At 34.7% G+C, this 253600-nt stretch overlaps 16 protein-coding genes and 1 pseudogene across 28 annotated transcripts in view; 11 read left to right on the top strand and 6 right to left on the bottom strand.

Annotated features, from left to right (window-relative positions):
* Nucleotides 1-10172: 10172 nt before the first annotated feature.
* Nucleotides 10173-23192, bottom strand: dusp10 (dual specificity phosphatase 10). Its single transcript, XM_042746819.1, has 4 exons — nt 22987-23192; nt 20379-21192; nt 11935-12303; nt 10173-10895 (listed from the first exon to the last, which is right to left on the bottom strand). Exons 2-4 carry the CDS (start codon nt 21124-21126, stop codon nt 10630-10632), a joined length of 1383 nt encoding a protein of 460 aa, XP_042602753.1. The 5' UTR covers nt 21127-21192; nt 22987-23192; the 3' UTR covers nt 10173-10629.
* Nucleotides 23193-28494: 5302 nt separating this feature from the next.
* Nucleotides 28495-43740, bottom strand: taf1a (TATA box binding protein (TBP)-associated factor, RNA polymerase I, A). The gene is given in 13 exon segments (XM_019126322.2): nt 28495-28807; nt 28948-29041; nt 29211-29365; nt 30680-30803; nt 30895-30961; nt 31040-31198; nt 32332-32447; nt 32538-32586; nt 32589-32738; nt 32817-32930; nt 33455-33621; nt 33693-33850; nt 43284-43740. Coding segments are annotated over 12 exon segments (1359 nt in total). The 5' UTR covers nt 33820-33850; nt 43284-43740; the 3' UTR covers nt 28495-28770.
* Nucleotides 35265-59037, top strand: mia3 (MIA SH3 domain ER export factor 3). 6 transcript variants are annotated; one of them, XM_042746416.1, is made up of 29 exons: nt 35332-35406; nt 36924-37057; nt 38137-38223; nt 38310-38619; nt 38770-40881; nt 41782-42054; nt 42131-42258; nt 45161-45292; nt 45384-45405; nt 46157-46245; nt 46313-46390; nt 46467-46577; nt 46655-46726; nt 47972-48076; nt 48157-48279; nt 48382-48481; nt 49613-49668; nt 49742-49832; nt 49922-50060; nt 51005-51167; nt 51252-51287; nt 51448-51515; nt 51617-51714; nt 52653-52766; nt 53013-53081; nt 54169-54218; nt 54378-54443; nt 55892-56117; nt 57789-59037. In XM_042746416.1, coding segments are annotated over exons 1-29 (5301 nt in total). In that variant the 5' UTR covers nt 35332-35405; the 3' UTR covers nt 58037-59037. The 6 variants fall into 6 exon arrangements, with proteins under 6 accessions (XP_042602346.1, XP_042602345.1, XP_042602348.1 ...); XM_042746412.1 differs by having other exon boundaries at nt 35265-35406; nt 38310-40881; nt 54381-54443; XM_042746411.1 differs by having other exon boundaries at nt 35265-35406; nt 38310-40881.
* A 1072-nt stretch (nt 59038-60109) lies between these two features.
* Nucleotides 60110-66045, bottom strand: aida (axin interactor, dorsalization associated). The gene is made up of 10 exons (XM_019126318.2): nt 65740-66045; nt 65054-65120; nt 64793-64846; nt 64604-64658; nt 64316-64379; nt 63992-64095; nt 62981-63103; nt 62774-62896; nt 61882-61999; nt 60110-61623 (listed from the first exon to the last, which is right to left on the bottom strand). Exons 1-10 carry the CDS (start codon nt 65844-65846, stop codon nt 61527-61529), a joined length of 912 nt encoding a protein of 303 aa, XP_018981863.1. The 5' UTR covers nt 65847-66045; the 3' UTR covers nt 60110-61526.
* A 454-nt stretch (nt 66046-66499) lies between these two features.
* brox (BRO1 domain and CAAX motif containing) lies at nt 66500-77505 on the top strand. The gene is made up of 13 exons (XM_042746255.1): nt 66500-66649; nt 67266-67379; nt 67970-68076; nt 68196-68292; nt 69692-69787; nt 70618-70690; nt 71677-71782; nt 71859-71948; nt 72526-72611; nt 72821-72902; nt 73804-73954; nt 74028-74187; nt 75816-77505. The coding sequence occupies exons 2-13, from the start codon at nt 67279-67281 to the stop codon at nt 75900-75902; spliced, it is 1236 nt and encodes a 411-aa protein (XP_042602189.1). The 5' UTR covers nt 66500-66649; nt 67266-67278; the 3' UTR covers nt 75903-77505.
* On the top strand, nt 77391-81512 carry LOC109099117. The gene is made up of 5 exons (XM_019112657.2): nt 77391-77798; nt 78493-78630; nt 78728-78794; nt 79997-80091; nt 81169-81512. The coding sequence occupies exons 1-5, from the start codon at nt 77391-77393 to the stop codon at nt 81358-81360; spliced, it is 900 nt and encodes a 299-aa protein (XP_018968202.2). The 3' UTR covers nt 81361-81512.
* Nucleotides 81513-82160: 648 nt separating this feature from the next.
* On the top strand, nt 82161-84940 carry LOC122134150 (MADF and BESS domain-containing protein). 2 transcript variants are annotated; one of them, XM_042746257.1, is made up of 3 exons: nt 82177-82322; nt 82467-82577; nt 84327-84940. In XM_042746257.1, the coding sequence occupies exons 2-3, from the start codon at nt 82547-82549 to the stop codon at nt 84797-84799; spliced, it is 504 nt and encodes a 167-aa protein (XP_042602191.1). In that variant the 5' UTR covers nt 82177-82322; nt 82467-82546; the 3' UTR covers nt 84800-84940. The 2 variants fall into 2 exon arrangements, with proteins under 2 accessions (XP_042602190.1, XP_042602191.1); XM_042746256.1 differs by lacking the exon at nt 82467-82577 and having other exon boundaries at nt 82161-82322.
* Nucleotides 84941-86466: 1526 nt separating this feature from the next.
* Nucleotides 86467-144281, top strand: disp1 (dispatched homolog 1 (Drosophila)). 3 transcript variants are annotated; one of them, XM_042747160.1, is made up of 9 exons: nt 119630-120097; nt 121067-121240; nt 122736-123167; nt 136525-136554; nt 137465-137588; nt 137700-137827; nt 138743-138840; nt 139725-139822; nt 139926-144281. In XM_042747160.1, the coding sequence occupies exons 3-9, from the start codon at nt 122770-122772 to the stop codon at nt 143490-143492; spliced, it is 4443 nt and encodes a 1480-aa protein (XP_042603094.1). In that variant the 5' UTR covers nt 119630-120097; nt 121067-121240; nt 122736-122769; the 3' UTR covers nt 143493-144281. The 3 variants fall into 3 exon arrangements, with proteins under 3 accessions (XP_042603093.1, XP_042603094.1, XP_042603092.1); XM_042747159.1 differs by lacking the exons at nt 119630-120097; nt 121067-121240 and adding an exon at nt 86467-86715; XM_042747158.1 differs by lacking the exon at nt 121067-121240.
* A 242-nt stretch (nt 144282-144523) lies between these two features.
* thbd (thrombomodulin) lies at nt 144524-148717 on the bottom strand. Of its 2 annotated transcripts, none has more exons than XM_042747161.1 (2): nt 146967-148717; nt 144524-145882 (listed from the first exon to the last, which is right to left on the bottom strand). In XM_042747161.1, exon 1 carries the CDS (start codon nt 148531-148533, stop codon nt 146992-146994), a length of 1542 nt encoding a protein of 513 aa, XP_042603095.1. In that variant the 5' UTR covers nt 148534-148717; the 3' UTR covers nt 144524-145882; nt 146967-146991. The 2 variants fall into 2 exon arrangements, with proteins under 2 accessions (XP_042603095.1, XP_018968439.1); XM_019112894.2 differs by having other exon boundaries at nt 147058-148717.
* Nucleotides 148718-168307: 19590 nt separating this feature from the next.
* On the top strand, nt 168308-171922 carry LOC109099380 (alpha-1,6-mannosyl-glycoprotein 2-beta-N-acetylglucosaminyltransferase). Its single transcript, XM_042746397.1, has 2 exons — nt 168308-168417; nt 168555-171922. The coding sequence occupies exon 2, from the start codon at nt 168677-168679 to the stop codon at nt 169916-169918; it is 1242 nt and encodes a 413-aa protein (XP_042602331.1). The 5' UTR covers nt 168308-168417; nt 168555-168676; the 3' UTR covers nt 169919-171922.
* Nucleotides 171923-172954: 1032 nt separating this feature from the next.
* On the top strand, nt 172955-180206 carry rnf8 (ring finger protein 8, E3 ubiquitin protein ligase). 4 transcript variants are annotated; one of them, XM_042746620.1, is made up of 9 exons: nt 172955-173211; nt 173694-173822; nt 175197-175886; nt 177147-177208; nt 177290-177380; nt 177724-177831; nt 178793-179004; nt 179767-179805; nt 179897-180086. In XM_042746620.1, the coding sequence occupies exons 1-9, from the start codon at nt 173083-173085 to the stop codon at nt 179937-179939; spliced, it is 1503 nt and encodes a 500-aa protein (XP_042602554.1). In that variant the 5' UTR covers nt 172955-173082; the 3' UTR covers nt 179940-180086. The 4 variants fall into 4 exon arrangements, with proteins under 4 accessions (XP_042602554.1, XP_042602556.1, XP_042602553.1 ...); XM_042746622.1 differs by having other exon boundaries at nt 172956-173211; nt 178793-178997; nt 179897-179971; XM_042746619.1 differs by lacking the exon at nt 179767-179805 and having other exon boundaries at nt 172956-173211; nt 178793-178997; nt 179897-180206.
* Nucleotides 180207-184433: 4227 nt separating this feature from the next.
* Nucleotides 184434-192949, top strand: tcte1 (t-complex-associated-testis-expressed 1). The gene is made up of 5 exons (XM_042747140.1): nt 184434-184518; nt 184738-184916; nt 186320-186888; nt 189700-190149; nt 192540-192949. Exons 2-5 carry the CDS (start codon nt 184748-184750, stop codon nt 192699-192701), a joined length of 1350 nt encoding a protein of 449 aa, XP_042603074.1. The 5' UTR covers nt 184434-184518; nt 184738-184747; the 3' UTR covers nt 192702-192949.
* A 2302-nt stretch (nt 192950-195251) lies between these two features.
* LOC109105523 (transmembrane protein 151B-like) lies at nt 195252-203390 on the bottom strand. The gene is made up of 2 exons (XM_042746945.1): nt 202940-203390; nt 195252-199438 (listed from the first exon to the last, which is right to left on the bottom strand). Exons 1-2 carry the CDS (start codon nt 203033-203035, stop codon nt 197966-197968), a joined length of 1569 nt encoding a protein of 522 aa, XP_042602879.1. The 5' UTR covers nt 203036-203390; the 3' UTR covers nt 195252-197965.
* Nucleotides 203391-205636: 2246 nt separating this feature from the next.
* Nucleotides 205637-217838, top strand: nfkbie (nuclear factor of kappa light polypeptide gene enhancer in B-cells inhibitor, epsilon). The gene is made up of 6 exons (XM_042746329.1): nt 205637-206169; nt 210790-210892; nt 213545-213755; nt 215395-215483; nt 215564-215812; nt 217380-217838. The coding sequence occupies exons 1-6, from the start codon at nt 205859-205861 to the stop codon at nt 217443-217445; spliced, it is 1029 nt and encodes a 342-aa protein (XP_042602263.1). The 5' UTR covers nt 205637-205858; the 3' UTR covers nt 217446-217838.
* Nucleotides 217839-219462: 1624 nt separating this feature from the next.
* LOC109075803 lies at nt 219463-228073 on the top strand (annotated as a pseudogene).
* Nucleotides 228074-242195: 14122 nt separating this feature from the next.
* Nucleotides 242196-248626, bottom strand: hsp90ab1 (heat shock protein 90, alpha (cytosolic), class B member 1). Its single transcript, XM_042747024.1, has 12 exons — nt 248474-248626; nt 247496-247639; nt 247177-247383; nt 246933-247092; nt 245873-246006; nt 245468-245779; nt 245216-245381; nt 244388-244578; nt 244158-244305; nt 243457-243725; nt 242774-243107; nt 242196-242695 (listed from the first exon to the last, which is right to left on the bottom strand). Exons 2-12 carry the CDS (start codon nt 247637-247639, stop codon nt 242580-242582), a joined length of 2181 nt encoding a protein of 726 aa, XP_042602958.1. The 5' UTR covers nt 248474-248626; the 3' UTR covers nt 242196-242579.
* Nucleotides 248627-249973: 1347 nt separating this feature from the next.
* The window catches only part of rbm25b (RNA binding motif protein 25b), a 23175-nt gene continuing 19548 nt past the window's right edge, over nt 249974-253600 (top strand). Inside the window, 3 exon segments of the mRNA XM_042747100.1 lie at nt 249974-250104; nt 251031-251154; nt 251626-251675. Of these exon segments, the coding sequence (XP_042603034.1) occupies nt 251049-251154; nt 251626-251675 (156 nt within the window). The 5' untranslated portion in view covers nt 249974-250104; nt 251031-251048.

The following is a 253600-nucleotide window of genomic DNA, read 5'->3' as shown; positions in this document are numbered from 1 at the left end:
TAATATTTTGAGATATTTTTAAAATATTAAGTTCTCCACTGTATGAATTAGGGCTTTATACAATAACTGATATACATGGGCTTTACATTTTAGGATTGGTCCCTTGCACGAAGATTAGACTATTATAGTTGGGGGTTATTAACACATTATCGCTTGAAAAACCCCTAATTTAATCAATTATTAGCTTATCATCAACTGACAAACCCTCTGAAGTTCCTTCACGAAGGCCAGTTTGGGAAACTCTACTAAAACAACATCCTCACAACAGAGAAGAAAAGTTTCCCGCTCACAGACAATCCTCTGTTATGACACAAGGTGGCAGTAAAGTCCTACACAGATTCGAGCGAGCTTCTTTCTCAATCGAGCCACTTTTTTTTCTGAGTTTTACAAATGGTTTTCTCTAGAAGATATATATATGACTTTCTCCTTTGTTCATTAACATTTTAAACTCTATATATCACTGCCTCTTTGTCATTCATAAAAGATCGACGCAGTAAAGTTAACGATTAGCTACACATCGGATCGGAGGGTTTGTTTTTGACCTCTGAGCTGTTGTACAGTCAAATCTTCTCCTATTTGAGTTTAATTAAAGCTGTTATATGGACGATAAACTTCTAAGCGTTTATGAAGTCCAATATTTAGTCTGATTGTGTGGTTTTCGGTTCGGTCGGTTATTTGAGGGAAGAGACAAGTACTCGCTAACTGACGGTTACCTAATTTCTGCGTCTCACACGATAAACTAACTGAACACAACGTGACCCAAGTACTCTAATTAGCACAAATACGATGTAAAACATATATTTGTTGATTTTTATCATTTCTGGTGAGATTAAAAAGCGGCTTACCTCAGAAACCCGCCGTCTGTCTGCCGGAGCGCGCGCAGCTTCTGTCAGTTTGAGCGGGAAAAACTTAGCGTCTGGTGCGTCGATTCAAAATACTCAAATAATGCGATTAATCGCGTTTGACTTGCGTGAAATGCTTCCTAGTTGCAGTAAAATAATAATTTAAGTCTATTTGTTAAAGTTAAAAGATGTAGAAAAAATAAAATTCCACATGCAATGAGGCCTGGTTGTATTATGATACTTTAACTACCCATTAAACGGCTTGAAATACAGATTTCGGTATAAACTTATGATAAATAATAAAAATTGTGGTCTGTATTTGATGTTGTGAGTAAGTCGAATGTAGCCTACAGGTATTTTCAACAACATTTCTGGTAAACTCTTATGTGCTGTTGCCTGTGTATGTATGAAGGCCCCTTAAAAGTGCACTCACTAGGCTAGATTTACCCTTAATAGTATTTTTATACACATAAATAAAATAAAAATCAGTACGTTAGACAGTAATACACTTGCTTACAGTGGAAGTCTATGAGGCAAGACAGCTGGCAAAAAAAACCAACCATAAAAATCACAAAAAAAAAAATAATAAAAAAAAACAATATTATTTAGACACAATATAATAAAAAGACATTTAAAAACGCTGACGTACGTTAGGTTTTTATGTCTCATATAGTATGATACAGTGGGAATATTGAGAAAAAACAGTTATATTTTATTTAGAGTCCCAAACTGAGCAAAAATATGGAATTTGGTGCAGATTCTGATACTTATATGGACACGAAAGTTATGAAATTCTGATGCTTGTAATGTAAATCAGTGAGATCTTAGCAGATATAACAAAATAAATATCAGTTTTCACTCTAAATATGCCAATAATATGTCTTTGTAGATTGTGTGCAACAGGTTTTCAGCAAAGTTTTGATCATGTTGAACATTTAGAGGTCTAACAAAACATATAAGGTTCTCTGTGCATGTTTAATGTCCATGAAATCAGTTCCTCTGTTATCATACAGCTCAGCGCTCTACTCAATAATGTACTCGTCATTTAGAGTTAACTCACTTCCCCCGAAACAGCACGGCCATTATTAATAGCTCTTTTATTGTGACTGTTTCATATTTCAGGCTAAAATTAGATGCGGGACATGTGGCTGGAACTAAACTGGGAAACATCTTAACATTACATCTAAAAGCAGAGTGATTTCTTCCAGCTATGCAAGGACAGATTTTTATTATGGCTCTCATTACAACGGAGAAACTTAACCTCTTGCCCAATGCCAAATTTAGCGTCAACCTTACTGCTTCTGTTTACCCTCTGTTTACTGTGGATATAACAACCATGACTCGAGACACACACCAAGATGAGGTTGGCTGTAAATATTGAATGAATTTGCAGCAAATAATTAGCTTCTAATTTGGTATTTGATGCCTGTAATATCAAGGCAGAATATATGTATTTAAATATATATGTATTTTATATGTAATATTTAAATAGAAAGAATATATGTATTTAAATATATATGTATTTAATATGTAATATTTAAATAGGCAGAATATGTGTATTTAAATATATATTTATTTAATATGTAATATTTAAATAGAAAGAATATATGCATTTAAATATATATGTATTTAATATGTAACATTTAAATAGGCAGAATATGTGTATTTAAATATATATGTATTTAATATGTAATATTTCATATGTATTTGTATGAATATATGTATTTAATATATGCAGGTTAAATAAAAATAAAATTAAATAATAAAACAACATTACTGTACACTATAGATAAACTTGTATATAAACATTGAATGGATTTGCAGCAAATAATTAATTTGCTTGCAATTTGGTATTAATGTCTGTAATATCAAGGCAAGATATTTTCATAGTCATACTCTTTTCATGTGCAGCAAAATAATATAAAATAAATAAATCAAATATTTGTTAAAAAATCTACTGTGCATTATAAAGATTTGATTCCTGAAGCTGAAGTATGACCCCTGTTCCTCAAAAAAAAATTATAATAATATTTTCATATCAAAATTTCTATTTCAGTACATCTCTACATAACAACAGCTTAATACTTAATAAACTTTAACCATGTTTCAATAATAATTGCATTAAAGAACAGCACAGTTTTATTATAATTGATACTTTTTTAGTTTTTGTTAATATTTTGAGTAAGATTTTATTTTGACATTTTTTACATTTTTTGGTAGCTTCAGTAGTTTTGTTGTGTTTTTGTCATTTTTCTTTTTTGTAATATGTCTACACAACATTTTTTAAAATTATTATTATTATTTTATTATTTCGTTATTTTAAGTTATTTGCCTTGGCAACAAGCTAAAATAAAATACATTCAAGTTTTTGTACTTTATTCTACTTAAGTTAACATTTATTTTAGTTTAAGTAACAAAAGTATTATTTTTAATGGTTCTAGTTAACTACAATAATTCCGCACTAAAAACTTTTTTTTGTCTCTAATCATTAACATATGTCAAGCCAAGTCACTACAAGGTATGAGGCATGATTGCCGCTCCCTCTAACACTTATTCAAATTTCAAGAGCAATTTTTATCTCATGACCTGATTATTTTTGCGCTGACCTTATGGGATTACGCGTCTTCATTGTACCATTTTTAGAGTGTGATATACCAGCGCTGGTCTGCTTGTTAAAGTCTGCAGCTGTTGTCTCCAGAGACGCCCACTGAGCTTTCATATAGAGCCACTTCTGAGTGAAAGTATCTCCAGAGCTCATTCCCAACAGGACGGCCTGAAGTGGGGCACAAAGACGCACAGCAACAGTAACCATCCAAAACACACTGACTGTATACATGAGGTTTAAAAGTGGAAAGCCGTGACATTGTTTAGGAACAGCGTGTCTCATCCTGTTTAGCAACTTCTGACCAACAACCAGCAGAACATCTTAAACATGTTTACATGTTCCTCCACGATCACTCAATGACTGCATCGATGGAAGTGAAATGAAGAAGCTTGTTTTACCTCGACATATCTCGTTTTAAATGCATTGCTCTTTTAAGGCTCACAGGAAGTTGTCAGTTGTTTCATTAAACACCAGTTTCTTTAAAGAACTCAAATGAGCAAACAAGTCAGTTGTTAACATACAATGAGAAGAGCTTTAGTGAAACATCTGATGATTTTGATGAGAAATGTTTGAGTTTATATTGAATTGTTGGGGTTTCAATTGTTCAGCTGTTTCAATTGAAGAAACATGAACTAAAAATAATAATAATAATTTCCGATGAGGCAACAGAATGATTTCATTCGCTTTTCATTTTCTCTTATTTATTGATTGATTGATTGATTTACAGTTAGCACAATAACCCTGAAATCATCATTGTTATAATGCAACACTGTTATTCTTCTATTCTTAAAATATACATAATATAAATATTAAAACATTTTTTTTAATTATTATTATTTTAAAGTGTTTGTGTGTTTATATATGTGTGTGTGTATAATGCAAAATACATACATTATATATATATGATATATATATATATAATATTAATTATAATTATAATATATATAATATATATATAATTGATATTGAAGTATGACCTAAATGATTACAGTCAAATACATTTGGATGTCTTGATTCACCAAATGTACATGCAGAGAGACCCATGAGAGGAACGCTGGAGTCAGTGCAGGTCTCAGATCCGTGATTCACAGAGGATCTCCCAGATCAGATGCTGTCTGCCGTCAAAACAATCTCAAATGTCACTGTCATGTATGTCACTGCCAAATTTTCCCTCTCCAGAACCACTTCTGATATCCGCTTTTTATGGGTTGTATAAAAGGTAACAGAATAATGCCACGAATTAGGATATTTGAAGTGTAATTCAGTCTCGGCACACTTTAGAAATGTCACTGTGAAAGGTGGGACAACTGACCCTGAATCAGACGCCCACAAGGGTGCAAGTAAAGCCACAGGCTTCAATTCCCATGACACGAACCCTGGAAAGAAAAGGGATGACAGATCTCAATTCTTTCTCTTTCTCCTGAGACTCAAACCCCATTTGGGTCAGTTTGAGTTTTTTAGGAGCTTCATCAAAGTTAAACTTCCCAGCAGAGTCTCATGAAAGCTCGGAGCCCCTCCTTCAGTTGTCAGAGCTTGGCTTTGCCTAATACGTCCATAACACGGCAGCGCTGTGATCACGGCTATTCTAGTACGGCCGACTGACAGCAGCGATTGGAGCAAATTAATGAGGCGGGACTCTCATCACTTCTAATTAGAAACCACACTAAAAACTATTTTTGGCCTCTGTTTCTATGGAGAGAATTCAAGCCTCCCACCCGGACAATCCCAGGAACAAATATAGATGGATACGAGCGGCAGCAGAGTCACATGGCCTCCGTCTGTGACTGTGAGAGTTAGTAGGAAGAATGAGTATTACTGTACTTTTCCAAATATTTCTAATGCATAATAAGCATTATAGATTACAAAATAGATTTTTACATGTTCTTTAGAAAATTAAAGCGTTGTTTACACATGCAAAATTAAATACATATACTAAAAACTATATGATGAAATTTTATATATATACAGTGCCACTGCAAAAAAAAATTGATGATCCACGACTGTTTTCTGTTTTGTGATGGTTGTTCATGAGTCCCTTGTTTGTTCTGAACAGTTAAACTGAGCTGTTCTTCAGAAAAATCCTCCAGCTCCTGCAGATTCTTCAGTTTTCCAGCATCTTCTGCATATTTGAACCCTTTCCAGCAGTGACTGCATGATTCTGAGATCCATCCTTTCACACTGAGGACAACTGAGGGACTCAAACACAACTATTAAAAAAGGTTCAGACATTCACTGATTCTCATGAAGAAAACACGGTGCATTAAGAGTCGGGTGTGAAAACTTTTGAACAGGATGAAGATTTCCACATTTTTCTTATTTTGTAGAAATACAATTTTTTTTCAATTTAGTACTGCCCTTCGGAAGCAACAGAAGATACTGGCATGTTTCCCTGTAAAACAAATTAAGTACAATTTACCTTGATCTTCAAATTCAAAAGTTTTCACCCCCGGGTCTTAATGCATCGTGTTTCCTTCTGGAGCATCAGTGAATGTTTGAACCTTTTTTAATAGTTGTGTTTGAGTCCCTCAGTTGTCCTCAGTGTAAAAGGATGGATCTCAGAATCATGCAGTCACTGCTGGAAAGGGTTCAAATATGCAGAAGATGCTGGAAAACTGAAGAATCTGCAGGAGCTGGAGGATTTTTCTGAAGAACAGTTCAGTTTAACTGTTCAGAACAAACAAGGGACTCATGAACAACCATCACAAAACAGAAAACAGTCGTGGATCATCAGGTAACCACACACAGTATTAAGAACCAAGGGTTCACAAACTTTTGAATGGGGTCACTTCAATAATTTCAGCAATTTTTTTGTCTTGTGGACTAAATGTAAACATCTTTTATGTACAATATCTTACTCAGGACAGTACTAAATAAAAATAACATGCATTTTGTATGATCTCTCTTATTTTGTTAAAATTACTACTAAAATTTTCACAGGTTCTGCAAGGGGTTCACAAACTTTCAAGTGGCACTGTATATACAGTGCATTCAAACCCCTTCACATTTTTCAATTTTGTTATGTTGCAGCCTTGATACAAGCCTGTCTCTGAGCTCTGCAGGCAGTTCCTTTGACCTCATGGCTTGGTTTTGGCTCTGATATCTGAATTTAATTTACCACAGGTGGACTCCAATCAAGGTGGAGAAACATCTCAGCAATGATCAAGAGAAATGGGAGGCACCTGAGCTAGATTTCATGTGTTGTTACAAAGGGTCTGAATACTTATGTCAATGTGATATTTCAGTTTTTTTCTTTTTAATACATTTACAGACATGATTCTGTTTTCACTTTGTCATTAAAAGCCATGGAGTGTAGATTAATGAGAGAAAAAATGAATTGAAACAATTGTAGTATCAGGCTGCAACATAACAAAACTGAAAAAATTCTCAATGCACTGTATATACATATACTCTTTAGTTTTAGTTAACAATAACAACACTGGTTCTGAGTAGACTATAATGTGTTGCTATGCACATGCTTGGACGTTGTGGCTTGTTGCCAGGGTGTTTGCTATGTGACTGTTGAATTATTATTATTTTCTCTTTTAACATGTTGCTGGTTAGATTTTTGCTCAAATACAAATACAGTATGAAAAGTATTACCAGTGATGCTCACGTGATGCAACCATCAGCTTTAGAAACACTAAAGTCATTCAAAATCATTTTTGTGGTTTATTTCCAAACCCCACATTACAAAATAACAGTGTTGTGAACTCTGACATTTAAAGAGAGCTCTTGGCTTACAGGAAGACACTTTACCAAAGCAGCTCATGCAAAAACAGTGTGGAAGGCCTCCAGCGTCGTAGCACCTTTGTGGGAAAATAATAAATTAAAAAAAGAAAATTAAACGCTTTTTTCTTTTTTTCTTTTTTTTTAAGTCAGTGCAAAAATATAAACAATGCATAGAAATCCATTAGCGAATGTCTACCGTCTGCTGAGCGCACCCAGAGAGTTTTTGCCCTTGAAATCCTGGAGCCGGATTCAGATGGTCCGGGTCGCGCTCGTACAAGCACAGTGTGACAAAAGTGACATTAAACCAGCGTTTGAAAATAAAATTACACTTTGCATCAGCCTAACATGAATGGAACAGAATATGCACCTTGAGCATATCACGGTAAATTTACAGGAAAGCTTAAAAGATTCAAAATGTGCTTTGCATTCAGTTTTTATCACCCAACATTTTCATTTAATGATATATCTTAGGAGGTTGATTAGGAAGACCGTTTCTGCCACGGAATAAAATAACAAAAAGACTTTTTATCTCACAATTCAGACTTTCTTTCTTGCAATTCTGAGAAAAAAGAAGCCATAAACTCAGAATTCAGACCTTTTTTCTCACAGTTCTTTTTCTCTGTAATAAAAAGGTAACTGTGACTTTTTACCTTATAAGTATATTTTTTCTAAGTGTTTTGTAAGATATATTACAAGAAAAGAGTTGTGAGATAAAAATAATTTTCTGAGTTTTTTTCCTACAATTCTGAGAAAAACCAGATATAAACTCACAATTCTAAGAAAAAAGTCAATTGCAAGATATAAACTCAGAATTCTGGCTTTTTTCTCGCAGGTGTTTTTTCCTTTTTGCCAGAATTAAAGGTAATTGCAGCTTTTTCTCTCACAATTTTTTCCCAGAATTCTGAGTTTACATCTTGCAATTCTGTTTTTTTTTTTTTTTTTTTTTTTTTTTTTTTTACCATGTAATAAAGAGTTTAAAAAAGGTAACTGACTTATGTATTCTGAGAAAAAAGATGACAGATAACTTAGAACTGAAAGATATAAACTCAGAATCACAGTTTACATCTCACAATTCTGTTCTTTGTTTCTATCAGAGAATTAAAAAAACTCTAATTTTAGCTTCCTTTCTTGCAGTTCTGAGTTAATATGTTGAAATTGTGACTTGTTTTCTTAGAACTGTTAGAAAAAGCCAAAATTGTGAAATGAAAAGTCACAAATCCTGTGGCCAAAAAATTTAAAAGCTTACACATGTTGAAGCTGCAATAAAAACTAAGAAAGAGAAAAAGTGAACAAGTAGGTTGTTTTCTGATATTGGCACAGTGTCTGATCTACTGCTTTGAATATTATAATTTTTAATCATTTCTAATGTCCTGATCAGTAGCAATAAGTGTGCTGGTTGGGTTTTTTATAATAATAATAATAATAATAATAATAAAGTGTGATTTTACTGTTTAAAATAGTACTGTTTACTATTTTAAGTCACTTGCTTGCTTTGTCAAATTTTCAGTACATATATATAAATTACAAATATAGGGATGCAATTTCACTGAAACCATTCAATGTAAAATTTCTAGATGCTTTTCTACTTGTTTTAGTTCAACAAAAGCAGTAATATGCAAGTTTTCAAAATCGCACGGCCAAAGTGCAGGAGGTTTGTGTAAAGCTGAAAAACTCAAATGTATTATTTAGAAAAACCCTTCATTGTGAAGAGTCCAGGTGAAGAATAATAAACTGTCCTCTTGTACACTTTGCATTTCAACATTTAGACGAGCCCAGAGTTTTGATATTTCACAGCGTTTCAGTTCTGTTACGAGACAAAAGAACATACCGTGTGATTTAAAACGACACATAACCATGATAAAAACACACAGAAACACCTCGTGCTCCGTTACCTTTTCACACACTCAAATAAAATCACAAAAAATGAGTTAAGGCACCAATAGAGGCACGATCCTTACGTGTGCGCAAAAAGCTGAACTTCACAAGCATCCATCCATCTTTCTGGACCGTCTGAGGTCATGAGAGAGTTGAACACAGTGAAGCACAAAAACATACGAGCGTAATATACGTTAGATACGATCCCATTCACACAAACACACACTTACAGAAGCAGAAACAAACAAAACATCCAACTCATACCAAAGCAAATCATATCAATGATAATAAACATTCTCAAGCAAATGATTTCAATGATAATATAATAGTAATATAGTTTTGTTTTCTTCTTGTCGTAATCATGCAATCGGTTATTTTTAAAGGACATTCAAATGAGGTTTGTTCTGATTGTCAGCGATACTGAAGACTGAACTGAACATATACACTACCAGGCAAAAAGAATTCTCTTCTGCTCACCAAGCCTGCATTTATTTGATACAAAATACAGCAAAAGCAGTAATACGGTCAAATATTTTTACTGTTTAAAATGACTGCTTTCTATCTAAATATATTTTAAAATGCAATTTATTCCTGCAATCAAAAGGCTTAATTTTCAGCATCATTACTCCAGTCTTCAGATCCTTCAGAAATCATTCTAATATGCTGATTTTCTGTTTAAGAAATATTTTTAATATTATTATCAATATTTAAAACAGCTGAATATTTTTTTAAGGATTCTTTGATGAAAAGAAAAATACAAAGATCAGCATTTATCTGAAATAAAAAGCTACAGAAATTAATACTTTTATTTTGCAAAGATGCTTTAAATTGATCAAAAGTAGTTTATAATGTTATAAAAGATTTATATTTCAGATAAATGCTGTTCTTCTGAACTTAATATTCATCAAAGAAACCTGAAAAAAATCCTACTCAGCTTTATAATAATAATAATAAAAAATGTCTTTTTTTTTTTTTTGAGCAGCAATATTAGAATGATTTCTGAAGATCATGTGACACTGAAGACTGGAGTAATGATGCTGAAAATACAGCTGCGCATCACAGAAATAAATTACATTTTAAACTATATTTAAAAAGAAAACAGTTATTTTAAAAAGCAAAAATATTTCACAATTTTACTGTTTTTGCTTTACTTTGGATCAACTAAATGCAGGCTTGGTGAGCAGAAGAGACTTCTTTAAAAACATTACAAATCTTACTGTTCAAAAACGTTTGTCTGGTAGTGCACAAAGCTGGTTTGAAATGTCATAAATCAGTGCCTAAATGTAAGAAAAACACAAAATTATGCGACTAACCAGGTGGACCGAAAGTCTCGCTCTCGTTATGTACACATCACGCACCCGGCTGCTTTCCACACAGACGTTATTGCACAGTGAAGCCACCTTAGGTGTATAAAAATAGAGTAAGTTCATTGAAACGAGTGGAATCCAGCCTCCTCTGGGGGCTTTAGCCAGCACCAGCGGCCAAGAGCCGTCGTATGACCGCAGCACAGTGTTCGGCTGGTTTTCCTCATGCAGGTCTCATCCAAAAATCAAGGATACTCCGTCTGGAAAGGAGCTGCTATACGACGGTCTCGAGGCCCGTGAGTTTGGGTGTGAGTATGCGTGGAGTGATGCCGTTGTTCAGGTCTTCCTCGAACTCTAAAAGCTGGCCCATGAAGTTGAGGTTGGGCGAGATGATGGGCCGCCGGGACTTGACGAACTTGTAGGCATCTGTCATGGTCATCCAGGTGTGTTTCATCAGGTAGGCGATGACGATGGTGGCGGAGCGCGACACGCCGGCCTGGCAGTGAATGAGGAGCCCGCGGCCGGCTTGGTGCGCCTCTTCTGTGGACGGGAAAAACAGAGAATGTCAGCAAAAAATGTCCCGATCATCAGCATTTCTCTGAAAACTTCCCGTCAAGTCACAGATGTCCCTGTTCTCAAAAATGTCTTTTTTTTTACCCTCAGTCAGGTTGAATCTCAAAGAAACATCTGCATGAATCAATCAATAAAATACTATAAATATTTGGCTATAAATATATAAATATTGCAATAGTATGTTATATAATTTATTATGCATTATATATATATATATATATATATACATAAATATAGAACATTTTAATTATTGTGAAATTACATATAATTTATATTACAGATATATAAGTGTATTACACAAATCGTAATTATAATTAATTTTTTTAACATTAATTAGGTATTACAATAATAATTTATATAATTTATTCTGTATTATTATTATTACAAATATTATGTAATTATTAACTTATATTACATACAATTAATTAAATATATAAATTAAATATAGATATGTAATCATTAATCATTATATAATTTACAATACATAAATACACAAATCGTAATTATTATTATAATTATAATTTTACTATGAATTATAATTATTATAATAATTTGTATAACATTTTGCAAGATTTATTATGCATTTTTGTTAAATATAGAATAACCTTTCATTGTAACAGTTAATTATAATTATTATAGTAATAATTTACATAACATTCTGTATAATTTATTATGTATTATATTATATGCGTTTTTTGTTAAATATATAATATACAGTGGTTGTTAAAATGATTAGAACACTAGTATTTTCTACAAGATAAAAAATGTTAAAAATGGTTTTAAGTCAGTTATATATATATTCATTATTATAACTATACTTTACTATACTTCTAGCATTAAATATAGTTTATTACTATGCATATTGTATTTATTCATTATGGATGTGTAAACACACACACACGCATACATACACATGCATAATAAATAAATACATTTTTTTTTTTTCTCTTTCAGCAAAACTGTCTTCCTCCTGATTCTGCAGTTGAAATACTCTTCTCTGTCGTACCGATGAACTCGAAGGCCTCCTCGAAGTACTGCCGCAGGTTCTGTTTGTTGCTGTCGCTGGCAGGTAAGCGCTTGTACTTGAACAGGCCGAGCTCGTAGTGATAGAGCGGCAGGTGCGTGGTGACGTTCAGGATGAAGCCGATGTCCATGTGCTGCATGAGCTCCAGGTCCTGAGCGTCCCGTTCGTTGCCCAGGTACAGGAAGGGAAGGATGGCCGTCAGCTCTGCGTTCTCGATGTCCGGCGTGGAGGGCAGGGAATGAGGTAGCGCCCCCGACAGGCCCACCGCGGTACTGCCGTCCTGTCCTTCCTCCAGATGAAGAGAGTGCTCACACAGATCATCGTGGCTCTGTCGGAAACCAGCAAGGCCTCCTACGAAACATTCATTAAAAACAATTAATCAATCGCTCAACCAACAGAGAGCTCACAAATAAAGCATGAAGCTTAATATATGTCCCTGGAGCACAAAACCAGTCATAAGGGTCAAAACTTTGAAATTGAGATTTATACATCATCTAAAAGCTGAATGAATTGCATTGTTGGGATGTGACAATATTTGGCCGAGATACAACTATTTGAAAATCTGGAATCTGAGGGAGCAAAAAAAAAAAAAAAATCATCTTTAAAGTTGTCCAAATGAATTCTTAGCAATGCATATTACTAATCAAAAATTAAGTTTTGATATATTTACAGTAGGAAATTTACAAAATATCTTCATGGAACATGATCTTTACTTAATATCCTAATGATTTTTGTCATAAAAGAAAAATGTATAATTTTGACCCATATAATATATTGTTGGCTATTGCTACAAATATACCTGTGCTACTTATGACTGCTTCTGTGCTCCAGGGTCACATATAATAAAACTTTTTGTCCGTAATGTACAGTATTGACTGTTTATAAGAGTCCAGGCTGTTGCGTGCTCATTTGTCTCATCATAAGAGACGTGTCATGTTTTTGAGGTCACATTAAAGGATTTGCATGTAATTTGCATTTCAGGTTGAATAATTTCCTGATCGCGTTACAGATCTGTCTTATTTGCATGCAGAATGATTAATAGTATCTCCCGAGATCAGTCAGAGCTTATCACATACTTTATTAGGCCATAAATTCATATAAGAAACACGGCAAAAAATATGACACTGAAATTCAGAGATATCATATATAGTTTAAATGTATTTAATGATCAATATACATAATTAAATAAAGTAAAATATTTTTATCGATATAATTAATTATAACATTATTAATTATAATGTATTATTACTACATAATGCAACATTATATATAATTATATTAGGTATTATAAATTTGTAAAATGATGTTTTATATTATAATCTAATCTCCATAATGAATGAAATAAATATTTATAATATTGCAATATAATATAAAATACAACGTAATTTATTATTATACTAGAATTAATTGTTATATTAGGCATTAATAATAAATTAGAATTAGTATATCTGATAATATAATCTCGATTCCCATTTTATAATATAATAAAATCTCACATTTACATTTAAGTATTTATTTATTTACTTTTAAAACATTAATAATTATGATATAATAATACATTATATTTATAATATTAGGTAGGTTATTAATTATGTCCAATTTTAAGAAATAGTAATTAAAACATTTCTATATACTGTAATAAAAAACAACATTGTATATCATTATATTAGGTATTGTAAATTATAATTTGTATAATTATGTCTTACAATATAATCTAAACTTAGAATATCCATAATTAAAAATGTTCATTATAATATTGCTATATAATATAAAAAAACAACATTATATAATATATTAGGTCATATAAATTATAATTAGTATGTTGTATAATATGATATAATCTCCATAATTTACATTGAAGCATTTAGCAGATGCTTTTATCTAAAGCAATAATTAATTAAAACATTAATAATTATAATATGATATTACAATATACTTTAAAATACAATGTTATATAATATTATTACATCTTATAATTACATCTTATTTTTTAACATAGTATAATTTTCCAAATGATGTTATGAGCTTTCATATGTGTCCAGAATAGTGTGTTAAACCTCTATCAACACCTGAGGCCTTGAGCAAACACCAGCTGTAACACCGAAGACAAAGAACAAGCATCAGCAAACCAGAAAACACCCTTGTAATAGATGTTTAGCTTGTCATACTGGACATCTGCGCTTCCCTCAGTAACGTACATCAGATGAACACAGGGTGTGAGGTTATAGTCTGTTAAATTTCAGTTAGTCAAATGTAAAACCTGTAGCACCTGTTAACCTGCCTCTCATTCACAACTGATGAATGAATGAATGAATCTCATTAATCGCACCAGAGAGCACCTTCAACCCTCGTTCATTTTTAGAAAGAAAAGCTTTTGCTGTCCACTTTGGATGTTTGCACTTTTGAAACCACCTGTTTTTCCTCATGCTTTGCACATAAGCCAGATGGGTTATGCATAATCCAACGATAATAATGTCAATGTATTTATTTCCTATATTTATTCATTTATCTTTATTATCAAGGCTTTGGCAATTGCATATAATTTAAAATATGATATTTGTTTTATGTGCTTGAGTACATATATATATATATACTACAAAGCAAAGAGTACTTTTTGTGTTAAAAATTAAAATAAAAAGTTGATCCCACACACACACAAAAAAAAGCTATTGCTGAAATCTTTCAAAATGAGAAATGTATTATTCTACATGTATACTCTGCAGTGAATGGGTGCCGTCAGAATGAGAGTCCAAACAGCTGATAAAAACATCACAATAATCCACAAGTAATCCACAGCACTCCAGTCCATCAGTTAACATCTGGAGAAAACAAAACCTGAAACAAATCCAGCATTAAGATGTCCATAATCCATAATAACACTTCCTCCAGTGAAAAAGTGGTCTGGTCTGAATCCAGACAGAAATCTGCACAGATCAAGCAGCGTTTACAAGCCAAAACAGCTCTAAATAAATATGTGGCTGGGTTTTGATGTGACCTGATGGACTTTTTCACTGGAGGAAGCGTTATTATTAAGGTATTTTGGACAGAAGTGATGGTTTGAAGTTAAAATGCTTTAATACAGGATTTGTTTCTTGCAAACGTGCATCTACTGGCTTCACAATAGCTTAACTGAAAAGGAAAGGACATGATGTGTGACCAAGTATGGTGTCCCATACTCAGAATCTGTGCTCTGCATTACACCCTTCCAAGTGCACACACACACACACACACACACACACACACACACACACTCCCCCCACTGATACCCCACTGTGACCTTTGGGTTACAAGTCCCTTTGATGGAGCTGTTTGAAACAAACTCATACACCACCCATTCACCCCAAAACATCCATTGCTGATGCAATGCTACATTTCTCCAAATCTGATGAAGAAACAAACTCATCTACGTCTTTGATGCCCTGAGGGTGAGTATATTTCCAGCAAATTTTTATTTTTTGGTGACAAATTCCTTTAATCTCAAAGAGCAATAGTTAAAACTCAACCGTGCCAAATGTCTGCATGGATACAGTACTGCGTTACACAAGCGACATTTGGTGGCTCAGATGTTCACAAACTGGCGAACGTCAAAGGATGCATTGAAGGACTAGAAACAGCAAATTCGCATTAGACTGAGATCTTTTCTTTTCGTTTTTAAAGATCAAGACCTCCTATGCAAATTTTCAAGATCCTCCTGATTGATGGAGGAATTAATAAATACGTGGCCTTTCCTGCAGGGCTCCATGAGATTGAGGGCAATACTGACTCTGAGGAGATTCAGAAGCACAGCAGGTCTGCAGTCTGAACAGCTTTTATCTGCAAGCATTCTGCAAGAGCTGTGATACGCTCGCTAACACACACACACACACACACACACACACACACACACACACACACACCCTTCCAGGAGAAAACAATCCCAGAATGCAAAGCAAGCTCAGTGAAGCGATTCATTCAAGAGAAATGTTGATTTATTCAGTATTTTAAAAATACCATTTTACCCAAATCATTAATATAAAATGTAACATTATATATTATGAGGTATCATAAATTATAATTATTATTATTATATCTTAAAATGTTAAAATGTAATATGATTTTTATAATATCAATAATTCCATAATTAATACTAACATTATAAATTATAAAATTGTATCACTATATAATATAAATTATTATTAAATTATAAAATATTATATCATTACATCATATGAATTAGGTATTATAAATTATAATTAGTATATTTTTCTTATATTTTTATAATATAATATCATCTCCTTTTAATAATAGTTATAGTTAGGGAATCCATTAATTATAATACAATATTACTATATAATATAAAATACATTACATCTTATTAAATTAGACACTTTAAATTATAATTAGTACAATTATATTTGATAACTTTATAAAATACCATTTTATAATATATGCAATCTCCATAATTACAGAATTATTATTAATAATAGGTATAATTACATTTTATATTTTTATAATATAATATAAAAACATAATATGAAAACATGTTACTATATAATATAAAATACACCATTATATATTATTTAAATTAAGTGATACACATTATAATTTGTATAATCATATCTAAAATATTATATTATATTATATATTATATTATATTATATTATTATATTTACACATTTGGCAGATTTTTTTCCCCCAAAGTTCATGCATATAATATAAAGTCAAGGTCAAAATTATTGATTTTTAATTTTAAAAAATCACAAATATCTAAGCTTTAATTAAGTAAAACAACTGAAAGTAAATTGTAAAATATTTACCAATAATTCTGACCTCGACTGTACAAATAATATTCATTTTCCAAGTTGAGTACTGTACCAGCATATGCATAACCCACATTCCAAACCAATTATGAGATTCCATTTCAGGCTGCTGCGTTAGAACTAGACAGCTCACTAGAATTTGGAACAGAGTCCTAGTGTGTGTGTACAATGACATATCGGCTCAGTTCCAAAACTTCTAAAGCAGCAGCCTAACTGATTATCTCATATGCAACATAAGTGACCCTGGAGCTCAAAACCAGCCATAAGTAGCACAGTTATAATAGCTAACAATACATTGTGTGGGTCAAAATTATTGATTTTTCTTTCATGCCAAGTAAAGATCATGTTCCATGAAGATATTTTGTAAATTTCCTACTGTAACTATATCAGAACTTCATTTTTGATTAGTAATATGCATTCCTAAGAACTTCATTTGAACAACTTTAAAGGCTATTTTTTTCAATATTTAGATTTTTTTGCACCCTCAGATTCCAGATTTTCAAATAGTTGTATCTCAGCCAAATATTGTCCTCCTAACAAACCATACATTAATGGAGAGATTATTTATTTCTCAGCTTTCAGATGATGTATTTAAATAAATTGACCCTTATGACTGGTTTTGTGGTCCAGAGTCACATATGTATAATTTGTCCAAAACAAAGTAACTTAGAAGGCAACACGTCAGAAAAGAAGGCATGTATGATGCCTAGGTTTTGGAGCAGATGCATGCAGGGGACGTCAGCTGACAGACGCACTCTGTCCTCGTCCCTCGACTCTTCACGCCAGCCAAACAAGGCAAAAGATGGCAACAGACTCGCGCGCGGCTAGAATAGCGCTGGCTCTTCACCATCAGCTGCTGCCAGGGGCCGCAGGAGCTCAGGCACGCAGAGACACATGGCCATCGCAGCGAGAGCTGGACATGCCTGTCAGCAAGCTGAGGTCAGATCAACTGCAGACGTAACACAACTACTGTACTGTCTGGCTAGTTTGTTGACACACCTCACAGTCCTACTGTTCTAGCCTCATAATATTCAATTAACAGTTGCTAAATCAATTTATTACAAAATATACAATTGTGCAACGCCGTACAAGTCTCTCCTGCTCACCAAGGCTGTATTTATTTGATTAAAAATACAATAAATACAGTAAAATTATAAAATAGCTGTTTTCTATAATATAATGTAAAATGTAATTTATTTTTATGAAGCAAAGCTGAATATTCAGCATAATTACTCCTGTCTTTAGTGTCACATGAACTCATTCTAATATGCTGATCTGCTTCTCAAGAAACATTTCTGATTATTGTCAATGCTGAAAACAGTTTTTGTGGAAAACGTGATCCATTTTATTTTTCAGGATTTTTTGATGAACAAAAAGTTCCAAAGGACAGTATTTGTTTGAAGCAGAAATATTTGTAACATTTTAAATGTCAGAAATAAAACTCTTTACTGTCACTTTGTTGCCATCCTGATTCCTTGCTGAATAAAAGCATTCATTTCATTCAAAAAAAGACTTTTGAGTACAATCATGACTAAAAGACTTTGTAATTCAATGACAAAAACTAGTGTTGGGCAACAACTAGTTAGTTACTAGTAACTAGTTACAGTAATAATAGTACTTTCTGCAGTAACTAAAGTAACTAATCACGTATTGAAGGCCAACAATTCAATAATTCCTAGATTTATTTTCATAACTTTACTCTGGCTTGCCCACCCACATCCCTCTGATCCCAATATAATTTGTATAAAATCTTTTTAGAGAATGAAACGTTTTCTTTTTGATCAAATACATTATGGAATATAATCCTATATGGGTAACAGAGAAATTAGCTTCAAACATGACAATTAATGAGATTAATACAACACTTTTACTTGAGGTTACTATTAATCCCCACTGAGTGTTTGTAATAACTTCTTTCTGTGATCCAATGTAGATTTTGATCAAATGATGAAGCGGAAATATATTTTTAGTTAACATTTTAGAAGAATTTTATGCAATTACAACTTCTATGGGGCCTGAAAGTAGTGTAACTAATAACTGTTGCCAGAAAGTCATAAGTAAAGTAATATTATTACTTTTGAATGGAGAAATTAGTAATGAAGAATATATTAGATTTTGTGAGTTACCAGCCCAACACTGTTCACATCACACATCAAGAAAGCCCAGGATTACACTACAAGTTTCAGAAAGTGAAAATCCCACACGCTTACTCAAAAGCAACGGTCTGAAAACGTCTGAGAGGGTGGCTTCATCTTTGAAAATAATTCAGATCAAGTTCATACGCCAACGAAAAAAAAAGTAGGCGTTTTGAAAAACGAGTCATTTCTAGAAATGAATCATTCAGCTAGTTCTATTTCTGCAAGACTCAGATGACTGTAGGTGAAATAAAAGAGGCAGCACAAACGTTAGGACAGAGGATTCACAAAACAAGAGATAAGAATGAAAACCACTAGGCTATTTTCTGCTTATTTTCTCATTTATGAGTAAAGCTGAGACATCGTTTTTACATCTTAATAAGTGCTTATTATGAAAAATATTTGAGAACATTCATGAACTGCACTTGCGCTCTTAAAGATAAAGGTTCTTGATTGCCTCGATGGTTCCATGAAGAACCTTTAACATCCATGCCTTTCCAATTCAACAAAAGGTTCTTCAGAGTGAAAAAAGGTTCTTTAGATCATTTAAATGTCTTTCGAACTATGAAAATAGTTATTTTAAGATAAAAAAAAACCTTTCGAAAGCTTGTCTTTTTAGAATTTATCTCACAAAACTTTTTTCTTTTCAAGATTTCCATGAGTCTGGCCCTAGGACTCTAAACGTTGAAAGAAAAAGCATTCGATTGGTTCCTTGAAGAACCTTTGATTTCCATGGAACTCTTCCATTCCACAAAAGATTTTCAGATTTTTTCAAATGTTCTTGGATTAGGAAAAACAGCCTTTAAAAAAATCTTTCGGAACTTTAATGTTAAACAGCGTACTGAACATTCTTTTAGAATATATCTTTTTTCTTAAAAAAGATTGTAAATGTTGGAAGAAAAAGCATTTTTGCACCAATCATGGAACATGAACATTCTTTTTAGAATTGTATTATTTTCTAAAGATTTCGGCCCCTGGACTGTAAATAGTAGAAGAAAAGAATTCAATTGATTCCTTAAAGAACCTTTAACATCCACGGAACTTTTCCATTCCACAAAAGATTCTATCGATTTTTTCAAATGTTCTTGGATTAGGAAAAACGGCCTTTAAAAAAATCTTTCGGAACTTTAATGTTAAACAGTGTACTGAACATTCTTTTAGAATGTATCTTTTTCCTTAAAAAAGATAGAAAAAATGGTCTTCTTCTCTTTCAGAACCTTTATTTTAAAAAGTGCACTCAACATTCTTTTTAGAATGTATCTTTTCTTAAAAAAGATTTGAAATGTTGGAAGAAAAAACATTCGATTCCTTGAACTTTTCCATTGCACAAAAGATTCTTCAGAATTTTTAAAAATGTTCTTTAAGTAAGAAAAAAACTGTTTTGGAACCTTGTACTCAACATTCTTTTTAGAATGTATCTTTTTTCTAAACGTTGGAAGAAAAACTGCGAGCCCATCCATCTGCGAACCTTCACTCTCAAAAGCAGGCCTACCTTTAAGAACGATGGGGTCCTTTCCTTCCCTCCGCAGCGACTCCAGAACCACTTGCAGAGGCTGAGACGGCGTCAGCCGGCCCGGGTCCACCGTGCTTTCGTCGTACACCACCAGCTCTTTGGAAAAAATCCCCTTGAAGGAGTCCTTGCTCTGCAGGCAGGAGATGAGGTCCAGGACGGTGATCTTGCCCTGCTGGAGCCGTCGGCGGCTGATCTTGTCCGAGCAGTTGATGTGCACGGCGCCTCGGATGTGGCTCTTGTTAAACTCCATGAAGGGCCGGCAGTCGATGATGACGGGCACCGGCCCCACCGGGTGGCCCAGCGGGCAATGCGTCAGCTTCTTGGCCAGTTCGTTAGGGTGGATGACCCGCATGCCGCCCCTGCTCAGGCCCGAAGTGAGACTGGGAGCACTGTAGGCCTCCGTGGGGGCCCCATAGCCCACTCCAGAGTTCAGGTTAGGGCTGCTAGCGCTGACCTGGCCATCCTTCTCGTAGGTGCTCACCGTGCAACAGCTGGCACTGCTGCATCCACACGTCAGCGAGCGTGTGGAGCCGCTGGACGAGGGCATATACGTAAGCTTGGTCGCCTGGATCTTCACCACGGTGGTGCTGCTGATGACCGTCGACTGACCGACGGTGCCCACGGTGGCTTCCAGGTAGCTGGTGTCCAGGCGGAGTCGGAGTTCCTGAGGTCGTATAGGCCTTGGCAGCGCCACCACAATTCTGTCGTCTAGAGGAGAAGGAGGCATGGAGAGACCACAGAGGGCTGGCACACCACGGAGAACTCAGATGTCCGCTCGGTCGCAAGCTGCTCGCTGAGAAGCACAACAGAATCAGAGATGGATTTAAAAAATGAAGGCTGTTTGCGCCGGGATGCCATTGAAGAAGCATTTTTGCTTTACCCATGTGCAGAACATTTTAAAAATCTAAAGCTAAGTGTTTCCCAACTTTGTTCTTTGGAAGCACACCAACACTACACATTTTCAAATTGTGTTAAATTAATTCATTAATTAAAAATAATTCGAAAATTATATTTTAAAAGATTTAATTAAATATTTTAATTTTATAATAATTATTGTATTTTATTTGTATTAAAAATATTTTTAAATAATTTTAAAAAACTTAATTATTTATTTAAATACTTACATTTACACAACTTACATTTATTTAAAATAAAATGACAACATTGTAGTGTCTTTCAATATGTGAACACCTTAAAAAAATTTAAATAGTCATTGAAAATAAAATACAGAAAGATAATATACTCTAAAAATCAGAAAGACAGAAGACAGTGAAACTGGTTTTAAAGAGACACAAGTGTGAATGCAATGAAAAAAAAATAATGCAATTAAATGATACTGTTAATAAATAATAAAATGAAATAAAATATAAATAAAATATAAATGTTAAAATATTTAAAAAAAATAGTCATTAAAAATAAAATACAAACAGAATATATATATAAGTGTGAATGCAAAGAAATAATGAAACGGTGTTTAAAAACAAAGTCAATTAACATTTAAATCATAAAAATATATTTAAAAATAAATAAATACACCAATGTTACAGGGTGCCTCCTTATGTCAACACCTTATTTAGTTTTATAATGATATTGAAATCAATCTATTTAAAGATATAAAATGATTAAAAAAATTACAATAAAAAAAAATCAATTTAATAATTTTATTTAAAATAAATTAGTAATAAAAATAAAATAAAACCCAATCATAAAGAAAATGTACTGTATAAATTAGCCAACCAGATGGGATCTTGGGATGGAATGCAAGTGTGAATGTACTAAAATAATTTTACCCTGTTTGAAATAAAATAAAACTAAAAATAATATTTAAAAATAATTAAACAGATGATGGACACATCCAAAATGTACTGCTGACGACTCTTCAGGAACAGAGCTGAAGACAAACGCTGACCTAAAGAACCTGTTTCCATGAAGAATAAAGATTCCATGGATGTTCTTCATGGACGCAATACAGAAGCTTTATTTTTAAGGCTGTAGTGTCGTCAAATGGACAGTCTGTTCTCACACAGGCCCGGCCCCAACCTGCAGGGGCTTCTCACTCATTTTTAGGGGAACCTGCAGAATGGCTTTCAGCTGAGAGCACTACAGTCAAATCAGCCGAGATATTTAATCAGCAATCGTGCATGTGTCACGAGACGTGCAGAACTTTCAGACCGATGTGTGCTTGATCTGATAGATTCCTACAGGCTCTCATCACAGGAGCGAATCGCTGACCCCATTCAATTCAAAAGAGCACACAGCAGCCCATTCCCAAACACGGCATGTGGACGTGCTGGGAATAAAATATGGAAAGGTTCTGCATCTGAGGCTAGACATCATCATTATTTCATGCGGTGACAATGCATGCAATTTACAGATGGGCTGCTTTGCACAGCACAGAATCTGTCAGGATCACAACTCGAGCTGAGCACAGCAATACATGGAAATGAAGTTTCAGCATCTGCGTTAAATGTGTCCTTATTTGCTGGAATGTAACACATCCTATAGATCTATATGGGGTGGGACTCCTCAGCAATCCCGTGCAATTACTAAACAACTCTAAACAGTTAAACATGTTCTTCAGACTTACATGCACGTGGTGTTTATCACCAGTGTCTTCCTTCCGCTGCTTATCGATCAGTCTGAGCCGCTCAGCCGGACCCGGCGCTGGAGACCCGCAGCATTTTCCTCCCGTCCTGCTTTGCTCTCTCTTCACTGATGGAGTTGGAGTTTGTAGCGGCTCCGCACTAGTATCACTTCAGACTGACGTGCGCCTGAACCAATGGAGCTCCGCGCTGCTGATGGAGAGCAACAGCGGCCCAGAAGTGGGAGGAGGCGCAGGGTGATGTCATTGAGAGCCAATCAGGAGAGAGCTCGGTGAAAGCGGTTTAAAGAGACGGGACGCGAGTGTGAATGCACTGAAACAGTAGTAAAATAAAATAGGCTAATTATACTGTGTTTAAAAATAAAATTATACAAAAGTAAAAAAAAATAAAAAAAAAAATAATAAATAAATAATAATAATTTAAATAATGGTTTTAATTAATAATATATATATATATATATATATATATATATATATATATATATATATATATATATATATATATATATATATATATATAAAAAAAATTTTTAAAGTGTATCAGTGTTGGAGGGTCCTTCATTATGTCAACACCTTAAAAGCAAACTTTTAAATATTTATAAAAAATAAAATGCTAACAGGAAAATAATATATTGTATATATTAGCCAATCAGAAGATGGTGAAACTGGTTTAAAGAGATGGGAAACAAGCGTGAACGCACTGAAATAGTAATGAATAAAGAATTTAAATGAAAATAAATTAGAATTAAAATCATAAAATAAAATAATTATATTGTGTTTAAAAATAATATTATACAATAAAGTAAAAATTATAAAAATAAATTAAAATACAGTTTTAAAAAGTGTTTCAATGTTGGAGGGTCCTTCATTATGTCAATACCTTAACAGCAAACATTTAAATATTTATTAAAAATAAAATGCTAACAGAAAAAGAATATATTGTATAAATTACAAAGAAGATGGGGAAACTGGTTTAAAGAGGCGGGACACAAGTGTGAATGCACTGAAATAGTAATGAATAAAGAATTCAAATGAAAATAAATTAGAATTAAAATCATAAAATAAAATAATTATAGTGTGTTTAAAAATAAAATAATACATCTAAAGTAAAATTTATTTTAAAAATACATTTAAATAAATGTAAAAAAAAATTGAAATATTAAAGGGTCCTTCATTATGTCAACATCTTAAAAGCAAAAATGTAAATATTTATTAAAAAACAAAATACACTAACACTTTATTTTAAGGTGTACTTGTAACACGTACTTACTAACAACAAATTACGCATAATTACATGCAGGTAACTGTAAGACCAACCCTAATCTTAGCCATATGGTAAGTACATGTAATTAATTAATATTAATCAGCACTTAAATATATTACATTATAAACAGGACACATTAAAATAAAGTGTAACCTTTATACTATTTTTATCTTTTTATTATTTTTATTATATTAATTTCTTTTTCATCATTTTTATTTTATTTTCAAACATTGTTCAATATTCCATTGCATTCACACTTGTGTCCAGTCTCTTTAAACCAGTTTTATACAATGTATTTATACTAATTTATACAATCCTGTATATTCATTTTCTGTTAGTATTTTAGGTTACACAATATTTTAAGGTGTCCTTGTTACAGTGTAATTATACATTTAAGTACTGAGTAATAATAATTAACTACATGTACTTACTATGGTTATGGTAAGGATTAGGGTTACTTGCATGTGATTATGTACAATTAATTGTTATTATAATAGAAAGTGCATGTAACATGTGTAACAAGGACACCTTAAAATAAAGTTTCCAAAGTAAATCATAAATGTTGTGGGGTCCTGCCTTATGTCATTACCACAAATTAAAATAGCTATTACAAATAAAATACAAACAGAAAGAGGAGAAACTTTGTGTAATGTGAAACATGATACCATGTTTAAGAAATAAAATATAAAAATGATAAATAAATAAACAAATAATGAAAAAAGACAACGTTTTTTGGATCATTATTTATGTCAACACCTTAAAAAATAAATGTAAATATGAAATAATAGTATAATATAAAAGATAAATTGATGATAAATAAAATAAAAATGCTGAAAAATAAAAAATATTAAATATAAAATGTTAAAATGTAAAAAAAAAAAATAATGTTGTAGGCAAAAATTTAAATAGTCATTAAAAAATACAGAGGGAAAATATAAGTATAATTATATAAATTGTAATTATTTTTAAGAATGAAAATGTCAGCATCATACAAATTCTGTAACAAACATTATCTAACACTAAACAGATAACTGAATGCATTTAAATATTATGAAACTATGAGTCATGTATCAACAACTCATAAGCTATTTGAATGCACATCACCTACTCATCTGAACATTCACTAACATTAAACGACTTATTACTGAAGGTTATTATGTAGTGTATGCAGAATTTGGATTGACTGCTGTTGAGTGGAGACCCATATAAAGCCGTTCACACTGAAGTTTATAGTCACCTATAAGAGGCCTTGTTCTCACATAAGGGCAAGGCCACAGTCACAAAAGTTATATTATGTCTAAATGATTCATCTGTGACTAATGTGAGCTTTATTCATGATCTCACGAGCAGTGAATAGTGTAACGTTCACCAAACAGGTTCTTATAACACATGGGAGTGAGTGAGGTGAGGTTTGACACTGAGTGATTTCTTATGTGTTTGCAGTAGAAAGAGTGGCATTTAAAGTAAGACTTAGTTGTTAAAATGAGGTGAAGTGTGAGTTGAGGCGACTAACTTTACGTTTGCCTCTCCTAAAAACACAGATTTTGTTTTATTGCCACGCTAGAAGCATAAAATTCTATTTAGATGTGTGTATGTGAGTGTCTGTCAGTGGAAAAACTGACGTCATGTGGGGTGATATTTAGAGGCCTGAAGAACAGGAAACGAACAACCACTTCCTCTTTTGCAGAGGTGTTTTTCACAGCAGAATTAGCTTTATTATTCTCAATGGCAATTCTCATTAGACTCTCAGTCGTTTGCATTTGAATCAGCATCATTTAATTAGAGGCAGTACAGTATGGGAATTCATTACAGCAATGACAAACAATGCTTACATGGAAAAAACAAATAAAATGTAAATAATATGCAAATATGTGTACACTGCTGGTCAAAAGTCTGGAATGATTATGATTGTTAAAAATATTTCAGAACGAAATCTGATGATCACCCATGATAAAAACAGTATGAATTATTCTCAAAATAAAATACATCACATTTATTTGATGCTGCTTTACATTGATTACTACATTATTTTGTAATAATTAAGATTTATTTACATATTATGCATTTATTATTAAAACATGCATAATAGATAATTATTAGATATCTTTATAATTATTCACAAAATAAAAAAGTGTGTATTTTATGCTGATTTACATTATTATCATTCTGTAATGAAGAATTTGTAATGTTTTTCAAAGACATCTTTTATACTCACATTATCAGTAAAAACATTGTTATATTATATGCTTATTTACACTTATTGCATTATTATTAATAATTCAGATTTTTACAAATGTTTTTCAAAGACGCTCAGACCACAAAAGCTGTATTTATTAACAGTGAAACAGTATTGTGATCTACTGTGAGACTAAATATTATAAAAATGTATGAAAAATTAAAAATGCATTCAACTTTAAAAATATTAACAATACTATTATTAATAAAACTGTATTACCAACACTTCATTTTACATACATGCATACATAAACAGGAGATTTGAGGAGGTAAATAAATACAATCATGTCAACAAAAACATTTTCTTTTTCCAAATTTAATGACATTTTTATTTATTTATTTAACTGTATGTGGCTAAATGTGAACCAGGCTTTGTTTTTTTCTCTCCCTCCAACCATAAAAACTTTTGGACTTCTGATGATGGACCTGTACCCCTGATTAAAATTCATCTGGATCTGAATGAAGTCTGAGATCTACAGGAATGAGACATCATTGCCTTCATGATTCAGAGTCCATGAACATCTTGCTCAGCATAAGTGTTGTTCAGACGGTCACGAGCAACACGCAAACCTGCGACACGTGACAGAGATGCTGTCAACAATCTCCCCACAAACCACGCTGTTATCACAGCCATCTGTCTGCTGTCTAAATCTATTCACACAGTTCACTGTGAGGACAACTTAGACCAGAAAAACGGTCAGGAAAGTGTTGATTTTATGCTTTTCAGCTATGTGATATTTCACATCAAAGAACAATTAAAAACAAAAACTACAAGTACAGTGTATAATTTATATTACCTAGTTGAAATACTAGAATAAAACATGTAAAATCATAGTTTTAAAACTGAATTTTAAGTCATTGTTTTCTTATTTTTCATCATATGTAGTACTCTTTACTAGTTGTTTGCTTGCTAAAATAAATACTGTGTTTAACTTGTACACTCTAAACAAGTTACAAAATACTTCTGAATGAGCAAATGTATTTATAATTTGAAATTAAAAAATAAAAAAAGAAGAAATTTGGGATCAGTAAGACTTGTTTTTTTTAAAGAAGTCTCTTCTGCTCATCAAGGCTGCATTTATTTGATCAAAAATGCAGAAAAAACTGTAATCTTGCAAAATATTATTACAATATAAAATAATGGTTTCTATTTTAATATCCCTTAAAATATAATTTATGTCTGTGATGCAAAGCTGAATTTCCATCATCATTACTCCTGTACGAAGTGTCACATGATCTTCAAAAATCATTATAATATGATGATTTATTATTAGAATTATCAATGTCAAATTTTTTTTTGTAAACTGTGATACTTTTTTCAGGATTCTTTGATGAATAAAAAGTTAAAAAGAACAGCATTTATTCAAAATAGAAATCTTTTCTAACAATATAAATCTTTGCTATCACTTCTTATCAATTTAACACATCCTCGCTGAATAAAAGTTTTAATTTCTTTCAAAAAAGAAAGAAGAAAAAAATGTACTGACCCCAAACTTTTTTGAACGCAAGGTGTATATTTGTTAGAAAAGATTTCTATTTTTAAATAAATGCTCTTTCTTTTTAACTTTTTATTCATCAAAGAATCCTGAAAAAAGTATCACAGCCTCCCAAAAATATGAAGAGTTTTCAACACTGATAATAAATCAGAATATTTAGAATGATTTTCTGAAGATCATGTGACAACTGAAGACTGGAGGAATGATGCTGAAAACACAGCTGCGCATCACAGAAATAAAATTAGATATTTTAATTTATATTAAAATAGAAAAACTTTATTTTAAATCATAATAATATTTCACAATATTTACCTGTATTTTTGATCAATTAAATACAGCCTTGATGAAAAAAAAAAAATCATTCTAAAAAAAATTAAAAAGTCATTACCGATACCAAAGCATTAACCATAAATATACAATACATAAAAAAAAAAAAAAAAATGACATTTAGATTTATTGCTTTTAGAAAATCCATTAGATATCAGATTCTTTTGACAAAAAAAAAAAAATATTAAGTCGACAGGAGAAAATCCATTAGATATCAGATTCTTTTGACAAAAATGAAATGTTCATCTAGCTCCTGAAAAGCAACAGGTTTGAGAAACGCAGCGCTTGCGCTCCCTGCTGGACACAATCAGGACCCACAGTCTGTTCACTGCACTTCCTTCCTTTAATTCACACAGACCACGTGTACACACACAAGCCTAACATTCTCAGCTACAAATCTAGAAAATCTCACATTTACACACTTATTATAAACTTTCCTCGGACTTCTTAGTCATTGAGAGTCTTCTTTTTCTTTTCCTTCTTTCTGAATGATATAAAAAACATATAAAATATGCAATTAACATCAAACATTCATAACGTGAAAACATATCGATTTGGATTGAACTACTTTCTGGTAAAAATCTAGGAAATCTTTTATTTTTACACAGTTAACATAAAGCTTACTTAGTCGCCGTCTTCTCTTTCTTCTCCCCGAGTCTGTCTTTCTTGGGTTTACCTTCTCTCTCAATTTTCAGAGCGATTCTGAAGTATTCTCTGTCTGCAAACACAACACATATTAAACATATCATACAATCAAACAGTACAGGGTTTACTTCATATCAGGAATCACCTGCAACGCATCACAAACTCAATGCCTCTTAGTTTTCGTTCTACTAAGGGAACTGAAACTTTCTGCAAATCAGAAATAATAATCATGCAGCACGTACTGTTTTCACCCAAACACCTCAAAACGTCTCTCTTGACCATCAGAAGCTGGACGTTCTCGAGCGATTCCTTCCTGCCGATGTAGTTTCTGTAGTGAAAGGAGAGCCAGAGCGATCTCCTGGCGTTCCACTCCTTCTTCACAGCGTTCATGCACTTTCTGAATCGACATCACGAGAAACAAACACACTGAAAGCTCTGCTCGTCTGTACCAGATTTCTCAGGATAAAAGTCACATTCAGCATTAGAATCATGCTGAGACTTATTATTTGATGCAATTTATAGAATTGTGGACATAACTTGTATTTACATCTCTTCTTATTGGGTGGCCATCTGATTTTTGTATGAATGTGACAAAATATTATCAATAAGCTTACAATTTGAACAAGATATAACTATGTAATGTGTGTATTTTTGCGTGTATGTGTTCCTGACTTTTACTAACTACTGACTAATATTACTAATACTCTGTGAATAAAGAGAGATCAGAGTATACTTTAAAACAGTTCTATTATATGGTCCTATTTAGTTACTGCATATCTCCCAATTTTTTTTTTTTAGGTATATATATATAATAGATATAGTATATATATATATATATTATATATAGAATTATATATATTATATGAATATATATTATATAATATAAAAAAAAACACATTAATAAATTATTTAAATATTATAATTAATCATTAATATAATTACATTTTTATTTTTATTTATTTTATATTTATTTATAATTTTATTTATCTATATATCTATATATCTATATTTGTGTTTTATATATATATTTTTTTTATAAATAATAAATATTATATATATAAAATATAACATTTAATAAATTATTTAAATATTATAATTAATCATTAATATAATTACAATTTATTTTTATTTATTTTATTTTATTTCAAATTTTATTTCAAATTTTATTTATTTATTTATCTATCTATCTATCTATCTATCTATCTATATATATATATATATATGTGTGTGTGTGTGTTTTATATATATATATATAAAATATAACACATTTAATAAATTATTTAAATATTATAATTAATCATTAATATAATTACATTTTATTTTTATTTATGATTTTATTTTATTTCGAATTTTATATTTATAAAAATACATAATTTTTTAGATACTTTTAAACTAATATGTAATTATCAATATATATAAAAAACAACACAAATGAATATGCAATTAATGTCACACATATAACGATGTTACAGAGACAGTTTAAAATGAATGCCACTATAATTGTTTGTTTTAAGCTTATATTTTTTCACTCCTGTTCTGAAAACTGTAAAATATAACAGATATTGTCGGTATTTAACATCATTTATGAATTTAGTGACCAAAAAGAGACTTAGAAGCTGATGCAACTTTCCTAAAATTATTTTCTCTCACCAATGCAATTCTGACCCGGTGTGACTTATGTACTATTTATGGTGTGTGAATAATAACTTACTTCTTTTTGAGTTTCTTCAATATTTTCAGAAGACACTCCCAAGACTTCCTGTCACTCTTCCAGCTGGAGAACTCCAGAAGGTCCATGGAAACGGTGAGAGCTTCTTCTAGATCGCTCTGTTGCTCTGGAAAAGAAGCAGAAACTCCTTTAAGGTCCTTATAACAACATTGCAATGTGCTAAAATCCATCAGAAGAAGTTTAGTTTCCATACGTACTGGTGTGCAGCAGGAGAGAGCAGAGCTCCAGCATCAGCTCGTGACTCGGGACTAAAGAGTGCAGAATCTGAGCGACACAAACCACAACACGTGAGTCGATTTAATGAGAACCTTCATATATCCCTGATTGACTGAATGCTTATACCCTTAATGAGCCGATGAGCTTGACTCGGGGGGCTTGGTGTCTCTTGAGGAACTGGTACAGATACACGTGAGCGTTGGGGTTGGAAGGGAACTCCTTGTTGTAAGCGTAATTCTCCAGAAGCTGAAGAGCAGCCTCCTCATCCTCGTAAAACTCCAGCATCTGCAGCGGACCGCACACATAGACAGAGTCTACTGTAGAAGGTTAGTTTAAACAAAAAACGACAATTCTGTCGACATCACTGCTTTCTACACTTCCTTTTTTTAAAGGTTTAGGCTCTGTAAGATTGAAAAAACAGGGAATATTTAGAAATATTATTAAAATTTAAAAGAGCAGTTTTTTATTTGAATACCCTTTAAAATGTAATTTATTTCTGTGATGCGCAGCTGTATTTTCAGCATCATTACTCCAGTCCTCAGTGTCACATGATCTTCAGAAATCATTCTAATATGATGATTTGCTGCTCAAGAAACATTTATTTATTTTGGGGTATTTATTTATGCATTTTTTTTTTATTATTATTTAAAAAAATTAAGAAATTAAAACATTTATTCAACTAGGATGCATAAAATTGATCAAAGGTGACAGTAAAGATATTTATGATGTTACAAAAGATTTATATTTCAAATAAATGCTGCTCTTTTTAACTTTCTGTTCATCTGTGAATCCTGAAAAATAAAATCGATCACAGTTTACACAAAAACATGAAGCAGCGATGTTTCTCGAGCAGCAAATCATCATATTAGAATGATTTCTGAAGATCATGTGACACTGAAGACTGGAGTAATGATGCTGAAAATACAGCTGCGCATCACAGAAATAAATTACACTTTAAAACATATTCAAATAAAAATAGCTATTTTAAATTGTAATAATATTTAAAAAAATGTAATGTGTTTTTTATCAAGTAAATGCGGCCTTGCTGTGCAAAAGAGACATAAACATAAAAAAAAATCCCCAAGCTTTGGAAGAAACAGAACATTAAAATAATCCATATAACTTCTTCCCTATATTCCAAGTCTTTTAAAGTCACACTACACTTTTGTGCAAAAAATAGACTAAAATATAAACTACTATGCACTCACAAATCTCATCTGTGCATGTACATTCATTTAAACCAGTTTATTACACAGAGCTACTATAAGACTCTTATTTAGTCTTTTTAAAGGCTTGCATTGCGTGAAGATTTCTTTAAACAAATCTGTTTTGACCAGCACAAGGGTGAGTAAATACGACAGAACTGTCACTGAACCTGAAACCAGTCAATAATCACACAGGGTAAGATGTAGTCTCACATGAATGTAGCTCAACACGAAAGGATCCCAGACTCCGGGCTGACTGACGATCTCCTTCAGCGTCACAGAAGCTTGTCTGAAGTAGCTGTGCATCTCACGGTTGCTGCCGGCCTCCTCTGACACCGAAAGCATTGACAGAGAACCTCGTTTAAGACAGATGCAAGAAAGAAGACCCGGTTCTCATGCACGGTTACTGATCTTCCTACCGCTCCCAGGTGCAGAGGCCATCTTCTCACTCCAGATAACATAAAATATATAAAACCACAATACGCCGATGAGAGCTTTTTCATCAGGGACTGAGCCGTCGACTGCTTGCCGTATCTCCAGCTGTCTGCGATGGACAGCTGCCGCTTGGCTTCATCCATCTGGCCGTTCAGCAGGAGATGAAAGCAATGCTCCAAACAGATCTACGACATGACACGTTACGTAATGCTACAATGCACGATGCTGAAAGGAGGTCTGGATGTTTATAATGCAATGAATACCTTCGAGTAGTTTCTGACGCCTAAGTTTTTCAATTGTTCATAAAAGGCGTTGAAATCGTCAGGGCTGGAATTGGGAACATGATGCAGAATTTCTGTGCCTAAACGCCACATGATCTGAAGGAGAGAATCATGCAGACTGTTAGTGATTTGTTTTAAATGAGTTTGATTCTTCGTCAGGTTTGGAGAAATGTAGCACTGCATCAGTGTCTCAGCAATGGATGCTCTGCAGTGAATGGGTGCCGTCAGAATGAGAGTCTAAACAGCTGATAAAAACATCACAATAATCAACACCACTCCAGTCCATCAGTTAACATCTGGAGTCCATCAGTTAACATATCAGCTGTTTGGACTCTCATTCTGGCGGCACCCATTCACCGCAGAGCATCGTTATTCCTTTAATGGTTTGGCATTTTGTCACCAGACATTTCTGTCTGAAGACATAATAGATATAGTTTTAAAAACAGAAAAGATATTCCAAAAATATCACCATTCTAACTTTATAAGACAGGATATGGATGCAATGCACATGATCACTGCATTATTTCTTTCTAGTACGCCAGAAAAGTGGACTGTTTCATAATGCATGCAATAGAAACATAACAAAGATGATTTGGACAGGGTTCTACAGTCTGATGTACCTCAGAAGCTATCGAATGCACTTGGGAAAGAGTTCCAGTCTCCAGTGTCTGAATGTAAGAGCTGAAATACCCCGCAGCCTGCGGCCAGTTATGCCTCAGCATCGCTTCTCTGATCAGATTCAGACACTTTCTGTTGGACTTGAGGAAGTCGACCGCTGTGAGCAAACCTGCAAACACACACACCTGCTTGAGTGAGCTCCCTAGACCGCATACACGCTCAATAAATCTGATGCGATACCTCTGGGGTCTGGATGAGAGTGGTGGAGCAGAACGGCGGGTTTAATCGCTTCGTGGCTCCTGCTCTGATCCTCCGAGGAATCCGCGGCCGCTGCTGCGATATTGAGCTCAGTCTCTATATCATCCATACTGCGCTGCTTCACGGAGACTTGATTTCCTCTGGAAAGTACAACGAAGACGTTATGATTCGAAAAAGTTGTAACCAGCACTCAATAAACGCGGTTTGATTCGTGTGTAACTCTAAACACGTGAGAGCGTAAACAGAGCTCTCCCTCATTGAAACGAGCGGCGCGCGTGTGCAGCTCACAGCGCCACCTGAAGCACTGGAGGACAATGACGCCAACAGCGCGCAGGCTGTATGTAGGATTGACACCGCGTGGTTGAACTAGGTATTGCAGTCCAAATTCAAAATATGTTAAAGGGATACTCCACCCCAAAATGAAAATTATGTCATTAATCACTTACCCCCATGTCGTTACAAACCCGTAAAAGCTTTGTTCGTCTTCTGAACACAATTTAAGATATTTTGGATGAAAACCGGGAGGCTTGTGACTGTCCCATAAACTGCCATGTAAATAACAAAGTCAAGGTCCAGAAAAGGTATGAAAGTCGTGGTCAGAATACTCCATCTGCCATCAGACCTGCAATCTGTGTTATATGAAGTGACGGGAACACTTTTGTAAGCAAAGAAAACAAAAATAACGACTTTATTCAATAATTCCTTTGTTAACGGTCTCCTCTGTGTCTCCCCATATCACCTTATGCTCTTCTGTATCATCCGCTCCACAAGGATGTATAACCCAGATTGCACGTCTGATGGCAGATGGAGTATTCTGACCACGACTTTCATACTTTCCTGGACCTTGGCGCTGTTATTTATTTGGCAGTCTATGGGACAGTCACAAGCCTCCCGGTTTTCATCCAAAATATCTTAAATTGGGTTCTGAAGACGAACAAAGCTTTTACAGGTTTGGAACGACATGGGGGTAAGTGATTAATGACAAAATTGTCTTTTTAAGGTATTCTCATTGAAGAAATCTATCTATCTATCTATCTATCTATCTATCTATCTATCTATCTATCCATCTATCCATCTATCTATCTATCAAACTTTAGATCTATCTAACCATCTATCTATCTATCTATCTATCTATCTATCTATCTATCTATCTGTCTGTCTTTTTAAGGTATTCTCATTGAAATCTATCTATCTATCTATCTATCTATCTATCTATCTATCTATCTATCTATCTATCTATCTATCTATCTATCTATTTTGAGTATTCTCATTGAATATTGTCTCTTGTTTCTTTTCCCCAAACATTACTGTATGTAAGATCAAATACTTTATGCAACAATGCACCTAATAAAAAAACACTAATAAGTAAATAATAATAATAATAATAATATGGTAAAACGTAACATACACACGACACTCTAGCCCTGCGCATGCGCCGTGGTCTGTTGTTTTGGTGCTGCGGTCTCTTTAAGCGCTCTGTAACATGACTCCGGTTCTTCTCTTCTCTTCTCCTCTCTCCTAGGATCTGCTGACGTGTCGGCAGCAGCTCCGCGATCAACAGCTGCCAGCATGGCTGCACCGAAGAACCCCTTTTATTATTATTTAACAACTCTTCTTCACTACTCTTTTCTTCCTCGGAGCAGCGCGGAGCGGCGCTTCTCGGATCTGAAGCGATGCGCCGATGAAGAATGCAGCAGTGAGTATCTCTGGAACTTTGTATCAGGATGCTGCTGCTGCCGAGGACCATAAAACTTACTGCTGCTGACGTCATAAAGGCCGCTTCGCCGCTCCGCGGGATACTGTAACTTTGTAACAAATGCAGCCGTGAATTAATTTAAAGAGAAGCGGGTTTTTATGCTGCGTGGAGGGTTGATATTGAGGAGCGGCGTCCTTGAAGATCCTGTTTGTTGATACTGAGCTCAGTTTAGCTAGTCGAGCTAATAACATAAACACACTGTACACTCAATATGGTTTTTTAATCAACCATGTTTTATGTTTTTAATGTGTTACGACCAAATGCTGAAACGGTTAATAATGTTAAATTATAAGGCCTGGTTGCATATCGCCATGAAAAACAGACCGACTGCTTGATTCGGAAGGTCGTTATTTACAATCAGCCTTCGTTTGAGATGGATTACGTTGAACTGTTGTTGACAAAATAGTTTTTTTTTCTCGATATTTAGAGTGGAATGCACGAAAACTATAATAATATCAATATATGCATAATGCAAGTATCTGTTATATTGCATTGCAGTTTAATAATATGTTTACCATTTGAGAACTGAACACTTTATATAGTCTTGTACGATTTTTTTATTTTATTTTACGTAAACTTCTCTAAATACTAAATAAAAAATGTGCATTGTCCATTAGTGGTCGACTGGGGGAAAAACAATTCTTTCTGATGTTGTTGAGATGTATATCTCTCTGTGATGCATGAATTATTAATTCACAAAGAATAAAAACAGTGTTTCTTTTTTACTTAAAAACAACACTGTAATAATTTTATTCTTAAGTATTTAAAAAGAATTGTAGGTGTTTTTACTAGATTTTACTGTAAAACTAAAGTTTAAAAATATAAAATGAACTCTAAAACATCAGCTCTATTGTCTTTTAAAATATGAAATATTTTTTTATTTTATATGGTAAGACAACTATTTTAGTTAACCAAATTTTAACTATAGCATATATAATTTTATTTTTTAAAAATACTAATCTTCTACAGTAAATATTATAATCATACCCAATCCCTCTTTCCTTAGATTGTACTTAGATGTATTTGCAATTAAAGATAATTTTCATTATTACGTGTAGCACCACTTTCATCAGAAATTTTCTGTTTCATCACACAATTGCAAAACGTTCAACACAAAATTAATTAATTCAACCTGATTGGGCGAATCTCACAAAAACTCACCAAAAATATCCAGATCAAGATATTAAAGATATATTTTGCTTAAATAAATCCCCTTTTAAGACCCTTACAATTATGTTGCATTGTCCCTTTAATATGCTTTATTTTTAATGCAAATTAGAATGAATTAATCACAATGTTTTTTTATGCCATATTGCATTCGATTCTAAGTTGTATGAAGTTAAAATTCCACATTTTAAGCACAAATCTAAGATTTTTCATGCAGCTGTCATGCAGAACACTAACATGATCATGAAGTGAATAGTCTCCATCCTAACATGTTTTTTGTGTCTCTTTAGTGCTTCTCAACAGAGGGAAGGCCGCCAAGGATTTCACAGGGCCGGACTGCCGGTTTCTCTCTTTTAAAAAAGGAGAGACGATATATGTATATTATAAACTCTCAGGGCAGAGATCGGATGTGTGGGCTGGTAGTGTAAGTAACCTGTTAATCATTAATTGATTGTTTGATGATTTTGGGTGTTGCTGATGATGTACTCGGATGCCAGTATTTGATTAGTATTACTTTATCATCGCAAACAGTCTAAATATATTTATTTACTTGGGCGACAGATCATGCACGAATCTTCAGTGGCAGAGAAAAGCAATAATTCACACAAATATCACAACTTTCTGTAAATTTAAACACCTTCAGGCCATCCAAGCTTAGGATGAGTTTGTTTCTTCATCAGATTTGTAGAATTGTAGCATTGCATCAGTTTCTCAGCAATGGATGCTCTGCAGTGAATGGGTGCCCTCAGAATGAGAGTCCAAACAGCTGATAAAAAAAATCACAGTAATCCACACCACTCCAGTCCATCGATTAACATCTTGAGAAGCGAAAAGCTGCATGTTTGTGATAAAAAAAAAAAAATCTATAATTACAGTGTTTTCAAACCATTGCTTCCGGCTAAAATATGAGTCCATAATAACGCTTCCTCCAGTGAAATCAGATCTGAATCAGGAGGGAAATCTGCACAGATCAAGCACCGTTTACAAGCCAAAGCAGTTTTAAACAAATATATGTGTGGATTTTGATGTGAGAGACAACAGAGGATGGTCTTTTTCACAGAAGAAAGCATTATTTTGGAATTTTGATTAAGGACTTTCATTTTGGCCAGCAGCAATGATTTCAATTTCAAAACATCTTGATGGATTTGTTTCTTACAAACACACAGCTTTTGTCTTGTCCAGATGTTAACTGATGGTCTGGAGCACCGTTTATTCAACTCTTTTTTTTATTTTTTTTTTTTATTTTTTTTTTATTTAAATGTTTTTAATACTTTTCTTTGGAATGAGAGAGGAAATATATACATGTACAAAGTTGTAAAATATAAGTGCAGACTGTCTTGTTTTTTGCATATTATTCTGTTTTTTCATTATATGCATTTTATTTTCTTATTCTTTTGGTTCTATTTTATTTTTGCTGTTTTTATGATTTTATGGTTTCTGTAAACACTGTTATACTGCAGTGCAAAAACTGATCATTTTTTCCCTCTTCCTCTATTTGCATAGGTTGGAAACCACTTTGGTTATTTCCCAAAGGACTATCTTAATATAAATCATATATATACTGAAAATGAATTGGAGGTACCTACAGATGTAAGTCGGTGTGGTTAATATTGACTGATGTATGGTCCTTTTTGATGTCACATTTGGTTAATATGAATCTTTCTTTTCCATTTCAGGAAACTGATTTTGTTTGCTTTGCGACTGGGCTTGATAAATTTGAAAGCTATGACATAGATGTGTTATTAGGCAGCACATTGTTGCTAGAAAATGAGAATTCAACAGAAGAATCAAAAGAACCAGCTCAGAATGAAGATGCATCTCAAATGATGACGACAGAATCAGTGGAGACCCTTGAATCAGAGTCATTCGACTCAGAATCAACATCGATTCTTGAATCAGAGTCAGTTGATTCAGAATCACAATCGGTTCATGAATCAAAGTCAGTTGATTCAGAATCAGCATCACATCTTGAATCAGAGTCAGTAGATTCAAAATCGATTCTTGAATCAGAGTCAGTTGAATCAGAATCACAATCGGCTCATGAATCAAAGTCAGTAGATTTAGAATCATCATCCCTTGTTGAATCAAAGGCAGTTGATTCAGAATCAGCATCACATCTTGAATCAGAGTCAGTAGATTCAGAATCGATTCTTGAATCAGAGTCAGTTGATTCAGAATCACAGTCGGCTCATGAATCAAAGGCAGTTGATTCAGAATCAGCATCACAACTTGAATCAGAGTCAGTAGATTCAGAATCGATTCTTGAATCAGAGTCAGTTGATTCAGAATCACAATCGGTTCATGAATCAAAGTCAGTAGATTCACAATCATCATTCCTTGTTGAATCAAAGGTAGTTGATTCAGAATCAGCATCACATCTCGAATCAGACTCAGTAGATTCAGGATCGATTCTTGATTCAAAGGCAGTTGATTCAGAATCAGCATTACTTCTTAAATCAGAGTCTGTTGATTCAGAATCAAAGTCGGCTCATGAATCAAAGGCAGTAGATTCAGAATCAGCATTCCTTGTTAAATCAAAGGCAGTTGATTCAGAATCAGCATCACAACTTGAATCAGTAGATTCAGAATCGATTCTTGATTCAAAGGCAGTTGATTCTGAATCTGTAGAACCTCCTGAAACAGAGACATTAATGAAATCTACTGAAGAGGACTCTGGTAGCTTTCATCCAAAGACAGATGTTTCATCAGAACCGATATCTGAATCCAAAGATGCACTAACAGAAGAGACAGAAGATACTCCAATAAGCCATGATGCTGAGGTCATCTCAGAGGATGCAGAAGCAGAACCATCTGATTCTGATGAGCAAGATATTGTTTATTCTGAACTGTTGCACAACCAAAGTGACACTGATTTTGAGCCACTTGAAACACAGACAGCAGGTTTAGATGTAGTACATGAAGAACCCGCTGAAACAGAGCTAAATGATAAAGATATACCACTACAAGCACCAGAGGAAACACTCGAGGATGAGGACAGGTCAAGCTTTAAAGATGCTTTCAAAACAGAGCATAAAGGTGTAACACAAGAGACTGAATCTCTTGAGGAACTCACCAAAGAATCGCTTTCAGCTGAAGAACAAGCTGGTCTTGAGGGCACACATGCACAAAGTGATTTTGAAGAACTGGCTGATGCAGATGAAGCCGTAGACATTAAAATCCCAGAATCTTCTCATCTTCCACAAGACGCTAAAACTCCTTTGGATGCGAGAGAAAATGTCCCATCTGAACCAGCATTGGAAACGCACACTGAGTCCGAAAAAGCACAGCCGGCATTAAATGTGAGTGAAATCACTGAAGAACATGATCCAAAGAAGTTAGACACGAACAAGATTGCAAACATTGAAGACCTTCTTCAGATGGCCAGCATGAACAAGAATAGAAACGCAAACACGAACACTGCAGATGATCCTCAGGATGCACTTATGAACAACAGCGGAAAAGTGAGGGAAACAATTGGCGAAGATGAAAAGTTAAAGGAGGAACTTGTTACAGAAAGCCCAGAAACTGCACCTCTGTTTGACCAAACGGAGGAACAGATCGATAAAGTGAAGAACGAACTCGTGAATCTACTGAAAAACACACTGGAGTCGGAACAACAGAGTCCTGAAGATGAAGATGGAGAGGACGTGGATGAAGACTCCGAAGAGCTTTTAGAGGATGAAAACACACTTCTTTCTTCTAAACCTCAAGACATACATGAACTGAAAGAAAACCAACAACCTGGCGGCGATCAATTGATCGAATCCCAACAAAGCGAAAACACCACAAAACAAGAAGAAAAGGACGTGCTTCGTCTTCCTCCCGAAGAGCCTGAATACAGCGATAACGTGCTGAGGCTCACAATCTTACGGGACCACCTGCGGGACGAGGAGATGGAGCGCATGCAGAAGTATTTATCACTTAAGAACCTGTTCAGAATCGAGGCCATGTTTTCAGATCTAGATCTGGAGATGAAGTCCACCAGAGAGCTGCAGACGGACACGGAGGAAATCGAGCGAACGCTGGACCAGATCATGGAGGCCTCGGAGAACTCGATTCTCGACGCGACAGAGGACATATTGAACGAAAGAGAGCGGAAATCTCAGCAGAAGGAGCCGGAAGAGTATGATTTCGAGGCTGCTATCTTAGACGCTTTCCAGGAGATCGCTTTCGCTTTACGACAGAAATATTCAGCGGCCAGTGACAGCGCACCGCTGGTCGAGGAAGAGCTGCTTGCATCTGAAACAGGTCATTTTAGCAGTACTAAAAGCAATGCTCGTCTTTCCAAACCATAATTAGTGGTCGTTTTTATGATTCATTTCAGGTTTCACCTAAAATCATATGCTGTTTGCTTTGTTTAAATCCTATAAAATCTACTGAATGCCTCTAAATGATTAAATCTTTGCTGTTAAACCAGTTGCACGCAATCTACCCACATGCCTTCTGGTGCACGATTGATAGTTTAGATTTTGTAGCAAGTAAAAAAGTAATTTAAGGCATTTCAACTTCACGTGTCCTTTTGCTGTCAGATCTGATATGGATACTGATTTAATTAAGTAAACATAAGATAACTTGTATTTCAAGATGAACATTTACTGAACTGAAAAGCCTAAGTTTACTTGATTATACATTTTTTTTTAAATGGGATCAACAGGCTTTTGAGGAATGTTTATTTGGTCATCTCTCAATCATCATTGGATTGCATTATATGATTTGATCATTTAAATCTCATCTTAGTAAGACATATTATCGGAGATATAGTGTGACAACTGATATTTCTATAATTTTATGTACTGTAAGTATCTGCTGTTTTAAAGAGATCAGTGATTTTCATTACAAGCATCAGAATTTCATCACTTTTTGTTCATATAAATATCAGCATCTGCACCAAATTACATATTTTTGCTCATGTTGGGCCTCTGAATAAAATTGAGATGATTATTTTGTTCCTCCACATTCTCGTTATGTCATACTATATGAGCCATAAAAGCCTATTATACTGTAGAAAAAAACGTAAATAAGACACATTTATTTTCTTTTAATATTTTGTCTAAAGGTTCAATAAACTCTTCCATTTCAAAACTGTCACATTGTTTCAAATGTCAGGCCTTAAAGGGTTAATGTGTTATTAAATATCCTTTTTTCCAGATGAAAAAGTTGGCTCTGAAGAGGTGAAGGCTTTGGACGGTGACATCGAAGAGACTGAACCACCCAAGAGTCCTGAAATACACGAGGAGCAGAATGAATCTGAAGTGAATCTGAATGAAGACGTGGGTCTGGAGGAGGACGGGGGCCATTTCAACAGAAATAAAGATGCTCAGACAGGGTTCGAAGACACCGAGGAGATTCAAAAGGGGCCTCGTGCTATTTTGGAGAACCCAGTGGACATCGGCTTTCCCTTCGAAGTGGATCCATCTTCAGGTGTGTCAGAGTTTTCCTTCAGTCCTAATAATTGTTGTTGCATGTGTTTAGCTGAAACTGTTGTTTCTATCACCAGGTTCACTGGAGTCTCCAAGTGTCTCTGATATCCATGACACTGAAGCAAGCAGCGATTCCTCAACTTCAGATGAGCTTTGGAGTTTTGTGCATCTCGTCAAAGAATATCTTGGAGTGTACGGAGAAAGTGTGAGTAAGACCACCATATTTTAAGACATTAAAGCCTAAAAGAAACACATTAATACAAAAGGTTTCTAGCCACAGAACGTTTGTGTTGTTGATTCAATCCTCAGCATTGCTGCAAGAGATGCTATAGCAGACATTAGTGTGTAAACTACAGTCAGTGCAGTTAAAAAAATTAGTTTAGAACTGATAAAAAGAACTATATCTATCTATCTATCTAATTTCAAATAATAATAAAAATTATTTAATATTTTATATATAATATTTTTCTGTCTAAATATTTTCATAAAGGAATGAAAGTAGACCTAATAATTTATTTCTTTAGAGTTTTATGAGATCGAAAGTTGTTTTATAAAATGTACAATAAATTTTCGTCACTTCCGCTTCAGGTCATGTGACAGCTGCTGGCGTCGATAGAGGTATACGTCTATGTAATCCAATAGGGCTCCGTGCTAAACCTGTTAATTAAACTCTATTCGAGACAAATACGTGTATAGAACCTTAAGCAGATTAAATAACAAATCATTACAACTTCATATCGCTGCCTTGCATACGACATATTCACTGAAGCGTCGATTATTAAAGGTGATAGTCTTTCAGACCCGCTAGCATCACAGCTAAATAGGATTCCTGCGCTCACCAGGCGTAACCAATCAGAGGCCGCCGCCAGCGTCACATGACCGCGCGCGCGCACAGAGTGGAAACGCTGCGCGCGCGCTCGAGAGAGAGACTCTTAGCTCAGCGGTTTGAAATGTTGACGTGTTGTTGAGAGAGAGAGAGATCAACGCTGATCTACGTCCAGCCGCGATTTAAAAACACACTAATTGTACAGATTTGCGATCTTTCTATATACAGCTTTGAAAGCAAAGCGTGTCAGAGCGGTTTTATATCAAAAAACCGCCGGCTTCCCGATATGAGCCAGCGGTCCGCCATTTATACTGTGTTTAACGGCTTCAACCGCCGTCTCTGAGCGCTACTCCGCTAAATAAGTTCAGACGCTTTAAAAGAATGGATTCACAGCTAAGTCTTACCTCTCCACCCGCTGAGATAGAAAACACAGCCTTTTTCGTCTTCCTCCTGTCCAGACTTCAGGAAGTAAGTGAAGTGTTTCCACTCTAGACTCGATCACTGTCTTCAGGACCGAACTGTGTGATTTATAACGAATTATTTTGAGGCCTTCTCATCCAGCTTGTCCATTAAGGATAGTGTAAAATCCCAAGGCAACTAAATTATCTCTTTTAAACGGAGTTTTAAGTGCTTATTGTAGGCTTTAGGTGACTGGGTTTCATCTCAGGTGAGAGTCCAGGAAGCCCCTGGTGTTGTGTTTCTGCTGCATGTGGCTGGTGATAAGAGTCAGTGCTTAAATAGACTTTGTTGCTTCAGATTTGTCAATGTTAGTCTAAAAAGGGCATGACTTGATATGAAACAGTCACAGATTTGATATCTGGGCCTGCTGATTAAACTGAAAGGTTCACCGATCAGGCAGTGAAACCTGTGCAAGCGTGTTTACAGCACTGGATAAAGAAGAAAACAAGTAATTGAGACACTTTAACTCACAAGTCTGTGAATTGTAGAATATAAAGTCAGAATTGTGAGAGATACATTTGCAAACAACAAGATAAAATGTTTTTTATGTTTTTTACAGGAGTTTCTTCTGCTCATCAAGGCTGCATTTATTAGATCAGAAATACAGGGAAAAATGTAATATTGTGAAATATTATTGTGATGTAAAATAGCATTTTTCTATTTTAATATACTTTAAAATCTAATTTATTCCTGTGATATTAAAGCTGTATTTTCAGCATCATTACTCCAGTCTTCAGTGTCACATGATCTTCAGAAATCATTCTAATATTCTGATTTATTATCAGTGTTGAAACTGTTGTGCTGCTTCATATTATTTTGGAAGCTGTGATACTTTTTTTCAGGATTCTTTGATGAATAAAAAGTTAAAAAGAAGAGCATTTATTTAAAATAGAAATGTTTTGTAACAATATACACTAGCGTTCAGAAGTTTGGGGGTCACTAAATTTTTATTCTTTTTTTTTTTTTTTTTTAAAGAAATTTAAACTTTTTATTCAGCGAGGATGTGTTAAATTGATAAGAAGTGATAGCAAAGATCTGTATTGTTAGAAAAGATTTATATTTTGAATAAATGCTGTTCTTTTTAACTTTTTATTCATCAAAGAATCCTGAAAAAAGTATCACAGTTTACAAAAAAATATTTGTCAGCACAACTGTTGATAATTCTAATAATAAATCAGCATATTAGAATGATTTCTGAAGATCATGTGACACTTTATACTGGAGTCATGATGATGGAAATTCATCTTTGCATCACACAAATAAATTATATTTTAAAGGATATTAATATAGAAACCATTATTGTATATTGAAATAACATTTTGGCAAGATTACTGTTTTTTTTTTTTTTTTTTTTTTATCAAATAAATGCAGCCTTGATGAGCATAAAAGACTTTTTTTAAAAAAACATTACATGTCTTACTGATCCCAAACTTTTGACCGGTAGTGTGTATATATATTATTCCATGTTGGAAACACAAAATAGATAGGTAAACTCACAATTCTGCATTAAAACAAAAGTTGAAATATAAACTCATGTAAATGTGATTTTTTTTTTTCATTAATTTTTTTTATTTTTTTCCTCTCAGAATTGCAAGTTTATACCTTACAATTCCGAGTTTACATCTCAATTCTGGGTTTATATCTCACAATTCTGACTCTGTATTCTCAGAACCGTGAAATGTAACTCAGTTGCGAGAATAAAAGTCACAGTTGTAAGATGAAAAAGTCACAATTATCTTTTATATCCCTTGATGAAAACAAGCTTCCATAGAAACCAAGTAGTCAAATCTAGGAGTTGTTTCCTGATGTGTTTTTCGATTAGGTGATCACGGCTCTTCCGGAGGAATGGCGACCGGGTCCCAATTTCCACGGAGTCCCCTGGGAGCCGGTGGTTGCTACGCTGGTTGTCGGGGCCCTCACAGTACTGATGTTCTTCTGGAGGACCGTTCTTGCTGTAAGAATCACTTTGTGATTAATGTTTTCATTAGTGTTTTGTAAATGATTCAATCTAATCCGTGTCATTCAACTCTTCTTTTCTTCTCTAGATCAAAGGCAGAACATATCAATGTAAGTCATCAGCTAAATATTCATTTGAGTTGGTTGATATGATAGCACATACTGTTATATTCTGTACTTCAATAAGTTGTTAGTTTTTACTGTTTTTGTCTTTTTGCACTGTTGTCAGATTTTTTAAAATTAGCTGATCATTTGGTTTGTGTCCATCTGATAATCACATGTCGGAGAACTTTTAATTTATAATATTTAATGTTCTGGTTATGTGAAAATAGGCATTAGTGCATGATTGAATAATATGAAAACAAACAAGTTATTTGCAAAATATAATTTACGTTATTTCTTTAATTTGTCTAATGGAGAAAAAAAAATATATAATATTTTTTTAAATGTATATTATTATATTTTATATTCTAATTTTATCAGCTAGAAGTTTTTTAATAGTCAAGATTGCACTTGCTCTAATAAATATGAAAGTTATTTTTATTTTTTGATGAATTTGTTTCAATGTATTTTATAGTTTACATTCCAAATAATTAAAATATGAAGTTTTAAGTTTAAAAAAAATGCGTAAACATTTTTTTTTATTTTTGAATCACTCTTCCAAAAATATTTAAATCGTCATTTAATTTTATAATATTATTTATTAATAGCTAAATTTAATAATTCATAATAATGTATTGTTATTTTCACCTGAAATATGTAGGATATTTTTCTGTAAAATTTAATAAAAAGTAATTTGAAGTGTTCTTAAAGCCTTTCCTTTCCTTTTTAAATCTCTTTTGCAACATCTTTTCTCCCACAGTAACTGAAAAGCAGCTTCGAGACAAGATCCAGCAGCTTCTCAAGGAGAAATCTGATGCTGCCAACAAGATCACAGAATTAAACGACATGGTAAAGTTCATTCGCTCGTCTTTGACAGGCTTATTGTGGATGAAGCTGATCATTTGTCTCCTCGCAGATAAAAGAGCGTGAAGAACAGCTGAAGAACTCTGAGAAATCACTGAGCTCCAGCCAACAAGAAGTCAAAGGCCTGAAGGTGAATCCTCATCCGTCACAATCTCAGTTTCATCACCGTGCACATTTGTGTGACGTGCTTTGTTTTTGCTGACTAGAGTCATCACCAGAAGCTCCAGAGCCAATGGGAGCAGATGTCTGGGAGCGTTTCACAGCTCAACCAGAAAATAGTGGACACACAGGAAGAAAATTCAAATCTTAATGAGAAGGTAAGCTTTGATTTCTTTGCCATTGTGATATTTATCTCTCAGATTTTGCATAATATTTGTTTTTCACTTGACCTTAGATTGCCAAAATGCACCAGAGAATCGAGAAATACCAGAAAACACTGAAGAGCTATGATGAGGAGCGTGCAAAGGTAACTTGTGCTGGATAAATTGATCTCTGACATTTTAGATTTCCATTAGCTGTTTCGGTCACGGTTATGCAAAACAAATAAAGTGACTTGAACAATCACTCCATAACAAACATCATGCATTGATACTTAGTTACTGTTGCTAACATTGACAGGTTATCCTATAACTGCTTGTTTTTTACACTTAACAATCATGAAGAGAGAGAAGCAGTTGCATTGAGTGAATAATTAAAAAGGGTTCCTACTGTCAGAGCAAAACCATGAATTTTGAAAATGTATGCATATACATTTGGATACGCAAATTTACATTTTTATGTCCAGCTGGTAAATCTTTCAGCAGCTATAAGTTGCTTTTAAATGAGTGTGATATAAAAAAGGATAAATTAGATTTATTGCAGTTTATAATTAAAATATAATTTACATTTTTAAGTTAAAGTTATTTTCCAGTGAATTTTTAAATTGAATTCTTCCATTTTATATATATTTATAATGAACTACAGTTTGAGAATATCATAATTTATTGTTTATTGCCCATCCCTTCCTTATGTGCCGGATTTTTGTCTGTAAAATGATCTAAATGTGTTTATTTTAGTAATTGATCATATATCAGCATTTGAATCAGTCCACAAAAAATGTTTTTTGATAAATTTTTTTTATTGTAGTTTTTGTTTCTAAATAATGGAAATGCTAAGACCATTTTCTTTTTCAGTAGTTTTTGATTGAATTTTTATCATCATTGAATATTATCAACAAAATTGTATTAATTTATGATTTGTGATCATTTATTGAATTATTATATCCTTGGATTTGTAAGGTTTTTGTTCTGTAAAATGACCTAAATTAATTTGTGGTGTTATTTTAGTATCATTGAGATACTATTATAGTTTTTATTCATTATTTGAATCGTTTTAATGCATTTTCCGTTTTATTTTTAAAGTTTTAGTAATTTGGTTGCTAACATAAAAAAAATGATGCACACACACGCACAGCTTTAATTTTTAATGAACTTTATTTCAGATTAAGTTATTTTAGTACAGCAAAATGTTGCCTTGTCAACAAGTACTTTTTTTTCTTTAGTTAACATTTATTTCAGGTAACATTTTTAAAGGTATAATTTTAGTTTACCATAACCCTGTTTTGTAGTCATTTGAAAATGCATCTGAACATTTGATTTCATTCCCTCATGTCCTAAAGATGAAGGTATTAAATGTTTTGCATCTCTTTGGGTTGGTTTTGGTTTGATTACAGGTTCACGTCCTCATGGATGAAGCCAAACTCAGAGAAGATGCTCTTAAAGCTCAGGTTCTGTCCTTTGAGAAAGAAAACGGCGCTTTAAAAGAGCACAAGACATCTGTGAGTCCTGCTGTCAGAGCTGTAACTCTCATTCAAGCATCAATGTCAGCTTGAACCTAATGATATTTATGTTCTGACAGCTCCTCCGTGATGCTAAAGACTGGCAGGAGAAGCACAAGAAACTGAGCGAGGAGATCCGAGTTTACCACAAATCCCAGAAAGAGCTGGAAGACTCTCTGGTGCACAAGGAGAATGAGATCGATGTGAGTGAAACTCGCTCCGGCGGAGCTTTATTGAAATTTGATTACAAATTATAGTGTATCGCATCGTAAATGCACGGTGTCCCATGATTCTCTGCTATCTAGGTTTTATCCAGCTGTATTGCAGAGCTCAACCGTCTGGGAGCCTGTGATCCTGCAGAACTACAGAAAGATGACGCTAAGATGTCTAACGGAGAAGATGCTGGTCAGTCTCTATTTATAACTCACATTTAGTTTTCACTCTCCTTTTTTGTCTCTTGTCAGTGGAGTTGTGTTCATTTGCATTCAGCAGACGCTCTCTTCTAGAGTGACTCGTGACGCTGCCGCAATTCAGAAAGGCATCTACTGAGAAAAGAAGAAATAAATGGAATGTTCTGATGGACACTTCAGACATAATCAGTGTTTCGATTGTGTTTGAGGTGTCAATCACAACATTCCTTTTAAGAACTCTTTAAATATATCAGATTGTTCTGTTGATTTAAACTCTTTGTTTTTTGCATCAGTTGAGCAACGTAACAGAATTCTTTCTGATGTTTATAGAATGAGCTTCTATTGTTTTGTTGCTTGGCAACCATAAAAGCCAGTTATTGTGATCTGTTGTTGATACATTAACATTTTTGCTGTTTTTCTGCTGCTGTAAAAAAGCTGTTTGTTTGTATGCACAATTAGGCCACAAATTTTTATTTTATCAATATGATTAATAATAATATTATTATTACTATTATTATAAATATATTAAGCATAATTCTAAATAAAAACATTTAATAAAATAAGCTAGTAGTAGTAATATTTTAATTTATTTAATAATATTTAATATTGAATATTTTAATAATATTTAAAAACATTTGAGTTATTTTATAGCAACTTCTTTATATTATTAACGGTTTTAAAATAAGATGTTTATTAACAAGTAAACAATTTACATAAAAATATTAAACAAAATAACATTACAGTAAAAGAGTATTTGCGAAAAATAACGTAATTATTTTATTTTAAGGTATTGTAAAATTTCAGCACTAACGGTTGTCTTAATTTCTTCAGTTTCAAATGTTAAACCGTCGAGGCTTTATGTTAGCGTTAAATTTAATAAATCGCTTGTGATTTTCAGAAGTCAGAAAGAGCTTTATTACCAAGTATTTTTTTTCATGCATGCGCAAGGAATTGGGGTTGGAAGGGTTTATTGTGATTAATTGTGCAGCCCTACATTTAATTTATTCATTGAACACTGGTGTCTTTTATCGTTATGCTACTATTTTATACAAGCACAGTAGGCTGCTTGAGGCTGGAAGAGGATTAAATGAAACGTTCTGAACAACAGGCCTCTGTTTACTTTCAGAGAAGAAGATGGACAGCATGAGACTGCGAATCAAACAGATGATGGACGTCTCCAGGGTATGTGCTTCCGATTTAATTTTGAGGAGAATTCAACACTCTTCTTATTTCTAATGCTGTTTGTGTTCGGCAGATTAAAGCGACTCTCGGTGTTATTGAAGACGAGAGGAATCGCTACATGGAAAGTCTCCTCGCCGAACAGAAAGCCAGACAGGAGCTGGAGGGTATGAAGACTGTGATTGTTCATTTTAACATCTTCCGATTGGCTTTCCACACCTGCATCTAAATGCACTGGGTTTATTTGTGCATGTAGAGCAATATCAGAAGGTCATGCTTGACCAGATGAATCTGAACAATGAGAAAACGCATCTGGAGAACCAGTTCAAGACCCTGCAGCAGAGGCTGGAGATCACCACTGAACTCTACCAGCAGAAAGAGAACGCACTGCAGCAGTGAGAGCTCACACTTTACTCACACCTTCACATGATCAAACCCTTTACAAGTGCACGGATCAGATCCTTTAGTTCACGGAGTCTTGCAATACATATGTTTTGAGTTACAGTGTACTAAAATAAGATGAATATCTCAAAATATAAACTTCTTCTATGCACTTCATTGGAAGAAAACTTGAGAGAGCATCAGCTGTGGAAGTGCAGATGGAAACTAGAAATCATGCTAAACTCATGAAGTGCATGTTATGACACAAGCAACAGTATTTCACACAGCTTTTGCATCCTTTTCCTTTTCACACAGCTGTTGCATCAATTTGTTAAAGAGCCAACAGTATTTGTAATATGTGACCCTGGAGCACAGAAGCAGTCTTAAGTCTCTGGGGTATATTTGTAGCAATAGACAACAAAACATTGTATGGGTCAAAATTATCAGTTTTTCTTTTATGTCAAAAATCATTAGGATATTAAGTAAAGATCATGTTCCATGAAGATATTTTGTAAATTTCCTACTGTAAATATATCAAAACTTAATTTTTAATTAGTAATATGCATTGCTAAGAACTTCATTTGAACAACTTTAAAGACGATTTTATCAATATTTAGATTTTTTGCCCCCTCAGATTCCAGATTTTCAAATAGTTGTATCTCAGACAAATACTGTCCTCCTAACAAACCATACATCAATGGAGAGATGATTTCATTCAGCTTTCAGATGATGTATAAATCTCAATTTCGAAAAATTGGCACTTAAGACTGGGTTTGTGCTCCAGGGTCACATGCAATGCCAGGTTTATTAGACAACTACATTAGGAAGCAAACTAGAAAACAGACTGATCCGGCTGTTTAGGATTACACAGGTTTCATAAAACTGAATTTCAAAGCTGAAATGCATCCTGTATTTCATGATGCTGGATTGCTAATGCTCTACCCCCCGTTGTGTGTAGGAAACTGACTCAGGAGGAGCTGGAGAGACGTGAGAAGGAGTTGAAGCTGTCGGAGGTGGACAGTAAAGCTCTGTGCTCCGAGGAGGAGGTGAGAGCCCTCAAACAGAAGATCAAGGACATCGAGGAGGAGATGCAGCAGAACGAACGCTCTCTGAAGTCTGAGGTGAGACACATTTACTGCACAGAGTCACTGTATTCTCAATCCAGCACATCAGTCTCAATCCTCCCTGCCTGCGCTTTCTAACAGGTGGCAGTCCAGGAGAAGAAAGCCCATGAGAACTGGGTGAGTGACTACCACGCTTCGTCTCCGTAACGAAAACTAGAAGCTTTTTGTCTTTTGTATTCGAGATGACTGACTGATACTGATAGCTTGCAACTATTAATAATTATTTCAAATCAAGCAGATACTGATAGATGTTTTATTCATACTTTATTTTCCATAGTTGAAAGCCCGCACCTCTGAACGAACTCTGGTGGAGGAAAGGAGAGAGTCGGCCACTCTTCGTCAGAAGTGAGTCTTCATCGAATCACACTGATCAGTCGCAGTATTCTCTATATCGGTGCTGTTATTGTCAGTTGTTTTTGATCTCTGATGTTTGTGCATTTGTAAAGGCTTGTGGAGTATAGAGATAAAATATCAGACCTGGAGCAAAGTCTGTTCAAACTCAACTCTGGACCTCCAGATCGCCACGTGCCACCACAGAGAAGAGGTGAGCGGTTTATGTCCTCTAATTCACACTCAATGAATCAAATGAAATTAAAAAAAATTAAATAAAAAAATGATAAAAAATATTTTTTAAAACAATCAAAAACTGACAAAAGCTTAAATAAAATAAAAACTAAAATGAATAAAACAGAAATAAAAATCATTAATGCAAAAAAAAAAAATGAAAAACATTGTCCGACAGTTTTTTTTTTTCTTTTATAATGCAATGCTGTTATTGTTAACTGAGACTTGAAATAATTATCATTAGTTGAAATAAAATATAAATATCAGATGAAAATTTTACTAAAATAAGTACTAAAATAACTGAAACTGAAATAAAAATCATTAATGATAAATAGAAAAAAATATATATATATAAAAAAAGACAAACTAATGGTTTTCTTTCTCATATAATGCAATGTTGTTATTATTAACCAAAATTATTAAAAATCGTTTTCAGTAATTTCAGTATTTTGAAATTTTTCTAAATAGCAGTTAGAAAAAATATTAAAGAACTGTCTATGACAAAACCACATTTAGTCTGACAGGCTTTTAAAATAATTTAAATAAAGCTGAAATAAAATGTAATCATTACATAACTTAATAGCTAGATTTAAAAAAGCTATTAAAAAAAACTAATGACAAAAGCATGTAATGAAATTACTAAAAATAAAATGAAAGCTAATAAAAAATGACTAAGTATATAAATGTTAAGATAACTTTGGTATAATGTAATTCCAGAGATGATGCAAGCAGTATTTTTCTCTTTCATTCAAGTAGAAACATTTGATATTTTTCTAAGATTAAGAAAAAAGCCTTCAGATAAAGAATAGTAAAGTAATGATATAAGCTTGTCTGACCGAGCAGCAGTAACTGAGGGGCGGAGCTTAGCGCAGGGTTGGTTCGGGATTGTTTCTGATTGTGCTGGTTTGGTCTGAGCAGGTGATTCGTACGGGCCGTCTCCTGTGAGTGGGGGGGCTCCCTCTCCTCCTCTAATGATAGAGGGTCCCGGACGCCCCCCCTCTGCACCTGTGGGGCGACGGGGCGAACCGTTCGGTGAGTCGCCGCTGCGTCGTCCTCCTCCCCTTGACATCAACTTTATCCTCCTCCTCATTTTTCCAGCTTTCCTGTTTTTTGAGTCGCTCTACGTTCTTAGCCGGCCTGTCATTTTCCCCTCAGTTTCTCTCTCCAGAGCCTTTCCTTCTGTCTTCGTCATTGAAAGCATTCGCTCCTGAACTCCAGCATCGGATGTCAGTATAGAAGGATTTATAACAGCTCCTAATCACTTGTGATCTGTTCCAGGTGCACGACCCCCGTCTGACCCTCACGGACGCTTCTCTGACCTCGGACACCCACTGCCCTCCAGACCAGGTGCTTATGACATGACCCGTTTTAAAGCAGCTGCATTCATTAATAAAATATATATATATAGTACTTTTTTTTTTAAATAATATTATTATTTAAAATAACCATTTCTATTGTAATACATGTTAAAATGTAATTTACTCCTGTGATCAAAACTAAATTTTCCAGATTTCAGTGTCGCATGATCCTTCAGAAATCATTCTAATATTCTGATTTGCTGCTCGAGAATCATTTCTGATTATTATCAATGTTGAAAACAGCTGTGCTGCTAAATATCTTTGTGGAAACTGTGATGCATTTTATTTTTCAGGATTCTTTGATGATTAGAATGTTCTAAAGAACGGCATTCATTTGAAATAGAATCTTTTGTAACATTCTGAATATCTTTACTGTCACTTTGGCTTTGATTTAATGCATCCTTGCTGAATAAAAGTATCAAATTCTTTATAAAAAAAAGGGAAAAAAAAGAAATGTTACCTTTCCAACTAAAATAACTAAAACTGAAATATACATAAATCAAAGCTAAATGGAAAAATTATAATAAAAATAATGACAATGATTATATTTAAAAACAAAAACTTTTTTTTGTGATTTGAAATATAGCTGAAATAAAATAAATATTTGATAAATCTTGAAAATATCTTAAATGAAAGTTATAAATGCTGACTTCTAACTATCTGAAATAAGTGCTAAAACTGAAATAGAGGTAAAAAGAAAAATGTAACTTTTTTTTGTGATTCTTTGATGAACAGAAACTCAAAAGAACGGCATTCATTTGAAATAGAAATTGTTTGCAGCGTAAAACTCTCGATCAGTTTAATGCTCGCTAAATAAAAGTATTAATTTCTTTCAAAAAAAATTGTGTACATTTTTTACAGTCATTATCTGTATTACGTTAAAATTTAAATATTTGACTTGAATCCTAAATCTAATATTGTAAAGAAAATAAAAATGAATTTATCATCTAATTATAGTATTTCTTAGTTTTTTAATAAATGTGCACAGTTTCAGATATGGTTTGAATTGCACAGTTTAAGATCTACATTATATCTGAATTCACAGATGTCCAAATGTCATTGTGTCTGTTTTTCAGAAATGTTTCCTCCGATGACTTCTTCTCCCTGTGCTCATGATGGACCGATGGTAAGGATCACAGCGGTCACTCTTTTCACTCTTTGAGATTTGATGTACATTGTGTTCAGATGTGAGCGAGGAGATCTCCAGTAAACGTGTGTAAGAAACAGTCATGCGTATCTAGATGTTGTTCTCCATTAAACGGTGCTGGGTGTGTTTGCTTTAAAGCAGACGGCACCGGTCAGTGAGACGGCCGAGGCCTCCGAGCAGGTCTCGTCTGAGCCCATAGAGCCCGTGAGTACAGCGGCTGGGTGCTGGGATGGACGGGACGGGTTTGTGCACAGTGCCAGGTTGCTTTGTCAGCTGTTTTTGGGTCTTCAGAGCCTGATTAAACACGTCTTTCTGTTCACTTTCTAATCACTGTGTGGGTCTTGTGCTCAGGATGTGGCGGATGTTTAACAAAACTCATGTTGGGGAGTGAGTTACAGCATGTTCAGGCCTGAAACATACTCTACACAAGTGCATGAATGCAGAATAGCAACGCAAGATTGATTTGTTGTGATATCATACACAACTAAACTTTATCAGCCCCTATGAGTAGTAAGGTATATCACTACCACAGCGACACAAGTGCATGTTAAGTATGTAAAATTAAAAAACATAAATAGGGCTGCTCAAATAATGCAGCTTCATCTTTGCATGTCCTGCAAGTGTAATGCCACTTATGCTTTTACACATTTTCATAATTTCAAACGTTTTTGTGGACAGAAGTATTCTGCCAAAATAAAAGCTTGAGGCTTTGAAATGTCAAAAGCGTGAATATTTAATTAATATTAATTAAATATTTATTAATTATAAAAGCTTGAGTAGCCATTAATAATGACTTTAAGACATAAATATAATTATTGTAATTTGTAGTATAATATATATATATATTTTTACTACAGAGCAATTGTAATTTACAACAGTTAATTTTTAAAAATAATTGTCAACCGTTATGATAATTAAGGTTGATGCATTGAAGTGTAAAAAGCTTGAGCGTTTGAACATTTGAAAGTGAAGAATTTAAGACATCAATTATTAAAAATTATAAAAAAAAATTTACATTATACAGTTATTTTACAACAGTAAGATATTTCTTTATTCATTTTTAGTCAACTATTATTATAAGTATTATTAATAAAACTTGAGTGACCTTGTGCGTTTGAATTAGTATTGTAACTTCAAATAAAATAAATAAAATAAAATATTCAGTTTATTTTACATGACAGTTGTAATTTGCAACAGTAATATTTTTTCTTTTTTATAAGTTAGATTAGTAATCAACAATAAAAATAATTATATTAATAATTAATGATTAGTAGAACTAATAATTATTACTGCTATTATTAGGATTATAATTATTATATTACATTTGATTGGGTTCCTAAAACACCAGTGTAACCACATCAGAGAACCATGCGCATGCATGTGTATGTTAAATTATTGAATTTTTTTAAAATCAAATTATTAACGTAATCTCGTGGCGACTACAAGTATTTGATTTATTAAAATATTTTGTGTTTAAGATGTTAGGGTAACAAAAGTGTCCCTGCGCTTGTGTCTGCTGTAGTTCTTGTATAAAGTGTGTTTCTGGTCTTGCAGTGGTTCACTGATGTCTGCTTGGGTCGCCTAACGGGAATCCCCTCAGAACTCTAAAGAGTATTTTCCCGTAACCTGTAGATCTGCATTTCCTCCTCCAGCTCTCCAAGTCTCAGAGTCAAGGATCCTTCCTCCCGTCTCCCATCCGGGATTCTCCGGTTCCACCACCGAAGTCTTACGGACCCCCGGGCATGCCGCCTATGATGATCCGACCGCCCAATGGTCACCTGCCCATGATGCCTCCAGAGCCGCGCTTCAGAGCGCCACCCATGGACTCATACGGCCCTCCTCCGATCGGCCCGTTTGGACCTGTCCCGCCTCCGTTTGGTAGGAGATTCAACACTGCTCAATCTAGTGATGCACCAACAACACCCTTTTTATTAAAGATTTTAATTCGCCAAATGTTTATTAATAAAGCAATAAGCCCCAAGTATCTGTGGTTTGTAGTGAATTTATAACAGCTAAGGGGCGTCGAAAACCGGTTATTCCATACACATAGTAAGGTTTCACAGAATAAAACAGAGCAAATAAAGTGTAATGATATTAATAAAAACAGTATTCTTCCACCAAACAATGTAGTTCCTCAGAAACAGGTGTGGTTCAAACAAAGTGGTTGCCGAGCAACACACAGAAGTAAACAAAGGTGTATGTTATTTTGTAGTGTAATTTACAACAGCTTCAAACGTGGCTCAACCAATCAGAATCAAGGACCGGAACTTTCTGTTTTATAATAATCAGTTAATCAGATTTATTTACTAATGAACACTAGAATGAAACAGTTGTGTAGAAAACATTTAAATTGCACATAAATATCCGCTTTTTAATAATTATGTATATTGTTAAAATATGAACATTTAAAAATGGATTTATCAAAAATACATTGAATAATGAAGACAACATTAAATATATTTCAATATGTAATGTTATATTATAATAGTATTTTAAGCATATGTAATATAGTGCACATTTAGCAAAATGCTCCTCTTTAGAGTTGTATTTTTTTTTCTAGCTGAGTTACAAGTTTGTGGACATTGAATGGCTTTTTTCGGAGGTAAACGTGATGTTTCATGACATTGTTTACATGTGGTTTTATTGATGTTTTTACTCATTTTTGTTTTTGTGAAAACGAAGACTTTTTGAAGCTTATTTTAAAAAAGTTTTTTGAATAATTGTATAAATATTATTGCACCGTGTTTATTTTTTTAAAGAAACCAAAAAATAAAACAAATGTTATTTTATAATTTATTAAATTTATTTAATAATCGACACGCAGAAATGGAGTTGTACATTAGAATTATACACACAACAGTTTTTAAAAGCTGATTAAAAGTCGCTGAAGTCATTGACTGAAACTTAAATTTGCTGTCTTATATTTTGGTTGCATCAAAACTACATTTATTGTTTTCGTTTCGTTATAAAATTGACGATTTGAAAGTTAACTGACAAAAACTTAAAATTTATTGGCTTAAGAAAGGTTTGAAGCAGCTGTAAAAGTTTGAAAAGAGCGATTGATAGCTAGCTAGCATGATTTAGCATGTTAACGTGTTTTAACATGATCTTGCGAACACATTTTGGTAATATGATTGTGTTCTTAACATGTTGTCAACATGATTAACATGTTACCGTGTTGTTAGTATGTCGCTAGCTTATTTTTAACATGATTAGCATGTTGGTAACATATTTCTAACACAATTAGCATGTTAATATTATGTTTACATGTTGTGAGCATGTTGATGACGAAACAGAAAATTGCCGTTTCGGCTTTAAATATTTTGGTTTCTGACGTTTTGGTGCATCACTAGTCTTTTCGCGGTTACGACGATCTGTCATGCCACATTAAAGCGCATGAAAACTAGATTAACTAACTAAACAGTTTTACTACAACAACAGCATTCAAAACCCACAGTTGTTGAGTGATTCTTGGACAGTCATTTTCAGTGCATCTCTAAACCTTACTTGTTTTCCTAACTAACTAACGAACCTGTTTTGCTTGATCAGGACGAGGCCCGCCGTTGGGACCGAGGGACATCCCGCCCGAATTCTTCGGCCCTCGCGGACTCCCCCCTCGCCACTTCCCTCCCGGACCTCTGCCGCCCCCCGGGGCCATGATCCCGCCTCCGTACGGTGGACGCAGTTTCCAAGGACCCCCTCCGCTAATCCCTCAGCGCTCCCGAGACGGCGAGGGGAGCGCCACACCAGCCAACGACCCGCCCACGGACGCGTCCCACCAGCACAGCGAGCCTTGACGCGAGAACATCCCGATTCGCCAGCTTGACTTTCTCGGGTCCTGATTCTTAACCATCTGGTTAATCTAGTTTGGGTGGAAGAAGAAAAAACGTAATTTTGTTTGAATAGCACATTTGTGACAAATAATGAGGGTTTTGATTTTATACATTAGCAAACCTTTCCTATGGAAATAGTTTGGTTTAATATGCATTACAGTTGTTTTTCTGGTGGTTGTCATGTGGTTAAATCCTCCACCACTTGACCCAGTGCTGATGCATTCTGGGATGTCAAACCGATATTTAGGCACGTCGTAAAGCCATTTCCTCATGCCTTTAATGTGAGAGGACTCTGAAGAGACTTTACATATTTTTATGCCTTTTCACCATTTTTGAAGCCCATATTACTGATGATTCGCCAGCTCGCCTGTGTTTGTTTTAACGTTTGATTCGTCGTGCGTCTGCTCTTATGATTTCTTTTCCTAGCGGAAAGGCACATATGATGTCATATTGACAAAGTATTTGTACATTTCTTTCAGCTGCATATACAATAAAATATTCTCTCAAATCGGACAACAGTCAATAGAAACAGATGAACGTCGTGTGTTTGTGCAGCCGAGCTTTCATAGTCAACAGGTGATTTAAATGTATTATTGGATGTTGCATCTGATGATGAGACACGAGCAGAATTAATTTTACCCACAGAAAATCTGCTCGTGTTTCATGAACAAGCCCCATGAATGATGTACTCTGGGTTTCTTATGCAATGCTTTTGGAATCAAAATGGAAAAATACTCGATACTCAAAATCCATCGACCTTTATTCGTCTTATTTTCTTGGCATATATGGTTTTGTTTGATATTAAGAGTAAATTATTTTAGGAAGTGTGTTGAGAGGATGTATCTTGTGCGCAGAAAGAGTGTTTGCATCATGTGTTAATCCTGGAAAAGAAACCATTTAAAAAAAAAAATTGTCATTGATTTCACAGAAATGAATGAGTTGAATAAAGCAGTTTTTTTCCTGTAGTTTTGATGAATGTGTTTACTGGTGAATCCAGCGCCGTGTGACTCAAGAACTCTCTGAGGAGTCAGCGACTTTGCTTTGGACTAATTAATCCAGGACATTTGCATCAAGTAATTATTCATGCCAAGATTCGCCTCAAAGAGCATTTAGACGACACTTTTGCTGTGCGGAAAATGCTTTCCTAATTTGGTTTTTTCCTCATCAAGAATGACCAAGCTTTAAAAATTGCTCATTATTATCCTGTATTATCACCAGCTCTTGGATTCAGTCTTTATAAACCTGTTTTATTTTGATTAGCACAGGTTTTGTATTACTTTTGGGAACTGACTGATCATAAGCCTCACCGATCTGAGTTTATGCACAGTTTTTGAGTAAAAAAGCATTACAAAAGCAATTTCTAAGCAATATAACAGAAGGTACAAAAATTCAGTGTTTTTTTGTTTGTTTGTTTTTTTTTTGGTAAGTTATAATACCCTGTGTGAGCAAAGTCAGTTTTAGTTTAGCAAGTTTTATTAACATTAGCATTTACAAAACAGGTGATCCTATCAAACTTTGGTATCTATCTTAATAAAGATGCACAATTGAAACTCAAGTTTGCATGGTTTAAAATGTTAGACGTGATTTCATGTTTATGGTTAGTGGATCATGCTGATAGTTCATTTGATTTGATTCTCTACACCTGTGTCAGATATATACATATCTATGCACCTGTGTGAGGAGGTCTGACTTCATAAATCCACTAAAATCATTAAAACACCAGCTAACATACTTTTAGGACATCTTTATATAGCAAACTGGACAACATGGGATTTAACTCTTGTGATGCCATTACGTTCCATAAATCCAGATAATTTGCATTTAACTATTAATCATGCAAAGAGTTGCCTACATGTTCTTATTATTTCTCACACACACACACACACACACACATATTTTGTACAGTACAGAAAGAAGCCGTACCTTTCATGACACTATCTGTACTTTATTAGTTTGCCATTACAGTAAACGTTATCCTGTTTCCTCGAGGCAAGTCTGATATTTCAGGCTGAACTATATTTATAAAATATTCATGACTCAAGCAGCATTATCATTTATTAGAAATTAGACATTCGAAAAAGATGTGTGATGATACACACGCCATTAAAACAACATGATGAATACAGTTTTTTTTTAACCATTTAGTTGATTCCAAGACTCCAACACTGGCAAAACCGATGTGGGAAAAGCATCTCCTTTAGTTTTTTCCTTTTATAAAAAATAATAATCTGGAAATTTCCTGTGATAAAGTGTAATAAGCAGTAAAAGTTAGGCTAGTCTCCAAAACAGAACCTAGCTCATATGTCAAACTTTTTCTGAAATCCTTTGGTAAACCTGGTTAAAACTGTTTGAGAAACTAAACCTGAAGTAAGTGATTTCCTCAAACTAACCAGACTGAACTATTCATCAAAGAGCAAAGTGTGCAGCTAATTACAGGCATGCTGATGCTAAAACTGCTCTGGTTTCTCCTCTCACATGATCAAGTTCATATTCACTGGCTTTTCTGATTCATACTCAATTAAACTTCTAAAATATCTATTAAACAGTACTACAAGGTCATTGTGATAGATTTGAAGTGATGCTACTGAGCCAAACACCATTATTTTAAAGTATGCTAAGTTAATATTAGCTAGTTGATGAGCAGTTGCCCAACATAAAAATGTTCAGAACAAAAAGTGTAAAGAAATCTCATATATTTGAGATGTTTATAGTGTTGTTGTTTTTTAAGGGTTTTCATTTACTCCATATGTATAGCATTAGCAAGCAATGCATACTCTAAAAAAGCAATAAACTTGCCTGTTAAACATTTATAAAGGATTTATTTTCTGTCGATATTTACTCACCTCATGTTATTCCAAATTTGTATGCTGTTTTTTCCCCACAGTACTTATGCATACAAAAAAACAAACCAAATATGTTCAGATTCAATTGGTTTTAAGAATCAAACAGCCACTGAATCACACATATCATAACCGAACAACATACCTATTAGAAAATATTGGAGATTTTCACTGAATAACAGTTTAATATTAAGTCTACAAATGGGTTCAGAAAATGTAAAACATAAAACAGATATATTTTTTTGATGTCTAATGGTGCGTTGTCTTTTTTTCTCTGTTTACATTTCATGAAAAAGAGACTTTCAGATAATAACAGCATACAGGTTTGGAAGATGAGCGCGAGCTGTTTCTTTAATGCAGTCAAAGTATGAAAACCAATGGGAAGTTGTTATATCCATCTGTGACCATCAGAAATCAACATCATTTGTACACACTTTCCAGTTTCCATTTCTAACACTCATTTCTGTCTCAGATGAAGCACCGCGGAGAAATCAGGCTGTGTGCCAAACTTCAGACTGGAGATATGAAGAAAAGCGTCCGATATTGCAAGGAATGTTAGAGGTGATGCACCAAACGTATCTGAGAAACATAACTGCTGTCCGTCGGATCTCGGTTTAGTCTTTGTGCAAAGTCTGGTTGAGGTGCAGGTAAAGTGGTTTCTTTGTCAGGAGGTTGAGTTTCTTCCTCTTGAAGTCAGTCGGTTTCTTGTACCTAAAATCAGATTGTCTTTATGTATCGCGTATTAATGATGTGTAGCTCAAGTGGTAGAGCATTGCGTTACCAAGCGCAAGGTTGGGGGTTCGATTCCCCGGGAACACATGATAAGTAAAAATTGATAGCTTGAATGCACTGTAAGTTGCTTTGGATAAAAGCGTCTGCTAAATGCATAATTTAAATTAAAATTGAATTTAAATTTAATTTAAATTTAATGTAACATAGTGGGATGCAACCAACTAGCCTGATACTTACAGTTCTATAACAATGGGACCTGGTCTGATTTCATCCATTTCCATGAAAGCAAAACACTTCGTGCTAGTGAATCTTTTCTTGGGTTTGTAGTGTTTGAATTCGAAGAAAATAGCTGCACCTACAAAAGAGGCAAACGCAATAATGATCAAGCACAAAAATATACTGATATACTCCGTCTCTTGAGTCTTAATGCAAGATGTAGATGAGTTTGTTTCTTCTTCAGATTTGTAGAAATGCAGCACTGCATCAGTGTCTCACCAATGGATGTGAATGGGTGCCGTCAGAATGAGAGTCCAAACAGCTGATAAAAACATCACAATAATCCACAGCACTCCAGTACATCAGTTAATGTCTCGAGAAGACAAAAGCTGAAAGAAATACAATCAGGATGTTTTTAACTTTTTAAACCATTTCAAACTCATGCTTTTGGTGAAAATAGGAGTCCAGTGAAAAAGATGAATTTTTCTGAATCAGGAGAGAAATCTGCACAGATCAAGCGCTGTTTACAAACCAAAACAGCTCTAAATAAACATGTAGGTGGATTTTGATGTGAGAGACAACAGGAGAATATCCAGATATTATGGATAGAGGACTCATATTTTAACTGGAAGCAACAGTTTGGAGTTACTGTAAAATGTCTTAATGATGGATTAGTTTCAGCTTTTGTCTTCACTAGATGTGAACTGGATTACTTGTGGATTATTGTGATGTTTTTATCAGCTGTTTGGACTCTCATTCTGACGGCACCCATTCACTGCAGAGGATCCATTGCTGAGACACTGATGCAATGCTACATTTCTCTAAATCTGATGAAGAAACAAACTCATCTTCATCTTGGATGGAGCAAATTGTAATTTTTGGGTGAACTCTTCCTATTAGAGCAAAGTGAGACCTTTTGGTAGTTTTTCTAGATGTTTCTGGATTTCTACATCCACGCTAAAATGAATATACGTGTCCTCCTTGCGCGTGGCCACTGCCGTGTCCTGAACCGGGTTCAAGTCTATACCGTTCAGATCTGGACAGTGAAAAGGAAAGAAATACGTAAGAAAAATGTTGAGACATATCTGATATGCGGTTAACAAGCGCTGCTGAGCTCTACCTTTAACACTGACTGTAATGTACGGGTCAATGCACTGTCCTGCGTCTTTCAGACCGATCTTCTCTATCGTCAGCGTGAGCAAAGTCATTCCTGGCTCCGAGGGTAACCGTGGCAACAGCGTACCTGTCAAAGACGTCAAACTATAAAAACTGGCACAAATGAAAATCTAGTTCATCTACTGTTTACTTATATTAAATATATCATAACAGAGCTTGGGCTATTATTGTTAAACTAAAACCATTAAAAAATCAGTGCAAAGAATAATTTTCTTGCTCAGTATTTTTGTCTCGTCTAAATATCTAAATATTGAGTCAAGATATATTTACTTGAAATAAAAATACTTAAGATATAAAGACTTGTTTTTTGAAAAATCTATCAAAATATCTGACAATGAGGTAAGAAACACAATTAAATTTAAAGGGAAAACAACTTTTTTTCTTTCCACATTGGCAGATTTTTCATTACAAAAAATAACAACTCAGTTTTGATACAATTTTAGAAAAACAAAAATTAATATCTTAATGATTCATTTTGCTTCTCATATAAATGTTTGTTGATTTAAGAATGTCGGTATTTGTAATCAAAACAAGACAAAACATTTTTTTGCAGTGCATTACTTAAATACTAACTGAAATAAATATTTTAAAATCAATAACATTTCACTTCAGCTATTTACCAAGACAATGTTTCTCATTTCTATTCAGTTTGAAGTTAATGAAATGAGACAAAATTAACTAAAACATAAAACTACATGGACATATTTAAAAAGAAAACGAATGAATGAACTAAATTAAAATCATAACTAAAATGAAAAGAGATGATCTAATTCAAAATATTAACAAATAGAAAATAAATGACACTTAAAGCTAGACCGATTTCTGAAGAAAATGTGAGTGTTATCTGCCTGATTCTTTTTTTTTTTTAAGGTTGAAAAATCGAATTTAAGGCCTTAGCATAATGCTTACAAGAAGTGTGTAAAAACTGAGCATCGTGCACTATGAAGTGAATCACCTGGAACCCTTGAAGGGAATGATGGAGTTGAACCTGCTCCAGTCCCAGCGTCCAGCTCCTCCTCCAGCTCCAGGTTCTCCTCCTCACCCGGTGCAAGAATCTTCCTAAAAACACCCGAATCAACCATCAGTCACAGAATCATTTGCTAAAATCTGTGCAACGACAAGGGATTCTACAGGAACTAAGTATATTAGTATAGTAAGCATCTTCAAAAACTTGAGATTGAGCCTAACAACACTCTTTATAGCATTTGGAATACTGGATTGACCAATCAGCATCCAGGACCAAAACTATCCCTTCTGTAAAGAAACATTAAAGAACTACCTCAAAGGCACTGGTTGGACATCAAAAGGGAAATCTTTGTTGTAAGTCAGAATGTTCTTAATAACTGGAGAAACAGAAGAATAGACCTGACGGTAAGTGTTCATCAGGTTAGTCTTATGATGACTTTATAAAAGACAGTAAAGATTTGACAGCAAGAAGACAATCACAATTAGACTAAAAGACATTTTACTTTTACTTGAATAAATAAATCAGATGACAGAAGGCATGGAGTAGATAATTTAGAGAGGATACATTTAAATTAATCAATCAAAAAATGAATGTACATACTGGGCTCCAGTTTTTTCAGGTCTTCTAACTTGAACTCCTCTTGAGATTGTGTGCACTGACGAGGACAGACACCAGAAAGTTTAAAAAAAAACTATAACTGGATTTTTAGACTCTGTCAGTATTATTGTCTGATGATCATTAAGACTCACACCCATAATATTATTGTCTGATGATCATTAAGACTCAGACCTGTAAGGCTGCACGTCGCATCTCAAGGCATGTTGCAAACTTCCCCAGGGTTTTCTGGAAAATGCATTTTAATAAAACAAAACTTGTGTGAGATAACAGAACCGGACAGTAGTCCACGGCGAAAAGAACAAATATCTTAATAATAAATATCATTGGAAATATCTGAACATCAGTTTCCGATTTGGAATTGCATTTGCTGTCATGTTAAAGATTAAAAAGTGATTGACAGCTGTCAGTCATCCCCAAGGGGAACATGCTTACCTTCTGTTCCTCTGTGAAAGCGTGCGAGTTTGACGACTGCACTTCTTTCTGAAGATGCCTTGCAAGTCTGAAAAAAGAAAAAAAACACACACACATCATAAGAACTGGTTATAAATCACTGAATGTCTAATGATAACTTTGTTTGTAGACACATGTGGAAGTCCAGCTAAGAGATGAAATGCACTGTAAGATAATAAATAATAAAAGTTCTTTTCTTTAAGGACAGTGATGCAGTTATTGACACCGTGCCCCAGAAAGAAATGCACATTTAATCCAGGAATAAAATGCACAAGTAGAGTGTCTGTTGTCACTGACCTAAATGGCACGAGTTCAGACTGAGACAGTAGAGAAACTCCACCCAGTGCTGGAGGGTGTGGCGCGCGACAGTAATGCAAACAGGCTGTCAAACACTCAACACTTATTTATTTACTCACCGCATCACATGCACATCAAAATCGAGCAATGCAAGAAGACGCGAAATAAAGTACAAATGACTCTGTGACGGGAAATAAATTGCAACTTTGTGTAATTGCAATGCATGTAAAAAAAAAAAAAAAAAGAAAAAAGGAAAAAAAACACCCTCACTTCTAACCAACACTGATCCAGAGATCGCCAAATATATATATATATATATATATATATATATAGATTTTTTTTGTTTGTTTGTTTAAAAATGCGCAACTTACATTTGATATTCATCGATGGCTTCCACCAGCTGCCCCCACGAATCAAAGTCCGTGCCCTTTTTAAAACTCGCGTGCCATTTCTGGACGGTTTTGGTGACATCTGACATCTTCTCGGGTTAAAGTTGCGCGAAAGCTCAGGGCTCTGACATCGCTGGGGAAGTTTTATCTCCAGCGCCGCATTGTTGTGCACCGCCGGGGAAACGCACTGGGCTCCGGATGCTCCGGTGGCATCACCGCACGCCGACACAGGCCTGACGCGAGTGCAACCGAACTCCCTGCGACTGCGCCGGGAGCTTTCAAAATAAAAGTCCGAACACGAGTTCAAGAAAAAAGACGACGCGAGAGAGGGATACGAACCTTATAATTTATACAAATTCACGAGATTTTGACATTGGTGGGGACATAACAGCAGACAATAACATTACAGCAGCAGTTTTAAAGATGTTATGATTGTTTGACAACTTAAAAGAGACTTTTGTGTTCCCTGGTAGCTAAATTTCACATACATATACACAAATCTGGCTCTACACCTTTCTCTATAATTTATTCAGAGTTATATGGAAACTATTCAAAGCTCTGATAATCTTAAAACAATCAAAACTGAATAAATAAATGTTGACTTTTGTGTATTTTTTTTTAATCTATTAAACTGTCTGTACCTGGTCCCTATTTTATTGCATAATCAAATTCGATTTTCTTTTTTTTTTTTACATAAACAAACATGATAATGTACAAGCGCTACCAAAACACGCATCAAAACAATTACGTAAGCGTTTTAAACCAACTGGCGTGTCCGTGACGTCACCACCCGAAATACGTCATACAGGAAGAGAGTTCATTGTTTTGGCGTTTCCTGATCTACAATCTCTCCGATTAAAACAACACACACCTGACAGTGGACGCGTTTCTGGTATTAAAACATATCTATTTTTATTGAAAACGAGCATTAAGAGTTAGGTTTGTTAGATTTGAGCGTGTCGCTGCTGTAGAATAGCGAGTCTCTATTCTCTAGCCTCGATTTCTCTCAGGTTTTAATCATATTGTGAACGACATTAAGATCTCAGATCAGTGTGTTTCCATTTATAGACGATAAAGCATCAAGCTTAGGTAGTTTTAGCCAGTGTATATCTGTTTTTACTCATGCAGATCAGTTGATAAACAAGGCCGAGATGTTAGAAATGGACCTGCCTTATATATAATATCTCACTCATCTACTTTTGATCTGATCTTTAAAGTGTTCATTTGTAAATAATATTTCTTAATAGGAAAATTCACTGCGTTTTAATAGCGTAATGTGCTCAGTCGCATATAACTTATATATCTCACAAGCATTGAAAGTATCAGTGTTATTAATAACATCTGTGAAGACTCTCAGTTATTTAGAAAATCATATGATGTGTAGTCAGCTGGATGTGTTTCTGTGTCTCAAGTGGTTCTCAGATGGTCAGGATTGGATATTTGGTGGCGATCATACAACAGCGAATAAGATCAAATATTGAAATAATAGCCTCTGTATTCTCGTTCAGGTATCCTCTCACCATGACTCACTGGTTCCATCGAAACCCTCTGAAAGCCACGGCACCTGTGTCCTTTAACCTGTACGGAGTGGCATCCAGTCCCACTGCCAATAAGATCTGCAAGTGAGGATTGCATTCTGCTTTTATGTTATCTTCTCATATAGTCCTCTTTCTTAGCTGGGATTTCTAAATTGTCTAAAATGCCCTAGTTTTGGCTTTGTTTTCATATTGCTTATGGTAATGACTGAGAAGTAGTTTGACCAATAGCGTGCAGGCATTGTGTATAATCGACCAATTATGGCACGCGAGAAGGCGGGATCTACAGAGCAGTGCAGATAGGTGTACATATAATCAGAGCTGGGTAGATTACTTACAAATTGCAGTCTGTTACTGATTCCAGATTACATGACATGACAACATGACATTTTAGGTAATATAATCAGAGTACTTTTTGATTACTTTATAATATGTTTATCATATTGATTTAAAATAGGATAATATAGTACCATACTGATGATACTGATAACTTTCTGAGTCTGATTGCATGTAATCAGTTATTACCCAGCTCTGCATCTAATGTATATGAGGACTGTAGGAAAACAAAGCCAGAACACGGATATTTTAGGCAATTTGTAAATCCCATCTGGGAGAAAGAGGACGTATGGTCACCCTAAGATCATTATTCTGATATAAATGTTAAATCTGTGTCTCAGTGACTTGAGAACGACACGCGCCCGACTGCTGGATGCGTTCACAGACGCCACGTGTACCCCAGAGATCATGAAGAAATCCAGTGATGAATACTTTGCTCTTTTACAGGGTTTGTGCACTATTATTTTTCCTCTCTGATCAGACATTTCCGTGTTGCTCCGGCTGTTTTTTATTCATTTGCATTTATACTGCTCAGAGGCATGTGGTTTTTTGTTGTTGTTGTTATAGGATTCATTTTGCCGCTGGATGGAACCACACAAGAGAACAAGCTCCGGTTCATCCAGAACTTCAAATGGACCGACTCTTTACAGGGAAATATTGCGAGGTAACTCAGAAAGCGCAGAACCATCACATAATGTGGTTTTGTGGTTTTAGCACAGTGGTTTTCAACTGGTTTCCTTTCAGCGACTGGTGAAAAAAGTTAGTAAACAAAAATAAGTAATACGTGAAGCCTTTATAAATGGATTATAAAAGTATTTTAATGCATTGTAATGCACCTCATAAACACGTGAAAACCAGTTTTAAATGTAATCTGCAAATAATTTAATGCATTTTAACTTTGGCTACAATTCTTGAAAAATTCTAATGCATCACAATGTAAATTCTGAAGTTCTGTGTAATGCATTCTACATGAAGACTTACTGTAAATGTTAAAGGGATACTCCACCCCAAAATGAAAATTTTGTCATTAATCACTTAACCCCATGTCGTTCCAAACCCGTAAAAGCTTCGTTTGTCTTCTGAACACAATTTAAGATATTTTGGATGAAAACCGGGAGGCTTGTGACTGTCCCAGACTGCCAAATAAATAACAGTGTCAAGGTCCAGAAAAGGTATGAAAGTCATCGTCAGAATACTCCATCTGTCATCAGACGTGCAATCTGGGTTATATGAAGCCACGGGAACACTTTTTGTTAGTGATGAAAACAAAAATAACGACTTTATTTAATAATTCCTTTGTCAACAGTCTCCTCTGTGTCTCTCCATATCACCGTATGCTATTCTGTATCATCCACGCCACAATGATGTGCTGTTTTATTTCAAATCAAAGCTAAATACACGTAGAAACAGCGCATCCTTGTGGCGTGGATGATACAGAAGAGCATACGGTGATATGGAGAGACACAGAGGAGACTGTTGACAAAGGAATTATTGAATAAAGTCGGTTTTTTTTTTTTTTCCCCCTTTCAACAAAAGGTGTTCCCGTCGCTTCATATAACCCAGATTGCACGTCTGATGGCAGATGGAGTATTCTGACGATGACTTTCATACCTTTCCTGGACCTTGACTCTGTTATTTATTTGTCAGTCTGGGACAGTCACAAGCCTCCCGGTTTTCATCCAAAATATCTTAAATTGTGTTCCGAAGACAAATGAAACTTTTACGGGTTTGGAACAACATGGGGTTAAGTGATTAATGACAAAATTTTCATTCTGGGGTGGAGTATCCCTTTAACTAAGAAGAAAACACTGAAATGTATTATTTATTATATTTATAAAGCTAATAATTAATCACACAAAACGCATTGTGTTCTGAACAAACTACATTCATCCTCGCTTCAAATGCATGTGTATTCTCTGTAAATCTTGTGTAATTTAGTTCTTTTCTTTTTGCTGCATGTCCATGTTGACATTGATGTAATCTGATGAGGTTTTATGAAAGTGACAGTTTTGAACTAGAATAGCAAGGTTTGATGGAAATCAAATATGATTTGTGTTCTGCAGTGCCCAGCAGGATGCTGTTTTTGAGCTGGTGTCTATGGCCTTTAATGTTGCCATCTGGTACACCAAGTTTGCCTCACGATTGGCCGGAAAGGAGAAGTAAGTTACAAGTGTCAGTTCTTTCTGGAATAATGTAATAATGTATCTGATGTTCCGAGAAGTTCAAAATAGTTCCACTTTTAAAACAGGCAACCAATTTCCTACTCAACTAAAAGTGAAACAATATAAAAAAAGTTAAATTAAATAAAACTGATGAAACATAACGAATCATTTTTATTTATTTATGTGGTAAGTAGGCATTTAATAAATGAGTTAATGTATATTATTTACCGTCAGCTGGTCATAGTCTCAAATTAAACTGACTGACTGTACATTATGCCAGTGTATAATGTATTACATGTAGAAGTTTAATATATAATATGTGACCCTGGAGCACAAAACCAGTCTTAAGTGTAAAATTTTCGAAATTGAGAATAATACATCATCTGAAAGCTGAATAAATAATCTCTCCATTGATGTATGGTTTGTTAGGAGGACAATATTTGTCTGAGATACAACTATTTGAAAATCTGGAATTTGAGGGTGCAAAAAAATCTAAATATTGAGAAAATCATCTTTAAAGTTGTTCAAATTAAGTTTTTAGCAATGCATATTACTAATCAAAAATTAAGTTTTGATATATTTACGGTAGGAAATTTACTAAATATCTTCATGGAACATGATCTTTACTTAATATCCTAATGATTTTTGGCATAAAATAAAAATTTATAATTTTGACCCATAAAATGTATTGTTGTCTATTGCTACAAATATACCCCAGAGACTTAAGACTGCTTTTGTGCTGCAGGGTCACATATCAGGAAGTTGAATTTCGGGTAGATATTTTTAGTATTTGATTAAAGACAGGTTGCTTTTGTTTTAAACTGTAGCATCACAGAGGACGAGGCCAAAGATGTTCACAAGAGTTTGAGAATCGCTGCTGGAATTTTTAAAACCCTTAAGGTAAATTGTGCTCATGTTGTGGAAAATGAAAGCAAAAAGCCATTAAAGTGCTTGCATTACACTGTTTCTACCACATAGAGTGCCTACAACTATCACCGTCCCACCTGTGGGACGCTTGACACTCTTTTTTTTTGTTGTCCTTTTTCTCTATAAAATCTTTTAGTAATTATCATAAATTATATATCATTTGAAAGCTTAGAAGCCCAAGATTCAACCTGTGAAAACCATTTTGAAATCGGACATTGCGTTACCATGGAAATGGTACTTTAAAATCTTATGGTGGTCTCCTCCCCCTTAGTGGGCAGTGTCAAGTGTCATATTACAAAATGCATTACGGTCTTTTAGAATCAAAACTTTTTATAATCTTGGCAACAAACATATCATTGGAAAGGTCTGAGTCTCAGGATTCCATATTTGGCGGTTATTTTGAGTATTGAAGTAAAATTGACAGAGAAATCTAGGGAAAAATTCATTAAACAAAATTCAGAGTAGTTTTGATGGCTCCCAGTGGCTGTTTGTGGTATGACGCCCTAAATAAAATCTCACAGGAGCCTCAATTTTTTTCATATCAACTTCAAATTTGGAACATAACTTATTTAGACACAAGACTTTAATTTTATACCAATTTTAGAGTAAAACCTGTTATGTAAAATATTAATAATAAACAAAATAAAATAAAATTAATATAGCGCATTTTATTTACAGGTACATTTAAACTTCTATAACTTTTTAAAACTTTAATTTTTTGAAAAAATTCCACTTTTGCCAAAATCTGCTAATTTTCTTCTTTAAAAAGAGACCAACCTTAGGTCTATATTCCAAAGTGTTCATAAAATACAACAATTTAAGTTTGGATAGTGCACTTTAATGCCTATTTTAAAAAATGGGGGGTGACAGTTAAGGGGTTAAACGCTGTGAGTCATGATTGTCTCACCGCTTGACCCATGGTCTTTCTGAATGTGCTCGTGTGGTGTGTTTCCTGTCAGGAGACTCATATTCCTCGACTCATCACTCCAGCAGAGAAGGGTCGAGACCTGGAGCCGCGAGTCATTGACACCTACATTGTGCAGATTCAGGCAGAGGCTCAGGAGGGTAAAACACACTGATGAACAGTCATGATGTGTGTGTGTGTGTGTGTGTGTGATGGTTCATGTGTCTCTGTTTTTAGTCACCATTGCCAGAGCCATCGAGCTGAAGCACAACGCCTCCCTCATCGCAGCGCTGTCCTTCGAGACCGCAAACTTCTACCAGAAGGCTGGTGAGTTTAGAGACACATGCTCTATTTTTAACAAAACTAATACTTTTATTCAGCAAGGATGCCTTAAATTGATCTAAGGCTGAGGTAAAGCCATTTATAATGTAACAAACGATTCCTATCTCAAATAAATGCTGTTCTTTTGAACTTGCGAATCCTGAAAAATACATTGTATCACAGTTTACACCAAAAATATGAACCAAAGCAAATGTTTCCAACATTGATGATAATCAGATATGTTTTTAAATCCGGATATTAGAATGATTTATTACAAGCCTTTATTAATGTGAACAAATGATACCTTGTAGTGTTTTAATCTTATAAGATTATATATACGACATATTTATATAATATGCAACATTTATATAACATGCATATGTGAAGGGCCTGAATGGACCTCGATGTAAATCATGAAATAAATAAATGCGTGGACATGAATATTGATTTGAATTAAAAGAATCGTATCATGTTGAGACCCCGAGTGCCACGAGACACGTCAGACATTGAAATAATATGCAGTTTAGGCTATATAATAATATGATTTATTATTTAGAAGATTATGTTTCTTATACTTGCTCAGATCACACTCTGAACACTTTGGATCCAGAATGCAGCAGTAAATGGAAGAAGTACCTGCAGCTGAAGCAGCACTTCTACATGGCTTACGTGAGTCTGTCTGAAGCTCAGCTCGTCTGGACGTCTGTGTGGACGTTTGGGAATAGTTTGAAAATAGTTTAACATGCAAAATTGACTCTTTCTGTGCCTTTGAACAATGGCAGACGAGTGGAGTGTTTGCAGACAATCACTGATGTTGATATTTGGTCACACTGATGCAAAAAACATCTTACTGTGTGATATATTTCTGTTGTTTCCAGGCACACTGCTATCATGGACAGACTCTTCTCGCAGGGGATAAATGCGGAGAGGCCATAAGATCCCTGCAGGAGGCTGAGAAGTGTACGCAAATGATTAATCCCTCAACAAATGATCACATTTCAGCCATATATGATATGATATGACATATTTTATATTCTGAGGAAGGGCTGCAAACTAGCATTATTCTGTATGCCCTATGTGCACAGCATTGGTTGTCTCTGTGTAACAATGCCTGGTGTATTGTCCCTGTTAAATACATAAATAAAATAATTCAAAGACATATTTTGTTATCTAGCACTGATATTAAAGAAAGAAAAGTGTAATGGTTCAAATATGCAATTTATCTTTATACACTTTTCATTCAGAAATTGCTAGGAAATCTCATAATTAATTACAAAGAAACAGCAAGTAGAAAAATACAAATGTGACCCTGGAGCACAAAACCAGTCATAAGGGACAATTTTTCAAAATTGAGATTGATACATCATCTGAAAGTTGAATAAATAATCTCTCCATTGATGTATGGTTTGTTAGGAGGACAATATTTGTCTGAGATACAACTATTTGAAAATCTGGAATCTGAGGGTGCAAAAAAATTCTAAATATTGAGAAAATCATCTTTAAAGTTGTTCAAATGAAGTTCTTAGCAATGCATATTACTAATCAAAAATTAAGTTTTGATATATTTATGGTAGAAAATTTACTAAATATCTTCATGGAACATGATCTTTACTTAATATCCTAATGATTTTTGGCATAAAAGAAAAATCTATAATTTTGACCCATACAATGTATTGTTGGCTGTTGCTACAAATATACCCCAGCGACTTAAGACTGCTTTTGTGCTGCAGGGTCACAAATACAGTGTTTTCTAGTAGATTGATGCTGTAACGGTTTTTAGTCTGGGATTATTTCGAGCTCTTGCATGTTTTCTGGGTGAAATCCCTCCTGTTAATGGTTGTATTGAATCTCCGTGTCTCAGTTTATTCCCGCGCTGAAGCCTTGTGTAAAGAGTACCGTCAGACGAAGGGTCCCGGCAGCACGGCCAAACCCTCGGAGCAGCTCTTCTTTAAGAAACTGGGCACGTTCATCAAGAACACCCTGGAGAAGTGCCAGAGAGAGAACGGCTTCATGTGAGTCGAACGGGGGTCCGGATCAAGACGTTTATTGATCAGCTCTGTTATGATGGCTGTATCTCTGTGTCAGTTATTTTCATAAGGTTCCTGCTGAAGCTCCGGCGCTGGAACTGAAGGCCAGTTACGGTTTGGCTGAACCGACTCCATTCGAGCTCCCGCCTCTCAGCGCTCAGTGCACACCTGAAGTCTACGCGACCTTTGACCTTACCAAAGGACCCAAAGAAGACAAGGTGATGAGGAGAGCTTTCCCACAAAAAATATATATATAATTTTTTTTTTTTTTTTTTTTGTACACAAATTTCTTCTGCTCATCAAGGCTGCATTTATTTGATATAAAATACAGGAAAAAATGTAATATTGTGAAATGTTATTATGATGTAAAATAACATTTTTCTATTTTAATATACATTAAAATCTAATTTATTTCTGTGATGCGCAGCTGTGTTTCCATCATCATAACTCCAGTCTTCAGTGTCACATGATCTTCAGAAATCATTCTAATGTGCTGATTTATTATCAGTGTTGAAACTCTTCATATTTTTTGGAGCCTGTGATACTTTTTTCAGGATTCTTTGATGAATAAAAAGTCAAAAAGAAGAGCATTTATTTAAAATAGAAATCTTTTCTAACAATATACACTAGCGTTCAGAAGTTTGTGGTCAGTACATTTTTATTCTTTCTTTTTTTTTTGAAAGAAATTAAAACTTTTATTCAGCGAGGATGTGTTAAATTGATAAGAAGTGATAGCAGATTTATATTGTTAGAAAAAAATTATATTTTAAATAAATGCTATTCTTTTTAACTTTTTATTCATCAAAGAATCCTGAAAAAAGCACTGCAGGTTCTAAAAAAATATTTGACATTGATAATTCTAATAATAAATCATCATATTAGAATGATCTCTGAAGATCATGTGACTCTTTATACTGGAGTAATAATGATGGAAATTCACCTTTGCATCACAGAAATAAATTATATTTTAAAGGATATTAAAATAGAAACCATTATTTTATATTGTAATAACATTTTGCAAGATTACTGTTTTTTTTCAGTATTTTTGATCAAATAAATGCAGCCTTGATGACCAGAAGAGACTTCTTCAAAACATTACAAGTCTCATTGATCCCAAACTTTTAAATGGTAGTGTATATGCAAAATATGAATTACTAAAATAAGAGGGATCAAACATGCACTTGATTCTTAATTATGTGTTGACAATTAGATCAGTAACTGTTTATGTTCTTCATGAGTCGCTGTTTGTCTCAAACAGCCTGCTCAAAAGTTTTCACCCCCCACCGCTCTTAATGCATTGTGTTTCAAAATTGGTGAAATAAAGGTCCATCGTCATTAAGTGTAACAGATATATTCATGTAAAAATTAAACAACATACTTATCCTGCCCTGTACTAAAAAAATGAAAACTGAAATGAAAAAATGATCATACAAATTTGATTATATTTTAAAGCTCTCACTGACAAATGGGTCAAACCTAGTGTTTTGAATGATTTAAAATGACAATTAATTAGTGTGTCTTATGACGTCATCTAATGATTCTGCTTGTAAATATGTCTGACAAGACTTCTGGGTATTTAAACTACTGTTACACTGAATGACATTTGAGTAGTTGTCTTCTGTAAATCATTATTTTTTTTAAACAAGACACATTTTAATGCTTGAAAACCTTCCTGCCTTTGACCTAAATTTAATTATAATTAATAGTGTGTTAAATATAAATGCTGTAAATTTATATGCAAATTAATGCTGTATCTGCTCTTAGTGGACACCTCATTACTGACGGTCACGATGTCTCGTCAGCAATTAAAATATCACTGTTTTTCAATGATTATTTCCCCCTCTAGGCAAAAGTGAAGCACGATGAGGAGATAAAGCCGGTGAAGGAGCCGGATCTGAAGCCGCAGAAGGACACGGGCTGCGTGGTCTCCTAACAGGTGACGCATGATGTCCAGGAGATCTGGAGGAGATCTGGAGGAGTCTGGAGTCTTCTCTCCTCTGATCAAATATATTCCAATAGTGATATAACAGTGGCGTCTGTCTCGTGCTCGCATTCTGTTTAAAGTGTTTCGTCTACAAACACAGATGTTCTAATGAAGGATTGCGTGACTAAAATCTGATGAACAGTTAATCCTAATAACCCCGTCTGAATCATAATTATATGACCAATTGATTGCACTTGATTATCTCTCTGTAGCAGAAAATAGATGATCCTAGTGAGATTTTTAAGGTTTATTGGATCCATTGATTAAAAAAAAAAAAAAAGTTGTGAAATTAAACCATTAAAATTATCCATTGATTAATGCAAATATTAAATGGCATTTAAACTAGGTGCATTTCAGAAAAAAAAATCAGATTTCACCTCAACATCTAAAGAAAAATTTGCGTAAAGTTTTTTTTTTTTTTTTTTTTTTTTTTTTTTAAACCATGAAGATTTATTGCATTATAACATTATTTTCATGACAATTAAGCACATTTTCAAAGCACACACACACACACACACATACAATTTCAATAGAATTTTCTTTGGCATTGCAGTAATGAGAATCTGGGTTTTAAATGTGCTTAATTTTCATGGATAAAATATATATTATATAATGATTATATAATGTCATAATGCAATAAATAGTTGTCTCATAAAAATATAATTTCTGGACTATTGTGATTTTCTAAACAAAAGCAGTTGCTATCGAAATACAACACAGTACATTAGTTTAAGATAAAATATTATGACTTATCACTTATTGCACTTAAAATATCTGCTGTATGATTAATATTTCTTAGGGGGAGCACATTTTTTAGTTGGGTTTTGGTTTGAAAAGAACAGAATTATACTATATAAATATATATATATATATCTCCTCATCAAGAACAGAATTAAACAGGGTGAAGATGTGAAGTGCCGTGAGCTTCAGTCTGATTAGAACTTCTAATATCAACTTTTACTGGACTTATTTTCCACATGTGTATATATATATTTACAGTCATATATGAAAAAATGATTTTGCTTGTGATTTGAAACCTGTCCAAATAATCCAAACATGGGTTGCTGTGCTGTACATGACCCTTTTGCTGGTTTGATTTGATAGGTTTTTCATTTTTCTGACAGTCGTCTGAATATGTTCAACCATGTTTGCATTAATAAATGTGACACTGGTGCTTCATTTTAAGGGTTGTAAAAACTTCAACAAAACTATATGCACTTTCACATCACCTACAGGTACAGAAATGATCACTAAATGTCATGGCCCCTGCTTTAATTCATACTGAAAACTAAGAGTTTGTATACTTATCAAGGGAAAATGATTGTCAGATATTTTGCTGTATATTTATTTAACACAATTCTACAAGACTTTCTCTGGCATTGTTCGATGACACTCCACGATCACGTTTAGTTTGTGTAATTATTCGTTTTGCCATCTATGCAGTTGTATGGATATGTATTCATCATCGTGTATACTTACAGATTACGATGTCAACCTGTAACTCAAAATCATGCATTTAATGTTTATTCCCCATTAAAAAGTGCATCAGCTATTTGTTTTGTGCAGCATTTGTTCTCCAGAATTTTCAGATCATGTGGTTCACACTGGCTTGATCTTTTTGCAATACTGGCAATACAAGTTTATCAAGATAAATACGTCAGCAGATATGTAGTTCATCTGTCCTGGAACGACGCGAGACAAACAACATCCGTGTGCGTGAGACTTCCTCCTGTTATGGTGAAGGTAACTTTCTGCACATCATTTGAGGATTTCTTTGAAGACGTTCTCACCAAAGGAGCACAACACAGAGGATTGAGCTGGAAAGGGCCCAGCATGCACGCAGACGTAAGTGTGTTTTATTAGCGTTATATCTCAACAGCAGCAGGTCAGTATCGATCTCTTTTGTTATTCTGCTTTTGGCATTTTTAACCAAGCCTTTATTTAATGTATACTTAGACTTATTGCAGCACCAGCCCTTGGTAAATACACCTTCACACTTCCTCACAAAATATTCAGGACTAAATTCAAGATTTATATATTCGAATTGCATATAAAATCCATCCAGTTTGATAATACAGAGAATAAAACTGCCCATAGCTCATACTTTTTAACTGAATAAATTAAATTTTCACGGTGAATAGATTTATGCTGATTCTAAGCAATTTATATAAATGCATTTTGAAAATGTTTATTTAAAATCAAATAAACGCAAATATTATATATATATATATATATATATATATATATATATATATATATATATATATATATATATATATATATATATATATATATAATTCTTAACTCTTTCATTTATGTATAACGGACAAATAAATATCACATTAAGTTTCTTAGTTTATGTTAGATAACGAATTTTATATGGAATTCAAATACATAAATCTTAAATTGAGGCATAAATATTTTTGGAGCGTACGAAACGATGCTAAAATGCACTTGTGATACATATGTTATTACATATCTGAAAAAAGTTTCGGTTTGTAAGAAGAAAAGTCTAGTTTTGATCATGACTGATGTGCAGGAGCCACAGAGAGACGTCCGTCCCCGACAGGTGAAGGTGATTCATTTCTCTAGTGGAGAGACTCTGACAGAGGATGATGATGGTGAGGAAGAGGAGGCACAACATCAGCTTCATCAAGCTCCCAGTGTTTCTGACCCGGTCAGTATCGATGAGCCACTCAATACTAGAATCATCTCAATTTAATCTCTGTCAGGTATGAAAACCAACAAAGGTTGTTTTATATTTCACTTTTTAGGATACCTGGACATGGAAGGATTATTCTCGGTTTTGGGGAACACAGATTTTGAGGAAATCCTTACTATGTAAGAAAAACCTGGAAAACACTTATAGCCTATATGTGACCCTGCAGCACAAAAGCAGTCTTAAGTCGCTGGGGTATATTTGTAGCAATAACCAAAAATACATTGTATGGGTCAAGATTATTGATTTTTCTTTTATGCCAAAAATCATTAGGATATTGAGTAAAGATCATGTTCAATCAAGATATTTTGTAAATGTTCTACCGTAAATATATCGAAACTTAATTTTTGATTAGTAATATGCATTTCTAAGAACTTCATTTGAACAACTTTAAAGGTGATTTTCTCAATATTTCGATTTTTTTGCACCCTCAGATTCCAGATTTTCAAATAGTTGTATCTCAGACAAATATTGTCCTCCTAACAAACCATACATCAATGGAGAGATTATTTATTCAGCTTTCAGATGAATCTCAGTTTCGAAAAATGCAGTCTTATGACTGGTTTTGTGCTACAGGGTCACATATTTTGATGGTCGTTCACAGGTCATTGTGTGATTTTATATTACATATTAATAAAAGGATATTGTTGTTGCGGTTTCTTTAATATTAAGGGTCTTATAATGACTGAACGAACTTTCATGTCAGAGGTCAAGATACATTTACATGCACCCAAATAAACGCAACAAACAATCCAATTTAGCTCGATTCGAATTAAATGGTTGTGTAAACCTTAAATAATCGGATCAACAAGAAAAAGTGAAGCACGTAAGCGCTTTAATCCGATTTGAAAATACATTAGATCAGCTACGTTAGTGGGGGACACTGAATATTTGTAAATGTTTGCTAAAAAGTTTTTCCGAAATTACAAAAATGTTTCTTTTTAGATATGCCATCAAGGTAAAATGGCATTTCTACTCGCGGTCGCTCCGGTTTTGATATTGTTTAATCGCAGTGGCTTTCTCCGTTCTGAAAGCGGTGATTGAGCACTGCGCATGGGCGTAAGCTTCTTTTTTGATTAGACAAGCAAACAACTGAGGATGGAATATTAGTGCATGTAAACATTGTTATATAATGTCTTTACTAAAGATTTAAATGTGGATGGTAAAATACAGTTTTTTATATCTAAATACACATACTAATGAATTACGCATGAGATGTGTAGCCTACTTATATAAGTAGCCTACTATAATACAGAAATGCTAATGTACATTTGAAATGTTGTATTTAATCATTATAACTCACTGTGACTTCATGTTTCTGTAGTTTGTGATTTTCTTGGAGAGAAAATGGCTGGTTTGCTGGGTCTGAATACTGCCAAATATCAGTATGCTGTAGACCAGTATCAGAGAGAACATAAGGTGGCAAGTTTCCTAAAACTTTCAACACTACTTTTATTTAAAGTTAGAAGTAAAGCCAGAAAGGGTATTTTTTTTGCTTGATGTTTTTGGAGAGACTCTTTTAAATTTCTCCGAAAACCAAAACACAAATCTGAAGAATTAATAATGAAGCCCCTTAACTGTCGCCATCCCACCTTTTGTTGTCCTTTCTCTCTATAAAATCTTTTAGTAATCATCATAAATTATATATCATTTGAAAGCTTAGAAGCCCTAGATTCATCCTGTGAAAACCATTTTGAAATCGGACATTGCGTTTCCATGGAAATGGTACTTTAAAATCTTATGGCGGTCTCCTCCCCTTTAGTGGCCAGTGTCATATTACAAAATGCATTACGGTCTTTTAGAATCAAAACTTTTTATAATCTTGGCAACAAACATACCATTGGAAAGATCTGAGTCTCAGGATTCCATATTTAGTGGGTATTTTGAGATATAAGTAAAAACAACATAAAAAAAAACACAAAAAAACATCAATCAAAATCAAAACGGGTTTTGATGGCTCCCAGTGGCTGTTTGTGGTATGACACCCTAAATAAAATCTCACAGGAACCTCAATTTTTTTCATGTCAACTTCAAATTTGGAACATAACTTATTTAGACACAAGGCTTTAATTTTATACCAATTTTAGAGTAAAACCTGTTATGTGAAATATTTATAATAAATAAAATAATATAAAATTAATATAGCGCCTTTTATTTACAGTACATTTAAACTTCTATAACTTTTTGATACTTTAATTTTTTGAAAAAATTTCCACTTTTGCCAAAATCTGCTAATTTTCTTAGGTTTATATTCCAAAGTGTTCATAAATTACAACAATTTAAGTTTGGATAGTGCACTTTAATGTTTATTTTAAAAGATGGGGGTGACAGTTAAAGGGTTAAAATAATTTTTACTGAAACTATAGAGCTTTTATTTTGAAGACACTAAGAGGCCTGTCATGGAAACTACAAATAGCTCATGTGAATTTTTATGAAAGATTGTTACATTGTTTATAAATGGTTAACTGTATAACTGTGAGTGTTTTGTTTGTGCAGAATGAAGCAGAAGGAGAAGTTTTGTCCGCAAGCACCAGTGTGAATGACGAGGAGATAATTAATCTGTCAAAAATAGTAAGCAAACACAAACAGTATGGAGCCACAAATGTGCAGGACCTGCCGCAGCAAACCCTGGAAGAAACACTACGATATAAAGGGGAGCAGAATGAAGGATACAGCTCTAATGAATAAGAGATCTGGAAGATCTTAAAAAAAGAAAAGAAAAAAAAAGTGAATTGAAATTTTTTATTTTATGTCCTTGTTTAATTTATGACCATCACACTAAGTGCTGAAGATATTTCTGATACACAAATAAAAAAACTTTGGTTCTTCCATGTCCAAAATTATCATTATTATTCTTTTAGATTTAAAGTTGAGCAGCACTTATTCAAATTTAGGCCGCTTACGCATACTACATTTCCCGGCTTGCACTTCGGTAATGCAACATGTGACTGAAGGGTGCGCATGCGCAGATCTCTAGCTACTTACGGCCAGAACTTATGAACTAGATCAAGCGGCTACATTGGCATTGGTAAATAAAAAATCTAAAACAGACGGGGTCTGTTATTTCTGACTAGTCAAGGTACGATGGCTTTAAATCGTGTTTCTACTATTTTAAATAACTTTTAAATTGAATAGATATTAAAGTGTCTAGGTGCCGTTGTTTAACGACGTGCGGAATTGTCACGTGGTACGTGTTACATTTCTAAGCGCTGGTCAAAATGAACCAATCATAGCCGATTTTGCTTACTAGAGATTATTTTTTCACATAAAAATATAGAGAATCCGCTATGGTAGATTTCTAATTGTAAGCCCTAGTAATTCGTATTACTAATAAAGTAAAAAGATTATAATTGTTTTAAAAAAAATCCCCTGATTAGACAAAAATTATGCTGAAATTTGAATAGAACCCAATGAGAATTAAGATTTCTGAACCAGCGAGCGCCCCCTACCGGAACAACCGCTCATGTCTCTTTCTCTACAGCTGTTAGCTAGAAACACTTGCCGCCCAATGCTAAAAACAATGGAGGAGAGGTTAATAGCAGCGGTGTCCGACTATCCCGAGTTATACAACTCTACAATAAATTCATATAAAGACGCTGCTAGAAAAGCCAAAGCATGGAGAGCCGTGAGTCTGCAAGTGGAAATCCCTGGTAAGAGTAGCGGTTTCTCAAGTTGTTTGTTGTTCACTAAACTGCTAGCTGTGTGCTGTTAGCTTGTTGCAGAGTAGGCTAACAGGAATCCAGGTTTGAAGGTTTCATTTATATCTAATGAATGCTGTCTCCATTTCATCATAGAACTAACAGAACGTGTATTTGAGTTGAAAAGGCATTGGATGGGTTAATCTGCTAGATATGACGCTTATCTGTACGCAAGCATGAGTTGTTTTGAGTTTGGTGATCTGCACAGTAAGTGGGATTTGCTTTCATTGAAAGTTTATTGAATTCTGTTTTGATGCACAAAGCGATCATTTGAACCAGAGATGCATCAGTCAGATTTGGTTTTGTATAGTAAAAAATTTTTTTTTATTTTTTTTTTTGCAAAGTATGATGCTCACGCTTGCATACTTTTCGATGCTGTATGCATCAATTTAGACGTCATTTGCTAAATACATTACTGAATATGTTTTAATATGCTGGAAAAGTTTTACATATTCACTGGTACATGTTGTAAATTGTGATCTAAACTGGCCCTAGACATACATTTTTTTTTTCTCCATGCAAGAAATTAGTATTATTGTTCAATATTTCATTTGTGTAATTAAAATTAAATGTATTTGTGCTTAAATTGCTACTTATTGACAATTGTAAGATTTGTTGTTTTGTCATTAATATGCTTAATTAACTTCTAATTGTAAAATCTTTGTATATTTAACTAATATAATTAACTATAGTTAAGAATACATGTATGTCTATTCAAAATAGATTTATATTTTACACATACACACACACACACACACACATACATACATACATATATATATATATATATATATAAAGTTATATTACAATAAACATCATTAAATAAATAACTATTGTAAAATGTATTGCTAATTATATTAAAAATTGTTATTTTTATTCAATATACATATGCTTAAATTACTACTTATTGTAAAATGTATTGCTAATTATATTATGAATTAAATATAGATGCTTCAATTACTACATATTAATAATTGAAAGATTATTTGTTAATTATTATTCATTAAATTGCTAAACAATATTTATTGATTGTAAAATGTAAATTATATTATTAGTTAAATATACATTTGCTTAAATCACTTGTATTGTTATTTTCTTATTATACAATGCATTATTTATATTAATAATTTAAGATACGGTTAAATCACTATTTTATATATATATATATATATATATATATATATATATATATATATATATATATATATTTATATATGCTTAAATCACTATTGATTGATTATTGCAATATTTGTTTTTAATTTATACATATACATAAATCCTGCATAACATAAAATTGATTGTTTATTTTATTATTATTTAAACACACATCCCTAAATCTCTATTTATTGATTATTGTACAATGCATTGTTAATGATATTATTTGTATTTTTAAATGATTATTTATTGACCATTCTAAAATGCCGTTAGGTTATTAATATTAAGTGTGCACATGCTAAAATCACTGTTTATCGATTATGGTTAGGTGTGTCAAGTATGCATTAGGGCTGGGCGATATATCTAACGATATGATCATGCGCATCTAGTCAGTAAATCTGGTTCCGTGATTAGCGCTAAATCGCCATCACCTGCTTTCAAATGGAGCGGCATTTAATAGACAGAGCCGGATCACTGACAAGCTACGCAATATCGCGTTCATTATCGAAGGCGATTCATCTGGGATAATGAACGCGATATTGCGTAGCTTGTCAGTGATCTACGGCTCTGTCTATTAAATGCCGCTCCATTTGAAAGCAGGTGATGGCGATTTAGCGCTAATCAAGGAACCAGATTTACTGACTAGATGCGCATCATTATATCGTTAGATATATCGCCCAGCCCTAGTATGCATATGCTTAAAAACAGTAAATCGTAAAATGTCATGTCACCCTTTATATTGAGTTGAGTGTGCATCATGTCAGGCTTGTCTTCAGCGCTGTCTGTTGTGTCTGTGTGCAGAAGAGGACTGTCGCAGGAGATGGAAGAGCTTGCGGGACATGTTCATCAAAGACAAGCGTGCGGAGCAGCGCCGGCGAGCCTCAGGAACGTCCCACCGCAGCTGGAAGTACAGCTGGCAGATGTCATTCCTGACGCCCTTCATCCAGTCACGATCGCTGGCCACCGACGAGCCCGAGGAGGACCGAGACGACGAGGACAAGGAGGAGGAGAGCACGGCGGACGGGAACTCTGCGTTTGGCGTGCAGGACTTTGAGGGCGATCACGGGATGCTGGACGGATCCTCACACTACTCGGCCTCGGGATCGCAGGGTTCGGGACGCAAGAGGAAGTGGCAGATGGAGGCCAACGAGGACTTGGAGGACGAGATGTTCCTGTTTAGTTTACTGCCGTATCTCCGACGGCTGCCTTACGCCAAGAAGAGCGCCGTCAAATTAAAAATTCACCAGCTGTTGTATGAGGCGGAGTTCAAGTGATGTTCTATAGTTTCTTAATATTTTTCTATCTTTTATTGAAATTCTATCCACTGCGTTTTTTTAAGATTCATAACATATTGTATCGATGCTGGTAGATGTTTGTTGCATCGAAGATCAATGATTAAACAGACATGTGCACTACCAGAGTGATGTTTGTGTCTGGAACTATACTATTTACTCTTATGAGGCAGCGTCTCAGAAAGATGAGGGCTAAAACATTCAGCTTGGGTGTATTATTTCCATAGACTGTATAAAAACATGCACATAGCATCCGTGGGGTCTATGGGATTGACTCCCTTTTGCAGCCAGCCTCAAGCGGCCAGGCGATGAATTGCAGTTTTAATCACATCCGTGTTGGTTTCAGGAGAGAGACCGGAAGGTTGCCGCTCGATTATTTAACTAGTGGTATTATTTTAATATAATTAAGATACTTTTGTGTAATTTTGCAGATATACTTATGTAACTTGTATAACATAACTTATTTTTTATTTATATATATATATATATGTACTTTTTAACTTTTGTTTGTATTAATATTTCAATTAATTTTCAGATTTTACATTTTAATTTTAGAAATTTTGTTTTTGACATTTTAGTAGTTTTTTTTAATGTCAACATAGTTTTTATAAAAAAAAAATTTATTCCAGTTTTAATTTTCAGTACACCAGCTAATTTTAAAATGACAAATTTTTAATTGGGAAAAAAAAATCTTTTTATATTTTATTTTCAATTAACATTTATTTCAATTAATTAATTAATAGTTTATTATTATTTTAATTAACTGTGATAACTCTAATCTATAGTGAGCCATCAGGGTTTTCAAAAAATATACAAAAAACTAATTTTTTTTTGGTAATGCTTTTAACTAAAACAAATACAAATAATATAAAAATTAAATTTTGTCTGAAATTTTCGTATGTGTTTTTTATTTTTTTATTGTATTTATTTATTTTTTTCGTCACCCTTTCCTATCAAAATGCTTGCTATGTATGTGAAAATGCAGAAAATCAAACCTGGTCCGAATTTTTATGACGGACGGAAGTTTCGGAGGCAGTGTGTAAACATGAGGTCGTATTTATTTTTTAACATGCAAAATTTCAGGTAAAAATTTCGGACAAAGACCTTTAGACTTATTATGCACATTGATACCTTGGTTAAATATAACTTTTTTATTATTATTGTGATCTGAGGATAAATTGATTAATTATAGCTATTGAATATTATCATTTTTAATATTTAATATGCAATGGGCTTAACTTTCAAACATTAAATCTTTTAGATTTTTTTATCATCTATCAACTTCATAGCGTAAATAAATCTTTTTACATTTAACTTCTATCACACAAACCCTTCATACATACAACTTTCCTACAAATATATTTGAAAACATTCATTTTTTTAAGCTTATACGCATTTAATTTCATAAGTAATAATTAATTATAATATAAAAAACATGGATCTAAAACATTTATACTTAAATATATAAAAATAAATGGTTTATAACAATTTTTTTTAAAATGCAATGTGTAGCATTCTGTTGTATTTAAGAAAATAGTATGTAGTATGCAGTATACAGTATATACTGTACACTATTCCGTAAACTAATACATAAAAAAAGGCCTTTATCAATTATAGTACAGAAAATGCATTCAAAATACTATGCATACTGTGCTATGTATTTTCCATACTTCTAAAATGGCACGTGTAGTACGGTAGTGTGTTATTTGAGCCACGTCCGGAGTGTTGTGTCCGGCTGATCTGCGCAGGTCCTGAGTGCATGTTCTCTGGATCTGCCCCTCACTTCCTGTAGTTCTTTCCCACCTTCCCACCAAGCAGCCAACCAACCGGCCTCGTCTCACATTATCCGCGAGTTTAGACGCCAAAAGGCTGCCAGACGCGCTCGAGCTCGGTTGGAGGTAAGATGCATTTGGCGCGCCGCCGCTGTTACTTTGTATCTTTGATCCATTATGACGTGCTGTCTGTCCATTATGACGCAGGCGCGTCTGGAAATCAGTGCGAACGCCGCGTTTCTCTCTCTGTGCTGTGCTATGTTCAGCTTGTTGTGGACGGAATGAATCGGTAAATGTGGTGCGACTGTTTAGGGCACAACTTTTCAGTGTCGTCGGCACGTTCTGCTGTATTTCTTGCTGGTTTTGACGCGGAGCTCTGAGGTTGTGTGTTGTGTGACTGCAGCTGGATGTGTACTGGTGTGTGTGTGTGTGTGTGTGTGTGTGTGTGTGTGTGTGTTAGTGATGTGAATGGATGAGATGCTTGTGTTGAGTTGTATTGTTGAGGAGGGATGCGCTGCTCAGTATTGTTATGCAGGACTGTGTGTGTTTGTGTTTGTGTGTGTGTGTGTGTGTGTGTGTGTGTGTGTGTGTACTCTTCCCACCAGAGAAAACTGTTGCAGTGACCCCCATATACATGTAACCCAATATTAAGGTATTTATCATCATCATCATCATGAAGTTTGTTGTCAAAGAGTGAAAAACTTGTCAAAAACGTGCAGATCATATTGAGATTCAATGATAATTGTATTGTTTTATGCTCAGTTCTAAAATATGTAATTGTTGAATAGTTTCATATTTAATCATGTTTCACCAAAACTCATGAGTATATACTCAAAAGTATATTTTGAATTATCATTATATAAAATTAAATTAAGTATAAAAAAATTAAGATTTATCATTTTTATGACATTATACTGTTATATATAAACACTGTACACTGAACATATTTTACCCCAAGCTCAAAAGAAATAAATTAGAAACTATATTTTACTCTCTATGAAATTAAATTAAAATAGTTTTTAAAACTATTAAGATTTTGCATTTATATGAAACTATTTTCATGACAATTAAGTACATTTCACACCAAATTTATATTATTGTAAAGGGGGGGCGGGTATAAAATGTTATAAATCATTGTATCATTTATCAGACTCATTTTACTTTTAAAAATATATCAGCATAATCATGAGAATTTATCAATAGAATTTCTTATTCGATTCTATTCTATTGGGATGAAGTGTAATCTCTCTTGGGAAAAACTAGGAAATTTAACATTGTAATTTTCAGGCCTTTCTATATGGATTCTGTTATTTTAGTTAAGCTAATTTCTAAAATATTTAATCAGAAATGGCTGTTTATGAGTCCAAACTCATTGGGAGCTTTTGTTCCTCTTTTGTATGTCACTTTGAATAAAAGTGTCCGCCAAACACGTAAATGTAAATGCAACCTCTAAAATGAGTTGTTAAAACCCTTCAGCTCTAACTAGAAAAGCAATGGAAAGTATTGGTGATGCAGGAATGTTTTGGTGTACTGTGTCTCAGAGCTCTGCTGCAGCGCTGCAGGCCGGCGTCTCATCTGTCCTCTGATATGTTGCTGTTTGACTAGCTGCTGACCCAGATTGTAAATGTTTCACTGAAATGCCCTGGTCTCTCCTCTTGATGTTGAAGCGTCCACTCCGGCTGATATACTGTGTCTGGGAATGACTTCAGTTCAGCTCATCTCTGCTGCAATCCATGCACCTGGCTAACTGATTAATTCCCCTCATTGTTTGCTGTAATACTTCATCAGCCGTTCCAGGACATAGAAAAATGAGAATATGTGTCCAGGAGGGTCAACGCTGAAAGTTCAGCCATGTTTCCCAGGACTGTTCCACTCAAAACATGGAAATGTTTATCTCCCTGTACATGCTGTTATAGAGTTGGCCATTGACTGCCAGGCGCTTGCAATGAAATGGGAATTTAATTGAAGTTGACAGAATGATTTTTTCCCTCAAGCCTAAAAGCAGCCAAAACTAAAAGCAAGAGTGACAGAGTTTTTTTTTTTTGCAAAATACTTTAGCCTTTTTATATAGAAACCACTTTTCGGTCACAGTACAAGCCCAGTTAAGAATAAATCATGGACTGTAATGGTACAGAGCATTGATTTTTCTTTTCTTTTTAATATTGCGATTTGAGCGTTGAAAGTCAGTTTGAGTCTTACTTCTTAGATTTTTATAAGGCATTTTTGAGCAAACATGTTCAAGTCATAATAACCCCAAAAATAATGTGTTTTGTTTTATGACAAAAGGCCTGTTTTAGGACTTAAGGAAGTCATTACAATGTTGACATGACAATTTAACACATTTGAGACCCTGGAGCACAAAACATAAGTGTCAATTTTTTGAAATTGAGATTTATACGTCATCTGAATAAATAAGCTGAGTAAATAATCTTTCCATTGATGTATGGTTTGTTAGGAGGACAATATTTGCCTGAGATACAACTATTTGAAAATCTGGAATCTGAGGGAGCAAAACAATCTAAATATTGAGAAAATCATCTTTAAAGTTGTTCAAATGAAGTTCTTAGCAATGCATATTACTAATCAAAAATGAAGTTTTGACATATTTACAGTAGGAAATTTACAAAAAATCTTTATGCAAGATAATTTTTACTTGATATGCTAATGATTTTTGGCATAAAAGAGAAATGTATCATCTTGTCTCATACAATGTATTGTTGGCTATTGCTACAAATATATCCATGCTACTTTTGACTGCTTTTGTGCTCCAGGGTCACATTTATCCCGCATTTATATATATATATATATATATATATATATCATAATTTTTATTTATATTTATAAGCATAAATTGCAGTATTAAGATAAATATTGCAATCTTGTATATATAAATACATGCATTATAAATACCTCTATCTATCTATCTATCTATCTATCTATCTATCTATCTATCTATCTATCTATCTATCTATCTATCTATCTATCTATCTATCTATCTATCTATCTATCTATCTATCTATCTATCTAATCATGTTTGTGTGTGTGTGTACAAAAATGTGAAAATGTGTTTAACATGACAGTATAGCAATGAGAAAGCTCCTAATTGTGCTTCAAAAGGCTTCTTTGAAAAAGTTTTCTTGTTTTTTTTCTTTGTGAATTGTGAGCTGGACATGTTTTGGGTCAGATTCACACATGAGCTCCTCCACGAGAGGGTGCTGAGTCAGTGTAATGTACTGAGCTGAAGTCAGGTGTAAAGTTGGTCACCACTGAGTCTGACTGTGAAATCTTGCCAGACGGGCCGATTATATGAGCCTCAAACGTGTGTTTGCTTTTATTTGCTCTTTACCCTGGATGACAGTAAACACTGGCAACCAACACAAAGAAAATCTAATATCCAGATTCAGCCGTGGTGATTTGTCACTCGTGTCGCTTTTCGTTGGCCGGAGCCAAGCGCTGATTCTGGCGATGACTGGCTGGATTTCTCTTTCCGCTTGCACAGTATGTGTTCCAAAAGGAATAAAAATCAATAAGGAAAACAGATGTTGTCCTGTTAACTCCGGGCTTTCATGATAAGAGGCTGTAAAAGCGATCGGGGACAGAAATAAGTCCAAGCCTACACTCTTCTCTTCTGCTGCAGGGTTTGTTGGGCATTTCCTTAAAATGCTATAATTAAGAACCTACACAAACAGTCTAATTTAACACTTTGCAAGTGTCTCATTTTCACTTTTCCCCTCATACACTTTAAGTGATTATAGCAGAGCCAAGGACTTTGTCTCATCACGACTATTTTGAGACACTTCTGCAAGTGCACTTGAGCGCTGGTGGTAAGGACGGCCAGCTGATTTATAGCTTGGACCTGAACGTGTGTGAAATCGCATTAGTGTTGTGTTGTGTCATCAGATCCCCGCTTCTGGGTCACTTCGTGTCAAATGTTTTGTAGAGGAGGGTCACAATTATGATTGGAGCCAAATTCCAGGAGTCAGAAAATGACTTTAGAAAGATGGCATTATTGTTATTTTTACACAGAGCTTGGTAGCTCTAAATCTGTTGACTTTAGCAATCTTTGTTTCATTATATTTCAATAGTGCCAGTTTAAAAAAAAAAAAAAAATAACTTTTTGTCACCCCACCAAATGTTTGCATGCCTGTAACTCAAGATGCATTAAAGAAATCTTAATGTTCTTTTAGATTCTTGTTCTTAACAAACATTTCTTTTGGTATACCAATTTTTGATTCAGTTCCAGAGATATGGGGATCTTATGGCTCTATGAGTACATTTTACACTTTTTCAGTGGTCAGAAATCAAATGACAGTCCCTACGCATACAGCGGATAGTTGTTGTTTTAAAGAGGAATTTCTGAAGAACAATGGAGTTTCAACTTGAAATGTGTCTTGTTTCTCTGTGTAGAACATACCCGACTGATTGACAAAACCATGTATTTTCCAAAGTTTGCATGCATGTAACTCAAGAAGTTTTGAAGTTATCATAATACCTCTTTAGATGTTGCTTCCTGAGAAATTTTTCTTTTGGTATGTCCATTTTTAAGGTCCTGTATGATTCAGTTCCAGAGATATGGGGATCTCAGTGTGGCTCCATGAGTAAATGTGACACACTTTCAGTGGTGAAAAACCAAATGTGGGTCACTTTACATACAGCTGATACTTTTTTTCTTTTAAAGAGGAATGTCTGAAGAACAAATAATGTTCAAAAACAAATGCATCTTGTTTCCCTCCATCAAAACCATTGCATAGAACACACCTGTCTGAGTGACAAAAATATAATTTTTCCAAAGTTTGCATGCCTGCTACTCAAGATGCATTAAAGCTATCTTAATTTCTTTTTAGATTCTGATTCTTACAATCTTTTAATTTGAAATGTTCATTCTTAAAGCCCTATGTGGTTCAGTTCCAGAGATATTGGGATCTCAATTTGGCTCCAAGAGCGAATAGTTAAATTGTACACATTTTCTGTGGTCACTTTACATACATGTTTGAATAATGAATGACGGAATTGATTGAATCAGCCCCAAAATATGTCAGTTTGTTGCTGTAACTCTCTTCTGAGCTCATGGGTGAAATCAGGCCAGACACAGGTCACTGGAAGCAGGTTTGACCCCGGATGATGTCGCTTTGACCTTTGCTTGTAGTAGCGGCTCATAGCACTAGATTGAGTTACAAATGCAACCCAAACACTGACAATTAAATGGCCAAAGAACAAGTGGAAATGAGTCATTAGCCACAGTTTTCTTATGGAGACCACAAGCAAGGGTTCGATTTCACGGTTAGATATGATATCCCAATTTAATATACTTTAAAATATAATTTATTCCTGTGATCAAAGCTGTATTTTCAGCATCATTACTCCAGTCTTCAGTGTCACATGATCTTTAGAAATCTTTCTAATATGATGATTTATAATCAGTGTTGTGCTGCATAATATTTTTTGGGACGTGATGCTTTTTTCAGGATTCTTTGATAAATAAATTAATACTTTTATTCGGCAAGGATGTGTAAAATGGATAAAAAGTGATATTGAAGACCTATATTGTTAGAAAATATTTCTGTTTTGAATAAATGCTGTTCTTTTTAACTTTTCATTCATTAAAGAATAAAAAAAAAGTATCACAGGTTCCAAAAAAATATTAAGCAGCACAACAGTTTCAACACTGATAATAAAAATATCAAAATAGAAAACTTTGTAAAAATATTTAACAATATTACAGTTCTTACTGTGTTTTTGATCAGATAAATAAATTATATTTTACAGTATATTAAAATAAGACAAATATTAAAAATTGCAATAATATTTTACAGTATTACTGTTTTTTTCTGTATTTTTGATCAAATAACAGTCTTGATGAGCAGAAAAACTCCATGAAAAAAACAAAAAATCTTACTGATCTCAAACTTTTGAATGGCAGTGTACATGTATATAAATATATTAAATTTTAATATATATGTAATATAATAAAGTGACTTCTCTGTATGTATACTTTATATACGATTATAGCTTTTATTAATATTTTGATATTTTAAAACTATTAATAATTTTAAATAAATGAATAATTTTTTTCTTATACCAAATGAAACCTATATTAGGTCCTTAATAATTTTAAATAAAAAAAGTTTTTTTTCATTATTATTATTATTTTTACTATTTTCCATTTGAATTTTAACTGATCATTTATAGATAAATATCCATTTTAAAATATAAATATAAAATAAACATTTTATAAATTTTAATAGAAAATGAAGCCAAATTTAATACCATTAAAAATGTAAAATACATTTATAATTTTTTTCTTATAGAAAATGAAGCCTATTTTAGGACCATTACTAATTAAAAAATAACAAATAAATATAAATAAGTATAGGAAATGAAGCAATTCAGTCATTTTAAATGTATAAATAAATAAATGTATACATATATCAAATAAAGCTCTTATTAAAAAATTAAAAATTATTTTAGGACTATTTATTAATTATAAATAAATTCCTGTTTATAGTTTAGTTAACAACAGTATCGATGTTGTTTTGTAATTTTAGTGCTCCTTGTCATTTTCATTTAGTTTGTTTTTTATCTAACATTTAAATTTCATACATACATTTGACCAATTTAATGCATCCTTGCTGATTAATTTCTTTGAAAAAGCCCTCAAATGTTTGAATGGTAGATAATATAATATATATAATAAGCCCTAATCTCTACAGGTAGCCGATCAGCTCGATTGGGGTTTTAGGGTTTATCCAGCTCTGATTTCCTTCGACTCATCGTATCATCGTATGGATATATAACACACACTTTACGCTGGAGGTAATTAGAAGTGGAGAAATCGGCGTTCAGAAGTCCTCTGTGAAACATTACAGAGTGTCCTCTCGCTGTCTCCGTCCGTCAGTCGCACAGCTGTCACTGATAGAACGAGGGTGTTGAGCAGAAACAGGTGTTGTGTGTTAGTTCCACTTTTTTTTATTTCCCCCCCAAAATGTCACCGGGCTGGATTGAGTTGTCAGAGCGCATTATTGTGAAATAGGGCTGGAGGTTTTTGTTTGACTATTGCTACAAAACATGTTCTTTCCCTGAGGGAAGAAAAATGGGAAAAATGTCATCCAGGTGTACTGAGCTCAGAAATGAAAGCGGAGCGAGACAAAGGCTTTGAAAGACTCCTGCTTTTTGCTTGTTGAACTTTAGCTGGTTGGTTAGTGCTTCCCACATTACTGAAGTATAATTTGTTTCAAAACACTTGTTTTCATGTTGTTTTGGTATTATTTATGTTAATAAAGATGTTAAGATGCTAAACATGTTATTTAGTACTAAAATACTTTTTACAGCTTTTATTCATATTTTGAATTCGCTTTTATTCACTATTTGCTTTTTTCATTTTAATTTATAATTAAGAATTTTAAATAAGCATTTTCTTGTTAAATAAAAATGATTAAAAATATTTTAAAATATACATAAACATTTTTATTAAATAAAAATTGTAGAAATTATTAAATAAAAATATTAAATACTTTTTTCCTTAAAGAATTAAATCCTAATTTAGAAACATTAATTATTTTAAATAAATAAATAAATATAATATATTTTTTTAAATTATTATTATTGGTCCTAAAATAGGATTTATAATTAGGTAAAATAAGTTAAATAAAAATAAGTAAAATTTTATATTTTGTTTCATTTAGGTAAGCATTTATTTTATTTCAAGTAACATTTTTTGGTTTAAGTTTACTGTATTAACCCTTTTTCAATTACCAAAAATGTTTTAAATAGTTTTATTTTTAGTTAACAATAATAACCCTGTTCTAAAATAGACATTATAAATAAATATTCTGCTTTTGTTGATTATTATTTGATATATTCAAGGGCCTTTTGAAGGTGAGAATGTACCTGCAGCAAACTAAATTTAGCATGAGATGAAAATGCATCAGCATTATTTTGGAGCCGTTCTCCTGATTGAATTCAGCTCAGGATCTCTTCAGGACCTCTGATCTTTTGGAAAGAGAGCGACCGCTGTGACCTCCTGCCTCGAAACTCAGCTTCCTTGCACAACCTGTTCGCATTTATCATGTTTTCAGCTGATGCCTTGAAGACGGATGGCTCTACTCAAGGTCTCGCTGCAGCGTCCAAAAGTCTGCACCCTTAATTCAATGAGATAAATTGGAAAAATGTGCAAATGCAAGTCATATTTGCTAGCCAGCGTCGGGAGTGCTTTTCGTTTCCCCTCTAAATCTTGCCAGAGTTCGGTGCGCTGGGCTGCAGACGGGCTTGAAGAGATCATTAGCCTGACACTAAGCAGAGGAAAGATCTGGAAAGATGGACACGGACCAGAGCCCGGGTTTCTCAGTCTGTAATGAAGAAGTTCTGAAATGAGTTGTGCTTGCTGAGGCTTCAGAAATATACTCTTATATGCATGTATGCAAAGCCCGATCCATGCTGATGCATGTTAATAGCTTTATGAACTGTACTAGTTTAACTTTTAAACTTTCACATTTATCTTTATGCATTTAGCAGATGCTTCTATCCAAAGCAATTTATGGGGAAAAAAAATCAATTCCCCTAAAATATGCAAATTAATTGTCCTAAAATTATTGATTTAGTACATCTTAAAATAGGCTTCTTTTTCGATATAAAAATTATATTTATTTATTTATTTATTTATTTATTTTAAAGTATCATTGGTCCTAAAACAGGATTTATGTCATGTAAAAAAATATTATATTTAAGTATTAGCCGTCCTTAAATAGGCTTCATTTTATATAAGGCATTTTTAATCTATTTATTTAAAGATATTATTAATCCAAAAATAGGCTTCATGTTCTTATAAGAAAATATAATGGATAATTATTTATTTATTAATGTAAAACTAAGAACATTCCTAAAATAGGCTTTATTTTCAATAAGAAAATGTTAGTTTGTTTATTTATTTGTTTGTTTAAAAACATTATTGGCTCAAAAATAGGTGTGCCTAATATATATATATATATATATATATATATATATATATATATATATATATATATATATATATATATATAATATATATATATATATATATATATATTATATATATATATATAGTGCTGATATATAATCGTGATTAATCGCATCCAAAATAAAAGCTTTTGTTTACATAATATATGTATGTGTACTGTTTATTTATTATGTATATATAAATAAACACACATACAGTATATATTTTGTCTATATATTCATATAATTTATATATATATAATACATAAATATACAATTTTTCTGAAATATATACATGCATGTGTGTATTTATATATACATAATAAATAAGCACAGTACACATACATATATTATGTAAACAAAAACTTTTATTTTGTATGCGATTAATTACGATTTATCGTTTGACAGCAGTAATATATATATATATATATATATATATATATATATATATATATATATATATATATATATATGAATTATCTTAAAATAGGCTTAGTTTTTTTATATATATGCATTTCTTTTTTTTCTTGCAAAGCAACTCAAGAGTCAGTAAGAAACCACCTAGCAACGTGTCAACATGCACTTCTCAATACCCTAGCAACTGCATAGCAACACCGAAGCTGCGTGTAATCATCTAATTAAAGGCGATGTTAACAGAGGCTTGTTTTTTCTGTCAAAGTGAATCAGTTCAGTAGTTTCTGTGAAGGTCTCAAAGGTGATCTTTCTCTGCTTCTGTTGTTTATTTTAACTACAAAAATATCCATTAGGCAGTCTGGCTTTTGATTGTGGAAATAAGTAAAGGATTTCTGAAAGACGCAAGCAGTTGAGAGTGAACAGAGCCATCATGGAGCTTCACCTGTATGAGTGTTTTGTGTAAGGTTTCAGTTTTAGATGAATGCATTATTCCTGGGAAGTTAAGCAGTGTGGCTTGTTTCATTTCTGAAGCTCTGTGTTCTTGAGTGCTCCTTCATGACCTGATATTCTTTAGTTTTTCCAGACTTTATAGCACTCATTTCTTAGGCTAGAAATATACTTTATGGTAGTATATAAGGCAGACGTGAATGGCCGCTCAGAGCATTGCTAACACTTTTATCATTAGAGCTGAAAGAGAAAACACTAGAAGAAGAGAGTTCACACTGATGCTCACTTTAGCGCCTCTAGTGGCAGCACACACTTTAAAATGAAACCGTATTAAAGTACAAGAATTACTGACATGATAATGTAGGCATTAATACTTCACAGCTTACAGTTTATACTGCCTGTTTTATTTACAATTTTTAAAGAAAAATATCATTAAAATAGACTAAAATAGTCTTCAGGTTCTGTAGGAAACGTATTTATTTATTTATTGTTAATGGTCCTAAAACATGCTTTTTATAAGAAATATATTTCAATACGAAAAGTTTATTCATTTAAAGTTGTAATAGTTCTAAAATAGGCTTCATTTTCTATAGGTCTTTTTATTTTATTTTATTTTTTTTATTTTTTTTTTGTTATTCATAGTTCTAAAATAGGTTTTATTTTCTATAAGAAGTATTTATTTAGTTTAAATTATTAATGATCCTGAAATGGGCATCATTTTCTGTAAGACAAAAATTATTGGTTTTGTTTGCATATTTGTTTATTTTAATTATTAATGACCCTTAAATATGAAATGTTTATTAATTTAAAGTTTTAATGGTCCTAAAATAGGCTTCATTTTCTATAGGAATATTATTCTTCTTATTATTATTTTTTTATTTTGTTATTCATAGTTCTAAAATAGGTTTTATTTTCTATAAGAAGTATTTATTTAGTTTAAATTATTAATGACCCTTAAATAGGCTTATTGTCTATAAGAAATGTTTATTAATTTAACAATTTAATGTTTGTAATATAGGCTTCATTTTCTGCAGGCTTTTACTTTACTTTACTTGCCCTAATATAGGTTTTATTTTCTATAAGAAAAAAAGTTGTATTTACAATGTGTGCATTTACTTACTTTCAAATGTCTTTCTGTCAAATGCAACCCATACCTACAGTGGCCTAAATATTCCATCTCACATATTCCAAATGCATGAAATGGTGACAGTGCCTGTTTATTTTCCCCAAGGATGCAACACAACATTTCCTTGAGTGTCTTCAAAGGCTTCAAAAGCCGCCTTTGACTCCAGCGAGCTTTTTTGCGTTCAGCGAACACTCTGTGCTCATGTTTGGCAGCAGAGACGGGCCTGAGCTCACTTTCTCTTGACACTTGTTGATCGTCCCGTGATACTGGAGCGAATGCTGAATCACTCTTCTGCTCTTCGGCTTCATGAAATTTAAACCAGATTGAACGATTAGAGTGCAAAGATCAGGATCAATCCAAGTGTGGGATGTGGGAAAGAAAAACATCTTTTGTTGCATTCACAAAATACATTTCCCTGCACTGTAAGTGAAACCGTATATGAGTCTGTTTTAATGCAGAGCTACTTCTGTGATATCAATCTGACACGGCGGTTATAGCTTTTAGATGAGTGATACACAGTCAGGTCTTTGTTAGTTAAAGATGACCCAAATATGAACATTTGCTGAAAATGTGCTCACCCTCAGGCTGAAAACCTCTGTGTATTCAGACACTGCTCCACTGATCATGTACTAGTTACTCCACTGCACACCTCAGATCACTTCCTCCTCACTCTTAACCTCAACATGGTTCCTGGCACATCACTTAGCCCTCCACATGTCATCTTTCGACGTAACCTACGCTCACTCTCACCCTCCCGGCTATCTGCAATGGTTTCATCTTCGCTTCCTTCCCCTAAACTGTTAGCATCTCTTGATAAGCCCCTTGGTTATCTGATGTTCTACGCGAACATCGTTCTAAGCTTAGAGCTGCTGAAAGGGTGTGGCGCAAATCCAAAAATACTATACTGACCTTAATGTGTATCAGGCACTCCTCTCTTCCTTTTCTGCTAATGTCTCCACTGCTAAAAGGACATACTACCATAACAAAATTAACAATTCGTCTAACTCTCGCATGCTTTTTAAAACATTTTCCTCGCTCCTTTGTCCTCCCCCTCCTGCTTCATCTCTAATAGCTGACGACTTTGCCACGTTTTTCATTAATAAAATTACAAACATCAGTGCACAATTTTCCAAACCACAATCCATCAAGCACATCTCACCAGCAAACATACACTCATTCACATCCTTCTCTTCACTCTCTGAGGCAGAAGTCTCCAAACTCATCCTTTCTAATCATCCTACTACTACTTGTCCGCTTGATCCTATTCATCTAATCTCCTTCAAGCCATTTCTCCTGCAGTTGTACCTGCACTCACTCACATCATAAACACATCCCTTCATACAGGTGTTTTCCCCTCATCATTTAGACAGGCTCGTATAACTCCACTCAATAAAAAACCCTCAACCAAGTCTCTGCCTTTCACACAAATAAAGACCAGTTTCCCTTCTTCCTTTCATTGCAGAAACACTTGGATGAGCTGTGTTCAACCAAGTCTCTGCCTTTCTCACACAGAACAACCTCCTTGACAGCAGCCAATCTGGCTTCAGAAGTGGACATTCAACTGAGACTGCCTTGCTGTCAGTTGTTGAAGCCCTAAGACTGGCAAGAGCGGAATCCAAATCTTCAGTACTTATCTTGCTTGATCTATCTGCTGCTTTTGACACGGTTACCACCAGATCCTCATGTCAACCCTACTGACAAAGGGCATCTTAGGAACCGCACTCCAGTGGTTTGAGTCTTACCTATCAGATAGGTCCTTCAAAGTATCTTGGAGAGGTGAGGTGTCCAAGTCGGAAACATCTAACTACTGGGGTGCCTCAGGGCTCAGTTCTTGGACCACTTCTCTTCTCTGTCTACATGGCATCATTAGGTTCTGTCATTCAGAAACATGGCTTTTCATACCATTGCTATGCTGATGACACTCAACTCTACCTCTCATTCCATCCTAATGATCCATCGGTAGCTCCTCGCATCTCAGCTTGTCTAACAGACATTTCTTGCTGGATGAAGGACCATCACCTTCAACTCAACCTTGCCGAGACAGAACTGCTTGTGGTTCCAGCAAACCCATCGTTTCATCACAATTTCACCATCCATCAACCATAACTTCTTCAAAAACAGCCAGAAACCTTGGAGTTATGATTGATGATTAGCTAACTTTCTCAGACCACATTGCTAAATCTGTCCAGTCCTGCAGATTTGCTTTATTCAACATTAAGAAGATCAGACCCTTTCTTTCGAAACATGCTGCACAACTCCTTGTTCAAGCTCTTGTTCTGTCCAGACTGGACTATTGCAACGCTCTCTTGGCAGGTCTTCCAGCCAGTTCTGTCAAACCTTTACAATGAATCCAGAACGCGGCAGCAAGATTAATTTTTAATGAGCCGAAAAGAATAAACGTCACACCTCTGTTTATCAGTTTGCACTGGCTACCAATAGCTGCTCGTATAAAATTCAAGGCATTGATGTTTGCTTACAAAACCACCACTGGCTCTGCACCCCTTTACCTAAATTCATTACTTCAGACTTATGTGCCCTCTAGAAGCTTGCGTTTTGCAAGTGAACATCGCTTGATTGTGCCATCCCAAAGAAGCACAAATCACTTTTACGGACTTTTAAATTAAATGTTCCCTCCTGGTGGAATGACCTGCCCAACTCAATCCCAGCAGATGAGTCCTTAGCCATCTTCAAGAATCAGCTAAAAACACATCTCTTCCAGCTTTATTTGACCCTCTAACTTTAGCACTCACTATTCTAATTCTATTCTTAAAAAAAAAACTACCTTTCTAATCTTTTTGTATTCTATCTATTTTCTTTTCATTAGTATACAATTATAAAAAAGACCTCTAACACTAGCTTGCTCTATTCTTTTCTATTCTATTCTGTTTTCTTTTTATTTATTATATTATTTAAAAGCCCTTGCTATGTGTACTGTGTTTAAGCTAACTGAGACTTGTTATAGCACTTATATATCATTGCTCTTTTGTTGTTTTTGATTGCTTCCATTGTCCTCATTTGTAAGTTGCTTTGGATAAAAGCGTCTGCTAAATGACTAAATGTAAATGTGTATTTTTGTTTTGTCAACCTCATTTTGACTTTGAGCTTCACCTTGAATTCTAGAAAGAAATTCAGCTTTGTTTTCAAAAATTTTTTGAAGCTCCAAACCACTTCCTCTTTCACTTCCACTAAAAATCCAATTAGCCGAGTGAAGGGAGTTTATGAAGTGAATCTGCTCCGATGTGAAAATCCAGGTGTTCCTCGTCCACCCCCCCTCCCTTTTATTAATATAGTCATCTGTAGTTTCCAGCTGTACAGTGTTCTCCATGTGATGGATGACCTTTGCAGAAACATAAAAATATTTTCTCAAAATATAAGTGTTTATGGTCTTTGAGTAGCATCTGTCTCATGTTTTTTTTCAGTCCATGTCTTTGTTTCGTCTAAAATACTTCATGCTTATAATGACTTGATGAACTTTTATATCATGGCTTCAGTCACAGGTTTATTCAAGCGTGAATGTAGTAAAACTTTCAGTGCTGAATCTGTGTAGAAACCACATAGCAACATGTTAAACACCTTAGCAACCACATAATAACGCTGTGGCAACGACTCGGAACACTCTAGCATTGTGATAGTGACCTTTGAATAAATAACATTTACTTATTTATATATTATGTTTGTTTGTTTTAAATTATTAATGATATACTAAACTAGGCTTCATTTTGTACAAAAAAAATTTATTAATTTATTTCAAATCATTAATGGTTCTAAAATAGTCTTAATTTTCTGTGAGATAATTAGTTAATTAATTAATTTTATTTAATAAAATGATTGTTCCTAAAATAGGATATTTATTTATTTATTGGAATAAGTAATGGTCCAAAAATAGGCTATATTTTCTGTAGGAAAAAATATTTAAAGTATTTTGCTCTTAAAATAGGCTATATTATTTGTAAGAGAATTTATTTATTTATTTATTATATAAATTTATTTATTTAAATTACTATGATTCTAAAACAGGCTTTGTTTTGTAGAAATTGATTGATTGATTGATTGATTCATTCATTTATTTAATTAATAAAAATGATTAATGGTCCTACAATAGGCTGCATTTCTATAAAAAAAAATTATTTATTTATTTAAAATTATGGTCCTAATATATATATATATATATATATATATATATATATATATATATATATATTATATATATATATATATATATATATATATATATATATATATATATTAGATATTATATAGATATTATATATATATATATAAATTAGGACAACAAATAATATAATAACTAATATAATGTATTTTCTTATACTTTCCCTCTCTTTTCCTTTGTTGCCTGGACAACAAAATAGTAATGTGGTTCTGAGCTGACGAGGTGTGTGTGTGTGTGTTTCTCAGAGCTCTGTGTCAGTGGAATGTCTCTGTTTACTAGGCAAACGTTCCTGTCAATCCAGAGAGACGGAAACTCTAACAAATCAGACAAAAACAAATGGCCCTTTGCTGAAGGCACGGCTGGGCTCAATAATAATAAGCTGCACTGAGAAAAACATAATTATTGTACTGTTTTTTCCTCGTGTGAGAGAGTTGAGACACTCATTTAAACTGCAGCAGCAAAAAAAGCTGTCAGTCCGTGATTCATTTTGTGAATCAGTTCAAACGGTCAAACTCTGAATCTTTGATTCGTTTGAATTATGACAAAAATATTTATAGAGTTTATAGAGTCAGTTTTTCATATATTAAAATGTTTTAGTAGATGTATATGTAGATTAATATTGCTATTTTGTTATATTGGATCATATAAGTTAAAATGATTAGATATCATCCTTTTTTTTTCTTGGAAAACATGTCTTGGTAATTTCATGTACTGTATTTAAATTTTTGCATTAAACATTTTGAAAATATACTTGGCAATAAATAGTTTAATCTATTTCAGAACATAAGTGTATATGTGTATATATATATATATATATATATATATATATATATATATATATATATATATATATATTATATATATATATATATATATATATATGTATATATGTATATGTGTGTATGGTATATATATATATATATATATAGTGTGTGTGTGTATATATATAATATGTATGTGTGTGTGTGTGTGTGTGTGTGTGTGTGTGTGTGTATATATATATATATATAATATATATATATATATATAGTCAAAGGCTGAAAAATATTAATATATACTAATAATATAGTAGTAAATAATATAATAGTAAATGAATACTTTTATTCAGCAAGGATACAGTAAATTGATCAAAAGTGGCAGCAAAGACATTTATAATGTTACAAAAGATATCGATTTCAAATAAATACTCTTCTTTTAAACCTTCTGTTCATCTGTGAATCCTGAAAAATAAACTATATCACAATTTTCACAAAATATTGTGCAGAAAAAAATCATAAATGTTTCTTCAAATCATCATATTATAATTGAGCAACAAACCAACATACAAAAATGATTTCTGAAGAATCATGTGACACTGAAGACTAGAGTAATGATGCTGAAAATACAGCTTTGATCACAGAAACAAATTACAGTTTAATATAGATTCACAATGAAACAGGTGATTTAAATAGTAATAATATTTTACAATTTTGCTGTTTTTAACTGTATTTCTGATCAAAGAAGTGCAGCGCTGGTGAGCAGAAGAGATTTCTTTTAAAAACAAAAAAGAAAATCTTTTGACCAATAGTATCTAAAATGTTTATCTAAAAGGTATATTGTTCTGCCCTACTGCTTTGACACCTACTGTATATATTTTGTAATATATTAACAGTATTAGTCTATAGTCAAAACAGCAATAGATATTTGATTTTCATGAGTTTTCTTCCTCTGTAAAAATGTGTCTCCTCTACAAACGTCTGCTGACGATCAGCGCGTCAGAATTCATTGCAGTAATTGGCCGGCTATGCGCTGTGACTCCGGGGGATGCGAGTTTGAAATATTTTCTTAGCGGGATATATATTATTTAGACTGCCAGATCTTATTTAACGTCAAAAGAAACAAGTTAAATGCTTTATCTGCTTTTGTTCATCGAGGCAGTTAAGCTTGTTAGCTGAGATCCTCTTCTCAGCAGATTTGACAGCTGGTGTTTAATATCTATGACCGAAAACATTAGAAATGTGGCCTTAACTCTTATTTTTAATGCCATATGTGTTTTTTTTCTTGTGAAATGCTAATGATGTGACTTGGCTTTATAATGTGGACCACATGCTTCATGCCGTAAACATCTGCAATTGAATCTTGGATGCAGTTGTAAAGAAGGATGTAGGTACCTATGTAGGAAAAAATACATTAATGTAGTCTTGTTGTTTAGACTGGATGACACAATTTGACACATGGGTGCAGTTTGTGTTAGTCAGGCGTCACTATGTTTGTGCTACTTGTTGAGTATGTATTGCATTACTAGAGGAATATTTCATCTAAAAATGAAAATTTGATGAAAATTTCCTCACCCTTAGCTTTTCCAAGATGTAGATGAGTTTGTTTCTTCATCAGATTTGGAGAAATGTAGCATCCCATCAGTGTCTCAGCAATGGATACTCTGCAGTGAATGGGTGCCGTCAGAATGAGAGTCCAAACAGCTGATAAAAACATCACAATAATCCACAGCACTCCAGTCCATCAGTTAACATCTGGAGAAGACAAAAGCGTTGTGTTTGTAAGAAACAAATCCATTATTAACAGGTTTTTAACGTCAAACTGTCGCTTCTGGTCAAAATATGAGTCTGTAATCCATAATAACACTTAAGTTCCTCCAGTGAAAAAGCCCATCTCCTGTTGTCTCTCACATCAAAATCCACACACATATTTGTTTTAAGCTGTTTCGGCTTGTAAACGGTGCTTGATCTGTGCAGATCTCTCTCGTGATTCAGACCAGAACACTTTTTCACTGGAGGAAGTGTTCTTATGGATTATGGACTCGTATTTGAAGTAAAAACATCTTAATTTGTCTCAGCTTTTGTCTTCTCCAGATGTTAACTGATGGACTGGAGTGCTGTGGATTACTTGTGGATTATTGTGATGTTTTTATCAGCTGTTTGGACTCTCATTCTGATGGCACCCATTCACTGCAGAGCATCCATTGCTGAGACACTGATGCATTGTATCTGTTCTGATGAAGATTTTCATTTTTGACTGAACTATTCCTTTAAACATCAAACTTGCAACAATTTTTCGGCTTCATATTCCCCTCTTGAACATATTTGTCTATAAACTTCTAAATCATTCTGTTTTTATTTATAATGCATGTGGAGAAACTTCTCAGATTCACACGGTTGTGTGTTTATCATTTGGTTTGTGGGGATTGTCATGTCACTGTGATTTTGAGGAGACTTTTAAGTTCCTGTAATCTTCACTTTGACCCTTTGAAGCCTAATTAACAGCTCGGGCGTGGGCAGAGGGGCCCCGACCCTGGTTCTCTGGGGCCGCGTGGCCCATGCGGGAGCTGCCATTATGCTCCAAGGGTCTTGAAGTGGAATTTGATAACCCCGGGAGGTGTGACACTTTCTTCCTCCCTTTTTCTCCCAATTAAACTCATTTTTGGTCCCCACAAGAGACCTGTGTTAATTAAGACTTTATCTGCACAGTTGTTTTTTCAGAAAAGTGGTGTTAACTGAAATTTGCCACTGTGAATTATAGCCAGTAAAGAACTCTAGTTCTAAACAAATGCTTAAAAAAATATAAAAGTAAAAAACAAATACAACTAAAATAAAAAAATAAAACCTAATAATAATAAAAATAAAACAAATTGATAAAAGTGACAGTAAAGACATTTATAATGCTAAACAACATTTCTATTTCAAATAGTTAAAGGCTATTGTTTTGAACTTTCTATTCATCAAAGAATCCATCTCCACTAAATATTGGGCAGCACAGCTGTTTTCAATATTGATAATAATCAGAAATGTTTCTTGAGCAGCAGATCAGAATGATTTCTGTAGGATCATGTGACACTGAAGTAGTAATGATGGTGAAAATTCAGCATTTTAACACAGGAATAAATCACATTTTAAATTGTATTCCAACAGAAAACAGCTATTGTAAATTATAAAAATATTTCCCTATTTTACTGTATTTTTGATCAAATAAATGCAGTCTTTGTGCGCATAAAAGACTCAAAAGCATTAGAATAACTCCACTGCTCATACTTGGGGTCAGTAATTCTAATGAACCGCTGACCAGAAGTGATTCAGAAGAATTAAATTCTACACACAATATAAATACAACCCCTTCCATACAAAATTTTGTAGTAAGGTATTATTAAAAAAAAAATAATACTGTAAAAAGGGCTGATTAAAACCAACATTTTAAGATTTGTTTTTCTTGCTTGGCCTTTTTGAATCGAGAAAATGTCCAGGTCCGGTTTTATTCTGAAAAAACTAAAACAAATTCGCAGTAAGAAATTAGAAAATTAACCCTATTTGACCAGAATGCAGAAACATTTCAGTTTATTTATTATTTTAGTAATAATGTGAAGATATTTTATTTAAATTGCACATTACTTCTACATCCTGGTAGATTTTGTTTCATTTTTATTTATATTTGTTTTTTAGAATTAGTTTTGATCCCGGACGAGCCCCCGATTTATTACATATTGCTGATTTAAAAAAAAAAGGGAAAAAAAAGAAATCCTACAGTAATGAGAATCTAATAAAACCACCATTGATAATAACAATTAAAAAATATTTTTAAACATCATTAAAATAATGTCAAGTCACCTTATTTTACGTGCAGATTATTTCAAAACAGATTCATATTAATTTACACGAGTATGAAAAATATTGCAAAGTATAATTTCAGTTGTAATGCAGCTCTAAAAAGACAACAAATGTCACAGTGCTCTTAAAAACTAGGCTTATTTTCTTTGTTCATAAAATTATTCCTTTTGATTTTAGAGTAAATAACCTGGACATCTTTTGAACATGAACTCCTCGTGTTGCTGTCATTGTCTCAGTCTTTCTGACTCACGGGTCTGTTTCATTAAAGGTGAGGCTTTCAGCTGCAGAACTTCATTTAATTGGACACATGCACGCGCCGAAGATGAGATGAGTTTTGCTGCGAGGCGAGTGAACAGCTGTGTTGACGGTGCAGTCGTAGGGAGTTGATTACAAACAGCGACGTTCAGGCGTGCCTGCGTTTCTCCACCAGGACGTCCTTTGATCATCTGCCGTTGTGAAACTTCACGATTGCCCTGGCGTCAGAAAAAACTCCTGATTACTGTCTTAATGACAGGGTTTAGGTGCGGTACTGATCCCATGATGCTCGGCTTTCAGACTGTTTGTTGTTTATGCCAGTATTAATAACTCGAGTGGCTTAAAGTTTGCAGCTAGTATAAATGATTTAGTTGAGATGTGTTGTGTGAGTCTTTCAATCCAAGAAACCATTATTTTTGTCAAATAGCTTATTTTTCCACTCTAGTTTTTACTACATGAACAGGAGGAAGAATGATAATTATTTTAAACTATATGCACTAATACACTAAATATATACACTACTGTTCCAAAGTTTAGGGTTGGTAAGATTTAAAAAAAAAAAAAAAAGTCTCTTTCTGCTCACCAAGGCTGCATTTAGTTGAACAAAAATACAGTAAAAATTGTGAAATATTACAATTCCAATAGCTGTTTTCTATATGAATATATTGTAAAATGTAATTAATTGCTGTGATCAAAACTACATTTTCAGCATCATTACTCCAGTCTTCAGTGTCACATGATTCTTCAGAAATTTCTGCTCAATAAACATTTTTGATTATTATCAATGTTGAAAGCTATGGAAGCCAAGGAATAAAAATTTTTAAAAAGGTACTTGTGATTCTGAATCCTGAGAAAAAAAACTTTTTTCCTCTGAAAACATTAATGTCTTTATTAATTTATTTATTTTTCCCAATAAACATTATTCATTTATCATTTTCAATGTTGAAAACAAAGTCAGAGAAAAACGTCGAGATATAACCTCAGAATTCTGACTTTTCCCATTAAAATTTTTTTTATTTTATTTTATTTTATTTTACTCTGTAAACATAATCCATTGATCATTTTCAATGTTGAAAACAGCTGGAAAGTTCGTAAATCATATAGAATGCATTTATTTGAATAACTCTTTTATAACTCTTTTATAACCTTATAAATGTCTTTACCGTTGCTTTTGATCAATTTCATCATGCGTCAGCATGTGCTGAATAAAAGTGCTAATTAATTTTGAAAAAACTTTTGAACAGTAGTGCATATTATTATGAAAACATGAATGCAACTTGGAGACTCTGAGTGTTTTTTTTGTCAGTGAAGGCCATTCTGTTTCATTTCTATCCAGCGAATCCCTCGCAGTCTTGATAGATGTGGCGGTGGGGGCGTTTCAAAGAGTTTCTTACTGAAAGCAGTCAAAGCTTTCCACTAATTGAAATAGTGTAAGTGATGGTTGAAGATGCCGAGATCTCCGGTTGGGTCTCAGGAAGGAGATCGGAGGCCTCTGACCTCTCGCTACAAAGAGGCTCTTCTCATCCTTACATCCTAAGCTGGGAAGAGCAAATATTTAGCAGCCTCACAACAATGACAGACTGGAAAAATGGATCGCTAAGTGTGTTTCATTCTTCAAGACCTCTAAGCTCTTCAGAATGGGCTGAAAAAATACAAAAAACAAGTGCTAAGAGTAATTATCGAGGTTTCCTCTGTGCTGGATTTGCTCTAATAGCCGATGGCATTATGGCACTGGATTTTGTTCTTTAGTACAAAAGTGTGTTCGGGTTCCTCCTATAAATCTTTGAGGTGGATATTCGCTCAGTGCTGTTTGGAAAACTACTTAAAGGCCATTATGCCACAATATATTCACTGTTCCCCCCCTCTGTCTCAGACGTTAACACTGACTTGATTGTCTGACACGCTGTTACCATTTTTATGGTCTCTCTTCACGTCGTCCACCACTCTTATGCCACATTAATTGCCCATTCTATACAAATATACAATTGTGCATCAAAATAATAGTCGTTTTAGAGCAACAGGAAGTCTTAAGAATGAGCAGAGCAAGTGATTTGTAGAAACTTGTAAATCTTACTTAACAGGTGCAACAGGATGGTTTGTGATGAACCAAATGTTTGTTTGATATTACAGTAGTCAAGCTCTGGATATAATTACTTTTCTTTTTTTTTTGGTACACATAACTGTTGTGTATATAAAAGACTCCTCTGCTCACCGAGGCTGGATCTATTTGATCAAAAATACAGTAAACATTGTGAAATATTTTTACAATTTAAAATAACTGTTCTCTATTGTAATAAATTGTAAAATGTAATTGATTGCTGTGATGGAAAGCTGATTTTTCAGCATCATTACTTCAGTCTTCAGTGTCACATGATCTTCAGAAATCATTCTGATATGCTGATTTACTGCTCAAGAAACATTTCTGATTATTATCAATGTTGGAAACAGCTATGCTGCACAATATTTTTGTGGAAACTGATACATTTTATTTTTCAGGATACTTTAGAAGTTCAAAAGAACAGCATTTATTTTAAATAGAAATCATTTGAAACATGATAAATGTCTTTATTGTCACACTTTTGTCAAAATTGTCAAATTAATGCATCCTTGATTAATAAAAGGTCTTACTGACCTTTTTGGTTTTATTAAATGAGCTTGTAGCAATGCATTTCACAAATAAACCTGAACCTGAAACTAAAACCATAAAACAAAAAAAAGTCACTTGAAATAAATAAACTGAAACAAAATATAAAAAAAGGCAACATTTTTAATTTCTGTTTAGTTAAAATCGAAATACTAAAATAACTAAAACTAAATCAATTAAAACTTTAAAATAAATAACATAGGCATATTAAAAAAAAAAACTAACAAAAATGGCAAAGAAAATATTTCTAAAATTTTAAATAAAATTAAAGTGAGAGCAAAAAATGAAATCTAGTTCAAAATCTTTGATAGTATCTCAGTGATACTAAAGTACCGCTGGTTGCAGCACATTTATAAGATGCCTTAAAATACTGTTTCTGGAGGCTTTTGGAACAGAGCTGCAGTCAGTGTCCTAAGAGTTTTCACACATTTTTATGACACCACACTGAGAATACAGAGCGTTTGCTCGATGATATAAGTCTAGCTGCTGACTTCTGGAAAATGAGTTTGTGCAGGGCGTTGTGGAAGTGCTCTGTATTTTTTCCCATTTCTCGTCGCTCCAGCTTTTTTCTTCACTCGGTCCTGGGAAATTCACAGTGTAACGTCCACTGAGATGTGCTCCTGTCAGAGCCGCTCCTGATGTCACTGATGTTAATATGTTTGGACCTCATTTAGCAGATGAAGGATTAATCGCAGGCCCCAGCGGGTTCTGGGTGGAGAACGTGTTGTAGTCAACTAGTCATTTTACAGCGAGTTTAGTTAAGAAATCTTCTCGTATAATCATCTAATAAATCCAAGTATGGCAAGAGCTTATGTGTTTCTCAGTTTTAGGGTCTTAGATATCAATATTTGGCTGCCAAAAGCGCTACGCACACCCCATTTATTGTGAAAATTTGCGCTCTTAGATTTGTGAGTAATTTAGAATGACCCTCGTCTGTTCATATAAACGAGAGAAAGAAAGTGTCTTAGTTTTTTTAACATGAATGTTATGCATATCTCAACATATATTATATACACTGCCACTACACTGCCATTTCTATTTTGGATAAAATAGCAGCATTTATTCAAAATAGAAATCTTTTATAACAAAATAAGTCACTACTATCGCTTTTTATCAGTTTAACATTCTTGCTGTCCCTTTCTTTCTTTCTTTTTTTCTTTGCTGTTCTTTTAAACTTTTTATTCATCAAATGAAGGAGTCCAAAAAATATTAAGTTGCACAATTGTTTCTAACGTTAACAATAAATCATCATATTAGAATGATTTCTGAAGATCATGTGACACTGAAGCCTGGATTAATGATGCTGAAGATTCAGCTTTACATCATAGAAATAAATTATATTTTAAAGTATATTAAAATAAAATAAAACTTTTTTTGTAGTTTTTGTAGTTGTTTGTGAAATATACTAGCAATGTGTGAGTGGAAATTGTTTTTACACCAGTGTAGATTGTATATCGATAACAAATATTCTTTCTTTCTGTTTGTGTGATATGCTGTATTTTTGTAATGCATATAAGCACCACGATCCTGACACCCGATCTGTTCTCGTGAAGTACTCAGGGTTAAACATACAAACGTGCCCGGATTTCTCCTTTCCAAGCCACTATCGCTGTCATTTTCCTGCCACAGTATCACTTTTCTTACATTATTTGTCGTTAAATAGAGGAGGAAGCGAGTTTATCCGCCTAGGATCACCCATAACACCCGGGCATCAAGTTTTACACAGAAGCCCCTCCAAATCACATCATAAAATCAGACTTGTGTCATTTAAAATATTTAAAAAATGACACACATTCTGCCTAACAGTCCTAGAAACATTTGTTAGTGTGGCGGACAAGAGCACACACATGTTTGTATTTATAGGACACATTTGTCAAAGCACACATCCATCATTCGGCCCGTCTGCTGGTACCCTGATGCTAATGTTTCAGATGCACTTCTCAACAAAAACGTGACCGTTTTGCACACTTGACAATTGTCAAGATTGCATTTTATTTTAACAGCACTGTAATCTAATGGAAAATGCCCTGTTAATTAGTTAAGGGTAGTTAAAATTCCCTGAAAATGTACACACCCTCAGGCAATCCGAGATGTAGATGAGTTTGTTTCTTCATCAGATTTGGAGAAATGTAGCATTGCATCAGTGTCTCAGCAATGGATGCTCTGCAGTGAATGGGTGCCGTCAGAATGAGAGTCCAAACAGCTGATAAAAACATCACAGTAATCCACAAGTAATCCTCCAGCTCTAAACATACATGGGTGGATTTTGATGTGGGAGAAAAAACAGGAGATGGATTTTTTTCCACTGGAGGAAGCGTTATTATGGAATATGGACTCATATTTTTTCCAGAAGTGACAGTCTGAAATGAAAAATGCCTTGATGCATTTGTTTTGTTTGTTTTTCTTACAAACACACAGCTTTTCTCTTCACAAGCTGATGGACTGGAGTGCTGTGGATTACTTGTGGATTATTGTGATGTTTTTATCAGCTGTTTGGACTCTCATTCTGACGGCACCCATTCACTGCAGAGCATCCATTGCTGAGACACTGATGCAATGCTACATTTCTCCAAATCTGATGAAGAAACAAACTCATCTACATCTTGGATTCCCTCAGGAAATGTACATTTTTTTATGAGCTGTTCCTATAAAGTCAACGTGTGTAATTAATTTCATTTTCATAATGTGCACTGATTCATTGTGCAAAATAAGACCAGGAACTTTAATAGAGTTGATTTTGACTTTTAACGTGTTTAAACCAGACATGAACAGTATGTTGAGGTTCTGTTTATATTTTCTGCCCAGCTGGAGATAAATAACCAGACGCCAACTGGTACTTGTTTTTTGCATTGTCAGCATGCTTGGAAGCATTTGTAAGATAACAAATATGTAAAAACAGCATGTTAATCTTTAGTTTTCATGCTCCTGGTTTTCTTTACTTTTTCCAGAAGGACTTATGAGGTGACTTGAAGCAAGAAGGTTGGGATTACAAAACACGATAGAATCACGAATACACTGGTATTTAACCCTATAAATCCTGACATTTGAAATAATACTCAGAATTTGTAATCTTTTTTTTAATGGAACATTTTATTGAGCCTTTAGACAAAATATAAAAAAAAAGTTTTAACATGTTTTTGTTGAGTATCATATTTGATACATCAGGCTTTATGGCTCATTATAGTCTGGTTTAGTGAGAATATGAAGGAAAAACAGCTAATAAAAGACAATTTTATTCAGAGACTCGAACTGAGCTAAAATATGCAATTTGGTGCAGATGCTGGTATTTATTTGACCAAAAAGTGATGAAATTCTGATGCTTGCAATGTAACCAATTAGATTTTTATAACATTAAATGATATAAATATCAGTCGCCAATCATATGTCTAGTTAGAGTATATTTAAATGATCCAAGCATATAATGCAATGCAATTTAATGATGATTGAGAAATGAACAAATAAACGTTCCTAGATGATCACATTCAACACTCCAATCTGAAAATGATTTTTGGGTAATCAAGTAACTCTAAGTTGCATCATTTTATTCGATTTCATCCTTATGTTTACTTTATAAAAATGAAGCACAAGCTGAAGGTGGACATTTGTACAATTTTACTAAAAGATTCTTACTTGCTAAAAACATATAAACTATCAGATGACAGAAGCCCTGGAGTTGTGCAACAGGTTTTTCATTAAAGTTTTGATCATGTTGAACATTTAGAGGGCTTTGCATATCAAGTATGATACAGTAGGCTTTAGATAATTGATAACATAATCCTGTAGTGTCATATTTGGCACAAAACGTGGCCAGATGCAGTGAAAAAGCCAGAAAACGGCCCTCTGGGGGGAAGTTTACTGGTATTGCTCTATACCGCTTGCATTTTAAAAAAAAGTTGAAAAGCATTTCTGGTTTGCATCCAAAGTCATAGTGCAGCTCTGAACGCACCACATATGTGTGTGTTTGCGCATAAAGCTGGAGATCCGATGCCAAAATATAGGTTAAAATGGAATAAGCTTCAGTACAGCTAGCTAATCTGGAGGGGAATAAATATATAATGCATGAAACTCCCAATGCATAATGCATAAACGCACATATTTCTAATGCAATATGAACAGATTGTTTAATGTTGTTGTGTTATTTTCACATTTTTAATGTGGCCAGCAGCTGTTGGTTCACAGCGCTCATTGGAAACATGACACAGGCAGGATGCCAGCAGTCTTTCCCCAGCAGAGCGCTGTTAGTACGGTCCTGTTCATTAAAATCAGACCCAACACACACACACACGTCTGTCTTTCCTGGGGCCGTTGAGTGAAATCATGCAGGGTGAGGTGATTTGCTTTGTGTTGGCATGAAAGCGGAACGAGACGCAGACCAGGCTGCCGCGTTGCGGGTGTAACCGCGTGGCAACAGCTGAAATTTATTATGCACTTATGATATTTTTGCGGTTTTTGTGGCCATTTATCACAAATGTACTCGTGATTTTTTTTGTGGTTGGCTTGCGCAAATGTTTGTGTTAAATTTTCAACGGTTAAGGATTTATGTATTTAATTCTGCTGTGTGGAATCAACTTTAATCAAACTGTCTGAAATTGGTGTTAATGCCAGATTGTGAGTTTCTAGATGCATTAGAGTAATGCTCTTACAATGTAACTGTAAGTTGTATGGGAAGGTTAGATAAGGTTTGTTGGTTAGCTTCTTGGTCTACTTTTAGGAACTACTTTCCTAGATAAGAAATAAGAGATTTTTTTCATGCAAAAAGTTCTTCTCTTGTATTTTTACATGGTTAGTAGTTTTAAAAGTAGTTTTATATGATTTGGAGTCAGATTTTTATTTTTTTTTTTGGTAAAGAAATTCGTACTTTTATTTAGCAAGACACATTTAATTGATCAAAAGTAACAGCAAAGACAAAAGATTTTGTTTTCAAATAAATGCTGTTCTTTTGAACTTTCTATTCATCAAAGAATCCTGAAAAAAAATATATCCACAAAAATATTGTGCAGCACAACTGTTTTCAACACTGATAATAATCAGAAATGTTTCTTGAGCAGCAAATCATCATATTAGAATGATTTCTGAAGATCATGTGACACTGAAGACTGGAGTAATGATGCTTAAAAAACAGCTGCGCATCACAGCGATCAATTATGATATACAATATATTCACATAGAAAATATTATTTTAAATTGTAATAATATTTCGCAATTCTACTGTATTTTTGGTCAAATTAATGCAGCCTTGGTGAGCAGAAGAGACTTAAACATACAACATCCATAATTTGGATTGAAAGAAACTGCACTTATGAACTCATAACATGCTTTAGAGAGTAACCTAATTAATTTGCTCTGAATTAGATATTGAGGTGCATATAGTTTTAGCAAACTTAAAGCCTATTTCACCCTCCAAAAATAAACGTTTCAACTTTTTTTTTTTGCTTATTCCTGCTATAATGCCATCAGACTGCTGTTTCTTTTCATTTTGGCCTTGAGACATAATGTCAGAATTCCTCTGGCCCCTGAACCTCCCTCGCTTTGGAATCTGAGGCCCCTAGAGAAATTTGACATCCACACTCCAAAAAGTGGGTGGAAGTCCAGAAGACTGTGTCTGACAGACGTCCTCCCTTCTCCGGCCGACATGTCCCTCTCCACCCCCTCGTCCGCCGGAGGAATTCCAGAGCCGCTTGCTGTTTGCTGAGCCGTAGCCAGATCTCAGATGGACTCTGGATGGCCGGCGCAGAGTTTTGGGCCGTTCCTCAAAGGATGAGCCGAACAAATGCTGAAATACACAGTCACTCTGATCTCTTGTCCTTCTACCAGCTCTTTCTCTCTATACATACACTTTTGTAGTCAACAGGATGTATTGGAAGGATGGAACAGAAGATTTCAAGTCTGTAGATACTTTTTTCACTATAAAGGAATTACAATGGAAATGTTTCATTGATGTTAAAGGAAAAATTCACTCAAAAATGAGAATTTGCTGAAAATGCCCTCATCCTCAGGCCATCCAAGATGTAGATGAGTTTGTTTCTTCATCAGATTTAGAGAAATGTAGCATTGCATCAGTGTCTCACCAATGGATCCTCTGCAGTGAATGGGTGCCATCAGAATGAGAGCCCAAACAGCTGATAACAACATCACAAAAATCCACACCAGGAGACAAAAGCTGCGTGTTTGTAAGAAACCAAATACATCAAGATGTTTTTAACTTCAAACTGTTGCTTCCAGCTAAAATACAAGTCTATAATCCATAATAACATTTCCTCCAGTGAAAAAGTCCATCTCCTGTTGTCTCTCACATCAAAATCCAGCCACATATTTGTTTAGAGCTGTTTTGGCTTGTAAATGGTGCTTGATCTGTGCAGATTTCTCTCCTGATTCAGACCAGATTACTTTTTCATTGGACATTTTATTTTAAAATGACTTGATGGATTTCTTCCTCAAAACAAGCAGCTATTTGCCTAACGAGACATTAACTGGAGTGCTGTGGATTACTTGTGGATTATTGTGATGTTTTTATCAGCTGTTTGGACTCTCATTTTGACGGCACCCATTCACTGCAGAGGATCCATTGCTGAGACACTGATGCAATGCTACATTTCTCCAAATCTAATGAAGAAACAAACTCAATTACATCCAACATTTCCCTCTCCATTTGTTCCCAACCAATCAGGCTTTAGATCAAACTACAAACCAGTCATATATAACAAACCTACCTGCACAAAACGCAAACTAAATGATCGTTTGTCACAAATAGAACAGTGTTTGTGCTCTCGCTCGCACCTGAGAGCCGTTAGGCAGCACTTGTATGAGGGATGTAAATCAGGAACGCACTCCCATATTTCATTTCCAGCCAAACATCCCATCCCTCCCTACTTTTATGGATCAACATTTTTGTAGCATAGAATAAAAAGCTGCATATGAATGTACTTTGCGCCTGCCGCATGCATGGCTTACATCTGCAGCTGCATGCGCTAATGTTTGATAAACATCAACGATTAATCCGAATGCTCTGACTAAATTAAACGCTACTGTCAATATACTTTTCTTATTAGATGTCTAAACACTCTTTGATCCGCTCTATAATTTGTTTAGCTTGTATTGATCTGTCTCCAGCGCAGTAAAACACATGTGGGACTCAGAAGGCCCGAGGAAGCAGCCAGGAGTCATTCGTCCTCATTTCAGAGAGGCGTCGGAGAGATTTGGTCCCCTAGAGTTTTAGAAAAAAGACACGGGAGAAACCCGGGCGATTCTGGGCTCAAGTTCTGTAGCATATTAGGGAGAGCAGAGGTTCACAAACTTTCTTTGTCAGTCCAACCACTTAGACAAAATATTTAAATGAAATGCCTGCTGGGATTTTAAGTTAATTAGTCGATAATTTAACAACACATTTGAATGTTCACTTAGCAGGTGGCATTATAACTTATGGCATTTTAGAGTAGAAAGGTAGTATCCAGGGCTCAGACAACATCATAACCCACCCTTCCTCTGCGATCCTCATCCTTCTGTGATGTTCTTTCTCGCTTCTCTTCCCTTCTTTTTTTTCTTCTCTCCCGCTGTGTTGTTGGCTGACCTCGTCAGCTTTGATGAAGTGCTGGCGATCGATACTGAGTTCGCCCGGAGCGTTTTGATTACGGCTTCCACCAGTTCCAGTGCTCCCCCCCTTCTCTCTCTGAAGCCTCTTCCCTTTGAAGTTCAGCTGCCTGTTTTTATTTCAGACGGGCATCCTTACTCAGACCCTCATAGTTCTGCAGCTAAACATGAACATGTGGAGTTGGGATGAGTCTGTCTGTCTGTATATCAGTCTTTCCATCCATCCATCCATCCATTTGTCTTTCATTTCATCCATCCATCCATCCATCATTCCATCTGTCTATATATCAATCTGTCTATTAGTCTTTCATTCTATCCATCCATCCATCTGTCTTTCATTCTCTCCATCCATCCATTCATCCATCCATCCATCCATCCATCTATCTGTCTTTCATTCTATCCATTCATCCATCCATCTGTCTATCTGTCTTTCATTATATCCAGCCATCCATCCATCATCCATCCATCTGTCTATCTGTCTTTCATTCTATCCATCCATCCATCATCCATCTGTCTGTCTTTAATTCCAGCTTTCCATCCATCTTTTGTTCCATCCATTCATCTAATCAGGGCCGTGGGAAGAGGTTTTAAGTTGGGGGTGCTGTAGTGGGAGGTGCATTTTTTGCGTGTCAGGTGTACACACCTCTTAATAATGTCTAAGTCTAATAACAAAGTAAACACACACTAATAAGAATTAAACATATTTATACCAATCTTGTAACCAGACTCCGTTGCACATAGCAGACACGTACAAATAGCCAAGATAGTTAAACAGCTCAAAAGGTTGTCGCGCACAGCGGACGTCTTCGCCTTGACGTTCAACGTGAGGTCAGTTAACAATGATGCATTCTGGCTGACCTCCCAGGGCGAGTTTTTTAAGGCGACCTTATTTAGAATGTGTCACTTTATGGTTTCCATGGTGACGCGTCATTGCTTGTCACGTGACACACCGCAACAACAACAGAGCTGAATGAATGATGATCTGCTTTTATGTCATTTTTCCTTTTCATTCAAAATATTCACAAATTTGTTAGATATGGCATGAAATATCTGATATTCCGATTGTCAAATATATGCAAGTGGAAGTGTTTTAAAACACCTTTTTAACGATCGCGTTAGTTGAGCTGTATGCGGGATGGCATCTTAGTTTGTGCCGCAGACGCAGTTCAGAGAATCGGATCTGTTGGATTTACAACACGTGAATTCATCCACTTCTCCCGAAATACATAAAAGTAAGTGGCTGGTGAACTGGGAGAAGAATAGAGTAAACTTTAAAGTTACTTACACATGTGTATCTGATATGAATAAAACAACGTGTCTAATTATAATGGAAAGGATTATTATTGCCTCTTCCTTTGACATCAGTGTGTATTTTACAAACTCTAAATGTATTGTTTTTTTAGTACTTATATGTCTGAAACCTAAAATAAATATTATGTGGTTGAAAACACTGAAAAGTTGAACCTATGCTTTGAACGCGCCTCTCTCTGGCTCAGCGCCAGCCAACACGTGAAAGCACATTTGAATTTAGCAGTTGATCACGTCATGCACTGGGACCAGCCTAGACTGATCACACCGGTGTGATCGTACGTACGTGCGAAAGGGTCAATAATTATTTAGTTGTGCTCAAAACCTCCTCGTGCATAAACTTCTTAGGTTAATAACAAACAGGAGGATTTAAAACATGTTTTAATACGTTTATGTATTTATTTTTTTGCATCTGTCAGAGAGTGCTGTAATGTCTGCATTTTCCAACTGCAGCACCCCTACTTCCCACGGCGGACATGCATCTAATTGTCTTTCATTCCATCCCTTCCATCCATCCATCCATTCTTCCATCCATTCATCCATCCATCCATCCATCCATCCATCCATCCATCTGTGTTTCATTGCTTCCTTCCATCCATCCATCCATCCAACCATCCATTAATACTTCCATCCATTCATCTGTCTTTTGTTCCATCCACTTATCCATCCATGCATCCATCTGTCTTTCATTCCTTCCATCCATCCAACCATCCATCGTTTGTTCCATCCATCCATCCAACCATCCATCCATCCGTCTTTCGTTTTATCATGCATCCATCCATCCATCTATCCATCCATCCATCATCATCATCCATCCATTTTTGTTCCATCCATCCATCCATCATCCATCTCTTTTGTTCCAACCATCATCCATCCATTTTTCGTTCCATCCATTCTTCCATCCATCCATCCATCCATCCATCCGTCTTCTGTTACTTCCATCAACCAGTCTGTCTTTTGTTCCATCCATCCTTTCACCCATCATAAAATTTATGACATTAAATAACTGATATTAAAACTATTTAATGTAAATGTAAAAATAATAATAATAATAATTAAAATGTAAAATAAGAAATCATAGGCTATTTGTCTTTTGTGATAATTAACTCTTGTGTTGGAAACATCAGTTTTAACGTTTATTAGAAAATAAAACTACTCCAAAAATCACACTTCTAGTCTAATCACAGACCCCATATCCTAAATTTGTACCTTTTGCAAAAGAACATCTTGCTTTTTCGTTTTTTGTAAGTTATTTCTGAAACAAATCCAAATTATGATATCATAATATGAAATAATTTGTAAACTGCATTATGACTTGCTGTCTGTATAATCCCATACACTAGTGAAAACCTGAGTTAAAACCTAACGCAATGGTTGAAACTGAGACATATAGCAGATCTGCTAGATTTCGCTTTGCATGTTCACGGTCAACGCTTCTTCTCTGCTGCGTGCGTCGCGTGCGTCAGACCCTTTAGAAATCAATGCAGCGCCATGTATTATAATGAGAGCGCTCCGATTGGTCGAGGGGCCGTGACGTCAGGGATCCCGTCGCCTGCGCTGAAGCTCTGTTTATGGAAGCGCTGGAGTGTTTGTCGCGTAGATGGAGAGTGTGAATGCGCTCCGTTGTTCTCAACAAATGCGCGACGCAACTCGCTCCTTTCGAAAGGATTACAGAGTTTTACTGCGATCGAGGATTGTTATTCTGTCTCCGGTCACGGAACGGCACTTTTGAACAGACTTTAGGTTTGTTTACGGAGTTTCGGACGCGTTTGTTTGGCTGTTTGTCGAGTCCAGAGAAGTACATAACGCGGCTTGCACTCACTGCGGAGGTTACACTGAAATCATAATGCGACTGATGAAGACATCTGAACATAATATATGATTACATCTGAACCTGACTCACCAAAAATCCGCGTTTAAATCAGTTTAGTGTCTTGGGCTCATGTAATGAGTCTGTAAGGAATGGCAACCTGGGATCAGTCCTAAACTCTGTAAGTGTGTCTTTTGTTTATTATCTAAACTATTTATATATACATCCAACCAACCAACCTATCTATCTATCTATCTATCTATCTATCTGTCTATCTATCTATCTATCTATCATACTAGTAATAGCAATACTGTATTTTTTATTTTAGTTGTTAGATTAATTTCTTCTGGGATGCTCCATGAATCAGTCATTTAGTTTTAATTCTAAAATGTTTTTTAGTTATGCAAAAATGTTTTTTTTTATTTATTTTTTTTATTTTTTATTATTTATTTTTTTTGAGGTTGCTGCATAACTTTTCGATTCATTTTATATATATATAATCTGTACAGTATATGAAAGTAAGGAATATGTTTAGTTTGAAATATAGCTAGTATGAATTATAGAATATGTTTAGTTTGAAATATAGCTAGTATGAAATCAATTTCAATAACAAAATACTATATATATATAATCTGTACAGTATATGAAAGTAAGGAATATGTTTAGTTTGAAATATAGCTAGTATGAATGCAGTTGCATTATTTAAATGCATTTGAATAACAAAATATCCACCAAATTATTATGAAGAATTACTTTAAGCAAAACATTTGACTATTTATATAGTTTGAAATGATAAAATAATGCATCTAGTGTTTAAAAACAAGCCAAACTGTACTGTGAAAATGTTAATAGTTATAACGATGAATTGCAAACCTGTGGTTCTTCTGAACGTGAGGAGAAACAACTCTGTACATCCTTTAAAAACACTATGCAATGAGACTCCAAACATGCTGAAGTCAATTTAAACATGCAGATACTGACACTTCATTTAATATGTTATCTAATGCGCAGTCATGCATAAGTGTGACTGAAGTGTCCAAATACTGTATTTAGAAAACGTTTTGAGAAATAATCAGTGCTTTTCAATGCTTTAATGTGTTTAATCAGAATGTTTATAATTTTTAGACTTCTAGTTATGGTCTTCCTTCAGTGTGCAGGGTTCAGAACGGATGCACGAGACGTCCAACATTGCACTGAGCATTCATAGCGCTGAACATGTTTCCCTCCCTTGGGCTTCTCTCTTCAGAAAGCTCTCTCTATCTGCCTGCTCTTTAAATGGATGCGGTTCAGCTGCGAACACAACCGGATCTGTTGGTGCAAGAAGGTATTTTGGACGCTGTGTTTACGGGACAGTCACCTCAGTATCGAATGAGATCTTTCATGATCCCTGGCACTTATTTTGGATGCTTGTTTTTTGGCCTGTAGTTTGAGATGAAGTCGTGCAGGTCTCCTCCTGTCTCGTGAGAACGTGTGTGATTTACTTCACAGAAAGAGCTGACCATGACGTCAGTGTGTGTGTTTCTGGGCAAGCTTCCAGTGTCACAAGCGTGCGTTTTACCTGAGTAACAGTACGGTTGGATCTTATTTTACAGTGATATGCATGGTGTGCGCTTTTTAAACATCAAATGAAACATTTAATATCACAGAGGCAGCCCGTGTCATTCCACTGCAACAATTTCCTGGCCATAGGGGCTGAAATTCAAGCATACCATGAAACGTCGACTCCTCTGCTGTCTGTCCAATGTGTTTGAACCTGTTCTTTTCAATCAGACAGCGCCTTTGAAATTCGCTTTGTTCACAAAGCCATTCTTCCTGAAATTACACTGTAGGCTTGGTAATCGAGAACCGGTTCTCAGTCTCAAGTGTGTGGTTTTTTTTTTTGAAAAAATACTGCAATCAAATGATTTCCCTGAAGTTCAGTAACGATAGCAGTTCTTGAACTTGTCCTGAAACTAAGAATCCCGTTTATTTCCTCCATAGAGAAAATTCTTTATAGCAATAACATACAAACATTTAAGAAATGCTCCTGGAGGAGCCACATCTCTTATGTTAATTTCTGATTTCCTTACTTTTTGTGCGTTAAATCAAATTTTGTCAAGCTGTGGTTCTTCTTTGAGTTTGTCAGGATGGTTCATGGCTTAAAAAAAAAAAAAAAAATGGAGAAAATAAATTAGAAAAATGCTTTCAGAATCAAAGCTGTCAAAAAGTTTTGTGAACAAATGACTCTGAGTCAGTTCAGTTCATGTTTATTTGTATAGCGCTGTTTACGATACAAATCGTTGCAAAGCAACTTCACAGAAAATTAAGTTTCTACAATATTTAGTAGTAGCTTATCCGTTCTTTTTAATGAATCAATCTTAAACTCATGAGTCATTTGTTTGAATTAAATTTGAATTTGAATTAAAACGATTCAAACCGGAATGTTGATGAAATATCAAAATATTATTTTATTTCCGCTAATTGTCAACATTTTTTCTTTTTCACTTACTTAAACTTGTTGCTAAAACTGTAATAAAATTACTAAAAATTAAATAAAAATGGGAAAACCACAGCAAAATGACTAAAATTGTCTCTAAAATGAAAACCAAAAAATAGAAATTTATTCAAAATATTAATAAAATCTATAAGGTGCTGTTTATTTACACACAGCACCGCCCATCTATGTCGGTTCTAAAATAGTGAACCAATCAGAAGACCCCGGAGGCGGGGCAAGCGTTGCATGCTTTTGTTTACAATAGTTCGGAAATAGTAGTGTGATCGGAAACAGCTGGAGTTGGGTCTCTGTGCATTAGTGACCATGACTGTGTGTTTATTTGCAGATTAAGTTCCTGATCAGCTGATCCAGGGAGGATCATGGCCCTGAGCGAGGGCTTCAGCTCCAGCAATGCCGGATCCATTGAAGAGCCGGAGGTGTTCACACCGACGCACTCGGGTCAGAATGGCGCACTCAAACCCAACGGAAACATGTGTGCGTCTTCGCCAGGCTCCTCATCCTCGTCACATGTCACAGACTCTCAGAGGCTGGCTGTGCTGCTGCCCAACGCTCTGCCGCCAGCTTGCTGTGTTTACTGCTCGCCCCGGCAGCCCGTCTGCTGCAACGGGAACCAGCAGGATTGTGCTCTCTTCCAGAGCGCCGTGTCGTCCGCAGCGCTTCACATGGGCTCGTGCTGCGTCCAAGGCGTGCGCTGTTTCTGCATGCAGCATCACTGGCCTGAGCATCTCCAGAACCAGCCCAACATGGCCACACTGAGGTGAGAGTCTGTTCTTTACTGCGTGTTGTTGATTACGGATTACAAACCAAAATTTATTCAGACACCTTTAACATTTCTCACATTATCTCATTTTATAGTTTAGAAAATGTTAGAAAAAGTACTCAGAGTTACACTGTGTCAGAACAAATTAATCTTGATAATGTCAGATAACTTTGATGGAAAGGTATGTAATGAGTTCTGTTGAATAGCTGTCAGCTGTTACATTTAAGTGTACAATTAAATAATACCAATTTAGGTCAACCAATTACTAAGCAATGCTTCATTTTGTTCAGTCTGTGGTGTAAAAAAGTTCAAAAGAACAGCATTTATTTTAAATCAAAATCTTTTTGAAACATTATATTTTTTTGTAGCATTATAAATGTCATTACTGTATCGATTTAATGCACCCTTGCTGATTGTTTACAATAATTATTTTCTAATTGAAAAATTACAATTAGAAATGAAGAGGTTATTTGCAAAAATGGATAACACTATTCTGTCTCTCTTGTGTTACCATGTTTTTATTGTTAGTTAGCTGTATTTTTTTTTAGTTATTTTTTACCTACCCAAAATAACCCAACTCCAATTATAACACAATAAAAAAAAATGACATTATAAAATAAAAAAAAAAAAAACTGTTTTTGCAGACAAACTCTTAAAATATTACCTTGCCAACTAACTGTTTTAAGTGCATTTATAGGATATTGTAATGTGTCTTAGGCAAGAAAAAGACAAACCAATTAAGATGGTTATCATACCAAGTAAATACATTAAATATTTACACACACAGGCTACTAAATAGCCTGCAAAATACTCCACATTTCATTTTTAAAGTTATTTATTTATTTTTTTTATTTACACAGGTTTTCTTTCTCTGGATGTAACAAATGTAATATTTCACATCTTTTTTTAGGTTTTCAATAACCCTATGTCAGTAAATTAATCTTAATATTTCTATATTTAATATTATTTAAATTAGTGCTGTCAAACGATTAATTATGAATAATCGCATCCAAAAAAAAAAATGTTTACATAGTATGTGTACTGTGTATATTTATGTATATATAAAAGCGCACACATACAGTATAGGCCTATATTTTGAAAATATTTACATGTATATATTTATATTCATATTTTTATATTATAAATATATTTATTATATAAACATAATTTTAAAAAAAAAATATATACATGCATGTGTTTGTATTTATATACATAATAATTATACACAGTACACATATATTATGTAAATATTTTGGATGCGATTAATCGTTTGACAGCACTAATTTAAACCTTTTTTAACTTATTATTGTTATTATATTTTATTTGTTATTTATTTATTTTGGCATTTTAGTAAATCATGCAATTTATTTTTATATTTTTAAAAAAATAAATTTTATAAAATTTTATTTGAACTCGGTTTCCTCAAGGTTTCATATGCAAATAAATAAAAAAAATCAGCAGTTAATATTTATAGTTTTTAATATTTATATATTCTAAAATATTGAACAATACTTTACCAAATTTTGATAACTTAAATTTTTTCATTTAAAATTAATTATGGACCAAAACAAGCGATTTGTGATTCGTATATCAATGTTTCAAGATGCTGATGATGTAATCGTTGCATTGAGAAAACAAGTCAACTGTTACGCCTCTATTATTTTGATTATTCTATATTTTTTATTATTTTTTGCTGTTAAATTGGCCATGACCAATATGGTTGCTGATATGTTGTGCCCTCCTAATAAACAGTTTATAAAATAGTTTACCTTTATCTTTTTCTTAGCTAAGACACATTAGGAGAAGCATTTACATAATCCTGTGAATGCACTTAAAATAAAACATTTAATAATTAATCGAAATTGAATCTCATTGTGAATCATTTTGGGTTTAAAAATAGTTCTTTAATCGAATTTACAACCAGAGAATCAATTCGCTGTCTACATAAAGATTCAGGAATGATGCGGCTGATCTTCCAGCTGAGGAATGATGAATAGCTTTTGTTGACTGAAAAAGAGGGAGCTGCCATGTAGCCATCTGGGGTCATGTCACATGTTTAACCCTTCCCGACACGCTTCATTTACCTGACCCCGACTTGTCTCCTGCATCTCCCACCCTGATCTAACCAGGTGCAGCACGCTAAAGCAGCCAAAATAGAGTGTGGTTTTAGTTTTTGTGCCTCTCAGCTGTTAATTAAACATCAAATGCTTTCTGATTTTGAAGTGAACGATAGAAACGATGCTTAACGGTGGAAACTTGTCTTGTCGTGCCTGCGTGAGTCAACAGATGCTTCAGTCTTCTAGTTCAGTTCCTTTTCAGGAAGATGTTTGATCAACGTCAAATACAAACTTTGATAAATTTGTCCCCGTGTTTAAAGAATCACATGATGCTTCCAGTTCTTTGTTGCAGGACAACCAGGAAGATATTCATGAAATGTACAGAGCTGTGTGTGTGCGTGTGTGTGTGTGTGTGTGTGTGTGTGTGTGTGCGTGTGTGTGCGTGTGTGACAACTGCAAGCCCCGACCAGCCAACAAGCCTTAAAATGATCTTTGTGTTCTCAATTTTAGGCTGTCATTTTGAGAAGCCTTTACGCGTGATCAGAAACAACAACTGTTTAGCTCGTGTGTCTCCACTTGCATTCAAAGATTAGAGTAAAATGGAGATGTCAGACTGAGAGAATTCAAGCAGATGCTCAACAATAATTTATAAAATTATTAAAAAAGCAAAAACAAGGAAGTATATTTGGTGTCATTAAATATCATTTTGCTAAATAAATACTAGCCAGCTATATATTTAGAATATATATATATATATGTGTATGTGTATATATGTGTATATATATATATATATATATATATATATATATATATGTATGTATATATGTATATATATATGTATATATGTGTATATATGTATATATATGTGTGTGTGTGTGTAGTCCTATTCATATATTTCTAATTCTTCTTACTGTTTATTTAGCTAAATATTTTAAGCCACATTTTTCTAGTGCTTAGAATTTCTATGAATATTAAATGAGGGTGCAGATATTTACATTTTAAAATATCATTATTTATAATACATGACATGATATATAACAAATAATATAATAAAATATATACTTATTTTTATAATATTTGTTCAATATTTTTATATATTGTTTTACTACTACTTTTTTCCTTATTGCTTGGCATTTTTTTAAACTTGGAAAAAAATAATATTTTTAAATATTAATATTTAATATTTTAAACAAATAATAATAAATATATTTTGTGTAATATTTATATTTATATATTTGAACATTTTTGAGATGGGACAAAAGTCATCAACATAAAAATAATAATAATAATAATAATAATATATTAATTATTTATTTATAGAGTTATTTACTTAATTATTCGTATAATGTTTATGCTCAGATTTTTTTTACTACTATTAGTTTTTGTAATTTTATTTCTTGGAAAATTATATGCTGATTTTTTTTACTCGTAGGACAAAAGAGAATTGTTTAATTGAATTGGCCAGGTTGAACTCTAAAACCTTAATGATCTTATACTCACAAATAACATGACAAATTACAATGGATTTTTAAAAGTTATTACACTGTGTTGCATAACCATCATGAGAATAGTTTTTTTTTGGTCCAGCCCTAAGCTACACATTTTCTTTTGGTGTTTTTGGAAGTACACTCCATTTAAAATCAAAATAAATGATGTTTATTAAGCCGTTTTATTCAGTGTGTAAATAAAACAAATTCATCCACCTTCTTACGCACTCATGAGCTATAAGTGATCAAAGTTTGCAAGTTAAAGTCTGCTTTTGGACGCAGTCATGAGCTATTAAGACTAGTTTGAAGCGGTCCTGTCAGGTTCTGTACAATGTTAAAGTGATCGTTCGGCCAGAAATGAAATTTTGCTGTTGATTTACTCACAGCCAGGCCATCCAAGGTGTAGGCAATTTTTCTTCTTCTTCAGTAGAACAGTAAAGAAGATCAGAAACCGTGATCCTCTGTGACTGATAAAATGCAAGTCAGTCACTTTTAGAGCCAAGAAAGCACATACAGGCAAGACCGAATGAATACCTGTGGCTCCTGACGATATATTGAAGTCTTATGAAGTGAAACGATCCATCTGTGCAAGAAACTGAACATTATTTACCTGTAATCCAGAGCCTGAGGCAAACGGTTCCAAAGCAGTGTCCGGTTCACAAACGAATCATTCTTTTGAACCGATTCTTTTTGGTGAACTATGGGAACAAGTTCATCAAATCACCAAACCGTCTGAAACAGTTCATGGCGAATGAAGGGCGAAATAAAAGTTTTTATGGTTTCTCATTGTTTATGTAAAAAAAATAAATGAGCTGATGAAGGCTAGTTTATTCACTTTAGGCATGTAAAACACACGTTTCATATCATTATTGGGTGCTTTGATAATATAATTACATATAGTGACATCATTGCATGATTATGTAAATGAACTAGTTAATTGAAACGAACCATCCGAAAGAACCAGATCTTCATTACAGGTAATAATGTTGTAAATAATGTTCAGTTTCTTGCACAGACTGATCGTTTCGCTTCATAAGACCTCAATACATTCATTTCGGTTTACCTGATATGCTTTCATTTATTCTCAAAAACTGGTAGCCATTGACATGCATGTTATGAATCTCCAAAGACCACAGTTTCAGCTAAAAATCTTCTTTACTGTTCTACTCAAGAAAAAAGTGGCCTATATTTTGGATGGCCCGAGGCCGAGTAAATTAACTGCTAATTTAAATTTTTGGGATGTTGTTTTGCATGTAATGCGAGGTCAGAATAGCATGAATAAGAGGCTTGCATGTTGACGCGTCCCGAGTCTCTTCGTGTATATCATGGTCCAGGGTGGGTGAGGAACCCGTAGAGCCAGTGAAGATGCCCAGTGAAGATCAAAGCCCACCTGATCCCATAAACCACGATCAAAGACGCCGAGCAAGCAGGACCCAGTCATAACCTCAAATTAGGCTGATGTCTAGCTTGCTTATTCTCGTTTACTAAACAGACTGAAGCCTGTAGAAGGGTGAGGGAACAGCTGGAATGTATTAAGTCGATCTGGGACCGTCTTGTTTTTGATGCGAGCGCTACAGGTGCAGTTATTATGATCCCAGCAGCAATTGCACTAAAGGTTTGTAGTCCGCTTCTAATCAATTGTGACTTTATTCAAAAATGTTTCATTAGGGACCATCACAGCATGTACAGTTGTACCAGGGTCTTCATATCAGTGTCTGATATCTGAATGTATATGTATGTGACATTTACAGAATCATTAGTGGAAAAGAAAGCATCGCTGTTTGTCGCTCTGTTATAACACTTCTGGTTTGTTTGCAGTATGTCTGTACTTTCTTCTGCACTGGAAGCTCCTGTCATCAAGTCAGATTCCTTGTGTGTGTAACATACTTGGTAATAAAGCTCTATCTGACTTCTTAAAACAGTGTTTAGGGTTTTTCCAGGAAATATATATATGTATATGTATGTATATATATATATATATATATGTATATGTGTGTGTGTGTATATAATATATATATATATATATATAATATGTATATATGTGTGTGTGTGGTGTGTATATATGTATGTGTTTGGTGTATGTATATATTATATATATATATAGTATATATATATATATATATATATTATATATAATATATTAATATATTAAATATTTGTGTGTGTGTATTAAAATATTTAAACAAAATAATTAATAATATAAATGTTATTGTTAATAGTAAATGCAAATATTAAACAACACAAGAAATAATACTATTGTAAGTTTTGACTTTAAAATAAACTGTAAATTAAAAATATAATAATAATAACAATAAATAACTTATTATTTGTAGTTTATTACTACTAAACATAAGAATAAATACTGTTGTAATTTTTCACTGTAAAAGGAACATTTTAAGGAAAAATATAATAATTATAATAATAACTCCTTATTGCTGCTAAATGTAAGTATTGAACAGCATAAGAAATAATACTGTTGTAATTTTTTTCTGTAAAATAAACATTTTTGAGGAAAAAATAATACCAACAATTTATTGTTATTAGAATGTATTATTTTATTACTACTTAATGTAAATATTAAACAACATAAGAAATATTACTTAATATTTTGCTGCAAAATAAATCTTTTAAAGAAAAATTTAATTTACTATTACCATTTATTATGATTGTTGTTGTTATTGTTATTACGTCTAATACTAAATACACATATAAACAACATAAGAAATTTTACTATTGTAATATTTCACTATAAAATAAAAAATCTTTTAGAAAAACATTTTATTTTACAGTACAAAATATAAAATACTAATATTTATGGCTGTCTTAATTTCCAAATGTTAAAACATCAAGCTTTTATTTTGGCAGAAAACCACAGGGAGCCCTCAAAACGTCTCTTATTGACAACAGATTTCCGAGCGCTCCTAATTACAAGTTTGGGAAGATGGTTCGTGCATGTTGCATTTTAAAAATAAATGCATGATCCAAACTCAGAGCAGATGAGTTTGTGTAGAGAAGCATTTACTGTGAATCAAGACGCTGAAAACACTGAATCCTGAGCCGCTCACGAGTAAATAAACACAGTGCAGCGCTTCACACTGCAACACACACAGCATGTTTTTCTCGAAGTACATCACAGCCTGCCAGTTGATAATTGTACTAAACCATATCATGATTTCAGTTTTATGTTGATTAAACATGCAGCTCTTAGCTCCACTGAGGATTTTTCCATAGAACTCTTGTCTACCTCTCTTGGCATCTCTCAAAGTCTCGGCTCTTACCTGTCTCTGCTCATTTCCTGTCTTCTCCCTTCATTTCCTCTCTTCCTGGTTCTGTTTTCCAGGCTCATTCTCACTCAAAACCTTCTATCTACCTCCACCTCTCGAATCACACACCCTCCTCTGAAGGTAGAGCTTGTGACGTTGTTTTTTCTCAGCGTTGTGTTGCTAAGACTCATGGGAAATACTCTCTGGGGTCATGAACTTCTCGTTTAAAACAGAACCTCAGTTCTCAGCGAGCAAATCAATCATAACCTTTGAATTCTCAGTCAAGCTTTGGTAAAAGAGATACTATTTCACAGGACTGTAAAGAGCTGCATCTGGATGTTGTGCACAAACAAAGAGCTCTGCCTGCGGTGTGCTGCTCGCTGAATGAGTCTGGCCCATGTTTAGACATGCTTGATATCAAAGCCGAGCCGCTGTTGCTGTTCACACACTCTTGAGTTGAATGAAATGATTCTTGAGACTTCAGTGGTAATGTGCCAGTGATTTCTGCTGGTAATTTGACTCGTGCGTGGTTTCGTTCCAGTATTGGAGCTGATCATGTGATCCTCTTTTAGTCGAAACAGATGACTGAATGTGGTTTTAACAATAATGTAGTAGTATGTATTACTGAGCAAAATGTTTTCACTTGCACCATTTATTACTAAATTCTTTCTAAAATCTAATACACAACATAAGAAACAAAATTCTAAATATTTTTTTTTCTTAAGATTATGGGCAGTTTGGTATTTCTTAACATGCTGTTTCAGACTAGTGGAATGAAGATCCTAAATACACTATTAGATCTTTATTTTATTGCACTTTATCTATTTGCATCTCTAGATTTTAATATATTTTTAAAGGATGTTTTCTAAAAAAAAAAAATAAATAAAATCCACTTCAGCAGCATCAAAATTTACAGCTTTATCCCTTCTTTTCTCTGAAGGTTTTGTACATATAATAAAAAAAAATGACATTTTATATGTTAAAAACCTGTTTTTTTTCTGGCTGTTGACAGTATTGTCTGATTTATGGAGTGATAAAATTAATTTGTTTTTGTAAAAACTTTTAACGTGTCAGCAAAATCAAACAATTTTGAACCTTGTTTTATCCAGTTTTCAGATTTCTGTTCTGGAAAGTTATGCAAAGTAGTGCATATTTAATTAGATAATGCTCTGTTTTCATATTTAAACAAGATTTTTAACTTGTGATACAAAAAATGTAATCAGACAGTGGGGAAGTATGGTGAAATATATTACATTTACCACCGTTCATCTGGGGATTCCCTCAATAAATAATAAAAAAACTATAATGAATCTTATTTTTTAGAATGATTCTTTTTTTTTGTGAATCAAAACATAGTGACTTGTGTAATCCAAACAATTCTTGAACAAATGAGTCCTTTCTTTTTAGTGTACCAAAAACATGTTGTGTTGAATTTAAGTATTGTATTGTTAGACTTTAATCAGTGTAGTTAAAGATACACAGTTTACAAAATTGATGTTATAATATTTTTTTTTTTTTTTGTCTGTTTAGTATTGTTATTAACATCATGAACTCATATGATGTTTTGGTAATTCTCAAGGCTTTCATCAGACATCCTTTATCCAAACACTTTAAGTTGGCTGAAGCTTCATTGTTTTGAAAAAATAAAGTTAAATTTATGTTTGTAGAGTCAGTTGCACTTTCTTTCTAGAGTTTAAAAATGTTAACTTAGATGCTCAACTATTTTCCAGCTTCTCTTTTATTGAATACATAAAGCAACATTTTTACTGCGTTGAATTTATACAAAAAGCTATATTTATAATGCATAAATTTATGCATTTTGCAGACACTTTTATCCAAAATGACTTGCATTGAATTCAGAGTGTGCCTTTGTTTTAAAATTGGTTCATAGAGTACATTCCCAAGGGATCTAACCCATGATCTTGGCAACTAGTTTACATTACTCTTTCTCAGAAGCCATTATTAGGAATCAAAACTGTATCACATTCAATACATTCCTTATGATTCATATTTGTTCATTTTTGAATGTACAAGAACTACTGATCTGCGGCAATGAGAATTGTGAGCGTAATTGTGTATCAGAAAGTTTGAGCAATAGTAATAGTGATTCTTGCCTTAAGCTTCACAATATATACTTTTGCATTAGCACTTTGCACTTGATTTTGGTACTTCATTTGGTCATTTATGCCACAGCACGTGTTTTGGCCACTTTAAGTTAAATATTAATGTTAAGTGCTAAAAATCAGGTGAAAGACCTCTGACCTCTCGCTGGAATCACAGTGTATCATATTATTTAAAGCTAGCTGCGTTCTGCATTCCAGAGTTTGTAGCTTAAGCTGTCGAATTCTTGCAGTAGGAGGCCAATAGATAATGAAGATGTTTCTTGGACGGCTTGTAACTGTTGGCCTCAGTGTTGAAATCCAGCCTCCCTGTCTGGAGTCCATATATCCACATATGTCAAAGCAAAGAATGTGGAGATATCAAGAGTCGACCTCTAGACCTCGCAGATTCAGCATTCTCCGTTTCTGAGCAGATGCACGTGTGCACGTCATTCACATGTGTGCGTTTGGGTTTGTTCTCTGCTGTTGCTATGATTATTATTATAGTAATGCCAAATTAAATGCTTGTAAACATTTTAAATTTCGACCTAAAGATTCTACATCATTCTAATTTGTTTGTTTTATATACTTAATGAGGAATGTTCCGTTCTTTATATATATATATATATATATATATATATATATATATATATATATATATTATATATATATATATATATATATATATATATATATATATATATATCAAGGCTGCATTCATTTTATCAGTAAAGACAGTAAAATTGTGAAATATTTTTATAATTTAAAATGTGCTGCTTCATATTTTTGTGGAAATTGATGCAGTTTATTTTTCAGGGCCTGTATTCACAAAACATCTTAAGGTTAAAAGTAGCTCATAACTCGCCGATTTAGGAGAAAATCTTAAACTCCTAAACTTTTGCTCTAAGAGTATTTCACAAAGCGTTTTAGCTCTAAAACTAGCTCCTAAATCTGTGAAACGTTAGAAGTAGTGAAGAGGACTCATAAGTCACTAAGACCAAACCACAAACTATCCTAAAATGACTTTTGCTGGCAATCTGCCCTCTGAACGTAAACATTTTAGGAACATTTGATGATAATGAGCTTTTAAAAAGGTATCACCTTTGGTTTTGAAGGTGACCCCAACTCCAAACTGATTATATCCTTGTTTTTATTAACCAGTTGGGCAAGAAGTAACAGCTGTCCTTGCGTCCATTTTTTGCATTTAATCTTTGATTATATTCAGTACATATCTAAATATTTTATGAATTCTTTCTCTTAAAAAGCTGAGAAAGTCAGGCAGTTGATTATCACATACAGTTTAATCAGTTGTGAATGTATTAGACTGAACTTCAGTGTTTTTTGTTGTTTTCTCCATGCTCCATGCTTTTTGCCTGCTCCCGTCTTTGACCTCTGCCCTTCAACTACCGTTTCACCCTGCCACCACACTGTTGTTTGACCCCACTTCCTCATATTTTTTTTATTAATTAACCTCTTGATCCATAAACATTTGTTAGTTCTTACAATAATAACATTTCTCTACAAAATGAGCAATGCAGAATAGGACATTGACATGGTAGTGATGTTTTAGAGTTGCCGTATTTTGGATGCACTATTGTAAAAATATGTCTTGAGAAGACTGAATGTAAGTTTCACATTTTTCAGAGCACACCAAAAACAATTTAACAGTAAAGATACTGAACTGAATCAAATATGCCCTTAGAATTCTCAGGAAAAAAATAATCAGAATTGTGGCATATAAACTTAGAGCTATGACTTTTTTAAAATGTATATCTCAATTGTGATGTGTTTACTATCAGTTTATATAAAGTAAAAAAAAAAATTCTGACTTTAATAATTTTCTCAGTATTTTAAGTAGTGCTGCTTTCAACTAAGGATCTTTCTGTTCAACTAGTAGTTGTTCATTTGACACCAGCAGAAGTAATGATTAAGAATGTGTTAGTGAAAAACAGTAAGGAGACTCCATTAACATTTTAATAATTTGATAAACTAGTGCTTCTGTTTTCAGCTTCAGAGATGAAGTCGGCGACACAAACTCGTCATCTCTGCTTTAGTGATATACCTGTATTCATGTTTCATATGGTTTACAAAATCTGAGAATATTTGTTTTCCATTTGAATTGTTTCATTTGAAAGTAGACAGATGTATTTTTATTTTTTGTAAGGCAAAGATATGCCTTAATAGTTTCACACTAAAGTTCACAGAGACCAAGACGGCAGAAAGCGCATCATGTTTGCTTTCATTATTTTACAAAAATCTATATTGTGAGTGCACACAAATAAACAGAGTCTTTACAGATTCGAAAGATGTATTTTATCTATATGACCAAAAATAGCAAATTAAAATACTGTCCTGCAGTAAGCTAATTTTCAGCTTGACACTCCACAGACACTTGGATAAGTTAACATTAGATTTATCGGCTGTGTAAAGTTGCTAATACTTACATATTTGATATAAGCCATCTAATTGTGAGTTTATATATCACAATTCTGACTTTTTTTTACAGAATTGCGAGTGTATGTCTCAAAGTTCTGAGTTGACATCTCAATTCCGTTTATATTAAATAAAAAAGGCAATTGCTACTTTTTATCTCAATATTCAGATATTCTCTGGAAAAAAGCCACATGCGAGTTATTACTTTTTTTTTTAGTTTATATCTCACAATTCTGACATTTTTCTTGAGAATTCAGAGTTTACATCTCACAATTGTTTTTTTATTTTAATGTAATTGCAACTTTATATCTCGGTTACAGCTCGCTTTTTAACTCAACAATTGACTTTTTCACAACGCATCAAATGTTAATCCAGTTTTCTCAGGAAAAAAGTCAGTTGCGAGTTATGACTTTCTCGCAGTTCTGAACTTATTTCTCACAATTCTAACGTTTTTTTTCTGATAATTCTGAGTTTACGTCTCACAATTCTGTTTCTATAAAATAAAAAAGGTAATTGCAACTTATCTCACGAGAAATAAACTCTCATTTCTGTGGAAAAAGTGGCTGAATTGTGAGGAAAAAGTGGCAATTACCTTTATTATTTCTTTCTTCCGCGGTGGAAACAGGCTTCCATAGTTTTTGCAGCGATGCAAGAGAAAAACCTTTTTTTTGGTTCCCCAGAAAACTTTTCAGAACCATTTTTTCTTACTATGAAGAACAATTTAATAATATAAAGATCTTTTTTTCCACTATAAATTTTTTTTTTTGTGGAATGTAAAGATTCCATGGATGTTAAAGGTTCTTCATAGAACCATCAATGCCAACACTTTTTAATAAATAAATACTGAACTAATTTCTTTCTTTACAGTCTAACCAGAGAACAAAAGTTGCACACATCCAAATATGAAATAATAATCTCCAAATCACACGGGGGGAAACTCCCAAATAGTGTTGAAGAACTGTTGCACTCCAGTGGAATAATCCATCGCGATTTCTCATAAATGTTATTCCATTTTGGACCATCTCTCATTCACGCCCCTGAATTCCAGAGTCTGTGGCCCAAACATGGAGCGTTCGCTGATAGCACACTTTATAAATCATTGCATTGGTCCCCCCCCCCCGTCCTCGCTACGTTTGCACAGGAAGCGGAGGAAATCTGCTCCTCGTTATTTACTTTTGGGTTCGGTTATTTGATTATCGGCGGTCTGCATGAACTTTCCTCTGATTGCTTGGAGAAGGACATGCACCTCTCTGTTTTTAAAGCCTAATGGGACTCACCTTGAGCTGAATATGCAGATGCTTAAAGCCTGTGCGCTTGCAACATCTGGTTGTTGTATTAACGTGTCCGTTGAACTTTCAAAGGGATTTACGGCCTCTCTAGAAGTCGCCCTGTGGTGAAAAATTCCTGCCAATGGCTTTTGTTCATCTGTGCCTCCCAGTGCCATAGCAACCACTAATTATAGCATTCCATGGATTCCCTTTTAAGACGACGAGGAAGAAAATTACAGCCACCTCTTGGCCCTGTGACCTTACTGCTCTCATCCTCGAAAGAGAGCAATATTGGTTGTGGTTCTTCAAGGATTGCTGATTTGTTATTAGTGGTGGCGCCGTTATTACTGTTGCTTATATTTAGAGTATTAAGCATCTTGCACCATTTGTGCTTTTCTCAAAATGCACCTGGCCATTAATGCGTCTTTATATTACACAAATGCATGAAGGCGGCTGATTGTGAACAGCTGTGCATTGGGCACATGGTGATGCCGTTTTGGTGTGCTAAAGCAGAGCCTCTAATATGAACATCCATGATGGTTTTGATTTGGAAAAGCTGTAAGAAGAAACGTGAAGACAGCTGTGATTTCCCCACAGGAATGTGTGCTAGAGATCTAGACCACATACAGTCAGCGTGCGGTTAAAAATACACTTTCATGAAAAAAACATGTCTCTCCACACAGGTAGTTTTAATCCACTGTTTGGCACTTAAATCTAATCCTGGTTTATGGTGCTTTTATCTTTCAGCCCTCCAAGGCCTTTCCGGTTTCCCAAAAGGTAAGTTTACTACACTTTCTATTTTTTTTTTTACATTTAATTATTATAATGTACTAATTGTTATTAAATTTATTTATTCATATATTTTTATTTGTTTTTCTTTTATTTAAAATAATGTATTTTAAAAATATATATATTTTAGTGTCGATTTTGTTTGATTTTACTGTTTTTCATTAAACTTGTAATCTCTCTCTCGCTCTCTCTCTCTCTCTCTCTCTCTATATATATATATAAAATTAAGACTAAAACATTTTTCAGAAATGTTAATTTTTAATGACAGTGTAATCATTATACAATAAAAATGTTGAATTCTATTTTATTATTCTATAAAAATGCTTACAATATCTGTTAAAATTATTTTAATTTTTTAATTATATTGTATTTTATATTACATTAAAATTTAAATTAATGGAAAACAATTAACAACTAATAAAATTAAGACTAAAATATTTTTTTTAAATGTTCATTTTAAATGACTGAGTATTATATACAATAAAAAATTAATTCTATTTATAAAATTTTTATTTACATTTTTACTTTTGTATGGTATTAGATTACTTTTTATATTGCAATATTACAGTACATAATTTCAATTAATGTAAAATGTTTTTAAAAAATTAATTTGTTAAAAAAGTCTAAGATTTAAAAAAAAAAGTAGTAATAAAAAAAAAAAAAAATGTAAAATGTATAAATATAATGTATGTACAATGTTGTTTTCATGATTTGTGCTTGTACAATAAAGGGGCTGGACAGTATGTAGTATACAGTGATATATATATATATATATATATATATATATATATATATATATATATATATATATATATATATATATTATATATATATATGCATATATGCATATATATATATGCATATATGCATATGATGTATGAATCTCCCTCAATTGCAGTTATGCAGAGCTCATTGCTGATTGGCCGGTGGTGGTTCTGGGGGTGTGTACCGTTCTCATCGTGGTTTGTGCACTGGTCGGTATCCTCGTACCCGACCTGCCTGACTTCTCAAATCCACTGCAGGTGTGCACAAGAAGCTTTTTTGGTCTTCTTTATAGGATATTGACATTTTCAGACGTGATCCTGTTGATTTTGTGTGCAGTTTGAGTGAAGATTTCTCATTTCTCTTATTAGGGATTTGAACCGAGAGGCACTGCAATAGGCCAGAGACTTGTAACTTGGAACAACATGGTGAAAAACACAGGCTACAAGGCAACACTGGCCAACTACCCCTTCAAATACGCAGACGAGCAGGCCAAAAGGTAACAGAGTCCACTTCTCATCTGATAACCGGATTTTCCTTTTCGCATTCATCCAGAACAGCACTAGATATTATCAAAATCTAGCCAAGAGAGGATTAGGAGTCAGGCCAGGATTGGTCAAAATCGGTGCATCTGTGGGATTTCGGTTTTGCAGCAGGGTACATGACCTATTTATATTTTATTTGCAAATGTGCATCTTTACATGCACATTGCTCAATGGACAGCACTGATTTAGGTTGCATTTTAGCTTTTTGCTTTTACATGTGCAATATAAAGTCAATATATTTTGTTATTGAATGCAATGACAATCAGATTCTTTTTGGGGCCACTTCATATGCACTTTTTGCTCCTGGGCAGCAGAGGTTGGTAATGCGATCTGTGCTGGCTGTATCATGACTCATCTGATCCGGATCATCGTGAGCTGGATTACGGATCATGACAGAAGCGGTCTGAGAGAGAATGAGCGTGAGCGAGAGAAAGGCACAGCTCCGTCTCAGCATGTGCACAGGCGTCTTTCCTCTGATTAAAGAGACTTCCTGTCTGTGGAACAGGATGTGCTGTCAGCAGCAGTCCTGTCCTCTGTCAGTAATAATGATAACGGTCATTTCAATCACAGATCTCTAATGGCATCAGTGTGAGGAGGCTGAAATCGTGTGCTCTGGAAATAATAATTAGTGAGGTTTTTTTGTTTCATTAAAGCTGTCTAAATCCGACAAGAATCAGACCGCAAGTCGTGAACCACTAGATTATGGTGTTACATAGATCAATGGAGTTGAAGCTTTATCTGGATAACTTTCAGCATAAAGAGCAATTGTATATAGACCACAGTCAGAGCAAAAACTTTTTTCTTTTTTTTTTTTTCATGCAGAGCTGTTAAATGCATTGATTAAATACTCTCCTTATCCTGCGTTTCAGTCACCAAGATGACAGGTGGTCCAAGGATCGTAATGATCGAAAGAAAAGACAAGCGGAGTGGGATTTTAGTAAAGACAGTTTCTTCTGTGATGTTCCAGGTGAGTTCTGTATTCTGAAAATGACTGTAAAAACTGTCAATTTAAATGAATTTTCTATTTTATTTTATTTTATTTTATTTTATTATGTAATTTATTCCTATGATGGCAAACCTGAATTTTGTGTGTCTTTTGTATAAATTTCTATAAAAAATAAATAACAATAAACATCTTAGAGCATTTATTAATCTTGGTTTATGCAAATTTATAAACTATTGCTGGTTGTTTATAATGTTAATCTTAACTTATACAACTACTAATGTTAAAAAAATGTTATATGTAAAATGAATATGAACCAAGATTTACCAATTTACCTATATATATATATATATATATATATATATATATATATATATATATACATATACACACACACACACTTTGACATTTTGTGTCCTATGCATGTTCTGCACTTCATTATTAGGAAATCTGTTTGTGTTTACATTTCATATTAACCTAATTAACTTCTCAAAATTGATTTTGTGTGCATTAACAAATGTTTTACTTCTGGAGTCAATAGTATGCTGACAAAATTAAGCACAAATGTATTAAATATATAGTACTAAAGTGAGACTAGTTGGATTAATCAAATCTGCCATCTAGTGGCTCATGGAGAAGGGCTGCTGGCTTTTAGTTCACTCTCAGAAAAAAAGGTACAAAAGCTTTCACTGGGGCAGTAACCTTTCAGAAGGTATATATATTTGTACCTTATTTACCCCTAAAGGGTGCATAGAAGTACCTTAAAGGTACATATTTTAGTACCTAAAGTGTACATATTAGTAACTAAAAGTATCATATGTTTTCCTTTTGAAAAGTTACCGCCCAAGTGACAGCTTTTGTACCTTTTCTCTGTGGGTGTTTAACCACCAAACTATGTCTTTCCATAGGTGACAGCTATTCCCGAATCGTATTTGCATCTGCAGAGGGAAAGAACTTGTGGAATATACAGGCAATAAAATCCATGTGCAATTTTGACAATACTCGGGTATGTATCTTGCATTGCATATATTGATTATAACATATGCAGATGCATAATGGGATGTCGAAAATGGGTGTTTTACTTGTGTTTTTCATGTCTGGTCCTGCAGGTTCGCTCCCATCCCCAGTACTTAGATCTGTGTCAGCGCACCACTGCTGCCTCATGCTGTCCCAGCTGGACACTTGGGAACTACATAGCCGTCCTTACTAACAAGTCCTCCTGCCAAAAAATCACAGAGCAAGATGTTTCCCACACCCTAAAAATCCTGCGTTCCTGTGCCAAGTATTACCACAATGGCACTCTTGGTCCCGAGTGCTGGGACATGACGACCCGTAAGAAGGACCTCAAGTGTGGCAACGTGCCACGGAAGTGTGCAAAATACAACGCCGTATATCAGATTTTTCACTTTTTGGTGGACAAAGACTTTCTGAATCCAAAGAACACGGAATACCTTCCACCTAACCTCAAGTACAGCATGCTCTTCTCCCCGACGGAGAAAGGCGAAACAATGATGAACATTTACTTGGACAACTTTGAGAACTGGAACTCCTCGGATGGGATCACGACCATCACAGGAATAGAATTTGGCATCAAACACAACTTATTTCAGGACTACCTTCTGACAGATACCATGTATCCCGCAATAGCAATTGTGATCGTGTTGGTAGTCATGTGCATCTACACGAGATCAATGTTCATCACCCTTATGACCATGTTTGCCATTATCAGTTCGCTCATTGTCTCGTACTTCCTGTACCGTGTGGTCTTCAACTTTGAGTTCTTCCCCTTTATGAACCTCACTGCGCTTATCATACTTGTTGGAATTGGTGCTGACGATGCCTTTGTGCTCTGCGATGTCTGGAACTACACAAAGTTTGACAAACCCAATTCTGAACTCTCGGAGACAGTCAGCGTCACGCTTCAGCACGCGGCGCTCTCAATGTTTGTCACCAGCTTCACCACATCTGCTGCCTTCTATGCCAACTACGTGAGCAACATCACTGCCATCCGATGCTTTGGTGTGTACGCTGGTACTGCTATTCTGGTTAACTACATACTGATGGTCACCTGGTTGCCAGCTGTGGTGGTCCTACATGAAAGGTACCTGGTCAACCTCTTTACATGTTCTCGGTCACAACACCACCAGACGCAGGGTACTATGCCGTTCTGGACAAGCTTTTTTCAGATGGTCAACAAGTGTCTTTTTAGCATCTCGGAGGCCTCTCGGATGTTCTTTGAGAAAGTTTTGCCTTGCATCGTGATCAAGTTGCGCTACTTGTGGCTCTTGTGGTTTCTGGCAATGACGGTGGGTGGTGCCTACGTTGTTTGCGTCAATCCCAAAATGAAACTGCCCTCTCTGGAGCTGTCGGAGTTTCAGGTTTTCCGTTCTTCCCATCCCTTTGAACGCTATGATGCGGAGTACAAAAAACTCTTCATGTTCGAACGGGTCAACCATGGGGAAGACCTCCACATGCCAATCACCATCATTTGGGGAGTTACTCCAGTTGACAATGGAGATCCGCTGAACCCCAAAAATAAGGGTAAACTAACACTCGACACAACCTTAAACATTGCGAGTCCTGCGAGTCAGGTATGGATTCTCAACTTCTGCCAGAAGCTTAGGAACCAGAGCTTCGTGTTCCAGTCTGAGGAGCAAGACTTCACGAGCTGCTTCATGGAGACTTTTAAGCAATGGATGGAAAACCAAGACTGTGAAGAAGCTTCCGTCTATCCCTGTTGTAGTCAATCCACGTTCCCTTACCGGCAAGACGTCTTTGAGTTGTGCATCAAACGGGCAATTATGGAGCTTGACCGGAGCACCATCTACCACCTTGACAGCAAGACTCCAGGGCCAAGGTTTGACATCAATGACACAATTCGAGCAATTGTGCTCGAGTTTCAAAGTACCTACCATTTCACTCTGGCGTACGAGAAGATGCATCAGTTTTACAGAGAAGTCGATGCTTGGATTCAGGAGGAGCTGAAGGATGCTCCTGAAGGACTGAGCTATGGATGGTTTGTAAGCAACCTGGAGTTCTACGACCTACAGGACAGCCTATCGGATGGGACTCTTATCGCTATGGCACTGTCGGTGGTAGTGGCCTTCAGTGTTATGCTTCTGACCACCTGGAATATCATCATCAGCTTCTATGCCATCATATCCATCGCCGGAACCATATTTGTCACAGTTGGGTCGCTGGTGCTCTTGGGTTGGGAACTAAATGTGCTTGAATCAGTGACCATCTCAGTTGCTGTAGGCCTCTCTGTGGACTTTGCTGTCCATTATGGAGTGGCGTACCGCCTTGCACCACAACCAGACAGGGAAGGAAAGGTGGTATTCTCCTTGAGCAGAATGGGCTCGGCTATAGCGATGGCAGCTCTCACAACCTTTGTAGCCGGTGCGATGATGATGCCATCCACAGTTTTGGCTTACACTCAACTGGGCACGTTTCTGATGCTAATCATGTGCATTAGTTGGGCATTTGCTACGTTTTTCTTTCAATGCATGTGTCGCTGTTTGGGACCCCAGGGCACCTGTGGACAGATTCCTTTGCCAAAGAAACTCCAGTGTTATGCATTTTCAGAGCACACATCTGAAAACCAGTCTACTCCGAGTCAAGGTAAACTCGGTGCTTGCTACACAAGCAAGTACCAGATAGATAACGCAAGAAGTGAGGGGCGACATGAACACTATGAGCTTGAGCCCTTGGCGTTGAATGTCAGGAATGAAGAAAAGGCTTCTGATGAGGAACAGGGAGCATGTACGCAAATGCATAATGACGTCACTTCTCATCACTCAACCTTGAAAAGCTGCACCGACCCAAGAGAACCCAGTCCTGAGATTGAAAATGGCTTACCAGGAACTGAACTTTCACATCTTCATCAATACGCGTACAGTATGAGGTGCACCTGTGAGAACTCCATGCATCAGTATGTGAGAGAGCGACAAAGGACTCCTTACCATCCATGCAGCAACCAATGCCCTGCTAAACAGACCAATCACTTACCTGTGGGTCAGAACCTTCAGTCCTCACGGGATACAACGCACACTCCCACTGACTGCTTCGTAAACTCTGGCCACTTCCAACATTGCTCACAGAGCCAAGCATCAAGGCCGAACCCTCACAGATGTTTCCCCAGGGGCTACAGCATGCAGGCAGTGCACCTTTTGCATCAGGCACTGTTGTCCGATACCGCAGTGCATGACGAGTCCCACATAAATGCATGTGGCCTCAGTTCACCTCTACCAGAGAGCCAGAACTTTCCAGCTCACATTCAGTTTCCAGATGTTCAGCGCTGCGCTTTACCTGACACGACTCGAGTCTGTACTGTTAATCATGACACACAGAAGACAGGGGACCTAGCATTAAATTCCTGGACCTCTCAAAAAATACCACAGAACCATTTAAAAACAAAAGTAAATGGCACTTGTGTTTTGCTGCAGGACAGTCGTGAGATTCGCAAAGCGATTCCAGTGGTACCAGAAGAAAGTGTCACATGCAATCTGAGTAAGAAAGACAATAATGAAAGGGCAGAGCCCGTATCTCCCAAAAAATTTAACTGTTTTAAAAAGACTGTAAAAGCGAAGTGCAATTCTGTAGAGTTTCACAAGCCAAAAACCACTGTGCCTACTATTGCCATTCATTCAAAAGCCTCATCTGAGAGTTTATGCTAGCATTTAAAATTAGAGCATTAGAAAGAAATATCAGAACATAATGCCATATTAAGATATAGCACAGAAAAGCAACTGGTTGTTTCCTGACAGGAATAGTTTCTTGACATTATGTGCATGGGAATTGTGACATGACGTCAAGGAAAACTTTAGTCTGATTTAAGAGGACACTATTTTGACCCAGTGGCTTGTATTATTTGTGACATCTGTTTTAGATTATTTTTTTTAATGTCTGGCCACAGGCCATCACTTTTTCATGGGAATAGAAAAACATAATCAGAATTATTTTCCTGCACATTTCAGATGAACTTGTATATATTTTTGTGTGTTGTGTATGTTATTTGAATCATGCACTTTTTCATTGATGCCGATTGGAACGTTTCACCTATAAACATTTTAATACTTCACATGCAAACTTCAGAAATTTCTGTGATGGTGAATTGAAAGACTCATTGTGCTTTGTTTTTAAGTTGTCTGCTTTTTTCCAGTTTCTCAGATAAAACCACTCCTCCTACAGTGTGCAAACATTTACGTTAGCGTCAGGACTTCAGGGAAATTGAGTCCGTTTATGTGACTTCACACAAAAGAAAATTGTTTTTGTCAAATATACTACATGCAGAATTAAGTATTCTTTTAAGTGTCGTGTCCTTGGCATGTACTGTGTACCTCTCATCCGAGACATTAGGATCTGTTCTGTTGTTTTTTAATAGAAAGATAATCACATTTTTTTTTTTACAAATTTTCTGTTATTTGGTAATATTGGGTGTACCAATAAAGGCTGCTATCTGGTGTTATAATAATATTATTAATCATAATAATTTAAATATAAAATTTGGTGAATTTCAAATAATTGGTACCAGTTGTAAAAAGTATATATTGTTTCCGACGTTTGTCCTCTGATTTGTCCTTTTTAGCAGTAACCATGTGCTGTATGCCAAGGTTTACTCAAATAACTGAATGCAAAACAGCAATAATTGTAGTACATTATCTTCAAAAGTCCAAGTATTGTCCCACAGATATTTGGACACGTGAAATATAACACACAGTATGATTTATTCAACTTAATGTGCCAAATCATGAAACGGCATGAAAATCAAAATCAAAAAGGTTTACTATTTACATATGTAAAGCAATTACAATGTTAATGCAGGTATCTGTTCATCTAATTAAAGATGTATCTGTAATGTCACAGTTCCGTTGACTTTTACACCAACTGACCGAGAAGTTCATGCTACTGCACATTTTGGATGATACAAAATAAACTTTTATATATGTATACGGTTCAGTATGGTGTCAAGCTTAATACGCTTCATTTTTGTCCAAAAGAAAACAGGTCAAACACATAAGGATAGATGAGAACCTCATCAAGAGCAAAGAAAGGTATGTCCATACAAAGTCCTTCACAGTTACACTATCCATGTCTGCATGAACGAGCTTTTTTCAACCTTCTTGTATTTTTCTTTAACATTTTTAGGTTTATTCTTGGTGTTTTTTTTTCTTATTTTATGCAGAAGCTGGTCATAAAACCACTCTGAGTCCCAGCTGTCATCAGACTGAGGTAGCTGAGGGTGCTAAAGAGATTTGGATCCACTGAATAAATAGAGTTGTATTTAAGATTAAGTATCTGAAGACTTTTAGGGAATATATCATTCGGAAGGTGCTTCAAAGAGTTGAAGGATAAATCCAAAAAGATCAAAGTAAGGTCTTTGAAAATGTTTTGGAAGCAAATGTAGTTCGTTGGAAGCCAGAAAATTCTGTTCTAACTGGTGAAGATTGTTAAACACATTAAGACATTTTCCTTCTGACCAGATCAGTTGCATTGTTGAAGATTAAGGAGTTTGTAGTTTGTCTGTAGAATTCCAGGTCAAGGGTCGTGAGATTTTTAGAAATGTTGGGTAAACTAGACCAAGATGAAGTTCTGTTCTCACCCAAGTCTTCAGGTTTCCAAATCCATGAACTGATTCCAGAGCATTTCCTGTTCGACTTAAGGTGAGTAAACTTGGGAGTCCCTGAAATGATTGATCTCCAAGCACCCTTACATGGTTGCAAGACAAATCAAGCGCCTCAAGTTTCTCTAGATTCTGAAATGTTTTAGAATCAATACTATCCATGAAGTTGTTGGACAGGTTTAGCTCTTCTAGATTAGTCAAACTCAAAAATGCATTGTTTTCAATCAACCTTCGAGATGAGAAAAGGAAGTTTTGTTCAGTTCACCAATGCTGTTTAAACTCAGATCTAGTGACATGCATGGGCAGCTCTGGCACATGATGAAGACCTCCACCGATGCAGAAGGCAGCGTAGCCATTAACAGAAGCCCCGTGCACTTTACTACTTCAGAGTTGATGCACAATACAAAAAGGATCAGTATAAATATATATTCCATTCTGAGAGCTCTGTGGAGAAAAAACAAACATGCATTTTAGTTTTTTGAGACGTTAATGCTATTTAAGTTAATGTACCATATCTTACTCATTGTTTGATTAACTATTTCAAGGGTCACTGACTTTAAACAAAGCATTTACTGCAACACAGAGAAGTGAAAAGATCGGAGAGAGTTTCAATAACGCAATATTAAGACTGGCACAGCGTCAATTAAACAACTATCCATCCTCTCGCTTGAGTTCCTTCCGGCGTTAATAATGAGTTCTTCCTCCGTTCCCTCTCTCTTCATTTCATTGGTATTTCCCAACATCCGAAATGGGAAATAGCTTTGACTCGATGATTCATTTCAAGGAGTTGTTCAAGTTCAAGACTGTAACTCTGGAAAACTACGACCATTTCAGTTTATTGAATAAAGTCGGAAGTTAAGTAGCAATTTTTTTAACCCTAACAAGTTTATTTGAATTTTGTTATTTTGAACGTCGTCTTCGATCAGTTTCAGAATCTTCGTTTATTTATTTACAAAGAAATAAACAGCGTAGAAATGTTATGCAATTGTTCAAAACAGGAATGAACGAGGATTAGTCAACTGATAGGCTTTACCAGCTGCAATGACTGGACATTAACTCTTGCCACTCTTGAAGATAAAACCAACTTTTTTATTTCACGTGAGCAATGTGAATTAGTTCCTCGTGCTCACTAGAGGGGGTCATTTACCAACACTACTCAGAAGACGAGAAGAAACTTCTGTATAGGTATTAGCAAAAATAAAATCTTTAAAACTCATCTTCATTAATGTTGCGCTGTGCATGTCTATTTTCCAGGCTATCTTCATATTTGGACACAGATTGTAGAGAGAGAGATACAGAGGACGAGACAAGATAGGCTACTGTAGATGAAATTTGCTGCATGTTATATTAAAAAATAGCATTTATTCTCTTCAAACAACAACATTCAGCAATACTGACATTCATGAGTTCAAACTTGTGCAAGGTAAGCAAGGTAAGTTTCAGTCTTTCTGACGTTGTCTAAGTCTAATATATTTATGTTTACATCAAAAATCAAATATAGCCTATTTACTATTTGTACTATATTTACATTTCAGTTCGCGTGGCGTCCGACTTTAAGTGTCTCTTGTTATATGTCTGCTTGGGAATGTCTGCTGTGCGCAGGGTTTTTCAGTGATCACCTGTTGAAAATCGAAGTTTTCATCGTGGCCTTTGTCCACATCGTAATGGTGCGTTTTATCAAGACGTCTCATTATGCAGTGAACGATGCAGACCAGTAAAAGAATACAAACAACAATGCAAATCATTATTCCTAAAAGACTGGCAGCTGAGATGGACGCTGGCTTGTCTGTTGGAGATCTGCTCGTAGGAGTAAAAAAATCAAAAGGAGTTGAGCTGCCTGAACCCTCAAAGTCTTCTCTAATGCATTTGGTGCTGTCTTTAAGCACGTATCCTTCATCGCAAGAACACTGAAATCCTCCAGGTGTATTTTCACATGCATGGTCACAGTAACCACTGTCGCATTCATCTATGTCAACGCAGAATTGCTCTTCAAGTAGGAAACCATCGGGGCAGTTGCACTGGGCGTTGTTGTTGGGATCACAGTCCGCTGGGCACATGTTTTTCTCACAGTGCATTTTACATTTGTTCATGTCCTCCGTCGACTGAATAAATCCCTCAAAGCACACACAGTGATAGCTCCCTTCAGTGTTGATGCAGTCGTGCTCGCACGGCGCGGACTCGCATTCGTCGTCATCCACGCAGACGCCACCTTCCATGTGAAAGCCGGGTTTGCATTCTTCGCAAGACTTTCCATCTGCACCCAGTTGAAACCCCGGGGGACACGCGCACGCGAATGTATCGCCGGCTCGCGTGCATTTGTGTTCACATTCAGCGCAAGAGTCAGCGTCCTGTTTGTTGCAAGTGACTCCGTTGGTGTCGAGTTCGAACCCAGGCTGACAGATGCAGGCATTGCTCGGCCCTTTCTGAATGCACTTATAATCGCATCCCCCACCAAAAACTTCACAGCTCCAAGGTGCTTTAAGCCACGCGCCTTCGAAGCAAATGTGTCTCGTTCTCATCGGCTGCAATGTGCCATTAGTGAACTGAGGAATCTCTTTGAGTTTTTCCTCTGCTGTAAATCCGAAGTGAGTTTGATATGAGACTGGTGCATCGATGCTCAGCGGCGGACAGTAACTGGGGTTGTCGTATTCGCAGAAATAACCATCGATTCTGTCATTGCATGCTCTTTCGGTCCATTTGAGAACTTTTTGTGATACAGAAACACACAGTGGAGAACAAACGCTCACGTCGCTTTTCCAGTTGACGTATTGGGTTTTGTTGTCTCCAGTGACCCATCTGTATCCCTTTAACCCATTGCTTGAGTTTGAACACCGATCGCCGGCGTGTTTAAGCCCAAGCCAAAAGTCTCCCGAAGCGCCGTTTAGCAACCCACCGAGAACTTCGGCCGCTTTTTCGGTGCGCACGGTCATCAGATGTCCTCCTTTCTCTTGACAGACGAGCTGGGCAGCGTCAAAACTCGCACTGTCTACGTGGAAGACGAAGCACTTTCCATCCACACAATCGCCGTCACTGATGTTTTCCCCTCGAACCCTGAGGACAGCGAGCGCCAGCGCCATTCCTATGATGTCTCTCATCTCTGCTGGCGCGTTATGTAACGGTCTTCACGAAGTTACGGAGAAGTGACCAGCGGGTTGTTAGCACGTTCATGAGTTCGAGATATTGTGCCTTGCCGCATTTATAATGACATCCATGTCTCCAAAAAATTAAAAGGAAGTTCGTGTTATCTGGCAGACATCCCGAAATCCACTGTTCCTCTCTCTTTCCCCCTCCCTCCCTCTCTCTCTCTTTTCCCAACCCTGCTGACGCGCGCATGGGTTTGGACACATGATAATCATCTTGAGGATCAATTTCCACATTCGTTACCTCGAATAGATCTTTCCTTTTCACGTAACTATGTTTTGGTAAAGCTATACCCCTCCTAAAATAGATGGATGGATGGATGGATGGATGGGTGGATAGATCTAATACATTTTCCCCATTAATTTTTTTTTTTAAATTAAAAAAAAAGTGGTGAAACGATTTTCACTCAAAATTGCTAAATTTCACAAATCATACAAAGAAACGGCAAGAAATGGAATTAGGCTAAATATCACATTTTGAAATAGTATATATTTTTTTTATATATATATATACATAAAATATACTACTCCAGCCTAATCTTTATTTTTTTATATTTTTTTTACAGTGCATATTTTAATTGAATTTTTATTTGACATTTTGTATTTATTTTACTTTTTAATAAAACTGTATGCATTCTATAGCTAAATATCACATTTTGAAATAATATTTTCTTATAAAATATACTATTCCAGTAATCTTTATTTATATCTTTGAGTTTTTTTTACAGTGCATATTTTAATAGAATGTTGTATTTATTTTACTTTTTAATAATACTGTATGCATTCTATGAATATATATATACTGTTACAATGTACATAATATATTATGTGAAGCACTTAAATTGGGTGTGAAATGTTATATAAATAACTTTTCCTAAATATACACACTCAAATGTTTGTTCTGATAATTTTGCCATGAGAAATTTTGTATTAAATTATGCAGTTTGGATTTTTGGTCTATATGTGTGGATACCCGAGTCATGCTTAACTTAAATGCCACTTGCTTTGATTTTATTAATTAATGCACTAATGCAAAGTTTTTTTTTTTGTTGTTGTTGTTTTTTTTTTAGTGACTTAGGCACCCAAATACTTTTTGGTGCCACTTAACCATTTCATTTAACTGTAATAATTCTAATAGTGTTTTTCTTTTTCTATTTGAGGTACAATTTGATTTACTTGCATGTTTTGTAATATGAGTCATCATTACAGTTGTGTAATTTGGGGTGTATTGAGCATGCATGTAACAGTAAAAGGAAAACACCAGCATGATGAATTCAATACACCTATGTATAGATTTAGACTCTTTTCACCTTTTTCCAAGTGGACAAGGAGTGGAAATGGCCACTTAATTCATCAATATCCTACAGGATTGTTTAATTATTCACCAATGTCCTTGTTTCCATGACTTCCGTGAACCATGGGTGGATACCAGCGCCATCAACAAAAGGAATTTATTTAGATTTTGATAGTGCTGAAGGTTTGTGGGTGTGTGCGTGATGACTGAGAGTAATATCCTCTGGACTGGCATTAGTCAAAGAAAAAAACGCAACCCACCCTGAACTAGACTTTCTCCACATTTCCTTTTTATACTCTGTGTCACAGCTCAGACAAGCTACTTAGGAAGTTTTGATAGATGCCAGTCTGCATTTTCCCCTCCAGAGCAGTCCATGAAAGGAAATCATAAGAAGACTGGGGTTGTTTTATTAGTGACAAAGAATGAAAACGCAACATAAATCAGACAGAAAATGGGCGTTATGGCAAAACGAAGAGGCGCTGGAGCCTCATTATTAAATCCCATGTAATAGCTATGATTTATGTTAGAGACATTTCTGTATTTTGTGTCACTGTTAACCATTTGATTTCCCAATTCAGTGATTTTCACAAGATGCTTCTGTTCTCATTTTGGTGACCCTCTCATGGCAGGAAATTGGAGAGAATTGCCAGAGGTCGTCATTTATTCCATCACCCCTTTTCTATTTTTAATCAGTGAGTTATGCGCATGTAAGCTCCACTCACATCATCAAAATGTAACCATCTCATCTAATTTAGAAATGGTTCCCAAACGTGCATTAGTAAGTAATATTAATCCTCAAGTGGGGCGCAGTCAAATCCTTCCTGCTCAGGTATTGTCATAGCATGCTTCGCTGCTTTCTTTACAGCCATATCCTCAGGATGAAAGGAAGGATGTCCTTCTATTCTTTTTAACGGAGTAGTGAAAACTTTTGCACCTAGAAAGAGGCAGTCAAAGGGCACCAGGAATGTATTGTATACAGCATCTGGATGAAACAATATGAGAATTATTTGATGATGTTAATTTTAGCTCCACAGGTAAAAATTATTTGATGTGCCAGGAAAGGACAGACTTTAATTATCACAAAAAATATCACTTCAACAATCAAAAGTGTTTTAGTAGGCTTGTGTCTATCAGTCATTTCAGTTTTTTCATATAACCACAGTCATATATATATATATATATATATATATATATATATATATATATATATATATATATATATATATATATATATATATACTGATTCAGTTTTAAATTTAAATATTTTCTAAATTTAATACAGTAAAAAAAAAAGGAAAACCATCTAATATAATCATAATTGAAGATTTGGATTTTTTTTTTTTTTAAAGACTGGAGGAAAAATTTAAGAAAATGTGCTTGATTGTCATCAAAATGCTACTGTAAAAAGAAGCTTACTTTACTTAATGCATTTTTTTTTCTTTTGGCTTAAATTTGACCTGGACATATTTGGGACATTTGAGTTACAACAACAATCCCTTTACAAAAAGCATCTACTGAATCAACAAGTAACCAAACACCCAGCTTCACCAGTTAACTTAACTTAACTTAACTTAACTTAACTTAACTTAACTTAACTTAACTTAACACTGTGTTCTTTTTAAACAAACAGCCAGTGTGCACATCCTTGTACATTTTTGTAATGTGAAATGTGAAAAAAAAAAAAAAAAAATTAACAGCAATTTATTGATTGAAGCCAATTAACATTTTCATGGATTCATTTAGCAGATGCTTTTATCCAAAGACTGCTTTTGACTAGTCTTTGGAGACAAAAGCTCTCACCTTGCAGATAAAGCAGTAAAACGTCCTCCCTTGCTTTTCCTTTCCTCTTCTTGTTTTTGGAGCCAGTTGACGTCTGACATGGGTTTTATTGCTTTGCCATTCACAGACAAAAATCTGACGCTGTTTCAAAACCTAGTGCGCTGCCTACGTAAGTCGCTCTCGATGCAAATGCTGTTCTGAAAGGTAGGCAACTCTTAAAAGACCTCTTTTTAGGGAATTTGCATGTAAGGTAGCTTCAAATGCAGCGAAAATACAGTGCAACAAAGAAAAAAATGATGATTATAAATACATTTATAAATCATTCAATTTTATGCATTGATAAAACATTTATTTACTCCGTTTCTTTAAGTGTTATGCATACGAGGATACCCCAGCTTTCCTCTCACATCACCTCTGTTGAAATCAAATGCAGACCGAATTTTATTTTATTTTATTTTTTATATTTGACTATACAAAATTTGTGGAATGATAGAGTTATGAATGCTTGAAATGGTAGGCCTACTTTTTATTAAAACCTGTTTCTGTTTCTGTTTATATTTCTAGGTATCTTTTATTTACTTTGCGAGGTTGTAAAAGAAGGCATTTGTGCTCAAAGCAGGTACAAGAAATAACTGATCCTTGTTATTGTTTGGTGGACAGTGAGTAAAGTAATGGCACAAGCGTGAAAATTCAATGTGAGCAAGGTTTGAGAATCTGTGAAAAGTCACAGTAATATGGTGAAGCAGGTTTCGATGTGTTGGACGGACTGTTTGGCTCCAAACTATTTCTCTGTGACTTTTTGTTCTGCAGGATTAGGTCTATGAGGTAAAACTATGTGGTAAACACAAGCATCCTATACAACGAAGACAGCTGCATAATTCACTCTGAATGCCAAACTTAAGCAGGTTGTTGCTCACTCTGACAGGTAACACATTCTTCTGTGATAATGTTTTTTTGCATTAAATGATGGGTTGGAGGTATCCTTATTTTAATAAGTGTAGCTGACAGCATAAGATAACACAAAATGAATCTCTCTAAGCTGATTTATTGCTATCATTAGTTTTACGCTGTAGTTTCTTAGCAGTGGGGATGTTTTCGTGATCATCTCTTGATAATGTGCCAGTTTCAAGCTCAGTGTTTGGTAACTAATATGCCGTCACTTTTTCGTACAGTCTGTATCTTGCAGTCATTGCTTAATGTAGTTTATAAGGTGATATAATCCTGCAGAAGGGAGTGAGAAGATGGTCAGAAACATACAAGAATTTCTAGAGTTTTACATTTTCTGACGAAAGTTATTTGCTGTATGCTGTCTCAGAAAAAAGGCACAATAGTTGTGACTCGGATGGCACCTTTTTTAAAAAAAAAAAAAAAAAGGTACTAAAATGTAATATTTAGGTGCTACTTTGTATTTTAAGGTACTAATATGCACTCTTCAGGGTACAAAAGTGTACTTTTTTTTGATTGGTTGCTTACACTCTTAAAAATAGTTTTTATTATTATTTTTATTTATTTTTTGGCATCGATGGTTCCTTGAAGAACCTTTAACATCCATGGAATCTCTGCATTCCACAAAAGGTTTTTTATAGAGGACACTGCACTTACTTAAAATACTTAGTGTTAGACGTTTGTTTAGATCACTAACACTAACAGTGAGCAATAGTAATGTTTGCTTTAGTAAAAGCATATACAACTGTTGGCGCTCTAACACTCTTCTGCTATTAAATATGACTGTAACTGACCACATTATTCTACCGTTCTCTTCTCTTCACAGTAAACAGTGAGGCCCTGACTGGGATAAAGGGAGAACTGCATGAGCCGGGGCGCGAGGGGGGTTTTGGAGGACATCCAGTCTGTGCCTGCTGAAATGACGGCACTGGAGCTCTGAAAAACATCTCAGCCTGAGTGTCCACCTTATTCACATGTTATGATTCAGCTGAATGGGATTCAGAACCAGATGGCAGTAATTTAGCATGTGACATTTTGGAATGTGAAATACTTTTGCACGAAGGTTTTACACTGGCAGTGCGCTTTAGAGAATAATAATTTGCTGCAAAATACTCACCCTCAGGCCAGCCAGGATAAGTTTGTATCTTCATGGGAACAGGTTTGGAGAAATGCAGCATTGCATCACTTGCTCACCAATGAATGCTCTGCAGTGAATGGGTGCCATCAGAATGAGAGTCCAAACAGCTGATAAAAATATCACAATAATCCACACCACAAACAAATCAAGACGTCTAAACTTCAAACTGTTTCTTCCAGCTAAAATACATGTTCTTAATCCATAATAATGCTTCCTCCAGTGAAAAAGTGGTCTGGTCTGAATCAGGAGAGAAATCTGCACAGATCAAACACCGTTTACAAGCCAAAAACAGCTCAAAACAACACTGTAAAAAAAATACACTGCACATTTTCCAGTTTATGAAACCTTTTGAGTCTGAAATACTAAAAAAAAAAAATGCTTTTTTCTGTAAACTACGTAAAAACCTTTGTCAGACCAACAAAATTCCCCCAAATGTTTTTCCAACTAGTCAAACAGTTATTTGAACAAAAAATTTCATGTTGAAATATTAAAGCTTTGTGGGTTCCCAGCAAGCTTTGCAGCATAAATAAATGATGCAGTTACTGTTATAGGATTATTGTTTTGCTGTTTGCTGACTTAATTTAAACTTTGTTGTTGTTGTTTTGTCATTATTGTTATTTATTTGTTATTTCATTATTGATTCAAAGAGCTCATCTTTTTAACATTTGTTGGTTGTCACTGTTATTGAGGTTTGTGTCTAGTTTGGAGGTCTAGAGAATGTTCAGCCAGATTCATCCATTTCCTCGATATCTTAGTTTTGCAAATTGTCTACATATTAGACTAAGTTACACACACATTATACACACACATAAAAAAACATAAAATATAAAAACACTTTACAAAACACTCCTTTTTTATCCAATAAAGCAAAAAAAAAAAAAAAAAAAAAATGTAGTACCTCAAGGACAGTCATTGTTGTTTCAGCTGCTGTGATGAGAATTTTTCTCTTAGCAAAAAAAGATAATCAGCATTGCATGAACAAACTAATTTACATCGGCTTAAAGTATCTTTACAGAGAAGAACTGAAATACTATTGCTGAGAGAAATCAAAAGACTTACTGCATCAAGCTGCGTTTTTCGTTTTTTTTTTTTTTTTTACATTTTTTCAACTATTTATACAACAGGAGATGGACTTTTTCACTGAAGGAAGTGTTATTATGGATTATGGACTCGTATTTTGAAGTGAAAAGTGACAGTTTGAAGTTAAAATGTATTAATGGTGGATTTTTTTCTTTCAAACATGCAGCTTTTGCCTTCTTAAGACATTAACTGATGAACTGGAGTGGTGTGTATTACTTGTGGATTATTGTGATGTTTTTATCAGCTGTTTGGACTCTCATTCTGACGGCACCCATTCACTGCAAAGCATCCATTGATGAGACACTGATGCAATGCTACATTTCTCCAAACCTGATGAAGAAACAAACTCATCTTGGATGGCCTGAGGGTAAATTTTAATTTTTGGGTGAGCTGTTCCTTTAAGCATATTAAAGAAATAGTTTCTGATACTCAAACAAGGCCTATATGACTTAGGAACACTTGAAATATAGAGTATATATTAAATAGAAGTCACATACACTACTGTTATGGTAATGTCATTGTATTTTTGGAGTTTTACAGATGCGGTCACTACTGTCCTTGTATGGAAAAGAACTGAACAAAGTCTTTTTGTGATCTATGGAAGAAAGCAGCAAGTCATGCGGGTTTGGAGCAAGATGGCGGTGAGTTAATGAGTGAACTATTCCTTTAAAACCTCAAGTGTTTGGGTAGAGCTCCCCTACTGTGCTGATCGGATCATAAATTAGGAAATCAGAATCTTAGTAGATGTAATTAATTTGGAATAAAGGTCAGGAAGTATGGCTATAATACTGTAAGCTTGACTCAAAATGCAAACCATAAATGACTGGATTCCCACAAGAGAATCAACAGAACGCTCCAGAACAAAACAGAAAGAAAAAAGTTCCCTCAAGATCAATCACAAGTCTACACTACCAGTCAAAGCTGTGGAATAATTACGATTTTACAATGTTTTTGAAAGAATGCTCACCGAGGCTACATTTATTGGATGGAAAATACATTAAAGACAGTATTATTGAAATATTATAACAACTTAAAATAACTATTTTCTATTTTAATATATTTTAAAGTGTAATTTATTCCTTTGATGCAAAGCTGAATTTACTCCAGTCTTCCGTATCACTCGACCCTTCAGAAATCATTCAGAAACATGTACATGGTACCCAGAGCGATGTACACCACAATAATAGATATTGCACGGTGAGGAAATCCAATCCGGAAGTCATCCAGACCGTTGTGTTCATTCACAACTACTGTAAATCAAACACACATGACTGGCATTTTTCCATTTCAACCTCATCTGAGCCTCTTAATCAGATTCAGTTCACTCAGATATTACTGTCATGATTTACTCACTTCATGTTATTTCCCTTCTTCCTTGGAATTCAGAAAGAGTCTTTTTTTGTCCTGTTTGACTGTGATGCTATAATAACGTCGGAGTGAACAGCAGTGGATGAGTGTGTGTAAGTGAAGCTGGTCTGCAGTGAGTAACTGTCTGTCTTGCAGCAGCGCTGGTTTCTGCAGTCGTACAGCTGCACAGTGAGTAACACACACTCACCGCTGACGGCCTTCTTGTGACAAAACCACATGAGAGCTGGAATCGCTCTAAATCACTATGAACATTGATTAGTTTTAATAGTCTGTTGAAGAGAGTCTGTGTGCAGGGTGTAACTCATTGTGCTACATCATTTCTACAACATTCTTTGCTCAGTGAACTTCCCTTCTAAGGATGTTAATGTAAAAGTTAATCTAAAATAAAAGATAAAAAAAATGATTGCTGCGATTAGTTAACAACTTAAAATTCAACATTAGAATAAGAAATAATGTTTAAAGAACATTACCAAAAAATTTAGTTTAGTTAACTTTGTTTTACAGTGTATGATAATATTTATTCATATTTTAGTTCGTTTTTATTTTTTTTAGTTTTCATTTAAATGTTTAGTTATTTTATGTTTGTCGTTTTTATTAGTTTTCTTTTTTTAAAATATTTTTTTAGATATCTTAAAAAAAAAAATTGGTTTTAATAATTTTAGTTAGTTACCAAGACAGCATTTTCATTTTAATGTTTAGGATTTTCATCCTATATTTATATTTTATTTTATTCAAGCTTTATTTTATTATTTTTACCTAAAATAAAATTTTTATAACATTTATAAAAACTATTTTTTATAGCTAGTTAATTATCAATTGATTATAATTTAATGATATAACAAGTTCTTTAAATAGATTTCGTTCCAACAATAACAACACTGATCAAAGGTCATATACTGTTATATTAAACATTGCTTTAAATTTCAATGTTTTCATTTTTTTTGAATGCATTTCAACTGTTAATATATTCTTGTAGATGGCATTAAACATATTTATATTTGCAAATCCATACTTCTAAGAAATGTTTATCTGCAGAATGTTTTTGGCTTCTCAAACAGAAAACAAAATATAAAATCCATCATTTTCGAAGATGAAAATAGAGTAATTTGTATAAATTATAGGTCAAGTTCCCATAACTCGTTCCAAGTCATTTTTCTGGAATATGAATTTCCCGTTTCACAGCACTGACTTTTCTGCAGCTTGACATAATTTAAAATGACTGAAGGTCAAAACAGGAAAACAGTCTTGGGAAGAATGAAGATCACAAATTTCTGCCTGTAGCTCACTGAATAGTGAGAACATCCAGTTTTATTCTGGAAGCAGATGTTACTTTTCCAGGATCAGGGCAGCTCAAAAGGAAACTTCGCACAAGACCAAAAAAACAAACAAAAAAAAAAACAGTGATTTTAGCATACAAGCAATGCAAATCTGATTCGGTCTTCCAGTTTGTTTGTGTTTTTGATTGATTTGATGTTTATATGTGCAAACTATTGTATGGGCAAAAGATAAATAAATAAATATATATCTTCCTTTTTGTTTGTCTCCAGAAGGAAAAGAAACTCAGTTTGAGTAAATTATGACAGAAATCAATCTTGCCAAGAGCCAGATGTGTAAAAATGGAGACTGTGATTGTAAATTTTTAAGTATATATACATATATAAAAAGCAGAATTTTGGAGGGTTTGCAGACTGATGGGTCGTGAATGTGCTCTGATATGGTGCACAATAGTGTTTTGTTCAAATCAAGCTCTGATCCCATCTGCTTGTATTCTTCCTGTCACCACTTTACTTTTCAATAAGGATCCCGAATAAAACACAAAATATAGTTTCCTGTTGAAATAAAATATAAATATATATATATCTTGGACCCTGCTTAAAGGAAGTTCACCCAAATATAAAAATTGAGAAATGTAGCATTGCATCAGTGTCTCAGCAATGGATGCTCTGAAGTGAATGGGTGCCGTCAGAATGAGAGTCCAAACAGCTGATAAAGACATCACAATAATTCACAAGTTAAAAACATATTAGTGATGGATTTGTTTCAGCTTTTGTCTTCTCCAGATGTTAACTGATGGACTGGAGTGCTGTGGATTATTGTGATGTTTTTATCAGCTGTTTGGACTCTCATTCTTACGGCACCCATTCACCGCAGAGTGATGCAATGCTATATCTCCAAATCTGATGAAGAAACAAACTCATCTACATCTTGGATGCCCTGAGGGTTATTGAATTTTCAGCACATTTTCATTTTTAGGTGAACTATTGGTCTGTTTACTTTGATGCTTTTGGTACACACTTCCATTTACAGAAACTTAAAATAATGACACATTTATAAGTATGTGCGTTCTCTGGTAATCAAACCAGTGACCTTGACTGTTGCTGAGCTACAGGAACAGCTCAACACAAGCCAAACACAATGCTTTTCCCTATAGACATGTTCGCTGTACTGGACATGTACAGTACAATATACGTTCTCAAGCAGGATTTTCCTGTTTCTTGTTTGGCGCTCTTGTTGCCATTGGAAAGTTGAGGCACTAAATCTGAAACATATTTTTAGTCACCTGGTCTCGACCTTACAAGCATGTCCGTAACTTTTAAAGCTCTTGAAAAGTGACAATAGTTCTCCTTGCTCTTAAGTTGTTGTACTTGGGGTTAGGAAATGACTCTTATACCCTACGGAAGTTCACTTTTTCTGATCTAATGATGATTTAAGAGCTATATAGTTTTGATGGTTTTAAATAACTGTACAGCATCTGCATGCTCAGTTTGGCCAAGCCATTGTTTTTAATGATGACTCTTCTGAGAAACGGTATTGAAAATCTTTTCGTATTAGACATCATATCTCAACGGTGCTGTAAAAATCATGGATGTATTCATGGAAGCTGGTGACAGGGTGCTGATGTGTGCTAAATACAAAAAAAGCACTGATGCTCTGGGATTTGTTTTGTATTCACATTTAATAAGGGACTTTGCACTTCTCAGTGATTTATATTTTGGTCTTTACTTTGCCTACATTTCTTTTTGGTAGAACAGAAACACCAAATCATTTACTGAAATTCACTATTGAAAGTATGTCATTTGCAACCCATTTTACAGAGTTATTACATTAAAACATGTACTGTACTATATATATATATATATATATATATATATATATATATATCTTGTTTAATCCAAAATCACTTCATCTGCAAATTATTCTGTTAGATGGCATTTACTGCATGCTTTGAGTATTTCACTTCATCTGCAAATTAATCTGGAAAGTAGAATGCAATAAAAAAAAATGCTGAACATGAAAAACAGATGGAGATGTTTTTATGTTTGTTTTTTGATTCTTTATAACGCTGTAATCTGAACATTTAAGAAACTAATTCGTCCAATAAAATGAAAGTAACCCTTCAAGACTTTATCACTGTTACAAAATGAAAAAGTAGCTTATAAAACTTAAGTACTTTAGTGCAGTTCCAGCGATTTGGAGATGCAAAAACCTGTAAAGACTTTAATATTTACTAATTGGAGATGCACAAGTTAGTGCACAGAGTAGCGAAATGTTTAACATATAGTTGAAATTTTACAAATAACATAATAGTGCTGAAGATAATATCAATAGCATAAAATAAAATTTAATAAAATGTGTATTAATATCAGCAATTTAGGAGTCAATTAACTGTTCAACTAAAATTAGTGATGTCATTTAGAAACCATTTTCATCATAAAATTACGTTCCACCCTATACACTTTTTTTTGTAGTTGAATAAGAATTCCAAATCAGATCTAGTTTAAACTGAGAGCAGATTGTTAAAACATGCTCAAATGCATTTCTAAAGCTCGTGCTTGCATGTTAAGGATGGTTGTAATCAGCAGGAATGCTTGGACTAAATGAGTTTTTTGGCGTGCATTCTCTGTTTTTTTTTCATTTACTTAATGAAAGCTGCTTCCTCGATCCATTTCAGCTTTCACACGCAAGTTATTTTTCAGAGATTTAAACTTGACTTTGAATTCCATTAAAGGTTTATGATTTAGGCAATATTAAATTATTAGCTTAGGCCCGTTCACACCAACACATTTTGTAAATTCTATGTGTCTTGCTTCTGTTGTCATTGGCTTCCAGCTATTTTTAGCTGTACAAAACAGCTCATTTTGCTGCTTTATATTGCAAATTGGTGTGTCTTACCATATCATTTTAATGTATGACCTTAATTATGACAACACTGGTTTGTAGTGCTAACCGTTTTAATGTTTACTGCATGTTATTCTTCTTGTTATTTCATACAGCGGCTAATGAACCGGAAGTACTGGAGAAGGCTGTATCAACACTAATAATATGTGTTCAGTTGTTGAAATGTGCCGTTAAGTTTGTAACTGAACTTGATGCCTAAAAAAAAAACTATTGGAGAAAGCGTAACGGCTAACTTGGATCATGTGTGCCTTAATAACCAATCACATTACAGCCTTGACGTCATTGAATTTCAGTCAGAGTTGTGTGACGTGTATAAGCATACCATAGCAAAGTCCCTTTATGACATATTCTATAGTCATTGGAACGAATGAGAAGTGCCACAAACTGAATCCCACTTGCTGCAAAAAGTCAGTCACTTCTTTCATAAAACGGCAATTTTTTTTTGTCTACTCGAAAAATAGAGCCACAGCTATAATATCGACACAGAGGAACGATAACGATAAAGCACACTGCTATTCTTTTAACGATTTTTAAATTTGAAATCAATATCTTTACCGATATCATTACCGTCCTTGATAGGAATGGGACTTTACAAAACGTATTTTCCTGCCGATGAACGATAAAAACATTGACAGCCAATCAGAGTTCACCAGCCGTTAAACGGCGGACAACAAAATGTAGTGTGTGTTTATAATATATAGAATATATTGGGGAAGTCGTGGCCTAGTGGTTAGAGAGTTTAACTCCTAACCCTAAGGTTGTGGGTTCGAGTCTCTGGCCGGCAATACCACGACTGAGGTTCCCTTGAGCAAGGCACCGAACCCCCCAACCACACTTGGGGCACCGCAGCATAAATGATGCCCACTGCTCCGGGTGTGTGTTCATGGTGTGTGTGTGTGTGTGTTTACTGCTGTGTGTGTGCACTTTGGATGGGTTAAATGCAGAGTACCAATTCTGAGTATGGGTCACCATACTTGGCTGTATGTCACGTCACTTAGAACTTTTTCTGTGGACGCTAATATACAGTAGTTATTGTTATAGTTACGGTTTTTGGTGTGAAGGGGCTGGTTATACAATTCTGTCTGGTGACGCAGTAATGGAACAGAACTCACACACTTCACCAATAAATCAGAGAAACTCAAACACAACGTCATGACACTCATAATCACTCATCTGCATTTGTGTAACAGGACCATCTGCTCTGAGACAGGAAGGCTTTTCCAAAGATAATATGAACAGTTTATTGAGGAAACCATCTGTTAGTCTTTATCTAACATTGACGATGGATTGTCCAGGATTTATGTGGATTTGTTGTCCTTTTTTCTGTAGCTCAACTGGAAAAATCACGATTCAGTTTATGAAATGTATAGGCTTCTTTTGGTCTCACTATGGCTGCATCAATTTGGTCAAAAATACAGTAAAAACTGTAATATTGTGAAATATTATAATTCAAATTGTTTTCTGTGAATATATTGTAAAATGTAATTTATTCTTGTGATCAGCTGAATTTTCAGCATCATTACTCCAGTCTCCAGTGTCACATGATGCTTAAGAAATCATTCTACACTCTCAGAAATAAAGGATACAAAAGCTGTCACTGGGGTGGTACCTTTACAAAAGGTAGTTTTTTTCTGAGAGTGTAATATGCTTATTTGCTGCTCAAGAAACTTCTCTTGTTATCAGTGTTGACAAACAGTTGTGCTGCGAAAGTTTTTGTGGAATTGTTATTTTTCAGGATTTTTGTTTTGTTTTTACTTTTTTATGAATAGAAAGCTCATATAAATTCCTTTAAACAGCTGATTACGTTAAAGAAGAAAGTTTATGATACACACATATTTCTCTTGGAAATGAGTAAAGTTAGAATCTGATGGGCCTCCGAAGCCCCGGGTCGATCGGAATGTGCAGTGTGATTCATGGCTCATGGTTCTCCCATGACAGATTATATTCACGCTCCAAAAAAGTAAAAAAATAAATAAATAAATAGTTTCAAGAAATGTGGGACTGGTTATGTGCCAAATGTTAACATTTAAGGTTAAAAATGACAATTACACTGCATGAAAGAGTTTAATGGTGCAGTCAATAACTTTAATATGTTTGTAATGTATTACAGAAAGTCATCCAGAAGGCTGGCCACACACTGACATGTACTGTGTGGTATGAAGTCCATACCCGAGTCATTTCCACCCATCGGTTTCAATCCGTCAAAGACCACCGGACAGTCCCACCCGACCCAGACCAGAGACAGAAGAGCAGCAGCCGCAGCGCTTTACACTCAAGCCAAGTTCTGTTCTCGCTTCAAGTGTTCAGATATAAACACAGCATGTTTTTATGGGCTGAGAGAGTCAAGGAGATGCCAGACAGACTGGTATTCTTCCGACAACTGATTCATTTGAACATAAAATAACAGAAAATGTTTTTGTTTTTGTTTTTGCACATGCTATTCTTAAGAATAAATGTTGTGCTTTATCTTAATTGCACAGTCTTGTTATCTCTCACAGATCAAACTTTCTTGAATTAGAAAAAATAAAAATAAAAATCGTGTGAACACAAGAAAATTGGAACCACTTTACAATCCATTTATAGTCATTAGCTAACAACATTAGTTACCATTAACTAAGATGAATGAATGCTGTAGAAGTGTTGTTCATTGCTAGTTTAAGATGATTTTTAATGTTTACTAATACATTTTTAAAACCAAATTGTATCTGTTAACATCAGTTAATGCATTGTTAAGTAATATAAATAAACAACTAATATTGACTAAGATGAATAAATACTAGAATTATACTGCTCGTTAGATTAATGCAAAAAATATTAAATTTAGATATGCATATAAATTCTATACATAGAAAAATTATATTAATCAAACATATCATGGTAACACACTTAAAAAAACATACTTATTCATCAATTCTAGATTGAAAACCCGGAGCATACTTGTGACCTAACTCTTTATCACATTGATTTAGATAGACACATACAATATAATAAACAATTCTAAACAACTCTATAACACAACTCTTTAGACCCAACTATTTATCACATTGATTTAGATAGGATACAAAAAAAATAGAAAAAACAAAGAAAAAAAAATAAAATACATTGTCTATTCAACAACATTAACAACATTGACTGCTAAAAAACATTACAAAAAAAAAACTTTAAATAAATCATTTTAAAATAACTCAAATCTAAATCAAACACTTACTAAAAAAGATTTTTAAAAAAATGCATTTGTTTGCCTGCATGTAATGTGAAAATAAACAAACACCAAAAAACAAATATAATGTAAAAATACATGTAATGTGAAAATTAACCAAGATCAGAGAACCACGAACATGCAAATATAGGGTGAAAGAGGTTGTAAAGAAATAGGAATTAATGATATTGCAATTAATATCGCATTTTAAAGATATTGCAAACTTATGTTAACAAATGAGACCTAAGTGTAGCTATAAATGTTTTCATAAATGTCAGGTTTGGACAAGGTTATAATGTGTTGTATTTATATACAACATAATATTTCAGAATACTGTAGACCTAATATATTTTATAGCTAAATAGGCCTAATATTAAATAGATATTTTTTCAGAATATAGGCATATAAATTTTTATCATGTTTTAAATATTACAGAATCACAAATATGGCCTACTGTTTGCCAAAACAATGATTTGAGGTTTTCGTGTTTGCTTAGCATATCTGCTTTAATTTTGTTCCATAATCGTTTTATGATTTAATTGCTGAAAATACTTCTTGTTATTGACTTTGGCATTTTATAGCTACTTTAAAATAGGCCTAGTCAGTGTAGTAGCTTAAAACGTGTGACAACTAGCCCCGGTCTCCACTGTAATGGAAACTAATTTCAGATCCTTCTTTGTTTTGATGTCAAATGATGTAATGAAATAATTTCACTAGTGCACCACTAATGAGTGTAAGTTGATTTCGTAAAATGGGGCGACATCATGTTATTATTTTTTGAGTTCTTTGAGTCATGTTATTACTTTTGTAGTAACATGGCAACCAAGTGTGATTCTCCACCCAAACACAGCATTGCAAACTCTGACGCTCTCGGATGTTAGTCGCTGCTGTCGTTATTGTGTCTTTAAGCATGTCATGGCGATATGTAATCGGCCTGTTACGTAATCAAACGGACAGTGGTCATCCACTGTCACTCGTGCTTCATCACGTTATGTCCCAACCCTGGGGAACACACGCTGATTTAACCGTGTTTCCTTTTGTTTTCACATCCCACAGTTCTCCTCGCTGATGCATACCGATGTTTCTGAGCTGTGATTGAGAACAGATGTTTCTCGTGGCAAAACACAGATTAATGTGCTCCAAGACAACCCCCACTGCTATTGCAAAACCTGAATATGCTTAAACATTAATAAATGCACACGTCCAGTCACACACTGCATGAGCCGAATATCTAATTTTATGTCCTCAAAGCATGCATCAAAGGTTGCATTAATTTTCTTTCCATTATTGCTTCTGTTTTTGTTGATTAGTAACAATAAACTCTGAGCACATCACTCTGAAACCATGAGATAAATGCCAGTGTTGTCTATAAATGCTCTTGGCATCTCAAAACAGGACTCAATTGCAATAAATTATTTGAATGACTAATATCTGGCACTTTTTGGTGCTGGCGTCTCTTATACTTTTCCCTTATTTTTTGTGCATTTAAATGAGAACCTGGAAAAAGTTAGTAGAGTATGTTCAAAAACGCTGGCCGTAAAACATTTAAAAGCTCTAAACGAGCAATATTGGATGTCAAAACTAAAGAAAAATGTAATTGCAATAAGGAAAGTTAATTCTTTATAGTATACTGTGTAGTGATGTTTTTAATCAAGTCCACCCACAGAACTGTGAACAATACTCTCCTGTCTGACATGCTGTGAAAATGTCCGGCCAAAAGTTTGTTTGCATGAATTTTTAGAGGTGCTTCTTATATAATCTTGCATGCTTTCATAAAATGCTGACAGCGGCAATGTGATGAAATGTTAAAGGAATTGTTCACTTTAAAAAATTTACTTTTTGTTTTTATCTGGTGTCAGAAAACCATAAAAGACATTATTAGTTTTGGAGATGTCAGGACCATTGTGTCTCATTCCTGTAAACAGAATGTTAATCATTACGAAAATATGGAACTAACTGAATAGACTAGACAGTCAGAATGAGAAAAACATAAAAAAGGTGAGCACTAAGATAAGATAGCGCTCATTTTGAGAAAAATAAATCATTTAGATGAAGACTTGCACCAAGCCGCATTTTCAAAATTATTTAATTCACACAAACATGCCGTGGGAAGACTGTGGTAGTAAAAAAGGATCTTTGGCAGAACATGCATTTGGAATTTAGGTCTCATAAACAATTCAACCACCATAAATACATCTTTTTAAAATTACAGTGGCTCAGTGTGGATTCCAGCACTCATCAGTGATCAAACAAATATCAAGGATTCAATAAAATCCACAGGAATGCACAATGTTTGCACCACTTACCCAATCGGACATTTCTAGTTTTAGCAGAAAGATGCATAATATTCAATCACAAATAGTACAACATCATGTCATGTGGCTTTATTGCACAACATGCTTTTTTGAACTGATTAGTTCTGCATCGTTTCCTCAGAAAGCAAGCAAGCAGAAAATGAGTACAGAATGAACAAAATTTCCTCTTTTGTACAACTCTGAAAGGTTTCAATGTCATTCTAACCTTTTGCAAACTATTTAAAAGAAGAACTACTGAAGACATCTAAAGATTGCATCTCACAAAGTTCCCTTAAAACTAATAAAATCACAGCTGAAAGAAGAATTTGCTTTCGCTGTCGGAAAAAACAAGTGTGTGTGCCTGTCTCAGACGGCTCCATTATCATCACATATCCAGAGACTGTTGTTGAACTGTGCTTAACCCTCACAACCATATTAAACTGAGGCCTGTTACAGCTTAAAGCATGGCCTTTGTTTTAAGGCCATGCAAATCCTGGGAAGCCTCTCTTAAGTTAAACGGATAATGAGTGTTTTTAAGAACCGCAGTTCCACCCGAAAATTTAAAAACCTCAGTAAGACCTTAGTTTATGGGCGAAACCAGTTCACATAAATTATCCTATTAGGTATGCTGAACTTTGAGTGTATCTTTGCATATATCAAGTTCCTTGCGCAATGCATCTGAATAGATTTTTCTCATCCAAACAAACTGTTAATAGTCAAGCACATGCATGCAGTAAACATGAATTAATGGTGAAGTGTGTGATTCCTGCATTAATAGTGGCACCAAACAGATCTGGCAAAAGAAACTAAAATAAACGTTTGCATTTTGGATTAAAGCCGTATATTGATTTGAAGTTATGAAGGTTTTTTTTTTTTTTTTTTTTTTTTTTTTTTTACTGTGGACCTTGTGTAGTTTGAGTGCTTTGCCAATAGGGGGAGTCTGACAGAATATTAAATAGACGTCTATTTGATTTTAATCAAACATTTTGCTTAGCAGCTGCGAAATTAATCTCTTAGTAAAATATACAGACTTGATCCATCATTCAGCTGCATCCAGTATTTAATTGTTATCACTATGACTCTTATTTTTCTGATTGGTGTTAATCAGACCTGTTGGCTTTCTTCTAGGTGACAACATGATTAAATCTCACCCATTTATTGTCATTTAAGTCGAGTAAAGCTACTGGGTTACAAGAAGTTCTGGTTTTTATGTAAGATAAATGACGTAAGCAGTGGGTTTAACATATAATATGATGCTCTTCTTTTGCCATCTACAGGTCATCTGAATAATCAACAAAAGAGCTGCAAAGCTGGTTTCACACGAGTCTTTCGTAAATGCTGAACAAAACAGGTTTTTCCTTTTTTTGGTATCTCCGTTTTTATCTCTTTTGTCATGTAAAGGCTGCTGAACATCCCACTGAGTCCTACAGACACACACATATCACATGTATTTGTCCAGTAGGCCTAATTTACCTCTAATTTATCCAGACATTAATGTTCGAAAGGCTTTTCTGAATGTTCCTTTCTGTTTTGAAAATGAATCTCAAACCAGATTTAATATAAAATTCATACAAGAAGGGGAAACTTGAATGGCTTAAGAAGCGGAATATTATGATACTGAAGTGACATTTTATATTTATATCTATATATTTCCATTTATTAAACTATATTAAACTGTCTTGAACTGTAAACTTAAACTTTTCTCTACACTTTTTCATGAATTTTGTATATTGTGCATATGCACACTTATGGCACATATAGTTATCATTTCAATTATATATTCAATATTCTGTGTACTGTTTAATATCCTTATACATTTTTATACAAATCAAAATATAATGTAATATTTAAAATATATGAATACAAGTAAAACAATAATTATTTATGTGAATTAATTATATGATTATTAATTTATATGTGTGTGTGAACAATTAATGTTAAATAATTTTTTTATGTTAAATTTGTTTTACTCACATACATTTTTTTTCATTTGATAATTAATGTTTTACTCACACACATGTTCAATTATATATTAATTGAATACATATATGTATATATATATGTGTGTGTGTGTGTGTGTGTATGTGTGTGTGCGTGTGTGTGTATATATATGTGTGTGTGTGTGTGTGTGTATATATATGTGTGTGTGTGTGTGTGTGTGTGTGTGTGTGTATGTAGCCTATATTAACATAGCATAATTCATAAATAAATAAACACGTTGTGTGCGTAATATAAATAAAACAATAATATAATATAAAACATCGAATTCTACAACACTTAGCATTGAATTATATTATTATTTTTTAACAAAATGATAGTATGACAAATAAAATGGTAATTTATTTATGAGTGCATAATATTTTAACAGATATTACTGACATATTTAAAAAATAATAACTTCAATCATATCTCAAGTATGTCGGAAGTGTAGTTGTGTGTTGCTGGAGTGAGGAGGAGCGATCTGCTGTCGACTGTAAGTACACGTCAGCAATAGACACCTCCTCGTTCTCGTTGCACTTTCTCTTCCTGCTTCCAACTTTGTTGCACATGACACTTTATCAGGGTGAGTAGCTTCCGCTCTACAAACGAACAGACTTGCGACAAAATATCATTATCATCATCTCACGCGCTACATTACGCGTCGCGTGTTTATTCCGCGCTTTCAGCGGATAGATATAACTCCTGAACTTCTTTTGACAGAACGTCGTCCGTGTTTCACCTGAACGCTCGCTGTGAGAATGCCCGGATTGTGTGCACAACAGACGCATAACAGCAGCATATGATCCACAGCTTCTGATTTCCATGTTGCTTTGACTGTGAAAATGAGACTCCGGTTGTTGAAGAAGAACTTTATTGCGTTCCTCGTCATTTTAATTGTGTTTATAACGTTGTTTTACACCATACGACGGACTAAAGATGAAACAAACGTGGAGGTGACAGAGAAAGAGGTCTCACAGACTGCTATAATGGTTAAATTTGACTACGGGACCATTGAGAACATGAGGAAGTCTGTCTATGACAGCAACTACCGGCAGTTCATTCAGAACGGAGACAAGTTTCCATTGGATCCTGAAGTAGTTGTCGTCGTGCAAGTCCACAATCGTCCAGCGTACCTCAAAATGCTCATACAGTCCTTAGAAAAAGTCACTGGGATACAAAACACGCTCGTGATATTCAGCCACGATCATTTCTCCAAGGAAATTTCAGATATAGTCAAAGGAATCGGCTTCTGCAGGGTCCTCCAGATTTATTTCCCCTACAGCATCCAGCTGTATCCCAACGAATTCCCAGGACAGGGTCCTCAAGATTGTCCGAGAGACATATCGAAGGAGGACGCCGTTAAAAAGGGCTGTTTGAACGCGGAGCACCCGGATTCTTACGGACACTACAGGGAAGCGTCCATCACCCAAACCAAACACCACTGGTGGTGGAAGCTGCATTTCGTGTTCGAGCGAGTGCGGGTTCTTCGGGGATACAACAGACTTGTCGTCTTCATCGAGGAAGACAACTACCTTCTCCCAGATTTCCACGAATACTTCAAATCCATGGCCGAGCTCAGGAAAGCCAAATGCGGGGATTGCGACATCCTCGCTGTAGGCAACCATGACGGTTTATCAGGCTTCCACGAGCTTTCCAGCCAAACTGAGACGGCGGGATGGCTGTCCACCAAGCATAACATAGGAATGGGCATCTCCAGAGAGCTCTACTACAAACTGATGGGATGCAATCATGCATTCTGCACCTATGATGATTATAACTGGGACTGGACCCTCCAGAACTTGTCTGGTACGTGCATCTCCAAACCTCTCAAGGTTCTGGTGGCTCGTGGAAGCCGGGTTCTTCACACCGGAGACTGCGGCCTGCATCAGAAGGAGGATTGCCGGCCGGAAAAGGCTCAGGAGAGGGTGGATGCGGCGCTTAAAGAGGCACAATCGGCGCTTTTCCCACCGGTTTTGACCTTGACCGACCACGGGCCGGTGGAGCATCAGCCTCACATGAAGAACGGAGGATGGGGGGACGTTCGCGACCACACGCTGTGCATCAACTACGCAGCTCGACTCTGAGCTGGACGCTTTCTCTTATTCAGAACATCAGGGTTAAATGATGCAGGTTTTGCTTTCACCAAAAACAGGAAAATGTGAGCTATAATGGTGTGTATATTCTGCAAAATGCAGATGAATCTCACGAAAACAGGTCGAATTTTCACAACACAATCAAAAAACAGAATATTCTCGTTACAGTAGAATGTTTCTGAATTTTTCCCCTAGTGTTTTTTTATAATTACAACACTGAAAAATAATATTATAGATTATATATATATAGAATTTATATATTATAAATATAAAATATTCTTGTGTTGCGAGAAAATACTTTTTCTGTTTTCTTGAAAATTTACAAATTCCTGTTTGATTTTGTGCCATTTCTTAGAAATGATCTGTGATATTTACTGGAAATTTCAGAGGGAAAATTGTTTCAGCGTATGCTTTACAGTTTTCACGCAGGACATTGCTTGTAAATTTCACAAATAATAACAAAGAATCAAAAACGAAAAAAAAAATTAATTCAGAGGAAAATCTCCAGTAATCTTACAACATTAAATAACATTTTTTGCAATGCATTTTATAGTAAAAATGGACTATAATATATATATTTTAAAAGAGCGTGTACTAAAGCCAGTACACTGTTAAAAATTAGTTGAAATAAAACAAATATTATTGGTGTACATTTTACAAGAAAATCCTATTTTAGTCTTTCTACTTCAAAATTTCATGTTTAATTCACTGTGATTTTGTGGTGACCTGAATATGTTTCCTGAGACCATGTCTTTAGCAGATTTACATAATTTGAATATTACTGACATTGAACATAGGGAAATTGTTCAAGGTGCGAAACTTGCATTCTAACATTGCATTTTAACAATTTCTAAAGAATTATCACAAATCATAAACCTTCCGGCAAGCAAGGTGTGAGTGGGTGTTTGTTGTAAATAACAATAGTTTGAGTGTAACATTCCTTCTGTCTTCCCTTACTGACGTTTCTCAAAAAATGGAAGATCTTTTGGGTTGTTTTATGTTTTAGTTTTTTTTAACATTGGGACATGTTTCGGTGGTGTGTTCAGATGTGTGAATTTGTGTTTAATGTGCTTTGTTAACATTCTTTCATTTGCATTTGGCTATTTGCATTTGTGCTTTCCATCCTTTCAAATCCGGGTTTCTTCACATCCTTTTGTTTTGTTTTTTTTGACATGTAGCTACGTTGTTGCCTAACATTGTGTATAATATCTTGCGTAAATGTACATGGAAGACAGGAATAGCTGCACAGTATTTTGCATGCAACTTAGTCTTTGATTTTCATTAGTTAAACAGGTTTGGCTCCAGATGTTTATCCATAATCACTGTGAAGTGCATGCAAGAGTCTATTTATTTCCCCACTGAGGGGTTCCTGGGATGGAAGAATTCTATACATTGTGAAATGTTATCTTTACAGCCTTGACATGAATCCAAAGAAACTCACCTTTGTGCTCGGTTTGGAGAATCTGGGAGATACAAAGGTGAACCTCATGTTTTTTTTCCAGATGACCTTCTCTGCGTGTTTCCTCTCGGTTTCCTTTCTGTGATTTCCGTTACACCTAAAGGGAGGAAAAGCTGACATGCTCAAAAGAGTTGCCAAATGTTTTTGTGGAAATCTGTAATGCATTCTTTTATTGTGTTCTGTGTGAACACTGTGTGTGTAAGCGTGCATGAGAGAGATTGCTTGCTCTAGAGATGGTTTTCTTCTGTACGGGTAAATGTCAGAAACTGATGCGTTTGTTTTCCAAAAACAAATCATAATGCTAGCTCTAAAAGCCATATTCATATTTGTTCGTTAAGCTTTCAGCCAAAGATGCGTTGATCATGTCGGCACGTTCAGGAGTGTATATACTGAATCACATCTGTGTAATTCTGTTTTCTCTGTTTTCATGGATTTATGAATAAGGGGTACTGCTCTTGCTGATTTTCTGTTGTTTTTAAATGTTTGTCTTTTTAAAACTGAGTTTGTATATAATATATTTTGCGTGAATAATTTCATATTCTGTGTTTGTGTCTCTTTAATAAGGTATAAATTAGCATAATTATGTGCCTGACCTGTGTTTAGATACTGGCAGTGCAGGAAAAATAATTTATATGAATTTTATCAATATTTGATCAGACTTGTCAGAAGATGATGTTTTGTGGAAGGAGTTTGTGAATGGTCTTTCTATTCTTTAAAGTGAACCAAATCCATTATTTTTCATTTGAAATGAAACATTTATAGTTTACTTCATAATAAGCAGGCTCTGTTTTCTCTGCCTGCTGCTGTTTGTGTAACTGTTAGCTCTGTTCAGATAAGATGACCTTCATTTGTTTACTTTCAGAGAGGTTTAAAGAGCCACATTTAAGCCTACTTTGAAAGATTGAAAGATTTTTACTTTATATCTTCAAAATCATAAGCGTAAGGAAATAATGATAGGATATAAGGGCCAAAAGTAATATTTGAGATGTTATTAATATTAACAAAAAATAATAAAATGTTTTTGTGATTATCGTGTATCGCGGTCACTAGGGGTCGCTAAATATACTAAACCACTCATGACAGAAAAAAAATAACATAAAAATAAATATATATATATATATATATATATATATATATATATATATATAGATATTTGCTGTTATTTATTGTTATTATTACTGTCAAAAATGCTGCTGAAACAGCGCGCATGTGTTATCACGTGACACATGTTACTTTTCTCAGCGTTGATCGGGATGACACAATCACAGGCATTTGTGCTTAATTCGATGAGGGTTTTAAAAATAATTTTCTTGAAATCGCTGCCCTCGTTTACACTTTCAAGGCAGGTGCTAACCTGTACAACTTTAAAACATACTATTTTTAGTTTACAAACGTTTTCATTGAAGACCAAAAACGTATTTTCATTTAAATGCCGCTCAACGAAGAATTCGCTTCTGTGAGCCTCCGACTGCCCTCTGGCGGAGAACAACCAACTGTCAGAGTCTTCAACAGTGCGCTCAGCCAATTATCTTCAAGCCCTAAACCCCCGCAGCCAATCAGAGACTCCGCTGGGCGTCACGTGACGCGCGCAGGAGCGTAGAGTGGAAGCGCTATGTTCTTGTGAAAATCATGGCGGTATGTGGCGGAAAACTCACAATAAAAACTATATATCTTCACGCTAGTTAATGGCGCAGTAATGATGGAAAATACTAAAGAGCCTCCTTCCTTAAACACCGAGGAAAAGGGTTCTGAAAAAGACGAAATCTGGTGTTTGCAGCGTGTGGGGAGAGACCGTGACTGGCTGCATCTGTTCGAGGGCTCAGAGGTGCATGTGTACTAAATAAACCTCTTCTGTTTATACGTGTTTATTATATTCAGACACTGGATTTGACATGAAGCTTTCTCAGGCAAAGTTAAGCGTTTAACTGCAGGTTAAGACAGATTTAATCCAAATCAAAACAACATTGGCCTTCATTAGTGTTGGAGTCAAAAGCATCACTTTATATTCTCATATTCATTGCTTTTCTGAGTTACGTTTTTATTATTATTTTTTTAAAGTGACAGTGCGCATTAATTAGCATAAGCACTTAATTATTATTATTTAAATGTGCCAGATTTAACCATTCAGGCTAGTTTTCCTATGTGCATTGTAACAAATACTGAATTTAAATGTGAAAGGTGTGGGATTTATATATTTAAGAAACATAGGTTATAGGTTAATGAGTTCTAATATGTATACATTGTTATTTGATTGATTGCATGATCTAAATACATGATTGCTTGTTGCTCTTCTCTCTCTTTATTCAGGTCTCTGTTGGTCGTGGTCTGAATGTGACCCATCAGATTCTGTCGACCAGCTGTCCGCTGATGATATCCAGAATCCACTGTGTGTTCAAGAGAAATGATGACGGAGAGTGGACAGTGACGGATAATAAGGTGTAGTATCTGTCTGATGGACTATTAAGCTGTCCCTCAGTCTGTCAATAATCATAAATCACAAAATAGTGGATTACTATAGTCAATATTCATCCATGATATTTAATATTTTGGGTTTCATTACTATATATTTCTGTCTTTCTACAGAAAAAATATTAGCAAAATCAAAAATTCGAGCTGGGGAAGCTTTTGAAATGTGGTTGGTTTGGACCAAAAATTAAATATTAAGAAATAACACTGGAGCCATAAAACAGAAATGAAATAATAAATCGAATCTATAGAAATATTCACAATTACAAAAGCAGATAAAAGTACTGAATCTTAAACTAAAAAAGAAAAGAAAAAGAAAACTGAAAATAAAAAAAATAAAGCCAATTTAAAATATTGATAGATGTACAGAAATATATAAATATATATATGTATAGAAATATAAAAAATAATGAATGACAAAACCTGTTATTACTAAAGATAAAATGGAAAACAAAAATAAAAGCTATTCAAAATAAAAAAAAATAAAATAATAGCTCATATAAAATCGATAAAAAACACAAAAAAAAAAAAAAAAATTTTTTTTACACAAAATATATGTGTGTGTACACTGTATATATATATAACTAAAAAAAAAAAATACACACACATGATTGTTATGTTTATATATTAAATATGTTTGTACATGATATAATTTATATGAATATAAATATACCCATGTAAATATTTTTAAAATATATGCTGTATGTCTGTCTTTATATATACATGATACATGTTCACAGTACACACACACATCTGTGTCCCTGCAGCACAAAAGCAGTCTTAAGTCTCTGGGGTATATTTGTAGCAATAGCCAACAATACATTGTATGGGTCACAATTATACATTTCTCTTTTATGCCAAAAATCATTAGGATATTAAGTAAAGATCATGTTCCATGAAGATATTTAGTAAATTTCCTACTGTAAATATATCAAAACTTAATTTTTGATTAGTAATATGCATTGCTAAGAACTTCATTTGAACAACTTTAAAGATGATTTTCTCAATATTTAGATTTTTTTTGCACCCTCAGATTCCAGATTTTCAAATAGTTGTATCTCAGACAAATATTGTCCTCCTAACAAACCATACATCAATGGAAAGATTATTTATTCAGCTTCCAGATGATGTATAAATCTCAATTTAAAAAAATTGACCCTTATGACTGGTTTTGTGCTCCAGGGTCACATATGATGTAAACAAAGACTTTTATTTTGCTTGCGATTAATCGTTTAGCAGCACTAAATAATATTAAAATAACTGCCATGTAAATGTAAAACAGTGTTGTGTATAATGTATTTTATTTGAATGTGTCTAACTTGTTTTTCCTGTCTTTGTTCCCAGAGTCTGAATGGCGTGTGGATAAATGGGAGCCGGATCCCGGCTGGAAACCCGTTTCTTCTCAAGCAGGGTGACTCTGTGCGGCTCGGCGTGCCTCTCGACGGCAACCCCGTGGAGTTCGACTACATCCTCGTCCAGAAGAATCTCAGTGAAGTCAAATCCTTCTTATCTGGGAAACTTAGCAAAGAATCCGACGCCGCGTCCGTAGGCCAGAAACTGAAAAACTCAAAGCGCAAGCTCGATGGAGACGAGGCGGAGCCGTGTCCCACGCAGAACTCCAAATCCAAGCTGCACCGCAGCTCCGGCCCGGATCAGTCGCGTGCACAGCCGTGTCCGTCCGGGGAGCGCCGGGAAACAGAGCAGCTCTTCTCTAAACCCCTGGAGGTGGACAGAAGCGGTGATAAGGCGGGAAGCAGCTCGAGCGGCGGCAGTGACCGCAGTCAGCAGCTGGCGAGCGTGCACCGCTACAACAGGAACCTGATGGTCCTGAAGGGCCGCGTGGGCCACACGCAGAAGCGCGCGGCGGAGCTGGAGCGGCAGCAGCATCAGACGCCGGAGAGACAGCGGGAGATGCAGGATCTGCAGGTGCAGCTGGAGCTGCTGCGGGGTCAGCTGAGGTCACAGCAGGAGCAGGCGCTCGAACGCATGGAGACCCTGGAGAAATCCTTCTGTGAGGAGGAGCGACGTCTGGAGGTGAGCACCCAATCAGTCAGGTTTTTTTTAGGGGGAAGAAATTGTCTCCCATGGCCTCATCGTATAATAAAGTGTTCATATCCATCATATGCACACTTTGAAGATTTTCACCTGTTGTTTTATGAGTTAGTATGTCGTATGGAAGAATACAATTTTGGCTACAGACAAAGTGCAGTGATGGCCAATGTTGTTATCAAAAATTATTTTCGTTATTTGCAATTAAGCTGAAATAAAATATGAATATTAGATGGAAAAACTAATGTAATATTAGATGAATATTATAGAAAAATGAAAATGAGAAATGTTGCCTTGGCAACTGAATCGGAAATAAAAATTAGAAGTTCTAAAATTACTAAAATTAAAATAAATAAAAAATAAATGAAAGCAATTTTTTATAGAATTATAATATTTTTTAATTAAAATTTTATAGAATTTTTATATTTATATAGAAATATTAAAAAATGAAAAGGAGTAAAATAATAATGCTGTAAATATATTACTATAAATAAAATTATAATTTGATCTAGAGCATCAACACAGTGAGGTTTGGATGAAGATATTTACTTTTTTATAAACTGAATTATTTATTTATTTATTTATTCTTAAGAATATATCTCGATCACATTGCTCTTTCCCATTTAGAGTCCATGATCATCAAAGAATATTTTTGTTATTTGAAAAAAAGTTTAAAAAGATAAAAAAATTTAAATGAAAAACAAACTTTTAGCTGAAATGCAAGTTTAAATTGATGTACTAAAATTACTAAAACTATAAAATAAAGCTTAATGCTAATTAAAATAAAACAAAATGATGAACGCATAACAAAACATTAACCAAATATACAAAAATAAAAGCTTATTCTAAATATTAATAAATATTATAGTATATTATAATGCAAAATCTAAACACCATCACACTTGAATTTCTGAGCCGTATCTAGAGCATCATTGTGGCAAGATTTGGATGAACACATTTAGTTCATGCTGCTCTTTAGAGTCCACGATCATCTCATTTCATCTCATCACACATTTAGATGAATGAATAAAGCATAAGCTGTAGCTGAAATGCCTTGCTTATCAAAGTTGTATGATCTGCTGCAAACATTTTCTAAAAGCTTCTGCTTCATCCAAATACATTTCTTTTGGTTCTCTTTCAGATGATCTATTAATAAAATAAACATAATTTTACAACTTATTTCTGGCATAAGAGGGGGCTGTGGCTCATAATATAAAGCTGTGACATTTTCTGTGTTTTCCCAAGACTGAAAAAGCTCAACAGAATGAGGAAGGCTTGAAAAAACAACTGGAGGAGGCGTTGAAAGAGGTAAGAGAAATAAACGGCACGTCTTCAATGTTTATGATCTTAAGCATTAGTATTACACATAGTGTTTTCTTTCGCTTTGCGCACCGCAAAGTTATCGAGGAGCTCAAACACGCTCGCGAGGGATTCAAGGAAGTTCTTCAAGCCAAAGATAAGGAGCTGGAAGTTACAAAGGTAGCTATGGAAAAGTTGAGCATGAAAATAAAATAAATGCGGATAAACGAGCACTAAATGAAAGAGATCAGAAGTTTAAAGGTGTTGTCGGAACGTGAAAATGTATTATTTTTCGGTGAACTTCTGTTGAATTTCCTAGCTGGTTTTTCCTGTGTCCTGTCAGGCTTCAGAAGTTTATACCGTCATGCACATAAGTGTTTTTATAGATTAAAATGAGTCGTGCATCAAACTCTTCATGGGTCAGCAGATTCTTTTAGTGTTTTGTGGAAGCGTAATGACATAATGCCTAGAAATGATCAAAAATAACCCGTTCTGTGCCTGAATTTGTAACCTTCTCCCGCAGGAAGAGAAAGAAAAGGCCAAAGCTCAGAAAGAAGAAGTGGTCACACAGATGACTGAAGTGCTGGAGAGTGAACTGCAGTGCAGTATTTGTTCTGAGCTCTTCATCGAGGTAAAAAACACATGATGGGAAAGGTCATGTGATCCTGTGCAGGGATGATAGGGGAAGAACGCTGACTTTTAAAAAGATCAAGATTTTCTTTTCTGTAAACGTTTGCTAGTGTCAAAAACTCCAATGGAAGTATGCAAAGGCCCCAAAAGGTACGCTGAAATCACACTTGACTTAATTGCAATAGATATAAAACAGAGTGGTTATGCTTCAGAGCCATTTTTACTTTCATGATTTGATTTTTATTTTGAATCATTTTTAGTGGATGTATGAAGCCATTTGTTTGCATGTTCACATGTGTCTTTTTAAAAATAACCAGCAGCGTAGTTATTAATTATATTAACAAATGAACTTTTTCACAAACTCTGAACATCAGAAAGAATGTTTATTATTTATTTTGAGCAATAGTTTCATTTTTTGTAAACTAACACACTTTATTTTATGAATGGAAGCGTGTGCTCATGACGAGTTTCATTGGAATAAATGCATTATATAGCGAAATATCAAAAACAAAAAAAAACATTTAAAACTGTCTCAAAAATACAAAAACTACCACCCAAAAAACGTGTGAGGTAAGATTTATTTATGTTTCTGAAAGAAGTCTTTTATGCTCACCGAGGCTGCATTTATTTTAATAAAAATATAGTTCAAACTGTAATGCTGTGAAATATTATTAGAATTTAAAAGAAATATTTTTAGTTGTAAAATGTCATTTCTGTTTTGTATGAAGCTGAATTTTCAGCATCTTGCGTGGTGGGATTTTAGTGATGGTTTATGCTGGTTTATTGTGACACAGTTTGTTTTGGTTTTATATGCTCTTTCAGAATGGATTTGTGTGAAATAATGGCTCAAAAATAGATTAAACCATAAATTTTCGAGAGTTTTGTAATCCTTTTCTAGTTTTGTGCGCACTCTACATCAGATGGTAATTAGCCGCTGATTTCTCTCGACCTTTGACCCTCAGGCCGTGACGCTGAACTGCGCCCACAGCTTCTGTCAGCACTGCATCCGAGAGTGGCGTAAACGCAAGGACAAGTGTCCCATGTGCTGGCAGACCATCACGTCTCAGACGCGCTCTCTGGTCCTGGAAAACTGCATCGACCGCATGGTGGAGAACCTGAGCGCCGACATGAGAGAGAGACGCCTGGCGCTGATCAATGAGCGGAAAGGTGAGAGGTGCGTGACATCACTGCGTCTGCCGTCTGATGAGAGTCTTTGAGAAGTGATGGGTTTTTCTGCATTTAAGGAATAGTTGCTGACAGTGTATTTACTCTTAGGTTATTCAATTTGTAGATGAGTTTGCTTCTTCATCAGATTTGTAGAAATGTAGCATTGCATCAGTGTCTCAGCAATGGATGCTCTGTAGTGAATGGGTGCCGTCAGAATGAGAGTCCAAAAATAAAAAAAAAAAGAATCATAATAATACACAGCACTCCAGTCCATCAGTTAACATCTGGAGAAGACAAAAGGTAAGGATTTTTTTTTTTTTTTTTAGAGCTTGTAAACGCTGCTTGATCTGTGCAGATCTCTCTCCTGATTCACAACAGAACACTTTATCACTGGAGGAAGCTTTATTATGGATTATGGATTCATATTTTGGCTGGAAGCAAGTGTTTGAAGTTAAAAGCACCATAACAGTGGTTTTGTTGCTTACAAACGTGCAGCTTTTGCCTTGTCAAGATGTGAACTGATGGACTGGAGTGGTGTGGATTATTGTGATGTTTTTATCAGCTGTTTGGACTCTCATTCTGACGGCACCCATTCACTGCAGTGCATCCATTGATGAGACACTGATGCAATGCTACATTTCTCCAAATTAAATGTGTATTTTTTTTTTACACTAATCGGAAACAGCATGCTATGAAAAGCCAAATTGTCCAAATCGAGCAGTGCATAAAATTAAGTTTTAGCGTGTATTGTCTTGGTTTAAATCAACAGTATAAACAACGGCTGTTCCGCTCAAACTGTCAAGATCAGGTGTGTGCTTTATAAACAAGTCCTGTACATACAAAAGGTGCTTTAAAACTATAAAGTCCTGTCTGAAACACAAAATATAAACTGTTCTCAGGTCAGAAAGAGAGCGTCTCTCCAGCAGTCGTGGTGATAAATGACGACAGCAGCAGCAGCAGCGACACGTTCTTTCAGAGCGACAGCTCCGTGTTCCTGGACTCCTCCGAGTCTAACGACTCTCTGGTTCATTATCCCATCGATGACGACTCGTCCTGGACTGATGAGGACGATTATCTCTGACAAACACATGTGAAGAACACAGGCACAGCTCATATGTTTGGTTGCGTTTAGCCATGCGATTTTTATGTTTGTAGCTCACTGTATGACTTTTCCTGTTAAAATAAACTTGATAATTATTTTGCACTTCAGCCATTTGGATGTTGTTTTAATTAAATTTGTACAGAACGTCACTATTGCATATGCAGAACTGCACAGAAAGACATTTTTGTAGGCAATTTGAAAATGTTTCATCTAACAATAAGAATGCAGCACATTTTATCTCATTTAAATCCCAAGGAATTTCTCCCAAAATCAGCTCAGAAAATATGAAAAAGCTTATGTGAAACGCACTGAAAGCAAATGATGTGACAAACCTGTCATTCCCATTGTAATGTATTGCTGTATTGATTGATTGTAATGGGAACAATTGATCATTTCCAGTATCTGACACAAGAGGGCAGCAGTGTGTTATTAAATGTTGATCAGTATAGGCCTGTATATTTCTATTTTACACGTTTTCTGAAGTTGTTATTTATTTGCATATTTTTCAAGAACATAAATCTTAACATTGCATAAAAGCCAAGTTTCATTTCATTGACATATTAGCATTAAAGGTGTTTACAGAGGGGGTTTTGGATTTCTCTTTTTGTCAATATATATCAGAAAGTACTGTTAGCAGTCAGCAACAAATTACTATGTTTAAGGGATGAGATGTGAATGATATATAAACCAATCTCTCTGTAAAAACCTTCAGATTGCAATTGGGATAAAACTAGAATTTGATGCAAGTGCTACAAGTAGACAAAAACATTTCAGGATATGTATTACAGTTAAGATCTACTGACACAATGTGAAATAAACAGACAATTAAAAGTGTTTTCTTTCCACTAGTCTGAAGTTATGGAAGTAAAGTTGACCAATGCATAAAAAAACAATGGTTTAGCCTCTTGTGTCTTGCCTTTAAAAAGAATTAAGTTGACTAAAAGCACTTCTCTAAGTCAAGCATCACTATTTCTATAGCTCATACTTAAGGTTACTGATTTGAATAAACCCCTAACTTATTGTTGGAAAAAAAAAAGTGTATTTTGTTAAAAGATACACCAGTTTTGCAACTTCTTGTCATTGTGTCAGCAACTTTTTCATGTGCAAACACCCAACAATCTTCAAAGATGATCTGTGCAAACTAATTTCTTGCATGTTGTGTAGTTCTTCCAGCTTTAGTATTGTTTTCTTGTCCTGAAAGGCCAGGATCTGACTGAACCGCGCGAGAGTCTCGTGATCTGTGAGTCTGAAGCAGTTGTTGAACGCCAGCGCTGTGAGTCACGCAGCTGGGCCGCACGGAGAGCACACTTCACTGCCAACATCTACAGCCCTTCTGTGTCACTCCAGTCTATTAGCGCAGCAGTGCTGGGAAAGCATGCGTCTTGTCAGGTGGGATTACTCTGGTGTGACAGTGACGGGCTGCACACGGGCCTCGGCTCTTGCGTTCTCTTCACTGATGTGTCGTAAAGAGAAGTGTGGCAGCAACGCTCTCGCCCGCAGCTCTTTCTTTCTCTCTCTTGCTTGTCATGTTGCATTGGTGGTTTAGGCGGTGAGTGTCGCAATATGAGTGACTTGATCTCTTTCTAGCAAGATTTTGGTGAAATGATCAAACCATGAGAAGCGATTGACTGTGGCTGAGGGAGTAATGTTGAGGTCGTGACCTCGGAGAAGTATGGAAGCCATAGTATACATTTTTTTTTTCTCAAAATTATGACATTTTTCTTGCAACAAATTTATATCTCAGTTATGACTTTTTTTTTTTTTTTATCTGATTCTGGGTTTTTGCTCCTGTCATGGAATAAAAAAGGTAACTGTAACTTTTTATCTCATACTAAGAACTTTTCTTCACAGGATTGCGAATTCAAGTAATTCTGAGCTTATATCTTGCAGTTCTGACTTTATTGTAGTTGCAAGTTTCGCAATTCTGTTTTTTACTTAAAATTGTATCTCAAATAAATTTACATCTTGCAATTCTGACTTTTCTTGCAATTTAAGGGTTACATCTCACTACTTGTCTTAGACTTGTGAATTTACAGCTCAACGTTTTGAGTTTATCTCACAATTCTGAGTTTATATCTCACAATAATGACTTTTCTTAGAATTGCGAATTTTTATTTCGCAATTTTGATTTTGTATCTCGTAATTGTTTATATCTCAGAATTCCGAGTTTATATCTTGCATTTCTTATTTTTTCTCACAATTACGAGTTTATATCTCACAATAACGACTTTTCTTAGAATTGCGAATTTGTCTCAACATTTTGAGTTTATATCGCAATTCTAAGTTTATAACTCTCAATAATGACTTCTAAGGAATTTATATCTCGCAATTTAGATTTTGTATCTCATGATTGAGTTTATATCTTGCAATTCTGACTTTTTTCTCACAATTGCGGGTTTATATCTCATGATAATGACTTTTATAGTTGTGAATTAATATATCGCAATTGAGTTAATATCTTGCAATTCCGAGTTCCTATCTTAAAATTAACTTTTTTTCTCATGATTGTGAGTTTATATCTTGCAAGTAAGTTTATTCCACTTTCGTGCTTGTCTTGCAATTCTGACTTCGTAATTGTGAGTTTATAACTTATAATTTATTTAATTGTAACTTACAAATTTTCTTATTATTGTTATTTTATATCACACGATTCTTTTTTCTTTGCAATTTTCAAGTTTATATCTTGCAATTCTGAATTGGAAGAAGAAAGTCAGAAATGTGAGAAACTGGATCAGTGATAATTTAAAACTTGATTTTGTTGCACTTGAATTGGATTTTTGTTCTGTGAGTTTGCAGCCATGCTTGAATATTTTGGTGGTTGCATGAAGTTGTGTGTTTGTTTGAATGATCATCTAAAATACGGACCTTTCTTGGCTTTATTTGTGTGGTATAAAAAGGCTGACATGTTTCTCTGGCTGCTGTCGCTCTTGAAACAAGGTGTCTGATGAAGCGTGACATTAGCTTTTAGGGCAAAATGGACGAGTATGGAAGAAGGCTGAAATCTCAGTTTTGAGGTGTCAGTCAAACACTCGGCGTCCTGCAGCACGTCTCAAAACTGCTGCTGAGGTCTGGAGACGCTTCAGGCTGTGTCTAGTTGTTCATGCTGAGGTTGGCATGAGCCTAATGAGTGTTTGGAGGTTAACGCTGATTATGCATTTGCTTCATAGAATGTTTTTGAATGTTGCTACTTATTTCAGAATGTTAAGAGAACATTCAAAAGTAACATTCCTGTAATGATAAAATAGAATGTTACCTTAATGCTCGCATAACCGGGAAAATAAAAAATAAAAACTGGGTGTTTTTAACGTTCAGAGAACATTCAGAAATAACATTTTCATAATGGGTTGCGACATAACTTTAATGGCGGTTATTAAACATATTTTCCCTCCAATTCTCATAACTGTAATGTAAAAAAATTAATAAATAAATATTGACTTAAGCTTTTTTGTTGTTGTTGCCAAGGCAAGATTTCTCATTTTCATTTAGAATAACTTTTTTTTTGGGATGAAGTGAGGCCCAGACATATCAAGTGATTCACTACATTAGGCAAATGATTGCAATACTTTCATTTTATACGACGTTTGCTGCCTTATTGCACTATTGTCAGTTTAAGATTCATAAGAATGTCATTGAGAGGATGTCTCCTCGTGTGCAGGTGCTGCGGTCAGATTCATCAGTATGATCCTCTGAAGTTTGACCTGATTTTCAGATGCTCCCATGCTCAGAGTTTTTTAATAATCATATGTTTATAATGCAATGCATTGTTCTAAAAATAATTATCTTTCTTAAATATGCAATGGTGCCCTTCTGCTATTTACACAGTCACTCAGATCATATTAATGAAATAAACAGATATAGAAACAGATATGCATTACACAAGGGAAATCCTCAGCTGGTTCTGAGGTGATGCCCTCATTCTCAGTGATTTGCATGTGTTTGAAGTGAGTTCATGGGCTTGTGTGCAATGCAAAACACGTGAAATGTTATTTAGTGTGAGACTTGATGCAGGAATTAATTAAAATACATGCATCGTCACGTTATTAATGCCATCTGTCACATTAATGATATTTTAAACAAAATAATAATTATTTTTTATTTTATTTCATGTCAAAACACTAAATCATATTTTATGAAATATTAGTAAAGATAGCCCTTTCACCGAAGTTTTGCCTTTATTTTATATCAGGTTTCAGCCTGACTTTCCTACTTCTTCTTTTTTCTTGTCTTCTCTACATTTGCATAGTGTGACTGTGTTAATTATGGTTTATTTTAGTCACGGGTGAGGCTGTTTCACACATTCAGCGTACAGTATAGGCGCGTGATCATACACTGTATGAAAACAGCGCGTGATCAGCAGCGAGTGACGCACGGCACGTCTCTGTTACCATGACAACAACAAACTTTACGGAGAAACTGAAAGTGAGTAGCTAACGTTTTGAATCTATTTAACTAGCTAATGAACGAGCTTAATGTGTTTTCACGCAAATTCATTATTTAAAACTTATAATATGCTGAAAAAGAGTCTTTTTAATGGAAAGATTAAGTCCGTCAAGGAAAGTGGTTGCCCTCCTCTAGCAGTAACGACTGAGTTATAGCTGTTTATTGTTCCTGATTCTTGTTTTTTTTTTTTTTTGCCAGTTTTAGCTGCATGTCTCGGAGTCAGTCTTCACGGAGAACCGGGAGCATGAGGCCGGTGAACGCCGCCGCTGACGGCCGGAAAATGCGCAGCATCATCGCGGAGGATTCCGAGTGGTCCCTGGAGCTCGTTCCTCTGCTAACAACACTCTGTCTACAACATATTATAAAACATTTTAGAGGTAAACAATGTAATTTAACTATATAAGCTTCAAAAAAAAAAAAAAAAAAAAAAAAAAATATATATATATATATATATATATATATATATATATATATGTAAAAAAAAAAATATATATAATATATATATATATATATATATATATATATATATATTTCATCCAAAACAAGGTTTCAGAAAAAAAAGAATATATATATATATATATATATATATATATATATATATATATATATATATATATATATTATATATTATATTATTATTTTTTTTTTTTTTTTTGCTGAAACCTTGTTTTAATACATATACAACTACATTATCTATCATCGCATCCAAAATAAGTTTTTGTTTACATAATATATGTGTATACTGTGTATATTTATTATGTATATATAAACACACACACATACAGTATATATTTAGAAAATATATCCATGTATATATTTATATTAATATAATTGATATTACATATAAATATTTTAAATGTATAAACATAACTTTTTTATCTTAAGTATATGCATGCATGTTTTTTAGGCAAGATAAGATAAACAATTGACTAATAGGTATCAGCATACGTTCCTATAGTTGACTGATTAAGTTACACAAAGAATTGCAAAAAGTTATTGTATTATAAGTTTGTCAAAATATGCAACCAAGGCATTATCGAATTAAATATGCACCAATTTGCTTATATTTCCAGAACTGAGGTCTTTCAGATTTAAAATCTTTTTTCATTTTCTTGACATATTAGAGTAAAAGGTTAAGAGGGGATTTTAGATTGATTTCTGATTTTATCACTTCATAAATAATAAGAAAAATACATTTGACCGTGTTTTAGGAATAAGATGTTATATCAGGCAAATTTGATATTGCAATTTACAGACAGAAATTTATAAACCGCAATAATAAAACAAACCCTTGTGTAAAAACCTTCACAATATAGATAGGAATAAAATTGTAAATTCTGGTGCTGAAGAAGTGGAGAAAAAACTTTTTTGAGAAAACTGTGTAATAATGTATTGTGATTGAAATCTACAGACACAAATAGATAAAATGCAAAATCACATGAACAAATCCCTCTGTTTAAACCTTCAGAATATAGATAGGAATAAAATAGCAAAATATGCTTCATGTAAGTATGAAATCTCATTTTGAGAAAATTGCCTATAAAAGATATTGAAATGTACAAACGCAGACAGATAAAATGCAATAAAATAAAGACTTGTAGGTGTATTTTGGATGCCGAAACATGTTATGAAAAGCCAAATAGCATAAAATAAAAAAAACTGACTATGCAGTGCATGAAAAAAAAAACATGTTTTTGCCTGTAGTGTCTTGCTTTAATGAACAGATGTTCTCAGTTTGCATGAAAGCCTGTATTAAAGCCCGTACTGTACTATTTTGTAGAGAAACCCATTCTGGATGAACTTACGCCCAAATATAAAGCATATGTTCTCCAGCGACTACCAACGTCTCTTCCCTTGACCATCACTGCAAACCTCATCAGTGATGAGAGCTACTGGAAACGCTGCTGTGAAGGTCGCTGGGCCGTCAGTGACGTCTCCACATACGACAACAGCTGGAAACGCATGTTCTTCGAGCGTCACCTGGAGAACATCATTGAATTCTTCATCCCGGATGCAACTGACACCAAGACAGTCCTGGATGTGGTGCCACTGTGTCGAAACTACGTTAAGCGACTGAAAGTCTCTCAGCTGCTGCCACCCATCAGAGAGTCGCCCAGGTTCGACGAGGACGACCGTTCGGATTGTGCCAGCGATACCGGCAGCGAAGGACCCTCCATGGATCACTTTGATTTCCGCATTCTGCTCGACAAACTGCCGAACCTGGAAGAGCTTAACGTGGTGTATGGAGTGAAAGGATGCGGCATGAACTTTGAGTGGAATTTGTTTGAGTTTACCTTCAGAGACTGCGAATTCCTGGCAAAAGCCCTACATTCCTGCAAGACTTTACAGGTTCAGTTATTGTTATTATTAGTAGTGGTAGTATTCAGTATTTTCAGTGTTCAGAAACATTTTATAACTATACAATTATATTATGTCGGTTTTTCTCTGAACGCAATACTTTGTAATAGAGCGTAAAGTTTCTAGGGCGGAACACAATACTTTTGTGATATAGAGTAAAGTTTCTAGGGCGGAACACATTACTTTTGTGATATAGAGTAAAGTTTCTAGGGCGGAACACAACGTTATAGCAAAATTATTAAACATTTATTTTGCGAGAAAGTGTAAAGTTTCTTGAGGGGAACACAATACTTTTGCAATATAACGTAACGTTTCTTGGGGGGAACACAATACTTTTGCGAGAAAGTGTAAAGTTTCTCGAGAGGGACGCAATACTTTTGCGAGAAAGTGTAAAGTTTCTTGGGGGGGAAAACAATACTTTTGCGATAGAGCGTAAAGTTTCTCGGCGGAACACAATACTTTTGCGATAGAGCGTAAAGTTTCTAGGGCGGAACACAATACTTTTGCGATATAGCGTAAATATCCAAACGTTTAACACAATAAACACAATACAAATTTTAAAAATTCTAAAGGTAACTAAAATAAACACAATACTTTTGCGATATAGAGTAAAGTTTCTAGGGCAGAACACAGTACTTTTGCGAGAAAGTGTAAAGTTTTTCAGGGGAAACACAATACTTTTGTGAGAAAGTGTAAAGTTTCTCAGGGGGAACACAATACTTTTGTGAGAAAGTGTAAAGTTTCTCAGGGGGAACACAATACTTTTGCAATATAGAGTAAAGTTTCTAGGGCAGAACACAATACTTTAGCGAGAAAGTGTAAAGTTTCTCAGGGGGAACACAATACTTTTGGCAATATAGAGTAAAGTTTCTAGGGCATAACACAATACTTTTGCGAGAAAGTGTAAAGTTTCTCAGGCGGAACACAATACTTTTGCAATAGAGTGTAAAGTTTCATGGGGGAACAATACTTTTGTGAGAAAGTGTAAAGTTTCTTGAGGGGAACACAATACTTTTACGATATAGAGTTAAGTTTCTAGGGCAGAACACAATACTTTTGCGAGAAAGTGTAAAGTTTCTCAGGTGGAACACAATACTTTTGCGATATAGCATAACGTTTCTTGGGGGGAACACAATACTTTTGCGATAGAGCGTAAAGTTTCTAGGACGGAACACAATACTTTTGCGATATAGCGTAACGTTTCATGGGGGAACAATACTTTTGTGAGAAAGTGTAAAATTTCTTGAGGGGAACACAATACTTTTATGATATAGAGTTAAGTTTCTAGGGCAGAACACAATACTTTTGCGAGAAAGTGTAAAGTTTCTCAGGTGGAACACAATACTTTTGCGATATAGCATAGCGTTTCTTGGGGGGAACACAATACTTTCGCGAGAAAGTGTAAAAATTTTTGAGGGGAACGCAGTACTTTTGCGATAGAGTGTTAAGTTTCTCAGGGGAAACACAATACTTTTGCTAGAAAGTGTAAAGTTTCTTTGGCGGAACACAATACTTTTGTGAGAAAGTGTAAAGTTTCTCGGGTGGAACACAATACTTTTGCGATATAGCGTAAAGTTTCTAGGGTGGAACACAATACTTTTGCAATATAGCATAAAGTTTCTCGGGGGAACACAGTACTTTTGCGATATAGTGTAACGTTTCTTGGGGAAACACAATACTTTTGCGATATAGTGTAACGTTTCATGGGGGAACAATACTTTTGTGAGAAAGTGTAAAGTTTCTTGAGGGGAACACAATACTTTTGCGATATAGCGTAACGTTTCATGGGGGAACAATACTTTTGTGAGAAAGTGTAAAGTTTCTTGAGGGGAACACAATACTTTTACGATATAGAGTTAAGTTTCTAGGGCAGAACACAATACTTTTGCGAGAAAGTTTAAAGTTTCTCAGCTGGAACACAATACTTTTGCGATATAGCATAACGTTTCTTGGGGGGAACACAATACTTTCGCGAGAAAGTGTAAAGTTTCTTGGGCAGAACACAATACTTTTGCGAGAAAGTGTAAAGTTTCTCGGGATGAACACAATACTTTTGCGATATAGCGTAAAGTTTATCGGGGGGAACGCAATACTTTTGCGATACATAGTAAAGTTTCTAGGGCGGAACACAATACTTTTGCGATATAGCGTAAAGTTTCTCGGGGGAATACAGCACTTTTGCGATATAGCGTAAAGTTTCTAGGGCGGAACACAATACTTTTGCGATATAGTGTAACGTTTCTTGGGGGGAACACAATACTTTTGTGAGAAAGTGTAAAGTTTCTCAGGGCAGAACACAATACTTTTGCGATATAGAGTAAAGTTTCTTGAGGGGAATGCAGTACTTTTGCGATAGAGCGTAAAGTTTCTCGGGGGAAACACAATACATTTGTGAGAAAATGTGAAGTTTTTTGGGCCGAACAATACTTTTGTGATAGAGCATAAAGTTTCTAGGGCGGAACACAACACTTTTGCGATGTAGCATAACGTTTCTTGGGGGGAACACAATACTTTTGTGAGAAAGTGTAAAGTTTCTCAGGGGGAACACAATACTTTTGTGATATAGAGTAAAGTTTCTCAGGCAGAACACAATACTTTTGTGATATAGAGTAAAGTTTCTAGGACAGAACACAATACTTTTGTTACATTTGTTAGTTTTAGTTAGATTGGTAGTGTGCGGGATTTGCTTTGTTTGTAATTGAATTATTTAAAATGATTTTATTTTCAGTTTTATTTCAATTCAGTCTTTCAATTGTTTTAATTGATTTCATTTGGTTGTAAAATTCCCACTTTTTGCACCAGGTCTTCAGGATCCATCGCAGTAAGGTGGACGACGAGAAGTGTTGTCTGCTCGTGAGCCAGCTGCTGGATCACCCGTCCCTACAGGAGCTTGACTTCTCACACAATCACATCAGCGACCGCGGAGCCCGAGCCATCGGAAAACTCCTGAACCGCAGTCAGCTGAAGAGGCTGGTCGTCTGCAACAACCAGATCAGAGGTCCAGGAGCTCAGGCACTGGCTCATGCTCTCTACAAAAACATCACCCTGCTGTCCCTCAACCTGAGGCTCAACCGCATCGGGGACGAAGGGGGTCAAGCTCTGGCTCAGGCTCTGGTGAAGAACAAGACCTTGGTGAACCTTCATCTGGGGGGAAATAACATGACCGAACCCATGGCCGTGGCGCTGTCTCAGGCCCTGGTGGAGAACTGTACCCTCAAGAACCTAAACCTGTCCAACAACAAACTGGGAGTTGTGAGTAAACCTCAGAATATTATGTTTCAAACACATTTTACTCTCCTTTGTTTTCTCAGCTTGGTTTTGGTACATGTGCATAAGAGTTCCAACAACATTTGATTCAACAATGACTGTTACAATATAAAATAAATGTTTAATAGAAATTTGATCAATGTTAAACAAGAATAAGCAAAAATAAATAAAAATAAAACAAGTCTATCTATTTATTTTTTGGCAGATATGTTTCTCATTTTCAGCATAAACTTCACTTAATTTTGATAATTTTATGGAAAACAGGATTTAACATCTTTCACCTGAAGATGCAAAATCACATAAAAAAGTGAGTCTTGTTTTCTGTAAAAAAATATCAAAATTAAAGTTTATGCTTAAATGAGAAAAAATATTTACCGTTGGGATGGGAAAAATTAAAACTTGTTTACCCTTTGTAGTAATTTTATTTTTCTTACCCCATTGGCAAATATTTCTCTCTTTTTTTTTGCGTAAACTTTAATTTTTATATTTTTTTGGGAAAATAATATCTTTTACCTGAGATGCAAAACAACAAAATATTAAGTCTTGTCTTCTGAAAAAATTTAGAAAAATATCTGCCGATGAGGTAGGAAAAATAAAATTGTTTTCTCTATGTATTATTTATATTTTTCTAATTTTAAGCATAAACTTCTCTCTCTCTATGAATATATATATATATATATATATATATATATATATATATATATATATGTATGTACAGTATATATGTATATGTGTGTGTGTGTCTCAGGTAAAAGATATTAAATCCTGTTTTTAATAAAATTAAGTGAAGTTAATGCTAAAAATTTAATTTAATTTAAGTGTTTTGTCACATATAGTGACAAAACACTTTAGCAACTGCATTAATAACATTCTGGCAACCATCAACAACACCTTAACATCATATTGCAATTTGGCTTTATTTTTACTATGCATGTTTAACATTTTATTGACGAGAAACAAAGGACTTTTTAAAGCATTTAACTGTGTATAAAGAGATACAGCCCTGTGGTTCATGTTGAATTATTCATGGCTGCGCTAACAGACATGTGGGATGGGGATTACCTCTCTCCTGGGACGGATGGTCCAAATGGTTCCTGCATTTACCCGCTCCTACCATTTCCGTTTCAAGGCTAATCATATTTCAAACAATCACATCTCATTCAGGAAAGAGCTCTGACGCTCCTCACCAGAAACATTAGTCTGCACACTCAGAATGAAAGCGTCTCAGTGCAGCCGAGCTGCAAAATCTGATATGCTTTGTCATCAGAGCACTTCGACCTTGAGATGCATAAAGTGCCATTTACAGCAGAGAGATTCAGTGCTAACCATAAAATCTGATACTAAGTCACGTTCTGAATTATGTTATTCTATTTAAAGATGGTATGAATTCATCAAAAACATTGCACTGTCAGTGTCAACAGGAAACAAATTTGACTGTTTCTGTGTTTCTGCTCTTACTGTGAATTATTCATCAGTGCATCTTTCATAATTTTTTTCTGAAATTGCTTTTTCATTTTAAGCCACCTAAATGTGGGCTATTAGTTAAAATTAAAATATCTAGTCATTGTTTTAGGCTACTGTAGGTAATTAATCATTTAATGCAACAAGTTTAGCAATAATACCAAATAGTGTCAAATTTGAAGAAATTTTATATATATATATATATATATATATATATATATATATATAGTCATTTGGATACTTTCGATGTCGGTATATGGGATTTATTTTCACCCATTTTAACATACACAATGTAAAAAAATTTCAACATTGATAATGATCAGCAATGTTTCTTGAAATCAGCATATTAAAATGATTTCTGATGGACTGGTGGAATGATGCTAAAAAAATTCAGCTTTGATCACAGGAATAAATGACATTTAACAATATATTCACATAAAAAAATGTTATTTTAAATTCTAAAAATATTTCACAATTTTAATGTATTTTTGATCGAATAAATACAGCCTCGGTGAGCAGAAGAGACTTCTTTCAAAAACATTTAAAAATCTTACCTACCCCAAACTTTCAACAGCTCTTAATAAATTGGCATAGTTCTCCACTGTGTTATATTTGTTGTGATGAAATGTCCATTCTTAACTTTTACACTCACGTACCACAGCTCACATTCATTCATAACAGATAAATCAAGTCCTGCCCTCGAATTTACTTATTTAATATGATTTACGAGAAATATGTCACATTACGGAAGTAAAATGGGTCGCAAATGCCATTTCATGTGGACTTTGGTTTAAAATAAGAAGCCTTGAATGAAATAAATGGACCTGAGGACTTCTTTAATGAATCTCACACACAGTTATTTCTCTGCACTTTGCTGCAAATGAGACGTCACATCTCCTGTGTGTCTCCTGCAGGACGGCGGCAAGGTCCTGGAGGAAGGGATGTCCCACAACAGCAGTCTGGTGGAGTGTGACATTCGGCTGACCGATGTGTCTCAGGACAGTGAGTACTGCATCACTCAGGCTCTACGCACCAATCAGAGCCAGGCAGCACGCAAAAATCAAACACAAACATGATCCCAGTGCCAAAGTCTGAGCCAGACATGCTGTGCCTGCCAGAGAATAATTACTGGCCAATGAGAAACATTGTAAACAAATAAAAAAATTAGCAAAATCGTTCTTATTATATCTGTTATTCTTGAAGCAAGACATTACAGGTGAAGATGAGACATTTTAACTAACAGATATCAATATACTTTGCATATTTCACCCTAAAATTTAAATAATAAATTATTTAAATGTATTTTGCATCAAATGAATCCTTGCAATTTTTGTGTTTTTATTTTCATGAGAATATTTTAATTATTATTTCACATTATATTAATCATCATTTGAAAGGGGAATGTCCTTAACTGTTATATATAATGTTATTATTTTAAATATGCTTTATTTTATATATGCAGAATATCATTTCCAATTTTTTCCTTTTGATTTTGTGAAATATGACCCAGATTTGATAGAATAGCATAACTAAAAAAACTCAAAGGTTTACCAAATTAAAACTTAAATAAGAGGAAATTACAAAAAAATAATTTACATTTTAAATGAGAAACAAATGTTAAATATTTTTATTGCTTCATATTTTAGTAAATTGATTAATCAAAGTAATTTAAGACAATTGTTATATTACAAATTAGAAATATTATATTTAAAAATGCAAATTATCTAATTATATACGCACTAATTTGCATACATTTATATAAAAGTGTAAAATTCGGTGCATGTAAGTGCTGCTGAAGTGGAGAAACAAACTCATTATGCAAAAATGTAATGTTTTTGAAATATACAAACTCAAATAGTTCAAGTTTAATGAACACTTAAATGTATATTTTGGATTTTTTTGTTTTATGGAAATCATGTTATGGAAGCAAAATAACAAAATAACAAAACAGTGTCTTACCTTAAACAATGAAATGAAATACTGACAATTCTCACTACGTCAATGCAACTACACTATCATTCACAAGCACACATGAACAGATGTTAAGAGCTGCATGTTTGGCTCAAATGTTGATGTGTATGTGGGCTGTATGTGACAGACTGATGGTGATTGTGGGTTTGTTGGTGCTGATAGAGCAGTTGACTCCCACAGGAAGAATTAGCTCATAATTAGTGAGCGTTTATTAAGTGTTGAAGCTGGAGAATCAGAGCCAGCAGAGCAGCTATAGTCACACTCAATCAATCACTGTTAGTTGTATTTTGAAGACACTGTTCATTTCATTGAGGACGCACACATCTCATTTTAAACTTATTTTACTCATGCAACAAGAAAAAAAAAAGAGGTTTTATCCCAGAATTAATTATTTTATCCTTTAGAAATTGTTGTTATATACACTATTGTTCAAACGTTTGGAGTCCGTAATTAAAAAAAAAAATCATTCAGTGAGGATGCATAAAATTGATGAAAAGTGACAGCAAAGGCATGTATATTGTTACAAAACATTGCTATAAATTTAAAATAAATGCTGCTGTTTTAATCTTTCTACTCATTAAAGAATCCTAAAAAAAAGGTGTCATGGTTTCCAAAAAATTAATTCTTTAGCACAACTGTTAAAAATATCGATAATAATGTTTCTTGATCAGCAAATCAGCATATTAGAATGATTTCTGAAGATCATGTGACACTGAAGACTGGAGTAATGATGCTGAATTCTAACAGATATTCACATAGAAAGCAGCTGTTTTAAATTGTAAAAATATTTTGCAATTTTTACTGTATCAAATAAATGCAGCCTTGAAGAGCAGAAGAGACTTCTTTCAAAAACAATACAAAATAAATAAATAAATAAACAACCCCAAACTTTTGAAGGCTACTGTACCTGGAACAAGTGGAAAAGAGGAAAATAACTGATTTTAGAGTGAAGTAAGAACAAGTTATTGCATATTTGTATAAAGAAAGTAAACAGGGAGATTTCTGATTTCATGCTGACTTTAATGTCATCCTGATTCAAATTAAAACACATATTCAACTTGGACACATATTTGGCCTCCAACCTGAGATATGCCACAAACTGTATAGGCAACATAGTGTTTACAGACTCTGTGTGATGTGACATTGATTATTGTGTAAGCACTGTTTGCACTGTAAGGGCCTTTAGCAGCATACAAACATCGTGCATGGCATCAAAACAGCAGGCAACAATATAATCATCCATGCTTGTAAAGTATCATTTGTTCAGTGGGATATTGTATGAATGACAGACTGTCCACCCAATGTTATGAAACATCCATTTTTTGTCATTTAGAATTTGTTTCTGCATTGTGATACTGTACATCACATTGGATGTGATTATAGACACTCACACAATGTTATTCAACACAATAGCGTTATAACAGTAGCAGTACTGACGTTCACTGTATGCACACATGTAATGGTCAAATAAACAATCATGACAGTTTCTGTGCATGTAAACATTTCTTTTTTACAAACAAAATGTTTTGTATTGCATTTTGTCAAGACAAAACATATTTTCTTTCCAAAATTACAAGATGTGGTCACCTGCAACCCCCCCCCCCCCCCCCCCCTCCCCCCTCTTCAAATATGAAAAAAAAAAAAATCAAAATATTTTGCATTATAGGGCAAAACTCACTCTTCAAATATGTCCTGGTCATATTTTACACTAAAATTAAAATAACATATTATTTAAATGTTTTTAGCATAAAACGAATCCTAGCATTTCATTTTTTATATTGTATTATTTTAAATATTTTTATAATACTAACAATAATTGTTATTATTATTATAATTTCACATTATAGTAATCATCATTTGAAAGGGGAATGTTGATAATGCTCATGAAATAATGTCAATGCAAAAAAACAAAAACAAAAAAACAAATGGTTATTTTCTATATATGCAAAATATAATTTCATATTTTGTCCTTTTGATTGTGTGATATATGACCCAGATGTGATATAATATCATAACTGACAATCTTAAAGGTTTAACAAATTAAATCCTTAATAAGAGGAAATCATTAAAAAATATATTTTTTAAAAGTTTAAATGTGAAACAAATGGTAAATATTATTATTACTATTACTTCATACAGAATTTCGTAATCAAAATTTGAATGGGAAATGTGCTGATTAGTCATGACAATATCACAATAACATTTTTTTTTTTTTTTTTTTTTGATTTAGGGTGAAATGTGACCCAGACATAATTTGAATATCATAACTGAAAATCTGAAAGGTTTACCAAATTAAATATCTAATAATAGGACATTTTTATTATTAAAATTAAGTTTAAAAAATGCGAAACAAATGGTGAACCTTATGATTTTAAACTTACTCTGGAATGTTTTAAACTACAGGATGAAGTGATTTGGAAGCGTAAAGATCGTGAAGGAGTTTGACTGTATTTGAGTCTGTTCTGTGCTTCAGTCGCTGGCCTTTAATTAATTCACTCTGATATTTACAGTATGTTCATATGTCAGAGCTCATGCAGAGGTTCACTGTACAGTTTGGGCTTGTATAGATTATTTTGCTAATGCTTTATACAGATGAGTTTGGATTTTGTTAAAACAAAGTATCAAAGTTTTGGTGCTTCTGCAAGTGAAGACCATTCCCAAACAAAGATATAAATATACTGCAGAAAATATTTTCCCAAATGGTAATTTGTGTATTTGAAGGAACAGGAATATGTATATTTCTATTTCTATTTTTAAGATTCTTTTTGAACATCATTTGAGCATCAGCTGTTATTTTCAGTCCTGCTTTTCTCTGTTTTTGGAAAGGACTGATCTTAATGCTCAAAATGATTATGACAGCAACTTGGGAAACATATAAATGCAATGTCAACACCAAAGCTGTTAAATAATTAAACATGAACACTAAAATAGCAGTCTGAGGCACTTACAGTCCTATAAAAAGAAGAGGTAGTTGCAGAAAATCAAACAAAAAACAACCGAAATGCTTTAGTTGATCCTACTTTCATATATTAAATATTATCTTACATACATTAGATAATGTCTATTAAATATCCAGCAGGATTTTCAAAGAACATGTATTTTTTTGAGGTTCTCATGTCCTTTAGGCGCATGTATTAAATTATTCATAGCACTGACACAGTTGCCATAAATAGATCAGAAGAAAAAGGTGTTTATGAATAGTTTTTAACTGAATAATTTCTGTTCTGTTTCATGCCTTAAGTGATTTTATGCTCATAATGGTTTTATTATTTATTTAAAAATGTATTAATATTTTTTTATGTCTTTGACAGGACAGCTCTATAAATTATAATCATTTCATGTCTGAGCTGTTGTTTTGTGTTTCTAGAAAACAGTCTTATTTGTTGTGTTGTTTAACATTAAGGAAGTATGTTGCTTTGTTTTTGTTGAAGCTTGTGTGTGTGTGTGTGTGTGTGTGTGTGTGTGTGTGTGTGTGTGTGTGTGTGTGTGTGTGTGAGCGCGCGCGCGCGCGCGCGCGCGTGTGTGTGTGTGTGTGTGTGTGTATTTATATATACATTGCAAGTAGAACTGAAAGTTTTTTGTAACATTCCGATTGAATCATCAAAGAGGAAATGATAGAAATGTCCATTTTACATTTGCTGTTTTCATTTGAAGTCAACATGAACTCAAATAAACCCTGTTTACTTTATTAATATGTTTTCATGTGAACGATTTTTCAATGCATGTTATTGCAAAGTAATAATGGCACGACTTGCTCCACCTCTGAAATTACTTTTTGGATGATGTTTTGGGGTATTTTTCAACCCTTATCCTCCAATCACCTTAAATGATCTAATCAATGGATCAAATTTTAATGGAGAAAAAAAATCATAAATGGCACCAGTTTTCTATTTAATAAAACAAATTTCATTTAAAATGTGCAATTTTTAATTTGAAGTCAACATGAACTCAAATGAGCCCTATTTGTCAATGCATGTTATGTCATTAATATAAAATGTTAATGTCCAACCATTTTTCATGATCCAGTCAATTCTCCATGGATAAAGTTTGTCATTTTTACAAGGATCATTTCACATCTCTCATTTATTCACTTGGAATATGTTGTTTTACCTGAAAACGTAATATTATGCAAGTAAAATGGGTTTAAAATACCATTTCATGTTGATTACAAATGCAACAAAGTGAAGCTGAATATGATGCGTCACAAGTGTGTAAATATATCAATAAAAGCCAGACTGCGTTTGTTATGAAGAAATGCAATCATGTGCCATTTAGAAGGAAAGGTAAAGATTTGTACAAACATTTCTGTACCATTCTGTTCATTTTACAAATGCAACACCATGTTTGTGTTCTCGTCCTTATGCTAACGCTATAACGAAGTCTCCACGCAGGATCCATTACGGTGCAGTGAATGGTGGTCGTGACCGGTGCAGCCCTCGTTGCGGTGAATAATCAGTACGGGAAAATACAACGCGTCCTGATAGGCCGGCGGAGAAGGTGGGCTCTCCTCATTGGCCGACTGACCGGTCAGGCATCGCGTGCTTTCCGTCGGACAGCTGGGATCATTCAGACTACTACTGTGACTTCGCCAGAGACAGCTGCGACGCGAGCCGTACAGACGGCCTAGCGAGAACCGGCTGCCGCTGAAAGGCAAGCGTGGACTGCTGCTGTTGCAGATGCTCAATGCGCTGCGTGAAAAAATCGACGAGCTGCTTATGGACCGATGGCAGCGTTCGCAGTTCTGCCGATATCCACCGAAGCCGTTTCCGCCAGCCGCGCCGATGCCACGTGGCGAGAACGTGTTGCAACTGGACTGCTGCGCCAGATCCATGAGCACGGTTTCGGAGTAACTGGGAATGAGTTGTTGGTTGGAGCGTATGTGCCACTCGAGCTCCGTGCTGTCGATGGTGTTGACCCGAGGGATGCGGTGGCAAAACGGACGCTCATCCAGAGGCGTAACAGCGACGTAGTCGAACCCGAAAAGCTTCTCCACGTGATAGTGAACATACGCCGTGCGGTACTCCATCAAGACCCGCAACGGCCAGGATAAAGTCAACGCCGCCGCCAACCAGAAGCTGCACTGCGATGCATACCAAGGCAAGCGATCCGGATCCGCAAAAGCAAGCATGTATTCCTTAAACTCGACGTTTTTTAGATGCATCCCTTCACGTGCTTCCATATAATCATCCAATCCTTCGTTCTCGGTGAAGAACCGCGCTCTTTGCGTCAAATAGGAGTTCTCGGATTCGACATTGGCGAAACTAAAGCACTTAGTGAAGCGCAGCTTAGTCACTGGAAACCCTTCCAGTCCTGTGAGGTGTCTCGAGATGTCTTTAACCCCACAGTTCCCGTAATCGAACTCGGCCTCCGCGACGTGGGTGTTGACGCGCTCGTGGTAAACCTGCGTGGTCGTGTAGGCGTCGCCGTTGCGGTACCGCGTCACTTGTCTCGTCCGGCGTATGTAGTGGTAACTTATAGCCTTCCACCAGATGCATGGCGTGGCTTGTTGCATGCGTTGCACGCGCTCGGCGACGCTCTCCAGGTCTACTTTAAAATGGAGTTTGTTGCGCGAATAGCAGTGCCAACACTCCACCAGGTAAACCATGTAGAGCATGACAAGGAAGGCCACCGGGATGTAGATGTAGCCGTTGGAACAGGGACTGTCGTGGTACAGCATGGACTTGCCTTTGAAAGCACTGTCGAAGGTGAGGCGTGTGACCTTCGTGACCTGGCACCAGGTCATCGCGATTACACAGCAGTACATCAGCAGTGAGAGGAGGAGGCATTTCCAGTGTGAGTCACGGCACAGAGACTTGCTCAAAGACTGCTTTACGGGTCGTTGCTGTAAGATATGAACAATAAAGAGAAAGAGAGAGGTAAAAACAAACACCAATGGTTCTATGAAGAACTTTTAATCTTTCCTATTCAGAAATGGTTCTCTAGTGGAGAAAGGTTCTTTAGATGTTCTTCACACTAAGAGAAAATGGTTCTTTCAAGAGCTGTGGATTGAACGGTTGTTTGGGGAACCAAAAATGTTTTATACGATTTAAGGTGAAACATGAGTGTACTGCTTCAGCACTCTTAAAAATAAAGCTTCAGTATTGTCATCGATGATTCCATGAAGAACTTTTATAATCCATGGAAACTTTCAGTTTGACAGAAGGTTCTTTAAAGTGGACAATAGTGCTTTAGATTATTAAAATGCAATTTGCATAGGTTTTCTAATAACTGTTCACTGAGAGGGGCTTTAGGGAAACAAAAATGGTTCTTCTGCGGCAACACTGCAGAAAAAAAAAGTTTAAAGAGTTTTAACATTCTTTTAAATTTCTTCACATCTTTCTTAAGAAGATTTCTGTGAATTCAGCCCCAGGACTCTAAACATAGGAAGAAAAAGCAATTGATTAATTGGAAGGATTTGAGGCAAAATTCAAATATCATATTCATGCTGAACAAACTTCTCAGGCTTTTATTTAGCTGTTTCTGGAGTATGTGATTGCATGGCTGTCTTATGCCCTTAACATGGCAGCTGCCATTAAATAATTGATGATGTTCTTCCATAATTATCCGCTCTACCTTTTACCCTGGCCCTTGGAGCCGCTCACGACCGCAGCTCTCAGCGGGAACCGCAGCACTTATGACAAGTAGCCCTTATGAAGTATTTCTCAGCCATTAATATACAATGCATTATACTCTCATTTGTTTGTCTCCCCTGACATTCTTTGTTATTTGAAGGAGTTCTGTTCTTCTGAGTGGGAGATCCTATAAAATCAGTGCGAGGTGATAGATTATATTTATATAATTATATTTATATGTCCTGTGATCAGCAAGCATCACTTGCATTCAGTAATGACTGATTTCATGAACCTTAAATGGGAAAAAGACTGAATAAAAGATGGATTAAAAAAGGCTTGACTTTCTTTAAAAACAAAAAGGACTTCTCTGATTTTGCAAAAAAAAAAAAAAAGAAATGTAATCAATAACCTGGAGTCATCAGTGGACCAGTGAGTTTGAGGTTTTACAGAAAAATGATGGTTCGTGAAACATGATGATATTGACCAAATATCAAGGAATGACTGAGCAAGCATCAGAACTGTATTTAAAAGTTGAAGCATGTCTTTTTTTGAAAGAATAAAGTTATTTTGCATGGTTAGAATTAACCAAAACACCCCAGGGTTATTGTTGTTAACAAAACTATTTAGTTTAAAACTAGTTTTTATCAATATTTTGAATTAGATTTAGTTTTTTATGTTTTTCTGTTTTAATTATGTTACATTTTTAGTAATTGTGTGTGTGTGTGTGTGTGTGTTAGTGGGCTACATAATTTTTGTTTCAGTTTTTGTCAATTTAGTACATCGTTAAAAATTAAAATGTGGAATGTTTTTTTTTTTTTATCTTTTAAAATATCTCCGATAAAGTTTATTTTATTTCAAGTAATGCAAGGTTATTTTACAGATTATTTTTGGATATTTTATGAACTATAAGAACCCTGGCAGCCAAAACAACATTTCACATTTTTGTTTAATTTAACTTGAAGCACTTAAATGACTCAATCTAAATAAATTTAAACTAGACCAAAACTTAAAAACTACAGATATATTTAATAATACTAAATAAAACTAATAAAAATTACAAAAACAACAGAAATGTTGTACTATATCTAATTCAAACTAAACTAAACCTAAACATTACAGTTAAACAAATCACTTTTCATGGACTAAAAGTGTTCATGCTCATCATTTCTAGCCACTAATTATTGAACGGAGAGCTTTCAGTGAGCAGAGGCGCATTTTACACTTAAACACTTCTGAGGAAATAATGATCAAACCAGTTAATCACCATCTTTCAGCAGCCAAATGAAGTGAAGGGCATGTGATGAGAAAACACATTTCCTCACACTCTTAGGTTAACTGTGGTTAAGTTGAAGCTGAAGCACTAGGGATGAATCTGTTCTCTAAAGCACTTCAGTGAAACAAAGCCTCTGTATTGTGCTCAAGGCCGAGGCCCGAGGCTGTGTCAGACGGTCCCAGTGAAAACTCACACTCTTATATAGTGAGGACTCTCTGCTGCTGTGGCTCTGTATATTTTGGGAGGTGCAAGCGAGGCGTCCCACTTTCATTCGGACTATTTTAGCGCTCTGGTGTTTAGTAACGTGACACAACAGAGGCTGACCTCACTGCCAATTCATGAGGTTTAGATCATCAGGGAGGCCCTAAACTGCTGCTAACATGTAAGTTAGAACTTCATAAGCAAACAAAGTTAATTATCAAAGCAAAAAAAAAAATATAAAAAAAAAATAACAAAAAACAAAAATAAAACTCACTGATTTAATACAAAAAAAAGCTCACATTTCACACCAAAATGTAAATAAAGAAGAAAAAAGAAAAAACCTGTAATAAATAATTATAAAGACATATAATTTATGTAAATAAATCATAAAAATTATTTAAAATGATAACATTTTTGCAAGTTTTGTACATTCATTTCATAAAAATTAAGCATACTCTTAAAAGAAACAAATATTGTTATTAATACTAATAATATAATTCATTTAAATAAATTATACAGTAATTCAAGAATTATTTTAATAAAATATTTTACTATTTTTTTATTCTTTTAACAACAATCAAGCATACTGTTACATTTAAATTATACTATAAATTATATAATATTAAAATCGTATATAAGAAATTATTTATACTATAATTCAGTAAGTAGTTTAATGAAGTATTCTAAAAAATAAATCTTAAATTTTAATCATACTCTAAATTATATAATTATTATATATTATTATTATTTTTTTTTTTTATTTAACATATTTAAAAAAAAAATATAATTTCAAAAAATATATATAAAATTATGCTAAATAAATTCCAAAAATAAAATCTTTTAAAAAATATTTTTAATCATTTTGTTTTTTAATTATTACAATAGTGGGGATGCTAAAGTCATAAAACATAAATATATTTAAAAATGTAAGCAATGTTTTATAGTGGTATTTTATATAATTTTATTTATGTACGAATTTATATTTTATAGATTTTTTTTACATTTATTTTGATTTGGTGATGAAATATGACCATGACATGAAGTTTCCTGAGATTCACTCTGTTACTGTCTGCCACTAGATTGAACGTGTAATTGGTTTATACAGTCTATTATTACAGTAGTCTACACTAGATATGAATCTTTGTGTTTCACTCACCTACACACACACACACACTCACACATTCCCCCGCATGTTACCGTCAATTAAACATAAATTGCACTGCATTAATTAGCCTTTCTGAAACACAGAGTATGCCGTTCTCTTCTGTCGCGGTGTGTAACAAAGGTTTTGCCTCACCGCTTCCCGCGGCGCGTCCGTCTGCTCGCGGAGGACATCAACAGCGCTGCTGTCCGTCACCGGAGCCGCTGGAGACATGATGAAGAAGATGATCATGTGTCATCCATCCTCACGGTGCATCACGGATCCTCAGCGAGGCAGCATCCTCAAGAGTCCGCGGAGGAACAGATGCTGGAGGGACTGCTCGCTCTCCGGACAACCGCGAGCATTTCCCTCGGGATTCGTGTTTCGGATATAAAAGTAGCGAATCCGAGCCGCGGAGAGACGCAGAAACCGTGTGGAAATGCGAAGCGCGTCCACATCCACGAGAGCACGTGAACGCCGAGTGAATGACAATGAATCCACAGCTCAGATCCAGGTAACGAGAGAGAGAGAGAGAGATACAGAGAGAGACTGAGAGAGAGAGAGAGACTGAGAGAGAGAGAGATACAGAGAGAGATGGAGAGAGAGAGAGAGATACACAGAGAGAGAGAGAGATACAGAGAGAGATGGAGAGAGAGAGAGATCATGAGAGAGATGGAGAGGGACAGAGAGAGAGAATGAGACAGATACAGAGGGAGGGAGAGAGAGAGAGAAAGAGTGTGAGAGAGGGAGAGACTGAGATACATGTTTTTGTTGCATATATATCTGTTCTAAATTTAATGTAAACTATGCTTTGGCAATACATTGTAACAATTGTCATGCGCACATATTGGATTGAATTGAATTGATACAGAGAGGGAGGGAGAGAGAGAGAGAGAGAGAGAGAGAGAGAGAGGGAGGTGTTGTTTATCTATCCCATGTCGTCTCTGCTGAGGATCCTATACGTGACCTTGACTTAATTTCTCTCATTTCTTATATAAATGTTATTTAGTTTTCCTCACCATGACTAACTAGTGTAATTAACATGATACTCAATTTAATTAACTGTAAAATTTTATTTATTTATATCATAGGATGTATACGTTTTTATAATAATTTGTTCTATTTATTTTATCAAAACAAAATTGTTTTATCCAGTTAAAATTAACATTTATTAGAAACATATATTTGTATTTTCTGCACAATATTAGCCTGTCAATAATAGCCAGTTTGCATCTCCCTGTTCATTATCATAAAATGGGTTACATAGCCTAAAATAAAAAAAAATACATAAATTCTGCACAATTTTATTTTGGAATTTATTCATATAATTTTATATATTATTTTATTCTATTCATTTTATCAAAATAAAATAATTTTAGCCAGTTAAAATAAAAATGTATCAAAAGCATAGCCTACATTTTGCTTGTATTTTTCAGCACAATATTTTGCAAGTTCCTGTTTATCACCATAAAATGGATCATACTTAGAATAAAAAAACAACAAATTCTGCACATGGTTATTTTATAATTTATTCATATAAGCTATACATTTTCTAATTTCTTTCATTCTTTTTTTTTAAATCAAAATACAATTATTTTATTTAAAAAAAGACATTATATTTGTATTTTCAGCAGAATATCAGCCTATTAATAATACCTAATTTGCATGTTCCCATTCATCACAAAAATAGAACATAAAAAGTCTAATTCTGACCATTTAATTTTATTTTTATATAAAATAATATATATTTAACATAATTTATTCTTTTTATTAAAATCAAGAAAACGGTGTTGTCAATCATTCCAATCTTAAACAATGCTTTGCTCTTTCTGACGTCACAATTAAGGGTCTGACGTCATAATCAACTGGCAACACGGTCTCTTCCAGTCTTATCTTTACTGTTCTGCACAAATATCGACTGTAAAGAATGTGTGGTACCACCTTATTTTAAAAACGTGATTGTCACTATATGACCTGTTCGTTTCAGATGACATAAGCCTAATGAAAGTCTTCTGTCCAGTATTATATTATATCATTTTGTCGATATCTGTCAGATCATTAGTGCTATAATGACTCCATCAGTGAGCTACCACGCATGATACAGAATTTAAAGATGGGCTACAGCGCCACCTTTTGTTATTGTTGGTAACGACAGCATTGAAGATAAATTACAAAATCTGTTTATGTATGAGCATGTGTAACGAATGCTTGTACGTCGTTTAGACATTCAAAACAAGTTGTTAGTAGTAGCCTATATAATGGTGGTAAGTAACACCAACAAAAAGAATAGTTAGTCTATAGTTTCAAACTATTGTTTTATTTTTGTCAGACAAACACATTCACGACAGGGGATGCATGCCTAAATTAGTCTCAAAGAATACATTTTTAAAAGTTTTGGGGCATTTTTATTCTTATAAATCTCAATTAGCCTATCTAAAAATGCGTCATGAGATATTTAGCATTGTATAAAGACATTTTTATGGTTAGTTGAATAGGCTATCCAGTGTATATTTATTATTTTTTCCACAATCACATAAATTTGATGAATTTCATGTGATTCTGTCGACATGTGCATGCAATCTTGGGAAACCCATAAATGTCCAGACTGAAGTTTTGTGTTGCATTTTGGGGTTTAGATGAAGGACTTTGTAAAGCATGTCGGGTCAAGTCACAGGTGGTTTTAGGAAGCTGTTGGGAGTCCAAAACTGAGAACAGGTCTGTAGTTGAGGTCTTTCAGGAGAGTCCATGGGGTTGTCAGGCTGTGTTTGGATTGGATGGTAATGATGTGGGTTTGCCACTCCCTGTGGGGAATTCCCACTTTAGCCGGATTGAAAGCCGCCTTGACTCCGCCTCCGGTGCGCTTCACATTACCGCCAGCAGCTTCACAGCAGTTTCATTAACTCTGAGTTCGGCTCGCGCACTTTAGCTCAACCTGACTTTAAAAAGCGGGCAGCGGAGTCACCGGTGGTGGGATGAGAAACAAAAGCGAATGTCTCTGGTGTCATAATGTCACGGTGATTTTGCGTTTTTACATCGCTACATTTATATACTGACGATACGCATCGAAGCTTCGAAATGTCGCGAAGCGGCGACGAGAAACAAGGCAAACTCGATTTCGACGAAAGTCGGATTGACTCCGGAATCGACTCGTACAAATCGATACCCAGAGAACAGGACGGGATTTCAGTCAGCTCTGAGGATAAAGATAAAAACTGTGTTACAGATGAGAGACTGGACTCTGCTTACGTCTCTACGTCGTTGACCGTGGACAGTTTGGGGGATTTTATCGAGAAATGCAGCATTTCTGAATGTGAAAGAGCGTCAGACTGTGAATACACTGAAGAGGAAGTCAATTTCTTAACCACTGTTACAGAAGATGGAGACACGTACGTTTATAAAACTCCCCTTCATTGATAAGTTCCCATGCATGACCTGAGTGCAGCTCAAATGTGTGTTTGATGTCAAAATATTGGCTATTTGTGAGTTTAATTAACGCGCAATAAGATCCCGACTCGAGGCTGTTCATAGACACGCGCGCCGCGGAGTAACATTATACAACACGTTCTAGATGCTTTATTCTAAAATGGCTTATGCATGATAAATAATATAATTTAAAATTGTAAAATATTAAGGAAACAAGTTAAAGTTAACACTTTTTGAAAGGCATTTTTAGGGTGTCAAGTTAATAGTTTAGGCGCTGCACAGTGATTCTGTCACAGGTGTTTCGTTAATAAGTGCTAAAAATAATTAAGTGAAATAAATGTACCCTTCACCATTTTAATGTAGCCCCTATTTGATTAATGTTTTGATTTCATTGCAACATTTCCGTTATGCCAGGGACTATATTTTCTAGCGGAAGAATGGAACTTGAACTTGAACTGAAAAAGTGTATTTTTAGTATTTAAAAATAAAATGCATTTATTTTATAAAAGCAATAAGGCACTTTAAAACGTGTATTGTGAACATAATCAAGCTCAAAGGGGTTGCAGATAGGCCTATATTTGTATCTTGCTTACTTTAATCCAAAACAATGCAATGATTTAGGTGCCATAGCCAAAATGTCTAAATGCAGACAAAGAAAGAAAGTGTGCGTTCTTAAAAGTGTCTAAATGTGATGTATGTTAATTCATAACAGGGGATAAAATAAGTTAGCTAGCAGCCTTCTTTAGTGTCTTCTTTTATAGTGTAATTTTAATCCAGGAACTCATTTTTAATGTGCTTAAATTCATATTCAAACAAAACTTACTCTCTGCAGCTTAAAATGCTCGGCTGATGGATTTATAGATGGCATGGAGATGAGTGGTGTTCAGAAAGTGTGCAGGATATTGCTTCAACCCTTTACTCACACTTAATAACCTAGATTTTGTTTTGCAAGGCATTAAATGTTCATTTAACACGTTATGTTGTCAAACAGAGAGGATAGGGAGTCTTTGGGAATCTGGCATTCAGTGTAAAAAGTTTAACTGGATGAGCGAAACGATGAAGTCTGTAGTATGAGTTTTCATAATTGAGACCCATATAACTTTAAATAATGATGGCTTTGAATAATAACTTACAATGCACTTTATTAATTTTGAAGTGCAAGTGCAAACAAATGAAGGAGCTCAATTTTAAATGCACATTCATTTGAGTAAATTAAGTAAAACAATTAAAATGGATTATTCTTTTCAAAAATGGTCAACTATTGGTAGACAAGAAACTAACATAAAAAATGGTCCAAGTTGATGAATTTTACAGCCTGTTTTAGTTTGTTGAGTGACACATTCTCATGTGACCGATGAAGTTTTGATTACAGTAGCAGGCTTTTCTGTTTAAACACTACAGTCAGTTAACAGACGTCTAGAAACTGGATCTGCCGTTTATGGCGCATGAGAAGAAGAAAGCAGAAGTATGCAGACAAGCAGTGGAATTCCCCTCGTTGGGTCAGAGAGCACGTTGTGATGGCAGCTTTTTGGAAAGTGCAAGGCCTTTGTTATAAATACATACTGTATTCGTGTGCTTTTAATAGTTATTTACCCCAAAAACACGTGTCAGAAACATGTTTATGCAAGCTGTGACCTTTACACCAGATCGTGGTTCAACCTGTAACGTATATGTTCAAAAACAAACGCAAACATTCACCGCACAAGTGGGCACATACACACGGCTTGGTTAATGTCAACCTGCTTTCATTTCTGCATTCAAACCAGGATGTAAATACGGTTGTTATTTTGAGAACACCTCGCATTTTGATTCATCTTGAATCTTATAGTGACCTGCTAAGATTTACCTTTGGCCTGCTTTTGTTGCTGTTGCAAGAAAAAAACTCCTTTGTCTTTTCCCTGAATGTCATCAGAGTGGAGAAGATGCTTCTAAAGAAATCCCCAGGCACCCCGGAAGAGCAGATATACTAAGGAAACTTTTGAGGAGTAGTTCACCAAAAAACAAACCATTTACAATTAGTTCCAAGAGTTTTTATCAAAATAACTTTAAGTTCCTCATAGTGCATGTTTTCATGGTGGACTCTCATAAATAAGGCCCATATAAATGGAACTAAAATGATGTCTTTGAGTAATATTTGAACTATCTGAATGATAATTAACATAGCTCTACATTCCTGTTGCATTACAAGCAGGGCAGATTACTTACAAATTGTAGATTAGAAATTACATGATGAATATGATCTGGATTGGACATTAGGGATGTAGTATGACTACTTTTAGATTGCTAACGCATTTATCGCATATAATTGAATGTGATTATTGTGTACTATTGTGTAAAAAAACAAAGAAAAGAGTAGGGATGTAATGATTAACCACGAACCGGTTGTAAATTGATTCAAATATGTGACGATTCAAATCGGTTGCGATGCTAAACAAATTGCTATTTAATTAGGGGTAGGAGTTTATATGAATGTATGTCTGAGGGGAACTTTATTGTCTTTAGAAAAGTTTAGATGGTATTTTTTTTATTTTCCTCTTGCCTCTGTATAATGCATATTAAAGTTCATAAGTGCAGCGCTGCTTTGTTTACAGCGGTAACCAAGGAAACGCTTTAAGCTCCACCTGCTGGCAGAGAGTGAATCTGCGTCTCGGTCAGCTCGTCTGCTGTTTCTGTTTCATGCAGATGTTTTTTTATGTATAGATTCACAAAACTGAAGTCAAACCATTCTGTTTTTGCTTCAAATTTCGAAATGATACAATCTAATTTAGATTAAAAACTGCTCATGTTGCATGTATGCAGCGTCTTTGTTTGGATCATGATTAAAATGCAGTGGTTGACCCTCATTTTAAATGGAAAGAGCACAGACAAAGCCTTATTTTGTTTATATGAAGAGGTTTATTTTATTTGTGTTATTTATTTGATTTGGGGCTTGTTTTAAAATTTCTATTTAGTTTTGTTATTTACATTATATTTAAATTTTGTTATTTAGCAGACGCTTTTATCCAAAGTGACTTACAAATGAGGACAATATATTATATAGTATATAGTATATTATTGTGCTATATTTCAATTTCACAAAGAATCGTGCAGCATTTTGTCCAAGCAATAATAAAAGGACACATTTAATTTATACTTTGCCTTAAATCTCATTTTGTTAAAAATCGTGAATCGAATCGTTAGTTGAGTGAATCGTTGCATCCCTAGAAAAGAGAGAAAAAAATATTTCCTTTACCAATATCATGAAATGCATTAAATGTTACATTACAGCAGGGTTTTCATGAAACGCTAATAATTAAAGAAATCATAAAAATGCCAAAAACCTTGGGAATCCCTATATTTTATGAAGAAACATTAATAAATATGACCAAAGTCTTCCAGGTTTGAAATCTTTTTGTCCAGACTTCCAATATTAATAATTAGCGAAGGTCACTGGATATGTTGTAGACACAGCATTACACAGCTATGCATTGCTAGTGTTTAGTAACTTCAATATTTATTCAAATATTGTGCACATATGCACTATACAGAACGGCCCCAGTCCCCATCCACTTTCACTGTGTGGGAAAAGAACAGCGTGAACACTCTTCAAACTCTCTCCTTTGGTGTTTCACAAAACAAGGTCACTAGGTGGAATAAATGATGGCCGAATTTTAGTTTTTTTTGGGGAACTGAATCTGTTAATTTCATATGCAGCGAAACTATATGATTCACGAACGATTTACCACAATCAGATTGATGAGACTGAAGTTGCTCTCACATTATGTTCATGCTGAAACCACTCGCTTCTACCTGCTTCCTTCTGGCTTACAGTAAAAGTGAAGACAAGGTTATCGCGTGTGGGGAAAGAAGCCGAGAAATCACACACCTGCGAGGAAACACGGCAGCAGGAGGAGGATGGGAAAAAAAGATCAATTAATGTTCCTGCATGCATCATTTACTGGACCTGTCTGTGACTCATCTGAGAGCGAATGGATTTGTTTCATGCAACCAGCAAAAAACATGTCTGGGTCATATTTTAGTCAAGAAAAGAGAAAGTATATTTTGCATAAAGAAAACAAAATCTATTTTTAGGACACTTGATTATGTGTTGTTGAAAAACTTCCTTATTTTCCTTATGCAAAATGCAATTTTTATTATTATTCTTTTTTTAGGATGAAATGTGACCTGGACGTGTTTTCTTGAGATTCACTCAACTGCAAATCCCTCGCTTCATTTGCAACATTTCCATTTTGGTGTCTTCACATCTCATCTGTGTTTTAAATCAGCTGCGCTGTCATTTTGGTAGGGTTTTAGTAACCAAAGCAGCTCCCTCTGAAGGGTTTTTATCGTTCGATAGCAAGACGATCGCTGATACGAATGCTTTTATAATGCACAAAAGTTCCAGTGTTGCGCAATGGCTGAATACACTTTTGTGTGGCATATTTCTCAGTATCGTTCGCCCTATTTTTTCCATCACACATTATGAAATGTGCTGCTTTTAGACTGCGGTTTGCTTGATAGTTCCTTCCCCTAACCGTTGGCTCTGCTTCAGCTTTTAACCAGCGACTTTTTTTTTTGTTTGTTGGTGTGTCTGTGTTTTCTAGGATTCTCCATCTGGCCATAATCCACGAAGAGGAATGTTTTGCACGTCAACTGATCGACCTGTTTCCTCCAGATCTGATGGATATTCAGAACAACTTGTATCAGGTATCTTGTCAGGAATCTCAATTGCGTAACAAATTCTGTTGCATTCAGTGGATTGGTAAGCGATTTCTACAGAAACCCGTTCTGCTCGTGTTTCATGAATAAGACCCTGAAGGAATAGAAAAGCTGTTGTAATGATTTTGGTTATTTTTGTTTCCCCTTTGAGGGAAACTCCCTGAGTGCGAATCAAAGAATGATGGTGGTTTATTACACTCGTTTGACAGCCTCGCTTTCAATTGTTATTTTGAAATTTGGGGTTTATCCGGTGACAACAGACGAGGGGCTTTCTGAAGAAACCCCCTACGCAGACTATAAGTGTGATTGTTATAGTTAGAAGACCAAAATGAACCATTTATTGACTTTTTTTTTTGTTGGCATTTTGGTAAAAGGAAGCTGTGGCCGAGTCAACAGACTGATTAATATTCACAGTCATGGAAATATCAATGAATTACCCTCTAAAGCTGTGTTAACCATTCAAGGTGTGATGTAATATCTAAAATAACCACAGATGATTATTATGATTACTCACAAATTCACTGTGGAAAGTGGTGATGCACCTCTGGAATATCTGTAGCTAGATGAATGGACTCATGCGTAACTTTTCACATCATAATACATCATTTTTTGGGGAAAGAACATGATAATTTTCTTGCTTTGAATAAAAAGAAACATTAAGGGGTTTTCTTTGCTAAAAATGCATGCATTTGAGTGTCCAAACTGTGATTTCCAGCCTCAATCTCGCTGGGATAGGAACACAAGTGTTTCTTAATGTGCTCTGCTCTAATATATTTTCTCAGAAATCATGAAAGATAGAAATGCATTGGTCAAAAGGGTGGGATCACTAGACATTGTGGATCTCATCCAAAAATGTGACCTTTCTTGTTCAAAATTCTCTAGTAGTCAATATTAACACTGATTCACTCGTCTAGCCTTAGATTACAGTCAATTTGAAATCAAAATCAGCCCTGTTTATCATCAGTGATTCACCAGTACGTGTTATTCAGAGAAAGAAAATGTCGTCATCTTTCATGAAATGTAATAACTTGCTCCACCTAAAGAACAACTTTCCTTTTCTGGAAAGGGAAAACCCCCGGCATCCAGTCGATTCCTGATGGATAAAAATCACACAATCTCTTCCTGCATTAAATATCCTGTTTAGGCCCAAAATGTCACATTATTGAAGTAAAACTAAAAGCTTGCAAACACTGTTTTTGATGTTAGTTGGGTTTATTAGATAAGAGGATGTCAGATTTGGGTCAGACGGTCTCAAAGCACATTTGGGTGTGAGTGTAAAGAAAACGGAGCGCAAATCTGACAGTCAGCACTTAAAGCTGTGAGTAATACTGGTGCTGCTGCGCTTTTACCAAAAGCCACGTAATCAACTAAGGCCAGGCCATTGGACATATTACTCACATGTTTCCTTTTGACACAGTCAGTGTGTAACTCCCAGATTGAGTAAACCTGTGCATGGTCCCTCTTCTTAGGAATAAATGAACCCCAGTTCTTATTCTCCTTCCTGGATGTGATTTAAATCACAAGGGTCTGTGTAATGCTCTTGCTAACCCACACAGGCGCACTGTCAGATCGAGCAAGATGCCCTGAAGCTTTGGGGTTGTAATCTTTGCATTTGAGACACGGGGACCGTCCCCAGACTGCACATAACCCAACATATCCGGTTGCATTAAAAAATGAAACCATACTTTGGTTCACATGAACGCTTTTGGCAGATTGGGTTTATATTAATTAAAAAATAAATAAAAAATATATATATATATATATATATATATATATATATATACATACATACACACACACACACACACAAAATAAATATTTGATAATAAATAAACTTTTGTGTGTGTGTGTGTGTGTATGTATGTATGTATGTATATGTGTGTATAAAATAATATGTATATTATTTTGGTATACATATAGCTTAATATAATATAAAAATATGTACAATAAATATTATTATATATGAAGAGTTTATTTGCAAAAACAGATAACTCTTTTTTTTTTATAATTTTCAAAAATCATGTTTTTTTTTATCATGTTTGTTATATTGTGTTAGCAGTATTTTTTTTTAGCATGAACATGATTTTTGAAAAATCTGATTTTGCAAATGAACTCTTATTTATTATTTATATATATACACACACATTTTTATTATTTCATTGTTAAAAAAAATACATTATACAAATTTATACATAATGTATACATATTAAAATAATTATAATTATATAATTAATTATTTTAACATGCATATAGCTTAATGATAAACTGATGATTTTAATCTAAGTAGTATGATTTATAAAAATAATGAAATACACACACATTGTTCTGTAATTGTTTATACATATATTTTATTTATTATAATTTTTTTAATGTATTTTAAACACACACTTATTTATTTCAATTATAATTTTATATATATATATATATATACATATATATATATATATATATATATCTATATATATTTTTTTTTTTTATATATATATATATCAGTAGTTGTTAGTATTTTGTCATTACAGAAAAACACTATATGTCCAGGATCAGATCTGTTTTCATGTGAGCGTGCAGTGTTTTTGTCATTAGCCAGGACACTACATAACAGCGTTTTATCCGATGCTTACTTAATTCTGCTATTTGTAGACGCCGTTGCATCTGGCCACGTACCTGAACCAGCCCCCCGTAGTGAAGGGCCTTGTAGAAAAGAGGGTCTCGCTGGAGCTCCAGGACCAGGAGGGAAACACCCCTCTCCATGTGGCGTGTGAGCACGGATTCTGGGATTGTGCCAATGAGATGATCCACAACGCCTCGCCCAGCAAACTCGCCTACGTGCTGGAAGCACAGAACTGGAGAGGTGAGAGTCATCACGTTCGTCAGTGAACTGAACAGCGCTGTACTGGGCCTCGCTGAGTGTGTAGCGTTTGTGCTCCAGACATGACCGATTCCTCAAATCTTGTGTTTTGTTGTAGCAACGTGCTCAAAACACCCTCAGAAGCGCACTGTAGCCTAACATGCACAGATAAACATACAGAATCTATTTTTGTGTTTTTGTGGCGTGTGTATTGGGAAGAGTCATCTTGAGAAACGCAGTCACACTTCTGTGACGTTGGTTTCTTCCCTTGTGTTGATTCTGACTGGATCATGAGGTTTTTGAGTGAACAGAAACGGTCGTGTCAGAACAAGGAAGTTGGCAGCAAAAAGTGCCCTGGAGTTTTTCCATGTTGTCATGAACTTCCAGTATCAGCGTTTCATCACGTCATCATCATTCAGTTTCATTTTAGGAAATGCATTCTGACTGCTTTTTATAATACTTCAAGATGATCACTTTACTGTATTGATAAAAAAAACATAGAGAAGAAATACATTTCATTTTTGGATAGCAATGTCATGAAATGCATTAAACATTGCATTACAAGAAGGTTTTTCAAACTGGGCTTGCGAGTTGATAAAAAATAAAAAAAATAAAAAAAAATATATATATAAGCTAAATATATTTTAAAAAGCTAATAAAATTGATAAAAGCACATATTTGCTAAAATTAAATAAATTAAATTTAAAAAGAAAATAAAATAAAAAAAAACAAATATTTGCTAAAATTAAATAAATTAAAACTGAAAATATAAAAATAAGTTAATAAAATATTAATACTACAATTGTATATAAATAATACTAATGCTGTTAATGTTGTCTTGTATAATGAGTGATGGATTGTCTTGATTATTCATTTGCATGAGTACAAAAGCACTCAATATAACTAAAATTATACGGCTGACTGTATCCTACAGAAACTAATAAAAATGGCAGAAGCACATAATGGTAGTAACTTAAAAAAAGCTGCATAGAAAAATGATGAAAACATCCTTAACACCCTCGCAATTGCGTAACAACATGCTCAAAAACACCACAGAAACTAAATGAAATGACTAAAAGTTAAATAAAAACACTCAGAAACATGGTTCGCACATTTATTTACTTGACCTTTGTGAATATAGTCCATGTTAAGTGTTATGACACACAGTTGGATTTTAAGAAAGGAAAATTAAATGAGGAATTAGGCAGAATCAAGAAATTATATATTATATAATCATGTAATCCATAAAATGTGTAGTGTATTTATTTATCATCTGAAAGCTGAATAAATAAGCTTTCCGTTGATGTATGGTTTGTTAGAACAGGACAATTATTTAAAAATCTGGAATCTGAGGGTGCAAAAAAAATCTAAATATTAAGAAAATCATCTTTAAAGTTGTTCAAATGAAGTTTTTAGCAATGCATATTACTAATCAAAAATGAAGTTTTGATTTATTTATGGTTGGACATTTACACTTCATTGAACATGATCTTTACTTAAGACTAATGCTTTTTGGCATAAAAGAAAAATATATAATTTTGACCCATACAATGTATTGTTGGCTATTGCTACAAATATACCTGTGCTACTTAAGACTGGGTCCAGGGAGGTGTAAAGTATGGGCTGTGCTGTTGCTCTGCAGGTCTGACGTGTCTCCACGTGGCTGTGCTGCACAAGCATCATCGTCTCCTGCGGCTGCTGATGAAGAGCGGAGTGGATCTGAACATCCAGGTGAGCTGCTGCCGCTGATGTGTTGTGTGAAGTGGAAGCCTTCAGTCTCGTGACCAAGCGTCTGTCTGGTTCCTCCTCAGGAGGGGACGAGCGGGAAGACGGCGTTACACGTGGCGGTGGAGCTGCACGACGCGCCGGCGGTGAACCTGCTGCTCAACAAAGGGGCCAATGTAGACGCGGCCATGTTCAACGGCTGCACCGCGCTGCATCTGGCCGTGGGCCGCCAGGACGCCGCCATCGCCAACCTCCTGTGCCAGGCTGGAGCCGACAAGATGATCAGGAACATGGAGGACGAGACGGCCCTGGATCTAGCCGACGGCAATGATGATGTGAGGAGAACCAAATTACATTATTATCTGACAAAAAAAGCTTAAAAGTTAAAGAGTCAGACAGCAGATTGTGCCTCTTTCAGTCTCAACCAGCCCTATATCAATGCTGTTATTATTGTTAATTAAAACTAAAACTGTTTTTGATCATTGAAATAAGCCTGAAATAAAATGTGTGTGTGTGTGTGTATATAGATATATATATATATATATATATATATATATATGTATATATGTGTATATAATATATGTATATATGTATATAATATATGTATTAATATAATGTATTATGTATATATATATGTATATGTATATATGTATATGTATATATGTATATATGTATATATGTATATGTATATATGTATATACATTCACACACACACACAAACACACACATACAGCATTAACTGTATACACACACGTGTATATATGATATATATATATGACCTTTATGTATTGTGTATATATACTGTATATAGGTATATATTTTTTTTACTTCTCTAATGAGACACTAAATGACTAAAAATAACATTTTAAAAAATAAACTAAATTTGTATCCGAATAAACGTAGTTTTCTTATGTTTGTTTTTATTTGTAATATTTTGTGTGCTTGATACTAAATATTCTAAGTATTATCAATAAATATTTTTTACTATAATAACATTAACTTTATTATATTTGTATATATTTTAAAATGAATCCTATTAATTTGGAATTCTACTATTATAAAGACTTCAATGTTTAAACTTATTTTAACATTTGGTATGTTAAATACTAAATTTCCCAAGTGTTATCAAGAAATATTCATTTATTATTAATAATTATAATAAATATTAATCCTATTATTATTTGCATTTTATAACGAACAATAATTTCCATTAAAAAGTACAGTGTTACAATACAATGTTTCATTTAATAGTTTTACAAATATATTAAAAAATGAACCTTACCAAACTAAAGTAGAAGTGCCAAAGTACTCATAACTAAAATTACTAAATAGTGCTAAATTATTCAAATTATTCATATTTTATAAAGCTAAAGAAAATGTTTAAAAACAACAAAAACTAATAAAAATGGCAAAAGCACATAATAACGCATCTAAAAATACTGCATAACATGTTCAAAAATACTGTAGAAACTATTTGAAGTAAAAAGTTGAAGTTTAAATACGAAAATTACTATTAATTACTAATTAAAAAAATAAATTAAATAATAATATAAATGAAAGCTAAACAGAATAAAAAATATTAATAAAAATGACAAAGAACAAAACAAAAATGAATCAAATTAAAGCTAAAAATATAAGTTAAAGAGATAAAACAATAATAAACAAAATATTAATGAATTCTATAAAAGTGCAAAAATATTAATAATGTTGTTTATAATGTCTTGCATAATGAGTGATAGATTATGTGTTGATTATTAGTGTGTGCATGATGTGCAACCAATACATTAAAGCATTAACTGAGCCTGTGCACTGTACAGCAGCATACAGTAAATGCATTCGCTCGGTCAGCTCTGCATTAGAAATGGGATGATGTGGTCACCGCTTCTCCTTTTGCTTTTGCAGATTTTGGCCTTGTTCCCCTTCGACGACATTCAGATCATGGGCAGGACTGTCATGAGCTTCTCCTGAACAGGCCAGCGGCACGTTCTTCAGCTTTGAAAAACTGATCTGAAGTTGCAGGACTCTGGTTTTAATGATGTACAGCTTTTGGAAAGGTCTGCGTGTAACCTCATCTATTTATGTCCAGCGGAGATCGGGCTGGTTGTGCCGCAGTAACAGCTCCGAGTCACTCATGATGTGGTCGGGACGTGCGGACGTAACTCGTATTGTATGTAGTCTGTTGAAAAACCTTCGTGTCAAACAACACAAATGCATTCTGGTTTATAATTAGCGTTATTTGATGTTTTGTAGCAATACAGTGCTGGTGTAAACAAGATGAGCAAATGAAACACTGCTTTGCAAATGTGTTTTCTGAAAAACATAAAAAAAAAAACGGGTCAATAAAAGTAGTTTTAATATTTACGTGCAGCGTATTCTTTCTGTTAAGCATGCAAGTGCTTTTTATGAGAACTATTTTTTTATTATCTGGGTACTGTGAACATCTGCCAGCAACTGTGATGTTTACTTCACAAACATGTCATTTAAGTTTTGGTTTTCAGTGTTTTAAACAGACAGACGCTGGGGACAGATTCACGCTTTGGTGTTTTTATGAGGAGAAATGTGCTGCAGTTCTCATAAGTATTGAAACTGGGAAAACAACAATGAGCAGAACATACAGGAAAAGCCACAAAAACAAGTTCCTGGTAAATTTGTAAAAAGAACAGTATGGATTGAAACCGTGTGTGTGTGTGTGTGTGTGTGTGTGTGTGTGTGTGTGTGTGTGTGTGTGTGTGTGTGTGTGTGTGTGTTTCCAATCATGTGCCACATCACTCTTCCTCATAATTTACCAATAATGTGTCCCATTCATATAATCTCAGACGGGTTAAAACACGTTTCCATTTCATGTAAACATGTATATTTTCTTGTCAATTAATATTCATTTCCTTTCTTTCCTGTACAGCATGTGATTGCCATCATATTTAGTGACTAAATATAGCAATATAGCAATTTTATTTTTTTTGCAAACTCAATTTTTTTTTTACAATATTTGATACTTATAAATATTTTTGGTTTCGGTTTTATTTTTAATATTTGTTATACTCCATACAAAATATTATAAACATTAAAAAGTATGAATTTATTTTCATTAATAAATTATAATAAATGTTAATTTTATATATTTTGTAATAATATTAAAATCCCTTAAGAAGTACAGTAAGTTACAATGAACGTGCAATATTGCAACATTTTGTAAAATTTATAAAACATTTAAAAAATATTTAACATTTTGGAATCACAGGAGTGCCGAGAAAACAATTTAAAAATAGAATTTGGATTTTTTTTTTTTTTTTAAAGAACATTTCAAGAGAATATATGTATCTTGAGCTCTAATATATTCATTAAAAAATGGCTATACTGTTTTATTGCAGTTGTATTTGATGACTAATTATATAAATAAATGCATATTTTAGAATAAAAAAATAATATCTTTAAGCTAAATTGTCTAAATAAATTTGATACTTCTAAATATTTTTGTTACATTTATTTATTTCTAATATGACCCTGTATGATTATTGAAAAATAGCGTACAAATAAATTAATAAAAATAATTTAGAAAAAAGCAGTAGTTGAAACTAAATGTACATCCTATAAATGTACAGTCCTCTATTGTTTTTAATGTGTATTTATGCATACATTTAAGCGTTACAAAAAATGCAATACTGTAACAACTTTATCAATATATTTTAACAATATTAAACAATATAGAAACAACTAAATGCTGAAAGTAAATGTGTATCCTAGTAAATTTACAATCTTCTAACGTTTTAAAAAAATATTTGTAATATTAAGGGACTAAATACAATGTGCAAAAGTTTATAAATATTTTAGCAATATTTTTAAAAATCACAGAGAAGCAGATATTATTATAATACATGTATTTCCAAAAATATATTCTCTCCCTCTCATGATATGTAAGGTTGCAGTGTCGCCTGACAACACAGGGGCGCTATAGAGAATCTGCGCAGAGTAAATTTCAAATTAAAAGTCCCTCACGAAGCATAATGAATCCCCCCGCCCACAAACGCAAGGACATTTTACTCTCTGAACTGTGTCAACACCACTGTTAGACAATAACACCTTCAAATATTTACCGAAGCCTCGTAATACTAAATCCAAGAGGAAACTACACGGATACGTGAAGGTGTGTCTCCTTTCGCACCCGGAAGCGCTGCGGTGTGTGTGTGTGTGAAGTGAACACGTCGTCAGTCCAGATGAACTCATGAGTGAAGCAGGCCGGGAAGTTTTCGCTCAGAAACACTCAGGATTTGTCAGGATCCTGATGTTGATGGTGTAGTTCGTGTCCGAAGGCTTCAGGAGTCTCTCAGCGGCTGTTTCGGGGAGTTTTAGGGAGCTTCTGCTGGTGGAAAATGCCTGAGTTTCCGTGGAGGTACTGAAACATGATGCTCAAACATCACAATAACACTTAAATATAACACCTCTGACGTCAGAGTCACTTTTAATGCAATAAGCATTTCACAATTAGATTTTTTTTGTTTGAGAAATGCGTATCTCCAGCATGCTTTTATGTTAAATTACGTATGTAGGCTATCAATAAGTAATTACAAACTGCTTTCTGTTCATCAAAGAATTTTGAAAAATAAATAAATAGTAATAATTTAGAACCAATGATAATTTTGCAGCAAATCAGCATATTAGAATGATTTCTGAAGGATCATGTGAAACTGAAGACTGGAGTAATGATGCTGAAAAAAACAGCTTTGATCACAGGAATAAATTACATTTTACAATATATTCACACAGAAAACAGTTATTGTAAATTGTAATAATATATCACTATTTTACTGTATTATTAATCAAATGAATGCAGCCTTGGTGAGCAGAAGAGACTTCTTTCAGCACATTTTATATATATATTTAAATTTATTTATCTATCTATCTATCTATCTATATATAATATAATTTATTTATCTATATATATATATATATATATATATATATATATATATATATATATATATATATAAAATTTATTTATCTATCTATCTATCTATATATATATATATATATATATATATATATATATATAAAATTTATTTATCTATCTATCTATATATAATTTATTTATATAATTTATTTATCTATATATATAAAATTTATTTATCTATCTATCTATATATATATATATATATACAATTTATTTATCTATATATATACAATTATTTATCTAATATATATATATATATATATATCTATCTATCTATCTATATATATATATATATATATATATATATATATATATATATATATATTTATCTATCTATCTATATATAATTTATTTATATAATTTATTTATCTATATATATAAAATGTATTTATCTATCTATCTATATATATATATATATACAATTTATTTATCTATATATATACAATTTATTTATCTATATATATATATAATTTATTTATCTATCTATCTATCTATCTATCTATATATATATATATATATATATATTAGATATATATATATATATATTATAGTTTATCTATCTATCTATCTATCTATCTATATATATATATTTATCTTTTCCCTTTTTTTTTTCCTATTTATGTCCACAGTATTTTTTTTTTTTTTTTTTTTACCACATTTACCATGTCTTTTTTTTTTACCACCACATATATAGTTGAGCTCCAGTTTTAAGTGATTTTAATCTGCTGGAAACAGTTTTAATAAACCATCAGTATTCAGAGAGCTGGGAGAGTCGTGGAAATTCACTGGTCAGAAGGTGCTGAATGAAGTCTTTGAGAGACGCTTGGCAAACACCTTTATGAAGTCTGTTCATTACAAAGCTCTGAACTGACATTGTGACTCGTTCCTGGTTTAATGAGGCGCTCTGCTGGTCCTGATAGCAGTGCTCTAACGGAGGTGTCAGGTAACACGGGTGGAATAGGGCTTAGTTTGTGGCTCTGAACACAAAGCCGTTCTGTCGGAATGGGATCAGACCTGCTGGATTCCTGGAATGCTGAATTCACGCGACACAGGAACGTTTCTGTGACAGCAGCGCTGCATTATTTCTCCTGTGTTGCATTTCGAGCAGGTTTGCAGATGTGTGACAGTTTTTGATTTCCCTCTTTGTTCTGGTTCAGTACAGATAAGTGCACGTGTGTAGTGTAGCGAGGGTAATGTATGATATTCTCTCCTCAGTTTGTGTTGGTGTGCGGCGCTGTGTGTTCTGCCGTCTGTGTTTGCTGAAGACGCTTCGCTGCTGGGCGGCTGGCAGGACGTGTGGCTCTTCCGCTTGTTCCTCAATGTTTTGGGCTACGCCACCATCATCATCCCCGGATACTTTCTCATCAGCTACTTCAAACGAATCAACTATCTTGAAACAGGTTTGTTGAAGTCACTTTCTTGTGTCGTTTCCAGTCAAAAGTTTATTTTTCCCTCTTATGTCCACTATGATTTTTTTCCTACTTTATTTTTTTTCTACCACTCATTCTTTCCTAGTTATGTCCACTATATTTTTAATTTTTTGCAGCTTATTTGTTCCTACTTATGTCAAAAATTATAACCTTTTACCCGTTATTTTTGTAACTTATGTCTGCCATAACTAATTTTTTCCCTCTTTTTTTCCTATTTATGTCCCTGTAATTTTTTCCCTACTTATTTAATCCTACATTTTTTAAATATTTTACCAGTTATTTTTCCAACATATATACACTATAATTTTTTCACCTCTTCTTTTTTTCCAAGTTATGTCCACTATATATATATATATATATTTATATGTTAGTGCTGTCAAATGATTAATCACATCCAAAATAAAAAGTTTACATAATATACTGTTTGTATGTGTACTGTGTATATTTATTATATATATATATAAAATACATATGCATGTATATATTTCAGAAAAATAGGTTGTTTATTTATTAAATATTTATTTATAAATTATATGAATATAAATATAGACATGTAAATATTTTCTAAGTATATACTGTATGTGTGTATTTATGTATACATAATAAATATACACAGAACACACACATTATGCAAACAAAAACTTTTTTTGTATGTGATTAATCACTTTCAATTGTTTGCCACACACACACACACGCATATTTATATATATAATTTTTTTTCATTTATTTTTTCCTACTTATGATCATTACTTTTTTTTTTTTTTACATTTTCCAACCACACATTTCTTTCCTTCTTAATATGTACACTGTCATTTATTTTTTCACACTTAATCTTCCCTACTTATGTCCACTATAATTTTATACAAGGTTGCTTGCATCAAAACAGTCATAATTTTGATTTTCATTACCATTTTCCATTCTCTCTCAGTTAAGCAAAGTTTGTATTTCCTGAACATAGTTTAAAGTCATCAACACAATATTTAATGAATGCATTATTGTAGCAGCAGCTCCCGTGTTCAGAAAGCACTTGTCAAAGCTGATTCTTGCCACGCTGCTGATGCTGTCTGCAGGTCGTGGGATTTGTTTTCCTGTCATAAAGACGTGTGTGTTTGGGAGTGAATCTAAGACTGGACTGCTGGATGATGTTTCACCGGCGGCCAGAAACGAGTCTGAATCCAGTTCATCTGCTCGTCAGGCCGTCAAACTCATCTTCTGTGCTGCTGGACTCCAGGTTATACACTCACGTGACACCACACTGACTCATTTAACTATGGGTTAATAGTCTAAACAATAATATTTACAAGATCTATAGATTTGTTTCACTTTTTAAATAGTTTTTCATTTAACTATAGGCGCAATTTAATATACTGTTTGTGTGTGTGTGTGTGTGTGTGTGTGTGTGTGTGTGTGCTCTCGAGTGTATTTTCCCCTCTTTTTGTTAATTATTTTATTATTTAATTGAAATCACCATGAAGACAGTCCAGTCAGTGATACTTGATGGATTCTCAATAGTGTAATTACAATATTTTCTTTTATTTAAAAATATGGTTTTTTTTTTTTTAATTAATTAATTTATTTATTTATTTTACGATTTAAGTAATATATCATTTTTTTTGCATTTCAGTAATTTTTTTTTTTTTTTTTTTTTTTTTTTTTTTAACAGTATGCATTACAATATTTTTGGAGTGTTTTTTTATTTAAATAATATTTTTTGAAGTTATTTTATTATTTTTAATGTGTGCACAAGTTAATAGTCTTCATGTGTTCAATGATATCTAAAGTATATATTATATATTTTTATCTATCTATCTATCTATCTATCTATCTATCTATATACACACACTTTGTTTTATCTATTTGCACAAGTCAACAGTCTTCACGTGTTCACAATATCTACAATATCTATTTTTTTTATTATTATTTTATTATTTAATTAAAATCACCATGAAGCCAATACAACATATTTTACCAATGATGATAAAAAATACTTTTTTAAAAAATACAATTTAAGTAATATATCTTTTTTTGCATTTCAGTAATGATTTTTTTTTTTTACAGTGTAGTTTTTGTAATTCCCATTTTTCTCAGTATTAATTTTACTACTATAATTGCCAGTTTTTAAATGTAAATGTTATTTTATTTTTAATGCGGTTTGCAGTCTGCACAAGTTAAGAGATTTTCATTGCTTTCTTCATTGAACTCTTTGCACAAATTAAGTCTTTTAATAGTCATGTGTTCGCAATAATATCAACATATGAAGAGTTCATTTGCAAGAAATCAGTTTTTAACAATTTTCAAAAATCATGTTTTTTCATTGTGTATTCTTATTAATCTCAATCAAACTGCAGCTGGGTTATTCTGATTAGGTAAAAAATGACTAAAAATACAGCAAACACAATAAAAACTTGATTTTTGAGTTATGTTTTTGAAGATAAACTCTTCATATATCAATATCTGTGTATTTTGTGCTGTCTCTGGTGCAGGTGTCGTACCTGACGTGGGGTGTTCTTCAGGAGCGGGTCATGACGCGCTCGTACGGCGCGAGCGAGGTGGAAGGCAGCGGCGAGCGCTTTCAGAGACTCTCTCGAGTTTCTTCTGGTGTTCATGAACCGGATCCTGGCGCTGACGGTGTCCGGTCTGTGGTGCGTCCTTCTCAAACAGCCCCGCCCACGGGTGCACCCATGTACAAATACTCCTTTCGCGCTTCGCTCCTCCAACATCCTCAGCAGCTGGTGCCAGTATGAAGCGCTCAAATACATCAGCTTTCCCACACAGGTACAGCACTGCATTCTGGGTAAACGAGCGGTATGGTAAAACAGGTTTATTTTATACAGCACACACTATCAGGGTCATCATAGACAATGCTGATTCAGGTCTTTACATAAAAAGGATTTAAAATAATCAGAACAGATGATTAAGAAATAAAGTTAACAATAAAAAATAAAAATTATATATATATATATACACACACACACACAAACACGAACACACACTTTTTAATTTTAAAGTATATAATTTGTATTGTTATTTCATTAAAATGATCATTAGGGCAATACAACAAATATTACATATAGGAGAAATACTTTTTACAATTTAAATAATATAATGTTTTTGTGCATTTCAGTAATAAAATATATATATATATATATATATATATATATATATATATATATATTACAATTATCTAAATTTGAATGTTTTAACTTATTTTATTATTTAATTAAAATAACCATGAAGGAAGTACAGCATATTTTATTTATTTATTAGTTTTAAAAATTATTTTATTATTTAATAAAATCACTGTGAAGGCAGTATAGCATATTTTATTTATATTCATTATTTTTTATTTAATTAAAATCACCATCAACAAGGCAGTACGATATATCTTACAAATATACAAATACAATTTTATAAATATTAAAAATATCTTTAAAATTACGCATTATAAATCTATAATTTCCATCATGATGGTTATTGGTCATGTGCATCCTGTATATCAGTCATAGTTTCTGGACATTTGTACGGTGGCTGAGAGAGCTCAATCTATTTTTTATGGTGTATTGAGTACCATTGGTATAACCACAGTTGTAGAAATACCAAGGGTAAACTATGGTTAGTGTAGTAAATCCATGGTTTAACTATAGTAACCATTTTTTTTTTTTTATATAGTCAATATATAATAATTTATTAACTTTAATAGTAAAACCAGGCTATGGCTATGGTTAATTTTTGTAAGGAAAGTTTTAAAAGTTAGCCAGCTTATATACCCTTTCACAGTTACAGTAATTGTGTATTTCATCAGCTTATTTAGGCTATATATACATATCTCACCTCTCAGAGCAAACATTGATAAATATGTCCCAGTCATGTTTGTCACTTTGCGGTTCCCTTAAACATTTCCGAGGTGGTCCGTGCCTATTTGCAGCGCGTTTTTTAATTTTTTAATTTGGTTGTATTGTGAGCATTTGCAGCGCGTGTGTTGTCGAACTGATCATGTTTTCTTAATTTGCAGGTGTTTTTTCATTTGCAGTGTGTTGAGCTCTCTCGGCCACCGTACATTTGATCAAATCTTTTTGATCTTTGTGTCCCTGCAGCACAAAAGCAGTCATAAGTCACTGTGGGGTATATTTGTAGCAATAGACAACAATACATTGTATTGGTCACAATTATACATTTGTCTTTTATGCCAAAAATCATTAGGATATTAGGTAGAGATCATGTTCCATGAAGATATTTTCTAAATTTCCTACTGTAAATATATCAAAACTTAATTTTTGATTAGTAATATGCATTGCTAAGAACTTCATTTGAACAACTTTAAAGATGATTTTCTCAATATTTAGATTTTTTTTGCACCCTCAGATTCCAGATTTTTCAAATAGTTGTATCTCAGACAAATATTGTCCTCCTAACAAACCATACATCAATGGAGAGATTATTTATTCAGCTTTCAAATGATGTATAAATCTCAATTTCGAAACATTTACCCTTATGACTGGTTTTGTGCTCCAGGGTCAGATTTTCTTTGAGCCTGATGTATTTCTGTCACATCGCTGCACAAGATCGAGCGTGTTCTCGCAGCAGGGTTTGACACGTCAGCTCGTGCTGCTGTCTTGATCCGACGCCTGATGTGTTTCCGTCGCAGGTTCTGGCCAAGGCCTCTAAGGTGATCCCCGTGATGCTGATGGGCAAGATCGTGTCGCGCAAGAGCTACGAGTACTGGGAGTACTTCACGGCCGTCCTGATCTCGCTGGGCGTCAGCATGTTCCTGCTCTCCCAGCCTCCACGGACAAACACCCGTCCACCGTCACCACCTTCTCCGGCGTGGTCATCCTCGGCGGGTACATCGTCTTCGACAGCTTCACCTCCAACTGGCAGGACAACCTGTTCAAGTACAAGATGTCGTCGGTGCAGATGATGTTCGGCGTCAATCTGTTCTCGTGTCTCTTGACGGTGGGCTCTCTGCCAGGGACCGGCGCCTTCTTCGACTCACTGGCCTTCATGATGCGTCACTCAGAGTTCGCGATGCACGCCGTGCTGCTGTCGGTCTGCTCCGCCTGCGGGCAGCTCTTCATCTTCTACACCATCTCTCAGTTCGGCGCGGCCGTCTTCACCATCATCATGACTCTGCGGCAGGCCATCGCCATCCTCTTGTCCTGCTTCCTCTACGGTCACGCCGTCACCCTGGTGGGCGGCTTGGGTGTGGGTGTGGTCTTCCTCGCCCTCTTCCTCCCCAGAAGAAGAGCAGCAAGCGGGCCGCGCAGACACCAGTTCAGAAGGTTTAATCGAGCGCTCGTTTGGATGAATCGAGCGCCAAGCGAAGAAACTCGGTTTGGATGTGTACAGAAGCCACATTTTCGTGGCTTGTTCATCTTTTTTTTGTTTGCTGCAAAACTGTGGGTTTGTATTCCGTAAGGTCGGACGGTACAGAAAGGGATTATTCTTTATCTTGAAGGGTTAGTTCATCCAAAAAGGAATTACTCACCCCCATGTCGTTCCACACTCGTAAGACCTCCGGAACACACATTAAGATATTTGTGATGAAATCCGAGAGCTCTCTGACTCTGCACAGACAGCAACACAACTGTAATGTTCCCAGGTCCAGAAACTTAGCAAGGAAACCGGTAAAGTAGACAGGGTACAACTTCAGTTTCGCAAAGCTACCTGAATACTTTTTGTGTGCAAAGAAAACAAAAATAACATAATTGTTCAACAATTCTTCTCCCTGAGTCGAGCCACTGATGTGACCTGGGAACCTTACAGTTCTGTTCAGAGTCAGAGAGCTCTCGGATTTCATCAGAAATATCTTAATTTGTGTTCTGAAGATGAACGAAGGTCTTATGGATTCAGAATGACATGAGGCTGAGTAATTAATGACACGGAGAACTATACCTTTAAAGGGATTTTGCCCGCACATTGTGATTTCTTTTTTTTTTATTTGTATTTTTTTGTGCGTGTGTGTGAGAAATGACTTGACGAGCCATCGAGTGAACACAGACTTTGATAGCCTTTGATATCTTTGTAATCTGGTACTGCAGTACGTTCAGTTTTTCTATTTAAAGTTTGCTTTAAGAAGTTGTTCGAGAGGAAAACGAAATGTTGTTGAGCTGGAGAAGCCTTAGGAGTGCTAGTTTACCCACCGTTCTGTTCACATCAGATCCGGGTCATATTTCACTCCGAAATACAAAGGAAAATATGAAATTAATAATAAAACACAATAAGAAATAGAAAAGACCATGTGGCCTTTTTTTAGAACCATTACATTTTTGACAATTACATTATTTTCTTTTTTTTTTTTTTTACCCAAATGCTCTTTATTTTTAAACATTTTATTACTACAGTACAATAATAAAATATCAAATTAATAATAAACATATTCTATATATATATATATTTATATATATATATATATATATATATAATATATATATATAAAAAGCATAATGGCATTATTTTCATCAAGTTAAGCATGTTTTCTGCCCAGATTCACTTTTAGTATAATTTTAAAATATTTTATTATTATCAAAATACAATAAAATAAAATGTAACAATGACATTATTTTCTGCCCTAATAATAATAATAATCATTATTATTATTATTATTATTATTATTATTATTATTATTGTTGTTGTTGTTGTTGTTATTAGATTTTAATATTTTATTATAGTTATTAATATAATACTAAAATAATAATAAAACATAAAAATAATTAAGACAATGTAAGCTTTAAGAACATTACATTTTCATGAAAGCTAGGAGCATTTGATTACATGCAACATATTACAGTACAATAAATAAATATTAAAAAAAATTTGCATTATGACATTTTTTCCCCTGGAAATAAGCACATTTTTAATCTCAAATACCATTTATTATTATTATTTTTTTATTATTATTATTATTTTTTTTTAAATGAAGGTCTTGTTTTGAACCCTGTTCTCCCTCACATTTCTGTGTGCGGTTGTGTATCTGCCGTATCAAACCAGAAACCTCACGACTTCACGTAGAAACATGTACGAGCATTAATAGTGTTTGATAGATGACAAACAAACTGATTACTCGGTTAAAAATACTGAATTCACCTCAGTCCTCATGTAAGTGAGTCTCATAAAGAAATACCTGGGTCAAAGTAAAATTATATATATATTTGTTGCATAAAGAATTTCCATCATTTATTGTTCAGTTTCTCTCAAAATTGTTACTTACAATTACAATAGTCGCTTAACAATTCTAATAATATATATATATACATTTTTTATTTTTATTATTATTATTTTTTTTGCACTGCAGTCTTAAAAAAATTAGCCTTTATTGTCTTTTCTGCAAGATATAGTTTTTTAATTTTTTCCATTTTGCCTTTGCGGTGAAACACGATCTGTTTTCGACCGGTTTTGTGAGATTCACTCTGAAATAAAACCCTGACATTTTTCAGGTAGTAATTTTAGACCGTGTCAGGTGTGTTTCTCGTGCACTTTCATAATGCATAACCCTTATGATGAGATTATAATCAGACATGTTGAAGGAAAATTAAAAAATATCTCCCTCATGTCATTCCAAACCCGCATTACTTTCTTAAAAAGAGTGCAGAATATACAATATTCATACCACAAACCAATCACTTATTTACTTATAATTTTATAACTTTTCAACGATTTTCAGCTTTTTGGAGCTTGACCTCGGTATGTGCTTTCATCGTATTGAAATAAAGCATGAATATTTGGTCTAATTCTCCCTTTTTGTGTAATCCACAGAAGAAATATGTGGAATCTGGAGTCATACGAGACTGGAATGACGAGTGTGAATAATGATGAGGTGTTTTAGTGAACTGTCCAGTCAGACGAGGGAGGCACTGAAAAATGTCACAGGTTTTGTAAGAGCCTGAAAGGGAAGTTCCACATTATGAGTCTATTCATATTTCTATAAATGATCTACCATTAAAGTGATAAGACAGACATGTGGACGGTGAAGGAAAGCCAACAATCCAGTTTTACAGTGCGATTCAGTTCACTTGGGTTCATTTTTAGTGTTTGGTAGAACAAACAAATCTGCCTACTATTAGAGTTTTGAGCAGGATCAGTTTTTTATGGTGTTATTCAAACAACACAATTAAACGTTAATGCAGGTTCAAGGATAACTTCATACAACTCAGTTAAACGTGAGACGGGATGCATGAATGTTGGGAGTTTTTACGGTAGACGTGCTTGTTTCCCAAAATATTTAGGTGAAATCTTTCTTTCGTCCAGCAGTTATGTGCTTTTGCAGGTTGCAGGATTATTTTTAAACTCTAATCAGCACTAATGTGTACGTTCACTACAGGCTGTAGTTTTATTTTTATTTACTTAATTAGCAATACAAATCATCAGTGTCTGTAAGTTATATGATTAGTGAAGCATTACCAGATGAATCACCATTAAATGGCTGTAAAAAAAAAACAACAACAAAAAACATTATGCATAAAGAAAATTATGCTTATTTGAGGCCAATACAATTTTTTCCATGTTTTATTTTAATTAATTTTATTCTTTTTTATTCTCTTTTGCACTGTGATATTTTCATGGCAATTACATAAGCAAAAAATTTTTTTTATTGCATTGTGAAATTGTCATGACGATTACCTTTATATGTCTGAATGTGTTCTGATTTTTTTCCCTCATTATCAAATGTGGTTTTCATAAATGTGTAACAGAAAAGTTTATTTAAATCAGCAAAATTGAAAGCATTGCATGCATTAATAAAAATTAAACTGTAGTAGTATCCCCTTTATTTTTTATTTTTTTATTTTTTATTTTTTTATTAAAGTTGTTTAATTGTCATGAAAGTAATGTCAAAATTCAAAACACTTCCTTAAGAGAAAATATTTTTTTTTTTTTTTTTTTTTTGGAGTGAAACATGACCTGGGCATAGCTGAGAGATTCCCCTTACCAGCAGAGTACATGAAGTTTTGTTTTTCTGTGTGTAATATTAATTTCCTGTAAAAGCCCATTCATTTAATGGAGGTCAAAAGAATCTGTAACGCAGATAAGAAGTGACGTGTCCCTCGGTCGTTCTGAGGGAATTTGAAGGGCTTGTGTGGTGAGCATCCGGAAATGCTACCTAACTAATGTAGTCTTATTAACTTTTTTAGGGTTTATTGTTTATATATATTAGATTAAATGTATTTGATCATGTGACCAAACTGTCTCAGATTTGTGTTCATCTTCTCTTTCCTCATACATGCTTTTTATTCTGTTCTGAGTTGATGAACTCTCTGTTGATGTCTTCAGCACTGCTAAATACAGTTAAATGTTATTTTTCACGTCTTGAAGAGCATCTTGTGTTTATCTGTTGTGATTATAAGGTGTCCAATAAAGAACTGCACGATCTTTAAAAGCAATATCCATCTAAAAATTTAAATAACATGATATCAAATGCCAGTTTGCAATATGGAGCAGCATAATGGACCGTTTTGAAACCGGAAGCCGCGTGCATTTTATCACAGATTACAAATTGCAGTGCGCTAGGTAAACACACAAATGATATAATCCGTGTTAATGGAGTCTGTTTTAATCATACATCATTCATCAGACGGTGACTGAAAAATGAGTTCACTCGAAACCACAGTCTGTGTCAGTGAGGTTTATGTGTGTCAGATCACGTATTCTGCTGAAACACTTCGCAAAAACAAAACAAACATCTTAGCTAACGTTATACCACATTAAGCCCATAGGCTACTTAGTGTAACATCGATCAGAAAGCTTCATTTACTTCAGCACCTTTCAAGCCAGCAACTCTAACGTGAGATTTACAGTATAATAATAAGAAAAAAATAAGTTGATTTTACACAAACAAATGGTGTAGGCTAGGCCTACGCTTTAACTTAAAACAACATGCACACAGATATTGTTAGTAAATTTGTTTTAAAACTTTATTTTAAAGTCCAATTCTCATTACTAACTAACTATTAATGACTTTTGACTCCGTAAACTCCTAATTTGCTGCTTGTTAATAGTAAGGAAGGGATCTAAAATATGGTTATGCAGAATAAGGCTTTATAAGTAGGCTACTAATAATAAACAGCCCTGTGCTAGTGATATGCATGCTGTGTACAGTGGGTACGGAAAGTATTCAGACCCTCTTAATTTTTTCACTCTTTGTTATATTGCAGCCATTTGCTAAAATCATTTAAGTTCATTTTTTTTCCTCATTAAAATCTCATTAATGTACACATCAGCACCCCATATTGACAGAAAAACACAGAATTGTTGACATTTTTCCAGCTTTATTAAAAAAGAAAAACTGAAATATCAGATGCTCCTAAGTATTCAGACCCTTTGCTGTGACACTTATATTTAACTCAAGTGCTGTCCATTTCTTCTGACCATCCTTGAGATGGTTCTACACCTTCATTTGAGTCCAGCTGTGTTTGATTATACTGATTGGACTTGATTAGGAAAGCCACACATCTGTCTATATAAGACCTTACAGCTCACAGGGCATGTCAGAGCAAATGAGAATCATGAGGTCAAAGGAACTGCCTGAAGAGCTCAGAGACAGAATTGTGGCAAGGCACAGATCTGGCCAAGGTTACAAAAAAAAATTCTGCTGCACTTAAGGTTCCTAAGAGCACAGTGGCCTCCATAATCCTTTAATGGAAGACTTTTGTGACATCCAGAACCCTGCTTGAGCTGGCCGTCCGGCCAAACTGAGCTATCGGGGGAGAAGAGCCTTGGTGAGAGAGGTAAAGAAGAACCCAAAGATCACTGTGGCTGAGCTCCAGAGATGCAGTCGGAAGATGGGAGAAAGTTGTAGAAAGTCAACCATCACTGCAGCCCTCCACCAGCCTCTCCTCAGTGCAAGACACATGAAAAACACCTGAAGGATTCCAAGATGGTGAGAAATAAGATTCTCTGGTCTGATGAGACCAAGATAGAACTTTTTGGCCTTTATTCTAAGTGGTATGTGTGGAGAAAACCAGGCACTGCTCATCACCTGTCCAATACAGTCCCAACAGTGAAGCATGGTTGCAATCGAGGGAAAGATGAATGCGGCCAAGTACAGGGATATCCTGGACGAACACCTTCTCCAGAGTGCTCAGGACCTCAGACTGGGCAGAAGGTTCACCTTCCAACAAGACCATGACCCTATGCACACAGCTAAAATAACGAAGGAGTGGCTTCACAACAACTCCGTGACTGTTCTTGAATGGCCCCGCCCGAGCCCTGACTTAAACCCAATTGAGCATCTCTGGAGAGACCTGAAAATGGCTGTATGCCACCAACCTTTCACCATCCAACCCTGACAGAACTGGAGAGGATCTGCAAGGAGGAATGGCAGAGGATCCCCAAATCCAGGTGTGAAAAACTTGTTTCTTTCCCAAAAAGACTCATGGCTGTATTAGATCAAAAGGGTGCTTCTACTAAATACTGAGCAAAGGATCTGAATACTTAGGACCATGTGATATTTCAGTTTTTCTTTTTTAATAAATGTGCAAAAATGTCAACAGTTCTGTGTTTTTCTGTCAATATGGGGTGCTGTGTGTACATTAATGAGGAAAAAAAAAGAACTTAAATGATTTTAGCAAATGGCTGCAATATAACAAAGAGTGAAAAATTTAAGGGGGTCTGAATACTTTCCGTACCCACTGTAATAGTGAGAATTGGTCCTTAAAATAGTGTTACCGTACATATTAGTAATGCAAAAAAATGGGTTGGAACTCATTCAATAATTAAGCATGAAATCTTGAAGTCGAAAGAAAATAGTAGTGTTTTCTTGTAAAACGTACTCCAATAATCTTTATTTACAACTTTAAATGAAATAGTGGATGTAGATTACTACAAAAAAACACCACCATGATAATAAGCTGCTACTATGTTGCTACTATGCTCTACTAGGTTGCTACTAGGTTTCCTACCGACCGGTCTGTGGGTTCTGGTACACGTTTTTCAAAGGCCTCGTTCAAATCTGATATTATTCTTTGTGTACAAAATAACCCACCAGGTGAATGTAGACAGCAGATGAATGTGCTGAGTCTGTGTGCGTTGATAAAGCACCACAAGCGTTCTCAGACGCTGTAAATAGCAGCCCCTCTTCATGCCACGCTACACACATGCACAAAAAAACAAAACACAATCACACACAAATCACCGAAAAAAATTCAGTTTGATTGATAAAACCTCGATTGATCTCAGTTTGACTGAAGGTGGTTGTACAGTGATTTGGAGGACGTGGGCAGATCTGCTGTAACTGAGATCCAGCTTTCAGAACGCCTGTCCTGCGCGTCTGATGTGTCACTGTACTGATGCCATCAGCCCGGTTTGACAGCTTTTTCCCACATGTACCAAAAATAGCTCCTATGTGTTCCTGGAGCACAAAACCAGTCTTAAGTCTCTGGGGTATATTTGTAGCAATAGTCAAAAATACATTGTATGGGTCAAAATTATCAATTTTTCTTTTATCCCAAAAATCATTAGGATATTAAATAAAGATCATGTTACATTAAAATATTTTGTACATTTCCCACTGTAAATAGGCTATATATAATTATCTATCTATGGAACATTTATTTCCACCACAGAATAAAAATATTTAAAACAAAAGTTATAAACTTGTGAGATATAAACTTGCAATTGTAAGAAAAATGTCTAAACTGTGAGAAAAGTTATAAAAACGTTATTTATTTGTTTATTTATTTTGGTAGAAACCAAAAGACTTCAGAATGTTGTTTTTTCTTCCGCTGAATAAAATAGTAAAATTGGCAGATTTTTAATCTCACCAATTCTGACAAAAAATGTCAGAGCTATGAGATATAAACTCAGAATTATGAGATAAAAATTAACTTTTATTTTATTGCCACCATTAAATAAAATTATTAATTGCAAGTTTTTAATCTCACAATTACCACTATATACCACGAGGCTAGTGGTGCCAACTAATTTAATTTAATTTAATTTAATTTTAATTTAATTTAATTTAATTTAATTTAATTTAATTTAATTGCCACCATTAAATAAAATTATTAATTGCAAGTTTTTAATCTCACAATTACCACTATATAGCACGAGGCTAGTGGTGCCAACTATTTTAATTTAATTTAATTTAATTTAATTTAATTTAATTTAATTTAATTTAATTGCCACCATTAAATAAAATTATTAATTGCAAGTTTTTAATCTCACAATTACCACTATATAGCACGAGGCTAGTGGTGCCAACTATTTTAATTTAATTTAATTTAATTTAATTGCCACCATTAAATAAAATTATTAATTGCAAGTTTTTAATCTCACAATTACCACTATATAGCGCGAGGCTAGTGGTGCCAACTATTTTAATTGAATTTAATTTAATTTAATTTAATTGCCACCATTAAATAAAATTATTAATTGCAAGTTTTTAATCTCACAATTACCACTATATCGCACGAGGGCTAGTGGTGCCAACTATTTTAATTTAATTTAATTTAATTTAATTGCCACCATTAAATAAAATTATTAATTGCAAGTTTTTAATCTCACAATTACCACTATATAGCGCGAGGCTAGTGGTGCCAACTATTTTAATTGAATTTTATTTTATTTTATTGCCACCATTAAATAAAATTATTAATTGCAAGTTTTTAATCTCACAATTACCACTATATAGCATGAGGCTAGTGGTGCCAACTATTTTAATTTAATTTATTTTATTGCCACCACTGATCAACATTATTAGTTGCATGTTTTTAATCTCACAATTCGGACTATTTTTCTTACAATTCTGAGAAAAAAATGTCTGAATTGTGAGGTTTTTTTATTCATTATTTTCTATTATTTTTTTAAATACATTTTTAAAAGATAAAAAGACACTTACCTGGGCAACAATCCAGTTTTACAGTGCTACACATTTAACGTTTGTTAAAACAAACAAATCTCCAGAACAAGACTTTTACTGATTTGCTCTCGAGCTTCAGTTCAGTTACCTGTGCAGATGTGGCCTAATGGTTAGAGTCAGACTGTAACCCAAAGGTTGCGGGTTTGAGTCTCGACCTACTGCTGTGTGTGCACCATCTATCTATCTATCTATCTATCTACTGTAAAAAAGTTTAAAAATCAAGAACTGTAGTATAACTTGATAGCACATTTTACGCCGTGTACACCTGCATTTTTATACTGACGTGTGTCTCTGTGCATCTGTGCTGCATGCACTTGCAGTTGAGTTTCCAGGTCGATCAGTATCTCTGCGGTCTCCTCTCTGAATGACTCGATGAGAAGCAGCGTAGTAAGACACCCACACGGACAGCAGCCTTTATCAGACATCCTCTACAGTCACCTGGGCTGGAATGAATGTCAAACCCCTCCTCAGCCATGTCTTTTACTGCAACACATGTGACTTAGAAGAAATCGAGATGCAGTGACTGAGTGTTTGGACCATTCAGCAGAAGAGCTGAAAAGGTTAAAGGTTTCCTTAAAACCGTGTGAGCAAGATGACAACAGCGATGGTCTTGAAGACTCATCTCTGACTGCTGTCATTAATAAAGCAGGTCAGACCACTTCCAATAAATGCTGCCGTTTAACATTTTCTACTGGTTGAGGGAAAAATATTCACTGACACAGTGTTTACTGTAATGTCCACATTACAGTTGATTATGAACCTTGTCTTTTCTTTTCTTTTCTTTCACATAAAGAGAATGAAGACTAATTTTATAACTATTATTATTTTCATAACCCCCCCCCCCCCCCCCCAAAAATGCAAACATGTTAAGATTTTTAAATTGTAAAAAATAGTCTACATTGCAGTAGTAGGCTATTTTTTTTTATGACTCAATGCAGATTTTAATAAAATTGTGTTGAAATCGTGTAAGAATAATGACAATGCGGTACGTGTTTAATTCACGAAAATAATGTCAAATGAAAAAAAAAAAATCATATTTTGTCTGTTAAAACCGCTTCCTTTACTTTATGCAAAGTACTTCCTATTGTTTGACACTGCGGTGAAATAAAGCCCGAGCACAAAAACAGATTTAGCTCTAAAGCGCCGCTGACTAAAGCTGGTCAAACAGAGACACCTGGCGGATAGAAACGGAACTGTCGCTATTATTACAGAACGTCATCCCCTTATGGTTTTTATTAGGGCTCAAGCCTGGAGGGCGAGAGCCCTATTGTTTTCCTTAGGATTATTTTTTATTATTATTATTATTATTATTATTATTATTTTTTTCCAACGTCTCGGGGGCTTTTGGGGGCCCTTAACATACTCGAAAACTCTTGAAAATCGGCACACACATTGGAACCTGCGGCCATTAGGGCCGGGCAGAGACTGATACACGGGCGTGGCACAGGGGCTCTACAGCGCCCCCTGGAATATGGAGGGCCATATATCATACATACTTGCACGTAGACGTATGAAACTCGGTACACATATAGATCACATCAAGCCAAACAACTTTCGTACTGCATGTTATAGGCTCCGCCCAACAGGAAGTTGGCTATTTAGGGTTACGTATTCTTATTTTTTTCAAAAGTTGTGGGGGCTTTTGGGGCCCTTAACATGCTCAAAAACTCTCTGAAAATTTGCACACACCTTAGAATCTGTGGCCATTAGGAGGCTGCAGAGGCTGAGACCCGGGCGTGGCACAGGGGCTCTACGGCGCCCCCTTGAACACAGTCAGAAATGTTGATGTATAGTTCAAACATACTTGCACGTATTCACATGAAACTCAGTACACATATAGATCTCATTGTGCCGAACAACTTTCGTATTGCATGTCATAGGCTCCGCCCAACAGGAAGTCAGCTATTTAGAGCTATGTAAAAAGCGCATGCTCTGGAATTTGATATACTTGTCATAGGTTTTTTACCCGATTGCCACCAAACTTGGTAAACATGATCTCAAGACATTGGGGATGCAAAATTGCCAGGGGATTTTTGATATCTCGAACGGTTTGCTCGTGGCGAGGCCTTGAAATTATGGCGAGAAATGAGAAACAGGAAGTGTCTAATAACATCCACATACATTTCCTGATTTTAATTAAACTTCATCAATTTGTTCGTTGTATGATGCCGATCGCATATATGTGACTATTAGGAGTCAAAGTTATAGCGCCACCAACTGGCAGCAGGAAGTGTGTCATTTTCAAAATGCTTTTAATTCAGCATCTTATTTTACTCAATTTGCTTCAAACTTCATCAGAATAACGACAAAACACGGCCCATGTAAAACTGTTGAGGGAATATTGATATCTAATATAGTGTTGCCATGGCAACATATAAAACTGGAATATTTTTCTGTATAATATATTCTGATTTTGAGGCAGATAACATGCTTAGAATTTCATGAAACTCAGAACCACATATCAGTATTAATAATAGCTAGACACTGGCAAAAGGTCATAAAAGGGCGTGGAGGAGGCACTCTATAGCGCCACCTTTTGTCAAAAGTGGGGGGCTTAGTTTTAGCTACAGACACCAAACTCGGTACATATATTGTTCTTATTAAGACGGACAACTTTCTAATTTACAGTCATTAGCTACGACCAACAGGAAGTTGGCTATTTTGATTTGAATATGGATTTTTGGCTCTGTGTGAGGAGTGTATGTGTGCTGAGACTTTCATTGTCTGAGAGAAATTGCGCCTCTACAGGAGCAATTCCCGGGACTGAGAGGGAGGAGTCTCGCTTAGTTTCACTTCTTAAATCGGTTAAAAATACAAATAAATAAATACATTTGATTCACACTGACAAGCTAAACCAACATATCTTATTATTAGCGGGTCAGGGCTTATTAATAATTGATGTATGGCCAGAGAACAGACAGATAGACGAGAGATAAATCACCGCTCCGAACAGCGCGTGCTGTCTCAACGAGCTCACAACAAACGAGTTTATTCTTGTTTAAAACCTTTTAAAAATAAAATATTACAGCGATTGCACACAATCCGCCAATTAGAACACACCCAAGAGCTAAATTCAGATGTTTGTGAGTGTTAAAATGAAATATTTGCTGCAGCCTGTCTGACAGCGCGAGAGACTTCTGAAACACTTGAGGGGGGAAAAAGTCTACATACAGAAACTACAGCCTTTTACATTAAAACACAGCGGCGAATCAACAAACAATTAGAAGAACATATTATAGAGATGAAAATGAGTGTTTATGAGTGCTTGTGAGATTTTCTTTGTCTAAGGGCTGAACATCACATCGATTGCTCTGCGCTCCAGAACACGGTGATGGTTTTTCGGCGAGAACGAACAAATAAATACACGTTTCATTCACACTGACAAGCTGAACCAACATATACATATTATTACCGCGTCAGATCTCATTAATAATTGATGTCTGGCCAGAAATCAGTGAGAAAGACCAGAGAGAAATCACCGCTGCATCAGCGCGTGCAGTCTCACGAGCTCACAATAAAAGCATTTTTATAGTTTTAAGAGCTTTTTAAAATAAAATATTACCGCGAATGCACACAATCCACCCATTAGAACACAACAAGGGCTGAATTCAGGTGTTTTTGAGCTGTTTAATTGTGAAAAGAAATACTATTTGACAGCGCGAGACAGTCTAAGGGCAGAATAACATCGATCTCTCGAGCTCTAGAGGACGCTGATTCTGGCTTTTCGTCGCAAGAACAAACAAATCACTTACAAGATTATTTCAAAATACATAATAGCTTGGCGAATATAAACGAAAACAGCCACATGAATATAAACTGTTGAGAAATAAATCTGAAGTGGATCATGATACTGGATTTGAATATTAAAGTGACTGCATTTACCAGCTGCTTTCTGTCTTCAATTTTAATCTATAAAAAACAGAAAATCATTCGTCTTGGCTGCTTTTTTGTGTGTGTGTGTGTGTATGTATGTATTTATTATTATTATTATTATTATTATTATTATTATTATTATTATTATTATGCTCTAACAAAAATTTATCTATATTTAACTAAATCGATGACGTTATTTTACATTTGATTTCTGCATCCAAACACTTATAAACTTAAAACATGCACTATTAAACTATTGTTAGCAATTTCTTTATCGTCCAATTTAACTGGTGTACACACTTTTATTTTCATAATAAATTTGTTTTTTAGATTATAGACAGTTACAGTGGTCTATAATAAATATTAACAGTTTTTTTTAGTTGCCTTCTGTGTCACCTTAAAAACTCTAACCATTATAAATCTAAATACTAAAAAAAAAAAAATAAAAAAAAATAAATAAATAAAACAAACAAAACAAAACAAAACAATTAGCAACTCACATAGTAATCATTCAACACTGCTTAAAAATGTAAGTTGAAAATTATACTCATGATTAAGCATGAAATAAGATACAGAATCAGTAAATTAGATTTTAATGTGGGTATATTATCAGTAAACTAATCATTAAATATTTATAATCATTCAAAAAATATTTGCCCCTTTCATCATGTTGTTCAAAAATGAAGGCCACAATGCTAATGTTGTCCACTCGATGGCGCCACAGGATAGCAAATACTTCAAGATCTGTTCAAAGACTTGAAAATGTTTCATTTATGTGCATGAATAAAAAATGCATAAACATTCATTCTTTTTTCATAAACTTTAATAAAGCCCAATATAGTAATTATGCAAAAGCTATCAGCTACTAAATACCATTACTTTTTGTTTAATTGTATTGACAACATATTTCTCAAGTTATCACACATTACTGAAAAAGTGTAGAAGGGACACTATATTAGTTATCTATTTTCATGTTGTGCATATAATAGTACTCACATAAGGACTCATAATTTACTTGAAAAGAGACACGTTCATTGTGTAACTGCATCATCTACACAAACCATTGTGCTTGGACCCCTAATAATCACCTTGACTTAAACCACATAGTTTCAGTTACCTTCTGTGTCTTTGCCCACAACGCTTCAGTGACAGGAATGTGAAATAGCAAACAGGGGAACAAATAAAAGGCATGACTTTATTTGCATCCAGCTACTCTATTACAGATGTTCCACAGCCAAGACTCTTATTAGAATAGAAAATAGCAAGGGTTCGAATAAATAGTTTATTAATCATTTAATTTCACTTTCTTAATGAATATTGTCCTGTGTATGTGATTTCAAAGTCTTGATGCTTCGGATTAACCTCTTAATTTGCCTTATCCCTTAAAACCTGAGTGCCAGAGGGTTACTGTAAATGCATGTGCCCGCTGGGCACAGTTTACCTGATGCCACCGGGGTGGCGTTTGCGCTGATGGCTTGAGCCCGCCATCGCTGCTTGCAGCTATATTTTAGTTTGTTTATACACTGTAAAATAAATTTTAATAAATCTTATTTTGCTGAATGTCAAAACAACTAAACAAGCGTTTATATGCATATGACCAGTTAAAATATTTGTCCATATGTAAGTATGCAAATCCCGTCCCCAGATTTGTCTAACTGGGTTATCGTTATTATATATAATATTCCGGTGCGTTTTATAAGCTAACATATTTTAACTCATCATAACTTATTAAACGGCGCTCATGGCACGAGCGAATACGGGGAATTAGTCGCATACAATTAAAAATAATAAAAAAAGTGATTTTGTATTGCGTATAGCCTAAACATTGTTTCTGACATTTTCTGTCGGTCCATATTGTATGGAAAAGCCGTTCTTCTTTTGTGTTGTACTTGGGAGAGTCAGACAAGACCGCATAAAGGTAAAAAAAATGATAATCATGTGGAGAATCTTACAGAAAAGATTGACATAAGAGGAAATATTGTCACAGGATTTTTGCACGTCTTAGGTCTTAATTCCTACTTTCACAAATTAAGGCTTTAAAAGGTCTTAAATCGGAGCAGAAAGTCTTAAGTTGTAATTTCATAATTTTCATTTCAAGACATTATTGCATTAATACATATTGTGTTCCATTCTTGAATTTCATTTGCTTGGCCTTCCTAAATTTACCTTCATAAATCCTGCAAAACCCTTAATGCATCTCTGTTTGTATGCTGGGACTAAATCCTGTGAAGAGAATGATTGGATATAGACTGGACAGACTAAAATTGCACTTGAGAAATAAAAAAAAAGCCCATATAGGACAGTGGTTCTCACTTGGGGTCCCCAATAAATATTAAAATGGTTAATAAAATCCTAATTAAAATGCAATATAACACTTAAAATAATTAAAGGGCCCTCACGCTATGACTATAACTGAATATTGGTCTTCTGATGTGTTCAGGCCAGGACTCTCATCAAACATGTGGAGCTTGGGCCAGATCAGACATTGCATGTTTAAGTTAGGGTGAAACAAATCACTTCCTGTTAGCAGTAGGTGGTGCTATAACTATACCCCAATATGATCATGTAGATGTGAATTTTTATGAGTCCAAGCAAGTGAGAAAGCAAAGACGACACTAAAATTCAGGTTTCACCACACGTTTTAATTTCTGAAAAACAAGACAAGGTGCCTGCAGTGAGGCAAAGCTCGTTCCCCTTCCATGCAGAAAGAAATCATGCGCGATTCGATCGTGCACAGCCAGCAGACTCAGTATCAGTGAAACACAGTGCTTATTGTGCTCAGACAATACTGCAATCCATGAACACCACATTATGTAAAAACTAAACAAAACAAAGGTACATTATGGCTCAAAACAGAGCAAAAGCTGACGGTATGCTTTAGTTACATTATGATTCTTTCAGGAATCATTACTGAGATCAGGTCAACCTTCTACAGCTCAAAGAGAACGACGGGAGGTTAAGGAATGATTACGGAAAAGTGATCGGGGAATTTTAGACTAATGGGTTTAATCGACTTCCTCCATGCGAGAAGCGTCATCGTCTCCTTCCAGAGGGGGAATCTCTTCAGGAGCGGGAGCAGAGCTCGGCTCTTCCACGGGAACGTCTTCATCTTCATCAATACCTGCAGACAAAGAAGAGAGTTAGTAACTGACCCAACGACATCAGGACTAACACATGAAATAAAGCAAGTTCAGCTTACCCAGTCCCAGCTTAATCATTCTGTAGATGCGATTTGAGTGCGTCTGAGGATCGTCCAGTGAGAATCCAGAGGAAAGCAGCGCGGTCTCGAACAGGAGGATGACCAGATCCTTCACGGCTTTGTCGTTTTTATCCGCATCGGCCTTCTTCCTCAGGGTCTCCATGATGGGGTGATCAGGGTTGATCTCCAGGTGTTTCTTGGCCATCATGTAGCCCATGGTGGAGTTGTCCCTCAAGGCCTGGGCCTTCATGATCCTCTCCATGTTGGCCGTCCAGCCGTAGGTGCTGGTCACGATACAGCAGGGAGAAGACACCAGTCTGTTTGATACGGTGACCTGGAAGAAGAATCAGATCGGCTTGAGGAACGGGGAGACAAGATCTGGTGGATCACTCACTGTTGCATCACACAGAATACTGATTAGTCACTCAACACAAATGCATGTCATTTGAAGGAAAAACAGCTACTAGGACTCAACGTACACGCTGGAATTAACAAGTTTTCACACATTTGAGTCTGCAAGCAAAACGCAAACGTCCATTACATAAACTCACCATCTGTGCAACTCTGACTAGGAATCCTGTTTATAACACAATTTGGCAGAATTAATGCCTTATAAGTTTGAAATAAGACCAAAATAAACGAGGTTTTCACGTACTGGCGCGCTGCATCGAGCAAACACACACCTTCTCGACTTTCTTGTCCAGAATCTCCTTCATGAGCTTGCAGAGGTTCTCAAACTTGGCCTTGTCTTCCTCCATCTTTTTCTTCTCGTCTTCATCCTCGGGCAGCTCCAGTCCCTCCTTGGTGACGGACACCAGAGACTTGCCGTCGAAGTCCTTCAGCTGCTGCACGCAGTACTCGTCGATGGGCTCGGTCATGTACAGCACCTCGAAACCTCTCTTGCACACGCGCTCCACGAAAGCAGAGTGGGCGACCTGGTCTTTGCTCTCGCCTGGGGATCAACGATGATAACATCGATAAGAATATGGGATTTTTTAAAACGGGAAAAAAACAACTCTACAACTGTGAAATACTAATATTTATGGCTGTCTTAGGCTCTTTATTTACAAATGTTAACCCATCAAACTTTAAAGCCCTAGACAAGCACTGCACGATTTCACACGAGTTTGTTAGATCCATGTCACACAGTCGGACATGCAATGATCTTATAGGATTGTTAAAATCATGCCGTGTGTTTTAGGCTTAAGAGAGAAAACCCCAGGGAGCCCTAGAAGTTTTTATTAATCGCTTCTCTTTACACAAATGGGGAGATGGTTGATGTTGCGTTCCCAAATGCACGTTAATGTCAAACCAAGCCATATTATTTCTTCTATTAATCGTGCAGCTCTACTTTAAAAGCAGGTTGATGCTGATGAAGTCTCACCGGTGATGTAGTAGATGGACTTCTGGTTTTCCTTCATACGGCTGACGTATTCTGTGAGGGAGGTCATCTCGTCGCCCGACTGCGAGCTCTGATAACGCAACATTTCTGACAGCTTCTTGCGGTTCTGAGAGTCCTCGTGGATGCCCAGCTGGAATTCACAACAAACATGTTAATACCACTTTATCACATTTTTAATCCCAAGTAATGGGATCAAAGTCTAGGATTCTTACTTTCAGATTCTTGGAGAAGCCGTCGTAGAACTTCTTGTAGTTCTCCTTGTCCTCGGCCAGCTCGGCAAACAGCTCCAGGCACTTCTTGACGATGTTCTTGCGGATGACCTTGAGAATCTTGCTCTGTTGCAGCATCTCTCTGGAGATGTTGAGGGGCAGATCTTCAGAGTCCACAACACCACGGACGAAGTCTGGAGGGACAGTGATCGGCTGTTAGCGAGACTGCAGCATTGGAAACCTTCAATCATCAAGACCCAAGATGTTCGGTAGCAAAACTTCATTTGCAATGCATTCAACTTTTGTAGTCATGTAAGAAGCATCATCATCATCAGGAAATGTGGAGCAGGACTTTGTAAAGTCCATCAGGATTCGTCCATGGAAAGGCAAATAATTGACAAGTTTTCTCATCAGCAGCGTAATCAAAAAGCAAATGTGCAATTTCATGTTGAATTTAAGGGATAGTTTAAAAAAAAAAAATAATTATGCCATTTATTCATCATCATGTCTTTCCAAATTCATAAGACTTTGGTTTATCTTTGAAACCAAAATTAAGACTTTTTTTGAAACCAGAGAGGTTTTGGTCCATTGAAAGTCCAGGTAACCAAAAAGATCATTCATATCAATTTAATTAAAGCCGTATGTATAAATATAATCGCGTTATACAAGGAACAGATTTAATTTAGACTTCTGAATTAGTTATCTGGACATTTAATGGCAAAACCTCAGCTTTCATTAAAAATAACATATGAACCACAAAAACTTATGGGGTGAGCAAATGGCAATTTTAATTTTTGGGTGAACTCTCTCTTTAAATGCAGAGCTACTCACTCAGATACTCCGGGATGAGCTCCTCACAGCTGTCCATGATGAAGACCCTCCTGACGTACAGCTTGATGTTATTCTTCTTTTTCTTGTTCTCGAAGAGGTCGAAGGGGGCCCGGCGAGGGATGAAGAGGAGTGCGCGGAACTCCAGCTGACCCTCCACAGAGAAATGCTGCGGGACAATGCGTAAAAGTGAGCATTTCATCAACTCTCAAACATTAAAGTGTGCATCTTGTTCTGCAGAATCCGTTGTGTTACCTTGACAGCCAGGTGATCTTCCCAGTCGTTGGTCAGGCTCTTGTAAAACTCCCCGTACTCTTCGTTGGAGATGTCGTCAGGGTTGCGTGTCCAGATGGGTTTGGTCTTGTTCAGCTCCTCCTGGTCGATGTACTTCTCCTTGATCTTCTTCTTTTTCTTCTTGTCCTTGTCTTTGGAGTCCTCTTCATCATCTGAGCCGACGTCCTCGATCTTGGGTTTGTCTTCGCCTTCCTCCTTCTCCTCCTCCTCTTTCTCAGGCTTCTCCTCCTCTGCCTCGTCGTCGCTGATCTCCTTGTCGCGTTCCTTCTCCACCTGCATGGAAATTGGGGTTTTGTCATCACTCAACCACCAGAGCAATTATATCAGAATAAAACAACTGCACTAGTTAAACCGAATCCCACTTACGAAGAGAGTGATTGGGTAGCCGATGAACTGGGAGTGTTTCTTGACCACTTCCTTCACTCTCTTCTCCTCGATGTACTCTGTCTGATCTTCTTTCAGGTGAAGAATGACTTTGGTTCCACGGCCGATGGGCTCACCTGGAGATCGGCAGGCGTGTGAACAAATATCGCACCCATGTCATCGAAGCAGGGGTTTCTATTTTCTAGGATTTTATCGACGCTTAGTATTTTGCAGGGTGTTATCGTGCTGGTATCTTAAAGACTGCCATATTCTGTGTGGTGGTCCGTTCACTCTGATAGAAATTAATCTTTTCCAATAAGTTTAAAATGGCTTTTAATATTATATGGGCACTTTTTCTCTTTATAAATCCATTTTTCTAAAAGTATCAATTATCTTTTGTGTCAAATTCTTACATTTAATCAGTGAATTAGAATAAGACGATATTTGGGCTGTTACAAAGCAAATGAAAATCAACATTTAAACACTGCATAATGCAAGACATGAATACATCTAACCTGCGATGTAAAATGCATAATGTTTTGATATTAAACAAAACGTTGAATTCTGATATTTGAAATTATTTAAATAAGTTACTTTGCATGTGAAATTAAAATCGCCAGTAGGTGGCAGCAAGTCACTGCTAATAATTGAGTCATTTCGATTGAACCGAATCATTTAAACAGTTGATTCATTCAGGAATGGATCACCGTTACGTTGCTCAGCGACGCAAAACTGTGCCGTGGCCGTGTTTTGAATTATTTACATTGTCGAAATTGCGACCTATATGAAGTGGTATAAATGTATACATCATCTGCCCCCATGTCTTGAATTTGTGATCATTCTAAATGCATTTTAATAGACTTTATGCATTTTAACACACTATAAATGCACACGTGCATTCACCTAATGTATGCATGCATTCTATAGGAGTGTTTTGAATGTTTTTGCAATATACTCGATCAAATCGCACATCGTTAAAACTATATATATAAAAAAAAAAAAACACATTACCGCAGATGGTATACATTGCACACCCCTACATAAAAAGTGATTTGTAACGTACCACTGTCCACCTTGACTGTGAAAGAGCCGCCAGCGGATGACTCCCAGGCATACTGCTCGTCATCGTTGTGTTTGGTGATGACCGTGACCTTTTCAGCCACCAGGTAGGCGGAGTAGAAGCCCACACCAAACTGCCCGATCATGGAGATATCTGCGCCAGCCTGGAGAGATGAATAGGAAACATTAAGAGACTAAATCCAATGGAAACCTGGTGAGGAGCGTGCCAAAACTAGCAGACACATCACCTGCAGAGCCTCCATGAAGGCCTTTGTCCCGGACTTGGCGATGGTACCCAAGTTGTTGATGAGGTCGGCTTTGGTCATCCCAATACCGGTGTCAATGAGGGTCAGCGTGCGTTCGTGAACATTAGGGATGATCTCGATCTTCAGGTCCTTGCCGCTGTCCAGTTTGGTGGGATCCGTCAAGCTCTCGTATCGGATTTTATCAAGAGCCTGTGGAGTGGGGAAAACCAGGTTGATCGCAGGAACTGTATTGTATTATTGCTAGATCTAGCAATATACGACACTATAAAAAAAAAAAAAAACAGTCTAGCATTGGTCTTACGTCAGAGGCATTGGAGATGAGCTCCCTGAGGAAGATCTCTTTGTTAGAGTAGAAGGTGTTGATGATGAGAGACATCAGCTGGGCGATCTCTGCCTGGAAGGCAAAGGTCTCGGCCTCCTCCTCTTGGCGCATTTCTTCAGGCATCTGAGAAAATCAATCCAGATCATAATTATTTCATCATTGGACGTGGTTTAACATGTCTACAATATACTTTAACATAAGTGCACATTATTACTGACTTGTGTTTATAAATGTCTAAAATTTATCAAACAAAGAGTTAAATGAAAATGAAAGCATTTATCACTTGTAGTAAAGTTACAGTTATACAAGACAAACCGGTGCATAAGATGCCCGGATGCGGAAGAGCCTGGCGCAGAAGGACAATGAGCTCAACACGTGCTTAACTGCTGCAATCCCTGAAATTAAATCGATTTAAACGTGCATTGCTTTTTTAATTGAATAAATACAATTTTCATGACGCGTATTCAATAGCTTTAAACGCTAACACGAGAACTTTTATTAAAAAGATGACTTTTAATATGCCAACCACCCATTCCGGTCACCTCCGACTCTTATATATTACATATAACGTATATTTGAATTATAGAAAAAAAATAAAAAAAAATTAGAAAAATGCGCTTAGTAACAAGAAACGATACAAGCATAATTTATACAGCATTGTAAAGCACTGCACCTGCTCATCAACTCATTAAATAGCCATAAAAACAAATAAACATCGCATCCTACATAAACGTACGATTATTTAAAAATAAAAAGAAAGCGGTTTTATGAAAGATGACCGCGTCTGTAACGTTAGATCGGAGACAAATGACTCTTAACCGGCGTCCGCATCGTTACAACACCGGTCAACGAGAGAATGAAATAAATAACGAATTCAGAGATCAAACGCCGTTCTTTCAGTCTAGATTCATTCCTGGAATGATATAGAATCGTTTTAGGTGGAGATGGAAGTTTTACCTTTGTTAGTTTCGTTGGTTTTTGATGGTTTAATCGCCACAGAAACAGCTGATCTCCCCGACACTGATACTCAGGGAAGCAGAGAGGAGCGAACCCCGCGTGCGCGGCTCTTTTTTGAATGTGCGGCTGTATCCCTCCGCGCTGACTCACTCCGAGGCGCTTATATATCATCAACAAAGACGAACTATTCTGTTTTATTTGTGTGTAGATCGCATTTATTCCCAGCTATAGATGCAGTATTTTACTACCTGCATCAGATATAAATAATGTATACATAACTTAAATAATATAGTAATGCATTTCTTAAGAATCGCTTAATAAAATACAATAAAAACACATTTTTAGAACAAAAAAATAACGTCTGGAGTCTGTTATTTGAAATTCGTATGACATTTTCCTGCAAGAAATGACCCGGGATGAGTTTATTTTTATTAAAATAAAATAAAATAAAATAAATCAGTTTCGTAGTAAAATTAAAATTACATTATTGTAAATAAACCATAAGCATGCTTATTTGATTCTTGGTAACTATAATAATATCTGTGGTGTTTAATAAATGTTTGATTGTTAGTCAGAGAACACCGAATAGTTATAAAAACAGGTAACGTCTGGAAAGATGCGCGCAAAATATGCGCTTCGCTGAGAGGCGACTCTTTATACAATCTTGACCTTGTCAAAATATTTTTTTTGTTATTAAAACATGAAATAGTCGAACGGTCCAGAGAACGCAGTGAAAGAAATGCTATAACAAAGCATAATCGACTGCACTATGTTTTGCATCGGAAGAACATCGGGAGTTGGAACTAGCGGTGCTTTGTCTCTTTCCAGCACTTTCCATGAAAATCCCGCCTTCGCTGACGTCACCTGTCACTCAAAATGCAGTTTGCGGCCTAGAAGGGCGAATCTGAAGAAACGTCTGGTTAAATTTCACACCAAAATCAAAAGATAAACAACGATAAATTATTTCTCAATGTCCATAAAAATACGTTTAATTTATTTCGATTTTCGGAGTAAATTCGACCTGGAAATTTATAGACCGCTGTGTTAGATTTAACCAGAGATACATTTAATTTTAATATTTTCTCGGTGTTGTTCATATTTAATGCGCAATTAATTGAATACAAATATAAAAGCTTTAATGTTACTGAATAATTCTGCTGTGGGACATTCTGAGGTCATGTTTTATTTAGAATCAGCAGAGCATATGGTTAGCAATATTACGCAAAGAACAGTAAAACAATATTAGAAAAGCGATTTTTTTTTAACTGCGATAAATGTGCAAATCTTTTGCAGATGTTTATGAAGTACATGCTGAATGTAATTCTATATTTTAAAAATAACGGTGGAATGAAATATGCTGAAGATCATGATATCGTATCCCACACCAAGAAATTCTAAGACCAAACTTATTGTATATTTTCATTTAATTTGTTATTTGTTTATTTTATTTAGCTTAATATATATATATATATATATATAAGAAATAAAATAAATCAGAGGTCTTTTAACTTGCCCGTTATTTTCCCAGAATTCCATTTCACCGGAAACTGCAGGTTCGATTGCTCGTTGCTTTCATTACGGATCCGGTGAACTTTCCGTGCGAGAAGCGAGTTGATATCGATTTGGTTTGAGTGAGTATGATTTATTGAAGTCTTAGTTATCGTTTTTAGTTCATATGTTCATTGTTTCGTGCAGGACCTTGATAAAACGAGTTAATCCGTTGAGAGCGGTCAGAATACAGGCTTTTTGTGACCGTTAGCTCGCGGCTACAGCTAGCGGTTGCCCGGTCTGACTCAAATGATTCCCGCTGCTATTTTCCGACAAACCGGTCTGATTTATGGGTTTAAAACTACTGCATTTCACACAAGCAACACATTTTCCGCGCTGTACACAATTTTAGCGATCATACACCTGTTTATTTGGTTAGCTAACGTCAGTGGGTAGTCACATTGCGAGACGTTACACCAACCTGAAATCGGCCTTTAAATAGTTTTAAGACCTTTCATCTGATTTCAGTGCGTTCAGTTAATCTCTGATTGATTTCAGCGCTTTAAGCTCAGTTCAGCTTGATTTTCAATCTAACCACATACTTTCAAGATACTTTCAGTTTTGTGTTTGTTTATAGTTGCTTTTTTAGAGGACAGTTTATTAAAATACAGGGCATTTCATGTGTTTTAGAATAGATTAAGCTTTATTCCAAACTGATTTCATGCTGATTTTAGAACTTTCAGCTGATTTCAGGTCGAATACAGAGCTGTCCGTTGATTTCACATCATCTTGAAATCAGCTGATTGCTCTGTCAAGATTTTCTGATTTGGTCTTTATTTATTTTTGGTTATAATGTGCTTTAAATTAAATGCATGCAACATCAAATTGAACCGCTTTAGATGTAGACTTAAGTAATAGTGCTGTAGATACTCACTGTAAACTATGAGGTGAACTGCAGAACTAACTTAAGAGAAGATCTTGATTGTGTAAGCGGAGCAACCTGTGTTGTAGCAGCCTATAAACCCCTGTTATTTACAGTTGTTAATGATGTGTTTGGCTTCTGTTTAAGGTGGGTGTTCTGCCCGAGATGTCTTTCCCTCCTCATCTCAACCGGCCACAAATAGGCATCCCGACGATGCCGCCAGGAATCCCTCCGCCACAGTTTGCTGGGTTTCCACCGTCGATGCCTCCTGGTAATCGAGATGAACTAGATTTATCAGACCTTGAGTAGGCTTATTAGCGTTCATGCAGCTCAACTGTTAGATCATTGAGTTAGCAAGGGCGAGATCATGGGTTTGAAGTACTTGGAACACACACATCCACTACATGTGGATTATAATGGCAGTTTTCATTGAAATCCAGAGCATTCAGTGAGCTTTTATGAAAGTGTTAACCGTTTCATCTTGATTATACAGGATGGTGTTGCTTGCTTTGAGTATTCAGAGTTTGAATAACAGATTTGTTGTCAGGCTTAATGTAATATTTTCAAGAAAGTTTATGGTCTGTTCATTTGTTTTTAAGGGGCCGCATTAGATCTCTTATGCATTGCTAGGTTAACAGTTTCTATGCTAAATGAGCCTTAATGATTATAAAATGTAACTTTGACAAATTCAAATTAGGATGAAACATTATTTTCTAATGTTGTTGATTTTTCTCCTTTATAGGAACCCCAATGATTCCTGTCCACATGGGCATTATGACTCCAGCCCCTGCGGTAATGTTATTTAATTATAGAAAAATGTCATTTCATTGAATTACTTTAGTCATTTCCAGTTTTTATTTGATTTTCATTCTAAAAATACCAATATCGATTCTTAAATCCCAAGAATCATTCTTTTTTTTTTTTTTTTTTTTTTTTAAATTGCAGTTGATTCGTGAATAAAACGTCACTAAACATTATTTGTGCGCACATCTCATATAATAATAACAATTGTGCTTTGCTACTATTGATATGAAAAAGTCTCAGCTTCCAAATTCTGTTAGTTTTATCACAGAATTAAAAACATTTTTTGGCATGCTTTAAAGGGTCGTGAAACCCTAAAACATTTTTTGAGATGTTAACATATGTACAGGTTGCACACCAGTGAATACAACAGTAGCACTAGTGTCTATTATTAAGAGAAAAGTTTTTTTTTTCTCTCTCATTTTTTTGGAGCCAATTTGTTCTGCCGGTTTAAAAAAGCAGATTTGAACCGATGTCACGAAAAGTGATGTATATTAGTTAATTTGGAGTGGTGAGTGGCTGGACAGTACGCATTGATATCATCAGTTTTCTGAGCTTTTCTCAGTATTATTCATGAGAATGTACTCTTATGATCCAATCACAGTGAGTGCTGTATTATGCATGAGGTCGTATTACAGCAGAGAGTTTAAAACCTCATGAAAGAGCTTCTGCGCTGTCAGTTCACCTCTGTAAACATGACCGTAACAATATTTAATAAGTAACAACACGTGGAGCGCTCAAGAGAGAACGGTTTCTGTGCTGAATGCCGCGATGAGTTTAACAACACTCATATCTGGACCGGAGCAAGCATGTTTCAAGTTTTTGTGAACATATTTTATATTCTCTCGTGCTCCAAACATGAACCACCACCGTGTATGCGCACATACAGTGGGGAAAATATTTATTTGATCCCCTGCTGATTTTGTAAGTTTCCCACTTATGAAGAAATGAAGGGTCTGTCATTTTTATGATTTTTAGGTTTATTTTAACATATAGAGACAGAATACCAACCAGAAAATCCAGAAAAAACACGTTATATAAAGGTTAGAAACTTACTTGCATTTCAGTGAGGGAAATAAGTATTTGATCCCCAAACAAAACATGGCTTAGTACGTTTCTTGTAGTTGGTCACCAGGTTTGCACACATCTCAGGAGGGATTTTGGTCCACTCCTCTTTACAGATCCTCTCTGAATCCTTAAGGTTTCTTGGCTGTCGTTTGGCAACTCAAAGTTTTAGCTCCCTCCACAGATTTTCTGGCTAGGGCCACTTCATAACATTAATGTGCTTCTTCTTGAGCCACTCCTTTGTTGCCTTGGCGGTATGTTTTGGGTCATTGTCATGCTGGAAGACCCATCCATGACGCGTCTTCAGTGTTCTGGCTGAGGGAAGGAGGTTCTCATCCAAGTTTTTACAGTACATGGCCCCATCCATTTACCCCTCAATGCGGTGAAGTCGTCCTGTACCCTTAGCAGAAAAACAGCCCTAAAGCACAATGTTTCCATCTCCGTGCTTGACTGTAGGGATGTTGTTCTTGGGGTCATAGTCAGCATTTCTCTCCCAAACACGGCGAGTCGAGTTAATGCCTAATCATCTGACCACAGCACTTTCTCCTAAGGCTTCTCTGAATCATTTAGATGTTCTTTGGCAAACTTTAAATGGGTCTGTACATGTACTTTCTCCTCCCGTGTAGTTCAGGGCTGATCCCTCGCCTTTCTCATGATCATCCTTGACCCATGAGGTGAGATCTTGCAAGGAGCTCCAGACCAAGGCGATTCCGAATAATCGCGCCAACAGTTGTCTCCTCACCAAGGTTCTTGCTGATGCTCTTATAGCCCATTCCAGCCTTGTGCAGATCTACAATCTTGTCTCTGACATCCTTTGACAGCTCTTTGGTCTTGCCCATGGTGGTGGGAGA

This window comes from Cyprinus carpio, chromosome B20, assembly GCF_018340385.1.
Source record: "Cyprinus carpio isolate SPL01 chromosome B20, ASM1834038v1, whole genome shotgun sequence".
NCBI lineage: Eukaryota > Metazoa > Chordata > Actinopteri > Cypriniformes > Cyprinidae > Cyprinus > Cyprinus carpio.
The sequence above is the reverse complement of the archived record's forward strand: the minus strand, read 5'-3'. Positions and strand labels throughout refer to the sequence as shown.

Bases quoted from the DNA above. Each gene is read 5' to 3' on its own strand.
- dusp10 (XM_042746819.1), bottom strand. From the start codon at position 21,126: ATGCCTCCTTCTCCTCTAGACGACAGAATTGTGGTGGCGCTGCCAAGG. The intron at 12,304-20,378 runs GTAGGCCTGCTT...AATGTTTCGTAG, and splicing joins GGACCCCATCGTTCTTAAAG to GAGGCCTTGCTGGTTTCCGA. The intron at 10,896-11,934 runs GTACGACAGAGA...TCCCGTCCACAG, and splicing joins GGAGGCCTTCGAGTTCATCG to AAGAGGCGCACCAAGCCGGC.
- mia3 (XM_042746411.1), top strand. From the start codon at position 35,280: ATGGCTGCACCGAAGAACCCCTTTTATTATTATTTAACAACTCTTCTT. The intron at 50,061-51,004 runs GTGAGAGCTCAC...CGTTGTGTGTAG, and splicing joins AAAGAGAACGCACTGCAGCA to GAAACTGACTCAGGAGGAGC. The intron at 52,767-53,012 runs GTGAGTCGCCGC...GATCTGTTCCAG, and splicing joins GCGACGGGGCGAACCGTTCG to GTGCACGACCCCCGTCTGAC.
- aida (XM_019126318.2), bottom strand. From the start codon at position 65,846: ATGTCAGATGTCACCAAAACCGTCCAGAAATGGCACGCGAGTTTTAAA. The intron at 64,380-64,603 runs GTATGTACATTC...CTGTTTCTCCAG, and splicing joins CCTGAAAAAACTGGAGCCCA to TTATTAAGAACATTCTGACT. The intron at 62,000-62,773 runs GTCTCACTTTGC...CCTCTTTTGTAG, and splicing joins TCTAGAAAAACTACCAAAAG to GTGCAGCTATTTTCTTCGAA.
- brox (XM_042746255.1), top strand. From the start codon at position 67,279: ATGACTCACTGGTTCCATCGAAACCCTCTGAAAGCCACGGCACCTGTG. The intron at 70,691-71,676 runs GTAAATTGTGCT...GTTTCCTGTCAG, and splicing joins GAATTTTTAAAACCCTTAAG to GAGACTCATATTCCTCGACT. The intron at 72,612-72,820 runs GTGAGTCTGTCT...TGTTGTTTCCAG, and splicing joins AGCACTTCTACATGGCTTAC to GCACACTGCTATCATGGACA.
- LOC109099117 (XM_019112657.2), top strand. From the start codon at position 77,391: ATGCAGTTGTATGGATATGTATTCATCATCGTGTATACTTACAGATTA. The intron at 77,799-78,492 runs GTAAGTGTGTTT...ACTGATGTGCAG, and splicing joins GGCCCAGCATGCACGCAGAC to GAGCCACAGAGAGACGTCCG. The intron at 78,631-78,727 runs GTCAGTATCGAT...TTCACTTTTTAG, and splicing joins CTCCCAGTGTTTCTGACCCG to GATACCTGGACATGGAAGGA.
- LOC122134150 (XM_042746256.1), top strand. From the start codon at position 82,181: ATGCTAAAAACAATGGAGGAGAGGTTAATAGCAGCGGTGTCCGACTAT. The intron at 82,323-84,326 runs GTAAGAGTAGCG...GTCTGTGTGCAG, and splicing joins TCTGCAAGTGGAAATCCCTG to AAGAGGACTGTCGCAGGAGA.
- disp1 (XM_042747159.1), top strand. From the start codon at position 122,770: ATGGCCCTGAGCGAGGGCTTCAGCTCCAGCAATGCCGGATCCATTGAA. The intron at 137,589-137,699 runs GTGTGCACAAGA...TTCTCTTATTAG, and splicing joins ACTTCTCAAATCCACTGCAG to GGATTTGAACCGAGAGGCAC. The intron at 138,841-139,724 runs GTGAGTTCTGTA...GTCTTTCCATAG, and splicing joins TTTCTTCTGTGATGTTCCAG to GTGACAGCTATTCCCGAATC.
- thbd (XM_042747161.1), bottom strand. From the start codon at position 148,533: ATGAGAGACATCATAGGAATGGCGCTGGCGCTCGCTGTCCTCAGGGTT.
- LOC109099380 (XM_042746397.1), top strand. From the start codon at position 168,677: ATGAGACTCCGGTTGTTGAAGAAGAACTTTATTGCGTTCCTCGTCATT.
- rnf8 (XM_042746619.1), top strand. From the start codon at position 173,083: ATGATGGAAAATACTAAAGAGCCTCCTTCCTTAAACACCGAGGAAAAG. The intron at 173,212-173,693 runs GTGCATGTGTAC...CTCTTTATTCAG, and splicing joins ATCTGTTCGAGGGCTCAGAG to GTCTCTGTTGGTCGTGGTCT. The intron at 175,887-177,146 runs GTGAGCACCCAA...TGTTTTCCCAAG, and splicing joins AGGAGGAGCGACGTCTGGAG to ACTGAAAAAGCTCAACAGAA.
- tcte1 (XM_042747140.1), top strand. From the start codon at position 184,748: ATGTCTCGGAGTCAGTCTTCACGGAGAACCGGGAGCATGAGGCCGGTG. The intron at 186,889-189,699 runs GTTCAGTTATTG...TTTTTGCACCAG, and splicing joins ATTCCTGCAAGACTTTACAG to GTCTTCAGGATCCATCGCAG. The intron at 190,150-192,539 runs GTGAGTAAACCT...TGTCTCCTGCAG, and splicing joins CCAACAACAAACTGGGAGTT to GACGGCGGCAAGGTCCTGGA.
- LOC109105523 (XM_042746945.1), bottom strand. From the start codon at position 203,035: ATGATCATCTTCTTCATCATGTCTCCAGCGGCTCCGGTGACGGACAGC. The intron at 199,439-202,939 runs GTGAGGCAAAAC...CATATCTTACAG, and splicing joins CGGACGCGCCGCGGGAAGCG to CAACGACCCGTAAAGCAGTC.
- nfkbie (XM_042746329.1), top strand. From the start codon at position 205,859: ATGTCGCGAAGCGGCGACGAGAAACAAGGCAAACTCGATTTCGACGAA. The intron at 206,170-210,789 runs GTACGTTTATAA...TGTGTTTTCTAG, and splicing joins GTTACAGAAGATGGAGACAC to GATTCTCCATCTGGCCATAA. The intron at 215,813-217,379 runs GTGAGGAGAACC...TTGCTTTTGCAG, and splicing joins TAGCCGACGGCAATGATGAT to ATTTTGGCCTTGTTCCCCTT.
- hsp90ab1 (XM_042747024.1), bottom strand. From the start codon at position 247,639: ATGCCTGAAGAAATGCGCCAAGAGGAGGAGGCCGAGACCTTTGCCTTC. The intron at 247,384-247,495 runs GTAAGACCAATG...CCCACTCCACAG, and splicing joins TCATCTCCAATGCCTCTGAC to GCTCTTGATAAAATCCGATA. The intron at 243,108-243,456 runs GTGTGTGTTTGC...TTCTTCTTCCAG, and splicing joins TGGACAAGAAAGTCGAGAAG to GTCACCGTATCAAACAGACT.